This window comes from Syngnathus scovelli, chromosome 21 (assembly GCF_024217435.2).
Source record: "Syngnathus scovelli strain Florida chromosome 21, RoL_Ssco_1.2, whole genome shotgun sequence".
In the NCBI taxonomy this organism is placed as follows: domain Eukaryota; kingdom Metazoa; phylum Chordata; class Actinopteri; order Syngnathiformes; family Syngnathidae; genus Syngnathus; species Syngnathus scovelli.
The window spans coordinates 5,112,863-5,389,130 of record NC_090867.1 but is presented as its reverse complement, the minus strand read 5'-3'; the positions used below and the strand labels follow the sequence as shown (position 1 = coordinate 5,389,130).

General features: G+C 42.4%; 23 protein-coding genes and 7 long non-coding RNA genes across 52 annotated transcripts; 18 read left to right on the top strand and 12 right to left on the bottom strand.

The window, feature by feature from the left end:
• Nucleotides 1-670: 670 nt before the first annotated feature.
• On the bottom strand, nt 671-2,744 carry dlx3b (distal-less homeobox 3b). The gene is made up of 3 exons (XM_049759417.2): nt 2,244-2,744; nt 1,940-2,124; nt 671-1,516 (listed from the first exon to the last, which is right to left on the bottom strand). Exons 1-3 carry the CDS (start codon nt 2,593-2,595, stop codon nt 1,199-1,201), a joined length of 855 nt encoding a protein of 284 aa, XP_049615374.1. The 5' UTR covers nt 2,596-2,744; the 3' UTR covers nt 671-1,198.
• Nucleotides 2,745-7,866: 5,122 nt separating this feature from the next.
• On the top strand, nt 7,867-32,373 carry itga3b (integrin, alpha 3b). 2 transcript variants are annotated; one of them, XM_049759406.2, is made up of 33 exons: nt 7,867-8,179; nt 12,017-12,144; nt 12,227-12,309; nt 12,401-12,650; nt 12,736-12,858; nt 13,065-13,269; nt 13,604-13,797; nt 14,187-14,275; nt 14,339-14,475; nt 14,545-14,631; nt 14,702-14,769; nt 14,832-14,977; nt 15,050-15,196; nt 15,282-15,379; nt 15,452-15,620; nt 15,723-15,797; nt 15,865-15,944; nt 16,033-16,110; nt 16,200-16,302; nt 16,485-16,661; nt 17,215-17,328; nt 17,402-17,515; nt 17,593-17,691; nt 17,772-17,897; nt 18,015-18,170; nt 18,708-22,025; nt 24,530-24,674; nt 24,769-26,043; nt 26,449-26,870; nt 27,487-27,615; nt 29,833-30,000; nt 31,894-31,956; nt 32,042-32,373. In XM_049759406.2, the coding sequence occupies exons 1-25, from the start codon at nt 8,004-8,006 to the stop codon at nt 18,123-18,125; spliced, it is 3,177 nt and encodes a 1,058-aa protein (XP_049615363.1). In that variant the 5' UTR covers nt 7,867-8,003; the 3' UTR covers nt 18,126-18,170; nt 18,708-22,025; nt 24,530-24,674; nt 24,769-26,043; nt 26,449-26,870; nt 27,487-27,615; nt 29,833-30,000; nt 31,894-31,956; nt 32,042-32,373. The 2 variants fall into 2 exon arrangements, with proteins under 2 accessions (XP_049615363.1, XP_049615364.1); XM_049759407.2 differs by having other exon boundaries at nt 29,930-30,000; nt 31,894-32,373.
• Nucleotides 19,877-28,289, bottom strand: ace (angiotensin I converting enzyme (peptidyl-dipeptidase A) 1). Its single transcript, XM_049759405.2, has 25 exons — nt 27,922-28,289; nt 26,681-26,848; nt 26,512-26,599; nt 25,831-25,974; nt 25,586-25,777; nt 25,298-25,395; nt 25,053-25,222; nt 24,766-24,989; nt 24,547-24,691; nt 24,292-24,390; nt 23,779-23,901; nt 23,504-23,709; nt 23,291-23,427; nt 23,068-23,226; nt 22,909-22,996; nt 22,709-22,852; nt 22,456-22,647; nt 22,080-22,177; nt 21,843-22,015; nt 21,557-21,780; nt 21,345-21,489; nt 21,186-21,284; nt 20,974-21,096; nt 20,713-20,897; nt 19,877-20,332 (listed from the first exon to the last, which is right to left on the bottom strand). The coding sequence occupies exons 1-25, from the start codon at nt 28,141-28,143 to the stop codon at nt 20,145-20,147; spliced, it is 3,834 nt and encodes a 1,277-aa protein (XP_049615362.1). The 5' UTR covers nt 28,144-28,289; the 3' UTR covers nt 19,877-20,144.
• A 7,495-nt stretch (nt 32,374-39,868) lies between the features above and the next one.
• LOC125990947 (uncharacterized) lies at nt 39,869-44,390 on the bottom strand. 2 transcript variants are annotated; one of them, XR_007489145.1, is made up of 6 exons: nt 44,269-44,390; nt 44,121-44,196; nt 43,430-43,516; nt 42,035-43,349; nt 40,926-41,973; nt 39,869-40,860 (listed from the first exon to the last, which is right to left on the bottom strand). It is a non-coding gene; the product is annotated as an uncharacterized lncRNA (long non-coding RNA). The 2 variants fall into 2 exon arrangements; XR_007489146.1 differs by having other exon boundaries at nt 42,035-42,112.
• A 1,639-nt stretch (nt 44,391-46,029) lies between these two features.
• Nucleotides 46,030-46,824, top strand: lrrc18b (leucine rich repeat containing 18b). Its single transcript, XM_049758369.2, has 2 exons — nt 46,030-46,293; nt 46,372-46,824. The coding sequence occupies exons 1-2, from the start codon at nt 46,030-46,032 to the stop codon at nt 46,822-46,824; spliced, it is 717 nt and encodes a 238-aa protein (XP_049614326.1).
• Nucleotides 46,825-47,589: 765 nt separating this feature from the next.
• Nucleotides 47,590-61,390, bottom strand: LOC125990948 (uncharacterized). The gene is made up of 4 exons (XR_007489148.2): nt 61,337-61,390; nt 60,148-60,277; nt 57,395-57,485; nt 47,590-49,331 (listed from the first exon to the last, which is right to left on the bottom strand). It is a non-coding gene; the product is annotated as an uncharacterized lncRNA (long non-coding RNA).
• Nucleotides 51,025-64,776, top strand: arhgap22b (Rho GTPase activating protein 22b). Of its 2 annotated transcripts, XM_049758362.2 has the most exons (10): nt 51,025-51,196; nt 54,869-55,068; nt 57,385-57,472; nt 60,169-60,297; nt 60,719-60,926; nt 61,005-61,137; nt 61,211-61,284; nt 61,360-61,481; nt 61,772-62,744; nt 62,854-64,776. In XM_049758362.2, the coding sequence occupies exons 1-10, from the start codon at nt 51,154-51,156 to the stop codon at nt 63,074-63,076; spliced, it is 2,193 nt and encodes a 730-aa protein (XP_049614319.1). In that variant the 5' UTR covers nt 51,025-51,153; the 3' UTR covers nt 63,077-64,776. The 2 variants fall into 2 exon arrangements, with proteins under 2 accessions (XP_049614319.1, XP_049614320.1); XM_049758363.2 differs by lacking the exons at nt 51,025-51,196; nt 54,869-55,068; nt 57,385-57,472 and adding an exon at nt 57,506-58,891.
• A 77-nt stretch (nt 64,777-64,853) lies between these two features.
• On the bottom strand, nt 64,854-76,404 carry mapk8b (mitogen-activated protein kinase 8b). 4 transcript variants are annotated; one of them, XM_049758366.2, is made up of 12 exons: nt 76,101-76,404; nt 73,250-73,424; nt 72,843-72,972; nt 72,629-72,687; nt 71,629-71,767; nt 71,006-71,171; nt 70,328-70,399; nt 69,337-69,519; nt 68,443-68,567; nt 68,305-68,368; nt 68,073-68,150; nt 64,854-67,753 (listed from the first exon to the last, which is right to left on the bottom strand). In XM_049758366.2, exons 2-12 carry the CDS (start codon nt 73,369-73,371, stop codon nt 67,629-67,631), a joined length of 1,263 nt encoding a protein of 420 aa, XP_049614323.1. In that variant the 5' UTR covers nt 73,372-73,424; nt 76,101-76,404; the 3' UTR covers nt 64,854-67,628. The 4 variants fall into 4 exon arrangements, with proteins under 4 accessions (XP_049614323.1, XP_049614321.1, XP_049614324.1 ...); XM_049758364.2 differs by lacking the exon at nt 70,328-70,399 and adding an exon at nt 69,965-70,036 and having other exon boundaries at nt 76,101-76,403; XM_049758367.2 differs by lacking the exon at nt 70,328-70,399 and adding an exon at nt 69,965-70,036 and having other exon boundaries at nt 64,854-67,758; nt 76,101-76,401.
• Nucleotides 76,405-76,894: 490 nt separating this feature from the next.
• frmpd2 (FERM and PDZ domain containing 2) lies at nt 76,895-86,730 on the top strand. 4 transcript variants are annotated; one of them, XM_049759270.2, is made up of 30 exons: nt 76,905-77,293; nt 77,869-77,990; nt 78,066-78,229; nt 78,802-78,867; nt 78,940-79,119; nt 79,203-79,278; nt 79,368-79,455; nt 79,572-79,728; nt 79,855-79,926; nt 80,040-80,214; nt 80,298-80,433; nt 80,524-80,662; nt 80,758-80,910; nt 81,011-81,196; nt 81,276-81,435; nt 81,514-81,712; nt 81,811-81,911; nt 82,011-82,091; nt 82,361-82,402; nt 82,560-82,676; nt 82,771-82,949; nt 83,089-83,187; nt 84,281-84,374; nt 84,467-84,552; nt 84,632-84,827; nt 85,280-85,494; nt 85,662-85,728; nt 85,809-85,953; nt 86,176-86,244; nt 86,542-86,730. In XM_049759270.2, the coding sequence occupies exons 2-28, from the start codon at nt 77,870-77,872 to the stop codon at nt 85,847-85,849; spliced, it is 3,390 nt and encodes a 1,129-aa protein (XP_049615227.1). In that variant the 5' UTR covers nt 76,905-77,293; nt 77,869; the 3' UTR covers nt 85,850-85,953; nt 86,176-86,244; nt 86,542-86,730. The 4 variants fall into 4 exon arrangements, with proteins under 4 accessions (XP_049615228.1, XP_049615227.1, XP_049615226.1 ...); XM_049759269.2 differs by having other exon boundaries at nt 76,907-77,293; nt 82,295-82,402; nt 83,128-83,187; XM_049759268.2 differs by having other exon boundaries at nt 76,909-77,293; nt 82,295-82,402.
• A 14,167-nt stretch (nt 86,731-100,897) lies between these two features.
• Nucleotides 100,898-104,495, top strand: LOC125991394 (growth/differentiation factor 10). The gene is made up of 3 exons (XM_049759267.2): nt 100,898-101,434; nt 102,549-103,411; nt 103,489-104,495. Exons 1-3 carry the CDS (start codon nt 101,038-101,040, stop codon nt 103,678-103,680), a joined length of 1,452 nt encoding a protein of 483 aa, XP_049615224.1. The 5' UTR covers nt 100,898-101,037; the 3' UTR covers nt 103,681-104,495.
• Nucleotides 104,496-105,578: 1,083 nt separating this feature from the next.
• gdf2 (growth differentiation factor 2) lies at nt 105,579-107,579 on the top strand. Its single transcript, XM_049758584.1, has 2 exons — nt 105,579-106,062; nt 106,441-107,579. The coding sequence occupies exons 1-2, from the start codon at nt 105,705-105,707 to the stop codon at nt 107,334-107,336; spliced, it is 1,254 nt and encodes a 417-aa protein (XP_049614541.1). The 5' UTR covers nt 105,579-105,704; the 3' UTR covers nt 107,337-107,579.
• Nucleotides 107,580-109,316: 1,737 nt separating this feature from the next.
• Nucleotides 109,317-112,400, top strand: rbp3 (retinol binding protein 3). The gene is made up of 4 exons (XM_049758566.2): nt 109,317-110,606; nt 110,683-110,873; nt 111,422-111,564; nt 111,722-112,400. The coding sequence occupies exons 1-4, from the start codon at nt 109,413-109,415 to the stop codon at nt 112,045-112,047; spliced, it is 1,854 nt and encodes a 617-aa protein (XP_049614523.1). The 5' UTR covers nt 109,317-109,412; the 3' UTR covers nt 112,048-112,400.
• Nucleotides 112,401-112,646: 246 nt separating this feature from the next.
• On the top strand, nt 112,647-129,846 carry antxr1c (ANTXR cell adhesion molecule 1c). Its single transcript, XM_049758567.2, has 18 exons — nt 112,647-113,145; nt 117,968-118,039; nt 118,752-118,823; nt 119,127-119,208; nt 119,327-119,357; nt 119,531-119,604; nt 119,733-119,801; nt 120,134-120,214; nt 120,380-120,440; nt 120,595-120,693; nt 120,781-120,850; nt 122,854-122,932; nt 123,932-124,027; nt 124,158-124,196; nt 124,311-124,409; nt 124,475-124,639; nt 125,318-125,398; nt 127,377-129,846. The coding sequence occupies exons 1-18, from the start codon at nt 112,982-112,984 to the stop codon at nt 127,632-127,634; spliced, it is 1,692 nt and encodes a 563-aa protein (XP_049614524.1). The 5' UTR covers nt 112,647-112,981; the 3' UTR covers nt 127,635-129,846.
• A 130-nt stretch (nt 129,847-129,976) lies between these two features.
• Nucleotides 129,977-133,785, bottom strand: LOC125991065 (uncharacterized). Its single transcript, XR_007489178.2, has 6 exons — nt 133,638-133,785; nt 133,186-133,289; nt 132,633-132,745; nt 130,749-130,789; nt 130,500-130,623; nt 129,977-130,144 (listed from the first exon to the last, which is right to left on the bottom strand). It is a non-coding gene; the product is annotated as an uncharacterized lncRNA (long non-coding RNA).
• Nucleotides 133,786-135,080: 1,295 nt separating this feature from the next.
• ubtd1b (ubiquitin domain containing 1b) lies at nt 135,081-139,509 on the bottom strand. Its single transcript, XM_049758569.2, has 4 exons — nt 138,824-139,509; nt 137,103-137,330; nt 136,877-137,034; nt 135,081-136,750 (listed from the first exon to the last, which is right to left on the bottom strand). The coding sequence occupies exons 1-4, from the start codon at nt 138,903-138,905 to the stop codon at nt 136,481-136,483; spliced, it is 738 nt and encodes a 245-aa protein (XP_049614526.1). The 5' UTR covers nt 138,906-139,509; the 3' UTR covers nt 135,081-136,480.
• Nucleotides 139,510-139,854: 345 nt separating this feature from the next.
• mms19 (MMS19 homolog, cytosolic iron-sulfur assembly component) lies at nt 139,855-146,694 on the top strand. The gene is made up of 31 exons (XM_049759472.1): nt 139,855-139,978; nt 140,514-140,562; nt 140,635-140,729; nt 140,826-140,911; nt 141,016-141,090; nt 141,172-141,241; nt 141,324-141,452; nt 141,549-141,610; nt 141,711-141,797; nt 141,875-141,949; nt 142,053-142,130; nt 142,201-142,339; nt 142,411-142,565; nt 142,626-142,704; nt 142,784-142,909; nt 142,986-143,067; nt 143,144-143,241; nt 143,330-143,482; nt 143,604-143,759; nt 143,819-143,918; nt 144,022-144,127; nt 144,203-144,280; nt 144,408-144,534; nt 144,615-144,721; nt 144,796-144,852; nt 144,921-145,107; nt 145,228-145,310; nt 145,376-145,540; nt 145,637-145,696; nt 145,918-146,018; nt 146,083-146,694. Exons 1-31 carry the CDS (start codon nt 139,891-139,893, stop codon nt 146,111-146,113), a joined length of 3,084 nt encoding a protein of 1,027 aa, XP_049615429.1. The 5' UTR covers nt 139,855-139,890; the 3' UTR covers nt 146,114-146,694.
• Nucleotides 146,695-146,747: 53 nt separating this feature from the next.
• Nucleotides 146,748-150,804, bottom strand: zdhhc16b (zinc finger DHHC-type palmitoyltransferase 16b). 2 transcript variants are annotated; one of them, XM_049759480.2, is made up of 9 exons: nt 150,649-150,804; nt 148,845-149,397; nt 148,680-148,768; nt 148,511-148,539; nt 148,297-148,430; nt 148,146-148,231; nt 147,945-148,068; nt 147,707-147,777; nt 146,748-147,615 (listed from the first exon to the last, which is right to left on the bottom strand). In XM_049759480.2, exons 1-9 carry the CDS (start codon nt 150,699-150,701, stop codon nt 147,513-147,515), a joined length of 1,242 nt encoding a protein of 413 aa, XP_049615437.1. In that variant the 5' UTR covers nt 150,702-150,804; the 3' UTR covers nt 146,748-147,512. The 2 variants fall into 2 exon arrangements, with proteins under 2 accessions (XP_049615437.1, XP_049615436.1); XM_049759479.1 differs by lacking the exon at nt 150,649-150,804 and having other exon boundaries at nt 148,845-149,039; nt 149,100-149,408.
• A 254-nt stretch (nt 150,805-151,058) lies between these two features.
• On the top strand, nt 151,059-158,080 carry vps35l (VPS35 endosomal protein sorting factor like). The gene is made up of 30 exons (XM_049759473.2): nt 151,059-151,213; nt 151,985-152,084; nt 152,250-152,420; nt 152,583-152,699; nt 152,793-152,817; nt 152,966-153,045; nt 153,121-153,249; nt 153,327-153,411; nt 153,497-153,553; nt 153,615-153,711; nt 153,792-153,839; nt 153,913-154,006; nt 154,075-154,275; nt 154,349-154,395; nt 154,464-154,575; nt 154,657-154,773; nt 154,842-154,895; nt 155,003-155,083; nt 155,155-155,217; nt 155,276-155,361; nt 155,422-155,502; nt 155,570-155,633; nt 156,035-156,133; nt 156,307-156,384; nt 156,452-156,566; nt 156,654-156,793; nt 156,859-157,024; nt 157,085-157,203; nt 157,281-157,433; nt 157,520-158,080. The coding sequence occupies exons 1-30, from the start codon at nt 151,197-151,199 to the stop codon at nt 157,616-157,618; spliced, it is 2,895 nt and encodes a 964-aa protein (XP_049615430.1). The 5' UTR covers nt 151,059-151,196; the 3' UTR covers nt 157,619-158,080.
• get4 (guided entry of tail-anchored proteins factor 4) lies at nt 158,071-161,276 on the bottom strand. Its single transcript, XM_049759483.1, has 9 exons — nt 161,079-161,276; nt 160,393-160,471; nt 160,112-160,193; nt 159,888-160,037; nt 159,676-159,814; nt 159,457-159,597; nt 159,307-159,382; nt 159,081-159,153; nt 158,071-159,022 (listed from the first exon to the last, which is right to left on the bottom strand). Exons 1-9 carry the CDS (start codon nt 161,219-161,221, stop codon nt 158,931-158,933), a joined length of 975 nt encoding a protein of 324 aa, XP_049615440.1. The 5' UTR covers nt 161,222-161,276; the 3' UTR covers nt 158,071-158,930.
• Nucleotides 161,277-161,834: 558 nt separating this feature from the next.
• mrtfab (myocardin related transcription factor Ab) lies at nt 161,835-179,958 on the top strand. 6 transcript variants are annotated; one of them, XM_049759466.2, is made up of 20 exons: nt 161,835-161,998; nt 162,729-162,778; nt 163,614-163,781; nt 172,737-172,802; nt 173,958-174,013; nt 174,142-174,217; nt 174,330-174,488; nt 174,799-174,962; nt 175,041-175,166; nt 175,264-175,332; nt 175,407-175,591; nt 175,675-175,840; nt 176,019-176,396; nt 176,468-177,418; nt 177,538-177,738; nt 177,804-177,896; nt 178,004-178,144; nt 178,269-178,361; nt 178,521-178,581; nt 178,660-179,958. In XM_049759466.2, exons 3-20 carry the CDS (start codon nt 163,634-163,636, stop codon nt 179,205-179,207), a joined length of 3,681 nt encoding a protein of 1,226 aa, XP_049615423.1. In that variant the 5' UTR covers nt 161,835-161,998; nt 162,729-162,778; nt 163,614-163,633; the 3' UTR covers nt 179,208-179,958. The 6 variants fall into 6 exon arrangements, with proteins under 6 accessions (XP_049615423.1, XP_049615428.1, XP_049615424.1 ...); XM_049759471.2 differs by lacking the exons at nt 161,835-161,998; nt 162,729-162,778; nt 163,614-163,781 and adding an exon at nt 163,849-165,762; XM_049759465.2 differs by lacking the exons at nt 161,835-161,998; nt 162,729-162,778; nt 163,614-163,781 and adding an exon at nt 169,812-170,488.
• A 143-nt stretch (nt 179,959-180,101) lies between these two features.
• On the top strand, nt 180,102-195,477 carry shisa8b (shisa family member 8b). 2 transcript variants are annotated; one of them, XM_049759478.2, is made up of 5 exons: nt 180,102-181,707; nt 184,660-185,324; nt 190,425-190,552; nt 191,867-191,980; nt 193,345-195,477. In XM_049759478.2, exons 2-5 carry the CDS (start codon nt 184,687-184,689, stop codon nt 193,869-193,871), a joined length of 1,407 nt encoding a protein of 468 aa, XP_049615435.1. In that variant the 5' UTR covers nt 180,102-181,707; nt 184,660-184,686; the 3' UTR covers nt 193,872-195,477. The 2 variants fall into 2 exon arrangements, with proteins under 2 accessions (XP_049615435.1, XP_049615434.1); XM_049759477.2 differs by having other exon boundaries at nt 180,102-184,531.
• A 678-nt stretch (nt 195,478-196,155) lies between these two features.
• xrcc6 (X-ray repair complementing defective repair in Chinese hamster cells 6) lies at nt 196,156-199,542 on the top strand. 3 transcript variants are annotated; one of them, XM_049759475.1, is made up of 13 exons: nt 196,156-196,313; nt 196,598-196,679; nt 196,808-196,920; nt 196,988-197,129; nt 197,239-197,490; nt 197,583-197,769; nt 197,854-198,040; nt 198,113-198,281; nt 198,348-198,509; nt 198,590-198,719; nt 198,785-198,885; nt 198,957-199,073; nt 199,155-199,542. In XM_049759475.1, the coding sequence occupies exons 2-13, from the start codon at nt 196,607-196,609 to the stop codon at nt 199,352-199,354; spliced, it is 1,833 nt and encodes a 610-aa protein (XP_049615432.1). In that variant the 5' UTR covers nt 196,156-196,313; nt 196,598-196,606; the 3' UTR covers nt 199,355-199,542. The 3 variants fall into 3 exon arrangements, with proteins under 3 accessions (XP_049615432.1, XP_049615431.1, XP_049615433.1); XM_049759476.1 differs by having other exon boundaries at nt 196,157-196,313; nt 199,158-199,542; XM_049759474.1 differs by having other exon boundaries at nt 198,113-198,509.
• A 103-nt stretch (nt 199,543-199,645) lies between these two features.
• On the top strand, nt 199,646-202,549 carry LOC125991514 (GTPase IMAP family member 2-like). 2 transcript variants are annotated; one of them, XM_049759481.2, is made up of 8 exons: nt 199,646-199,795; nt 199,891-199,958; nt 200,128-200,205; nt 200,389-200,439; nt 200,538-200,588; nt 200,658-200,708; nt 200,921-200,962; nt 201,288-202,549. In XM_049759481.2, the coding sequence occupies exons 2-8, from the start codon at nt 199,913-199,915 to the stop codon at nt 202,007-202,009; spliced, it is 1,041 nt and encodes a 346-aa protein (XP_049615438.1). In that variant the 5' UTR covers nt 199,646-199,795; nt 199,891-199,912; the 3' UTR covers nt 202,010-202,549. The 2 variants fall into 2 exon arrangements, with proteins under 2 accessions (XP_049615438.1, XP_049615439.1); XM_049759482.2 differs by having other exon boundaries at nt 199,659-199,792.
• On the bottom strand, nt 200,721-202,736 carry LOC125991520 (uncharacterized). Its single transcript, XR_007489339.2, has 2 exons — nt 202,616-202,736; nt 200,721-202,004 (listed from the first exon to the last, which is right to left on the bottom strand). It is a non-coding gene; the product is annotated as an uncharacterized lncRNA (long non-coding RNA).
• Nucleotides 202,656-206,941, top strand: josd1 (Josephin domain containing 1). Of its 2 annotated transcripts, none has more exons than XM_049759486.2 (5): nt 202,656-202,838; nt 203,219-203,905; nt 203,977-204,105; nt 204,721-204,915; nt 205,380-206,941. In XM_049759486.2, the coding sequence occupies exons 2-5, from the start codon at nt 203,574-203,576 to the stop codon at nt 205,477-205,479; spliced, it is 756 nt and encodes a 251-aa protein (XP_049615443.1). In that variant the 5' UTR covers nt 202,656-202,838; nt 203,219-203,573; the 3' UTR covers nt 205,480-206,941. The 2 variants fall into 2 exon arrangements, with proteins under 2 accessions (XP_049615443.1, XP_068505604.1); XM_068649503.1 differs by lacking the exon at nt 202,656-202,838 and adding an exon at nt 202,870-203,009.
• A 158-nt stretch (nt 206,942-207,099) lies between these two features.
• cbx7b (chromobox homolog 7b) lies at nt 207,100-209,842 on the top strand. Of its 2 annotated transcripts, XM_049759485.2 has the most exons (7): nt 207,100-207,430; nt 208,098-208,141; nt 208,384-208,449; nt 208,716-208,782; nt 208,920-209,259; nt 209,373-209,476; nt 209,619-209,842. In XM_049759485.2, exons 1-7 carry the CDS (start codon nt 207,362-207,364, stop codon nt 209,685-209,687), a joined length of 759 nt encoding a protein of 252 aa, XP_049615442.1. In that variant the 5' UTR covers nt 207,100-207,361; the 3' UTR covers nt 209,688-209,842. The 2 variants fall into 2 exon arrangements, with proteins under 2 accessions (XP_049615442.1, XP_049615441.1); XM_049759484.2 differs by having other exon boundaries at nt 209,373-209,842.
• A 696-nt stretch (nt 209,843-210,538) lies between these two features.
• LOC125991519 (uncharacterized) lies at nt 210,539-214,866 on the top strand. The gene is made up of 7 exons (XR_007489338.1): nt 210,539-210,552; nt 210,619-210,702; nt 211,057-211,112; nt 211,509-211,602; nt 211,669-212,724; nt 212,784-213,826; nt 213,894-214,866. It is a non-coding gene; the product is annotated as an uncharacterized lncRNA (long non-coding RNA).
• Nucleotides 214,867-218,519: 3,653 nt separating this feature from the next.
• On the bottom strand, nt 218,520-222,451 carry LOC125990891 (uncharacterized). Its single transcript, XR_007489134.2, has 5 exons — nt 222,169-222,451; nt 221,675-221,771; nt 220,546-221,608; nt 219,546-220,481; nt 218,520-219,467 (listed from the first exon to the last, which is right to left on the bottom strand). It is a non-coding gene; the product is annotated as an uncharacterized lncRNA (long non-coding RNA).
• Nucleotides 222,452-223,106: 655 nt separating this feature from the next.
• Nucleotides 223,107-250,140, bottom strand: fam20cb (FAM20C golgi associated secretory pathway kinase b). 2 transcript variants are annotated; one of them, XM_049758217.1, is made up of 11 exons: nt 248,900-250,140; nt 248,015-248,190; nt 246,212-246,290; nt 230,054-230,146; nt 226,517-226,632; nt 225,881-226,061; nt 225,678-225,787; nt 225,490-225,571; nt 225,210-225,269; nt 224,973-225,123; nt 223,107-224,848 (listed from the first exon to the last, which is right to left on the bottom strand). In XM_049758217.1, the coding sequence occupies exons 1-11, from the start codon at nt 249,409-249,411 to the stop codon at nt 224,738-224,740; spliced, it is 1,671 nt and encodes a 556-aa protein (XP_049614174.1). In that variant the 5' UTR covers nt 249,412-250,140; the 3' UTR covers nt 223,107-224,737. The 2 variants fall into 2 exon arrangements, with proteins under 2 accessions (XP_049614174.1, XP_049614175.1); XM_049758218.1 differs by having other exon boundaries at nt 248,903-250,140.
• Nucleotides 239,984-241,387, top strand: LOC125990890 (uncharacterized). Its single transcript, XR_007489133.1, has 2 exons — nt 239,984-240,164; nt 240,851-241,387. It is a non-coding gene; the product is annotated as an uncharacterized lncRNA (long non-coding RNA).
• Nucleotides 250,141-276,268: the final 26,128 nt, after the last annotated feature.

The window sequence follows — 276,268 nt, the reverse complement described above, 5'->3', positions numbered from 1 at the left end:
GGAGATCACATGACCTCTTGATGAGAATTAATAGATTGCAAAATATTCACATCTGCTTATTTTGTCATACAAGTTCATTTGACTTATCTTTCGCTCGTCCAGTGAGAAAGACTTAAGACCCCCCCCTCCCCACTGGCCCAAATACCCCCACATGCACACACACGCCGAAAGAGACGCAATAAAAACCGAGCGACTCCAGCGTGTCTGCGTTTACGTCGCCTCCTACTGCAGCGCATGTCAATGCTGCCAGAACACACTCATCGGGAAAACTTTTCTGTTGTTGTTGTGCGTTTTCTGACGTCAACAGCATTGTTCGGCGCTGTCAACAACTAGTCAAGTGAGCAGGTTGACCCTAAACAAAAAAATAAAAAAATAAATAAAGCAAGGAACAAATGTGACCTCAGCGAGGTTGTTTTGAATCTGCTTTTAAATTTACGCGGCAACTAAAAACAATTCCTATGCTTTTAATTTAAAGTATCATTTCTAACTGAGTGACCACTCGTCGGACATTACATTAGGTACACCTGCACAATGTAAACAGTTTTATTATTTTGCTTTTTTTCCCTCAAACTAAAATTTGATGAGAATATTTTGTAACCAGACGACTTAAATATTATTAAATGACTACAATTAAAAAAAAAATCACCATATAAAGGGGCTGAACACAACGTGCAATTAACATTTTTATTCAAAGGACAAGAAGGCAACGAGTGAGCAAACGACATGAATATAAAATGACTTCTACAGGGAGAACCACAATCGTGTAGCTCCAACAAATATGATCAAAATAGTGGTTCTATATCAACACGTATTTACAGCCTTTGACGCTTTGTACAAATCCTTATAAATATAACCTGAGTTTAATTAATGTGACGCTTGGCATGAGTTATTGAAAGTAGGGAAATTATTTCTGTTATTGCGTGGTTACACTTTAACAAAAATAAAGTTGCATATCTTTACAAAAAAAAAACATGGGGAATATAACAGAGGTGATAAATTATTTAAAAAAAAAAAAAAACGTCAGATGTCCTTTAAATACGTCGCTACAAGTGATCACAAATCCCTTTTTGTGAATGGAACAAGAAAATGTTCTGGTGTGGATGACTGGATCATCTTCAGGCTTGTTCCCGGTCCAAATGTTCAATGCATTCTTTGGTAGACCTTGATGATTTAAAAAAAAAAAAAAAGTCTTGGCGTGTTAATAAACAGCTCCCACGCTCTGTGGCGGGACGGGGTGGTGCACGGTGCCCGGATGCTGTAGGTGGGATCCCTGCTGGTACCAGTGGTTGCTATAATCGTCCATGTATGGCGGCGACGAGCTATGCGCCGGCTGCGGCACCTGAGCTCGGCTGAGGGGGGTGCCGCTTTGGGGGGTGCCGCTGTCCCAGGCGGCGGGGGAGGGCGGCGAGTTACACGCCATGGAGTCGCTGGCGTTGGGGCTGTGGTCTAGGGGCATCTCGCCGTTCTTGTATAGCTTCTTGAATTTGGATCGCCGGTTTTGGAACCAGATCTTGACCTGAGAAAGAAATAGAATGCTTTAAAACACGTTTAAGAGCCACAGTGTTGTTTAAAAAATAAAAAGTGACTGAAGCCAAAATGTCAAGGCAATAAATGATTAAATTATAAGTTAATGCTAAGTTTTGCTTATTGTTTTTCCTACATTTGACAAGAAATAAAAGTTTAATAGTTCCTCAACTTTAAAGATGATCAAATCTGCAAATTATTTTGGTTTGCTTAACTCATTTTGTATTTGTAGCTTCAACTTAAATGACTGTTTTAGTCCCCCCTCTTCCCAAAAAATACATATTTTCTAAAATTATTATTATTATTTTTACATCCAGGAAATCCAGGTTTTTTTCCCCCCCCTCTTTTTTTTATTTTTTTTTTCATTTTATTTTATTTTTTTTATAAATGTTGTCTATTGCTCCGGGTATCTTACCTGTGTTTGGGTCAGTCCCAGTTGAGCCGCGAGTTCGGCTCTCTCGGGCAGAGCAAGGTACTGTGCCTTTTGGAAGCGCCGCTGAAGAGCAGCGAGCTGATAGCTGGAATAGATGGTTCGGGGTTTGCGGATCTTTTTCGGTTTGCCGTTCACCATGCGGACCTCCGGCTCTGGCTCTTCTTTAACTAAAATATCAAAGCAACAAATGGGAATCACATTTAAATGGAAATAATAATAATCAGCCCTTGTGAACCACTAAACATGCATTTTTTTTTTTTTCTCTTTTCAGTGGTCATTTCCTTACCTGAGCTGGGAGGTGACGCCTGCAGGTGATCTCTGTTATAATGTCCGTACTGTCTGAAGCTGTTCGTGTAAGGGTACTCTGATTTGGTAGCATACACTCCAGCGGCTCCCATTCCGTTCAGGTTAAACTGGTGGTGATGATGGTAAGAGTTCATGGGTTGTCCGTACGCTTGACCCTGGTAGTACTCGGGATGGCCGTGGGCCGACTGCGCCGTGCTGTAGTAGCCCATGTCCGTCACGGAGGACTCAGGCAGAGTCGGAGAGTCCTTGGAGCTCGGGTGGGAGCTCATAGATCCGGGAAGGTCGGTCAGAATACTGGAGATTTTCTTCTCGTAGAGCTGCTCGGTACTCATGCTTGTGTGGAAGGGGGGGTTGGGTTGGGAGGGGGGACTCCCTTGCTGGGATAAATCCACGCGTGGATGAAGGAAGAGAGCTTCTTTCAGGGGCAAAGTCCACTTAAAGTCTTGTAGCTGCAAGAACTTGCTTGTGGCATGACTGGGTGTCTGTGACATGAAGTTATAGAGAAATGGGTGGGATGCTGCGCTCCTATTGGCTCCACTGCACCCTCCACCACTACCCCACACTACTCCCCCCCTCCCTGCAGGCTTCAAGTCAAGCACGCCCGCACGCAAACCTCACCGTCTTGAATTTTTGAGTTTTTAATGATCCATTTGCATTTACCTGTTCGCGGTGAGAAATCACAACATTTGAAGCTCTTTAGAGACTTCATCCATCCTGCAACTACACTAATTCTGTATTTCATTTTCACAACTTTAAAGGTAGTAGACTGTTCTTGTTTGTTTTTTAAGAGACTAATCTCATCACCAGACTGTCTCCTTAATGTTTTTATGCAATGTTTTTCCAGGACATCACACTTGAGTTCATTTAAATGAAAAGGCTCCCTGCTGCCTGGTATTGTCATTCAAAAGTGTTTGGAGAGGCCCGAGAGTCAACTGCAGGAGTGAGAAAAAGCGAGATAGGAAGGATAGGTTAAAAAAAAAAAAAAAAAAGGTTGCTTCAGCTGATGCATCCCCCAGGGTGAATTCCTCGGCAGTGTGCCGGGTGTGTGTTTTGCTTTTTTTCTGGGGTGTGGGTGGGACAAATGGACGTGTTAAAAAGGTGGAATGGTTATATAATGTTGATTAAGTTTAGCTAATAATATTTAAAGCTAAATTTAATTCTGAGTTCTACTATTATTTTCATGGTGAAATTCTGCCCTGCAGCGCACTCTACTAAATGTGATGAATATAATTTTATTTTATGTGCGTAAATTAGATAAATTATACTTAAATGTAACACACTCGGCACTCTTTCTTAATAATCTCGTCCATTATTTCTAAAGAACAACAATCATTACTTGCTTAGTCAACTCTTTCATGATACTCTAACGCCCTCTGTTGGTGGATTAGCGCAGTGCAACTTCACATGGAGTGGAGCATGTTTGCGTCACTGTTTATAGTTCGGTGTTCGAAAGTGATCTTCTTGTGCAGGTGCCATGGACCTGTTATCCACATCTAGGAACTATTTTGGATTATGCGGTAAAACCAACCAACACCCCAAACATTTGTTGAATAGTCTTCAAATTTTAGAAAAAAATTACTTTAGGTTTAATGTCATGTATCATTAAAAAAATAATGTGCAATCCGACACGAAGAGAAAATACTGATGGGATGTCTAAAAATGAATAAAAACAGTAAAGTCACGTCACAGAAATTTTAAGTGCCCATTCGCACGCATATCCAGTAGATGGCGCAAATGAACCAAAAATAGAGTTGAACCAATGCGCCAAGCCGAACAATGCATTCATTCTGAAACTAACTTAAGTTTATAAATTAAACCCTAAAACTATTAAAACAACTATTAATTGAACCTTCAACGGGCAGATGATTACTCTCAGTTGACCCCCCCCCAAAAAAAAAAAAAAACACAGTCCAACCATATTCACACGACCTTGAACGATAAAGACTATAGTTATCAAAAATTCCACTGGGGAACAAAATCTCTCTCTCTCTCTCCTCCCATTTCTTTTATTTTCAAATCCCAACCTTCTGCATTCCACTTTCAATTGCATCTCCTTCAGGCTCTCTCATACTCGGCCTGCAGGTAAAAATATGGCAGCCAGTTTTATTGCGCCATATGGAGGGGCTTATAGAAGACAGTTATTATGAGGAAGTACTGAACACATATTGCGTCATAACATAAATTCCTTGCACCTGTCTTTTATTGTTTTATTGAAAAATAAATCAGCTTTAATAATCCACATACTACGCAGAATCCAGGATGTTTACATGTTGCAATTACGAGCGGATGACGGCCACACAATTGCTTCCTATACTACGACGCAATTCCTTCGCCCTTTGAAAACTTTAAGTGAGTCCTGGTAATGAATGGCCACGGGCTAGTTTAAGTTGATCTGATTGAATGGGAGTCAGGCTCTCTGCTGAGTGTGTGTGTGTGTGTGGGGGGGGGTGTTATCGCTCTTCTTCACCACCCCCTCATCACCCCCTTCTGACCCGAGATAAAACGAGGAGCTTCTAATTAAACAGAATTCTTTTTCTCTTCTCAGGTGGCTCGTGTGTTCCGCAGTGATCCGGATCAGAGGTCCAGGTAAGACTTTTGCATTGAGTGTTCCCGCCAAGACCCTGCAGCTGCCCACACGATCCAAAATAGAAGACAGATGTATGTATCCACATGTTAAAGGGCATGCCCTGTCCAAACAAGCGTGACATAAACATCTCCGCAACGGCTTAATGCACCCCTCGCAGGCCACTTCCACTTTTCTGTGAGCAAGAGTTACAACTATTGCACTTAGTTCTTCGACGTATTCTTCTACATTGGTGCGGCCAGATGAATGCCTCGTGAAATTCTCTTTATTGGAACCTCTACAAATTCCAAACCATCTCTCTTGAGTGCTAATTTAATCTTGGTCTTCGTTCCCAGGAACATCTTGACCCCTCACCCCCTTGTTAGCATCCCATTTAGGGATTATCCCAGTAAAAAAAAAAATTGTGTAACCGTGGTGACATTTGGACTCTTGTTGATGTTGTCTCTCTCGTGGTTCAGGAAACTCCACCCTGAATCTGAGCATGTTTCGACTCGGGACAAGATGTAATTGCTCTCGAGCGACTTGGGAACATTTTGGTAACACTGTCCAGGAGAAACTTCCCATCTTAAAGACAAGTATGAAGAGTAATGTCGTGAAAATTAACTTGGCATTTGAAACTTTTTTTTTTTTTCTTCAGTACTTTAGTACATCCACCTTGTCATTTGCTAGCCTTGTGAAAACAGCTAGCAATCAATCCGGGCATGCCTGAGCTTGGCCCATGTTGGGAGTTCCCGTTCTGCCACCCTTTTTTCTCTTTGAAAAAAAACCCCATCCAATTTGGAAATATGGCAAAGTGTGACTAAAAACACTAGTTGTTATTCTCAGGCAGGTGATGATGACTTCAAGTGCTCATCCAGGATAAAAACAACCCACAAGGACTAATGACTTTTTCAGCCTAGAATAGTCGCTACTCACAGGGGGTGCACAGAAAAAAAAAACGATCTGAAGGAAGAGTGGTGAGCGATGGGACCCAAATCTGTCCCCACATGTGAAGTTGCGAGAGCTGCGCCTTAAATAAACATTGCAGGACGTGAAGTCATTGTGTGGGCTTCACGCTGGGCTTGTTAAGTATCAAGTTCTGAGGCAACCACGACGACGTTGACCTTTCAATAAAGCAAAATGTTGTGAAGGTGAGGAGAACACGGCGAGAGTGCATGTGACGAATAAACGAAAGGTCAAGATGGTGGCATGCTTCACAGACACGACCACCCACTCCTCCTAGTTTGTCCACAGCCCAAAAAAAACTCCCCCTCGCAATCTACAGTGTGATTCATTTAGAATAAGAGAAGGAGGAATTTGGTCTTGAGCAACTCCCCTAATGATTAAACAGCGCCTCCAAAGTACCATGGCACTTATTATTTTTTTTCTTACAATAAATCATTAACTCATGACACATTCTTTTCACTGGTAATGCAGAGGTAGATAGAGAATCTATTGTCTGGTTTTTGCGCTTTGTGTCAAACCAAACATTTGACCTCATTTTCATATTAGAAAATAGTCTAAAAAGTTACAATTATACCCAAATATGAACTATAAGTGTTGAAAACTGTCTGTGATCTTCAAAGTGTGTTGTTCTTTAGGGGATCCACAGGGTTCAATTCTAGGGCCTTGTTCTTTTTGTATTTGCCGACTGAGGGTTTCATCTTGAGAAAACATTGGATTTCCTTTCTAGATTTGTGCCGCTGAAAAATAAATATGCCTTTTCCTCAAAACCTCTTATGATAAATAAATAAATCCTAATTTATTGGTCAAGGATTTATTTATTTAAATTGGAAACTGCTCATTTGTAACGTTGACCCTGAGATTGTTTTTATGGTCTGACTTGTACCTTGTACTGTAGTAATAACACAAGATGTTTTGTTTCCACAACATGCTGAGTGTGTCCCACTGACTCCCAGCTCTCTTTTTCCGTCAGGCCCAAAGCTAAACCCAAAAACAGGTGCCACTGGACAGTGGGAGAGTTCCGAGCCACACCTTCCTCCTCAGGCTAAACATTCCTGGCTTTTCGCAAACCCGAGACCTGAAGAGCAAGTGAGAGACCTTGTAAGAATCCCAAAAATACATGTTTAATTTGCGTTGGGATTATGAAGAAAAAAAAAAATCTCCACTCAAGGACTCCCAGAATCTTGAAGAACCTGTGCAAAATGCATTTCACCTTGCTCTAATCTCATTGCATGCAAACCAAGAAGGAACTGGCAAATTATTAGATTGAGCACATTAATCTTTGATGATTTTCTCCTGCAATTCGATTTCATCCATGTCAGCCTGATCGAGTTACAAGCGAAGAATACTGACTGCACTATGCCTGAAATTCTGTTTGTGTTGCAGTCTCGACCCGCATTTGATCGCCATTAGGCCGCAACAAGTGGCGGGCTCGCTTCGCAAAATGAAGTTTGATTCCTGTGAAAAGGTCATCCGAGCCCAGCGAGACTCCTGGTTGAAGTTTAAACGGGCCACGCTGTCTTCCTGTTGTCCAGAACATACTGGCTTCATAGCAACCACCGGCGCCATGGCAACGGCCGCCTATGTCATCGCGGAGGGGCGACGACTCGGCGAGCGAGTGCGTGCTGTGTTTCACATTCATCCAATGTCCTACTGGCTTTATTACTCTCCCTCCTCTAGTTATTGCGGATTAAAATTCATAAGTGAGCAGGAAGGTGTTGCAAGCAAGAGACTTAACCTCAATTAAAGATTATTTCTTCTGTCTGTGAAAAAAAGAAAGACAGGAAACTGGGAGATACAGTAAATTGCAAATTACATTCCACGTCTGTTCACGTCGGACTGGATTGCATTCAGGATGTTACCAGTGTACACACTGCCATGTTGTGTTGATAATCAATATAGAAATGTAGACGGGTTTTTGAGTCAGAAAAAAACTTTGGCTGCCCCCGTCAAGTTCTCTGTTAGGGGATTAAGGGTTTAATCACTTGTGCGGCCGATAGGTGGGCAGAGGCACAGAGCTCATGTGGAGGTGGGCCGCTTGGGTATTAATGGGAGAGCGAGAGAGAGAGAGAGAAGGGAGGGGGGAGAGAGAGCGAGCAAGCGCTCACCTTCTCAATGAGTGTGCGAGCGCACGTCGGGATTGCAGCTATTGCATTGGGAGGTCCCTGCTGTCTTTTACCTATCGGCGAGGACCTGCCGCTCTAAAGAAACAAAATGACCCCGAGGCTACTTTTTTGCACATTGCTGCTTTTTGTCCACGCAGCTCCCGTGTGCCGTGGATTCAACGTGGACGAGCGCTTCCCGGTGATCAAAGAGGGGAAAACCAAAGGGAGCTTCTTTGGATTGTCTGTAGCCATGCATGAACAGACGGAGGGCTCCAGGAAATACCTGTAAGTTACTTTTTTTTTTTTTTTCTGGTTTGATGGCTTGGAAACAACTGACACCTGCTTTGACCCAGTGGGCGGAACCAGATACTGCCGCCTTACAGCTGACTGAGCACATAGAAAAGCAGCCATATTCTTTTCCACTACTAAACTGTTGTGAGAAAAAAACACATTCTCTGTTTATAAGTTATTGAAATATATGATTAAGAAAAAACAATGGGCCCTTTTAAGGTTTAAATTGCTTAAATGACTTCATTTGGGTGAGATTTTTTTTCCGTAGCTGCAGGTAAAACAGCTGGGCTTGGTAAATTGTCCCGCCTCAGGCAAAGTGGAGCGTCTGCGTGTCTTAGTGTGCATTTAGCTCCTCTTTGTGCATATTCAGCCATTCTGGAGTCCACACAAACGTAATGTGTAACTTGTGTGACAATCCTCACAGGCATATATTCTTTATCCTCTTTGAAATAAAAGCCACCATACTTTCTAAAGTGTGAGAGACATGCACACTATTCTTCCAAATGAATGATATCATTGTTTATTTAATGTCAGAACCTGAACCCCGGTCAATTACAGTGCCCCCTACTGTTATCTACGTCCCGCCTCCACTTTGAGGAGTCGACAAAAAGTGGCAAACCGATACACATTGCCTTTCCGAGCGGAAGATTATTAGCATCACTGTCTCATCTCAGTGAAGCGGGACAAAGATGTGCATTGGTGTGAGAAGAATGAGGAGCAGTGTCCATATGACATGCTATCGATCGAGTCTCACACATCCTCAGTGGACTGACACTCAAGAAGTGGACCACATGCTAGTTGCACGGAGGAGGGTCCCCAGCAACTCCTCCGACTAAATATATGATGACACTTGTTTTTAGTTTCATCCTATTGAGTGCACTTTTTAAAAAAATACAAGCGCATGAACCAGCTTCAACAAGTCCTACTACCACTTAAAAGTGGGGATGAGTCAGACGGGATGAAAGTCAAGACACGACCGACACTCCCACTTTGGCAATAAAGTAAATGCAATGGACTCTTGACACCGTTAAGCAATTAGCTTGAATCTAGTATATTGGCTCTGTGGGGACAGTTTTTGGACTAGCTTGAAGTCAAAGTTGAACTACCTGAGGCTGGATTGTACAGGTCCACTAGCAGTCGCCTATTCAAGTCTCCTTGGTGGGCTTTTTTTGTTCTCTTTTGTAGTCAGGAGGAGGGACCGGGCAGTCAGCTGGCCACCTATTGGCTCTTCCAGTTCCCTGACCCCACGGTATGTGTGGAATGTATTAGCCTTCTGTGCACAGTCACAACCTGCCAGGTTTCAGGTTGAGACAAGACAGGAGTCATGGTGATGATCTGTCGGGAATTCACTCCATTTCCTAGCAGAGACCATTCTTTCAATGTGTCATCAAGACCCCCCCCAAAAAATCTCCAATTAAATTCCAAATTAATTTTTTTTTTTCACCTCTGTCTGACTTTATCCGCCCCGGGCCGTAAAAGTCCGCCATTTAATTAGCTGGTGCCGCCCCCCCCTTTTTTTTTTTTTACTGTGAGAACACATTAAGCAGGTCAAACTAAGCTTTACGAACACAAACAAGCTCATGGTAAAAGGCTCCCTATTTATTGTGTGTGTCCATGTTTGTGTCCCAACTGAACGACGGCCTCTAATAACTTGCTGAAATAGATCCCAGCAGGATGTTGCACCTCCTGCTATTCTCCACAGAGAAGATTCTCTTAGTCTGGGGCTTTCATTACGGCTACCTGCAGAGCCGTAAGAGATCCTTTTCCTTTTTTTGCTCCTGTGCGGAAAAGAAGCCGGTGTAAGTTAGCTGGCCTCCGGGTGGATGAGGGTCACCTGTCACTAGAAAAACTATATGCTTCAATACCTCTCAGACCATTTTTCATCCTTGAAACGAGTGTTGGCTTACACACGGTATGGTTCTGTCAACTCGTTAGTTGGTTGCCGTGACGCGTTTCAATTGTCGCTCCGGCTTCGAAATGAGTTTGTTTCACCGGTGGCAGATGGTGGGCTGCAAACAGGATGTTTGACCAGCTGAGTTAGCGTTTGACAAGGTGGGAACAACACAGGTGACCCATTTTTTGTTGTCATTGGATGTGATTCATTTTATTTGATTCAAAGGTGTCCACATTTTATGAGCTCTCTTTCATCCCGCTCCTCGTTTCAGTTTATTTTGTCGGCGGATGACTGGAAAGATTACATTTTTGTGGTTGAAGGCCGCTGTCTGTGCGATAATCCCTTGTTATTGTGTACCTGACCTTCAATTGAATTGAATGACTATGAAGATTGTATTGTTCACTCCGAGCCAAGATATTTTTCACACTGTTGCCAACTTCCTGTTCACATGTTTTCATATTTCAGCATTGTGTGACGTAACATCAGAATCAGTGATCACCATTTCAAACCACACAATTTTATTTTTCTACAAGTCCATTTTAATTCTTGAAGGTTGTCGCGTTACTGTCCATTGCCAGTTCATGTGTGAGTCAGGTGTACACAGTGTGTTGTTTTGACTGGTCGGCTAGCAATGTATGTATTTATGACAGTTACACGGAGTCAAGTCTTCGCCGAGTGGAAGCGTTCTGATTTCCGTCTTTGCTTAGTAGCTTTTTGTTATGTTATTAGATAATAGAAGAGTTTGGAGCACGTCGACATGTTTATACGACCGGGCCAAGGTCACATCCGAGTGCGGCTGATTGATGGGTCGAGCCCTGGGTAGTAAGACTGCTATATAAATGGTGTCCTCTTAGTCGTGATGTGAAGAATGCAGCCACTCTCACCTCATCTGGGCGTGCAAACCATAATAAATGTAGTTCAAGTCACTTGCTGAGTAGCAGAGGGCAGATTTCAACACGTCCCGTATACTCACTTGGAATGCAGGCGCTCGGTGCCCGCTCGCCATCCCTCCCGTGAGCTCTTGTCAGCGTCTTTATGAGGAGGTGATGAGCTGGCAAGAGAGGCAAACATTCATTGTTTGACTTGCCGTTGTCATGGCTGAGTCAGGACAGCTCTGAAGTTGTTTATTGCTACTTTGTGTGTTACATTAGCTCGGTGGTGACAATAACAGGAGAAATGTATTCAACACAAAACGCGGATTCCACACATTCTGTAACTCAGCAATGTCTACAAACTTTCATGGAATCTCATTTATCGGACACTCCAATCACGACCGGCGGCCATCTTGGCTCCAGCTAGTTGTCATCGCCAAGGCCAGATAATTGTTTCAGGGCTGATCATATCTTTCTTGTGATAGTGATAGGATAGTTGGAACGTGTTTGCATTAAAATTCCTTTTTGCGTTTTATTGCTTTGTAATCTAAAAAAATAAAAATAGATCTGTCTTTGCCCACAAAAGACTTTGGAGAGGACGTAGTTGTGTCTAGCTTTTGCTGATAAGATTGCAGGTGTCTATGGGGGATTTTTTTTTTTTTTTCTTCGAAACCGCAAACAGACATCTCACTTTGGTCGCTTGACTTTTTTTCCTCCCTCCACGCATGATTAAACAGATCAGCCGCCATAAACAGGTTTGTCCTCGCTTTCTTCCTACAGATAATAAATGTGGGGCTGTCGCGTCCACCGCCATTTCAAAGGTCGCTGTGTTAAAAGGCGTGTCAAAATGTACACGGCAAAAAGATTTTCATACGCCATTCATTTTTTTTCTCCAAATAATCTAGTTTTGCCAACCTTTCGTGAGGTTTTTCTTTTCTGCACGTGGCTCATTTTTCACGCTGCTGTCGTCTTTGTATACAATCATACACCATGACAAGACTGCGATGTAATCTTGTCATCTTTATCTGCAACTCTGTGTGTGTCTGCTTGTGTGTGTGTGTCCAGGCTTCTAGCAGGAGCGCCCAAAGAGAAATCCTTATCGCTGACAAATGTCAATGAAACAGGTGCTGTCTACTCCTGCCCCATAACCACGGACGCCTCGGACTGTTCCAGAATGGATCTGGTCAGCTCGAGTGAGTAAGGAGAAGAGTTACCATCAAGGACATGATTGACAAGCGGCTTTTTAATAGTGCCACTTTTTTGACGCATTTACAGCTGACCCGTCGGAGATGGTGGAGGGCATGTGGCTCGGCGTGACTGTGGCCAGCCAGAGAGTCCAGTCGTCCGGACGCATACTGGTGAGACGGCGGCCATCATTTATAGTCTCCCATTCAATGCGGTCACAAAATCACGGTGTCCATACACTTGTGTGTGTTCTTTGGTGTGCAGGCTTGCGGCCATCGCTACGTCAAGATCTTCGGAAGTGGCTCAGGGGAGCAGCGGCGGATGATCGGAAAGTGCTACGTGAGGAGTAACGACCTGACCTTTGACCTCAATGACGACTGGCAGACTCACACCTACGAGTTGTGCGACCCCACTTCCGATATGGAAGACGAAGGCCTGTGCAACATGGGCATCTCGGGCGGCATGACGGAAGACGAGATCTACATGGGCAGCCCGGGCAGCTACTTGTGGCAAGGTGAGTCCCGGCCGGCCGGGAACAAAATGGATTATTCTCACAGTGATTATTTGCATGAAGAATAACTTTTTTCTGTTTCCTCTAGGAAATGTACATGTTATATGGAGAAATCCTGATCCTGCCAATTCATGGGACTCCATCGAAAAAGACTTTGGCTCTCTGAAACAACAATATAATCTGAAAAAACAAAATAAACTCTACTATATGGGTAAATGTTTGTTTCATACGTCTGGTAATTTGTCTGAATTTTTTTTTAAAGTCATTATAGCTCAATTAGGAAATTCATTGAGGTGCATCAAGGATCCGCTCTAAGCCTTTTTTTCTTTTTTTTTGTAATGAAATACAAATAATTACTATTATTATTACACCCTGGAGTTTTATATATAGGTCCAATTTAAAATCTTTGCCCTGCAGGTTATTCCGTCCTTGAAGAGAAGCGCCTGCTGAGTATTAACGACTACACAGTGGTGACGGGATCCCCCAGGTATGAGTCCAAGGGTTCCGTGGTTCTCGGGGTGAAGACTGACAACAACATCGAGACGGCGCTCATCATCCCTGGTGAACAAGTGGGCTCGTATTTTGGAAGCAGTCTGGCTGTCACCGATCTTAATAATGACAAGTATGTGGTCATAAAATCACAATATTTGATCTATATGTTACCAAAAAGTTCCAGACTAGGTTGATCTTGCAGTCATGTTATCTTTTGGCTCTCAAAGCCAGCCGGCACACTGCTTCATGGCCGTGACCTGTCGTGTTATGCGGAATGTGCACTGAAGTACATCTAAGCAGAGTTGAAAAGCTGTCAGCAGCCCGTTCAAGGTGTTTGCTATGATATCATGGCCAAATCACCTTCTGCCTCTTCTTTTCATGCATGAATCAAACTTTATGGAGGCTGACAGTTGGGCACAAAAATTGACATTCTAAGGCAGATTTTTGTTTTCCTGTGTTTGCAGTTGGAATGACTTAATTGTTGGTGCCCCGTTTTACTTTGACCGCAAGAAGGATGAAGGAGGAGCCGTTTATATCTATATGAATGAGAATGGCTCCTTCCAGAACGTTTCTACTATGGTGCTTAAGGGCCCGGCATCCTCCGCATTTGGCAACGCAGTGGCCGCCATTGGTGACATCAACCAGGACGGATTCCAAGGCGAGCAGATTAAATTTATTAAATAATTTATTGTGAAAAAAAAATAAAATAAAAAATTAGATTAATGATGCCAAATTAAAAGGAATTAACAGTTTACTGTGGTATTAAAACAAAATTTTAGTTTTTTTTGTAAACATAAAATAGTAAAATTAAAAATTGTTTGATTGGTTAATTGAACACGTCCTGTGTAATTTTATTACATAAATGGTTAAGCATAGTAAATATTTTAAATATTATGTAAAATCAAAATAAATAATTTCATTATTTAATACGCTATACAGCATAATTAGTCAATTTAAAACGGCTAGTGGAGCACTAACCTGTGCATAACAGTGTCAAACTGCCCTCTACTGGCCTTTCACTGTCATTACATGTCTTTCTATCTGCAGACTTTGCCGTGGGAGCTCCATTCCACGACACGGGCAAGGTTTATATCTGGATGGGAAGTAAAGAGGGAGTCTCGGCACAACCCAGCCAGGTAATGTGGTGAACACTTCAAGCTCTTCATGCCCGCTGTCAACATTTGATCTGCTCTCAAAAGGTGATCGAGGGCAAGTCGGTGGCTGGCGGAGGATTCCAAACGTTTGGCTACTCCATCAATGGAGGCATGGACATGGATGACAACAGCTACCCTGACATTTTGGTGGGCTCCCTGGACGACCGCATCGCACTGCTAAGGTGGGATATTTGTATAAAGGTGATGTTAAATATTTATCCTGCTTATTTGTTGTTATTTATTTATGACAGGACTCGGCCTGTTGTCCACTTAACTAAGGACTTCAATGTGGAGCCAAAGATTGTGGATCCTAATCAGTGCGAAGGGAGTTCACCATGGTGAGCGAGCGTCAAGGTCAAAGTGGATATTTGAAGTGTTTTAATATATTTGAATTTCTTTCTTTCCCAGCATCATGGCCACTGTCTGCGTGTCTTTCACCTTAAGTAACGGCAACAAAAACTTCAAGAAAAACATCGGTAAGTCACATATGATTGTGTGTCTCACTTGAACATAAACACACTTTTTGATCACGTGGCAGTGGTGAAGTACACAGTGGAGGCCGACATTGATAGGAGAAGGAGCCCCCGGGTTCGTTTCCAGAAAAACGGTGATGACACGTATACGGGCCTGTTGACCCTGCCAGACTCACAAATTCAGTGTCATGAACTCAGCTTGACTGTTGTGGTACGTTCTTTATATGGTTCTCAGAATGAGATCATTTTGATATCGATTGTCATTTTAAAAATTGCTTTTAAGGCCCCTGTGAGGGACAAACTGGAGCCAGTGGTCTTTTCCCTCAACATATCCTTAGATGAACAAAAAGCCAAATCAAGACGCGCCATTCAGAACCTGGACTCCTTTGCCATTCTCAGTCAAGGCCAGAAACTCACCCAAAGAAGTGAGGTAAGGTTCAAAGTGCATACAAGGTCGTATTACTACACTAATGCTACCGCATGCATTCTCAATCTCAAACCTGCTTTGTTACCAGATTAACTTCCAGAAGGAGTGCGGCTCCGACAACAAGTGCACCAGCAACCTGCAGCTGACGGCCCAATTTGCCGACAATAAGGAAAACCCCTTTCCACGGTGACAAAAAAAATGAATAATTTGAATTCCAGCAAAAAAAAAGGAAAGCTTCATGTTGGTTCATGTTTCCAGGAAGGACAAATCCCAAATCCTCCAGTTTAACAGCAGTATGAAGATAATAAAGCTGATTGTGGAGGTGACTAACTTTCCCACAAGAGGAAAGCTGGCTGAGGACGCCCACCAGGCCATGCTCAACGTCACCATCCCCGATGCGCTCAAATACTCTGCCGTCAGGTCCCAGGTATGGTCAACAGGGGGCAGCAGATGACACCGTAGCAACACTTACACACATAGGCATGCATGTTTATATTTAAATCTAAATAATTCATTTTTTTTTGTTTAGGATCATGATGTTGAATGTCGCTATGACGGCACCGTCCTTTGTGAATTGGGTAATCCACTCAAAGGCAAGGAAAAGGTGCGTCTGGGATTCCTTGAACTATTTTTTTGGCATCTTCTGAAAATAAAACCATTTTTGTCAACAGGTATCACTCATCTTGTGGTTGGAGACGTCAGGCATAGATTTGTACACGCAGGAGATCCAAACTCAGCTGCTGCTGTCGACGTAAGGGCTTAAATGTTGACGCTATGATAATAATGATAAAAATGAGAAAGGCTTGAATGAAACGCTGTCATTTGATTGGTTTCTTTAGTCTCAGTGAGCAGAACGACCTGTTTCCTGTGCCAGTCAGCCTGCTGATTGAGAATACCATCCTCCCCTCCTTTTCCATGTGAGTCGAATACAACAAAAGAAAAAAAAAATCTTTATTTTTATCTATTTTTTGGACCCATTTTTATTTTTTTACCTCTTTCCGTGCAGTGTAAATGCACTCATCCAGACTAAATTTGGCGGCACGGTGATGGGCGAGTCGGCCATGGTGAATAGCAGCAACGTGGGAAGTCTACTTGAGTTCACCTTCAATGTGAGTCACCCTCAACCACTCAGCTCTACTCCCTCGTTGACGCCTTGGACTGTCAGATGGTTAATATTATTTTGAGGAAACAAGTCATGGCTGTATGCGGGGGTGGATGCTATTTAGGGCTCAAGAGGAACTGTGGCTGTCCGTTCACTTCATGACTTTTTTTTTTTTGCCTCTATCACTAGGTTAACATGAGGGGGCCGCCCTTAGGGGACTTGGGGACCCTGGCTGTGGAGTTTGAGTGGCCCTTTGAGGCATCCAACGGGAAGTGGCTCTTGTACCTGACTCAGATTACCATTCAGACTCAGTCCCAGAGCGAATGTCGACCGCCTGGAGACGTCATCAACCCGTTGAACTTAACCGTGAGCTTCCTTTTTTTTAGCTTTATGCCTGTGTATCATTCATGTGTCAAACTGATTTTACAACATCACCCTTTAAACATAAATAGCTTTGAGAAGATTTGATTCCCACTAACAACCCAGGCTAAACTTAGCTTCTCCCCAACATATCAGATGTAGCATTCACAGCATACAGTGATGTCAATTACTACTTTCCTATTAGCTAGGACCATCTCATAGAAAGACATCCTGATTATGAGACGCAGGTGTGCCTAATGTAGTGGCCGGTGTGAGATGTTTCCACTCTGCAATCCCACCGCATGCATGATGTGTTAATAGCAGTGGTGCGCCTGTCTGAGCAGTGGTTTTGAAAGTGCTTCATATGCAAAAGCCTGTGTTAAAGTCCTTCGGGGAACAATGTCCGATTCACCACATTTGAGCCTCCCTGGGCCACAAAATCGAAAATAGAAGTTGGGATGCTATTCTGAGAGGCTGATGGCTTCATCAAAGCCATTCATTTTGTTTCTGATGTCATGTCTCCGTCTGCTCTGCTTCCTTACCCACGTTCCTTTTGCAGTTGTCAGAAAATGCAGCGAAACGCGTCAAAAGGCAGATTGAGTCGGACGATCAGACGATAGAGCCGCAAGCGACCCTCTCGCTGCTCACGCCGCGAAAACAATCGGCCCTGTTGGTGAGTTGAGTTAGTGAGTTGGTGAGTTTCCCCCCCTCTTCATGTACTGATGTTTCCTCTTTGTGTTTTTCAGGAATGCTCCAAGGGCACGGCGAGATGCGTGACCTTTACGTGTCCTTTGTTGAACATGACCAACTCAGCCAAGATTCACGTCCGTGCTCGCTTGTGGAACAGCACCATGCTGGAGGTACTTTTATCAGCTACAACAATAATAATCAATATTTACACGAGAGCAGTAACAAATATATGATGTGTACCTTTCAGGACTTTGCCAATGCTTTGTGGATCAAAGTTGTAGGTAAAGCCACACTGAAACTCATGACGGACACCCCCACCCTGAAAATGGAAAGGCAGAGCACTCTGGTAAGGCACGTCAAGTCGAAATTATCAACCGTCATTAACAGCTAGACTTAAAATGGCTGCCGTCTTTCACTCGGATGTAGTTCACGGTGGATATCGAACCGGAGGCTCGGGTGGAGACGCCTTATGAACTTCCTCTGTGGATCATCATCTCTGCCATCGTAGCAGGCGTTCTACTTCTAGGAATCATCATTCTTATACTTTGGAAGGTGAGCCCACCCTGTCTATCAAGTGGACCTAGCACACCACTGACCTAGTTCTCAAAACTTCCCGGACACTCGCACGGCCCGATCGAGTCTAACTTTTTCACGTCCACCTCCATGCAGTGTGGCTTCTTCCAGAGGGCCAGCAGGAGGGAGATGTATGAGGCCAAAGCCCAGAAGGCTGAGATGAAGATCCAGCCCTCTGAGACAGAGAGGCTGACTGAGGACTACTGAGACCCACTATGGGTCCACAACTGCACACACCAGTGGGGCTTTTGGGTAATAGAACCCCTGCCATGAATGGATTTAACTTTTCTAGTGATGGTCTGGCCTCCTCGCTCTTTCTGACGCCTTTGCTTCTGCGTAATTATGTCGTAATGTCAATTAACATCTCCTCGCTTCCTTTTCAGGCTGGAACTTAAGCTGCTTGTCATTGTGTGAATGCTGAGAGTTTTGCTAAAATGCACCAAAAAGTTGTTTCGTATTTAATTTTGGTGTAAAAAAAAAAAAAGTTTAAATATTTACCTTTATTCAAAATAATAATAAGCTTGAAGATAATAATAAATGAACACTTTTATAATTTTCTCTAAAAGCTCTCAGCATTTACATGCATTCTAATGGGAATGAGTGTTTTCTGTATACCTCGCTTGTGCTTTCTTTCCACGTTTTTCCCGAGTGGGGGTAGTCGGGGTCACCCCTCGCTCTTTCCCGACGCTCCGTCTCTGTAAAGAATCTAAATCTCCTAAATGTGGTTCTCAAGCCGCCTTTAAATCTTCACTGTGCCTTAGTCTCTCGTGTCACTTCTTTTCTCCCCAGCTTGAATTCTTCAAGCGATCCCTCTACTACCGGATAATGCCAAAGCACCGCGGGGTGAAACTTCGCAAGGCCGATCGCTATCAGTTCAACGTGAGATTTCAGCCAGAGGAGCTACACCCAAAGTATTGGGTCACCAACTGGACGGAGACGCAACGTTTCTACTACTGACTGGCACACGGGCCAAAGAACACTGGACTCGGTCTGGAGGAACTTTGGATAAAAAAAATTGTCAATTTCTCCGTGCAATATATGGAACATTTTTGCCTCAGAGATTGTAATTGTTTAGTATTCTTACTGACTGCAGTGTTGCAAATTGAATATTGCCGCTTGTTTTGATGTTCAGGATTTGGTGTGGTCGTTTTCTTATTCTTTTCATTCCCACGTGATGACTTTTTTTATTTTTTATTGAAGCCGTGAATTTTTTTCCATGATTTTAATCACAATAGTGCCTCGAGATACAAGCGACCTGAATGCCACAGCAGACAGAGCGGCGATACTAATGTGTTGGATTCTCTCACTTTGATGGAGCCGCTTTTGAATCCCAAGGCCTTGACTTGATGATTATTTATTACCGTTTTGTGTGAACATTGCAGATCACTTTAGGATGATCTCACACAGGGAGTCACAACACTGGATTCCGCAAAGCTTCATGTTGTGAAGAACCAGACAATGTGTAGCTATGCTAAAATGTTTCATTGACTATTTGAATGAACTTATAGTGTACACTCACTGGGCACTTCTTATTTTAATACAAGGGAAATTATATGTTTGACTTGTTGATTAATTTTGCAAATTAACAAAAAAAAAAATGATTGTGCTAGTGTATTGGCCAGTGAGTGGACATCATTTGTTGTTTTATTTGTACGGGACTTTGGAATGCCGTCCAAGACTTTTTGGGAAGCTTTCAGCACCTGAAAGCAAGCTGGACTAAGAAGACATTGATTCAGTCGTCTCTGGTGGGACAAAATGTTGCCTTGCTGCTTTTGCTCATGTTACCTGAGAGCTGCCAGGTATTCTGCTGTGACACTGAGAACTGCAAACCTAACAGAGGCCCCTTTGACTCCTCAGGATGGATGGGGGAGGGAGGGGGGGGCTAAAAATGCTCTGATTTTTTTATACTGTGCAGTTTTAATGTAATTCAGTTCTGTCAAATGAATTCTCTGCAAATGTCATGACAAAGTCCGTCAGTTTTTTTTTATTGTAGAAATAAGAAACATCCCAAAAAAAAATGCTTACACAATCGATGACATTACAAATATATCCTCCCTACATATTAACATATTACAAATAAATTACAAAATGTTATTTTGCATAGGCAAAAAAATATAATTGGAGTGTACAGTAAATATACAAGACTGAACAAAACAAATCAAATGTGATCAGATGCACTGTACAGAAAAACAACACAGCGATATTCACATTTTGCCCTGTTGCTCTTTAGTCTTTTTGCTTGAGCTCTATTGTTGATAGCGACCTGCTGGACCTCTTTGACTTCCTGTATCTGTAGGCTAGGAAGATGGTGGCAACCAGCAGGACCAGACCCAGGACCAACAAGACCCACTGGGCCGCAACTGCAGATGCACTGTCTACCTTCATTCCTAGGAAGTCCACCTTGGGCTCATCGTCTGGATGTGCAAAGAACAATGAGTAAGCATGTTGTTGTTATTGAACAGTTTTGACAGATCCGATACCAGCCAGCCGATACTTCATGCGAAATGAAAATCTGATGAGAAGGCAAGTTAGTGTGCTGACTAAACCCAAACTGCGTGTGTGTGCGTGTTGTCCAAACAAACAACAACAGCTGCTGTTGTCTCTCCCTGGCGCTTTCGTTCACTCCCATCAATCTAATCTGGCCACAAATTTTCAACAGGATCTCATCAGGAAAACAAGCAGGAGAAAGATTGCGTTGTAAACTGCAACCCCAAATAGTCTTCCAGCAAATCTTTTTACTAGTTCCTCTCGGAAGAAGATGCGCTTCCCATATGTCTGACTTATTCATACTTACTCAAAGGCTTCCAGTCGTAATCGGGCCACCCTCGAATGTCCTTATTCTTGTTATTCTCTTGCTCCAGCCATTTAATGAGAGGTTCGAAATATTCCATGAGTGGCTTGGCGCTCATCTTGGGCTGGCCCGTGATCATGGTCATGGCTTCGGGCCAAGGTTTGCTGAAACCCAGCTTCATCACGTCTCTGCAGATAAGGCGTCATCATAACCACGTTGACTTTATATTTATGACATGATTCACGTTTCGCAGTGTACACTCACCCTAGAAGCTTCCCAGCCTCCTTTGATTTGTAAATGTCACATGTGTGCAGGGGCCCCACGTGCTTGGCGGCGTTGCACAAGGCCTGGTGGAACTGAAACTGGATAATGAAGCTTACAAAGTACCTGTGGAGGAGGTGATCATATCATTTCCTTGTCATAAACATGCTTATATGTTTGTCGATTAATCAGTGATGGATTAGAACAACACTCACCTCACGTATGGAACGTTAGCAGGGATGTGGAACTTTGCACCTGCGTCAAAGTCATCTTCTGTGCGGGGGACGGGCGGACACAAGCCTTGGTACTTCATCCTGCGTTTCAAAAACAACCATTAATGTTCCTCAGCGGTTCTCAAACAGGGATTTTCTTACCTGAGGTTCCACCACTCTTTATTATACTCAGATGGTGGGATGCGACCATCAAACACCTTCCATCTCCACTGGTCCATCAAGTAGCCAAAAGGTAGGAAGGCGATTTTATCAAGCGCCATGTTCATCAGGAAGTTGATGTCACTCTCTGGAAAGTCAAAAGGAGGAGTTCTTTGTGTGTATCCACATATACATTTCAGTTTCTGCTAACTCACCGTGATTGTTCTCCACTTTGTCCAGGAGGCCGATGGTCTTCAGGTGTTTGGGTGTGGACACGGATAAGGCCAGAACATCGCCGATGGCCTCGTGGAAGCCAGGGTTAGCGCCCTCACGGAATGCCACGGGCTGATCCTTATACTGCAGGAAGTACTGGACGTGGCCCATCTCGTGGTGGACGGTGATCAAGTCGTCCATGGTCACGACAGTGCACTGTTTGATTCTGGGTTACGTGACATATGTTTAGTCGTATCACATTTTCAAACATGGGTGGTTCTATTTTACCTGAAGTCTTTTCTGTTATAGAAGTCCCATGCCGAAGCATGGCAGACCACTTGGCGTCCGTCAGTGGGCTTCTCCAGCATGGATTTGTCCCAGAACTCTTTTGGCATTGGCAGCAGCCCCAGAGAGGTGAAAAAGTTATCGGATTCCTGGAACATTCTTTTGGCGTCCCAGCCCTTGGTGCAGGTAAAAAAAAAAAATTACTCCTCATAATATTTCTTCATTATACTTGACGTGTACCTTTGCCACCATGGCTGGCGTGGCGTCAACTTGCGTGGCGTGTGGATAAGGCATGACCAGATCCATGATGCCAGACCACGTCTGCGCCCACATATTACCTGAAGCGACACAATTTCGCCGTAAAAATTCACCTCCGCTCTGTCGTGTTTATTCACCAAGCTGAATTCTTTCATTCCTAACTATGTGGAGGTGTCACACACAATCTCACGCTTGACGTTTCTTGAAAGAAAAGAAAATCCTTCCCAATTCCAAAGACATCTACAGCCAACTGCGGAATATTTGTGGCCACACAAAAGAAACATTTGACTGGAGTGTGAATTCCACAGCGGACTAGCTTGTGGTTTTTCTGATTAAATGAAAGGTCCAGCTAGGTTACCTAGCAAGTGCGCAGGTATGGGTCCCTTCAGGTTGATGCGCTTCGGGCCGTACTTATTGTACAGACCCCTGCGAACATAGGCGTGGACGTTGAGATAGAGCGGCTCGAGTTCCTTCCAAAGGCTCTCCAGGTCCTGCTCAAAAGTGGGCGTTTCATACAGAGAGCGCCAGAAAGCGCCATTGTCGCTGTGACCTAGAGAGAAGAATACGATTGTATAATCGACTTTTATAATATGGTCATCTTCAGGTCTTACCGTTAAGTCTGGCAGCTTGGTTGGCCAGTTCGACGTACTGCTGGTAATCCGAGCGAAGCACTTTGCCGGCCGCATCTCGCCAGCCTTTCCAGGCGAATAAGAGTTCATCGTAATCTCTGGACTCTGCCATGATCTTCTGAAGGTCTGAAAGATAACGTGTTGGCTCACTGTGGCGTCAACTAAGGAGTTTTGGTTCTTACCAGGATCCAGTGGGTGACATTGGCCGTTTTCTCTGCAGACCTCTGCCACGCTATATTTGGTCTCCATGTTTGACAGGAGGTTGTTGTACTAAAAGATCAACATTTGCTTAGTTGGAGCAGCAGCTTGACTGTCACAAATGTTTGTAAGACACAAAAAACCTTTTCAAGTTGCGCTGACGGCAATGCGGCCCTCTCGATGTCGCTGAGTTTCTTAACGATACGTTTGACGGCATCGTTCTGGAAGTCTTCCGTGTCGAAGCGCCGCGCCATTTGGCCGTATTTTAAAGCATGGGCTGACATTTCCAGATTCTTCTGAAGCTGGTGGACAAAATTAGCTTTTATTTAGCAGCGGTTCCATTCGGAGAGAGAGCCAAGGCCTCACCATGATCTGCTTGTTGGCTTCATTGATGTCCGTGTTATACGCCCAGGAGGCTTCCGTGTAAGCGTTCCATACCACTTCAGCTGTACTGTTATACTCATCCAGAAGATTCTTGGCATCAAGCTCATCTGTATTTTTATCTGCACGGACAACAATCAAGGAAATCTACCGTGAAGGATTTCTATGTCGTCTGGTTCCAGAACTTTTGGTTCTCACCAATATCTTCTGGGTAGCCCTCAGGAATGGGTGGAACCCAGTTGAAGTCAGGCCATCCCAGAACCTCGTCGACATTTTGTTTTTCCAACCACTTGATAATGGGATCAAAGTATCTCATCAATGAACCTGCGTCCAGTTTGTTTGTACCCAAAGCCTCTTGGAGCACTTCAGGCCAAGGCTTGGAGGAACCGGCCTGAAGAACTTTCCTAGAAAGGTGTTTTGTTAAACAGCAGCAGCTCTCCTGAAATTAACCCGCCTCGTGATATAACACTTACTTTAAAATGGCCCCCGCTTCTGCAGAGCGGTAGATGTCGCATGTGTGCAAGTCTCCCGTGTGTTTGGCTGCCTGGCACAGTTTTTCGTGGAATTGGAACTGCAGGATGAAGCTAACAAAATACCTGGAAGACCAATAACAAATTGCATTGCTTCCTTCAAGCATAACCCACAAATGACATCTGACTAAAAACAAAACAATCCTTTCAAGTTGGAAATGAAAATGCCTCATCTAGCACTTGTTGTTTTCTTTTGTAGTTAACTAAGTGCAGCTGGTATCCATGCAGAGAGTTTCCTGTTATTGTAAAGCTTTGGTATTGTCGAAAATCCCATTACCGGCCTTTCTGATGAATGCTTTAAGATCACCGTGTACAATAACACGTTCAATTCCCATTTTGCATTATTTCCTTTTTGCCTTGCACGTTTTTTTGTGTGTAGAAACACCTCAAGGCGCACACACACACAAGTCTAATATTTTAAAAACACTTTTTGCAGTAGATAAAATAAGATGCTACCTGATGTACGGCGTGTTTCCAGGTATGTGGTATTTTGCGCCGGCATCAAAATGCTCTTCGGTGCGCTTGGTGGGTGGGCAGATGCCTTGATATTTTGTCCTTGAGAGAAGAAATAAAAAACAGATGGATCGAGGAACCAGTCATGGAAAGTTACTCAGTGTAAACATTTGTGCTAGCTTTGCAAAACTGAATGCTGAAAGAAAATGTTCATTTAAGCCTTTGTGATATATTTGAATAGGAATAAGATTCACCTACCTAAGGTACCACCATTCAGAGTTGTAACGCTCCGGAGGAGTGTTGCCCCCAAACACGCCCCATCTCCATTGGTCGATAAGATAGCCAAAAGGAAGGAAGGCTATCTTCTCCAGTGCCATCTTCAACAGGTAGTTAATATCAGATTCTGAAGGAGCACAATGTGGAATTTGAGTTGAACATTTTTCCATTTCATGATCTGATTGTCGTCGTCTCTTATACCAGGGTCAGACGTCACCGACTCCAACAGTCCGATAGTCTTCAGATGTTTGGGCGTGGAGACGGACAGAGAGAGAACATCGCCGATGGCCTCGTGAAATCCTGGATTGGCCCCGCGACGGAAGCCCACGGGTTGATCCTTGTACTGCAGGTAATACTGTATGTGGCCCATCTCATGGTGGACGGTGAAGAGCTGCTCCATGGTCACGGTGGTGCACTGCTTGATCCTACACAAGTATTTCCCGCCATAATCTTTCTTTGCTCCAAAGCTGTCTTTAAATCCTGATTACCTGAAGTCTTTGCGGTTGTAAAAGTCCCAAGCAGACGCGTGACACACCACCTCACGGTCATCGGGTTTCTCTAGCATGGACTTGTCCCAGAATTCTTGAGGCATTGGGGCTAAACCCAACGATGTGAAGAACTCTTCGGCCACACGAAACATTTTCGTAGCGTTGTAGTCCTGCCAAACACGAAAACATTGCATCGATCTCAAAAGAACCATTTTACTGTAAGGTGTTCGTCGCCCCTCCCTTACTTGTTTAACCATTTCTCCAGTCACGTCCATGTTGGGTTTGTCAGGAAATGGTATCATCAAGCCGTAGATATTGTTCCAGGTCTGGGCCCACATGTTTCCTGAGGGCGAGGAAGAAAACACACTCAAGCAACAATCCATCCTTGTTATGGGATAGCGCGCTGGCCGGCTCCATAGGAAATGCCTGCTTGAAGCATGTACATCCACCGTGACCAGATAAGCTGGCGCTGGAGCGTGTTGACCCCCGAATGCCCGCCCGCCTCCCAGATTGCCACTAGAGTGTTGTTGTACCCAGCAGATGAGCGGGAATCGGTCCTCGCAGGTTGATGTACTTGGCGCCGTACTGCTTGTAGAGTTGTCGGCGCACAAAGGCGTGCAGGTGCTGATAGAGAGGTTCGATTGTTTTATACAAGCCTTCGATGACTTCCTGGAAGTTGTCCGTCTCGTACCAAGAGCGCCAGTCTGCCCCCGTGTCTTTAAATCCTACAAAAAATTGTTTTATAATATCTTCTTGAACATTGTTGTATTTTTCTCACCATCAGCTTGAGAGGCTTTGTTGCTGAGCTGCACGAATTTGGGGTAGTGCTCCTTGAGGGGAACACCTGACACATTATGCCAGCCCTCCCAAGCGTACAGAAGCTTCTTGTAGCTCCGCGAGGTGGCCATGATGTCCCTGAGATCTGCAAGGGACAACGTGCGATTAGCTTTGGACAAGGGAGGCCGAAGTTCTCCTTTCCCTCCAAAGTCAGGTATGAGGATGACAGACCAAATGCATGAGTGGTGAACAATTGTATGTATTTATTTATTCACAATAAATAATACACACCATATAAATATTTTTTTTAAATGGGCTAAATAAATAAATTAAAATTAAAATTAAAATTAAAGTACATTAAATAATACATAAATATAATCAGATATTAAATCACAATTTTGAGGGTTCAAATTTAAATTGGTTTGGCCAATTAAAAAAAAAAAAAAAAAATGAGAGTGCTTGAGAAACACTGAGCTATGTTGCAGACAAAACATCAGGCCATTGTTCCCAGTGCACCCCACAGTTCAACACTATGAGCGCGCTGTTGTTCCAGCGTTGTACTCAACATTCAAAACACTTCCTCTGTGAAGTAACTTTGCCCATCCTGTTACTCTTACAGGAACCGATAAGAAGACTTTTTCCTCCGCGAACCTCCTCAACCGCCGCAATCGATTTTACTCACGGGGCTCCAGGCTCCAGCTGACGTTTGGCTGCGGATGCACTTTGGCCGTGGAATAAATACTGTCCATGGTGCTGAGAATTGTGTTGTACTGCGAACACAAACACATACAGGAAATCATCGGTCAATCCTTTTAACACTGGAGAATAACTCCAAATCATTGGAGACCAACCTTTCCTCTTTCTTCAGGAGACAAGTTGGCGGCTCCGAGAACCATGACTTTGCCCATCAGTTTCTTATCTTTGGGTTCTAGCGTGTTGAGCACCTCGCTGGTGAACACCTGCTTGGCCTTGATCCCCCAAGCCTCAGTGAAGGCCTGCTCCTCCAACGATGCATTTACCTGAACACACCGGGAAGGACACGTAAGAAGCGTGGCGCTATTTGCTGCCCGCTGGTTTTTTTTTTTGCATATCTTGGAAGTAAACAAGTTTTGGGAATTTGTGAGGGCACAGGATAAACAGTATTATTATTTTTTATTTATTATAAACATGGCCTCCGTCAAATGTGGGGGAATTACTGAATTACATTTTCAGTTCAGCATGTCCAGAATGTTAATATAGTGGATTGTTGTTGCCCAGAAAAAGCTTGTGCAGGTGCAAAATTTCAATCCCCTCCTAAATTGTCACAAGATCAACACGCTGTATGTTCCCATGATGTATTTACTTTTTTTGGACCGATGAAGCATTTTGCTATGTTGCAATGCTGTTCAAGGTCAAGAGTGACTCAATCACAAATGGGAAAATATTTGCACACACGTTGTGATTAGGCTGGACCGTGTTTCTGCCGCGAACGCGCTTATCTGCGGTTTTCCCAGCAAGAGGTAAAAGCGGCGAACTAATTGGTTTCCATTATGAACATTTAACCAGCCAACTAACTTTCATTTAATTATGCAAGGTCATTTTACATTTAAAATGATGCCTTTAAATGGCTTCCCATCCCACTTTCTGATCTGTTCTACTTTTATTGTTCACCTTACAGCCTCAAGACACATTATGTTGGCGCGGCGTGGCGGGGGCTCGCATCTCCACTTGTTCTCCAAGCCTGGAGAATTCCTGTTGTGACAGCTGTACAAGCATGGACATCACAATAAAAGCCTCAGAAGAGAGAGTAAGCTCTTTTTTTTTATTTTTTATAATAATTCGAAACTCTCTTAGTGTCTGGCTTCACTGGTGCGTGCCACTGCCCTTTTTTCCTCGGGCATCATGTGATGGCAACTCACTGCAGTCTACTGTTAACGTCATGACTTCCCTAAGAAAAACCACAACGATAAAAAAAAATAAAAAAAAGATCTGTTTATATCTATAAAAGCTTGCATGTTGGCCGCTTATAATTTTTCCGACGATTAAATTCTGGAAATCAAATCTGGAGTGTACACACTACATTGGCAGGAAACTATTCCAGGAGCGACCTTACCTGGAGTTGAGAGTTGTACGCTGTCAAGTTGGTGTTGTAGTTCCAGCTGGCCGACACGCTATGGAAGAAAACCTCCTCCGCTGTGCTGTTGTAGTTTTTGAGGAACTTGACTGCATCGGCCAGCGTGTTGGAATATTCCCCTGGCAGCCATCTGTCTGGCAGAGCGACACCATACCGCACCACTTGCAGCACCAACACAACTGAACACACAAACTTGTCCATGTCTGCCTTCCAGCAGCAAGTGTAAATGAAAAAAAAAACACCTTTGACTCAAGCACCTCTTGACTGGTCACCAAGCTCGGCGAGTGTCTTTTAAAGTCCAAGTGTGACCCAGCCCACAAGCAGCCTCCACTTGAGTCCGAACGCAGCACCACTAACGCCTTCTCTCTCTCTTTCTCTCTCTCTCTCTCACACAGGCTCAGAGAGAGGGTGGGGGGGGGGGGGGCTCTAGTCATGGTTGGTGGAAAGCAGAGGCTTGACAGGCTGAGGGAAATTAGAAAAGTGAGACGCACGCAAACCCTAAGAATTAAATTTCACACTCCTTCCCGATGAAGAGATCATCTATATATCCTGAAATTTGCACCAGTTAATTTAGAAGAACATAATCTGCTATTCAAATGTTTTGTGTCACCTAAAAAAGTGGATATTTAAAATTCAAGTTGATATTCAAATCCCACCTTTTAGTGCTATGAAAAAAATACTTTGTTTCTAAACATTATCTACTCTTGTGACCTGTCGCTGAAAACTAAAAGGACCGTTGTACTGTGTAAATATTATTTTTATTTTCTCGTATTTACTGTCCACTAAAATATCATAAACACATCATGAGAAAGGATGAATGATAATAATGATCATTGTTAGGGCTCATTAATGTTTAACATACACTCACGAACATCGAATAACACTTTTGATTTACACCACCGATGACAGCGCACGTGTCGGCCTGAATATTTTCCGGCCTTGACATGTAAATTAACTTTGCTCTTGTTCTACTGCGTCACAGATAATCACCCAAAAATGCCGCTTTGCTCAATAAAACCGAATGAACCGCTGTGCTTCAACAGAACCTTCAATCTCTGAGGCGGTCATTGGACGTTCATGGCCACATTGGCTTATCTTTGGGTTGAAAACACACTGGCTGATCTCAAAGTAGATCTTCCATCGTGCTAGATGTCTATAAATCTTTATCATGACTTTTTGACAATGATAGGCCATATCTGCGCAGTCTTGCTGATGTCTATGGAAACACCTGAACATAAATGGCAACTTATTGACAGAGTGCATCCTGCGCGACTGATAAACTGATCGCTGGTTGATAGCTAGAAAGTATGAGTGTCCGCATGTACGCAGCCAACGGTTAAGTTTGCCAACAGAGCAGCAGGTGGGAAGTCATAAAGTGTTTACTGCTGTTTTGTATTCCGAGTGTGAGCATGTGTCTCAGTCTGCGTGTCTTCTGCAAGTGATTTTTTTGCAGTCTTCCAATCCCCAAATAATTGAATGTGGCTCCCCCTGTAATGGAATTCTGTGAGGTGTGAAAGGAGTGTGATAGCCTAGAGAAGCCAATCTCGGGTGTACGTTGCGCACCACTAGCCATGGTGTGTAATGTGTGTGTGTGTGAGCTCGCTTGTCATCAGGTGTCCGCCATAATTCATTTTGGTTCCCCCCCCACCTTGTGTCAGGCAGATTTTTTATCTGAGGTTGCCATTGGACAATTTAGACATTTGAAATTTGATTTACGTAATGTATGTTGCTCAGAACAATTAAATGCTTTTAAATGATAATCTCACTATAATAACCATCCACCCAAGGTTGAATTGACTCATCAAAGTTGCCACTTCTGAATGGAGGGTTGTAAGTTGTAGTCAATCATCAAGCCACACGTTTTCCTTCTCTGTTGTAATGCATTTTAAGGGGTCTTAAAGGGCAATAAAGAAGACAAACCTGTGTGTTGCTGAGGGGGCATGAAATTGTCAACATGAGGTGGACTTTTCTTCCTTCTCTCCTCAAGCACCTTGACAACAACAACCGGGTGCTGGCGGAACTACAGGTGACCGACATTGGGACTGTGACAGGTGAGAGGTGAGTTTGTTCTCCAAACTATGAGCCGCACGTGGCTCGGGATGGATGACTAGATGGATGGATGTTTCAAAAAGGTCGCAGCAGCGTGCCGTGCAGACTTGTGTGTACGTCGCCTCATCTGAATACAGTTAATCAGTGAGGGAGGAGACCCAGCGATAGGATATCTTGACTTGATAGTGCTGTGTCATGATGCATTTGTGTTCAAATTGCATGCAAGATGCATTCATTCTTCAAGACGTCAGCTGGTCGCAGCCAGCGTAATGCTCGAGTTTCGCGTTAATATTTTCCACAAATGCGGCTTTTGCGTTGAGCTGTTTTGTGAGTGTGAAATGATGATTGATGGTTAGCAGATTCCGTTGGCGTATTTGCGGTCCTGACACAACTAACATCATGTCTGAAGTCATAGAGCGTGACTAATATATACACTGGAACGAGAGGAGAACTTGAAACATTTAAAAGGAAACAGGGAAGTCTCACGTCTGCTCGGGTGAAAGGTTAACTTTGACAATACTGATTTCTGAGAGAAGGCCCAAGATTAGATTAGATTAGAGTAGATTAGATGAGGGTGAAAACCACCAAAACAACACCAAGAGCTGTGACTTGAAAAAGTTCTTTTCACTATTTTGTTTGATCATTAGCCTCAAACTGAGTAGATCAGAGGTTGATTTGGTTAAAGTTTAAAGATAAAACTGGCCCTACTGTCAAAAACCAACACGCTAACAATGTTTGCTGAGCATGTTTACGATCTGGCAATAATTTCCAATAATGGAAACATCCAGTTTGAGTGTTAAGTAAACTCACTCATAGTAATTCATCATTACACAGAAGCTCTTAAGAATAATTATTACAAGAAATATAATATGTAAAATAAATCATTAATCATAAATCAAAATATATAAATATAAATAATGAAAAATCATGTATAATATAAATATATAAAGGGTATGTTGTTGAGGTCGTTCCTATTTTTAATTATAAAAAAATGGATGGATGGATGGATTTGCATGTATAATAAAAATATATAATGGTTATATTGCTGAGGACTTGATTTTTTTTATCCATAGACTATCATACCTCAAGTCATACGCCTGTTGTTTTAGCTTATACTGCCCTCTAGCGGACAAAAATTGTCAATTTAGACAGTGCACTTTTTGTTCAGTAGCACCTTGTCCAAACACTCGCACTTGCACCTTTGCGCCCCTCAATTGTGCTTTTGCGTTGCAGGTGCAAGTGTGCGTAAGGTGTACAAAATATCCGAAGTGCACTTTTCTCAGCCTTTAATGGAATGTATTACCCCAAATTCTTTGCGCATTTGACTGTAATTTGCGACGTTAATTAAAATTCTTGTTTCTGTGCCGAAAACAATGTCTTTTCATTTGTGAATATCGAACTCACACATTTAATTCTAATACAGTTTCGATTTTATCAAATTGACGACTTTTACTTATGTATTTTGAAGTCACCTAGATTTTTTTTTGTCCCAATGTAGTTGCCGTCCAGGAGAATTTCATCTGCGCGTGCGCGATACCTGGCGCAGCTGCCACAAATTTGTGCATTAGGGAAGCTATATCTTCCATCGACTGAAAGCCCGAGCCTGATGTTTTACTTTGCTACCACTCTACTGAAGTTTGAAAATCAATTTAAGCACCATAACTGCCCTAAAAACACTGGTCGCCACCGTGTTCGGTGACGCATATCCAACATGGCGGTAAGTAGATGACGTAAAATGCGCCTTTCAAAGTGTGCAGCTTTCGCACGCTTTCACCCCACGCGCTCAAACATTTAGTACATTGTCTCATTCAGATGCGTAATTTTGATGTGATTTTGAGATTCACAAACGTATGCGTGATTTTGAAGTATTTTATTTTATATCTACAATTTTTCGTCTTTCAGCGGGCATGCGCAGAAAAAAGTAGGCAGGCCCTGCGCAGATTCATCAAGTGCAGCTGTGCACAGGTGCGACTCACCGCGTGGGACCTTCTCGGGTAAATGAGCAAACAAATAAATCCCGTTTCTCACGATATTATTTTGCTTTTTGCAGGATTTCCACGCTCGAGGGACACAATAGTGTTGAGGTCTGAGCATATCGTGTCACAATTTATTTCCATTTGTTTGATTTAGCACATTGAGCTTGTTTCTTTTTCCACTAAAGTGTTTTTTTTGTGCTGCCCCGCCTGATTAAAATGTATTTCAAATGTTTTATATGCACATGTTAACTGCTCACCTCCCATTTTCTATTAATGTGGTGGCTTGTTCAGTCTAATGGAACTCATTTTCCGTGAATGTTTAATTTGCAAATAATTTGTTTGAACATCGAATGTGACAAAATGGTTACAAACCTTTCCTCTGCAAATATAGCCCAAAAAAATCGCATCTGAATTTCTCCATTGCCTCCCAGTCGACACGCGAACAACCCAGACCCCAAAACATTTAGCAAGCATTAATTTCTCTGCTTTCCAGTTGGATTAGACACTAAGTCATTCTATGTTGCATGAATGCTATAGCACAAATGTAGTTACTAGCACTCAATTAATGGTGTCTTGAATGTTTTTCAGGGTTGAAGAGGAGCAAAGAGTAAAGAACTAATTTCACACCCAGTCAAGAATCAAGTAGCACGCCAACGTGGACATGTCATGTGTGGGGATCATTTGACCAGGAGGGGGCAGCTCTGGTTGCCTTTGGTTATGGGTGCACGCCGGAAAGGTTGCCTTGAAATGAGGGCAGGTGTTTGGGGCTCTGATGGTTGGACTTGCCTAAGAGGTGCGCCGTAGTTGTGGTTGAGGTTGTGGCTTGTCTGGATCCAGAGCAGCTTTGTCTTGTGCGAGGATAGCGGTTGAAAGCCGGCCGGTGCTTTGGGGGAGGACTTCAATTTTTGCACATGCGAAGCCCTTTGAGACTTGACTGTGATTTTGGGCAATAGAAATGCTCTTGACTTGACTCAACTCGTCTTGGTCCGTCACACCGATCAACACAACTAAATCCTTGTCGTGTTTCACCCCTTTTATGTTTCAGGTTTTGTTGAGGAACCAGCTTGGGTACCCAAGCCCCAATCTTGCTATAAGAGCAGCGGTGTCTTGTGCTAGGATTGCCATTGACGGTGCATTGTAACCTTTGGGGAGGACGTCACGTCGATGGACACAAACAAAACTTTGACATGGAGCCGAATGTCCAATTTTGCGATATGACTTGTTGACTATTGTAATATTGTGTGTCTTTTTAACCTACCACTGTTGTACTTGCTTTCTTTGTTCTCCCCTCAGTGTAGGGCAACGTTGGAGCGAGATGGTCCACGAGGTGCCGGAAACACAAACAAAACTTTGATGTGGACCCGAATGTCCAGTTTTAGGATGACTTGTTGACTATTGTAACATTTTGTGTCTTTCTAACCTACCACTGTTGTACTTGCATTCTTTATCCCCTCAGTGTAGGGCGACGTTGGAGCGAGCCGGTTCACGAGGTGCCGGAAACATAAACAAAACTTTGATGTGGACCCGAATGTCCAATTTTAGGATACGACCTGTTGACTATTGTAACATTTTGTCTTTTTCTAACCTACCACTGTCCTACTTGCATTCTTTGTTATCCCCTCTGTGTAGGGCGGCGTTGGAGCGAGCTGTTCAGTGAGGAACCACCGGTCGAGAGTGCTCAAGACATAATGACGCAAGCAGCGCACAACTCATTGCATGTTCTGACTTTTGCAGACTGGACGCAAAAGGGGGGACGCACGGCCCAACCCGGCGACTGTAACAAAGAGTAGCTAGCCGCTGGGATCAAGTAAGCAAGTGACCTACAACTTGGGGTGCGCTTTGAGTTTCTGACATTGTTTGTGTTTCTGCAGATGGCGACTGGGACATGACACGATCTGACAGAAGTGGACGCTTCGGGCTGGCCGGGTGGCATCACTGAAATATCCTGCAGCCAGGTTCTGAGGGAGACCCGCTTCCCTGGAGGCGTCGACCTGCGCAGCCTCAATGCGTGAAAGTTTTTTTTTTTTCCTTTTAATTCACACCAGTGGTGTCCAAACGTCTAAGGGCCCCATACTGAAACAAATTCCCAATCGTTTGACACAAATTCATTAAACACTCTAATCAATTACGACATTTTGGTGTCTTGATGAACCTGACCTTGACACAGCAAAAATGAAGATAAACTACTACTGTATGTCTGAGTGAAATTTTGAACAGATGATTTGACTTGTAAACAGCATATTTTAATATTTGATGATGCCATTGATCAGTTGTATTTTGGCGCTCCCCTAGTGGCCCGTGTCCAATGGCCTTTTGTGGCAAATAGCCCCGAGGCTGCCGTTTGGACACCAATGGTGACGTGTATAGGGCTGCACGTGTATTGGAAAACTGCCATATGGTGGTCTGTTAGACATGTATTTTAAGTTAAAGTTAGGGTTAGTTAAAGTTAACATCTAACTGATCGCCTTCAGATCAAATAGTTAATTTCCATCCCAAGTATTTGCATGACTTTGGTCAATGCAATGGTCTGGCCCAATATTGTCATATCACTCATTTTCCAATATGTTGTGCAGCCTTGATTGAGTGCAAACGCGCAGCGACGGCAAGCAACCGCGCAAGCGAGACTTTTGTGCTTGTGTCTTGCAAGGTGGAAGAGAAGCTGCACGAAACGAAGAGCCGGCGGACGGAGGCCACAAGACCCGGGATTGGCGAGCGGGGGCTCAAAGGATGAAATCACCCCAAGAAAAGTAGTCGCCATGTGATGAAGAGGAGCTTGATGCATGACTGGCCAAGACTGGCCAGAGGTGACATGGCAATCAAATGTACAAGGAGAGTGTACACACTTTTTTTTTTTTTAAAATCGCATTTCCTTATGTCTGTCGCAGGGCTCGGTCGCGTGGCGTTGGAGGGACGGGAGCAGTTCCTCAAATGAAGATGAGTACCATCTGCCGGTCACGGAGTACATCGACAGAAGTGAACCGCATGCAACTGAGTGCTGTCTTTTTTTTTTTTTTTGCAGTTGTGCGACGCAGAGGAAGAGTCCAACGAACCTTCAGCCGTGACGGGCGGCCTACATGAGGCGGGTGCAGATGCGGCGAGGGCGAAGCAGCCGGCATTTAGGGAGAGTATCACTTTGTTTATCCCTTCCGCACTTGTCCCTCCCTCCACTTTTTCACTGGGTGTGCACACTGTCTGCATGATGCCTCTTTCTTCTCAGTGCTGTCGTTGTGCAATATTGTTTTAAAGTGTTTTTTTTTTTTGTTTAATACGTGGAGTGAACTGTAAAGTTTATACTGTAACTGTGTGTCTCTGTACCTGTATTAAATTGTGAACTGAATTCAAGTGGTCTGTTTTCAACATTGGCATGTAAAGTATTGTGCATATTGAGTTAAATGACAACATGCAAACTGTAATACTTTGAAACATTCTCTATAAGGCAATTGAAAAATTAGTCTCAAACAAATAAGTCCAAATAAGTAATATGAAACATGCAGGGTCAGGCATTTCCTTTTACAGTGTAAAGAAATGCTGTATGCTTTCAAAATTGTTGACAAAAGCCAAGTAGCCTGACACATAAATGCAATTGACAAGCTGTTAAGGATCAAACCAGACTGCGTTGCGACCGATGAAATTAATCTTTGGCAAACCCTGGTGCAACCCTGCCATGAAATGGCCACTGAATTCAGAAGCTTGCTCAATGTAGGTACATTTCTTTTTGTACGAGAAAAGCCTTTATTTTCGAGTCCGAACCTTTTTTTTGCGGTTGAATTGTCATGGTGATTTTGTGAATAAAGTTGCCTGGTGTGTCTTGTTCCTGTGGGTGGCCTTTGTAAATAAAGCCAACTTTGTTGTGTCAGTCATTCATGATGCAGTTGATTCTGCATCTCTTGAAACTTAATCTTATTACACGTTTTGTTGCAGGTGTTGTCTTCATTTGCAGTCTGACTACGAAGAAGGCCTGTTGCTATACAGTGGAGACCAAAGCTAAAGTAAAATTTTAAACATTACGTGCAACTTCTAGAATGTTGGCCTTCAATTCAAAGCACTCGTTGCATGTTGCTTAACAACACTGCCAACCTTGGTACCAGTACTGCATAATACCATCCAGTTCAACGTTAAGCCTGCACAAACGTGAGTGAAGGCCACACCGCAACCTGCTTAGGTGGTATGCATGTGAGCCAGAGAGCTACTCATTACCGGCGTCTTTTTTAAATTGTCCTTTAAGACAGGTTAGATGAATTCCAAGTGCTGCCATCTAGTGGCGGCAAATTTGTCCCGTCTGACGCACCATTTAACTATGCGAAGATACTTTATTTTTAACTTTAAACTTGGTTAAATATAATAGGTGCCCTAATTGGGGGGCTGCGTTAATGCGACCCAACTTTCGTAGTTTGTTTTACCCAAAGCAATCTAACATACCACAAATACCAATGTGTGTAAAACGTACAAAATAATTTGCATCATTTATACACCACATGCTAAAAATATGACGTCCATGCAGCTGGTCTTGTAATCCACAGCTTGGTAAAGTGCTTCCGGTTGAGCATGGCCGTCCGTACTCGACTACGAGTCTGCGGTTTGACCTACCGCCCTGTCGCGCAACAAACCGCGCGGCCATCAGTGATTTATTTCTATATATACATATATATATATATATATATATATATATATATATATATATATATATATATATATATATATATATATATATATATATACACACACACACACACGCACGCACGCACGCACACACGCACGCACGCACGCACGCACGCACGCACGCACACACACACACACACACACACACACACACACACACACACACACACACACACACACACACACACACATACACACATACACACATACACACACACACATCCACCGATGGCTCTATATGTCCTCAGCACTGTAACGTTTTGTGCCGGTACGTACACTATATGAAATAAATGACGGGATTGTTTTCCCCTCATTTAATATGCATCAAGCATACGAGCTGGTGTTTTAGAACAGCCTAAACTAGTAGGTCACAAAAAAGATTTAAAAAAAAAAAAAAAACTTGCTAAAATTGTAATTGTCTTTTTTCTGTTGAGAGAAGCGTCCAATGAAATGTGGTTAATAACATTGGGGGAGAGAGATTTGATTAGCGTTAGTACATGCATGGTTAGTGCAATTGTCGGTCAGTACAGCGTTTGCATAGGGCAGTGCATTCATGGTTAGTGCATTCATGGTTATCACACGGCAGAACATTTCGCGGCGGCGGGGAGTCGAACCCTGGGTCTCAGGTGTTCTAGCGCAGCGATCGAGCCACTCGCCCAGCGTGGCGAGCTCGGCGGTCACCCCGCTTTTTCTTCGAGTCATTCTTATCCGTTCAGTATTTCGTTCCGCGCGCGTTGGGTAAGTACAAAAGAGTGCAAACGGCCGGCAGCTGCCAGGTCGAAATAGCCGACTGGTCTATGACACGGCCTCTCGCCCCGAAAATACCTGGTTCGATCCCAGGCATGAGCACATACTTGACTGTGCTTTTGCAATTGGAACCTCGCCTACTATAAGTGTACGCATATGCAAATAAAATTGCATATGCAAGTATTTATGTGTAAATAGACAAGGAGGCCCCGCCCCCGAGTGGGCGGGTCCACCCACCGGACCACGCCTACTGGCCCCGCCCCCGGGGCTGCAAGCCACGCCCCCTGCCCTAGCGTAATTAGACTAAGGTAGGGGGCGGGGCGAAGCCCCGCCCCCTACCCTGGTGTAATTAACCAGAGTAGGGGGCGGGGCTTCGCCCCGCCCCCTACCCTGGTGTAATTAACTAGGGTAGGGGGCGGGGCGAAGCCCCGCCCCCTACCCTAGTGTAATTAAAAATGAATAGAAATCTAGTAGTGTAGGGGGCGGGGCGAAGCCCCGCCCCCTACACTACTAGATTTCTATTCATTTTTAATGTAAATGATAATAAATATATGTATATAAAAAGTTAATACATTTTTTATAATTGTATTAATGTTTTCATATACATTAAAAATGAATAGAAATCTAGTAGTGTAGGGGGCGGGGCTTCGCCCCGCCCCCTACACTACTAGATTTCTATTCATTTTTAATTACACTAGGGTTTAATTACACCAGGGTTTAATTACACCAGCCCCCTACCTTAGTCTAATTACGCTAGGGCAGGGGGCGTGGCTTGCAGCCCCGGGGGCGGGGCCAGTAGGCGTGGTCCGGTGGGTGGCCCCGCCCAGTCGGGGGGCGGGGCCTCATTGTCTATTTACACATAAATACTTGCATATGCAATTTTATTTGCATATGCGTACACTTATAGTAGGCGAGGTTCCAATTGCAAAAGCACCGTCAAGTATGTGCTCATGCCTGGGATCGAACCAGGTATTTTCGGGACGAGAGGCCGTGTCATAGATCAGTCGGCTATTTCGACCTGGCAGCTGCCGGCCGTTTGCACTCTTTTGTACTTACCCAACGCGCGCGGAACGAAATACTGAACGGATAAGAATGACTCGAAGAAAAAGCGGGGTGACCGCCGAGCTCGCCACGCTGGGCGAGTGGCTCGATCGCTGCGCTAGAACACCTGAGACCCAGGGTTCGACTCCCCGCCGCCGCGAAATGTTCTGCCGTGTGATAACCATGAATGCACTAACCATGAATGCACTGCCCTATGCAAACGCTGTACTGACCGACAATTGCACTGACCATGCATGTACTAACGCTAATCAAATCTCTCTCCCCCAATGGTAATAACCACATTTCATTGGACGCTTCTCTCAACAGAAAAAAAGACAACTAACTTTTTAGAATTTTAGCAAGTGTTTTTTTTTTTAAATCTTGTGACCTACTAGTTTAGGCTGTTCTAAAACACCAGCTCGTATGCTTGATGCATATAAAATGAGGTGAAAACAATCCCGTCATTTACTTCATATAGTGTACGTACCGGCACAAAACGTTACCGTGCTGAGGACATATAGAGCCATAGGGGTGTGTGTGTGTGTGTGTATGTATGTATATGTGTGTGTGTGTGTGTGTGTGTGTATGTATGTATGTGTGTATATATATATATATATATATATATATATATATATATATATATATATATATATATATATATATACACACACACACACACACATAAATCACTGATGGCCGCGCGGTTTGTTGCGCGACAGGGCGGTAGGTCAAACCGCAGACTCGGGGTCGAGTACGGACGGCCATGCTCAACCGGAAGCACTTTACCAAGCTGTGGATTACAAGACCAGCTGCATGGACGTCATATTTTTAGCATGTGGTCTATAAATGATGCAAATTATTTTGTACGTTTTACACACATTGGAGAGACAGCGGCAGTATTTATGTATGTTAGATTGCTTTGGGTAAAACAAACTACGAAAGTTGGGTCGCATTAACCCAGCCGCCCAATTAGGGCACCTATTATATTTAGCCATGTTTAAAGTTAAAAATGAAGTATTTTCGCATAGTTAAATGGTGCGTCAGACGGGACAAATTGGTCGCCACTAGATGGCAGCACTTGGAATTCATCTAACCTGACAATTTAATAAGGACGCCGGTAATGAGTAGCTCTCTGGCTCACTTGCATACCACCTATGCAGGTTGCGGTGTGGCCTTCACTCGCGTTTGTGCAGGCTTAACGTTGAACTGAATGGTATTATGCAGTACTGGTACCAAGGTTGGCAGTGTTGTTAAGTAACATGCAACGAGTGCTTTGACTTGAAGGCCAACATCCTAGAAGTTGCATGTAATGTTTAAAATTTTACTTTAGCTTCCGTCTCCACTGTATAGCAACAGGCCTTCGTAGTCAGACTGCAAATGAAGAAATCAACACCTGCAACAAAACGTGTAATAAGTTTAAGTTTCAAGAGATGCAGAATCAACTGCATCATGAATGACTGACACAAAGTTAGCTTTATTTACAAAGGCCACCCACAGGAACAAGACACAAAGTCAACTTTATTCACAAAATCACCCACGACGATTCAACCGCAAAAAAAAAAAAAGGTTCCGACTTGAAAATAAAGGCTTCTTTCGTACAAAAAGAAATGCATCTACATTGAGCAAGATTCTGAATTCAGTGGCCATTTCATGGCAGGGTTGCACAAGGGTTTGCCAAAGATTAATTTCATCGGTCGCAACGCAGTCTGGTTTGATACTTAACAGCTTGTCATTTGCATTTATGCGTGTCAGGCTACTTGGCTTTTGAAAGCATACACCATTTCTTTACACTGTAAAAAGAAATGCCTGACACTATGTTTCATATTACTTATTTGGACTCATTTATTTGAGACCCATTTTTCAATTGCCTTATAGAGAACGTTTCACAGTATTAGTTTGCATGTTGTGATTTAACTCAATATGCACAATTGTTTTTACATGCCAATGGTGACAATGGACCAGTTGAATTCAGTTCACAATTTAATACAGGTACAGAGACACACACAGTTACAGTATAAACTTTACAGTTCACTTCATGTATTAAAAAAAAAAACACTTTAAAACAATATTGCACAATGACAGCACTGAGAAGAAAGCAAGGCATCATGCAGACAGTGTGCACACCCAGTGAAAAAGTGGAGGGAGGGAAGGAAAGCAAGTGCGGAAGGGAAAAACAAAGTCATACTCTCCCTAAATGCTGGCTGCCTCGCCCTCGCCACATCTGCACCCGCCTCATGTAGTTGGCGGCTCGTCACGGGCAAAGGTCTGCTGAAGGTTCGTTGGACTCTTCCTCTGCGTCGCACAACTGCAAAAAAAAAAAAAAGAAAAAAAGACAGCACTCAGTTGCATGCGGTTCACTTCTGGCGACGTACTCAGTGACCGGCAGATGGTACTCATCTTCATTTGAGGAACTGCTCCCGTCCCTCCAATGCCACGCGAGCGAGCCCTGCGACAAACAAGGAAATGCGATTCAAAATGAAGTATGTACACTATCCTTGCATATTTGATTACCATGTCGCCTCTGGCCAGTCATGCATCAGGCTCCTTCCTCTTCATCACATGGCGACTGTTTTTCTTGGGGGGGATTTCATCCTTTGCGCCAGCCCCACTCGCCAATCCTGGGTCTCGTGGCCTTCATCCGCCGGCTCTCTGTTATGTGCAGCTTCTCTTCCACTTTGCAAGACACAAGCACAAAGGTCTCACTACGCGGTCGCTCGCACTTGCATTCAAGGCTGCACAACATATTGGAAAATCAGTGATATGGCAGTCTTGGGCCAAACCATTGCATTGAGCAAAGTCATGCAAAAACTTGGGATAGAAAGGAATTGAACTGAATGCAACCGTTATGTTAACTTGAATCAATGACTTCATCTTTAAAATAATTACCAGTACTAAGGCAACAAAACACTGAGCTTGTTTCATTAGGCCACATTAAAAACATTTGTTTCTTAAAATACATGGCTAACTAACAGATTACCATATAGTAGTTTTCCAATACACGTGCAGCCCTATACATGCCACCATTGGTGTCCAAACAGCGGCCGAGGGGCTATTCGTCACAGAAGGCCATTAGGCACAGGCCACTAGGGGAGCACCAAAATACGACTGATCAACGGCATCATCAAATATCAAGCTATGCTGTTTACAAGTCAAATCATCTATTCAAAATTTCACTGTCAGACAAAGTAGTAGCTTGTCCTCAGTTTTGCTGTGTCAAGGTCAGGTTTATCAAGACACCACATGAATGACCTTCAAAATGAACACAACACCGTTTTGTAGCAGTAGCACAGAATATTAACAGCAATATGTCGTGATTGATTTGAGTGTTTAAACAACTGGGAATTTGTTTCAGTATACCGCCCTCAAACAAACCTTTGGACACCACTGGTGTGAATTAAAAATAGAATTCAAACTCCATTTCACGCATTGACGCTGCGCAGGTCGACGCCTCCAGGGAAGCGGGTCTGCCTCGGAACCCGGCCGGCTGCAAAATACTTCAGCGTGAAGCCACAGCGGTCCGTCCGCTTCTGATCAGATCGTGTCGCGTCCCGGTCGCCATCTGCAGAAACATAAACATCAGAAACTCAAAGAGCACCTCAAGTTGGAGGTCACTTGCTTACTTGTTCACAGCGGCTAGCTACTCTTGGTTACCATCACCGGTGCAGGTCTGGCCGTGCGTCTCCTCTTTTGCGTCCAGCCTGCAAAGGGCAGAACATGCAATGAGTTGTGCGCCGCTCGCATCATTGTCTAGAGCACCCTCGATCGGTGGTTCCTCTTGGACCGGCTCGCTCCATCGACGCCCTAAACCTAGCGGGGAACAAAGGACACGAGTACGACAGTGGTAGGTTAGAGTTAGCTCAAGTACGACAGTGGTAGAGTAGAAAAAGACAAAATGCAACCAACTCGCTCCAACGCCGCCCTACACCTAGGGGAGAACATAGAACGCAAGCACGACAGTCATTGGTTACGGTTAGATTCAGTACAACAGTAGTAGGTTAGAAAAAACAAATGTTACAAGTCATTGCAAAATTGGACATTTGGGACCGGCTCACTCCAACACCATCCTTCACCGAGGGGAGAAACAAAGACTGCAAGTACGACGCTAGTAGGTTAGGGTTGGATTATGTACAACAATGGTAGGTTACAAAGTGACATTAAATGTTACAAGTCATATTGCAAAATTGGACATACGGGCCCGGCTCGCTCCAACGATGCCCTACACTGAGGGGAGAACACAGAACGCAAGTACGACAGTGGTAGGTTAGAAAAGAAAATGTTTCAAGTTATATAGCAAACTTGAACATTCGGGATCGTCTCTCTCCAACGCCGCCCTACACCGAGGGGAGAACAAAGAATGCAAGCACGACAGTGGTAGGTTAGAAAAAGCCACAAAAAGTTACAAGTCATATCGCAAAATTGGACACTCGACTCCACGTCAAAGTTTTGTTGGAGTCCATCGACGTGACCACGTCCTCCCCCAAATGCGCCATCAACGGCTATCCTTGCACAAGACAACGCTGCTCTGGATCCAGACAAGCCACAACCTCAACCACAATATCTACACCTCTTAATCAAGTCCAACCATCAGACCCCCCAAACACTGTCCACTCCTGCAACCTTTCCGTCGTGCACCCATAACCAAAGCACGCCTCAGAGCTCCACACTGCCCCCTCCTGGTCACACGATCCCCACACGTCAACTTTAGGGTGCTGCACCCATAACCAAAGCGCGTCCTAGAGCTCCACACTGCCCCCTTCTGGTCACATGGTCCACACGTCAACTTTAGCATGCTGCACCCATAACCAAAGCACGTTTAAGAGCTTCACACTGCCCCCTCCTGGTCACATGATCCCCACACGTCAACTTTTGAGTGCTGATTCTTGACTGGGTGTGGAATGTGTCCTTTCCTCATGCCATTTCGGCTCCTCTTCCTGCCTGCAAATCACGCATCACCATTAATTGTTTGTTAATAACTTCAATTGCCATGAGAATGTGACAACCATACATGAACTCACCTCATTTTGAAGTGCATTATCTGTCCACAATGAAACCTCAGATCTTGCCTCTCGCTTTTTATATAAGCTGCAGTAGTACGTTTATAGCTACAAAAAACAAACAAAAAAAAAACCAATGTCAACACAAATTGCGTACATACTGGTGTAAAACAGGCACAAATTAAATTGCCAGTTTGGGGGGGCAAGCGTTGCATGTAGCTACAGCATCGTATTCACAACACGAACAACGTCATTATGGTCAAATAAAATGTATTCAAATTTACTCTTGGCAATGAATTTGCTCAAAACGGGACATTATCTCATCGTCCGTGTAGTTGCAGCATCGTAGTTGCTGCACGAACTTCACCATCATGGCAGAGTAAAGCCAATTAACATCTAACAGCAAACGTTTTTTAGGTACGAGTTTGTCAACCTGGAGTAGATAAATATCGAAAGTGGACGAATATTTGGTTTGGATAATTAGCAACAATCACAAAAAGCAAATTCAAAAGTTTGCATGAAAGCGTCGAACGAAACACCACTATATATTCAACAGAACCAAGAAACGCGGACGATGTGTGATACAAACATTTCCATTTAAGCCCCAGTAAAAACCACCACGTGGGAAAGAAAGAAACAGAGCTGGCCAGCATAAAAAAACAACCCAAAACATTCGATAATGGCGCAAAAACCAAAGAGCCCACTGTGCTACCTGCAGCAGATCAAAATGAACTGCGACGTTACTGTGCTTTGCTCAAACGCTGTAGCGGTCCTCAAGTGTGAAAATCCTGCAACAAGCAAAAAGGCATCGTTGAGAAATGGCAGCAAACGACAAACATTTTGCTCGTGTGCAGACTTACTGCCAAGTGGCCATGCGGGAGGACGCCATTGTGCTTCACCTGCATTTAATAACTACTTTTGTGCACACCGGTCTTCAATTCACCTGAGTGCCTGACGTCACGTCTGCTAATCTATTGCAATCTTCTTCTCCTGTTTGATCAACGACGCTTTGCACACGAGCGCCACCAGGTGACCCGTCAACCTTGCCACCAGTGTGTAAAATGCAGTCGGTGACAACCTTAAATTCGAAACAAGTACATGGCCTGTTTTTCAATTTTTGTTGTCATAATTACGAAAAAAAATCCAATTCTTTTCTTACCCCAGACAACAAACGAAACAAATAAGGAAGTAATCAAATTTTGGTGTTTCTATTTTAATACGTCATTCCCCATTTTTAATACCTGCTTGCAAACGTAATATCTATCGAATGACCAAAAAAGACAAGGCCCTAAAATAATATTTACTTAAGGGACTTTAACCTGGTGCAAAAAAAAGGAAAGAAAATATAGTTATGATTTAAATAACTACCACTCAAAAGTTTGTATCAGTTGCGTCCAAACTTTTGATTGTAAAGTAAGCTGTCATAAAAATACTGAAGTAAATACAAATACCAGAACAGCTGACTTAAGTACGAAGTATTTGTACTTTATATTCCAGACAACTTCAGTGTCAGTGAACGCATCAGCCAAAACGAGTTTGCGCTATGACGTCATACAACTAAATTACAGAAGGCGACTCTGAATTAAACCAATAGATAAGCACATAACGTTACGTCATCGGCTGTACTCAAGTTCCCTGCATTTAACCAACTTCAGTCAATTGGGTCCGTTGCTGAGTATATATCCATATTCCCTAGTTGGACATAAAGGCGCACGCGTGGAAATAGTTGGTCTTCCAGTCAATGCTCAGGCAAATAAAAGGCGGACGGTAATGTGAGTACAAATTACTCTCGGCCATTTCACCAATAGTTCAATTTTCCTATCGAGATTTTGGAAGTTCAAAAAAAAAAAAAAAAAAAAAAAATCCGAATAGAACTTTAACGCAGCACAAGTGCCACTTCTATAGGACAAAATTCAAGTTACACACTAGTCACAAGTTGACAATTGAGTAATCATGATGCATGATTTATGATGCTATATGCTGCTGACTGTGCGAGAGTGCGAGAGAGAGAGAGAGAAGAGAGAGAGAGAGCGAGAAAGAGAGAATGCATGTGTGTATGCATGTTTGTGCAGAAGGAGAATTATATTCACGAAGCATGGAAACTGGGCCAGACTGGGATCTTGTCCATGATCAGCAGAAGTGAAAGGCAAAGGGTCAGTTTGAACCGTTTGGTGGATCCTTAAATGTAAACTACATTTCTTAAGACTTTGGCCAATTGAAACATTTTTAATACAAATGTTTTCTTTCACATGTAAAATAAAATGTGATTTAATGTTCTTTTTTAAATCAGCAAAAGAATATTCCCAGTAACAATATCAGATTTTTAAACTTGATTACATTGAAACATAAACACTGTCGGTTTCCTCAATGACACCTGCAAATGTTGCTAGGAAACACCAGAAAACAAATGCAATATTTGTTCAGGTGAATCAGGCACACAGTAACTACAGGAAGTATTCCTGACTACTTTGAGGAAACATCAACTTGACACCGGTAAGAAACTGATTTCAACCTTGTTCTTATTGGTTAAAAGAAAAATGACATACTCTGAGTGTACGTTCCTAACAAATAATTGTGTACTGTCAAATCAAGTCTTCAAATAAATATGCATTTACAGAAGCATGCCGAAGAAGAAGAAGAAGAAAAAAATCATTCCACTGAGCAAGGTCTTCAGCATCGAAATGGCCATGGATTGCATTAAGGTGTTGGGGGATGGCAAACAGCGCCTCAATCTCAGCTTCAAAGAGTTTGACGCAGTCCCGGAAAGCATCCAGAAACTGTGGCGAGTCGAGGAACTGATCCTGGGCAGGAACCTCATCGTTGAGCTGCCTGACTTTCTTCGTGATTTCACCAAAATCCAAGTTTTGGACCTGCACAGCAACTATGTGAGTACAACATGGCCGTACGGAGCTATGTTATTATTGCCTGGCTCTACGTGACGACTTTTCTGTTTTTGGCCACAGCTGGAGAAGATCCCCCCGACCGTCGGGCTCCTAAAGAGCCTGGTGGTTTTGAATTTGTGCAACAACCGTCTAAAACAAGTCCCCAAGGAGCTGGGCTTGCTGCAGAACCTCCAGAAACTCTACTTGGGTCTCAACCAGCTTCAAATACTCCCCACAGCCATCGGGGACTTGCATGAGCTCGTCTACATCGGCCTCTCTGACAACAGATTTTCCGTTGTGCCCAAGTGCTTGGCAAACCTCCCAAAGTTGAAAAAAATCAACCTGGACAGAAATCCCTTTCCTTCGCCCCCAGACTTGAAGAAAATGGCTCTTCCGAAAACATTTTTCATGGCTAATGCGTACAATCTATGTGAGGTCTGCCTTAAGAATTGCAGAGCAGACAGAAAGCGGCTGCTGAACGCAGGACAAGTTAAGGCTCCTGTGTACGTGCCACGAGTGGAGACCGTTACCTAAATCTAGTTGGACACTGTTTTGGGAATTATTGCCAGTAGCCAAATTTTCCTGACCCCTGATAGACCCTCAAGAAGCAGAAAATCGATTTGTGTCCACTAGAGGGCTGCAAAGACTTCTGGTCATAAAGATAGTCACTCAGTAAAATTCCAAGGAAATTAATTTAAATGATTTTTTTATTTTAGGTAACAATATAAATGTATAAATCCATTTGCATGAATAATTAAATGGGTGGTAAAAGCAGTGACTAATCTGTTGATTGCTTTAACACTTGTTTGTTCACCACATTATTTCCAGGAGATAATCAATTCTTCCCTTCGCGCCGATTTCTGGTGACTGACTCACCAGCGGTCGATAAGACTTGAAAAAAGTGCAAATAACCTCGCAGTCCACTGACTTGTCTTTTTTTTTTTTTTTTCTTAACCACATGGCTGAGCTGAGGAGTGCTGAGTGGACAGAAATAAGATCTCACCAGATAAATTCATTAGGATTCTGGTATCGACTTAGCCGAGCTGCGGGTGTGACCTTAGTGTAATCCACATCCAATTTGATGTACTTGAAATTCAGAATTCATAATAAAAATAATCCAATCCTTCAACTCTTTGAATACAAATCACTGATAAATCAAGACCTTGGTTGACCCTGTGGCCTTTTTTGTGACAATCGAATGCTCACTGCACAATGCATGCACTCTGCCGGCACTATTGAAAATCAATTCCCAGCAATGCACAGACAAATAGATGGAGTTTCTTTGTGTGACTCCTTGCTTCCCCACTCAGCTATTCCATTAGTTTGCTCTCCATCCCGCTTCCCTTTCTCTGTGTATGTCACTCGGGCAGGCAGAATGACTAAAATTGCCTCGGCAGCCAAGCTCGTGGCCACAAATAGAATTAATTTGAATTACCGGGCATTGGTTCCCATATCGGCTGAGAGGTCGATTGGACTGAAGGAAATGAGACTGGAAAGGCCAAAGTGAATGCGGCACTATCTTCCAAGTTTTATCTGTCATTTGCTGGTATGTCTCACCAAACGAGTCACTTGCATTATCGAAGGGAGATCATATGATGAGACACATTAGCGAGCTGTTTCTTGCGCATTAAGAAGACACGTAGCTGTTGGCAATTTTTCACCATTAACGTTACTCCTTGTTTGTAAATACCGTAGTGTGTACAATTTGTTTTTAACAATCCTGGTAGCAGGAAATAACTGCTTGATCCAGGGCGGCCTTTCAGTTTTAAATTGTAATTTATTTTTCCAACCATTTTTCATTGTTCATTCATTTTATAAAGACACTATAAATTGCAATAATACGCAAAAAAAATGTTCTGTCGGATCAATTTAAAAATAATATATAATCGTAGGTCTCATAATGACTAATGTTACATGGGTTGTGCATACAAGCTGGTTCAATGAACTTTGGCACTATAGGGAATATTAATTTATTTGAGCTTGCAACTCTGCTAAAGTTTGAAATACTCATGCTTCAAATTTAGGTGATTGCGTTCTACTAGTTCACCACTAGGTGGCAAAAAATCTACACACTAATAAAATGGTAACGTTATATTCTGAAATGGGGTTCACAGTCCATGAACCAAGCTCTCATTTCATCATTTTTAAATTTGCATGCTTTCACTAACCTCATAAGAATAAATAAAATGCAAATATTTCTGAGCTGAATTCCAAAGAAACCATCCCATTGCCAGTATAGTTAGTTACATCATCCAACTGCTGCATGTGAACACCCTGAAAGAATACAAATGAACAGAATAAATTCAATTCATGCAATTTCAGAATGAAATTCAATGAATATTTGAAAGAAAAGATAAAAAGCAGGTTGCTGCCATTTTGTCACAGTCTGCTTATCCTGTCAGCTCTCTTCATTGCATTAGAGGATGAAGTCATGGCCATGTGCTAATTGTCGCTGACAGAGGAGCGAGATGGCAGCTAAAAGGGGTTAAAGAGCAACACCTGTCTACTTTGTGCCCCTTTAGTCTGTCCAACGACTCTCTTAGAAAGACATCATATGACTTTCTTTGTCCTAATGGCGACGTGAGGGTGAGATGGTGACTCGGGCGTGTATTGTTTGTTCCGCCATTTTAAATTGCACTGGTAGGGTGACATTCGACATTTTGTATTTCAATTTAAGGAATACGATTGAAATATAGCAGACATAGCAAAACAGATGACTAAAAAAGGCTCACTGCAGCCGGTCATGCCCGATCAATAAATAACGCTAAGTCAACAGTCACACCTTTAACGGTCCAGACACCCCCGCCCCATCTCCACTGGCTTGTTTTAACACCGTCCCGCCCTGCCATGATGAAATTTTAATCATCCTCCGCGTCAATATTTCAGAAGGTTCTCTCAAGCCCAGTGATGTTATTTGCCTTTAATGGCGACTTGATAATGGAGCAGGTTCTAGCTGTGTTGTGGTTGGACAGCTGTTGCTGAAGATCACCTTGAGCTTTGGCAGTTGGGGAGTAAGCAGTTGTCGGAGGGGATGGAGTGGTCTGGGGGAAGAAAAAAAAAGGCAGTTTAAGATGTAAATGCCACGCTATCAGCACATTTTTTTGTGTGGTCTTTTTTTGTTGTTCCAAAATGTTTCCACTCGGGACAAAAACAACATTGGGTTGGGTGGTAGAATGACAATTTTCAGTGCCCCACCCTGGATGGAGCGGTCACACCACTTTCAAAACACCACAGCTTTTTATTGTCCTTTTTTTTCCCCCACATTTTACTATTTCGGGTCATGTGACCTCTTATCTCACTTTGGATCTCATTTGATTTGCATTTGAGCTACGCTTGTCTTAGCAAAGTGCTGCTTCATTTCAGATGCTTGTTTGCTTTTGTGTGTAAGTGCATGTCTGTCAAAAAAGGGCACACATTAAAAAACACAGCCCTCCACCCTTCTCCATGTCTCCTTCCCTCTTTGCTCTGTAATAAGAGCAGCTGTGGTCGCTCTGATTCAATTGCAGTGCAGGACTTATGGCTATTATCCAGTGTGGACTGGAGCAGGAGGGAGACTGGCTTCTGCTGTGGCACAGCTGCGCCTACAACACCACTGAACCGACTTGAGTCGTAAATTTAGGAATCCCACGAGCAAGAAAAAAAACAATGTTTAAAATGTGGCTGAAGGGAGTCTCGTGGGAATAAAATTGTTTTTTTTCACCTTATGTTATAAGTTTGTATTATTTCGATAGGGCAGCACAGTGGATGAGTGGTTTGCCTCACAGTTTTGAGATTCTGAGTTCAAAGGTGAGGTTTTATAGCTCACGCACACTTTCCAGGTTGTGTATGTGAGGTGAATTAAAACCTTTAAAAAAACAACACTGCTTAAAAAAAAAAGAACTTCAGCCTCAGTTATAAGAGGGTGTGCACACTTCTGCAACCACATTACTTCAATGATTGAAGGTGGGAAAAAAAAAGGCATTTGAATAGGGGTGTGTAGACTTTTCCTTTCCACCAAATAATTGTGTCGTTTTGCAAAAAAAAATTCAATTTGTTTTGCAAAATCACGCCAACGAAGCGTTTAGTTGTCATGTGTTAAATCCAGACAGCAGCTCTAGGGGACAGGATGTTGTCAGACCCATTTGGAAGCATATTTGTTTTTTCTAAGCCGTGCCATCGGAATGCCTGGAGCAAGTAATTACCGACCCACCGTAGCATCTGGGAATTCCGCATGTTTGACTTTGAGTCGCGAGGCAATGACACTCGAGGAAAACCAGAAGCGGCCAGGATGGTGTATTTTGAGAACGTGGTTAAATACAGTAGAAGAGAATTCCAGCAAGACCAAATGGATTTCTTAGAATAGCAATAGAAAATGATAGAGGAGGAGGAAGAAATGAGGCGGGGGGGTCGGGGGAGGGAGGTGATTAAAAAGGGAGACAAGCTCAGAAAGTCTTAATTAGGTGGAGGCGGTGGCGGCACCTGCCACATGACCCAACCCCCTCACTCAATTCCCTTTCACTTTGAAATCATCCAAACTTGCCAAAGATGCACTTTAGACCTAAAATTAGCATTAAATTTGATCAGGTATATATTGTTGTAAAAGCTGCATCCACCCTCAGGCGGATGCACCGTTATGAATAATGCAGTAGGGAGGGGTCGAGGCCACTGGGCGAGGGGAAAAAAAAAAAAAAAAAACGACGTAGTCCCTCCCTCTTTTCTTGTCGCGCTCCCCTCCCCTGTGTTCCCAACCCCCAGCTGGCGGCCGCACTGCAGAAGGTCAGAGAGAAGAGAGGGAGAGGAAGAGGAGGCTGAGGGAGAGGACGAGCAGGGGCGGGGTGCTTGGATGTACACGAACATGCCGAGAGAAGAGCGCGCCGACAAGCCATGACAACCATGCTGAGTCCCAAGATCAGACAGACCCGGAGAGGTAGGACGCTTTGGACATTTACATCTTCAACTTTCAAGTATTATTTCATTGGGACTGACATGTAGTTTCATATAATTTTATTTTTCCCCCCATCATTCAAATTCTGATATAGTGTTTCACAATGAAAATGTTCAATTTAAACAACTGCCTGTGTAAAATCTGCTTGGAGTCAATTGCATCTCTAGTTTCATCCCCGCTATGAGCCTCCTGTCAGCTGGTGCTGCCGTGCGTGCGTGTGCGTGTGTGTAGCGTGTGATGTGTGCACACTCGTAAAAAGGATGCGTTAATAAACCCATGTGTGCATATGCGTCCCAGTCCGCGTGTCTTTCCTTCCATCCTTACTCGCAATTATTCATCTGGATGTGATTAAGATGTAATGAATAGCTCCCGATAATCGGAGTGGGATGCGGAAATCCTCTCCTGGAGCGGCGTGAAATTGCTCTTAAAGAGGCTTCAATCTATATTTGCATAAGTTATCACACAATAGGCATCGGTCATGTGTGTTTTATGAATTGCCGTATTAGCTGCTTAATTATGATTGTTAGATTCCTGTCACGTTTTGCACTTTAGTAGCTGTAGAAAAAAAAATCGAATTTGTTTCAAGATTAAAGCAAAACTCCTCTTTGCTGAACTAGTGACCGACTAGTATTCACAATTTGGTTTGCATTCAGATTATTGGTAATGTAAAAATAATCTTGTTTTTCTTCCAGATTCTGTCAGTTTTAATTGCCTGCATATAAGCCGCTTGCCTCGCCTACTATGTGATGCTCGTTGCCATGGTTTTACGATCAAAGTCGCGCGACTTGGCAATTCGCTGACATTCTGCAGATGCGCCAACTGGCGTATTATATGTACACGTGAAGAGAATTACACATCCTGCTGCATCAGTTCCACATACAGGCTGTATATGATTGTCAATCGCCATACCCCCGCCCGCAGTGTGTAGATTCAAACCTGCCTTGAACACACACACACACATACACAAACCAGCCGGGTAATTTATCAACAGTGGTAGGCTAACTGCAAGTTCCGCGCGGATGCACCTGTAACTCTGCCCGCCATAAATCACCACCCAACGACTAGATTAATGGAATTAAATTCCTCCAGCATCCCTGTGTGTGTGAGATAAAGTGCATCTATAGCTTGATGATACATGTCAGACATAGTAAATATGTTCCCCCCCCATCCGCCATGTAACATGCTAACAAAAACAGATGAGCAAACCGATCCAAAATTCAGGCATCGATGTTAACATTAAGACCCGGTACATGGATTGGTAATCTATGATTGATCCATTTTGAGCTGTTCAAATCCATTTTTGGACGTGTGCCGCCTGCTGGAGTGGTTGGCTTGCTTGATTTACTTATGCTTGAAAGGACCCATGAGGATAGTATGCATAAAATCTAATAGACATGCAGGTACAGTAGTTGGGGGATAATAGTTTCTTGCTAGGGTGGTACCCTCAAGGGTACACTTTTTACACCCTTTGACATTTACAACTTGAGAGCATGCCCGTGTGCCTGGAAACCGTATAAATATTACATTTGAGTCCAATAATTAGCCTTATATTGATGCATTAGTGTATTGTAGGTTTTACATTAAGGTGTATAAATGGACTCCGCCCAAGAAGAAATTATGCTAAGCCTTCTGATGTTTTTCCCTTCCTCCAATGTAATTCATGACAAATGCTAATCATGCTCTCCGTTCCAAGAAATTGCAGTGGTTATGCATAAAGCACGCTTTGACGCCAAAGCTGAAGTGGCCCCAGTTACAGCTCCAACTAGCCAAGGGAAGGTCTGAATCACCCTGGGCACGAGGTTCAAATCGGAGTTTTGGCACTTTGAGACCCACACAGGCAAAAAAAAAAAAGAAACTGTGACTCAGGCGTGAATCACAGACAAGCTTGTGTGTTCCACTCAACACACAGCTGACGTGTTAAAACTGTGGAATGCTTTTATGTGAATACTAACAAATCGAAAAAAGATGAAAATATATGGTGTTAGGGATTAATCCATAGATTGTTTAAAAATTAAAAATTATATTGAAGATGGTAATTTTATATTTCATATAGTTGCCCTTAAAGCTATATGCGGACACTCATACTGTTTTAATGAGGTGCTGACAAACAATTAACATGATCATCTAATATGACACCAGCTGCCATTCAGACCACAGGAGTCGATTCTAGCTCATACTGTCATGTAACAGCAACATTTGATAAACGTCTCGATGAAATAATGCATATAGTAGACATAATATGGTGTCTCGTTTTAAATTTGTTCCGTATGAGAATGAATGTGCCTGCATCCTCTCAGTAATAACAGAGCAATTAGTGATTTAGTTAAAAGCAACGCTGCAGGGGAGATAACAACTAGACCGCGTCTAAGGAAGACTAATGGACGGATAAGCGTCATTAAGGTGAAATATGACAACACAACTTCACATAATCGATTGCAACATTATGGGTGTAGTGTTTAGGAAAAATAAGAAATATATATATAATTTTGAATACCTTTATAACGGTGTATTATCTTTGTCAAGGCAGCTGTTGTATTAGATTTACCGATTTCTAACTGGGTGTCCAATGATGTGTGACAGTTCAAATGAATCAAACACTTCCCACCTTGAAGACAAGGTCAAAGAGCCACTGACTGATTTTCAAGCTGTAAAGATTATGATTGGGAGCAATATATATATTTTAACCAAGAGAGGTAGTACCTATAAAATATTTTCCTAGTTGCTATCTATGTGTGTGGCTGGAGGAAATGAAATGGAGACAATGGAAAAGGATTGATTTTCTTTCCCCATTTCTCCATCCTCGTATTCCTTCAGCAACATTGATCATATCTTGTGCGTACACAAGAAGGGGAGCTCGTCTGCGCAGTTGAGTTGGATAAATTATTCATGATCATTAAATTGCACTGCCTTGTTTGCATACCCTGCCACCAGTTCATACCTGTGTATAATGAATCCATACGGCCGGGTTGACAGTGAAATATGGTTGTAACTTGAACAGTACATTAAAGCGCTATAGTTGCTTCAAAATAAGGACATTGTGTGTGTGATCTCAGTCGGGAAAAGACTAATGTCGCACTGGGACATGGGGGTACCGCCAGTCCCTTTGCTTTGAAAGTGCCCTGGGCTGAGCTCAGGTTTCACACATTTGTTGAGAATGATTCAGCCTGTCAGTCCCATGTGGTCTTATTATCTGAAGCCCAAGCCGTTTGCCTTGCTTTTGGCTCGTGGCGAGACAATAGGTCTCGCCCAAGGACCTTGCAAATGGAAGGCAGGTGAAGAGGTTAGGGGGGGAGTACAATCTATGTCACCGCAGGCTACAGGAGTGTGTGCCGTTATGTGTCTCGACATTATTTGTGTTCCTATTCATATTTGCCTTTGTATCTCATCTTGAGGTGTTCTAGCTCGGGGCAGGAGGTTGTGTGTTCCTGAATGACGAGCAGCATGCGCAATGAAAGATAACACTGGAGAGTGAAAATGAAAAAGAAGAAAATGGCATACAGCCAAGATGGTTAATGTAGTAGTCTATTCTTTGTCAACTCAGTGATTGACTGGTTTGTATTCAATGCTGGGAAGTAATGTACTGTGCTTTATTGGACTATTTACTTTTCACTGTTATAAAAAAAATAAAATAAACGTATGCGTGTGTATGTGCAGCCAGGTCCAAGAGCATGGTAATGGGCGAGGTGACGCGAGGCTCTTGCCAGCCGGCCTCACCAAGCCTCCACGAGGGGGCGCTAAAAGCCGGCTGGCTGAAGAAGCAGCGAAGCATCATGAAAAACTGGCAACTGCGTTGGTTCGTGCTGCGCTCAGAACAACTCGACTTCTACAAAGATGAAGAAGAAACCAAACCACAGGTAATTAGAAAGCTAGACGCATGCTGAAGCTATTATTCGAACTTATTTATGACAAAATTGGTTGTTTGCGGAATGGACTGCAGTCACGTCATTTAAGCAGAGCCATCCGGTATTGCGTTGGATGTTTATGTACATTGCCAATAAATAACTGCACAGATTTTATCATCCCACCACAAATATTAATTTACGTAGATTAACATCTTTTTGAGCGGGGAATTTTGACATTTCGCTTTTCAATTAATACGCTTCCTGAAAGTCAAAATAATGTATTTTAACTTAGACACACTACTGTGAAGTGAGTGATTAAAAAATGGCCAAGTACATAAAATAAAGCTTCAAAATTATTTTTAAAAAAAATGAAGCAAACCATTCTCTCCACTCAAGCATGTACATTGAATATGCTGAAACCGGTCCACACTGGCTGCAATAAATTTCCCCACACTCAGGGCCAACAACGAGAAGCTCTAAAGCAGCCACACCACATAACTAGCTATCCCATTGTAGTGAAAAATTTAAAAGCTCTGTATGAGACAGACATTTCCGGTCCAAGTGCTTCTGGTACACATGGCATAACATTTCCATTAGTGCAATCAGCCTAAAAATATTTGCAAGGAAGATGCTTCATTGATTCGATTACTTTCTCAGTTTAAGACACTTTTTTGTGGCTGTGTGCTGACTCATCGTTTCCCTCTTTAATAACCACTTAGAAGTAATGGAGTGGGCGTGTCACTGGACTGGCCTTGCTTGTGGGGTGGGATGGGGTGGGTAGGTTGTTTAGCGGTTTACAATGTTCTAGGCAGGGGAGGATGTAATCCGACAACAGAAAGACAGCGAGGCCATCATCCTCACATTTAAAACAATCATAATCTCAGAGTATTCCTGACTGAAACCTTGACACTTGTATTGATTCTTTTTTTTTTCAAGCCTTCACTCCGGATGACTGCCGTTTATTTAATGTAGGCCATCTGCCATCACTGTCGTTTCCCCACACGCCCACAGAACACACACAGGATGACGTCTCGGTCTCATTGCAGTATCTAATCTATGGAGACCAAATGACTGAAAAGGGCCTTTAATCATCACAGCTTGCCGATACTCATCCGAGCTGTATTGATTTGCAAACCTTCGTGCATTGGAAGACAAGGCTGAAATGGGCATACGTGCATATACTCAAGGAAATGAAAACTCACACAATCCAGGGTGTGTGAGAACGTGTCACCCCCGCCTTAGTTCTCTCTCTAATCTTCTAATCGATGGGATATTTGAAACTGGGAGTGGCGCTCCGTGGGAGGAGGGGGAGAAGTTGCCTTATTGCTACAATAGAAGTCCACCAGCTTCCAAAGACGACAGAAAATAATGACAGAAAAAAGGCAATCGATCGCATGGTGAAAGCACACTGAAAATCAATAACGGGACTTTTTTAGTTATTGACAAAAAATGAATGGCTTCTGGTTACATTTTTAGAGCACTTTAAAATCCAAATGGTTGCATCCAAACTGATGATGGGCATTTATAGGCAAACCGGATTAAGATGGGCGTGTCAACAATAGCTAGTTGGAACTTTGCCTCCTGTGTCATGGTAACCGAGCTCTGTCGGGGTTTTATTAAAAGCCGAAGCTTATACAAATTTGAAACATGTGCCAAGGCAGGTTTCGGGCAAATCTGGATAGTTAAATTTCAGCATGAACTAGATAATATTCAAGCAATTGACTGTGTAACAAGCACAAAATGATACTTTAATACTAGCTTGATACCAACCGACTCTACTGTTCTCTGCATGATTTGTGTTCTCAGGTTACGTGTTGCCCTTTGTAAATCTTTCATCCCTTGCTGCCTGTGTTGTTGAGCGCATAGCACCCCAGGGACCCCCCCCCCTCCCCGAACCTTCAATCCCTTGGTTCCTATGCTTTTCCCTGCGCTCCAACCAGCTCTTCCAATTGTTGCCATGGCTACTAATGTTGGCGAGGGCCCGGCCCACAGGCTGAGGCGATTTGGCGGAGTCGGCAGGCTGTTTGATGAAGGATGCCAGTCAGCAGATTAACAGGGCCGATGCCTCTGATGCTGGCTGGCATGGCTTCACAGCTCACTTGGTTTTAGTTGTTGTAGCTAAATGGCTATTCATCTCGATAATGCATTCTGATCATCTGTGTGGGCCCAAGTTCAATTCATGACAAGGGGGGTATGAAAACTGAACAATGTCTTTAAGCGTCACTTTTTTGGAACATATAATTAAAAACAATCTCATCGGTGAAGATTTACATATTATATTTTCAGCTTTTTTTTCTCGAAGCTCAGTGTTGTATTTGTGTATTTCAGGGATGCATACCTCTGCAGGGATGCCAGGTGAACGAACTCACAGCCAACCCAGACGAACCAGGAAGACATCTTTTTGAGATTGTGCCAGGTAAGACTTCATGCTGTGAATAACAAGGAGGCAGATTTCAGGTTGTGTGTTATTGTAATTTTCTAATCTCACACTTGGTGACACAATGTTTTGCTAGCATTAATAATAATTCATTTAATTACTACACACAAGCACATTACTCTCAAAACATCTGTAATATTAAATAAATAGAAAAAATAAATAAATGGGATCCGTCCTATACATTCTTGGTCCCTGTGCCAGACTGTCCTCGGAGGAGTGTTTGCTTAGGGACATCTCCTTGTGTTTAGAGTGGACGAGCAACTTGTGAGTGTCTTGTGTGTTTTGTTTATGGCCGGTCAACATTGCAGAAGGGTGTGAACTCCAATGATCCTCTCGCCATAGACACACTGGAAAGTAATGAGGCGGAAGGAGACTGATGCAAGTGTGTAAATCTGGAGTCTCACCAGGAACATTTATATTGTCTTACTGTTTATATGTGCTATTTCATTTGTCTATCTATTTGCACTTTTCCAAGGTCACTGTCATTGTCAGATTACATTTGCCAAAGTGACCTTACATGAACTCACGGTCGTCCTTGTCCACCAACAGCAGCGGATAATTTAATAGTTTTCAAAACATTGTCCGAGGAAAAAATCCTGGCAGCATTTCAGGAAACAATTTTTTGTCCCAGTTTGTGCGCTGTAGCTGCAACAATCCGTGGAGCCAAACAAAGCCGATTCCTTCGTCACGCGCCTAATTTGGAACTGGGGTTATTTGTATCAAAGCCTGGAGGCATACGGGAAGCTGGGGAATTACTGGAATTTTTTTTTTTTGATTTAATAACAGCTGACTCAGGGCGGAAAGTACTGCTGTGATAAGGTGACTGACTGCTTAAGTGGCACACTCGAGTCTTCTGACTGACTTTATGGGTCTTAGAAAACGCCATTACGGATTCTTTGACAAATGATATTTGTATCATGTCAAGGTGGTAATGCTGATTGTTTGCAAGCACAGAAAATGTTTGGTATTATCTGCTTTTTTTTTTAGTGTGTGCACAAGTTTATTTGGCAAAGTTTGGAGGACAACCCACCTTCCAGCACACACAGACCAAAAGAGAGAGAGAGAGGGAGAGGGACTCGTCACACTCCTCCTCAGGGATTTACTTCTCCCCAGGGGGGCTAAGGGAAAGGACCTGCAGCCCACACTGCTCAATGGGAACGGCGGGAAGAAACCGGGCAATAAAAAGAGGGAAAAAATGATTGTAGGAGTGGCACTCATTTGATGGATTCTGTTTCTGTTTGGCACCGAGCATGCCTCACTGGCAGCTTCTGGCCATCGGCGCTACCTGCGTAGTCATCTGCTTCCCTGCTGCAGTATCAGGTCTGGTCTGAACTGTCGCTGCAGACATGGGGCCGGTCTGCTGTAAGCCGGACACCCTGAAGAAGCAACATCTCCAAGGTAACAGGAAGCAGATGCTGGAGCTTTTTAACTAGAGTAGTAAAAGGCCAGGGAGGCGTCGGGGCAGCCGAGCTGTTCACGAAATGTAAACTAACTTGTAGTATTGTCACAGGATGGAAGAGCACTAGCTCCTGTTGTTGGTTACATGAATTTGATCAATGATTATCAACGCTAGTGATTTCCTGGTCAATTTCTTCAAATAACTTTGTTGTAGGGAATATCAAATTGTTAGTTTTACTTTTGATTTGAATCTATGTCCGGCTTTCCACCTGTCTTACGAAAGAGTTGTGATTGTGGTAACTCAAATGTTGCAGCCTTGAACAGTTTTTATGATTTAGTGTTATCTTAATTAGCTCCGACAGGGATCTTTGTACTTTCTATACATTCACTTGAGGCTGAGATGCTCGAGTTGTCTGGTGTCTTTGGATGCATTGATTTTGTGTAGCTCTGTCTGCGTGCGCACTTGTGTGTTATCAGGTCACGACTGAGTGGAGTGGAATCAAAAGATGTCCGGGCTCCTTAACGTCTGAGACGTCTCTTTACATTTACTCATTTAAAGTTATCTCCGCTGTGCAGGCGAATCTACAAATCCGTATCTCGATGTTCATTCAGCTCGTGTTTGGAGAAAAAATTAGTTCAGCAATTCAAGTGCAGACCAGACTGATTCAAAAGACAGACCGGTGTGATCATCATGATGGTGTGAGTTTGCAAAGCTGGGTGACAATAGCATTTGACTTTATGGCACCACTGTTTATATTTGGACTCCTTTCTCGCAGCTAAATGTCTATGAGCACAATGACTGAATCTGGTCACACTATCATCCCACGCTTATTAAAGTGCACTTTGGATTAAAAGTGCTGTTTATTGGAGGATGGATTTTCTACTTTGCTTAATTTACCAATTTATGCCAAAGACACATGACATCGAGTAATGTTACTGTGACCTTTATTAGACTGGGTATTTTTTATTTTACTATTTATCTTGTCTAAGGGATGAGATATTTTGCTAAAAGCTTCCTGATGGTTAGGATGACTTCCGTTTGAAAGAAATTGAGCTTTAATGCCATCTAGTGGTAGAAAACATTCAGAGCATGTGTTTTGTTTTAACATTGTCACATTATGTGGACTTTTCAAATATTTTACACATTTTTGACTGCAAAGTACACACAATTATTTTGAATTCAAAGTTGGGGAATCATGTATGTACTGTATAGCCTCACAGTAGCCCCCTTTATTTTTTTTTATATGTTCTTTTACCTGTTACATGTGTGTTTCCAGGTGGAACGGGAGAGAAGGACCGTGCACCAATCAGCCATGAATCCTTCCTGCTCATGGCCAACTCCCAGACAGACATGGATGACTGGGTCAAGGCCATACGGCGGGTCATCTGGGCACCGTTTGGAGGAGGTAAAGGCAAAGCTTTCACTGACTGCAAGCCTCAGGCATAAACAAGTCTACATCCATTGATAGTACAGTTATCAATCGAAGCCATTGTGTGTTCATTAATGTAACAAAAGAATAGATTTACAGTACAATATTGTCTATGGCTAAAATGAAATTCATTCCGCCTAGGCAATATTTTAAGACCCCCTCGTAGTGTCCTAGTTGTCTGTCCAGAACAAATCTGTCACCGACTTCTGGAGCTGTCATTAACAGCAGCACTAAAAAGTCTGCACGCATTGCATCTGTGCTGTCAGCTGCTTCGCCATTTGTCAGCAGGACATATTACTTTCTGATTTACTGTTCTTAGCATGCGCAACTATGGGTGCACCGGCAAACTCAGCCGCTGAGGTTGTTACGATACTATATAATAATTTTGTTTTTCTAGGGATATTCGGCCAGCGATTAGAGGACACGGTGCAGTATGAGAAGAAGTTTGGCCCCCGATTGGCTCCGCTGCTAGTGGAGCAATGTGTGGATTTCATCAGGGAGAGGGGCTTGGACGAGGAGGGTCTGTTCAGAATGCCGGGCCAGGCCAATCTGGTCAAAGATCTGCAGGAGGCCTTCGACTGTGGCGACAAGCCTCTTTTTGACAGGTAGGCATGACAAGTGAAGAAAGATAAGTGAGACCAAACACCCCGGCTGAAGATTTTTGTTTTTCTAAATTCCTGCAGCAACACAGACGTTCACACTGTGGCATCCTTGCTGAAGTTGTACCTGCGAGAGCTGCCTGAACCTGTCATTCCCTTCTGCAAATATGAAGACTTTTTAACATGTGCACAGCTTTTGTCCAAAGATGAGGAGGAGGTATGTGGGCACTTGACAAGTTTCCGTCCTTACACCCGTTTGCTGTTTTGTTGAAAGGTTTGCTTTTCGACAGGGAGTTCAGGAGCTCGGGAAGCAAGTTAACACACTACCTCTGCCTAATTACAATCTGCTCAAGTACATATGCAAGTAAGATACTATTTTGGACGACTAGTTCATCTTGATAAGCGAAATAACCTACCAAGAGATGTCATTGCTTTCTAGATTCCTTGACGAAGTCCAATCGCACTGTAATGAAAACAAGATGAGCGTCCAGAACCTCGCCACAGTGTTTGGGCCCAATATTCTTCGACCCAAGATGGAAGATCCTGTGACTATCATGGAAGGTACAATAGACAAAGGATGATTGGAAAATTCATTTATTCAAACTTCGGATTTGTTTTTGGGAAGGAAAGGGTACAGTCGTTAAAGAAAGATTTTAACATCGCGCGAGTAATTCCTAAACACTTTGCAGTTATGACAGATCATCAGGTGTTACATAAGAAATAATCCAATTAAATTTGTCTGAAAATCAGTATGCCACCTATGTATTTTTGAGTAAATTGTACAACAAATAGGACCATGATAAAGCAAATAAAATGATTATGTGAGACTGAATATAATCCATTGCCCCTAGGTACCTCTTTAGTGCAACACCTCATGACGATCTTGATCAGGGAACACAAGCGTTTGTACTCAGGGAGGGACCAGGAGGGCTCCACAGCACTCCAAGCGGAGCATCAGCTCCTCAATCGTAGCCTTGGTGCTTGGATCTCCGAAGAGGACCTGCAGAGTTGCCCTGTATCTAACCCAGAACAAGAACTGAACAGCAGTGCCTCGTCACTCGAAGCCAAACTGTGCACCGCTGTCACCCCCATGCAGAGCCCAAAACTAGGGTCTTCGTCAGCAAAGGGGGAGACAGTTGTGAGCCCGAGTAAACAAGCCAAGAGCATCCCCTCGTGGAAGTATTCTTTTAAAGGCTCCTCGACGCCTCGTTCGCAGCCTCAGCCCAAGCAGAGCGGCTCGGCAGTGGAACCCAGCGCAGTGTCTTCCGGCGGGGGAGGAAGCAGTAACTGGCTGATGAACGGTTTGTCTTCCTTAAGAGGGCACAGACGTACTTCTTCAGGTGAAAGATCAGCCCGAGACCGCGACTCCACCGGTTCCTCACAGAGACTCTCCACCTATGACAACGTCACCTCCTCATCCAGCATGGGCAGCGTTCAGAGTGTAGGCAGCACTCCTTGGTCCACCTCGTCCTGTGAGATCTCAGCGCCAGACTCTGGGAGCGGTGATCCCTCGGCCCACCATAACTGCGGAGCGGGGAGTGACGGCGGGGACAAGGGGGAGTGGACGGAAGTTCAGAGGGAGCCCGAGAGAGGGGGGACGACCACAGATCCGAGCTCTGAACAGGATAGCTGCGAGGCCATGGAGCTTTGCAGCAGCAGTGCGGCCTGCAGCGAGAATGGAAACGTGAGCATGGTAGTTGGAGTACCGTCCATCGTCACATCCGACGACGGAGACGGAATGAACGTCAACCTGAGCAGTCTGGTAGAAGGCCTCAAGGTCGAGCTCGGGAAACAAAAGGCTGCTTATGAGATCAGGATTCAAAAGTGAGTATATGCTAGCTGAAGATTTATGAAATGATAATATTTGATAAGTATGTTTTGGTCAGGGGTGTGTAGACTTTTTATATCCGTGCATTTGTATGGCCACGTACAGGTTGGAGGACTCCAGCGCCGCCCTGTGTGCTCACATGGAACGTTTGGAACAGGAGATGGAGCAGGAGAAGAAGCGGCAGCGGATGCTGGAGATCAAACTGCGGAACTCGGAGCGAGCTCGGGAGGATGCCGAGAACCGCAACAAACTCCTGGAGAAGGAGATGGAGGACTTCTTTTCCACTCTGGGAGATCTTACCATGAGTACGAGAACCAGTGATATTTGACCTGACCGACGGGACGACGCCAGGGTTTGTTTTTAGAAAAGGGCTCACGGCATCCTTGGTGCCGCAGGACGCTCGGCCATGTTTTTATGCGTTGACAACAACGCCGGAGGAAATGTGGCCAGACTGTTTTGGAATGCGTCACATGGTACATGAATGCAGTCACTTCTTACTGGTGAGCACTGACCAATGTGACCTAATTGTAGCAAGTCAAATGATGATTAAATGCGATTTGTCTCTGCTGTTTCACATGTAGATGAATGTTTGCTAAATATTAAAATACATTAAACTAACCCCCCCCCACAATCCCCATTGAAAGGAAATAGGGACCAAAACTGTTGAGGAATTCACACCCCCTCCAAAATGTTTAGAACTGCTCAAATTAATATATTAAAGTGTAAATAACCCCATAAATTATGATCCTGAAAATGTCATCCTTAAAAATAACTGTCATACAAAAAATGACACCTAAGTAGTTAGCTTGAGCTTTTTAATAGCGACTCAGCGGGGCGAAAACATGTGGTTAAGTCTAGATATAACATCCCAGGCTAAGCTTAGCTCCTCGGAACACAAGAGAAGTTCTTTTTTTACATAAATAGCTGAGGATAAGGACCACAGAAATAGACACAAATAAATTTGTGAATAGAGAACTGCAAATAGGAGTTCACTATAGTCACAAATTGTGTTGCAAAACGAATATTTATTCAAAATGTGTTTGAAGGGGGGCGATTTAATATTACTGAAGATAGGAAATGGCTATTGGACTTAAGTTGCCAGTTCTCCACTTCCATCTTGGAGCATAAACACATATTTGTATTCTGTTTAGACAGTCAGCTAAGTCTTGCCTGTGTTTGCCCTCAGGCCCTTCCAGTGCCTCTTTAGTCACATGACCTACAGGTCATCCCTCGAGTTTGTTGTGGTTTAAAACGAAGGCCAGTTCAAAGTGAGTCAGACCTGGCGGCCATGTTGACTTTGGAACATGAAGCTCAACACTGCCCTTAAAGAAACAATGGTATTTCCTAGTTGTGCCTTCAGGGAAGTCCTTTTAAATATTGAAATGAATAAAAAAGGTTAGCGCCGCCTGACCCGGTCCTCAAGCATAACCTCCCTCGAGACCGTTTCACTCATGAATAAGTCGACAAAAGTGCTGACGACCAATATCTTAGAAGGTGCCAATTATTGTGAAAGTGATTTAGTGCTTTTGAATGGAAAGAATGTATCCTTGTAGTGAATGTAATTGTGTTTGATGAAGCCAGCCTGAGAGGAAATGCACTGGTCAGCGTTTCCTCCATTTTGTGTCTTGGACTAAATCTCTTGGGAAGAACATGAAGCTTGTGCATATTTTGTTCATGGAGCAACTGCATGCTGATTAAAAATGACTCAACAAAAGGGCCCATAATAATGAAAATGTGCTTCAGTAAAAACCATGTGACGGTTGTTTATTTTAACTATACTGCGTTTTATAAGCAGACGTTAGGATTTTTATTGCACAGGAATGGCACAGAAGACTACTACCAACTTCACTTGTTATCACAGCAGTCCAATACAAACATTTATTTTCCTCTTATGTATGTATGTGTATGTACGGCTATGTCACAATGTCTTGATGGCTCATCAATGGTGCTTTTTTTATTTATTTGGATATACATAATTGTAATGAATAGACACCTATGGAGAATAAAGCTGACATTGGGTTCATCGAAGATGTTGAATTTGTATGAAATCATATTGGCGAAAATCGTAACCATGTAATCAATGTAGAAAGAAAAAGACCAATAACCAAAGTGGATTCATTTATTCGTAGTACACATTGTTTTCTTGTTCTGCCATTGTATTGAATTGAAGAGGAGGCATCATGAGATCCCAGTGTGTTTTTTTTTTTTTTTTTTTTTTATACTTGGGAATTCTTCGAACTATTTTACTTTCTTGGCTGGAGTCACTCGCAAACCAGCACCATACATATGATATGATTATTATTATTACCATTATTTGTCTTACCGCAACCTAAAATCTGTCAGGCGGGTAAGGCTGAAGTCTTAAAATGGATCTGAATTATGCAAAAAAAAAAAAAAAAAGGGGTAGTGGGGGTTGACAGTACCAACACTTTTGATTACCTTCAGGCGACGCTTCGAGAGCATACTTTGCTGAAGGTATTGCACATTTAAGTTGGAAAACAACAACGACAAAGAAAATACATAGGACTCTCCTCTCACTGGTAGGTGAACTTTACATTATGTACAAAATCTGTGGAAAGCGACACTTTTTTTTTTTTTTTTTAAACTCAGTCAAATAAATAAATAATAATGGAATCTGTTATTCACATGTCATGCAGGCGAGCGATGATGACGCAAGAAGTGGCAGAAATTCAGCGTGAGGTAGTTCATCAAAGCCGATAGATAGATTAGTGATTCGGACAAATTAGAGACAGAAGGAATTTTAAATTAAAAGCCGCGTGGAGAAAATTAAGAGCACTTTCAAAATAATAATGACTCTTCAGTTAGGAATCAGTAAAAAAAAAAAAAATCAAAAAAAATCAAAAGGGCAAAAAGAGTAAACTTCGACTTGGATTGCACCATTCAAACTGCTTGGGATTATTATTATTATTTTATACAGAGTATTGTTGAAAATGTAAAATTTCTCAATTCAAGCGAAATAGAGTCACTTTACCGAGGGAAATATTTCAAGTTTATTTTGTATACATTTGGATATTAGATTACTACAGTAATTTCTGTGTTAAAATTAGGCAGTATTTTGCATACTGAGAAGTATTTTCTTGGGTGCTTGACTAAAGAGGAATTACTCTTTTTGCATACAACTATTAAAATACATTAACCTTTCGACAATGTTCTAATGTGTTTTTCATTTATTTAAATATAAATGTGTTTGGAGAGTAGGATTTAAAAAAAAAAGGTATTTTTCCCCCTAATTTCATTTTTACATGAATTATATATTTTGTACTTTTTCTGATTAAAATTAAATTTTTTTTACTGGTTTTCCCGAGGGATGACTGTAGATTGCAAAATTTATTCAGAGTTTGCTGGTACAACCCAATGTGAAGTTATGATTTTATGTTTTGAAAGGAGCCATCGTACAGTAGTCCTTGACATATTTAACAGAAACAACTGCATTGCCAACACAGCGTACAGCAAACAGCTACAACGAACGTACTTTCTTTTCGGTCATGTTTACTGCACGGTTCCAAAATGAAAAACAATATTAACAATGAAAAAAAAAACCAATAATAGTTATGGCCTCCACCTAAAACATATGCCTCCACCTAAATATATCCTTGCTTGTTTATTAACTATGCAAACTACTCCAGCATTGTTTTTTTTTTTTCTCCCTGGCTAATATTATATTTTAATATAATATCTTATATTTTGCGTAAAGGGGCCCATTGTATTGCTGATTGCGAAACTTTGATGAAAGACCTTGGTGACACTGCTTGCCTCAGACACATCGTCACCTACGGTGTCCCTCGAGGGTCAAAATGAAAACAAAGTAGAAAAATATACAAATGCACCCCCCTGCCACCCCACACACACAAAGTAGTGGTTCGAGTTGGAATCTACTGTTAACTATTCAGATGCCTTCAAAACAATATGAATGACTTGTTACAGTACAACAGGCACTTTTCTCTTGAGTACAAACACTTCAAAGGACAACATTATTGCATAAAGTAAGAATTGTTTGTTTTCTTCCATTTTTTTTTTTTTTTGGTGTGCTGCTGTTTAAACATGCAACTTACTCGCTTTTTAACCGCAGCTGTCCCAAGAGACATCATGAACACACAACAGTATTAAAAGTTACTAATAACGGGATGATTTTTTTCTTCTTCACTTTCTCATTCAAATAAAAATCACTTGCCTTGTCATATGTTCTACATCCTGATAACCTTTTCAACGGAAACATTCTCACGTGCAACACTTCCACCCATCTTATCGTAGGTCCAGCTACACACCCTCCATTCGTATTTGGTGGAACCTCCAAAGCGGAAGAAAATGTGAAATTGTCACAGCAAAGGTCTAGAATTGACGAAAGGAAGCTCCTCAACTCACCTCAACATATTTCCTTGGCAGCAGGACTCCACAAAATGGCCGAAGCAACATTTACATTTCTTTGGCCTAATTTTTCAAATATTGCCATACATTTTTAGGATGGCGCTGAATGAACCAGTGAGAACAAATTGGAGACAAATTGTTTTGAAATCGGCACCTCGGATCCCCTTTTTGTTCCACTTTGAAGGTTCCACTTAAAACATCGCTCCTAAAGCCTCGAATAACTGTGTAAGACAGGAGGGGTGTGTCAATTAACTACCGACTATCTAGTGTCAAAACTGTACAAAGTCATTGGACGTTTACCCGAGCAGTAGCATACGGGCGTTCCACACACATTTAGGTCGTCACAGTCGGGTCGTTACAAACCGCGTTGTAGTGAAATTGTTAAAATTGTCTCTTACTTTGAGATTGTTTACTCAAAAGAACTTTAAAATAAAAAAAAATAAAAATAAAAAAAAAGAATCTGTCTTTTGAGACGGAAGAGAATTACGAGATGGTCACCTGCAGCGGCCCAGCGCGTCGCCTGTATCGGGTTCTGTGGACGTGGAGGTGACATGGGCGGGGGAGCGTGTAGCGGGGGGGTGCTGGTGCTGCTGCGGGGGGTCGCTGCTCACTGTTGCACCTGTGCTATGGGATAGAGGGGGATGGAGCACTGGGTCATAACTAGCTAGTGTACAATATTATGGGACAGAGCTTTGCAAGGAAGAGTGAAAATCTGTAAGTGGGCCAAATTAATGAAGGTTAATGGCAAAGCACTATTTTTTCTCTCTCTCTCTCTAAATCACTTTAACTTGACACATTTCCAAATGATGGCAACAAAGTACAAAATAAATAGGTGGTGATTTTACGAATGCCAAACTGTGAATGTGGGAAACTATTCTCAAAAGCGCAAATCAACCAATGTGATCAGGCATAATTACATAAAGTACATTAACACTAACCGATGGACGCTGGCGGTCCTCTTATGACACCATTTTTTGTCCTTTCCTCCCAGTCCAAGACTTCTTTGTATATCAACTCTGAAAGAAAAATATCATTATTTATATCATACAACCCTTTTTTGGATGATGCTGTGAAAATGTTCTTATATAACGAACTCAGCGCTAACAGCTAAGCTTCCATGGCAGCCAATCAAAGGGCGGAGAAGACACCGACGGATGGGACATTTCCTACCTTTCCACTCTTCCACCGTGTGCTCCCGCTCATCCAGCTGCTTGTCGGTGATTGCTGGTGGCGGCTAAAATAAGGATTGATGGTATTTCAAACCCACTCAAGACAACGTGACTGAGAACGAGGGGAGTGAATACTTACTGCTTCCACTTCAGTGGGGTCATACCACACGTTGATGTAAGAGTGCTGAAGGGCCTCGTCCACCGAGATCCGTTTGGAAGCATCTATGACCAGCATCTTTGACAGCAAATCTCTGGCTTGACTTGCTGCCAAAGATTTTTGGAAGGGAAAAACAGAAATTAATCCCGAACCACATCATAACTACGTGCAACTGGCAGAGTTGGAAAATATTGGACCTTTGGACATTTTTACCTGGTTCACCTTCAAGGAACCTCTTTAATTCGAAGCAATGTAAATGGGATCATTTCAAACCTTGAAAATGCCACTTCAGGCACTTTTGTATTTTCCAGCACCCCTTGAAAGCCTACAATATAGCGCCATAGTGCTGTGGATAAATAGTAAAACAACCACATCATTCTCATGCATTACGATGATTTTCCGCCTTGAATCACACATGGCCTTTTGGAACTAATGATCTATCATAAAGCAACCGAAATGGTCCTGACAGGAAACACAGCTGTCAAATCCAATATTTCATTTTTTTTTTTTTTATTTAATGAGGACAGAAAGATGTCCTACTCCCCGCCCCTTCGCCTGCGACAGCTTTGCGGTGCTTACTGTGAACGTTCTTGTCACATTCTCTCCCTTTCCTCACAAAGACACGCTTGAGGTTAAATTTGGTCACGGTAAACAGCTTGCTGCTCAAGTGTCAGCTTCCAGATAAAGTGCTTTTTCTAAAGTAGCGTCTTGTCACTTGCAAAGTACGACATATGCAACTTTGCCAACAAATAGCTCTAGAGCAAATCAAGTAAAAGGACATCTTCTGTACAAACACATTCAGATATTGTGTTGCATAACACGCTTAACAATCATAAGTGATTGGACATTGAAGGTGAACAGTTAGCTTATATTTACCTTTCAGTTTGTTGTGTTCAGAGTCTGCGGGAAACAGAACGTCGGGAAATAGCTTCTCGAAGCTGTAGCCGGCATAGCGCGGTCGGTTCTCCACGTAGGTCCTCACCGATTGGTTGAGTTTCATCAGGAACTCCTGAGACGGGGTCCCCAACTGCTCGATCACCTTATTCCACTGGTCAATATCTTTAAGTTACAATGTTAAGAAAAGAACTGGGCGCAATGATGGAGGGCTAACATTTTTATGAGGGAGCAGGTCTTGAAATCCACTGAAAATACAGTCGAACATAAACGACAGCACAAATCTCAGTCACGTTTTTTGATCTCTGCAGTATGAAATCTGGTGATTGGTCGTAAAGAGAAGAAAAGTTAGTCAGTGTTTGACCATCCCGATGGACCACAGCATCTGAGAACCACCCATAACTATTCTCACTGCAGTTTCCTTTAGTGGTAGACAAATACGAGAAGACCAACGAATAGAGGTTGTCTTAAGCCACGGCAGAAGACAAAACAGATCAAAATGAGGTACAATAATGGAATAAAATAATTCTTGTTGCGAGCAAAGATGTGAACAAGGATGAGCGAAGACGGCATTTTGGGGCATTTGGATGGAGGTTGGACATAAGGATACGATCAGTGCCAGGAAACAACACACTACCCCGGACCATTTCAGCCATGATGCAGCCAACAGACCAGACATCAACTGAAAAATGGAATGACAACCACTAAATTAACATGCATGATGGAAATGATGAAAAAGAAAAACTGAGAACTTAAAACGACAAAAAACATAAGAACGTGGGGCATGTACTTGCAATGTGAGGTAAAAATTAAATACATGCAATATCAAAAATGTAGATCATTCGTTAGGAAACGTCGTATCATCGAGTCAAAAATATTTAAGTGTGTCAACACTCGGAATGCTTCATCAGTAGGAGGCGATGTTTTGTTTTGTGAGTAGTTTAAGTAAAGGCTGCAAGCAATTCAAGGATACAATCCCTTCCCGGGAAAAGGATTTTGTGGCGAACCATTTCTGCCATAATGCAGCCCACAGCCCATATATCCACTACAAATGTGCAGCATTGAAGGAGGGAAGAGAATCAGCAACACAAATGTCAGCAGGGAAAGATTGACTTCAATGACTTTGGTCAAGCCAGGGTAAGAAAGCAATAAGCAAAAGAAGTGTTTATTTTCTTGCAACTTGCAAGGGCTGCAGCTTGAAGCAGAAATTTACTATTACTATATTTATGGAGGTTGTGCATCTTAACACTTTGAATGATCTCCATTGAAGCCTAAATCATATTATGGCGGTATTCAATTAATATTAGATGTGGCTAACTTTGATTGGCTAATATGCTTCTATGCAATATTAGAAATGATTAGAGTGTCTTATCACTAAGGTTTTGTTTTGTCAACCATTATGGAATGAAAGCGTGTATTTTGTTGTGCCGTTGCAGAGGTTGTAACTTTGTTTTAATCAGGCTGCATGACAATAAGGACAGGCCCCATAAAACATCAAACGCATGCTAAAATATCACTGGGCAAAGAAAGTTCTCCCGCAGAGCAGAAATGCCAGTCATGCCTGGATGCCTCGCCGAGTGTGACATTTGGAAGAACAAGGAAACAACGCTGCCAATTTTATTTTTTCCAAAGACCCCTTCCGAGCACTCACCGTTAGCCTGGTAACCCATGCCCAGGATGACTTCAGGGGCACGGTAATAACGGGTGACCACATAAGGCGTCATGAGGAGCCCTGTGGCAGCAGTCCTGGCCAGGCCAAAGTCCAGGATCTTAAGGGTACAATCTGACTTGACCACAATGTTACTTGGCTTCAGGTCCTGTAGGGGGGAAAAATACAAAATAATAAAAAAACTAGATAATTCATTTCAATTGGAACTGATCTGTTCGGTTAACATTAAGCTGGAATGAGTCTGTTAATAGAATTCAAACAGTCAAATGCGTGGCCATGAGTCATGTTGCATCCGTTCACCTAGTAAAGGCTTTGCGTGCCAAGACGTGCCAGTGTGAGTGAGTCCGGTTTTCTCCGCCTCGAGCTCAATTAGTTCCGCTTGGCAGAGCAAGAGGCTCTCTGCTGCAGCTTCTTCGATGCGGGTGATTGACAGACCGCAGTGTGTGTACGTGCGTGTGTGACAAGTTTTTTTTTCATAGACCGTTCTGTCGCTTCAAGGTGAACACAAGTGTGTTCCAACAACTTGTAGATGTCAACTCCTTTCATGGTCTGCCGGGTATTTTTGACCAAAATGTCACTAAATCTAGACCTGTGTGTGTACTGACCCTATGAATGATTCCAGCTGCATGCAGGTGTTTGATTCCACACAGCATTTGGTAGAGCAAGTAAGACAGCCTCTCGTGGTCCAGCTCCATCTGAATCACCTGGCAGAGGTTGGCGTCCATCAACTCCATAACAAGATATCTACAAAGTCCACAGAAGTAGAAACAGCCACAAAAATGTAAAAATGCACGTCATCGAAGTTACTAAAAATCCTAGCAGGAGTGCGACTGAAAATTATTTACACTGGTGCAAAAAATAAAAAATAAAAAATGTTGCCATTTGTATCCCACGGCATTTGAAAACTGTCAGACAGAATTCAGATTTTTAAGAATGACATAAGATTAGTTGACAGCTGTTATGTCACCATCTGCAAATTGTTGTCAGGAACATTTAGATTAATAATTGAGTCCCAACGGCATCTCTCACTTCAAGACTCATTATTTGTGTCCGGAGGAAGTAATTTGCGTCAAAGACTGATTATTGTACAAATGCGCAGAAAGACACACAGGATCAATTTGAATTTAGCGCACCCACGCATAAATGGAGTGCTACTCTTTCATCCTGGAACTTATTTTGCAAGCCTCCAGCTACCATTTTGTGCAGCTTCCTTTTTAGCTTCAATCAGGCAGAAACAAGAAACGCAAACACACAAAGAGCCATGCGTACGATTCTATTTCAACGGGATGACACTCTGCGGTATATTTAATCATTCCAGTCCACATTTTGGTAGTTTATATGTTAAAAACAGATATTTATTAGTCATGGAATGTTGAAATATCATTAACTCATTTTTGATTGAACAATGGACATAACACAGCATCTTCGTTCTAAATAAATCCGTAGCACATTAGAGGAGTCTTCCACACCAACCACAGCTTCAGCCGAACTCACTAAGTGCCTATAAATGTCGGCAAATATAATCCAAGTCCCCTCGTGTGCTTCCCCCTGCATTAATTGAAACGTGCAATGTGTGAGCCGATCTATTAACTGGGTTATACTCACACATCTTGGAACTCCTCCAGTGTCTTCTGTGGTGTGAATACATTTAATAGACCGATTATCTGTCAAAATAAAAAAAGAGGTTATTACTCGCTAGCGGATCAAAATGACAACATGACCGCCACCGCATGTGTATTTGAATCGATATAGAAATCAAGTCTGTCAAACAAACAACCAAAAACATCTGAATAAAAAAAAAAAAAGAAACAAAACTTACATTCTTGTGGTTGACACATTTCATGAGCACCAATTCTCTGTAGGCTCGTTTCGCATGAGTCTGATTCTGAAAGGGTCTGCTCAGCTTTTTGATGGCGACGTTCCTCTCCAGGTTGTGGTCGTAAGCCGAACTGAAATGAAAATGCAAAAGCTCAGGGAATCGCTGGATGCACGGTGCAGCCAAATTCATGGGAAAGTCATATCTTAGCTTTGTGGGTCAGAGTTTTAAAATTCACATTGGTTCACTTTTTTTTTTACTGGATTTTATTTGGCTCCTGTTTTATGGTGTGCAGAAATATAGCCTGATTGTGATTGCCTTGCTCCGCTGTTCAACAGCTCCTTACGGATCAATTTAGCATCAGGTCAGCCCCACAATAAAATAAGCCGCCAAAAATAGAAGTGACTCACCAGACAATTCCCTGTGCTCCGGATCCAATGGGTCTGAGATTCTGGTAGCGCTTTAAAACCATAAATGTTGAGTCGCCCACATCTATACTGTAGTACTCCTTTTCACGCTTGTTGCGGTTCATGGTTTTGCCTTGGACTGTGGCTGAGCATCCAAGTGGAGGATATCGTTCAACACCTACAAACAGCAGAAAATTTTTTTATGTGAAAACAATTATTTACATTTAATTCTACATTGTCAGAAAGTTGAAATAATAAAACCAAAACTGGGATTGAGTCCCTGCCCAAGAAACTGAAAGAAAGATGAAGAGCTGTATAACATAATGGCTTACTGTATTATAATTTCCCATTAAAACAACTTGTAAAGTCCATTATGTTTATAACACCACTTAGCAGTGCGACCTGCAATTGTAAATCAAACTCTAACACTCTAACTCATATAAATGTAGAGTCAAACTGGCAGAAAATGAAGCCTTACACTAGCAGTAAACATCCCACAAGCATGTCAGTGCTGTGAATGTGCTTCACGGAAAAGGTAAAAAGTTCAAAACAATGCAATGAGATAGGCAGGAGGATGAGTGGAAGCAGGAAGTTGGCTCATGCTGAATCCAAAAAGGAGGAATCATTAGAGGCATTTGGATCATTGTGCTGACAAGACTGGCTTGACTATGATAGCTGGATGTTTCTCGGACCGTGACTTATTCTGATCTTCATTTCCGTGACTACCAAGCAACCCTGCTTTCAGCGCCAATTAGCCTTCAAACATCCATTGTAGTTTCTATTTATTTGTCAACCACGGTCAAGTTCACAACGGACTATTAACTGCGTTTTAGGGGGGTCGCCACAGTGAGTCACTTGCATGATTTGCTGGCAGTTTTTATGCCCAATGTACTTCCTGAAACAACTTATCTGTTTTTATCCAAGCTCGGTAACAGCGGTAGGTAAGTATCTAGAAATTGGCCAGGAAAAGATAGGTTTGTAAATTGGCTGAGGAATGGCTTGTATGTTGAAAAATCAAAGTCAAAGTCAAAGTCAGCTTTATTGTCAATTTCTCCACATGCCAAAGACACACAAAGAAACCGAAATTTCGTTCCCCCCTATCCCACGGTGACAAGACATGGCTCACAACAGACAAACAAGTAAACAAGTATAACAAAAGCGTGCTGAATAAATAATGAATAAATAACACAACAATAAATAAATAAATAATAATAATAAATAAATGAATAAAAAAATGAGATACGACTGGATTATCTTTGCAAAAGGAAAAAAAATGATACGGTCCAGTAAGTCTGTTAAAACTGCAAGCATGCCATTTTGTCTGTCTCCTCGAAAGTCTATTTCAGACTTCCTACTCAGTTTTGCCTCCTTCTCTTCTTTGAACTCTTATCGTAACATAACTTCCTCCCTCCTAATAGTCTGCAAAGTGGCAAGCAGCCCACAGGTACCCTGCTACCCTTCTGATAAGTCCATCACGAAAAACTTCGGACACCATATCTCAAAGTCAAATGTGTCACATCATGAACCTAATCATATGCTCACACTCAGCCGTTATTTAAGAAATTCAATAATAGGTTTATTAATTTTCAATTTCCATTCTTACTGTTGATCGGGCCACATAAGAGTCAAAGTCCACACACAGGCAAGTTTTGCCATGTTGATAATGCTGCCCCTGGTAAACAAGCCTTGCTCTTATCTAAATACACTTAAAATGGTCACTGCATATAAAATACACGGTCAAAATGTTCACGGTCATTCAAATAGTTTGCTTACATTAGTTCAAAATAAGATGCGTGTACCTTTCCTAATACAGGTTACACCTCGACTTAACACACAAGTTGAAGGTAGGTTGTCAATATTCTTTATTATAGGGAACTGCCTATATTAATATAGATGGAAAATACTGCAAAGTTGATCACTAACACAACCACTTCCAACTTGAGTGTGTTTGTTATTTAAAAAGAAAATATTTGAAAAGGGACCATTGTGGTACACGTTGGTACATGTATTCACTATAATTATGTGTGGAATGTATCAATTCAAATTGAATGATAGGTGCATTCCTGCAATCTTGGGTGAGTGTCTTGAGATAGAGCTTTATGATACAGTTTGGGCTTCCATTTTACAATGATTAAAGGCAGAAAATTTAGTGAAACGTCCACCTCAACCACCTTACTTTATATTTATTGATCATGGGGTAGCGCTGAGGTGACGAAAGAACCTCTCAGCAGAATGTGCGCCAATAGCAATGCAGCTAAAAAGATTATAGAATTGCAAAAACATTCATGCTACCATACATAGTTTTTAATAAGTGTTAAATTACAACAGCTAAAAACTCCAGCTGCATTGTGCAACTGCCAAATGCGGATATGCCAATGCAATTTGCAGGTCAATAAATTTACATTAAGTCTGGTGTTTTATTCGTTTAACATGTTCAATTGTCATTTTTAAAGTATTTTTCATACTGTTTTGAAATGGCCATTTTGGCCACTGGGTGCACAGTTTGCAAAACCAAAACAGCGTGTAAATTTGTTGACAACTGCTCATCGTCCGCAACATTGTATGTCACAGCATTAGGGAAACACGGTTTGTTTTCTATAAACAAACAAATGTTCATACTTTGTGGTTATTATGCAACACAAAGAGAAAAACAGTATTGTAGTATGTTTCAGTAGCTGCTCACTCTGGTTGCCATGTACCAGTTAGGCCAGACCTGTTATATCTCCTGTAGTGGCGTGACTAGCAAACACCTATTTACGGTCCTAAACGTGACACGAATTGGGCAAGAGCCACCCCCCCCAATTATTGACAATCGCTTCATAGGTAAAAACAAATAACCAGACGTCGAGCTCACCCCTCTCTGGATAATTCCAACAGTGTCGACCCGCAGTCGCCGTTCGCTGGCTGTCCGCCGGAGACACAACCTGGGCGGTTTTGGAGACCAAACAACGCTTGAATCCGTCTTCGGAGACACTTGGGCGGCCCTCAAACTAACAGGCCGGGGTCCCGGCAATATGCATGTGTGGCTACGGCGTAACCTAATCTTTGAGCTTCCGTGACACAAGCACTTTCTGCCATTTCATACCGACGTCGGCGGAACCTTGCGACGTTTCCTCGGCTGCACAATGAGGACCAGAGTGAGACGTTCAAGATCCGTTTTCTGTTGCAACTCCGAGCGCAAAGCGGAAATGACGATTACGCAACCTTTTGCAACTCCGCTGCGTTCAAGAGAAGCAATTGAAATTTTTCAACAGTGTTCCCTTGTCTTTGCCAAGCCAATTTCTCCACAATAAAACCCTAAATGCGTTGTGCTTCACACATAGAGAAACATTTAATTTTAAAGCACATTTTACTTTAGGTTTAAATAAAATACCAAATAATACAGAGATGCAAGTTCACTTTTCTAGATGTATATTTAACACCGATTCCAAGTTTTCCACAGATCTTTTCCTCTCGCACATCAGATTTAAATAATAGTAAATATAGTTAAGCATTGGAATAGAGTTTCTTTCTGAAACGTCATAATGAGCATCCAACAGTTCCTAGCTGAGAAGATATTTGGTGTGATGAATCAACCTGCCATTTGCAATATATGTGTTGCGTCCCACTTGATATAATGCTAAACTGTTGAAAGATAACGAAAGAAAGTGATCTAATTGACTGAGACATTCCCTTGCAGTTGCAATGGCTCATTAACACAGTGCTGCCTCTATTGGATTGGCCCTTTACTTGCCCCAGCTGCCATTAGCTTGTCCGGCAAATCCAATTATGTGCTTAAGTCCCTGGTCTAAAAATAGTATAAAATGACAGAAAACACAGAATCAACACGTCACTAGTTGTGAGCGCAGTGGAAATGATATCTGTGGTCTTTGGTTTTTGCATAGACAATTGATCTGTCATGAGCAAATGATGTCAATAATGACAAGCTGCCATGACAGATGGGGACCTGGCGACGAAGAAGAGGTGGATGACATGGAAGTGGTGGACGTGTAAGAGGAAGGATTAGATTCACAAGGCGGATGTCTGAGGGAAATTAAAGGGAATAAGGTAAGATACATTACATGTAAACAAATAGCTACCGCATTTAAGTATGATTAAAGGACCACCAGAAATACACAGTACCAGCTGCACTGTGGTGCAGAATAGTTTGTGATGGTATGTTTTTGTCACTATATCAGAAATAGAGTTCCCGACGAGGCATGTGTGCTTACTAATATTCACACTACAGTTTAGCAAATAATGTGAATGCAGTATTGAGAAACAAATATCTATAATTGTATTGAGAACTTCATCATGTGTTCACATGGACAATTCAGGGTTGATTTACAGAATAGGGAAGGAAGCGGGACTGACAGATAGAAAGACAAACATTTGGACTCTGATTCCTCACGATGTGTATTTTAGAGTATTAATTGGAGCTAACATACTGTACATGGAAATGTGACAGAAGTTATGCTATTCCACCATCAAAACCCAACTGCTAGATGAACAATGTCTTCCATTTCCTTACATGCCTATAAGTATAAATCTGGTTTGGTTGTTTGTTAGACATCGATTACTGGCTGATATTTACAGAAACTGAGGGTTTTCATGAATCACACAGCAGCTGTGTTTTCCATTAGGATGGGGACCTTTGTGACCCTGGCAGAGGTGCTAGAAGCCAGAGGTTCACCGCTAGATGAGGATGAGGTCTGGTGTCTATTGCTTGTCACCACAGAGGCCTTACTGGATATTTCCAAAAAAGGTAATTAGCCTCCAACAAGATTCCCGCAAATTAGCCACCTGCCATCCCTAAACGTTTCTGCTGTGTTCCGTTTAGGCTCTGGAAACATGTGTAGCGTCCTCAGCCCAGGCACGGTGCTACTGTCCGCTAATGGGCGTATGGCCTTCAAGAGCTGTGGGCGAAATGATGATGTGGCCTCCTTTGTGGCTCCCGAAGTCATTCAGGGTCACACTGCCTCCACAAGAACCACAGCTGAAAAGGTTGTAAAAATGATCTCGTAGATACCATAGGTCAGATCAGTGCATGTTCCGTCTTAGCACTCTACCATACAATTTCAAGTTATTTTTACATTTACAGGGATACTACTTTCCTATTAAAAGCAAGAAACACCAGTGGTATCTAAAGTGGAAAAAGTCTAAAGTAGGATAGGAATTTCATGATATTCAGGGCTTACTAAGCAATATCAAAGTTAGTCCATCAGAATTTATATTTAAAGTTGAAAATAATCTAGCTATGATCAGTGCCTTTATAAAACACGGACAATCCAATACGTCTGGCATAACTTGTCCCTTGATTTGATGATTGACTGACAACCACGACAGGGTTTAGTCTGTCCACTGGTGGAGCTAGAACTTTTTCCTTGAGGGTGGGGCAAGGATATCTTGGGGGGTCCGCAAAAAAAAACAACATTTTTTATTACAAACCTCGTCTTACATCTAAAGTTATCAACAGTCCCACAACCTTGAACTTAATTATTGGCCAATGGATTGCTACACCTTGCAAAGCACACTTGGGATAACAAGTTCTTGTCTCTGTCCCTGCTTTCCCACAGACACTTGTATACTCACTGGGTATGACTTTTTACTGGTGCGTGGATTATCAACTACCTCAAAACCAGGTACTATGCTCCTTAAGTGTCAACTGTCCAAAATTCATCAACCCTTTATCAACATGCTTCTTCTTGTGAAAGCCTGTTCATCTTAGTGCAGAGCTGGAGGGTTTACTACTGAGCATGTGCGAGGACACGGTAACGAGGCGGACGGACCTGATGACGGTGCTTGAGACCTGCGAGCTTCACCACAAGAACTTTATGCTTTATCCCGCCGAGCGGCTTGTCAAGCAGCTGGTAGAAGACATCTACCGAAACTCGGTTAGCGGACAACGAACCTCGCATTCTTTGATCATGGTGGTTTCCGCTGGTTTTAACTGACAGCCCAAATATTCATGCAACAGGTAGCGCCTCTGTCAGTGACAGAAAACGGATCCCTGATGAGTGATCGCAGTCAGATCATCAGAGACAAGTTACACAGTAAGAAAAGTAGTTGTATTATGTGAGACAAAAAAAAAGAATACACAATGTACTGTGTATACCTTACTCAGTACTGGATTGTATTTCAGGTCGGTCTTTTTGTAACCCTACATGGATGACAAAGAAGAAGATCTCCAGAACATTCTCAGGAGCATCCTATACACCTGAGTCCACAGGGTATGAAGTGAAGTGATGCATTCTCATTTCACATCTTTCAAACAAAAACTGAAACGTTGGTTAGTAGATCTCAGTAGTGACAGATTTAAAGGACTGATAAAGTCATTCCTGCTTAGGATCCCCTCGGGATGTCGACACACTGAGAGTAATGGGAGTTGGCAACAGTTCAATCGCACTGTCTGTAGCCCATACCTAGATGGCGGTCGGCCTGCTAACTCGAGATTTCTCATGCAGTTTGAGTCGACAATGAGTCTGAATGATAAGAAAATGAAGGTGAGCAAATTTGCTATAGGAAAGCCTTATTGAAAATATAGTGACTGCAAATAGTCAATTCCTTTTGTTGAGGGTTATGATTGAGTAATGATTATATATTTTCATTTGCGACATCTTTTAATGTAGGACATGGGTCCAGAGTTTATTAGAATGTCGGATGAGCCCGTTGTTGTCTTAGAGCTGCCTGGATCCATTTTGGTGAGAAACCAAAGGAATTCATCAATCATGTTTTTACTTCTCATCATGTTTAGTCATTAAAAAAAAACAAACACTTTGACTCTTTCTTCCGTCTTGATTTCTTTATATTGTAGTCAAAAAAAGGGAAATCGCCAACCACACAGAGAGAACTGACTGTGGTGATGCCAAGCGGTCAGAACATAGCCATCAAATGTGAAGTGAAAACCAGAGGCGGAGACGTGTTTGACATGATTGTCGCTCATGCCAACCTGGTGGAACACTTTTACTTCGCCCTTGCTTACATTGACGGTAAATCTCACCAACGGACAATTAAATATGACAATTCTAACAACAAGGATGCGCAAACGAAGTCTCCTTTTCTCTTTCATCAGATAATGAGTTTTTCTTTGTGGACAACGATACCAAGATTTCCAAAGTTGCTCCGGAAAGCTGGAAGAAAGTGCCTTCAACCACCTTTGTCCTTTTCTTCAGGGTCAAATTCTTTGTCAATGACATCTCTACACTTTTGTAAGTATTTTTTGCTACTTAGTTATCCCCCTGAAAATTTGACCCTTTGTTAGAAATTAATAGAGGTGATTCAGAGTCTCGTCCTGTCAGGCACAAACAGACCCGCCACCAGTACTACCTCCAACTTAGAAAAGACCTCTTAGACGATAGATTGTCCTGCCATGAGGAGACCGCTCTATACCTCGGAGCTCTGGCCTTGCAGACAGAGTATGGGGACTGCATGCCTGAGGTTTGGAGAAAGACCTCATATTGTACATTAGGTGCATTTTAATGGGATAAGTAGATTAAAAAGACAAATAATAATTCTGTTTTTATTTATTCCAGGTGTATGGTAGAAACTACTGTCGCCCTGATCAATATGTCCCCAAAAGTGTCATAGAGAAACGTGCCTTGCCTTACATTCTTGGAGAATTGCAACGGCTCCATACAAGTAATGCCCAGATGCTCACAGAGGAGTCAGAACTTGAGTTCCTCAAAGTAACGCATTTTATTTGAGATTCTTTATTATCGTAGACGCGTATTGAGGCTACAGAGAGCAGGCAGACCCTAACTTTAACCCCTAACCCCAATGATGCAGGTGTGTCTACAGTTGCCTGAATACGGTGTTTTGTTCCACCGTGTGACACGTGAAAAAAAGCCTGTAGAAGGAGAAATTGTCCTCGGAGTTTGTGCCAAAGGCGTTATTGTCTACGTGGTGAAAGTCGGCTGCCGAAGCACCAGCCAGACGTTTCATTGGCGTGAAACAGAAACTATTTCCTCCAATGTGAGTAGACTGCTTAATCTAAAATATCCAACTCATGTTTGCAAAATCCCATTTAAAGAAATCCTTGATATTCTTTCAGAGGCATCGATTTATAATAGAGTGCCGGGCCAGCAAGAAGAAACACACCTTCATCACAGAGACGTCAAAGATAGCCAAATACCTGTGTAACCTCTGCTCATCACAGCACAAGTTCAACAATGAAATGAATTCACGTCAGCTCAACCACAGCCTGGTCTCAGGTTAATTTTACGACATCAAGACTGCTAAAATGATCACGGATGTATAATTTGGTGGATCATTCTGTTGTTTGCTTCCAGATGTAAACATTCCTCAATACGCATCACCTTGCCGGACTCAAAACAGCCGGTTCAAGTCCATCGTGGGTTCGGAGACACCGCAAGATGACAGCGGTCTGAACACTCCTCAAAACGAATCCTTGACCAGGCTTTGTGAGGATGTTGCTGCTAGGATAGAGGCCCGCTTTAAAAAGCAGCGCCAGAGCCTTTATGAACAAAGGTACATCATCTTCAAATTTATGTCCTGGAACTCCAACTGATGTTGTATATTAAAGACTGTGTTGTTGCCAATGCATTTACGAAATGTCTCATTTGCAGCACATGCTCCAGTAGTCAGTGTGGTAGCACTGGCATACGTTCTCCAGCCCGTTCTCAGAAAAGTGGCTCTGAAGCTCCTTTTGGCTCACCAGCAGCCAGAGGTTGCAACCAGTCATTCACGTATAGACTAGCTTCCAGTTACAGTCCACTTTAGTTAGTGCAACAATATTTGCCTGATTGTAGATTTCTATGGCCCACAGAAACTCCAACTAAACAAGGCCCATCGTCCGAGAGAGAGGTCCTGTGCGTTTCTCTCAAGAAAGACCCAAAGCTCGGCCTTGGTAACATTTTACGATACCACTTCAGAAGTTTGTTCTCGAAGCAGGTTTCAGTTTTGGCTCAAGTTTTTAATGATTGGTTGGATTTAGTGTTATCATTTGGCTGCTGTGCTGTATTTTCTATGCTTGGAAAATATTGAAAGATTGGAAGTGGTAACATCATTTATAAAGGCAGTAGACTTTTTCCAAATCATGTGTTTATGTAGGCATCATGATTGTGGGAGAAGAGACGGTGGGACGTTATGAGCTGGGCATTTTTATTGCATCTGTAGTGCCTGGGGGACCTGCTGATAAGGATGGACGTATACGAGCAGGTACAAAATGAATTACTCATTTTTTTAATATAATTTCTATTTGTTATGTATGATCTTGCTTCACCATAACGCATATTGGCAGATCCTATTACGAACGCTGTACTTTGCATAACATTGTTTTGGTGGCAACCTAAATTATGATGACCTTTTCCCTTAGGTGGTCGCCTGATCTCTCTGAACCATATCAGCTTGGAGGGCGCCACCTTTAGCGAGGCAGCGGAGGTCATGCAGAGCAGCCCGGAGGAGGTGCAGCTCATTATCTCACAGCCAAAAGGTGCTCTGTGTGTGGGCATACGTGTGTAGTTAGCGTGGTTTATACAAAATATTTTTTTTCATAGCCAATGAAATAACATTACTGTTAATCGCAGCCCCTCAAACTCCAAACACTCAGCGGCCTTCGACATTGAGAAATTATGAGTCGCAAACTACTCTGATGGCATATGGACAGCCAGGAGACAGCTTGGATGAGATTGTCTCGCTCATGATGGAGCCAAAGACTGGCAACAGACTTTACCCTCCCCAGGAAGTCCGTATTCTAAACGCGCAGGTCTCACAATGTTTTAAGTGCTTGTACACTCCAAAAAGTATTGTAAGATAAATTTCTTCCAATCGCCTAAGCCACAAAATAGACATCAGTCACAAGATGTACATTAAATACCATAACAACAGTTGTGTGTCATTTTAAGGACGGCTATTCACTTTCTTCCTCACTGAATTGTGTGAAGTCAGAGGAGAAGATAGTGAAGCTCAAGAAGGTTGCCGGAAGCCTGGGCATCAGCATCACTGTGAGTTTGCAAAATTTTTTCTTGGGAGGTGTGGCTCTGAGTACCGTATTTTCCGGACTATAAGTCGCTCCGGAGTATAAGTCGCACCAGCCATAAAATGCCCCAAAAAGTGAAAAAGCCATATATAAGTCGCTCCGGAGTATAAGTCGCATTTTGGGGGGCAATTTATAGGACAAAATCCCACACCAAAAACAGTCATGAAATAGCAACAACAGGCTAAACAATAGCAACAACAGGCTAAACGATAGGTATGCTAATGTGACAAATACAAACAAAGAGCTGAGAACGGGCCTGACGTAACATATAGAGTGATTAAGCACAACTATTACATGAATAACATGTTTATAAAACCATCGGTGTCACTCCAATTCATTAAATAGCAACAACAGGCTAAACAATAGGCATGCTAACGTGACGAACACAAACAAAGAGCTGAGAACGGGCCAAATAATAATAAATAATAATAATAAATATAAGAGGAGCAAAAATAGAGCAAGTGTACATGCAGCAGACAGTGGACTTGGATATGGTGCTTTAAAGTGTTAATTGCTTTATTTGATGTTTTCTCTATTTTTTATGTTTTGAATATGTTCAAGATAAAGATATAAAAGCATGTGAAGTGATCAACTATACTAAAATTAACATGGGAAGTGGTCAACTATACTTGTAAGTAAGTGATGTCTTAATGATCAAGTAAAAATTTGTGAAAAAAAACATATATAAGTCGCTCCTGAGTATAAGTCGCCCCCCCACCCAAACTATGAAAAAAAGCGCGACTTATAGTCCGGAAATTACGGTACTGACGAAATGTGGAAAAAATATGGTGCACAAAATCTATATTTGCTATATAGTTTGACTTCAATGATTATACAGAAAGTGATGACTCTGGCATCCATCCACCTGCAGGCCAATTAAGCAGGCCAGGAAAAGAGCATGAGTCAGAGTGGGTCACCAAGTCTGCTTGACTCAATCTCATTAACATTCGTGGTCCAACAGCATTAGAAAGATCGCTCATCATACCAACCCTGCTGCTTCAGCCAACTATCAATGTTGCAGCATTACTTATATGTACTGAAATAATGCAATCATTCAGGATGATGTCAGCACTAATGCTCCCAATGGCGGAATCTACATCAAGAGCCTTGTTCCTGGGGGGTCTGCTGACAGAGACGGGCGCATACATGAAGGTGATCAATGAATGCATTTTAAAACCATAATTATATGCTGGCCCCACAAGAATAGCAAAAATATGATTGTACTGTTTTGTTTTGTCTTCCAGGTGATAGAATATTAGAGGTTGATGGGATCAACTTTCAAGGTGTCACCTATGAACAGGCCGTGGAATGTCTGTGCAAAACTGGGGAGGTAAAGTTCGAAATGTGACTGATCATTCTACATTTGAGGGGGGATGCTAATGAAAAATATGCCACCTCCTGTTGTCTAGATGGTGACTTTGGTTGTGGAGCATGTGCTCAGCAGCTTCCCCAAGGTTTCTCTGAGCACCTACAATGACACCAGTGAAGCCACTCCTAACATGGATGCAGCTACCAGGCAGCTCAGTTTGAACAACGCCTCATCTATTAGCACCCCTTCCCACATATTCTGTCACGGACCCAGGGACTACAACTTTGTGACTGACAGTATGTTCACACAGAATCTAGCTGGGGTTGCTTGTTGTAAGGTATTTAGACTACAATTCACCCAAAGACTGGACAAATGAATGTAACTGCTGGAGAAACTGTAGATCTTTGCGTGAGAGTTGTCACTAGGCAAACTCATCTGACTGAACTTTCACACACTTCCTCTTCCTGATCTGCCTTTCTGACCCTGACCTTCCTTTTCTTATCCCTCTGGCCTTCCTTATCCTCGGGTCTGCCGTCCCTCCTGCTTAACATAGATCATTTTCTGAGAAATGAGCGACTTTTTTTCCTGCCGGCTGATTAATAGGTCATGCCCTACTTAGTACACTGAAGGCAACTACCGCTCTACAATACCAATTGGATGTCATCTTATGTTTGGTGCACTAACCAGCGTTCTGTGTTATTCTCTCATCTTCCCTGCATCTTCATTGTCCCAAACCAAAACACTTCAGAAAATTCACAGGAAGTGACCCTGACTAAGAGTGCCGACGGTCTGGGCTTCAGCTTCGTTATGTGTGAACTGGACCCGCCCATTCCAGACGTTGGCAACCTGATCCGGATAAAGCAACTTTTTCCTGGCCAACCGGCCCAATTGAGCGGCAAGATCAATGAGGGCGATGTACTTTTGGCCATCAACGGCCAGTCGCTCAAGGAGCTGTCTTACCCAGTATGTCGATTAAGCTTTTAAATTTGGAAGTTCACCTCTAATGGAACTCTTGTAAATATTTGTTTAGTTTATCATAATGTCACCTTTGATACTAATCCACCATCTCTATGTATAATTGTGTAAGTCATGTTTAGTATTGTTTTCACAATTTATATATTTTTTCCTAGAAAGTACTTAAGTTGTTCAAGACGTCAGGCCCTGAGGTCCGATTGACGCTCTGTAGACCTTTACCGGGTATTTAAACACAATTCTGTGTGATCATACACATTGGCGCTTTGTTTACATTTTAGTTTCTCACTTTGTGTTTTCTTCAGGGCTCCTTCCTTCTATCCATCAGCTTACCGGGGGAACATGAGTCAGTCATGTGCCGCACGGCGGCAAATGAGAACATTTACAGGCAGGTCTCTGCCATCGTGAACAGACAGAACTGAGCTACGAAGAACCGATCTGCTCAACCAGGTCAGCGATTTCTGATCTTCCCTAACATTATGACCTGAAGTTCTAAATTTGTAAACCTTAGCTCATGATTGAGTTAGATGTTTCTGGACAGCGAATTGGATGATGAGGGACGGTGACAAAGAAACAATAGCTCTCCTGAATTTCCGATATAGCCTGAAATTTACATAAACATGCATAACAGGCTGATTTATTTTACTTTATTGTCTCATTTCATGCGCCCAGATGAACTGATTGCAGGTGATACACGGGTGTCAGCAATTTGATTGTAGAGGGAAGGAACAAAGTCTAAAGGTAAGGAACAGACTTACCTTATCTGTATCAATACATAATAGAAACCTTCAACTGAATTTTTAATCCTTATCATAGATTAGTTTCATATCCTGTCTATAACCACACAGCCACATATCCCTGACATTCATCTTCACTCCAATGTTGCAATCTGGGTTAGTGTGAAATATTACATAGCATCTACCACAAGATGGCAGACTTGTGCATAAAATAGTCAGATGCCTTTTTTGTTGGGTTCAATGTTGTTTTACCTACTAGCCAGTATGTACTGATAGTGTAATTTTTATTTCTCTTCCTTAGGTAACTGGAATATGCATCAAAAGACGACAGCAATTCTGATTTTTTAAAGAATACGTGTGCTTCTTTGAACCATGGAAGAATACTTTGAGTTTTGCTTCTGTATATGTCTCGTGAAGTCTAACTTTTTAATGATTGATGTTTTCATCGGGGAAGCTACTATTTTCTGTCCATAATAAAACCATAAAACCATCTGACCTCATTGTGGATGACCCCCCTCCCCCTTAAAAAACACCAATTAAATATCTAGACAAATTGGGGAACGCAGTCACTTGCACACACCTCCTGGGGTAAGGAAGAGCGAGTAATCGTCCCTCGTAAAATAAGGGTTCCTGTATTTCGGCAAAACCCAGTTGTGCATCTGGATCTCATCACAACTTGTGCTCCCTTTGCAAATGATCCCAAATGTTTCTAATTATGCCAGCGGAGACGGCCCAAGGCTGTTTGAGTATGCGAATGTGTTTTTTTGTGTGTGTAATCGCCCTGAAGGACATGCACACCCAAACACTAGCCTCTGTTTATTCATGAGCGGAGAAACAGAAATGGACAGCGCGGTCTTGACCTCTGCAGCCTCTGCTTAGGTCACTACACGTGGCGATGACTGATGAGGGAATGCTGGAGTGAGGGCAGATTTGAACATAATTTTCCCTTGTGACGTCACTGTTGAGGAGTTTGCAACTGAGAACTGAGTAAAATTGTTACGACGTCAGATCGTTTTATAGTAAGAAACGGCCTACATTATTTTAGTACAATACTGTTGGCAGGGAATGAGTTATTTACGTAGCAAGTTAGTCATTTTCAGAAATCTTGGTTGATAGCCAACACAATTTGGAGGAGAGCTTAATGAAAAGAAGTTGAAGTGAGGACTTTATTTACATTTCTCCATCTGAGTCAATACATCCTCCCCAGAATCAAAAGGGTGTAGTCAGTACATAATAATTCATACATTGTACACCACCCTCCGTGAACCTCCCCAAATCTCTTGTAATCAAAGAGATTTGACATTATGAGAATTAGAGCATGACCATAAAATCTGGTGGGCGTTCTTTTTTTTTTACAGATTGCCAACACAAGAGCATTGGTAAACGTGATTGTTGTAATGCTAGGGCCTCGTGAAACACCACCCAGACAAATGGGCACAGTGATGCTTTTTGGCAGCCCTCAAAGGTCTCGCTCAGCATTACAGGTTATTGTTCACATTTTCCATTGCCGCTACAGTGATGCACAGTCCAGAGACAGCAATGGATGCTGGGTGCACGCATCAGGTCATTTGCCTGCTTCTGTCACCTCTTTCTCAGCCTAATCCCATATATAAACATAGTGATGATAAGTGGAATGCCATGATTTAAAACAAACCATGTTATTCTAATCAGCCTTAAATCCTGTCCTCTGTTATCCAATCCGAAGTTGGTGATGGAAGCAGTCTTCCTTCTCTCTGGCCACTTCCCCAGTTCCAGTGACAAAAAATCAGACATTGTGGAAAGTGTGCCCAATAAGGCCCCTTAATATTACTTTAAGGGTGAAATTAGAATGTAGGCAGAAGTGGACGGGTTAAAGGTTAAAACGCAGTCCACCGCAACTTTACAGGATGGATTTTGCGGAAGAGGGCCACCTAGGTATGCATGCAAAAATGTTCAAGAAATAAATCATATTGTAGCCGTTGTTTTATAGCTGGAGGGGGGCTCTCAACTTGACCTGCACAGTGTACAAACTTAGTAGGCAGAACATACTTAGGAATATTCCTGTGGGGAAACCTTAGGGTTTCTAAGATGGCCAAGATGAAGAAAACATCTCATGCATGTCCCTTATGGATGGGGAATGAATTGTGAAGGCAATAATCATCTTGTCATTTAGGTGGCAGGAGCATCTACCAAAAAAAGCTCATACAGGATATACAACTCGTGTGTGTTATAAATCCAACTTGTCTTCACCCGCACAATGGATGATACAAATTTATCTCTTCCCCTCTTTTGGCAAGCATCTACCTTCATCTCCAGTTTAAACACACCACGCTGGGACCCTCCGCCTCACTCCAGTAGTTAACATCACCCACCGTGAAACATACAGCAAGACCGTATCGGGTCTAGACAAGTTTTACAAGACCTACCCTATTTGACATGGCCTCAATAAGACCACTGTTTTTCCACCCATAGGTGCCATTTCCTCACTCAAACCACTCCCTAAAGACCCATTTTAGAAGAGACAAGTTCGAAGATAACCTTCACAGAACATCAAGATGCTCTAAAGATAAAATCAGCAAAGAGTCAAAAGGCCATAGACCAGGCATCAACATTCCAAAGCAAAAAACTGGCTGTTTTTCTTATTTTTTTTGGCTTACCTCCATATTGGTATCTTAACACTAGAGATAGCCAGATAGCTAGCAATCGCTAGAAAGAGCTACCTAACTAGATAGCTGGCTAGAGAGCTAGCGAGATAAAACAATTCTACTGAATCGGGCATGGCCAAAATCTATCGATTCAAATAAAGTAAAATCTGATCTACAGCTTGACAGCTTGTCCCATTGTTTTGGCACTACTGTAGATTTAAATTAGCATGAATCCACTGGGCTGCTTGCCATCAACAGAAATCACTGGATGCATCATTTTACCTCCAACTGTCCAAAGATCATACCTAAATTAACAGCTCCTACTGGTTTTGTTTCTTATACAGTAAAGGTACTATGCATGGAATATGGAATATGTAAAGCCAGAAGATGGCAGTGCAGACCTCATGGTGTCAATATTCCAAATACATGTCCCATCACGTCTGATCTTGATCTTGAAATAACAAGGCTGATGTATTGAGTGTTTTCAAGGCTGCTCTTCCCAGACTAAGACTAAAAAAAAATATTCAGCATTGCTTTAAAGATTAGTCAAAGGTATATTCCACTCGGTTTGTAAACTGATGTAAAGCAGGATCTATAGAAATAAAACTGTCCCCCGCCTGACATTTACAAGCAGTTTTAGTCCCAAATCACCTCACAAAATAGCACTCATTCTTTGTTTAATAGTGTGTACAATTGCCCCAAACCAACCGTTCCTACCACACAATTCATAAATAACTGCATTTCATTGTTCTAGTCTCAACTTGAATGCACAAACAAACCATGGCTTTAAAACGGTCCCATAAAAACGATTGCAATACCAAGATACCTGTTCCAACTTTGTGTGCGTGTGTGTGTGTGTATGACAAGGCGACACACTACACCGAGCAGGTATAATATTTCCCTGCAGCACACGTGTCATCTTCTCCCCGCAATGAATGATAGATGTTATATTATACAGTATATCCGTGTATCCTCCAGGTGCCAGTAACTCTGTTAAAATGCGCAAATAGGTGTGTCGACATGTTTCTTCACTTATCATAGCCTTGCCATCATTTCATTTATCATGACATTTTTTTTCTGTCCAAAAGAGAAAATATGGCAGGCACATGATCTTTGAGTCTTAAATCTTTTTGATGCACGCCAGTATTTTTTTTTCTTTATGTGGTTGGTGGTGTGAGTTAGCCATTAGCAGGCTAACCTTGGATATCATTGTTAAATTAAATAAACTTGAACACAAAATCCTATTTCAACAACTGCTACTGCTTTTCTCATTGAATTTGGAGAAAATGTGCATTTTAAACTTCTGCCAATAAAAATATACAGCAAACAAGGAGAAGACAACCAGTAATCCTTTTGCTCGCGAGGAGAATTACGTAGAAGGCCCGGTTACACTCCAACAAACGTTAAGTAGATGTGAGATAACTTGCATGAAGTCTACTTAACCAAACATTGAGTAAATAGGGGATAACTTAAAAACTGTCCCGGTCAACAACAATTCATAAATAGAAACTACAAGGTATAATAGAGAAAGAACTTCTCTTTAGCTAGACAAAAAACAAAGGTGTTCTGTTCATAACTAGTGAAGGCCTCTCACAGATAAGACAAGGAAGGGAGTATAAGACCTCCCTAAAGCTTGGCAGATATGTTGGCCTTGAGCGAAGGTATGAGACCTCTGGTTCAGGCCGGCCAGCGCTTCTGCAAAACTAATTATTCTAAGAATTGTTATCAGTTTTCCTGGCTTGAGACAGAACAACGTACAGCAGGTTCACCGAATTTTACTGTATCTCACAGGTGTGTTTCTAAAAATCTGATAAGGCCTCCATCTGACTGAAAGAGGAGTTTTATTAGAACATCTTTAGTGGACGTGGTCCAAGTCAGTCAGACTTTATCTGGGAGGCCAGCCTAACCACTTTTTTTCTTCCCACAGGCAGTGAAGGAATTCCCAAGTTTTCTTGTGCTTAATCAAAAGGTTTGGGTTAAACCATTTACATAAGTGGTTTTCTACTATTACGATCCATTGGCATCTTTTGATTGCACTAGCATTCTATTTAAGATCCTCATTTATGCACAAAATAATGCTTTCATGGTCCACCGGATTGACAAGGCCAAACAAGATGGACGCATGTAGGCAGACATGCACAATCGTTTCTAGTGTGCGCTGAATGGTGCATATATGTGCTGTTTGTATTTAAAGGAAGCACTCCTAAATGGCTCCATATAGAAGAACTCAGCGGGGTTCAGATGTGTTTTGTGTTGCTGTTGACTCGAGCTGTGTTACTCAGAGGCCCTAAAAGCATCATGGGTGGCCACTTTGGGCCACCAGCCCAACATACACAAATGCACGTAAACTCAAAGAGTGGGATGTATACAAATATCAGTCCCCTGTATGTACACAGTAGGCTGGCACATATATTCTGCTGAACGTGCACGCTCTTATTGAGGAGCATGTCACAAGCATTAATTCACACAAGCATAAAGTAAACACGTGTTAACTTCTGCACAAATTCATTTGGACACGGGCACACACACAGAATTGCAATCACGCACGCCCGCTGGGTCGTAAAAACAAACTGCTCAAAATATGGCATTTGTCCTCTGATTAAACGCTCACATTCCTGCAGGCTGTGTTTGGCCAAGCCGGGCAACAGGCATCATAGTGACAGTCGGACATGGGGTTTGTCCGCTCATGAACGAATGCTTTATGACACAGCCAACTCCATAGAATCTGCTTTAAAGAGCCCAGGTCACTAATTAGAACTGCGACACTAGCTCTACCTGCTAGCCACGCCCCCCCCTGATGACAAGAAAGACAAAAACAAGAGCTGCACAGGTCAGTAAGTAGAAGTTGGTCCCAAAAGTCACATTTATTTAGGATATAAATAGACCACACTGACTTGCTTTAAGTGTGTTGGTTTAGTTTAAATTATAGTTCAAGTTTACGTTACATTGTGCTGGTTAAATTGTGGTGGTGATTCGATCTTGTTTATAACCTAGAGAGGAGTGGGATTTGAATGTTCTCCCCATTTTTGCGTGGGTTTTCTCCAGATAGTCTGTTATTCCTTTTATACTACAAAAACATGCACACCAGGTTCATTGAAGACTCAAAGCTGCCTTCAGGTGTGTGTAGAAACGAACTCACCCATGAGAGAGAAAATGTATCAATGGATGGAGGTTATTGATTTTGTCAAAGATTGTCTAAGCTGGTTAAAAAACTTTTCCATCTCTGACCACTAAAGGGAAATGTGCTGTCGGCAGTTTGCAAACATATTTTTAAGGTTGTGTTAAACTTATAATCACATTAATATAATATCTAGTATTGGAGTGCTCGTGTGGATTGGTGGGCGGCGAAGAATGTGGAGGCAAACTGCATGAACTGGTTTTCTTCGAAGTGTTGTGGAATAGGCCCAGACAGGGAGTACCGGGCGAGAACACCTCAAGGTCGGTGAGAAACGAGAACAACATCACGTCCAGGTGGTCGGGCTTCGCGGGGAAAACCCAACCGCCTGACCTCAGCGATAACACCGACACGGGGAGGAGATGGCCATCGACCAATCATCTCACAATGTCTTGCATGCTTTAATATTCATACTGTGTTTCTTTAAAACTGGGCAACCCGGAAGAATGTGTCGTCTTTTGGTGGTCACAAAAACGCACGAGTTTTAAAAAAAAAATCCGTAACCTAACACCACACTGCTGAATTTGAACTTTCCAGTCTTTTGGATCTACCTGTATGCTCTGGCTACACTCTTGTCTACGCACCTGTAATGCGATCCACCAAATTGTAGATTTATGACTTTTTAGAAACTCGTGGCTACTTACTGCAGCCAATAGTTTTTTGGCCCAATTCAAATTCTATTGTAGCCCAATATTAATCTCTGTTAAGTCCAGGGCTGAGAAAATGTCTGCAGGACATGGACTGGACTCCAGCATAGAAGACTTCAGCACTAAAGCTGTATCCCAGATGTATGCTATGCATCAAACATTTTCATTGCAGCCTATTGGACATGGCGCCCCAACGGCTGTGGATCACGACGTCTTCCAGTGGCTTTATGACTCGAGATCTTAATAAAGTATCTGAATCATGTCCCTCACGTCTTTGTGCTGAGAGGATGTGTCTTAAAGAGCTTTGCAGGTTTTCTTTCTCCTTTGAAGGATGAGTAAGGAAGGGATTTTCCGACTTCACTTCATCACCACCAGTCCTCTTTGTGTCTTTTAAGGTTGTTTTAAGAGGTGAGAACATAGATTACCTCTGAACCTCCTCCTCGCGCATGCTCCCAGACAACCCGGCACATCATCACGCATTGGACCACCATCATTTTTCCTAAGTGGTAGGTCTCCCTGCGAGCGTCAGAAATGAGCTCATCCGTGGAATATGGAGCACCATGTTAATGGATGGGCTTGATTAGCTGCTGAAGGTATTTGCAGCACAAAAAGCAGAAAGTGGGTATTTTATTACCGCCACCAACCCCAATGGAAACGACACTCTGAATCCAGTTAGGTCCAAAATACACCAAATTTGTTCTGAAAGGGAATGTCCCAACTTGCCAAAAAACAAGGCTTTTTTTTTTTTTTATTATTAGAAAATGCTTTGGCTTGACAAGATGAAGTCCCTTTATTCAAACATGATGCTTGGCCACAAGATATTTTCGTTTTTAGAATTGCTTTTTGAATGTTTTTTTTGTGCCATATATGGCCCACAGGCTGGAAGGTCCCCGCCCCTGCATTAACTCCACAAGTCTTTTATCACTGAGACACCTCCAGACAATTTACAACCGTCAGGGGCTTACCCCAGATCCTGTATGTCATATCTTACGCATATATCATTTCATGCTCCCTCCTCCAGGTATTCAACCTCAGACGGCTTTGTGCTTTTAATGTCTTAAATGTCTATAATGGTAATTGGATGTAGACTACGTCACACAAGCAACAATTTCTTATATATTTTCATAGGACAGCAGAAAATAAATGAAACTTTACTACAATGTGAAATAGTGAACAGCTTGTATAACCATTCATGCCCTCACTGCTAGTTCCTACTAATTGGGCCCAAAAATGCCATTTTTCATGTGACTCGTTAATTAGCGCTACCTTGAGTGTAACTGGCGTACAGTACACCAAATTTTTATTGGCCCTTTGCAACAATGTTTTCAAAAGCAGAGTCGTTTTCCTGGGATGTTGCTAATTGTTTAGCCACGAGGCAATTTAAACGTCGATAGTTAAAGGGAGATTTCATATGCAGACACCTGCGTATTTATACACGCAGATACATGACAGGCAACGTTTAATTTGCACATACACAAACGCAAACATTCCAACACATCTTCCCCTCATTCCCACCATTCCTGCCTTCAGTTATAGGTCTACATGAGAGACAGTGCTCATTAAGTTTGGGTGTGTGGGAAAATGACTGGCCCCTCTCCTCACTCATTAAACATTCATAAGATGGAGACTCCCCTTGGCTGCGGTGCAAAGTGAGCGTATGTTTACTACAAGGCTTGCGTCCTGCCGCGATCGCACAGGGAGAGCGTTTCTGTCCGCTAACAAAGAAGTAGTGTTTGTTTTGTTACAGTAGCCAAACAGGGTGGTAAAGGAGCTGTCTCCATGTCTTGACAAGATGCTAGTATTTCAAACTCATGGATTGCTTTAAGTAAAGCTAATACCATATAAATAGTTTTCCCATTAAATCCAGAGATGCTGTTTTTTTTTTCTTCCTCTAAACGTCCCTCTTGTCATTCCTCTGCTTTTTAACCTGCAAACACCCCGTGACATGCGCCCCTGTGTTGTCAGTTCAAAGCACACGGAGAGGTCAGAGAGGGAGTGCGTCACTCAGACCACTTGTCACCCAAATGATGACAAATTGGCCGCCTCGCCGCTCGCCTCCCAATCAAGTCCAGACTAGTGTAGTCCCTTATGTGCATGCACACTTCCTGTGAATGGAGATGGATGGCACTCAGGTGAACGGCAGAATATGTCAGCTTTTTACTATTCTTTGACTTGCCGCTATTTTTTTTGTGGCGTCAATCAGAGCAGAGCAACTGGAGGAATGAGGCTTCTAAATGGTCCAATAATTGTTCTTTGCACTTGGTCACAAAGTCGTTAGACGCACTGTAGGGGAGCTCGTGGGTGTTAAATCCAAACTTTAGAAGCTAGAGCCTAACATAAAAATGTGAACAATGGAACCCTGACTCATTCTTTTCTTGACCAGAAACTTGCTTTAGGAGGCAGCTTTGCCAAGTTGCTAATCAACCTTGATTTTTTTTTTTTTTTTTTAAACCCAACAGACGTCTTTTGTCTCGGGGGGCTCTGTGTTTTCCTTTCTTTCTCAGGCCACTCGGCTCCACGTCTTGTTATTTTTCCATGCGTTAAAGTTTCATGATGAAATAAAGCAGGCTGCTTGCTGAGTCTTTGGCCGGTGTCAGTCAAAACGTAGCCCGACTAGAATAGGACTGATGAATGTCTACGCAGTCCTGTTGGAGTCTTCATTTGAACATGTTTGCAGATGTAAAACAGAGCATCGTCTGCAATCAGTTATGATTTGAGTCCATGCCATTTGTTTATCTCATTTTATTAATTATTGACTCAATTTTCACGAGTGAAGCATTCAATGATCTGCCAAGTAGAGCTGACATTTTCTTCTCTTCTTATCCACCAAGATAAGGTGAAACCACGTTGGCTTGATTGAAAACAAATAGACAAACAAACATAGTCACCAAATCACAGCTGTGTCACTTCTTCCAACCAGGCTCATTGTTGCACCCTAAGTGCTTCGTCCTTTGGTCTCCTTTCCATTAGGACCTCTTATTTCCTTAGAAACACATACATTGCAGACTCAAGTTCCTCCAGATGTGAGTAAGGCCTTCGGGGTTCATCGTGGATGAAGAAATGTGTCTGGGTCATTTCCATACGGATGTTGCTTTTCCTCCAGATCTGCTGGTCACATCTTCTCACATCATTCACTTTCTTCGTGTCACTATATTTTATGACGCCTCGTATTGTCGAGATCAAAAAGAGATCTTGTGATGAGATTGCAGTGGAAAGATCTTCATGAAGTTAGTTCGCTTGTTTGAAAACAGCCGATTATTCAATTTCCCAATTTGGCCCCAGTTGTAAAGTCCTGAGGGGACTCTTTAACTCTTCACCTTACACAACGTTGCTCATGTGGGCTCATTTTCCTCTTTGGTTCCGTTTGATGCAGCGTACACTTTATCTGAGGCTTCCTGGCCAAGTCGCTGGCTCCATCTGGACGCGGGATGGATAAGATCTGTGAAAGCGAGCCAAGCGCTACACTGACGGGCCATGAAAGCTAAACAACGAGGTGAAAGAAAGACGCATTGCTTGAGTGGCAGCTACGTGCACATTTCTCACTTAAGGTGACATCTCTCAAATCAGATAGAATAAGCCAAGTCCGCCGTGCTCATGTGTTGCATTTATTGTTACAACTCTCGTGATTTGAGGGGAACAATAATTGAGAGCTAAAAAAAAAAGCACTGATGAGAAACACATTTGAGGAAATTACAGTCATATGAGAAACAAATGTGACACTTTCTTTGCAGTCAGGCTTGAAAATAACAAAGTATCAATTTAGTTTCTATTTTGTTTGTCCTCATCAGGGTTGTGGGTGATCTTAAGCCTCCAGTCTGATTACGGGCGAGAGAGCGGGTACATCCTGAATTGGTAGCCAGCCGTTTGAAGGGCACATTCACATTGAAGGACAATATAAAGTCTTCAATTACGAATCAAATAAATGCCTCTTTGACCTCTATTGCTAACCAAAACATCATTGAGGACAAAAACAGACTGAAAGTGTGAAGTATCCGCAGTTCACTGGCGGATCTGGGATCTTTTTCCTTGGGAGCTTTAGGCTTTAATCAACTCGTGGTTTCGTTTGGCGTCACATTAGGGGAAATTAAATTTATTTTAAACTCAATGTTACGGGACATTGCGCAAATCTGGTCAAACGAAACGGATTGGACTTTTTTTTAACTGAAAGCCATCAGCACCTTAACCAATTCAATTTTGATTTATTCGTCGCAAGAGGTTCTCATTTAGCAGTGTATTACTGTGTTTTGGAACAGTTGGCATGGTAGTTATTTTTTTTAATGCCACTCGAGTAACATGTCTTTATTTTAGCGTAAATTTTTACATCGCTCACCCACTCTAACGAGTGACGGGGACTTTCAGCCAAAACGTTATCTTGTGACAGTTAATTGTGAAGTGACACATTAAGCTCAGTCCTTCTTGTTATACAACGTATCAAATTTCTCGCTGTGAGGGTCTTGGCAAGAACCGACTTCAGCGGCTAAATGAAGGCTTGACGCACAGAAAACACAGAATGACAGGAAGTGTGAAAGAAAAGAGTGCGGCTGTGCTCTGGGAATTGCTCTGTGACACTTTATGAAGGCCTTGAGGGGCAAAGTGGGGCGACGGGCCCTTTGGGTTCGCTGCGGTTTTAACTTGACGTTTTACAATCACGTCGCGCTACATCTGGAGTATTTGATGCCGGGGGTTCAGCAGAGGGTCATGTGATCGTTTCCAGCAACCTGAGACAAGCGGCATGGTGTGCGATGGGGGACTATTATTGCAGGAATAATTGAGTCGGAACTTTAAATGAGCAGCGTGAGTCAATATACAGTCACTGCGGGTTTTTCAACAACAATGAAAGAGAATATGACACAATTATTAGAGTTAAAAGAAGCGATCAAACATTCCCAGGGCCTCATTTTGTGTGTGCCATTAGTCCACATGTACTGGAACAATTTAAGCAAGTCCTGTACATATATTCAAATGCTTTTACAATTAATTGGATGTGGTTTGGCTGTATTGAGAGAAGCTGAATCCACAATGTAGTCACCCATTGGATTGCCTGCTGCCTCATCTTTTCATTCTGTCATCAACTTGGAGACGGGAAGTAACTCACTAACAACTGTCATCACCTCTATAGTTGTCTTCAGCACATTGGTAAGAATATCAATAACTACCACATTAGGTCATTTGGATTTAGCCTTCTGTTTCCTATCAGAGCGAATGTGGGGCGTATTTTAATGTACAGCATAAATCTCGTATCCTTGTCTGAATGTGGTGCAGTATCCTCCTAAATCTTCACCTAGTGGGAGCGTTCAGTTAAAAAGTCATGAAAAGAGTCCATTTATAGACATGAAAAAAAAAAAAAAGAAGCCGGTTTCAATAGACTTAAAGGGAGGTAGCCAATGAAAACAATAACCTGGGCCAGAAGAACAGGGGGCTGAAATGCAACTCTAATGCCATTCTTTTGCACAAAGACTGAAAAAAAGGTACAAGGCAGTGTGGAAAACGTGCAAAATTGTGTGCGAGCGACGTGGGCACTGACAGACAAAGTATCCCCTTGCACGAAGACCAACTCGACAAGGTTGATATGACAAGTGATTGAGGAGAAAGAAGGTATACAAAGGCAAGGTAATAAAAGAAGTTGAGCAGCTTAGTCCATTAAGCCAGTGAGTAATTGCAACACTGGGAACACTGCATGATGGGAAAATAGCCTTTCGTAACGTGATGGATTGCTGCAAGGACAGAACATGGTGCAGTTAGCAGTTTTTGTGCACTGCTCTGACCGTATTATAAAACATTTCATAAAAGGCTGCAAAACATTCCTGTTGGAATCGCAACACGTGCATTTCTTCCTCCCTGGCTTTTTCATTTTTTTCCAGCAGCCTGAGCCGTGAATAATAAGCGCAATTTGAGATTGTTGTCAATTTTTCAAATGGCTGACAAACACGTATAGTGGATGATTGTTCTCAGACAGGGGGCCTATGAGGATAAATGGCCGACGGGGGGGCTCGCTTTAGGGGAAAATTGCCGTCTCCAAAACGCTTGAGGAGAGCGATCACCATTAACCGATGAAAGGTGTTCACATGGGAGGCATTCAGACTCATCCGTCACATGGTCGCAGATTGACAAAGTGAGTGCGTTCACTTGTGGAGGTTGGGCCTCATCTTTTGAAAAAAAGAAAAAAAAATTAGGAGTTCTGATTCGGCCACACTAAATCTGTTGAGTAACAGAACAGTGAAGTCGTGTTTCCGACAATACATCCTGCTCTGTTGTGTGTCTGTAAATCATTTTGTGTCTATATGAATTGCACAAACAGATCATACATTTGATTTGTCAACTGGCAAGCACTGATATTACTGCCTCCCACAGGACTGGAGTGGAGTACAATGATCATTTCTTATCAGGCACAAATTAAAATTTAATTGGTAATTTCGCACTGTGAAGATGAGATGTTGTGCAATTGTGCATCACTTATTATTGATTTTGCCAATTAGATCAAATAGAGATCACTACTTGACCTGCTGAGGCGCTGTGGATTTATGCTCAAGTCACAAGGGGGGAAGAAACCATCAATATCTGCCATTATTGTTTAGCATTGGTGGAGTTCTGCACGCCAATGATCAAACTTGTTGAATCCGCTTTCCCTCAGTCTTACTCCTTTCTTACAACTTTTATCAACTCACACCTTGAGTGTTTTCCCCATTAGTACTTTTTTTTTAACTTATCAAGTTATCTGGAGCTAATCCCAGCTGACTTCAGGCGAAATGTGGATTACTCCCTGGACTGGTCCCCAGTCAATCACCATCACTGCATGTGAACTGAACCCACCCTGCCTGCACTGATGCCAACCGAGTGAACCACTACCCCATTGTGCGTATGAGTATAAACATATATCAGCAAGACTTATTTCACTGTGTGTGTGTGCGTGCCTGTGTGAGAGCTTGGCAGACATCATTTGAAAGGATGTCATGGCCCTTCCATATCCAACACAACAGCATGAATGGTCATTCAGCCCCAGCCAACAGTATGAAAACAAATCAAAGGGGAGGAAAAGGAGGAGGAGGAGGAGGGGGGTGGGGGGTTCGATGAAGGATCGAGTCCCGGGCCAAAAGTAACATGGTGGGCTCGTCTGTCCTCCTCACGGTTTTGGATCTGATGAGCATGCCGTGCAAATATTCAGTGAATGAGCGTATTTTTGTCTTATGAAGGCGTGGAGGGGGACTAGTCTTCTATCAAAGCCTTTTTTTTTTTTTTTTTAATCAAAATAACTAAGATAAGATCAGTCATTTAGTCAGTGTGTTTTCCAGCTGTTTAGCTTAAAAGCATCGGGAGAAAATGCCTTCATTCATGTGTAGATTGCAGTATAGGGGAATGTATATTTCAAAGCACCTAATAATTACTATTTTTCTTCACTTTCCCTATAGCCTCCACTTTTTTTTTGCAGCTATATTAGGAATTGGGCTGACGTGAGTGAGTACAAGTTTGGCAGCGAGGCCGCTATAATGAGGTGACTTTATGATCGTTGACAATTTGCGCTCATTGGGTTGAATTTTCAATCCCACAAATTATGAGACGTCCATGAGAAAACCTAGCTCTGACATATTCTTTACTTCCCATATAAGTGGAGCCGGACAACCATAAAGTGGGAAACTCTATGAAGACAAATGTGGCCGTGACATACACTCAGTGGTTTCAATTAGCTCCAATGTGGCAGCTAATCAGTGTTGTAAAACATTTTTTTTCCCTCAGTTTGCCATGTGGAGCCGATGTAGCTCCTTAGGAAATGTTACAATATCGTACTTATTAGTAGCAAATAGGAAACATCGTGTGCCTTAGATTTGGAGTCAATGCTGTGAATATAAATTTAAACGGAATTAGACATCCATTTTGAATTTGATTTGTTCAACTGGATAGTTGTTTGACTCAGAGGAAACACTCCTGCCTTCCAACTTCAAAACATCTCCATGGTTTGGAGAGAGATTTGACCCCAGAACCTCTTAATGATGAGGGAGACTTGCTAGCCACTATTCCACCGTGCCAGTTACTTTCATGAGGCAAAGTACACACATGGTGTAGGTCTGAGTCAATTTCCTTAATACTCCATTTCAGAAGAAATTGTAAATTCTAATTTTGGTGCCTGCAATTTCCTACTTAATCTGCTTTTTTTTTTTTTTTTTTTTTTTTTTTTTTTTTGCCCGATGACCACAAACCATCACGAAATAACGACCCACCCTGGTGGAAAGACCAGCTGCGCACATGGGCGTGATGTTCTATTTATGCGTGGGCACACTTAAAGGCCACATCACTACAGCGCGAGAGCAGTAAAAATAGTTGGGTTGTCACCTTCTGTCATTCGGCAGCAGAGCTGCATGCATACTGTTCCACTCTCCTCCCACCGCGAGAACAGCTGCACGTCGCGGACTGCCCAACGTGGATTACCTGGATATCGCTCAGTTCGTGCGCAAGGAAATACACGTATCAATCCCGCTTCATCTTCACTTTCTAAGGAATATTTGAAAACAAATGCAATTATGGCAACGTGGTTCGTCTATGCGTTACGTCTGCTGGTGATTCTGGAGCCGGTTTGGAGTAATACGGTTCCCGATGATGTGCGTAAAATCGCGTCGGAGCGGCGCGTCTTTACGCATCCAAGCTCCGGTCGGGACGTGGTGACCAGCAGCATGTATAAAGTTTACGAAAGATACAGCGAAGACCCGCGCAGCCATAACCAGGGAAACACAGTGAGGAGCTTCACAGCTGTCCCGAGTGAGTTACGTACGCATTGAAACACACACGCGTGGAGGAAGTTTAAATATTGAAACGAACGTAAAAGCGCACGCAGCAACATATACGTATTGTACCATTTTACTGGATGTACTAATCGCACATATTTGTTGCTATGAAAAACATTCATGTTAATTAACTATTCTGTAATTTGGATTTGAATCGGAGTTTTTAAAGCAGTTTACACTATCCACAGAAAATGGACACATTCTGAGTTACAATACATTTTGTGAGTCATGCAATAATTTCACGTTCATATTTGTTATTATAAATGTCACATTTCATTATCATGGATGGTTGGATGAATAAGGATCCGAGATTAAATAGAGCCAGATAGATATACTTTGTCTCTATGTGACCTGTGATTGGCTGGCAACCAGTCCAAGGTATACCTCGTTAGCCCCTGACCCAAAGATAGCTACGGTGGACTCCATCCCACGGACATTTTGGGACAATTTAGACAGATAAATATGCAAGCATTTTATTTAATTAAATTAAGAGCCTATTATCAGCATTTCCTTACGGACTAAATTTATGATCTTGAGCTTGTAGATGGCATATCTGTGTATAGTTGGGGTCTTTGGGGTCTTTTTAGTGATTGACTTCTCCAGTAGCTGTAAAAGTCCAAGGTGTTAGACAAGAGGCTATTATCACATCCAGACAAAGCCCATAATCATTTCCATATGCTATTACCCCACCCTTGCACGAATGCAATGTTTGGGTTTTGGGCTGTGGTGGAAGTACTCACTTGAAAAGTTAAGTGAGCGGAGATCTAAAAAGATTTTTTTTTTTCATGCATGAGACAGCCACGCTACAGTTCTTCATAGTTTTCAGGATTTAGTTTATATCATTCCAGTAGTACAAAAAATAAAATATAATACAATAATATGTCTTGTGTCAAAAAGGCTTTTATACACTACAGCCATTGGGCCTCAGAGATCTCCCTTTAATGGATGGTCCGTTTCTCAGTACGGTTGATGTCAGGGGGATGATGAACTCAGGGTGTCGAATGAGGAACTGAGACAAGGGTGCATAAAAGCAAACACTGTGTGTATCGTCATCTTTGTTCATTTTTATTATCTTGCGCATTCCCCAGGACTGTTGCATGGAAAAGAAATGTTCCAGTTCAACCTCTCCTCTATCCAAGACTCGGAGGTCATCCTCTCTGCCTCCTTTCACTTCTTCCACAAGCGTCAACACCAGCGGCCACGGCGTTTCCGGAGATCTCGTCGTCCATCCGCCGCCGCCCACCGTCAACACGCACCCGCCCTGCAAATCCTCTTCCGTGGCTTGTCAGCAAACTCTGCCTCCACAACACTGCTGGGAAACCTCACCGTAAGCTCCTTTAAGAAAACGCCGTGGCAATCAAGGGATGTTACGATGGTGATCAAGCAGGCCAGAGAAGACCTTATCATCATGGTGGAGACCCATCTGGTAACTAGGGCAAATCAGCAGCACACAAGTCTCAACAACCAAGAGCACTTCTTTGAAGGCAATGTGCCTTTCATAATTGTCTACGCTGATGAGCAAGCCATAGATGAGCCCAACAGCGTGGCCGCAACCCTGCAAAGGTACGGGCCCTTCCCCGTGGTGGAGGACACGTCCACCTCACCCTCAAGGAACCGGAGAGAGCTCCGTCTACATATACAAACCAACGACATTCCAGAGGTCAAGTTCAACACCCTTAAGAATCACGAACTGTGGCAGAGCACCTACTTCCCTGTCAAATCCAAAAGCAAAGCGGGAAGGAAGCAGAACCAGGAGGGCAGGGAAGTGCTGAGCTTCGATGAGAGAACAATGAAGAAGGCTCGCAGGAGACAATGGAGTGAGCCCAGAGTTTGCGCAAGGCGCTACCTCAAGGTGGACTTTGCTGACATAGGATGGAGTGAATGGGTTTTAGCACCCAAGTCATTTGATGCCTACTACTGTGCTGGTTCTTGTGGATTCCCTATCCCTAAGGTGAGTTTAATGTCTACATGTCCCTACTCTTATTCCAGCACACATCCAGAGATAACTCTTCCGTTTTATTTCTCAAGGTGGTCCGTCCTTCCAGCCACGCCACCATACAGAGCATCGTTCGGGCAGTGGGGATCGTGCCAGGTATTCCGGAACCGTGCTGCGTGCCAGAAAAGATGAGTCCCCTCAGTGTGCTCTTCCTGGACCCGGATAGAAATATGGTGCTCAAGGTTTATCCAGGAATGTCTGTGGATACTTGTGCCTGCCGGTAGGAGCCAATGGAGCCTTTCCAAGAGGTGAAGGCTCAAAGTGCAGGCAGTTGGGACTTGATTGGTTCTGGTTGAAAGGAAACTCAGGCTTCTCCTTACATTTTTTTGTATTTTTATAACTATCATTATTTTTCATGCAGCGTTGAAGGACTCTTTTTAGTGAGCTCTGGACAGCTTTGGTGATTGAATGACGTCAAAGACTGAACTAAGTACACACATTACCATAGCAAGCCATTGATATCATTTTAAGTGAACTAATCCTTGCAAAAAAAGTAAAAGTGTATTATGTCACTATAAAATCTCCCATATAGTGGTCAGAGAACGTTGGAGGTGCATGAGGATTAACATTGTCTATATGTTGTACATAATGAGTACATTTTTATAATTACTGTATAGACAGTAACCGGAGAGTTTTTTTTTGGTCAGGTTTCATAGAAAATCTTGTATGCTGCAGCCCCCTGCTGTTCATTTTGGGAATATTGCAGGCAAGGGTGCTCATAATACAACACATTACAGTATATTCAATACAATGTGTACAGTTTGTGATATGTACAGTAATTAGTATGAAATGTTTATGTACCCCATTGCAGTACTTTTATTTCCATTATAACATACTATATTTGTGATTTTAATAATTATACATTATATGGCAAATGCTTAACAATATACTGCGAATTGGCATGTATGTAGTCGACACTACTATATTGTAATTATCTATTTGATTATTTTTTTTCCCTTTTGGCCTGTGTCAAAATGCATGATAACAATGTTTTTTGGGTTTTTTTGCATTAAAGTAACCAGTCAGTATTTTTACACAATGACTCTCACTGTTTTCCCTTATGAGAATTACGATACATTTAATTCACTTATCCTTTAGAGGACAAATACTCTGTACAAATTTTGGCACATATGAACAATCAACCATTTGCTCTCATATGTATGGAAAATTTGATGAATTGACCAAATCATATCTTCTCCTCCAAAACCGTGGAAGAAACCTACAATTTATTCCTAGCTTGGATCGCCCTGCTGTGTTTGTTTCCCTCATGTTTGCCGCCATTATTTAGTGATGAGATCATTAACTTCCATCACTTTCATAGCTCCAGTGGGAACTACTAAAAGCATGACGGGCCACGCATGAAGTGATTTGAAACGCCACATGGGTTCGTGGCTTGAGAGACAAGAATTTCAAGATAGGCCGGACTTGGGCCAATGTCCCCAGACACATTGGCTTGGATTTGTGGTGCAACCCTCCAGCCCTCCCACTAGAACCTGCTGTCCCGTCTTCCGTCTTTATGACAGAGTTTTGTAATGGGGGCCACAAATACAAATAGTGTGAACTGTTCTCACGTCAGTCATCAAAAAACATTTTGTAGTTGCCTCTATATGCCACATGATGGGAACAAAGCACATCTCAACTCACAACAACATAGTTCTTTGGCAACAAGATTGTGGGAAAGCTTCTAGATTCAGTTCAACATAGTTCCTTGGCACCAAGATATCACTAGTTGGCACCAAACTTATGTTTGTATTGCTTTTGGTCTGATCACAACATTAGTTGCGTAATGGAGGATAGGTTAAAAAATAAAATTTGGAAATAGATGGGTTTTTTTTAAACGCCACACTTACTGGGTGGCTTTAGAGTTGTGAAAATGGCAACGAGGGTGGCAAAGAATGCACTTGGTGTTTCTTTTAATAGAACGTTTGCTTTGGTATTGTTTCCGCTGGCCTTGACACTTTGACCCTGTGTGCAAGTAACCTCGCCTTTTCCAGGACCTCCCTCATTATCGCCATCAAGTGTTTACACTGTCTTCATTAGTGGCCAGCCCTCCAGCGATAGCAAAGCTTAAAAGAAGCCATCAATGACAGTGATAAGCATGGCCGTGCTACTATTTTAGTTGACACTAGTCCCCCCTGTATTTACTCTTGGGAGCATGGGAGTGGACATCACTGCTATGGTCCTTTCACTGGAAATCGCCTTTGTTCAACGTTGCCATCACAAAAGCTAGCAAGTTGTTTGTTTGAAAATGCACAACTCCAGGAGGTTCTTGTTCCAGGTGTGTTTGAGTTTGGTGCTTTCCACAGGCTCCTGCACCTGCAAGCCAATTGGCAATGACATCCACGTTGATGATGACTTTGAGGGATTTTACTCACAACACTCCACACAGAAGGACCTTCTAGAGGAGGAAGACATGGACTCTCGGATGACGAATCTCCTCGGAACCATTAAAGAAGACTTTCTGAGGAACCTCAACCTTTCAGATGTACCTCAGGAGCACGGAAAAATTGACCCGCCTCATTTCATGATGGAGCTCTACAACAAGTATTCTTCGGACAGCACGGCGATCCCTCAGTTTGATGTTATTCGCAGCTTCAGTGTTCAAGGTATGGTGAGAAAGCTCAAGTAAAACTTGAAATAGCAGCACTTGCATCAAAACTAGAAGGCAACGTTCATTATAGTAAATTTCACCACATTTTCAGGAGGTTTTAATTCTTATCCAGTGCTCAATACCCAACACCCAGCCATTGGCTATCTCCAGTTATGGTCCAGATAAATTGGAGGGTTGCATTTGTAGGGCCAGTTGAGAACTAAAAAATATCAGCAAGAAGTCATGATGTATCTTAGAACAGTTATATAATATTCGAAATAATGTTGCATTCTTTCGTTATTTTTCACTATTATGTAGCATGGTATCGTGTCATGTCAGAATCGTTTATCTGCAACTTTTGTCATGACTCTTCTGATCTCTGTCTTTCTTCCAGATATTACACATTCTGTGAGAAACGGCCCAAAGTCAAGACAAAGGCTGCTGTTCAACGTCAGCATACCCAGCTATGAAAAGGTCATCACAGCTGAATTACAACTCTTCTTTCTCCCAGATGCCAGGTCAAGGGTGACCCACAGTTTCACTGCCTCCGTCAACGTCTACAAAACGGATTACAACGGTTTGAAATCCAACCCACAGATTTTGGCCTGCAAAGAATTGAGAGGTTCTCAGAACATGTGGGTGACTCTGGATGTCACCTCAGCTGTACAGAACGGAGTCATATCAGGCCGTGGAATAACTGGATTTGATGTCGTGGTGGACGGGAATGGCTGTGATAATGAAAGCGGTGGTTGGAGCTTAAGCCTTTCAGTGGGAGATAACACCTCAGCAGCTTTGATCGTCTTCTCAGATGACCTTGGCAGCAGAAGGCGAGAGGCCAAGAAAGAACTCAGAGAGATGATCCTCCATGAAGAAGAAACCATCTTCCACTCGGAGGCAAACTGGAACACAGAGGATTATCTGGCCAACCAGATTCCCGGAGCTCAGTATCGTCGTAAGAGGAGAAAGGCCGAGCGGGAATACTGCAGGCGGACGTCTCTCAAGGTCAACTTCAAGGACATTGGCTGGGACAGCTGGATCGTGGCACCTCCGGAATATGACGCATTTGAATGTCGAGGCTTGTGCTATCACCCACTGACAGACGAATCCACCCCATCCAAGCACGCCCTCATCCAGACGCTGATGAACATCCGCAACCCCAAGAAGGCCAACATGGCATGCTGCGTCCCCATCAAACTGGACCCCATCACTGTCATGTATCAGGAGAATGGACTCGTCACTATCCGATACTTATATGAGGAGATGAAGGTGGCAGAATGTGGGTGCAGGTAGTCAGAAAGAACATGACTATTACATGTGTACATCTGCTATTGTGATTAGTAAAACCGTATTTATAGTGTTCTGCTATTTTATGAATGTAAATCTGTACATTTGTAATTTCAATATACAGTTTCTTACTACAATATCAGAATATACAGATTGTTTTTGGTAGTCAACAGACCACAGCCACTTAATAATTACTGTACATAGTCCAGTAGAGTACATTGGTTTCTTCTACTATGCAAAAATGATCAAAAATCACGCAGGGTATTTTTTACATTTTATGATTAAACTGTGTCATATTACATAAATAAAGAACAATGCAGAATAATCACTTCAAAAAGATTAAATACTGGTTAATTAACAATAATCTTAGGCTGTCCGTGCACTAAATATATTGCATTAGAAAATTATGTATCATGGTGGTAGTGTAGTAGTGTACATAACTGATAGTCACGAATCATTACAGCTGCAAAGTACGGTTGGTTAGAATCCCTTGAGTTAAGAATATAAATAAAACATAATATTTACTGACGTCAATATGTGAACCACCCAAAGGCCAAACTGAAAACATACCAATCAACTTTTGTTTATTAAGTCAGTTAAATCTCTCAGGAGGCTGAAAAGCTTAATAGATTAGCGATTGTGACGGCAAGCATTCTCTACCTACTGAGACGTTAAATAACCAAAAAGATTATCCCAGCTCAAAGATTACCATTGCCAGTTAAGAATATGTGCGCATACTTGACCCTGAATATTTTAGGGCCAGGCTAGTGTGAGCAAATGTGAATAAGTAATGTTTACATTTTGGTCTCATATACATTGTATACTGTGTGTAGGATAGAAGCAATGTTACTGGTGTTCCATGAAATAGTTTTATATACATAATATGAAAGTTGAACAGATTGAAAGTTAAGGCATTACGCATTTGGAGTGTTGCTGAATAAGGCACAGATGTGTTTGGATCAGGACCTCGAAGGTCCCCAACTGAACCCAAACAAGGTTCTATAGTTCTGTAGACTAAACTGCAAGGGTCAAAACAGAGCAAGTTAACTTTGTTTTTGTTTCCACCGTGAAGGAACCTGCGATTAAAAGCAGCTATGCCACATGTCTACACACACTCAGCTGTGAAGTGACGCAGACGTGACCACTTAACTGCACTAAAGTACACCCGCTACCGTGAGCTTTTATAATACGATAATATTTAAGTATGATCAGGCTTTTGAGCATATTTGAGTGCCTAAAAGTGCACGTTTGTGGAAATTTTTGTCCCTTTACCTTGAGGGACATTAGCATTGTCAGTTGAATGCTGTTCTAGTTGATGGGAATCATTTACACCAAGCTAATATCAGCCTGCATATACAATATGCTGAAACAGAAATGATATAATTTTTGTATGTGATTACCTTTTCAAACGATCACTGCGCAACAGAAATCACAATATCCCATTTGTTAGCTATATTTAGAGTAAGCCTGTGGGTAACTCATGAGGTCCATGGGGGCTACTTGGTGCCTGTGGAAACCACATTGATGATACCTGTCCCAGATAATATCAAGACATATTGTTTTTCTATTTGTCAGTGGTACAATGTACAGAAATAATTGTTTAGTTGTGTTTAGTTGTATTTGACTGACCAGCAGAGGGGGACACAGCACCAAAAGAACCGAGCATGGCCTCATACAAGTTCGTATCTATGCACAGGACTGTACTGGTAAAAGATTAAAACAATGTCCGTCATTTAAGATAAAAGATATTATAGTATTTTCTGGAGTTCTCTCTTTTTATATGTGTTTTGTCTTTTACTGGTCAATTCAAGTGGCACTGCTAATTTGGCACAGCCCCTCCAGACACCTTGTCTAAATTTACATACAGTATCTTATGAAATGCTTCCCGGTTTCTACGCCCACTTGGCGAATGTGTCATTGCCTTACAAAAGATATAATACGATTAAAGGTTTATTGTGGGCTAAATCCTCTTATGAGTGTGTTAACAGAAATGGTGCAGCCATAACACAAGCATTTGAATCTCTTCACAGGCAGAGGTCCGTTCACCAGCTCCTCATCTTCGGTGTGGTGAAGCTGGTAAAAATGGCAAAAGCTCTATTTTTGGTGCCGTTTTTTCTAGTTTTAGGAAATGTTGCATTTAACCATGCCGCGTTTCCTCCGAGCCTTGTTGTTGACATGGCAAAGATCGTCTTAGACAACTACTGCTCTCCAGAGAAGCTGGGAGGGCTGAAGGAGGCCATCGCAGCAGCCAGCAGCAATACAGAGATCCTCAATATTCCAGATGGTGAGTCTTTGTCTCGAGTCCTCAGTGCTGGACTCCAGACCACAATCAGTGACCCACGTTTGAAGGTCTCCTACGAGCCACACTTGGTGCCCGTAGTTGTCCCGCAAATGCCTGAACTGCCTCCTGAGCAACTTGTCGCTATGCTCCAGACCGCCATTAAGCTGGATGTATTGGAGGGCAACATCGGGTACATGAGGATCGATCACATCCTCGGGGAGGCGGCTGCTGACAAGATCGGGAAGATGCTGGTAGAGTTAGTCTGGAACAAAGTCCTGCCTACCTCAGCTCTAATTTTTGATTTGCGCCACACCATCAGCGGAGACATCACAGGACTCTCCTATATTGTCTCGTACTTCACCGCAGCTGAATCTGTGATTCACATCGACAGTGTGTATGATCGTCCTTCCAACACTACCACTAAGCTGCTGTCTATGACCACACTGTTGGGCGAGAGATACGGCACAAGCAAACCTCTTGTCATCCTCACAAGCAAGAACACCAAGGGCATTGCTGAAGATATCGCGTACTGCCTCCAGAACCTAAAGAGGGCCACCGTTGTTGGAGAGAAGACCGCCGGGGGCTCAGTCAAAATAGATAAATTAAAAGTGGGTGACACAGGCTTCTATGTGACTTTGCCTACCGCAAAATCCATCAACCCAATCACTGGTTCAAGCTGGGAGCAAACCGGCGTCACCCCTGATGTTAAAGTCGATGAAGAGGACGCCCTTGCTACAGCCATCAAGATAATTCAACTCCGCGCCCAGGTGCCTGCCATCATCGAGGGCTCGGCGGCTCTGATTGCTGACAACTATGCCTTTGAGGAGACCGGTGCCGATGTCGCAACAAAGCTGAAAGGGCTTCTTGAGAATGGTGACTACAGCTTGGTGGTCTCTAAGAGCGGCCTTGAAGAGAAACTGTCTGCAGACCTGAAGACCCTATCTGGAGACAAGAGCTTGAAGACCACCAGCAACACCCCAGCCCTGCCAGTCATTGTAAGACCCCAAGGCAAAGACTGATTATTGTTGTCATTGTTGTGTTTTTGAAAGTACTGCTTGTCCGTCTCCTCAGAATTATACTCCAGAGATGTACGTTGAACTCATCAAAGTCTCCTTTCAAACGGACATTTTCGAAAACAACATAGGCTACCTGCGTTTTGACATGTTCGGAGACTTTGAGGAAGTCAAGGAGATTGCCCAGATTATTGTGGAGCATGTTTGGAGCAAAGTGGTCGACACTAACGCAATGATCATTGACCTCAGGTGGGTAGCTTTTGGCCAAGCTCTAGTATCTGGTTAAAAAAACTATACTATAAATATTACTATTACTAATACTGTACATACATAGGATACTAAATAGAATACTATATGTAGGTATATTTGTACAATTCTAACGATGAAGTGAATCAACACAGTCAACTATTGGGTACACATTTGGTAGGAAATAACAACTGCTGTAAAACTGACTGGCAACTAGTCCCTGATGTCATCCAGCTTTCATCCACAATTAACTGAGATCATCTTAAATTCATTGGTAGTGTCATGATTCACACATCCAATTATAATGACAACTGCTGGGTAAAAAAACAACCCAATTTGGATTAAAATTGAATCTGGGTTGTTTTGCACAAAACCAGCTATTTTTTGACAAGCTGGTATCCTCCAAATTGATGGAAGATAAATGTAGGGAGTGCAACTCCAGTCTTCAAGGTTAAAATCTTAAACCCGCTTGTAAGAATTATTAGGTAAAGCTATCTGTCGGACAACCCGAGATAATACTGAATCATACATTTTCTTAACTGAATTTACAGGAACAACCTCGGAGGGCCTACAACAGCCATTGCCGGTTTCTGCTCTTACTTCTTTGACGCCGACAAGCAGATTGTACTGGACAAGCTCACAGACAGACAGTCTGGCACCTCCACAGAACTCCGGACACTGCCTGAACTCACGGGTAATTGGATATGGCATCAGGCCATCGCCTTTTAATGCTGCTCTGTATACAGTACTGCCAACTAAGATTCTTGACTCATGTGTAAGTTTTTTATTGAGTCCTTCTGCGGTTGAAGCATCTCTCCCAATGACCCAATGACATTTCCCGTATGATTTAGGTACAAGGTACGGGTCTAAAAAGAGTTTGATCATCCTGACCAGCGGAGCAACAGCCGGGGCGGCAGAGGAGTTTGTCTTCATCATGAAGAGGCTCGGCCGTGCTATGATAGTGGGAGAGACCACTTTTGGTGGCTCCCACCCGGCAAAGACCTTCCAAGTTGGCACGACTGACGTCTTCCTAAGCATCCCCACGGTGCACTCCGACGATACCTTGATGCCAGCCTGGGAGAGAAGAGGCATTGCACCTCATATTCCCGTCTCAGCGGCGGCTGCCCTCGAAACAGCTAAGGGCATTTTTAACAAGCACTTGGGCAGTCAGAAGTGAGTTGCGGTCCACTTTTGCCCTGACAAAATTGTTGGAGCGTAAGAATTCCTTTTTATTTCCAACTACTTAGTCTGTCTGTGGCATAGAGCAACGTTTTAAAAGTGAATGTTGAGAGCAGTTTTTACTTCACTGCAGATGGGAGCATGTGAATAACACTGACTAAAGCTGACATTGTTGCTGATATTTGTTATTGGATACTTTAAATTATGTCAAACATAATCATTTTTGATCCTTGTGAGTTGAAAACACTGAATGTCCAATTTGTCTATTCTGCTAGTAAATTTATGTAATGAAAACCTACTTGGGCTTCTGTTCTTGTGCCGAGACCAAATAAAAAATAATAATTAAATGTCTGCTGGCTGTATTTTTGAACAATAAATTCTTCATGATATTTGAAAGGGTCACTTTAAGAGATGCCCCATTTTTAAACTTCAGGTGTCTCATTGAAAATAAAAATGCAAACTCTATTGGAGTGGGAGTAGATTTGAAGGCTCACACTTTTAGGAAAATCAGCCTATTCCTCTGCTCTTATTCCCGGTTTGACATGGGAGGAGCAAAATGGGATGTTAACCCATTTTCTTTCCTCTCGCTCTCTCACTCTCTCAGTTTCTCCTCCTCAAGATGAAATATGAAACCTGGACCATTTGAGTCCAACTTGTCCCACGGGTTCCCAGATCTTCTAGTGCCAACAACGCTCTGCTTCTTCACCTCCTTTTTGCCCCACTTTCAACATGTTTTGACTCTCTGACAGGAAACTTTCCCCCCATTTTTAATCGTTTTCGCAAAGACACCGACTACACTTTTTCTTTGTTTCTTCCTTGCATCCGTTTCATTTAAAAGCTGACTGGTGGGATGTGAGAACACTGTTTATCAGAGTGTGTTTTTACCACGCCGCAAAGGAACTACTTTTTTTTCACCCCAAACAAAAGAAGAAATGGTGCCAAGATTATTGTGGAGCATGTCTCTTGCTCTGCTTCTATTTGGATTATTTTTGCTCACTTCATCATCCGCCAGAGCAGAACCGGAGCTGCTGGATGAAGAGGAGGAAGAAGAGAGTTCTTGTCAAGGCGCTTTTGACCTCTATTTTGTGCTTGATAAGTAAGTTTTGATTCTTTTTGTGAATACTTAAATACAACTGTCCAAAACATTTTGGTGCTTCTACTGCTTAATTAGTGTCAGAAATTGGATTTCTAAAAGATGATGACTGCGCCATGAGTTTTAATGTGCATCGCTACATCCATGTGCATGGGGGTGACGCAACAGAGGAGGAGGTCTTGTGGTTTGCTGAATCAGCAGAAAGAGGAGCGACTGTTTGGATGATACAGTCATGTTCTCTGTAGCCAAATCTAGAATTCACACACAAATCCTTTTAAACAAAGACCTACTTGCAATGCCTACTACTTTTTCTTGTTTGCAAAGAGAATGCTCAGCCATTACCCTGTCATTTGCGCTGTCTGTACTCCCACATTGGAAAAACGCTGTGGTTTAGTGACATCTCCGCAACGTGGAGCAGACTGCCAGTGAAGATAATGAAATGGTGAAAAAAAAAAAATTGCATTCTTCCATTTGAGGGGTTTCACGGCTCACAAAAAGGCACTCTTACATGCACTGTAATTTATAGTAGGCACTAGTAGTTATAATGGCACTTCCACACACTTTCAAATTTAATCAAGCAAAATAATTGAATGAACACCAATTGATTATCAACTACTACCAACTACCATTTACTGATCTATGGAGACCTGAAAGGGCATGTGTGACTGACTAGCGTATAGAAAAACCTAGTGATAACTTGAACAAAATATAGGACAGCATCTAGGCCTGTTTTTGATAGCTTTGTGACATAGCGTCTCAAGGTATCGGCCGAATGTCTTTGTCAGGAATATACAATCTTCTAACCACACAGATTTATGTTTGACGTGCTGTGCCCACAAGCATCTGCTGCACAACTCGAATCAAAAGTTATATCACAGAGCTGCTATCCAGATGTGGAGGCCATTGTTGACTCGCTTTGTTGCCTAAAACACAGGCCCATGCTAAGAATAACGTGAATATAGGCTGCTGCTATTGTTAGCTCTTGTGCCAGCTGCAGCCTGCTCCATGGCAGACTTGTGATTTATATGCAGACATGGATGGTGGACTTAAATCAAGAGGAAGCTCTCCAGAAATCTAACTAAACCTACACCCAGCCTCATCCATTGGGTGTTTTATTTTTTTTTGCAGACACAGCATCAACCAGGCTTAATCCATATGGAACAGAGAATGCAGAATGGTAGTACTTTTCATGACTGACAAAAATCTTTTCCTGAGGATTTGAATAAAAAACCCAAACCCAACACTGCGGGTACCGACTGAATGGGGTAGGATATTTTATCTCCAAATAAGCGATTATAGTTGGTTTTACCACTGACGTGAAGAGTTTAATGACCGTATTTTATGGCTCCATCCAGAGTGCTGGAAAGCAGCAGCATCTACTCATCCCCCCCACTAGCTGTCTTGTGTTTGTTTACACTACAAAATACAACAGTTTTATAGTGAAGTGGAAAAGATAATCATTTTATTGTGTTATTGTAGTTGTTGTTACCTCAACTCTTTATTTTTGATTTTCCTGGCATTGGTATGAGTTATAGGGTGTACATTGGATGGAGGATTTATATAGCATGGTGTAATGCAACCATAAAATGTTTCCATGTGCATTGGAACGAATGATGTTCTAGCCTCTTCACCACGATCAAAGTTATTTTTAAGCCCCAATCTCTTGATATCAGCTTCTACAATGTAAGCACATTCTACTAGATTAGATACTAGAGAGCAAAAGTATGGTATGCGTTCATATCCACTTTGCTTTTTGTATAATTTATAATTATATTGATGATGTGGTCATTTCTATTTTAGATAATTGGGGACAAGCGGTATAGAAAATGGATGGATGGATGGATAAATCGCACACCTATTGTTTTCATAGTTAAAATTAAACGTTAAAGAGCTAATAAAACTGAAATGTAAAGATGGAATGTCTCTCTACTTTGTGTTCAAACATCCCATTTCAGTTGCATGTATATATGTGCATGCACTCAGCAGTGCTCCAGTAAAGAGTCGTAGTGTAGCACTCGCTGTAAAAGTAGGTTAGTGGTTTTAAACAAACAAATCTTTGTGCCCAGTCAGTTGAATTGGAGCGGCATTATTGGCTCCAGACTGGGGTGGTCTGGATAGGCCCAGCTGGAATGGCAGAAAGCCGTCTCGGTCGCTGTAGGGATTTTTGAAATTTTATTTTTCCTTCTTCCACACTTTGAAGCGTGAGAATGGAGCCGAAAGCCACAAAGACTCCAGAGTAAGACCAACAGGGCTTTTTCCCCATATGCTGTCATCCACCCTCACTGAGGTCCAGTCCACTCTGGCTTAACCTCAACTAAATAAAAACTAGGCTGTAATATGCAAAGGTCTCCATAACTTGGCATTATTTCTTCAATTGTGTAAATGTAGAAAAATGTTCGAAACTAATCTGTGATAGGCAGGTTTTTACATTAGTCATGCCCATGTCCATTTTTATTTCCAATGGTGATTGTCATATTTTCAGTTACTGGATTAAAATACATAAATAATGCATAAATCTCAGTTTAAATGATAAATATTATTTTCAATTAATTCAAAACATTGTGCATACGGTATACACAATTACAAAGTCAGTTTACCATAATATGGTCACTTTAGATTGTGTTATCAGATGACAATGATACAACAACTGCAAACATTTAGATTCCAAAGGGCTTCATTTACATGCTCTGAAGAAAATATTTTACAACAAGCTCTTTTTTGGATATCTCCTTTTTCGAGTCCTGAAAATGTGGAAATGTCTTTCTTCCCTCGCAATCTCATTTGTTTTTCTCTCTTATTTTGACTTTCAACCTCCCCCAACAAAGGAGTAACTGACTCATTTTGTTTTCCACATCGAGACATCGGTGTTTTACCTACTCAGCAAGATAGCGTTAATAGTGCAGTGGAGAATACCAGTTCTGAGCTATTTTGACTTTTTTGCCAGCTGTGTTGAAAGCAGGTTGCAACACACACAACTTGGCACTCAAATGGAAGCCTTTAGTCAATCTTTGTCACAATATCTAGCAAACCATCGAGCCATCAGAGTTTTCACATGACATCTAATCTGCGCGTAATCCCAAAGACAAAATCCTTCAACATAGAAAACCTTGCTGCAGCAACATGTGGGAAAATGGTATACATTGTTTCCAACTGACTGTTCTCACCAAGTGCTATGACTGTCAGTGACCATGAAATTTTGTTGCCTAGTGATTTAGCCATAATACAGTGTATGCTCACTCTCCCACAAAGGAATAATATGCCATGATCAGGAAGTTTCTCACACTGATGAATACAAAGTGATCTCATAAAAATTAATATGAGAACGCTGTAAAAGGTCTCATAAAGTACTTAGCTAGGACAGGCTTCAGTTTACCCACTACCCCAGGGATGGGCAACTCTGCTCCTCAAGGGCCATTATACTTAAAATAAGCCTGTGAAGTCCACCTATTGAGGACCTGCTTTCAACATCTAGGTTTTGTGGATGCCTGATGGTTTGTGATGATGTAACGTGGCCTCAAACGCTTCGTCTACACATTCTAATACCCCCTCACCTTTGATAGACCCCAAACCACTTTAGTTTCGGGCTTGGGTTAGACCACCAAATTATGATTTCAAAAGAAATTAGTGGAGGGAGAGCACTCCAGATAAAATAATAGTCACACAGAATGGACCCACTTCCTTTCTCCCAGCGGTGTTTGAACAGGTGAGCAAAACTGCAAGCTCGACCTCAGTCCCAGGATGCCAGCCACCTCACACAATGGGAGTAATCCAAGTTAAACAAGAAGTATTAGCAAATAAACCTCATGCTAAATATTCACATATGACATTTTCATATGACTACTCTGGAAAAGGGAACAATCTGCTACAAAATATTGTCGAGTTGTTTTACGTAGCAATCTGTATGGCTGTGTGTGAAATCCTTCTACATGCGCTTACACCATATGAACATTGTTTATCTTTAAGGTCTTGTCCTCTTCTTAGCTCAGTCAGCATTACGGGAAAGGCTTAGTGTGTTTGTGTGTGTGTTGGGGGATTTATCCGAACAAGAAGGGACAAAATGCTGACTTAAAACCTTGGCCACCATTTACGCAAGCAGACGCCGGAGTTCATGGAGTCCATGTCATTGTGGAAGACCTCTCTGTTTTGGGTGGATTATTTGCAGCCTGTGTGGTCTGCATGGGGAATTCTAAAGCTCAATCATAGAGGGAGAGCATTGCTATAATCTGCTATTGTCCTCCTCACTCGGAGTATGAGTCAACCCCGAGCTGTTTTCAGCTCATCATGTAGATGATGAGACTTGGTATGACAAAATATTCTCTATGTACAATGATCTCAGTGAACGTACAGTATTTGATGTTCCTGCAGCACTGTGCATGAGTGGGTAGCACTATTGCCTCACCCAGCAAGGTTCAGAAGGTTTGCATTTGATTCCAGAGCTTGTGTGGGTTGTCTCTTGGAAATTCAACTTCCTTTTACAGTCCAAAGACCTTTGTTGGGTTAATTGAGAAGGCTTGACATGTCCATATGTGTGAACTCTCTCTCTCACCCTATACATTCAAATTGTTCAGAGACATCCAATATGCAGCCATCTTGCATGAAGGGAGTTAACCCAAGTGAGTACTGTGGGAAAACCGGTGTTGTGCTACAACAGCAACACATGTTGGCCGGTTTCTGTCCAATATTGTTACATCAGTCGGTCAGCACCTACAAAAACATTCTGTCTCCCTTGAACTTGAGTAGGCGTCATCATCTGCATGGAGTTGTCGTTTTACCACAGTCGATTAGATCATTTCCTATAAGGCAAGGGTTTGTTTTTGTGTTTCAGGTCTGGCAGTGTGCAGAATCACTGGGATGAAATCTACTATTTTGTGGAAAATTTAGCAGAGAAATTCAAAAGGTAAGATGCTATCAACTGGAGGTGCAACAATTAATCAACAATTAATCCGTTATCACTTTAATCAACTTTTGATGATCAAGGAATTATTTGTATACTTTTTGAATTAAAATTTTTCCAAATGTTCAGAAGTTCAACTTCTCTACAGTATACTATATATTCTCCCTTTTCTAAAGTCCTCTACGAAACAGGACTGATTATCTTGGGAAAATAATGAGCAACATTTTGGCCAATTTCCTGACATCATGAACCAAACCAGCATCTTAATCATCATTAATTCACATTAGTGCATTTTCTGAACAGTCAATTTGAACTGTCATGTTTTTGAATAAAAGGATAAAAATTAAAACATGCTTTTATCGAATGTCAAAATAACAGTCAGCTACTTGCACTATTTTAAGGCCAATTTTCATGTTTTGTGTGCACTTCCAAAAATTCAAGTGGACCATATGAGGTCGTGAAACAATTTTACGATTGTGGACACTTTGAAAATGTCTTTCCTCTCCTTTGGACTTCCTGAAGCCCCATGACGTTCTACACAGAGGAACACACACATACGGAGTCATAAAATGAAGTGTATCCTGACATCCCATCATATGTTGAAACACTTAGCAGGCTAATGTTTCAATCAGTTGAGCTGTTAAATTAGCAGAAGTGACTTTTACCATTTACCAAAAAGCCTCATTTGCTCATTCTATCCTCTTTTTTCCCCCAGTCCCATGCTTAGGATGTCCTTCATAACATTCTCCTCAAGCGCATCAACCATCTTAAAACTTACAGAGAAAAGGTAAGACAAATTATTTTGACCATCCACATTATTAATGACATTAAAGCTGAGGAGGCTAAAGTCCCAAACCGCATGACAGTGCAATGCCGCATGCTCTCACGCAAAAGGAAGCAATCGTCAGCAAACTTAATTCAAAGCATGGCACCTGAGTGAAAGCAGATGTTGCCCTGGAGACACATGGTTTTAAATGAACGTGTGGGGCTGTTACTGCGTGAAACCGCTTTGCTTTTTTTGATAACCTGATAAAAAAGAAAAAGGACACTAATTTAAAGCAAACACATACGGATGTGTTCTCTTTTGCAGAGTGGACATCCAAAAAGGGCTGAATAAACTGAAAAGAGAGACTCCAGGTGGAGATACATTTATGCACCTTGGACTTTATAAGGTAGGCAATTAAGCTCTGTATTATTTATTAACAAAAGAGTCAAATGGCGAGCAGTGCACACTGTCTAGTGTTTATAAAATATAAATATCATTCTGACCAACCTATCTCCTTGTTAAAGGCAAATGAGCAGATATACCAGGAGAACTTTGGTGAGCACCTACTGACTAATCACTAACAGGGTATAACAAACAATAAAGACACAATAAGCAGCACAGATCTGAACACTATTTTCATAAATATTCAAAGGGCGCATTCCTTAATGGCACCCTTCAATTTTTTCAGATTTTGTAGTGGCTGTACCATCACTGTTCTTATTTTGCAGGCAAGGCCAGCGTAATTATAGCACTGACAGACGGAGAACTGCAAGAACATCAGCTTATCGACGCGCAGCAAGAGGTTAGCAACCGCACCATTAAAGTGGCACACGTTTTACACGTTGCACTTTACGGGAAGCCAGGGAACACCCGTTGTTTGATTGCTTGTTTTTCTGGGAATAATTCCCATTGCGTCCTGTTTTACAACAGGCCGAGCGAGCCAGGTCTCTTGGTGCCATTGTGTATTGTGTTGGCGTTAAAGACTTCAATGAGACTCAGGTATCTTATGCAATTTGTTTTGAACTGCAAATTGATCAACATTGTGTTGTTTTGGCCACTTGAGAGCACTACAACTTAGATTTGTAGCATGACAATGCATTTAAATACTGTCTTGATGTTCAACAGCGGGTTTATTTCTTTATGTATTTATTAAATACCATTGATGTTTCATAGAGTGGATATATTCGTAAGGTTTACTATTGTAGTTTGACAATTATTAGAAAGGAGATTAACTTTAACCTTGTATCAATTAGGTACTTTTTAAAATCATAATTAATTTTCTCTTGTATTTTTCTATTCCCACCTGATGTCCTGGTCATGGATAAATATAGCTGGCGACCATTGCAGACACCATCGAACATGTGTTTCCTGTTTTGGGAGGCTTCCACGCCCTCCGAGGTGTTATCGATTCGGTAAATATAAAGCTATATGGTATAAAGAAAGCCAACAACTGTATTTGCATTGTGCTGCTGAAGTCATATGATACAAGCTGCGAGGTTTTGACAAATCTTGTGTGATGCAAACATATAGCGTAAAAGATGTATGACGTGAAAATCTATATTTTTTTTCCCATTCAGATTATTAAGAAATCTTGCATTGAGATCTTGGCAGCTGAGCCATCCAGTGTATGTGCAGGAGGTGGGGCAGCATACACGCAAGCATACGCACACAAACCAGAATAACAGCGTTGATCTACATCAAACTGATTAAATCGAGGGATTTTACATTGATGCAATATGCAATTGACTGTGATTACTAATCTTATGTTCCCAATATATTGGCATGTAACCAGAGACATTCCAAGTGGTGGTGCGAGGGAACGGTTTCCTCCATGGCAGGGACATCAACCAGGTCCTGTGCAGCTTTAAAATTAACGATACCATCACAATCAGTAAGTAGACATCAATAATTTTGATTCCACAGTTGTGGACCTAACTTACATGTGAAAGTAAAAATTTGCTCTATTTGATTTGTGTAGATGAGAAACCTGCAAGTGTAGAAAACACCTTCCTGCTATGTCCAGCTCCTGTCATTGAGGAAGTCGGAAAGTACGTTTTTTTGAAACAGCATATTGAAATTGTCTTTTTGTATCCAAACATTCAAGTCAGTTTTTCAATATGTACACTTCCGCAATGTCTTCTACGAGCAAACATTTTTCCTCTTAACATGGAAAAACAGTGTCACGTGTATATTGGTACATACATACTACACACCTGACCCTATCCCTGCCTTTTTTTCTGAATTCCAGGGCCGCTTAGTAAAATATAAGCAGCTCTGCGACACATGAGAAGCTTTGTGCATTTGTTACAAAAATGCAGTAAGACTAAATCTCTTGTAGCGAATGAAGACTTCCATATTTAATGAAGCATAGCCACGGAGTTATAAATGACTTATTTGTAATGTCACAGAAGAAAATGAAAAGACAATTCACAGATGATGTTGAAGATATTAACGTGGTAGCAGCAATTGTGGAGACATTTCATCATGCGTCCCACTTAAAAATCCTACGTAACTTTCCATGGCTTCATGCATCACCACCTAATCATCTGCTACTCCAACCATCTTTCTTCACCATCCTTCTTCCTCCCTGCTCCTTAACATTTGCTGCCACTGTGGCTTCACAACCCACAAACTATCTACGTCTCCTTGCATGTCATTTTCTTTCCACATTTCACAGTGTCCCTTAAAAAAAAAAAAAGGTTTGTCAGCTCATCAGCTTTACCAGTCTAGCTGGGCCGATCAAAGCCGCATAGCAGCGAGTGGGGGTCTTTCAAACGTGAGGCCATTTGTTGTGTTTGCACACATCTCGTTTCACAGCATGGCGGAGAGCCTGCAGGGAGAGCCCTCTTGCATCTTTGCGGCACAACTGGCCATTAAAAATATTTTTGCATGTCAGAATGTTAAAAAACTGGAGGCTGGTTTACTTCAGAGAAATCCGTAATTTTGTCATTCAGTGGGATATTTTAAGGCCTTTTAAATGCATCCAGATGGAAATATTTTCAACTTGAATCTCATTTCTCATGTTTCCATAAATGTACATTTTACGAGTTACCCTAAAGTAGGCTAAGCTACTCATCTACCAGATCTATCGCATACCAATTTTTAACACGGATGGTGGTAGAGGGGGATTAGAGTAGTTTAAATTAAAGTGTAATTATGGAATTATTAATTAAGTGGCCTGAATAAACATGTTTGAACATGCTTGGATAAGGGCTACACTCTATTCTTGTTTTTTCTTTAGTTGCCGTCCTGCACTTTCACTTTATCACATATGTTGCAGATTATCATCAGTATTTGTGATGTGGATAACTAAACCACATCTGGAAAAAGCCAACCGCCTCATATATATCGCACATCAAACAGTCATTTTTTTTGCTCACTTGATGTAGTTTAATGGCAGTGTCAACATCATATGCAGGGTTCTGTTCATGAACTGCAGCCACGAAGCGTTCCCTTATCGTCACCCTTTCTTATAAGCCAGACAGTCTATGTGTCTCAATGTTCAAGCAGCTTTATCAGTTGGGTGGCCTGTTTTCCATCTGCTTAACTTCTTTCACGTTCACCTGGTTCAACAAGGGAGGGGTTTGGGGTGGGGGCGTCCAAAAGCGTTCACATGTTTTTAGGGAGCTCACTGCCAAAGGGTCACCAGAGGTCACTAGGATTTTGCAGAATTGTTTTTCCACCCTTGGAGGAGGAAATGATTTAGGGCATCAAGAGGGCTTAGTAAATTCTTAAATTAAAACAAAAATAGGGGCCTAAGTGATCCTTAAGAACAGGAGACTTTTGAATGTTTCTATTTGTTTTATTAGTTCCTATTGAAATCCACCCAATCTTTTTGTGCTGCTTTTTGTCAAACACATTTAAGGGGCCTTTGTGTTTTGTTGTTAACGGCTATAAGCAAGTTTGACGTTACTTACTTACTTACGATCTTATGGCTCAGTGACATTTGGTGCCAAGTTCAATGACTTCATTCGAATAGACGTCAGACTGAATCGAAACATACTTGGCATTGACTCTCATGTTCAATTAAATTGTCATTGTTTTGTTTCAGGGTTATTTATCTTCAAGTGAGCATGAACGACGGTCTGTCTTTCATCAGCAGTAATGTGCACATCAACACGACAGAGTGTGTAAGTAGCAGCTTATATTTTAATTGTGTTTCTAAAAGGAGGGTTGATATCTTTATTCATAGCATGTGGGTTCAATCAACTTCTGTCCTCTTTAACTGTAGACCAGTAGAAGCACAATTTCTGAACATTAAGGGAAACAAATCAGTACGGCAAATAAGTCACATGTAATTTCCAAATTGTGCTCTGCAAAAGTAGTGGAGTCAAATTGCGTCATACATGTGCCAGCTAATCAGCAATTTTCATGGAACTCATAAATGTACTATTTGCCTTCTAGGAAACAGTTCATCACTCCCCGACCATGTCTATGACGGCGTTACCGCTGATTTCTGATAAATAGTCTGTGTCTTTGCCCGCAAGATACGACGGCTTAAGTTGACCTACATCTGATCCTCATCTGTGGTACCGTAATGGGAACCATACTTAGCTCACAGACATTAAGCTTAAAGTTACTGATGGATTCGCTTAGGGATCTCCCAGATTACATGAATTGCTGTCATCGAGGGGGGGAATAAAAAAAATACAAACACTAGCTTGACCACTGACAGTAGAAGCCTGAAGGCAGCCTTTCTACTCATGTGTAAAGTTGTTGACTTCAGCAATGATTATAACCGTCACTATTTTTCTTGTGTAACTTAACTTTCCATTACTTATATTGCCTCTAATGCGATTGCTTCTCTTGATTTGGAGGCGTTATTGCGCAAGATCTTTCCACAGTCGTGTCCAGAGGCTATGCCTGGATGTCATTCCAATTTACCCGGTTGTTTGATTGAGGGGTGGTGCAAGGGTAGAGTCAAGAGGATACAAATTACATAGTTTCTGGTGGTTTCCTGTCAGGTTCTGGTCCATAGCAACACTCAGATATTCAAGTCACCTTCACTGTACCTCAAAGGTTACCATATCTTGTCAATGAGTATAGTGGTCTTGATTCTAATAATGTCTGAGACAAGATCATATAATTTATGTTTGTCATCTTTTAAATACTATGCATGTCTTTCACAGTTTGATGGCACCATTCTTCTAATCACCCTGCTGGTGTTGTTTCTGCTACTGGCCCTACTGCTTATGTGGTGGTTCTGGCCTCTCTGCTGCACAGTGGTAAGAACATTAAAAAGAAAAGTTGGTCTAAAAACTACAGGAAGATAAGGGCTCTCCAAAACTCTCTCAAAAGCAAAACTATGATGTTTTGATCTCTTGTGAATGTGAATTATGTATGCTGCTTTTCCAGGTGATCAAAGAACCTCCTCCTCCACCTCCTCCTGAGCCCGTAAGTTGAAACATACCAATAAGACGAAAATATTTAGAGAAAGGTGAACTACTGTATATTGTAGCATCCCACCCAAAAGTCTTTGAATTAGATTATTGTACTTGTATATAATAGGAGTCAGATGATGAAGATGGTCTGCCAAAGAAGAAGTGGCCCACTGTGGATGCCTCTTACTATGGCGGAAGAGGAATCGGAGGGATCAAGAGGATGGAGGTAATGCATGGTACTGATATATTAAGTAGCAAGTAAAACTAGAAACGGTCACTCCTGTCTTAAAGGTGCGTTGGGGCGGAAAGGGATCCACCGAGGAAGGGGCAAAGCTGGAGAAGCCGAAGAACGCGGTGGTGAAAATGCCAGAGCAGGAATACGAACCCTTTGAGCCCAAACCCAAGAAATCTCCCAAGAAGCCACCTCAGAACCGGAAGTGGTACACACCCATTCGGGTAAAGAGCGCCACAAGTGTGCTTTTATTCATACATAATAGAAAAGGGATCCAGTGTAGTCAGCAAAAGTAGTGATTGGAAAGTGTTTTAAGTGGATGAGCATGATATTCATCATACTGTATCAACAGGTTTTCCTAAATAGAGATGTGGGTCTCCTCTGACATCCAAAGAAATAAACAAACATCCACTCCAAACACTGAACCATTATTAGACCTGGCGTCAGTTGTGTTTGTGTTTTTAGTGTGCACAAAGAGCTCTATGTAACAACACCGGTCATTCGTAGAGAAGCAGTGTTATCTGTACACACTGCCGGCGTATTTGGACATGACTCCTCCACTGCTGTAATTCATGGTGAAAGGCGACACCCCGCAGTCAGCAGTAGGAAAATGTCCAGTCACTATGCATGCTGACTAGACTCACCTTATATAAGGAAAGAACATTCCAGTACACTTAGGTTCACAGCTACGGTTATATAATATTACATTGAATCTCATAAATCCTAGTTGTCAAAATGCAATTCATTGCATTAACTAACCACAAGTATGTTACAAAGGGATTAAGTATGATTCATAGTGAACGTCATAACCATAGCAGCGGCAGACATGGTATCTGTAAATCCCGGATTGTATGGCACAGTGATTTCAATTGTTAAATGGACATCCCATCTGTGTCATTCAGGGTAAACTGGATGCTATATGGGCACTGTTTCGTCGTGGGTACGACCAGGTCTCTTTGATGAGGCCCCAGCCGGGTGATCATGTGAGTAGCCACCTGCACTTCATCTGTTTCCTACCTCTTACTCATATTTTTGCTCTTAAGTTGACTTAAGCTCCTCTGCTTTTCAACCAAACGCTGTGTAGCAAGATTTGAGAAGACTAAAAGCAAAATTGTGTATATTGGCACCACTAGGAAACTAAAATGGTGCTTTGAGCTTTGTTTCCAGAAGTTAATAAAATTACCCTTCCACACGTCAACACTGAAGATTCAATATCAAACCTCAAAGATGTTTTTCTCCAATAAGTCAAGTTTGACTGACGTAAATTGCAGTTTGTGTGTAGAACCAAGGTCCAAATAGTGTCATGTACAGCAGTAATGAAACAGCTGTTGACTCGCCATGAACAAGCATTCCGTAGCAACACTAATGCCCACTTGTGCGCCACTATTTATTTAAAGAATGCCCAAATTTTGGACTGTGATTTGGCAAGCACATTTTCCCAAATAAAGCTCAGGTAACGCGTCTTCAAATCAAAGGATTAAATTAAAAGATGCTTGTTTCCACTCGGAGTGAAATACAGCATTCCAGTGCCTGGAAATGAGCTAGCCTGGAGCTATTTCTAAGGCTTCATTGCAAACCGCATTTGACTTTAGTGGAAAATGGCATGATTTCGTCTTAAAGGCAAACGTTGCGTCATGCCTAGCCAGTGCAAGTCACCAAGTAGAGACGTGCCAATGACGGAAATTGAATCTTTTTTGTGTCTGCCAGTTTGCAAAGCTGATGGCGACTTTTAGTCGCTTAGGGCAAAAAGGGTTGTACATGTTCCTGTTAAAAGAATTATTGGAGTATTTTCTGCAAGGACAGGCATGATTTTAACTGGTGCTTGGATCAGGACAGATTAAGATTGTAGCTGAATGAATAAAAGCAAATGATAGTATTTCAAAAACTGCTGAAACACTTGAGGGATAAAAGGAATATACTTTAACCACAAATACTCTCAAGGATTTAACTTTACCTTTCAGATCAGATTTTTCTGAACTCAGACAAGATCTTATCTGGTTTCTAATACAAAGACTGCAGGCTTTAAAAATAAACTATGGGAATCTCTGTGACTGGCCGCTATCGAGCTACAAAGATGACATAGAGCCAGCAATCACACAGCCTCTGACGCCCATTTCTGGTTCGTAATGTGAAGCAGGTGTTAAAATGTAGGAGTCGACTTGGGGGAGACATGCGCCAGTAGGAGTGAACCAGACGGGCAGAGGAAGGAAGACAGGATGAGTAATCGGTCCTTTTTCAGCTTCAAACGCACTAGAATACTGAAATTAAAACCCATGGGATCTCTTGAAAGTTTTGGTTTCATACACTAGCGAGGAACACCTCACAATCGTGGAGTCTGTGGCTCGACCAAACTGTGGATTTCTTATCGCAAATATTGAGCAGGTTTAACTTTTAGGATTGTTTGCAGGGTTGCGGAAAGCTAGGAAAAACAAAAGATTCTCAGAGTGACAACAGTTAAAAACCACTGCGCTCAACATGTCGGACGAGTTAAGTCACAGACATGGAAGTCTTAAAGATTCCACACACACCAACACACACACAGCCCTTTCAGCTCTTGCCTGCAATAAACTCTGTAACCTCTGCTTCAAACCACATCATTTATGTTGACGTCAGAGCATGCATGAGGCTGAGCTACAAACACAAAAGACACACGATCAAAAATCACTTAGTCGTGACTTCCTCTGCACATCTTATTCATTTAACACAAGTCTCTCCAGGAGGCATTTAACTCTCTAAAGAGTCGATGAGGTAATGCCCGTGGCACACAACTGCACCAATTTCCATTGTATTCTCTGAAAACTTTAACAAATAAAAAGTCTAACCAAAAATAATGGAATGTTTCTAATAACTGTAGGGATTAGACAACCAGTTGAAAAGAACAAATACAACACTGGAAAGTGCCCCGCGGCTCCCCCTCTAGCTGCGGCAGTGTTAAAAGTATGTGACTTTATTTAACTTCAGGGTCGGTGCATCAACTTCACGAGAGTGAAAGCAGGGTCCCAACCGGCCAGGTCGGCACCGCGCAGCCCCATCCACACCCCCTCACCGCCACCGCCGCAGCCTGACTACCACCACGTCCCAGACTCCCCCGTCACTTCAAGCCCTCCGTCCAGAGCACCGCCCGTGGTCCAGCTACCACCGGGTCCCCCGCCATCCCGCATGCCCCCCGGGCTTCACTGCCCACCGCCGTCACGTCCACCACCTAGCCTGCGACCATGAATGACATCCCCCACGCTTTCCCGCGGCCCCGCCCCTCTCATGGACCCATTTTGACTTCACTGACTGACTGACCCACCCTGTTGACCACCTCCTTCAGTCTACAGTTGGTCCTCCACCCTGGGATTCTTTTGCTATTCACCAAACAACACCAGCCTGACCAGTTATCAGTTCATTTTGTTCTAATGTAGAAAATCTGTCAAGTCAAACAGCCAAGAGTTTTATATCAAACTACTTGAGGCTTTAAAGTCTTACCTTCAAGACTTACCTTCAAGACTTACCTTAAAGACTTACCTTAAAGACTTACCGTCTTGTTTGCAATGTATGTTTCACCAAGGGTGCTATTAAACACTATAAGGGACCATTTCATTTTTTGAAAGCCCTCAGATGGCTATACACAATTTATGAAAGAACTCAGCAATCATATAAATGTTTATTATCACCCCTCACTGAGAACATATTTTAATGAGCAATAACTTTTTAATGAACAAGCACATTTTTATCAGTGTTTTGCACACCATTTAACGGTTTGCCTTGTAGTTTAACTTTTGTACAAAGTGAACGGGGTGATGCAGGGAATTGTTTAACAGGATAATTGTTGCAGGACAGCAAAACCTATTGGGACCAAAGTCAACAGATGATTCATTGGATGTTTTTTTAATCAACTACTGAGTTGTGCCTATGCCATCGAGAAGTGAATGAAGTTAAGAATCTGGGAATTATTTTTCCAAAATTGATTGGGTTGAGTTCAATTAGCCAAAATGCTGGTATTATTTTTGTCAATGTATTTTTTTTTTTTTTTTGAGGCAACAACATACTAAAGAACAATTTCTTAATTCAGGAAATCATTTTGAAAGACAGACATTTTTGTAATATGTTTTGACAGGGAAGTGTACAGAAGTTTTTTTCCTAAAATATGTGTTTTCATTATATTTTTATGATGTGTTTTTGGTTGTTGTTTTTTTTCTCTTTGAGGCTTTGGATTTTGTCCTTATACCATGTGATTTGATTTACAACACGACAATATGTAATTTTTGGTTATTTAGGTTCATTTTAAATCTGCACACATAGACTGCTGGAACACAGTACTCTGTTTTTGTTTGCATTTATGGAATTTAAAAGTCATGAATCCAAGCTGCCATAAATCAGGTTAATGACTCTCCTCAACTTTTTGTGGCTCAATCCTGATTCTCTACTTTTGTATTATGCTATGTCTGCATTTTTTTTTTAAATCAACAGTCACATTGCAACTGCAGGGCAGTTCACAGAGCAACTAATTTATTTCCTGAGCGAAATAGAGGAGAGTACTTGAATAATCGACAAGGTGTCCAACCACCGACTATAAACACTGCACAGAGTCTAAACTAGGTTGCCAGTCAGACGAGGCCGAGCAGCTTTTTCAACAAATTCAGGTTATAACAGACCTTAGTATTTTGATTTGAGTAAAATGTGCACTCACAGGGGCACATTAGATCTTTTTGGAAGTGATGTATTGGATTGCATTATGTTGTTGTAATGTAGTGTCCAGTGAATGAGATTTGGCAATTATTTTGGCTGGAGGGATTGAAAAATGAAAAATAATCCTTTCATATGCAGTGCCCTATGAATTGATGTTTTATTTTTTGTTTTCTTCTATAACTTGATTGTGTCTCTTATTGTGAACTTAAATCAGTTATGCCATGGTTTCACAGAATACAAAGAAAATGGTTGCTTTAAATAAATTTTCAGCAGGAAAAGTTATTACATTTCCCTCGCTATTTTGGCACTCCAAATTACAAGTATCAAATCAGAAAACTCAAATGCTTGATTAAAGTATTTGTATCAATTACATGCAATCATTTTTATTGACTTTATCATTAACCACTTGTCTTCTATTGTGTGTAGTAATCATTATTATCCTCACGGTGATTTTGAATGAATTTTTAATGTGGCCATATGCCATTGTGATTGTTTGGATTCAAGCTTTCAGAAGGGCTAAAACAAGGTGAACCTCAAGCATCTCTGGCCTTTTGTATTTCCTAATGCAGGAATTCCATTATGGGAAACAGCTACAGTGGCTTACAAGTGGGTATGTGACATTTTTAAGAGGCATGTGTTATGCTAATCAGTGCAGTATAAAAAAAAGCAGTAGCGATGCAATTATGAAAGACGTATATGATTTCTTGACTGGTTTGATCTTTTAAACTGTATCAATAAAGGTTGACTTCCAAGCTTCTATCAGGCTGCTTCTACTGAATCTAAATGTTATTGTGGAGTGTAAGAGGGGTTTGCCTGTCCACATTTACCACGTTTGCAGTGGATAAGGGTTCCATTCACAGGAGTACTAGGGGTGGAGTCTTTTTTTTTTTTTTTTTTTTGCCAGAAGTTTACACATTAAGGGCTGTGTATAGAGTGATTTGGGTGGGGATAGTTAATTCAGATTGCAAGATGTACAATAGCACTTACCTTGTAAAAACATTTCAGTTCTTCAGTGTTGTCCCAGTAGCAATAGTTGACATTTTACCTACCGTGTTCTGCTGTAGCAGGAATAACAAATGTATTTGTGTTTCTGATACAATATTGCCCACCCGTTTAATACTTTGTGTGGAGTGTGAAGTCTATTTTTCCCCCTTATGTTAAGCAAAGTGGGTTGAGGGATGTTTTAAGGCATGGGCTCTATCCAAAACATGAGGATGAAGAAACTGAGGAGGGAAAATTTGCTTTTTGTCTCCAATTTCATTGATGACATGTTTACGGCTGTTTGGTTTTCCCTCTCCGGTGCTGTCTCTCATCCTTTCTTTCTTAGTGACCCAGACAAATGAAAGCACTTGGGAATGCGCTGATGTTTCAACTCGGTCTCGCGTTACCCCCAGACTGAAACTCACTGACCTGATACAAAAACACCATGCGGCGAGGTTGGTATGATGCATCATTGTTTCCTGGATTTTCTTGGTAACCATGGCGACTCAAATAAACGCCAAAACATTCCCTGTCTTGGAACCTCTTTGTGCTGCTGCAAGGGAGGGGGAAAAAAAAAAAACTTTAATTGGTGCTCCCTGGCTATAATCACAATTTGTTATGTGCACTCTTGCTATATTGCATAAATCTGCTATAATGCGACAAAACTCCTCAACTCACCTCAACATACTCCTTGACATCTGGATGCCACCAGAGGGCGCCTTAGCACAAAAAAAATATTTTTAGCAAATACTATGTAGAATTAATTCCAACACAAAATCTGGGAATAAATTAATTTGCAAATACTGAAACATGAATATGTAGGGTGTTCCAAAGTATTAAGGAGTCTACTTCTCCACTAGATGGGATGAAAGTGGTGTGATGCAAACGTGGCACACACACACACTCTCCTCTTCTTTTCCCCTGCTTTCCTGCCAAAGTAACCACTCAAGCCCGGGGGCAACTTGTGTGGCAGAGAATCTACTCCCACCCCCACAGTCACCCTTTCCTTCCACTCACAGCTGCAACAGAGCCCCGCTTTTAACAGTGGGGACGTGTATCATATCCCTTGAAAGCAAGACCTATGACATCACTGTGAAGGGTCAATAGGGTGGTCTCGTGGTTAGTCTTTATTTTTCCAGATTAAGTGGTGACCAGTATAAAGGGATAGGCTGAATATGATAAAAGTGGTGGAGGGAAATGTGTGGAAAAATTAGTAAGTATTCCACCAAAAACTTTTTTTGTCATGCACAAGCAGCAGAAGAGTTCAGGAAGCCCATCCTTGCCTTTTTCCATTTTAGTGGTTCTGCTAAGACGTCACAGTGTTACTTTTCCCCCGCTAAAAAAATGTGATGAATGCGAATTCGCCATCTGTCCGCGGTAAACGTCTGATGCCCGCCAAGCAATCCTGACTGCGCAACATGATAGCTCAAGAGGCAGTGACAGCAATTGTCATTTTCCACTGCCGTGCCCTGTCGTGCGGCTTGGACAGAGCTTTATGTAGGCCACTTTTCTGAAGATGCGTGTGTTTTTCAATCAGGAGCGTGCCACTAAGGGATTCTCTTCTGTCAGAAGAAAGTGATTTAAATGGTGTTGTGGAGAAAATAAAAGCTGCTAATGCTATCTGACTGGCTGACTGAGTATTCAGCTGCAATATTTAAATCAAGACTTAATTGGCAAAACATTAGGACTTTATTTTTGAAACAGTACATTTTGTTTAATACAATTTTTCTACTTTTTTTCAAAATACTTCTTTAATAAGAATCCTTGTCACTGTGCAGCTGAATGACGATTTCCTTTACATGTGTGCATACGGCTCCGTTTTTTTGAGCCTACATATAGTATATGAATTGAGCAGCGTTCCAGAAAACCACAGCGAAAGGAGCTCGAGGGAATGTTTAAGTCAAACCTGCAATTTTCAGGTTCGACTCTTCTCCCCTCCCCTTTCGCTAAGCTTCGAGCCCCCGTAGCGTCACGTTTCCCCATAACTGTGGGAAAGTGAGGGTTAGACAAACCTGCAAGGCCTCCAGAAGATTCTCCTAAGCTTCAGTCTGCTACGAGAAAAGCTCACTTCCTGATTGGCTGGCTTGCAAATAAGGATATATGTGTATTTAGTGTGCGCTATTGTGGGGGGGGCACACATGGCAACATCTTATGTAAACATCAAATTGGGTAATTGGTTCTTTTGGATAAAACAAAAACAATGTGTTGTAATGAAACCCTTAACACAATGGGATGGAAAAACACACAAATAAAAAAAATACCACTGTGTGCTCTAAAATTAATTTTTTTCATTTCTAAAGATACTCAAATATGACTGAGGCAATTATGCTATGTGGCTGACAATAAAAAATATTTTGTTTTTACAATACTACCAAATTATTTAATTTAATAGATGAATATAAAAATAAATATATATTTTTTTAATTTTATATTACAAGACATTTGCTCATGTAAAAGCTCAATGGAGCTGATACCGGATCAGAAAAGGCCACACATTGAACAACCTTGTTCTAGATGATCATTAAATAAATTGAACAAGAACTCATTCTGATATGGAATTACCTTCTCTGTCCTTGGTCTATCTTCCATTGGCTGTGGTCCTACTGGGCCCTGTGACCAATCCTGTCAGACTACAGAAGGTGACCAAGTTCACTTCGGGGGTTACAGTAAAAGCTCTGCAGGTGACAAACAGTCTAGATTTAGTTTGTTAGGTAAGTAGACATAAGAGTACAGTGAGAGTAGGAGATGGAGGATTAAGCTGCCATAACAAGACTATACAAACACTTTGGATTTTGAGAGGATTTGACTCCTTTCTATCTATTCTGGTGGGAAACTTTGCATAACAATCTGATGTATTAATAACCATCAGAACATTATATCACTTTTGATACTTTTTCTTTGGAAATCAACAATCAAATAGCAATCAATTGGTAAAAACAGATTTGGCAACATTTAGCATCTTCAATTGACAATGTTAGAATGGGATGAAAAACAGAAGCAATTAAAGCTTGACTATAACATTGTTATACAAGTAAAAGTGAAAGGCAGTCAACACCAGGGTTTGTATTTGTCTTTATTGTTCAAATTAATTAATCACAGTTTTGTTGGGACTCACCATGCCTGAAAACTCATCAATTCTTGAAAGTGTTTGTTTTTTGGTGAAAATGTATGTATTTTATGGCCTCCATGGGAACATGTCCCGCCAACTCAGTAAAGTTCCTTGAAAGACAGACAAAGAAAAAGGCCAAGTCAAATAGTGCAAGTCACAAGTATGTTTCAAGTTAAGTCTTAAGGAAGTTACTATGGTGAAACCAAGCTAGTTAGTCAAGCCCAGAGATGTCAAATCCAGGTCCAGAAAGTAAATAACCCAGCCAGGGTTTTGCTTTAGCCGCAGGTGCTACACCAAGTTAGCAGAAGCCAAACTCTGGCAGAGTTTACTGCGATAAAATATTTATCACCACAACACAAAAAGTACATTGTCTCTGATAATTAAAATGGCCGTTTTCATCTCTAAAGCGAACAACAACTTAAAGAGTATGAATACTAACACTATTAAGTTTAGCTTACCTGTATCCAATGAATGAAAGACAACGTCCAGAAACTTCGAGTTTCAAAACGTTTGTGTTGGTAAGTCTTTTTTCAGTTTTTATTGAACATTTAATCCAAATGTATTCACTTTTGGTCATTATTTTATCCTCAAAGTCTTTGACCTTGTCCAAATATTCACCCTTGTATGCTTGCCTCCCTTTTCGCACTTTTCGCGCCCTTGTTCCACACTTTTCCGGGTTTTACCAAAATAGCGGGAAACTGGGGACGTTCGGTAAAATTCCCGTTCCTGTGCCCAAAAAAAAAAAATGTAATCGTAAATATTTATCCATCAATTATATGGAATTACATTTACATTGTAATCGAATATAAAGTTTTTGCTTATGTATTATTTTCCATATTGGATGACGCATTCCAACATGGCGGCAAGTTAATGACGTATCAAAGTCTGCAGTTTTCTTACACTTGTACCATACGCACTTAAAATAGTATGCACTTCACTGAAGTTCGTATCGTTGCCGTGGTTACCAGATTGATGACACGCTGATAAATAAAATATTCATTCATATCTTGTGGGTTTTTTTTTTAAGCGAGAGGGCTACAGCCAAAATTGGGTTGACGTTTTACTGTCATGTTATGTGACGTCATTTAAACTCTGGTTTTATGCATATGCTATTCATATGAACAAAGAAGCTAAAGAAAAATAAATCAAACGTACACAGTCCATGCCCTGCGGACATTGTGAGCCCCCTCTAAACCTCATTGACTACAGTGGTGCTGGTGCTTTGGAAAAAGTGTAGAATGGGCTGAGACATGCAGAGTGACCACAAACATGAAGCTCCCAGTGAAATTCCACTGTCAATAGGGGCTTTTTCTCCGGGTCTGCTTGCATGCACCACATCCTCCACAGATCCACAAGTGACTAACTTGGGTTTGCAGAAAGGGGGAGTTGGTGGCGCAATGCTTTCAAAGGATACTATGGCATTCATTTTCCAGATTACAGCCTTTTAGTTCATTGTATAGGTGAGGAGCGTCATCTAGTGGTAGATTAGAACACTTGCATTTTATCGCTGGGTATTTCTGGTAGTCCTTGGTGTACGATTTATGGAGGTTATGAATGGGTCTTTATTAGATTGCCTTACATTATATACTTTAAATAAAATTTTAAATGAAAATCTATTTATTTATTATAATCCCTACTGGTGGTTTAGATTGGTTAAAAGTTGAGTCAAAATCAATTTGGGGGAAAAAAAAGGAATTCTGAATTAAAATCCGTTTAGTTGATGTATTGGAAGTGTTATTGAGGCACCATATTAACTCACATTGATTTCAAAACTAACAAAAATATGACCTGGTTAGTCATCGCCTTACTGAAACAAATGTGACAAAACCCCACCCTTTATGATAAACTGACTCATAAATAAATAGAACATGATAAAGGTTTAAAAAAAAAAAAGACATAGGCAATTTGTAATAATTATTTATTTTGTAAAAAGATAAGCTCCCAGGTAAAGGTCAGGGCAACAGCTTGGAATACAAAGTGTTAAAGGTAAACAAACAATGGACAAATGCGTCTGCTGATTCATACAAGAAGTGTCGTGTCTGTTCCTGCTCGGATATGAAACACATACACAAAGCTGGTATTCTATCAAATGCACGGTCATCTAGGCCTATGTCTAGAGTGTATTTATTGCACATAGAGAAATTCCTTAATCAAGTTTGCATAATGAATAAAAAACCTACTCATAGCAAGAAGCTCTGGCTAACAAGCTGATAAATACAGAAATCTTGCTATGGTGAGGTGGGGTTAAAATGTATTTCTATGATTGTACTATTTAAAAAAAAAAATACGACATTGCAATCCACTGATATTGCCTGTTTTAAGAGACAATATCGACATAATAACAGCATAAATCAAGTTTGACAGCGACCAGCAGCACACTGTGTAAAGGCAAGTCATGAGACACAAGATGAGTCACTGCATTGCACAGGAATCAGATTTAAGTTCAAGTGGAGTTACACTTTTGCTACGGGGTTTTTTTCCAGCTTGAAAAATTCACCTGATAGCTATTTAATAGCAATAAATTGTTTTGTTGTAGTTTTGCTCCAGCAAACGGGACAGTTTGCCTTTCAGACAAAACAAACTCATGACGTGCAGCGCTACAGTACATAAGAGAGCATACTGCTATCTGCAAACGACAAGTCAAAACAGGTTTTGTTTTTTCTGGAATTGGTACTGCAGTTTTGTGCTTTAGAACACCTCCAACGAGGACTAGTTAGGAGTTTCTACCGAGGGGCGGTTTCTACCGAGCCGTAACGACAACTGGTTATTGGACTGATATTTTACCGCGGAGAAAAAAACAGAAAGAACAAAACAAATAGGGTATGGATAGTGTCAATAACAGACATCTTATTTAGAAAAGAATTCTTAATTTCCTGTATAAGCGACTGAAGTTCCTGAAGAAGTCCACACAAACACACCCAAATGATTGTTAAAAAGGGCAGCTTAGCTTAGATTGTTGATGTGTTTTTTTAAAGGGGCTGGACTAGCAATTCAACTTTCCACGTGGACATGAACCCTTTTTTGTTTTGTTTGATAGAAGGCACGCAAACACCTTCGAGAGTTCTCTTAAAATGTGCAAAAAAAAAAGCTCCATTGTTGTCATTTTCACAATATAAGGAACTATTAAAGAGATTGTTATCCTAGATTGCGGTGACATAAATGAGTCCATTGATGCCCGCACAAACACCTCCTCACGTTTTCCCCATTGGCACCTAGCAAGCATTGGGAAAAGGGCAAAGGTCAGAGAATTGCGTGCGTAGTGGTGGCTTTATTCCACTGAAGGTCCTGTTTTGGACCTCAGCTATTCTGTTTCAGGACTGCTGCTGCTGGTGGTTGCTGTAGGTGACATCTTGGGTTGAGCCTGAGGGTTGACGATGACCTGAATAACAAAGTCCTTTTGGATCTTGGTGTCTTGCAGCCGTGTCTTGTCCGTAAGAAGTTTTCCCGAGAAGAACCAGCGTTGGTGGGCGGCCTCGATGTCCTCCTGGGCGTGCAGCTGCTTCTTCAGCTGACCGATAGTGTCCGTCATGCTGGCGCTCAGACGCAGGTCCTTACCCGTGGACAGGCGCACCTGCAGGGAATTTTTTTTTTTTTTTTTTTGTGATGTTTGAAGAATATTTTTGGATTAACTGTTGTTCGACAGTAAAATAAATCCTCATGCAGATTTGAGGATGGAAGGGATTAAATCCAAGTGTACCTTCAGCTGAAATTCCTTCTTGGGCGCGACGGGCAGTTGGGGGCTGTCGCTGTGATCGTCGTCGCTGCGTTCTGAAATGAGGTTGATGGGCGGAGCGAGGCAATAAACAGGCAGCTGATAGCGATTGCCGAGTTCGTCGTAACACTCCGTCAGGGTACCTGGGATAAAAAAAAGATCAGAGTTTACAAAAGTAGTTCTTTTTGTAGCATTGAGTATTATGGCTCACCGTGCGGCAGGGTGATACTGGCGCCGTCGACAATGGCTTGGGCCAGCTCGTGGTCGTTACACTCCAGAGCCACGGCGGCAGCCTTTAGGGCATCCCAGATCTCCTTGCGGCCGTCAAAAGCCGGGGCTGTGTCCCAAAATTCGTCGCGCTTACTCCGTAGTTGGCCCTCGGTCATTGGATACTCGCTCTTCCACTTCGGTCGATCTTTCTTTAGCGGCTCATTACGAGCTGTAAACAGAAAAGAAACCAAAACGGTTTTATTTTATGGCTCTATTGATAGCACACACTGGTAAAAAAGTACACCTCATAAAAATTGTTTGGAAAATGATCAGGTTATGACATCATTTTAATTGCCGTGCATTGGCTTGACAAGAGAACATCCAGCACAAATCTTACTATTCAAGACTCCATTCAGCGTTTACAATATGCATGAAGCATGTGTCGCTGTTATCTACGGAACTTTACTTGTGTTTCCCCCTGTCATTAAATATTTACCTTAAGCACTTATCTAATAGACCGCTGGGTGCGTGCACATTTTCAGCACAATGGTTTTCAATCCCTTTAAGAGAAATGTGTAAGCTTGTATCATCAGTCAAATGACCAACCATCTTAATTAATTCCCAGAGATTGGAAGCAATGGGAAATGAGGAGTTTAAAAAAAAAAAAAAAAAAAAAAAAAGGCAAATCCAAGACGGTCGCCTTTCTTTCAAACTAATTATTTATCACGCAGACGGGTTACGGAGAACATGGTGTCACGGTGTAAGATTTAAATCCACGCGGCTTCCTCACAAGCACCGACAATTCTTAAAATGCTTTTTCTGCATTACATACAGAAAAATGGCATAAATGCAGGCTGCAAACTGGCACTGCAATGGATGTCTATAATAATATAGACCATGAAGACAAAGGATGTATACTTTAAGAAGATATGGGCTGGTTCCCTTAAAATACTGCTTATCATTACAACGCTTCGGCCTTCTGTGACTTCAGATAAAAATAACACACACAGTTCAGCCTCTAACACAGTAGATTTGAAGTGTTTAAAAGTTTGGGAAGGCCTCTTTGAGAAGATGAGCTTCTAAATTCTAAAAATAACAGTAAAAGAAGTTCAGCCAAATGTGATAATGGGAAATGCATGCTTGTTGAGCAGCAAAACTCCATAACAACATTCACCAGTGTTGTCTTCAGAGCCTCTAACCGCCGAATAATTAAAAGGAATTTTTGTGTTATGCTGAGCCAAATTTCTTTTGAATTGTTCTCTGGGTCAGAAACTATGCAGCCGTATAAAAAGCATGTCTGCGTGCTGCTCCAGTTTAGTCTGGTCGCTAAAATACTATTGAGTCTTGATTTTCATGTAGGAAAGAAAATCAAAATATGGTATTTTTTCTTTTGAAGAATGTGCAATTTCAAGAAAGTAGCAGACATAATAAACCACTACAATAATAATAACTGCATCACATGCATTCTTACTGATATCAGAAATTAATTTGCAGAACTATCTGTAAAAATTATTTTCAAGCTTTGCAATGCTGCAGATTTATCCAAATCGAAACGAATATACTTAAGAATCATTTTCATGTCAGTGCTTCTGAGGCTGTCTGCCACCCTTGGACACCAGAACCTCAATGACCCAGTAATTTGATGAGTGAAACACAACCACAAGTGGTCAACGTCACATTTCCCATTAAAAATATTTCCTACTCCTGACGTGATGTTCTTACCTCCTCGACCACCGTTTCTGGAAGAGCCTCTGCTCTGTGTATCATCCCATCGTTCCCAGTATCTTCCCACACATCCTCCCATGGTTGGATGGGATTCACACAGCTTCAAGGCGTCCTACTAACTCTGCAGGGGCCCCATTACAAAGTGTAGCCCCGCAAGGAGGACTGGCAGCGGGTTTTGATGTTGCAAGCCAAGTGTTGAGATCACTGCGTGTTACCTGGATCAGTTGTTGCCACGATTAAAGAGCGTCACAACTCGTGGGCCACAGTACTAAGAGTCAAATACTTTGTAAATCAACACAGTGACTCCGTTTTCTTTCAAAACGTCCGGCCTAAAAAACAAGGACCGATCAAAGAGTGTTTTTCTTTCTTACTGTCCCCCGTTGTGATGTTGACAAATCGTCCACTTTTCTCGCCCCAAGCTAATCATGTTAGCCAGTTAGCTTCCTCGTCAGGAAAACACCAACTTCGAGCACGAGAGGTATTTCCCCAACAGTTTTTCTTCGATCGTGGAGATGATCGGAAGCTACTGTTTTCCCCCACGGCTGTTTTCTTTTATGATTGTCCACGATCGTGTCAATTAATATAAATTCCCTATTTAAATTCTTAAATATCATTCCTCTTCCAGCAAAAGGTTACTGACGGTGGATCTCGACTCCACTGAACTTTTTTTTGCGCCTGCGCATTCGCTAAGGTGATGATATGTTCAGGTGAATCAGGGTAAAAGGAAACTAAAAAAAAAACAATGTGTACAGAATGCTACAGTTGCTTATGCTCGCGACCAATTACATCAAAATGTCAATGATGGAGGGTTGTACACGTTATGTGTTTGAATACGTTCTTTTTAAATCTAAAATCAAACATTTGGATGTCACGACTCAACTTTGTGCGCAGTTGAGTGTTAGCACTGGTTCCCGTATTAAGACTGGTGCAAGAGTTAAGGACTTAGTCAGCCTGTAGGTGGCGGTAATACACCAGTAAGGTCTCTAATCCGCCATTTAAACCTCAAAGAAGAATAATAACTTTGTGCTCAACTGCGCATGCGCGCACCAGTTATGTGAAGAGGCATGATGGCTGAGAAAAGTGTGCTGGTGTCACTTGTGGAGGAATTTGTCTCCGGATTGCAAGACAGTAAAGCCAAAGATACAGCTGCAGGTGCATACATATATGTCCAATTTGACTCTCAATTGTATATATTTCGCTGCCGTTTCTTTAAATGCGTGCAAAGCTAGATGCTGGTGAATTAGCTAACTTAGCGCCTCAACATCCTGTTTTGGTATTGTAACCGCAGTGCAGGTTTTCTCATCATAAGAAGTTCCTACACTAAAACGACAAACAAAGACAATAAAACTAATGTCTTTGTCGTATATTCTTTAAAAAAGTGCTTGTTACGTTGCTTGCTTGCACCTAGTCTTCTGGACATTGCGTCTCGTTGTTATGGGTTATTTGGGCCTCTTGCCTTTTTTTGGAGCCTATTAAGTTTGTGCTCATATCATCTGTGTGTATTTTATGTTTTTATTTACCCTCTCTGCGTTATAAATGTAGTTGGACACGAATTTCCCGAGGGAGCAATCCCAAAGAATGAATAAAGTGAAGTCTAAGTCAACGAACCTTTGACCTCCATACTGTTGGCTAATGTGTGTGTGAGACCATGAACGTGTATTTAGATTAATGTGTTGTTTGTTTTCAGGTCTCAAAAATGGAGAGTTTACTATTCTGCAGTTAGTGGAAGCATTGGGGTGAGCTGTCAATATAGCAGAAATATATTCAGACATAAAATGTTTCATGTATTCTTTGTTTTTTTTCTTCAGACTGAGTCTGACCAGCACTCAGCCTCAAACTCGAGCCAGAGGAATTAAGCTGCTCTCTGATGTGTTAGAAGATGTAGACCTCACTGAGAAAGAAGGTATTTCTCTCCATTGCAATGGTTTAATTTTCTGTGTGGAGGGGATTCAAAAACAAACAGTCAATATTGTTATTGATAATATCTGTATCTCCTCAGTTGAAGTTCTTAAAGCGTTTTATGAGAACCGTCTGGGTGACGATCACATAACCACACCACCTGTCTTGCAGGGGCTCAGAATACTTGTAAGTTGGCCAAGAACTAACTACAAACTCATTTTTATCATCTAAAGACTTTTTAACATGGTTTGTCAGGTAATATTCAAACTGTTTTTTTCCTCACTGCTCAGATACAAAGCCCAAAATTGCCTCCTGGTGCAGCAGTTTCCATATTGAAGTCTATCTTTCATAATGTTTATGTTCGGGTGAGTTTTTTTTTTTTTTTTTAATGCAACATGGATGCTGATTGACAACCTCGAGATACGCTGCCTGTTTATTTTCCACAGTCGCTGCTGCTGGCTGACCGAGTGGCTCTCTCTAAGATGCTCCTTAACGTCATGGACACCAGAGAGGCTGGTATTAATAATTATAAGAACACTACTAATACTTTTAATAGATGTTTTCAGGATGTGCACTCCATTTAACCCTTTATCTACAGAATTGAAAGATTTCGGAGCAGACTTTGTTTTTGGATTCATCCAGTCGATAGATGGGGAGAGTGACCCTCGCAATATTCTCTTAGCCTTCCAAATTGCCAAGAAGATCATCCAAAGAGGTTACAGTCTGGGTGAGAGAGTGGTCTTTTAGATGTTCATCTGTTCGGCGTTATGGTCATCATCTGAAGTTTAAATATCTTTACTATTTCCTCTGTGTGTATTTGCAGATCACTATACAGAGGATCTTTTCGATGTGACGTCCTGCTATTTCCCCGTTGATTTTACCCCGGTAAGTTTCTGTTTGTTCAACTGCTGTGGTGAGTGTCATTTGAAAACTGACAAGAATAAGTTCATGAAAACTTCTTATCAACTGTACCCGCTTATCGCAGCCCCCCAACGACCCTCGTGGTATCACCAGAGAGGAACTGGTCCAAGAACTGAGGCAAGTCCTCACAGGAACTCCTAAATTTGCTCAGGTTTGTCTCCGTTGTATTCACGCCGACACTTTGCTACATGCGCTCACCATTGAGCGTCTTTTTTTTTTTTTTTCCAGTTTCTATTGCCTCTCATCATTGAAAAGCTGGACTCGGATGTTCAGAGCGCAAAGTTGGACTCTCTTCAGACCCTGGTGGGAAATCTCACTTGCTCCTAGTAGCCAACTCTGAGGACTATTTTAGCGACAGTGCTGTTGTAGCTTGTTGTTCATCTCCACTTGTTTTTTTTTTTTAAAGGCTGCTGGTGTTGCAACGTATGAACACGAAGATTTGGCAGAATTCCTCGAGGGACTGTGGGCGTCTTTGCGCAGAGAGGTTTGTTAAGCGACAAATTGTGTTATTACATGGTTACAATTAGTAGTTGCTTTTTTTTTCTCCATTACAGGTGTTCCAAACCTCAAGTGAAAAAATTGAGTCGGCAGGCCTCGCTGCTCTTACCGCCATCACTTCCTGTCTTTCTCGTTCGATTGTTAAGTCAGATTCTGAAGACGCCCTCAGCACTTTCTTGGATATGGTTCTGAAAGGTGATTTATTCTCATACTTATAAGATGATTCTTTATTTTTTGGGGTGAATGACCTTATGATATTTTTGTAGACTGCAAGCATCATCTGAGCGAGCCGGACCTGAAGCTAATGTGGCCCAGCGCTAAGCTACTCCAGGCTGCTTGCAGCGCTTCCAACAGGGCGAGTCACATGATCGTCGCGGCAGTCATGCCGGCGCTCATCGAGCAGTACAACAGCAAAAACCAGGTAGACATTGTAGTCCCGCCTTCGTCGATGACATCACGTCACTTTGTTGTCTTGTATCAGTGTTCACATAGACGCACATTATTGGAGGTGATGCTGCGGTTTATTCAGTCTGTTAAGAGCAGCGAGTCATCAGAAAACGGTGAGTGGGGCATTCAGGGTAAATGTCGTCCATCTTCTCCAAACAACTTAATGTCCACACACATTTGTGTGTCCATTAGAGGAGCGAGTGCTCTCTGGCATCTGCCCGTCGTTGTGCTGCCTCACTTTTGCAGCTCTTTCGGAGACTAACAGCAGCCTGCAGATCACAGCTACGGCTATGCTCATGGCACTGGCACGACAAAGCGGTGAGATGTGCCGCAATGTTATTAAACAAAATCGGATTTGCCGTGCGTTCTCAAGGGAATCTTCGTTGTCGTCTAGGTTTGTTAGAAAAGGCTCAAATCGAGCTGGCTGTCGATCATTTGGCTCGACTGTTGCTGTCCGATGAAGACGACGCAGTCAGGTTAGCTCACTTTTTCTTTTTTTTGTTTTCTGTCTCCCAACATTAGAAATGACATTTTTTTTTCTATTTCCAACAGTCTCGCTGTGGTATCATGTGCCGGAGGCTTGGCGGAACTGCACCCGGGTGTTTTCATCAGCAATATGATCCCGAGGATGAAGAAAGCCATCTTTTCTGGTTAGTCAAATTTTTGCTATTTGTAGCAAGGCTAAGTCTATGTAAAAAAAATATTATTCCCATTGTCTGTTTTATTTCCTATGCTCAGAGTCAATGGAGCTAGACGGAGAGTCCATAAAACACACGCAGTCTGCAGTGCGCCAGCGCTGTTTGTCCATGTTGGCGGCAGTTTCCGCCAAGCCCAGTGTCGCGCAGGAGAGCACGTCAGTCCTCTTGGAAGTCCTCGATGCAGCACATTCTGGTAAAGTGTCACTGGCTTTTCTAATGCACGGAACCTCGAACTAACAATTCTGAATAAAAATCATTCAAAAGCGTTACACATAACCTCATCCGAAATAAACACCTCAATTGTTTTATTGCAGGCAAATTTGGTTTCTCATTAGAGGAGGCCGTGTTAGCGTGCATCAGCTTAAAGAAAATAGCCGAGCTGGTGGAAGACACCCAAGACTCCGGCCGATGCTTCCATGACATCATCATCCCGCGACTGCTTTCACTAGCACTTCAAGCAGCGCTTAAAGGTGCGCGAGTCCATTATTATTATCCACTATGCATTTTTAAAAATTGACATCCATTTTAGGTGAGAGTTCATCTACTCACCAGAGTCCTCTGGCAGAGGAGGCGGTCCTTTCCACCATGGTCGCAATCATCAGCACAGCTTGCTCCAGGCTGCAACCAACGTTAGTATTTCACAAGTTAACATTGTCATTGTCATACATTTGCTGCAAATGTTTATTTTCCAAGCTCCTGTTGTGGGTTCTCACTTCGTCTTATTATTTTTAGACTGGCGGGCCAGACGGCAGCGAAGTTTGTCTCTCTCTTCCTGGATGGTGACGTCCTCTTTCTGCCCGGCAACTCTTTCCCGCCACACATCAAGTTGCTGGCAAATGTATGCACATATTTTTGACTGGAATGTAACGGTGGGGAGTATTTGAATATCTTTTGCTCTGTTTGCTCATCCCAGAAACAGCACGATGACTCTTGGAAGCTATCTCAGACGGTTTGTCTGCTGATGGCATGCGTGTGCTCTTTACCTCGCACTGTGAGTCTTATCCCAACCCTTTTTTTTTTTAGTCCGCCTAACAAAATGGCGGTTTTGCAACTGATTCTCAAACTGCTAAATAGTCTTCTTTTTGGCATTCTATTAAAAAAGTCTTCTTTGTTTGTAGGTGGCGGTGCCCCAATTGGAGCGGCTGCTTTCAGAGCTGGAAGAGATGAGTTGCACTTGCAGCCACCCGATGTCATACACCTCCGCTGCAAAGTGTTTCGCTGGCCTGGTCAACAAGATCCCTTCGGGTTAGTCACTTTTAAAAAATTTTTGTTTTTAGGTCAACCTGTGCTACAAGAGCTGCATTTAAACAACAAATTCCCTTTAGGCGACTCTCTTGACAGTCTACTCCAAAAGACAATGACCAGAATTTTGAACGAGTTGAACGCAGCAGCTTTAGGTGTTCGCATGCAGGCGTTCACTCTCTTGATATGGGTAGGTGACTCCACACCGAAACCGTGTCAAACTGGCAATCGTCAACTGAACATTGAAGTTGCTCGTGTCTCTAGGTGGCCAAGGCTCTGCTTCTCCGCTACCACCCAACATGCACAACACTGACTGACAAGGTAAACAATATTTTTGCTAGCACTTGGACCTGGAGTGTAAATCCAACCACCGTATTTTCTCATCTCAGCTCTTCTCGCTGCTGGATGACGCCGATCTGGGCTCGGCGGCAGCTGACAGCTTCTCGCTGCTGATGAGCGACTCCGCCGATGTCCTTAGCCGCGGTTGCCACGCAGATGTTCGCATCATGTACCGCCAACGCTTCTTCAGCGAGAACTCAGCCAAGCTGGTGCAAGGTTTCACCGCGGCTCCTCAAGGTGAGCCACTGGCACTCTTTTAATATTTCTCATTCATTTATTTGCTATTAGCTATGCTAACACCACCATGCCGTTAAATATTAATAATTTTTTTTTTCTATTTGTGTGTTTCTCCTCCAGAGAAGAAACCAAACTACCTGAAGGCTCTGTCCAATATAGTCAACAAACTACCCAAGCAGGTTCAAGTTACTGAACTACCAGCGGTGAGTCAAGAAAACAAAAACTTAAATTAAATGATTCTAAAATACTTTGGTGTGTGTGTATCCAGCTGCTGTCACTGTTGCTCGAGGCCTTGACGTACCCCGACCAGGGCGTCCAGCTTTCCACGCTGTCCTGTCTGGAGCCTGTCATTGCTGACCCGCCACCGGCGCTCATCCAACAGCTTGAAGCTTTGATGGGCAGACTGCTGCCCCTCACGTCCGCTCCCACCATGGTTAGTAAGACCTCCGACGGTGTTGAAGCGTCAATTAAATGTCAGTAGCATAGGAAAAAAACCACACGGTTTGGTTGAATGTATGCTGTCTTGCAGAATGTCAAGATCGCATCACTGCGGTGTATCTACGCCCTTTCCCGCTTCCCTGAGCATGAGGTAAAAATAAAGAATAATTACTTAGAGACGCCACAAGAGGGCAGAAAAGGACTATAGTCTGTTCAATTCACTATATTGCGGGCACTGATATTATTGAAAACAATTCATTTCAGTTATTCAATTTTAAGAGTAAAATTACAACACATAGAGAGAATTATTTTGACTATTCTGTCCAAATATAATGTCACAGAAAAATTCTAAGCATTAGTTTGAACTTGTAGGTTTTGCCATTTCGGGCCCGAGTGCTGCGAGCCTTGGCCAGACCTCTGGATGACAAGAAGAGGCTAGTGAGGAAGGAGGCGGTTCAGGCGCGAGGAGAGTGGTAAGATCCACCGCATTCGGTCCATTTGCACTTTCCAGTCACTTACAGACTGTCTTTCTTTAAGGTTCCTCTTGGGAAGTCCTGGAGGAAGGTGATTTTTATTTTTTAATATAAAAAAGTCTCTACCCAATATAGTCAAAGAATAAAGACACATGGAGTCCGACATTCAAATGATCTAGAATTTTCTTCCTACTGAAATGCGGGTTGGACGTCTGTCTTCATAAACGCACAATTGAGTCACACTGACCAACTTCTAGAACGTTGCAATTTAACATCCATTTGTATATTTATGTACCTACAGTTTTTTTCTTTATTCAATGCGTGTCCTCTGATGAATGTAATCAAGTGTTTGTATGGATTGAACAGGGCCTTAGTATTATTTAATAATTCTACTTTTAAGATAAAGATTGTTTATGACTCAAAGGACAGCAATTGAATTGTAGTTAATACACAAAACACATTAAATGAGCTGCACAATGACGTACACGAGAAAACAGACTCCCATTTTATAATGTGTAAATATGTTTTTAGAGTTCATTGTTGTTCAACCATTTACACATTTAGGTTTAGACCACGCAATATCAATCAATCTTTGTTTTAGGACAGATTGACTTTAAACTTCATTCAAAACATGGAAATGAATTTAAAATGGCAAATAAAATAATTGTATTTATAATTGTGTCAAGCATTTGGTGTCATTTTCAATCACAAAATCATCATAATGCAGTCTTAACATGTTTGTTTTTTTATTAAAAGGACAGCAATTCAACTGAGCACAGCTCTTTTCGGTGGGCACATCACTCAGGTCGTTTCCTTGGAAACCACTTACTGTGCTAGAAAAAGTCCATATCAGGACAGTAATTCACAGAGTTAATTGGTTGCAAACAAGGCACGAGACCTCTTTGCCCCCTCCCCCTTATTTGGCACCAGAACTCTTTTTCAAACGGTGATATCACAACACACACATTAATAAAACAATAATTCCACTCACATTATCAATATGTTTAACTGAGATTTTTTTTTTTTTTCTCCTGAAAATCATTATGTCCTGTTTCTCCACTATAAAGTGCCACGTGCAAACGTTCTCAGTAGATTAACAGTGACATTTCTCAGCTCACTCAATAGCCACATCATTACGGACACTTGGAAAATGCAATACAATCCAAAACTATGATAATGTGAATTTGAGGCTTCCATTTAAAAAAAAAAAAAAGATCAGCTGGCTGATAGTGGAAGTGGAATGTAAAAATACCAAACTATGTTTTTGATGGAGTCAACATTTGATAGCCATTAGCTGTCACTTTGGAACGCTGCATCAGGCACAAAGGTGGTTCAAAACCAATTCATCATAATATGATGTTTAATTCCATTTGGAGTCTGAGACTGAATCAAATGCTGACCAGCAACACCTTTTTTAAAAAAAAAAAAAAATTCTCTCTATCGTTACGATGGTGAGAATAAAGACGAGGTGATAGCGTTTGAAATGTGGACGGCTCAGATGGCCACGGGGTCTCTCCTGGAAAAGTTGCAGTCCCACATGATGCCATCCCCTGCAGGAAGATGACTCGAGGGCAGGAGAACGCGTGTGAACCAGTGACTGTGAAACAAAAAAATATTTATCCACGAGAAATTGGCATCAAATATGTCGTTGAATGATAAGAGTGCAAAAAACATGCAACAGAACCCACTTGCGCGTCTCGACACCAAACAGCCGCTTCCAATTGGCCGTCATCCCGTGATGATATGGATTTTTGAACACCTGAAAGTCAATCATACATTTGTATATACATAAAAAATATAAATATTAAAAAATATAGTATATATGTAAATACATTTAAAATAATTACCATTGACCTCGAAGTGATAGTCCTCCAAATATTCACATATATATATTTTTTTTCCATAATCGCCATTACTTTTCTGTACCTTGCCCTGCTCCTTCAGTCTTTTACTCTCTTTGCGGTTGATGTGGCGCTCTATGCTGGTCTCCCCTCGGCAGATGAGCGCAGCGTGCCACAGGGTCAGCCCTCCCAGGGCGACCGCCACAGAACTGCAGGGGGAAGAGGGACGTACCATCATGACATCGCTGTTTACGTGGCAGACGTGGTGGTGGAGAGTATAAGTCACCTGGTCAGCACCCAGAGAAAGATGATGCTCTTGTGGGCGGTCGTCTCTGTGGACGTGTACGGCGGGGGACGGGTCTGATAGTAACTCTGAAGAAATTGATTGGATCAATTGGATTGGCAGAAACAATTATTTTCATCACATCCAATCTCACCTCAACAGCACTGTAGGCTTCCAGGAACAAGTCTCTGCTGCTGACGCTGCAGTAGATGCAGCCCAGAGTCATGTAGACGCAGAAGGAGAAAAAGTAGCGGTGGTTGAAATGGCCTACGCAGTTGTTGAGCCAAGCTGGAGGCGTGTTCAGTTCAACACAAGAAGATAAAAGGAGAGAAATGGCGTTTGTTATGTGACGCTCGTTGCAAGGATACGACAGTGATGGTCCATCTTCAAGATGCAGCTGTAACGCAAGCAAAGGCAACATTATTCTTTGATAGACCTCGTTTGGAATCAAACTCCAGCAATGCAGCATTTTTAATTTTTTTAGGAGTTTGCATTTTTTTTTTTGTCATCCTTCAACTCATAACATGTTGCACTTACGTGTTGCAGATGCTGCAGTGGTGCGTCCTGGCCGGTTTTGGATTGATACATTTCTTACAAATGGACACCGAGGGAATATGGATGTTGTCCTAAAACAAATAAAATGTGTTATTATTTTGTTATTGTTGTTTTTAGTCATTAATAAAGGAGAACCACCAGAGGTACCTTAGGCGGGTATCCCGGGGAGGTGGTGGTGGCCTTGTAGTAATGGAAGCCCACCATAACCAGTAGCCAGTGGCCGCAGCTCAGATGCCAGATGATCCAAGGCACAGCGTAGGTCCCGACAATTGTGGGAATGACGTACAGATAAACAATAACTACCACTGAGGTTGTCAGCAGGATGACCAGAGTGACAAACGCCTGCGAGATGAGTGAGGTTAGTTTGACTTGTTTTATCTCCAGTCGACGCAATGTACTCACCACACCAAACCAGCGAGTCACATTGTCCACGATCCAATACACAGGTTCGAAAGCACAGTCGAGCAATGTGTCAGAGTTGCTGAGGCTGTTGAAGTAAAGAGACTTGAGCAGCACCTTGCTGTAGCTCCATAGCGCCCCAAAGCCGGACTGCGGCTGGCCTCCCCTGCCCCGACCCCCTTTCTTTGGACGGCACAGTCGACACCATGCAAGAGCAAGTCGCATGGCCCGGGAAAGATGCCGCCTCCAGCTGCTGCCCACACGCATAACACCGCCACCTCCCCACCTTCGCCTACACACTCTGCCTTCCAGACACACACAAACACACAAAAACACACACCAAATGTTAGAAATGCAAGCGGCGTAAAAAACAAGTTCCTCATGGCGAAGCTGGATAACAAGGGACTTTTCCATGGTGGATGCAGGAGGACAAATATCTGGGAAGGCACACTACTACCTTCCACCTGCCAGTCAAATAGAATGAGGACTTCCACCCAAACAAATCCATTTAATAATTCACAAGGTTTGGAAAGTGGTAACTTAATAAGAATGAAAGACAAAAAGGAGTGGATGTCTTCTTAAGAAGAAAAAAAGGGGCCACCTGATCCTCAGCACAGCATATGAGGAGTGAAAGTATTGATTACATAGATAAGACTTTTTTTTTTTGTTCTTCAATAAGACATCATTAATTATGTGAGTCAGGGCCGAATTATAGGGGGTCTGGGTCCCAGGGCCAGGTTTTTGCAAAGCCCCCCCAACACTGATTGCAATCCCTTGTGCCCCAGGGCTATTTTATTTTATTCATATTTACTTAGTATTATTACTTATACTTTATTTTATTTAATCGCTCAGTTTCTTAAAAAGCACGCTGGGGGTCAAAAATACAATACACGTAATCCACTTGACTGCCTAACCATGTAAATTGATGTTGAGCAGCAGTTTGAATTGTACTGTCGCCCGCTTGTCGTTCTGAAGCACATGCTTAAACCATATAAAATAAAATAAATACAGATTAGGCATATTTAAATAATATATAAATATAAATATAGGTTAAGAAAAATGGATTTAGGGTATATTTAATTTTATTATATTTTGGGTATATTTACTTTTATTTTATTCTAATGGTTTAAGCATTAAGCCTTCTTGGGATCAATCAATCTATTTTGTGGTAAAAGTCCGAAGCACATGCTTAAACCATTAAAAAATAAATAAATAAATAAACCCTTTATTATATGTGTATATATGGTTAAGCATATGCAACCACGAGGGGGCGACAGAGCATTTCAAAACGTCCCCCACCACCAATTCACATGGTTACGACGTCCAGTGTCTCACAACTAACACCGCCTGCGGAAATTGGATGCATTGTGGTCTCCGTAAAGAAGACACAGCGACTGCGGTCCGGTGGCGCATCAAAATATGCAATTATCCTTGTGAATCAAATGTTAGCCAAATAGGATGTTAGCTGTCTGCACACAACGATCAAAATCGCGTTGACTAAGCCCGTTAATAGACACGTTAGACAACACACCTAAATGCTGACGTGCATTACCTGCTCAGGTGAACTGTGTGGACATTTGCACAAAGTGACAGCCCTGAGGTCATGTCATATTTGCAGGATCTCCAAACATGAATTTTTACATCAGCACCAAAGAGCGTTGGTTCTTCCAAGATCGTCTATTTAAAAGATGAGACACGCAGAAGGGAATCTGGAAAATATACAATTAAACTACCATGTATGTAACAAAAACAATCTAAATTTAAAGGAAGGTCACGTTCGTTGCGGACAGTGGGGAGTATTCAGTTTATTCCTTCTTGTTCGCTCTACTACATAACAGCGAGTTTAAACGTATACTACGTAGTAATACTTCTTGTTGTTTGGTTTTCTTTGACGGTGACTCGTGAACGCCGTGTATTATGGGAAATTAATTTTAATCCGATATAATGCAAACCAATGCCAATGCAGTACAGATAATTACATATTGTCGTTAGGCAATAATAAACTATTTAACAATATTTGACGAAATAATTTCACACTTTTTCTAAAAGCCGACAAATACCATAACCAGGAAGTAAAGGGTGTCATGTGATCACTGAAAAATGGCTACTGTGATGTGGTAAGCTGCGTCTGTTTGACCCAAACATATAAATATTGTTCTTCACCACAGTTAAATTGTATTGTCAAACATGCATTGTATTTCTATGCCTCTTCTTAAGCTGTTTTGAATGTAAAGTATGCCGATTTTGCATTTTACCTTAAATGCGCCGTCAGGAATTTCTGCACAAGCAGGATAATAAATACTATGTGCGTTATTGTGTTTATTCTTTTTTTAAACCAACAAACAAAAAAACAATGAATTGTGGGATGTGTGGCTTTCTTGTATTCGAACATATCCGTCAGATATTTTTCACTATTTATCTTATAGGAACTAAAATGTATAGAAACTTGATCAAGTCAAATATAAATACAAAAGATAAAAAATATGGTAAGAATAATGTCTCCATAATTTGGGCTGTTCACCATTAATAGTTCAGTTATTTAAAAATGAAGGATACTGTTTGAATTCACCATGATGGAAATGCTTTAATACAATTTTAGATCTAATAATTTATCACGTTTGTTTTTTGACAATCCCACTCTTTGCAATTTCAAATCCTCTTTGTCACATATCAAAGCACATTTAAAAATTACGGTGGACAAACTTGATGAATGCAAAAGGCAGTACAGGGATTAAACTTCACCTCAGGCCCATCTGTTGTTCTCCCTGTGCTATTGTGTGTTTTCCCCCCTGGTACTCTGGCTACCTTCTGCATTTAAAAAATAATATTAATAGTATAATAATTTTAATATGTAATATTAATATTTCTAACTCGTTACTCTCATCCAGGCGCTCCCGGTGGCGTGACTATGACGCTGAGCTGCAGAGGACCCGTCTGGAAGCAATGCCACTTGAATTCTCTGACTCCCATCCCCTCAAACCTATTTTAGTAAGATGCCTTTATTTGTAGAAGAAAAACTGTCAAATGTCATGTAAAATAGTTAATTGCTATTTTTTAATTGTACTAATTATCATTAATTAAAATTTATTTCTAAATAAATATGCTTAAAAATATATATTTTACTCATATTATATTATGTTAACCTGCCCTTAGGTGACAGAAAGCAAAGCTCGCCGTGGAACTCGCAAGGGCAGCACCTCCTCCTCCTCGTCCTGCTCTTCCTTAGCGGCGTCGGACCCCCTCAGCTCTATGCTGGACGGAACCGATCCACTGTCCATGTTTGCGGCTGAAACTCCGTCCATGACACACGTTGCCTTCGCCGGGGTCAGTTGCACTTTTACACTACCACTGATTGCTTCTTTGACACACAGTAAAAAAATATTTCTCATAATAGTGGACTAAATTGATAATGAATGATGAATATATATGAATGAGGACTGGTTGTGCTTAAGTGAATTGTATTAAACTGAAGTTTTGTGCTTCCAGGATGCGAGGAAGAAAGGGGAGAGGGAGGACGAGCCAGTGGGAGCCGATTTTGAGCCCTGGTCGATGAAGCGAGGCGAGATCCTGGCGAGGTTTACCACCACTGAAAAACTCTCAATTGTAAGTCGACCTCTGTCACAAACATGTTTTGTATTGCACCATGCTCAATATTATTGTTTTAGTAAAATTAATTTTATTTATTTTTTTGTCTAGAATCTATGCTTGGGCTCCGACAAAGGTAAGGACAGTAAGAAGTTTTTATTATATTTAATGACCACTATACTGATTTTTTTCAAATACAAAATAAGAGATTTTAGTACATAAAATTTTGTTTCTCGACTATTTTGTCATGTGATTTCTATTCCTTTAAAAAAAATTACTTTCAGGAAATTCACAGAATCCCGGATCCTCTGCTGTGTCAGAGAAGGTCCGCACTCGGCTGGAGGAACTGGATGATCTGGAAGAGGTCATTTGAAAATAATTTCCATAATATTTCCCCGCCAGTGTCATCTTAAAAATGAAACCTTACATTTGTCTGCAGGGTTCCCAGAGAGAGCTCCTCAATCTCTCCCAGCAAGAATATGCCAACCGCATCCAAGAGCTGAACCAGTCTCTCAAAGAGGCCTGGGCCTCGGACCAAAAGGTCAAAGCACTGAAGATCGTAATCCAGGTGAATCCTTGTTCTGTCGATAATGGAAAGAAAAATGAAGGGACTCGAAACAGACTCCTGTTAATCTGTGTCCCCAGTGCTCCAAGCTCCTCTCGGACACCTCCGTAATCCAGTTTTACCCAAGCAAGTTTGTCCTCATCACTGACATACTTGACACTTTTGGTATGTACTGAATCTTTTCATCCTTTGGTTCCATTCATCTTCTCTTTGTGGTTGTTTTACTGATCATCCTTTTTTTTTTGCACAGGCCAGCTCGTGTATGACAGAATTTGGAGCATGTGTTCAGATCCGAAACCTTTACCAGGTATGCATTCTACGTCCACTGGTTGGGGCATAAAATAAATTATTATTATTTTTTTTGTCAGACTCATTTACAGCGAGCGATGTCAACGACACAGCCAAGGAAACGTGCCTCAACTGGTTCTTCAAAATCGCCTCCATTAGAGAACTCTTACCCCGATTGTATCCCCCAAAATTGTGATTACCATGATACTAGCTCAATTGATTCTGGAATTTGCCTCCTTAACAAAATCTGTGACCAGATACGTGGAAGCCTCCATCCTCAAGTGCAATCGCTTCCTGAACAAATCGTGAGTAGTAGTCTTTGGCTCCTATTGGGTTAAATTGAACTTTCAAGTAATCCCCCCCCCCCCTCCCCCCCAGCGGTATTCAGGACACTCTCCCACGACTGACCGCCATGATAAGAGGGATCGGCGACCCCTTGGTGGCGGCTTACACCCGAGCTTACCTCTGCAGGGTAAATTCCAGATGCCATCAAAATCACTTATTTCGGATAATATCAAATCGTGTATTTTTTTTGCCCAGGTTGGCATGGAAGTAGCCCCAAGCTTGAAAGACAGCCTGAAGCGCAACTTCTTCGACCTGCTCGGAACCTTCCGGCAGATCAACGGGGAGAGTGTTCGCAGCCAGCTGCTCGCACAGAGAGTGGAGATGCCCGAGTACCTGACTCTCTACTCGCCTGCTATCAACTGGATCTTGCACTGTAGTGCCTACAGAGCACCGGAGGTGTGGATCGGACACTCGCTAGTAGCAACCAATGAAATAAATATTTTTTTAATATGTGTTTTTTTCACTCCAGAGTGTCCTGACAGAAATGATGGAGAGATGTAAGAAGCTGGGTAACAAGTGAGTCATAATTGTATGATCTGATTAATATGATTAAAAGATTTTGATTGGAATTTAATATACTGCAGTGCCCTGCTGCTGAATTCAGTGATGAGGGCATTTAGGCCCGAGTTTGTCGCCACAAGAGCCATGGATTTCATCGGGATGATAAAAGACTGCGACGAGGCCGGATTCCCCAAGGTGAGCAATCGTAGTGTTTTTTTTTTTTTTTAAATTAACGTCGTGATCCACAAATGTTTTATTTTGTCATCTCCTGTGTAGCATTTATTATTTGGATCACTGGGTCGCTGTCTGGCTTGCGCTGACCCTCCAGAATCAGAGAGGCTGACCATCCTCAACGAAGCCTGGAAAGTCATCACCAAAGTCCGCAATCCTCGGGTACAGGGAGCTTGATATTGCTTACAGGTGCTTTAATGTCGATAAAATCTAACGGATTTTTTTTTCAGGATTATGTCAACTGTGCTGAGATCTGGGTGGAGTTCACCTGCCGAAATTTCACAGTAAGAAACTCGTTTTTCTTTTCTTTTTTTAAGAATCCAGGCATTCACATATTCATTTTTTTACAAGGTGGGGTAGAGAAATTTTTAAAATTATTTTTGCTTTTAAGAAACGTGAGGTGAACACCGTTCTGGCAGACATCATCAAACACATGACTCCCGACCGAGCCTTTGAGGACGCCTACGTTCAGGTTGATATTTTTTACCAGCTCCCCTTTCTCTCATCACGTCCTTTCCAGTGACTTTTTGTCTCTGCACTTAGCTGCAGTCTGTAATCAGGAAGATCCTCGCCCACTTCCACGACTTCTCAGTCCTCTTTTCCATGGTGAGTAAGGTTGAACTTCTCATCTTGCCTCAGTTGTCATTATGTTCAATATTTGCAGGAGCGTTTCCTCCCATTTCTGGACATGTTTCAAAAAGACGGTGTGAGGGTGGAAGTGTGCAAATCCATCATGGATGTCTTCATCAGGTAAGAGCTACGCTTCTATTGGAAATGCAAAGTATGCCAAATAACCGGTTAAACTGGCAGACATCAGGTGGAGCCAACTAGAGACCCGGTCATCCTCAACGCCGTGATGCACATCTGCAAGACCATGCATGATTCTGTCAAGTGAGGCAAAATATGATTTCTGTAAATATCTGTAGATAGGAATGATCTACTAATGTGCGTTTTGCAGCGCTCTCACCCTCGAGGATGAAAAAAGATCTTCGTCGGTGCTCATCATCGGCTTTATGCGCGTGGTGAGCTGGTCTTGCTTTTAATGACTTCTTCTGAGGAGGTTTTTATTTTATTGACACATGCTAATTATTTGTGTGGAACCTCGTGTTTGCAGTTCTATCAACCTGACTTTTTACAATGGGTAGGTTTTCTACCAAGGATATTTCCATTTGTTTTTATTTTATGGTAATCCACATTTTGATCATACCAAATGGGGGAAAAAAAATTAGGTCAGAATCTGATCAATATTCATCCGGAGCTGATTCAGATTGCACATTTGGAAATAATTTCACAAACATTAAATTGGTCTTAAATTGGTAAATAATTACTTTTTGTGTCCGATCTGTGATTTTACAGGTGACAATTGATAAAGCCGATCGGAGATTTGTTTGTCTCTTTTTGAGCTGTTTGTTTTTGTGTTCAGGTTTCCTTTGGCCGAGACTTTGAGCAACAGTTGAGTTTCTGCGTGGAGGCCAGAGCCACATTCTGCAACCTGGAGCCCGTCCTGGTTCATCTTATTCACGTCAGTATGAAACTCGTAATCTACATTCATCAAAAAGTAAAAAATGTGTGATTTTCTTTAAAAATTATTTGAATTTTGGCATTTTACAGCCAAATTCACCAATTCGTTCAAAAACAGTAACATTTTGTTCCGCAACACACACACACACAAGCTAATTCACTTGTCATATTCAGACGGTGAATCAGCTAGCGATGGAGACCAGAAGGGTGATGCGTGGAAATCATTCCCGCAAAACCGCCGCATTCGTCCGGGTGAGTTAAATTGACATCTCGCCAATTTGTGCCAGTTGATGGATCGTTTCCCCTCTCTGTCCTCCAGGCATGTGCCGCCTACAGTTTTATCACCATCCCGTCACTCAGCAGCATCTTCAGTCGTCTCCATCTTTATCTGCTGTCTGGCCAGGTTGCGTTGGCCAACCAGTGTTTATCCCAAGGTGAGGCCTGCACTAAAAAACTTTTTTTCCTGTCTATAAAAACCTAATTTCATATTCTATTGTCGACTTTCCACTCTCGTCTTGCAGCGGATGCTTTCTTAAAAGCAGCAGTTAGTATCCTTCCGGAGGTGCCACGTTCCATCAGCGTGGAAGGGAAGCTTCGCTCTTCGGAGAGTTTCCTGCTCGACTTTGTCAACAACTTCCTGGCTACGCTTCTAGTCGTCCCGGTACTAACAAGAGACTTTTTGTAGACAAGCATGGAGTTAAGTGTTCATAATATCCATGCTTACAGGATCATCCAGAACATGGTGTGCTCTACTTAGTCCGAGGTGTGCTCAACATGGTGCAGGATTACGCTTGGGAGGACAACAGTGATGCCAAAGTGCGCGTGTACATCTCCGCCCTCCCCCTGCTGGCTGCCATGAGCCAGGAAACATATCTGTACACAATTCCAAAAGGTAAATACGCACAATCTTTTAATCATGGCAAACACTTTTATTTTCCTTTCACAATTTCAGTGGACTCAAATGAGACCCTATACGGCGGAGACCCAAAATTCCTCACGGAGATTAACAAACTGTGCGAGACCCTGATCGGGCAGATCCTGGACCACCTGAAGGCTCTCGGTCGAGAGGATGTGAGGAACTGTTTTGAGCTTCTCCTGCCTTGCAAGGAGATTAAAAAACAATAATTGTGTTGTGTTTTTGGGAGCAGCAGTTGAGCACTCGCCGCCAAGGCGCTTTGGCCTTCTCGCTCTTCTGCATCCTGCTCGCTCATGGAGACCTGAGGAACAACAAGCTGAGCCAGCTGGCCGTCAATTTGTGGAATCTCAGTCACAAACATGGACACTGTGAGACGCGAATTTCTGTGAGTTTTGCAGCAACACTGATTTTTTTTTTTTTGGGAGGGAGAGAAATGTATCACTTTACCAATGGAATCAATTGTATGCCTAGGTTCGAACACTGGAGTCCATGAAGCATCAGGCGCTCCAGGCTGACATGTCTCACCTGTCGGAAACGGTCCAGAGGCTCGCATTGCAGTCTCGTACTTGACTACCAAGCATTAACAAATATATTTTGGAAAAGTAAGGTTCACTATAGAGTGGAAAGCACTAAAAATTGCCTTAATGAAATGTAAGCCTTATGGTTAGATAGGTTTGATGAAAACAAACATCATCATACTTGTGTTTACAGCCAACAAGGGCATTTTTAGAGAATTAATAAATGTTACGTTCTAATAACAAGCCTTGTAGTGAATCCTGTAAGCAGCATTTAAAATAACATTAAAACAGCAGCCACCATCTTTGTTGCACTTAAGTTGGTTGTATTATCAAGCAGTGCCATTCATATAATTTATATTTATCTCAATCCTCCATTATATTTATACAGTGCTGATCATTTATGAATTAAGCTTGGTTATGAAGCGAATAATGTCCTTGCTGTTTTTGACTTGTAACGTTAGTGCTTTTTTTTCCCCATAATGCCTCAATAAAGAAAATGGACAGTTTTGTTTCACATCAGTCTCAATCCTCTCAATGGTAGTTTATTGTCTTAGTGTGTCATGACAAAGGAAGCATCCCGCTTATGTTTTCAAAGGAGGAAAAAAAAAATAAAACTGCAGTGACTAATATGTCAAACTGAAGAAAAAGTGAACGCAATCGTCGGTAGCGATTTGACAACCAACAATTCACAAAAGTCTCTTTGGAAATTGTTATTTTGGCTGTTGAACTTTTGCTGCACAACAGTGATGACTGTAGAAAAAAAAAAAAAAGTCCAATACTGATAGCAAATGCTCAAGAGCAAACGCTTGAGAGCAATTCTAGATTAGGGATGACTCTTTAAACACTAACATATGCATACAAAAAATGTACAAGTGCCAATTCCACTGATTTATAAGAAATTTAATATTTAATCATATCTGCAAATTTCATATTTGCACACAACTGATGATAGAAAACTTGGCATTGAATTTAGTAATTTCCTAAAGGTCTGGTTATCATCAATAGGTGACTTAAAACCCAAAACACTGAATTCTGAAGCTCAATAAATATCCATCCATCCATTTGCTACGGATGAGAAACCCAGAAACAATCTCATGTCAACAGGCAAATTTAAATAACTACTAGAAATGAATGGTGGTGGTGGGTGCTGACAAAAGCAATTAACACCCCGTGAAAAAGCAACACGCTAAAGAAGGGAACGTCGTGTCTACAATGCTGTCAAGTGCATGAAAACCAAAACTCTGAACAATTAGTAATGATTAAGTCAAGAGTGGGCGTGGCCTCCCCCATTTTTCGTGTGTGTGTGTTTGTGTGTGTGTCTTTGTGGGCGTGTGTGTTCTTTTTGTTCTTCGTTAGCCGTCTGCTCAATCCAGCTCGATGGGGCTGCTGTCCTCCCGGGCCTCTTCGACGCCGTCGTCATCCTCGCCTGCTCCCATCAGGCTGTTCAGCAAGTTTCCTGTGCAGGGAAATTTATGTTTTTACAAAAACAAAGGACACGGTTTCAGAAAACTCACCTAGCAGGCCGCCGTACGATGGAGATTGTTTGGGGGGGACGCCGAAGAAAAGCTGTCCTATTCTGTCGAGGTACTTTAAATGTCCAGAGAGATGACAAAGACACAAGAAACACTTTTGAGATACAGTGAACCCACACTTTTTTTTTTTTTTAAGGCTTGCATTAATATAAAAACAAAATGAATCGTGAATTCATATCCAAAACAATCCATCGATTTAAGCGCTCACCTCATTATACATGGGATCCCTCTTCAGGGAAGGTTGATATTGCTCACATAACACTGTGAAAACTGTTAATTTACCCCTAAATAGAAAAAACAATGAAATGCATTCTTTATAACACAGCTGAGTTTTTTTTTTTTTTTTTTTTTATCTCACCCATCCACTGCCAGCAGCAGAAACCAGATAAAGTTTAGAAGAGGCTGAACAAATGGAGGACCCCTCTCTATGGATGGGTGTTTCTCCGTGTACGTGCTGAACACCACTGAAGCGCTGTTTTTGTTCTTTAGGCAGAGGAACCTGGCAAATTTTAAAAAAAAAAGGTTGGGAAGCGAGAGTCTGTGCGACATTTCAACTCTAAAGTGGAGACGGACTTACTGTAGGACCGCCTGGGCCACAAACATGTCGACCTCGCTGCGGAAACCTCGAGAGGAGGAATACTCCACCAGCATCTGCGCACAGCCCTCCCCGTCGGACGAATGAAGGAAGTGGTAACGAGATTCACTGTAGTTTTGCTCTAGAAAAAAAAAAAAAGAAGACAAAGCTGGTGGATTTTTTTTCTTCCTTCAAATTCAATATGTCTGTCATACCTTTCCACAAGGTAACAGCCAAGAGCTGGTGTAGCTTTGGATTGCCCAATTTGCTGGAACCTCCCGTGGACCATTTCAAGGCTCTGGACACGAAGGCTACTCTTTCCGGAGAGTTGTGATCCATGTGGCTGAACAGCTTAGCCAAGCTTTCTGCTCAACAGATCCACGAGCGTCAGCGGCGATTGATCAGATGTCTCGATTGGTTGAATCAGGAGAACGCTCACCTAATATATCTTCTTCCACTTTGCTCTCTGACTTCTCCAGCACCTCAAGTACCAGCATGGAGAGATCTGCTGCACTGTTTTGCTGGAGATTGAAGCAAAGCGGATGAAACTAATTTATTGCCTCATTTAGACATTGGGTGTTTATTTATTAAACTACAAAATGCACCAGACCTTTATAGTTAAGGTGTGGAGGTATTTTCCACAAATCATTTTTGTTCATAAAAACAAAATAAGTTAGATCATAAATATCACACTGGTAGAAATTCCTAAGAGCATTTTACCTGATTATAGCTGAAGAACAATAATGCGCCATTGTACATCAGCTCTCTGGCTTCACTGTGTTTTGCCTGTGACATGTACCTGTTGACAGACAACAGTATAGAATATGTAGAATACCAACAGCATAACATGGAAATCGGAATAAAACCATTGTTGCAATAATGGTGGCTGCTTCTCTACTAGTTTGTCAGCTAAAATTAGGCAAAACTGGATCTGTAATTTAGTTGTGTATGTATAGAAACACAAATTACGAAAGGTTAAATGGATATAGGTGGAGAATGTCACACAATCTAGACTGCTACCTGGCTAGCTACTAGCACATCTGGGGAGGAACCGCAAATCGATTATTGCGAGCTGATTATTTCAACATAGGTTTAAACTCTTAATCGATTATAATATAGTTGTCATGGAGTTTGCACGAATTAAGACTTCCATTGAATATTTACAAAACGTGTAGCAACACTGCTAGTAAGCACTTCGCTAGCAGTCCATTTTAAGACCAGAGTGAATTGACACATTCGTTGTCCAAACAAATGGCAGAACCGACTTGGGTGGGCGGAACCGAAGCGAAATCCGCCCAATCGGATTCGGGAATGATATCAGCTAGTGTAGCAGCAGAGAGCTCTGGAACGTAGCAGGCCTCGAGGAGCAACGAACTGTAAATTAGAACGTTTATGTGAAATCTTACCTAAAAAATAACGTCCTATACATCTGGTGTGCTTCATAGTAATCTCCTTTTTCTACGCTGGCTCGTAGTTTGCCTTCAACCCTCTGTACGCCTCCGCGGTTTCTGCCACTGGAGCACCTCAGGGACTCCTGCTCCGACATCATCGTAGCTCCGCAGCGGTGCTGACTTAACCCAGTAGCTCGAATGTTGACAGCGGAAACCGGAAGTAAAAAATGACACTTGACCCTCTTTACCTGCCGTAGTTATGGGTACACGGCAAAATAGGCAAGCTCGAAAACAATACTAAAAAATAAAAACGATTGTTATAGGGTCAATATCACTCCAAAGGTTACGGTAATTTCGTTTTACGGTAGTTTAATTTTTTGGTTTTCAAATTATATCTTGCAATATCGGGCTGGTACACCGCGACCCACATCAAAACTGTTTCTGTAAACTTTACATCTTTTTTAAGAAGTATTATTGATTGATGAAGAATTAAACATTTTAAATCACATCGACCACCGGGCTGGCTGTTTTTTTTTTTTTTTACAACATGTGTTTAGTTGTTTATGTGTTTACTAACCTGTAGCTCACTTCAGTATTTGCAGTACAACTATGTTACACTAGAGGGCAGCAAATACCGGATGGTAAATGTCAACTGTCATTCACATGCGTTCAAATGATGTTAACCACGCTTACAGTTCAGTAAAAATCAGTACAGTAAAACGCATAGTAAATTGTATAAAACATGCGATCATTATAACATGTTTTAATCCCACAGGAGTGCGGTGCCGACTGGGAGAGGCGTTTTGGTGCGTCCCACCACGTAGAGGAGGGTTTTCCGGTTAAAGTTTCCTTTGTCATCAGGAAGTGGTAACGACCGGCGGAGGTGTCTGAGCTGAGTCTTCGCAGACAAAACAAACCACTGGCGAGCATGAAAAGTAAGAAAAATGACCAACTTAATGCACCGCAGCCATTTTGATAAATACAACTTCATTTACGGAAACCACTGCGTAATCGCCGTGAGCAGTTAGCTAGGAATTACATGCAAAGCATGCTAATAGTGCTTTGCTAACTTGGGTTGGATTAACGAGGCGAGTGTGGACGCCGAACCGGTTTCATTATCGCACAGTGATTTTTCCCCCTACGTACATGTTGTTATGATAGTGCTTGTGTTTTTTGATCAGTCTTTGATTAGCTGGGGTTAACTCTCACCCGACAAGCTAACAATAGCGTAGCTTGTGTGTCTGTTTTGGTCGGTGACAGCTGTAGACTTGCTGCTCGCCCATGGCAACTATGGGCAGGCCTCCTGCAACGTGGATTCTTTCGCCCACTTTTGTTGTCACCTTTGTTTTGCGATCTATTTAACGCGATTATGGTAGTTTTCAAAGTTCTTATCTGATTGCTATTGTGTATTTTAAGTCCCTGTTATATGTGGTCATATGCACCAAGATGGATTACAAATAGTTACATTTCTGTGAAAAATATTAATCCTGTACCTAAAATTATTATTGTTGCTTGTATTAATAGTTTAAACATTGAATATTCCACAAGATGTTTCTAATATATTTCTTACATTGCAAAGAAACAAAATGGATGCCCATTAAAATAGGATTGGAACAAGATAATTGACATAAGTAATGCTTTTTTTCTCTGGATCATCTTTAACAGCTTTGACTTGCTGGAATGGAAGCTCAGCCTTTTAAGATAAAGTGAATCTGGTAAGTCTGATTCCCGCTCGTGACTCGACAAGCGAGAACCTTACTCCTTATCTTGATGCCAGTAATTGAAAATATGTGGCTACACTTGTCTCTGTTTATATCTGTCAATGTGTAGACATGTCTGAGATGTTTGGGTGTGTGCACACACGCATAAGCAGAAAAACAGTTAACCCCTACATACTTTTTGTCTTTTTTTTATTATATACATTTGAATGTTTGTTGTTCTTTTTCTGGTTTATCCACTATGCTGCCCAAGAATACCCTACCATTAAAAAAAAAACACACACACACAAGCTGCCACTGTAGCTTTAGCGCAATTGTGTGGTTACCATTCAAATATGTTTGCGCTGGAATTTGATTGTGAGACAGCAAGAGCGGCATGTTTGTTTTCAGGCTCACTGTGCAGGAATCCCCCACAAGGACCCCGATGCTAGCATATTTGCTAAGAGCGCAAGAGAGCGATCAACAAACAACAACGCAGCGGGTCCAATTACTCAGCCTGTCTGTTTTTGTTTTTCAAAACGGATTTGATTAAGAGGCTTCACGTCGTAGGCAATCATTTCAAGGGTAACCAGTTTTCATGACAAATTGACAGCGTAATCTGACATTCAGGTTTTGACGTGAGCCAAAAACTGCTCAGCTTTGGAGCGCATTTTGTCAACAGGTCATCAGACATCTGTTCTCCCCTCAGCGAGAAATGTGGCCCCCCCATCTCTCAGTCTACAAAATAATTCAAATCTATGCAACATTTCTAAACAGATTATCTGACTTTATCATACCTCATGAATAACATGGAAGTGCGATAGAACGTGAAATTAAGTGTATTTTGTCGCAGGTCTCTCTGCCAGGCTGAAAATGCTGCAGCCACAAGCCGACAACATGGAAGTCACGGGGGCGGGGGTCTCGTCCCACAGCCCACAAAGCGAGGCCGTGACTAGCGAGCTCCAGGAACTGTCCTTGCATCCTGCGCAGAAGGAGCTGCGGCTGCAGGAACGCAAGAATGGTGAGTTGTCCTCCACACTCAGTAAATAGCTAAAAGACAAATTGTACTCTACGGGGAGAATTCTTGTTTCGAATGTTACAAATAAAATCTTCTAAAAGGTTTGGATAAAATAGTCAGCTTGGAAAAAATGACTGCTGCCAGAACCAAAAAGGTAAATGTCAGTGTGTTTGTACATCTTGTTCATTTGTCAGTGGACAGTTTACCTCAGCGTGGAGGTTGTTTAAACTAAGAGAGGGGGACAAGCTTTGTGTGTGCATGTGAGTGCCTGAGTGAGGTCATTGGAATGAAGGGGAATAAATCAAAGATATTCCTTAAACCTGCCAAAGTAGTTTTCTTTTCAGGTTGGGTCATTGGTTTCCAATGTAAGATCAGATGTTTGCAAATTTGTCCCCTGTGGAGGATCTGCATCATTCAAATGTGAAGGGGTGGGGCTTTATTGACTTTGTGACATCATAAAAGAAAATGGGGTTTACCAGTACAAGCAAGAGGAAAGTAAGTGGATAATATTTTTATTTCGCAAATTTAGGCTTGAAAGTGTTAAGATTTTGTTGACATTTATTTAACTGTAGTTGAGTGTATTATTTATTTGTTTACAAAGTATCCTCTGTGGTAAACATTTGGAGTTACATTTCACGATCATGCAGTTTGATTAATCTCAGTGTTGACCACGGCCACAAATATTTGTCTCATATGTATAAAAATCCACTCTGATATTCCCGTCAATGGAATGCTGCTAGGTTACCACTGTCCATTGTCTTTCTGCATTGATCCAGATTTGTACCTGTCGATACGGGTCTGCTGCTATTGCATATTTGTCATTTGCGGGGTTCGATCTGTCAATAATTGACCACATTTTAGGAGTTCCAGCAACAATAGCGTCATCTACAATTACTCACCACTGCTGGGATTTTGTAATTTTTAATCTGGGAATACAATAACATTTTGCAGATGTAGCAGAAGGTACATCAAAGAAATGTCCCAAGGCCATTTTCACTAAATCAGACGGCCTCCGGGTGCCACTCCCATTGTTCTCACTATTTATTACTTCATTCTAGCGCAAAGCAGACATGTTGCAGCAAGCTGAAAGTCACCACGCTTGAAGATGCTTTAAGGCGGCGTGTGTGCCTGCATACTGTGGCGTTGGCTGGGTGACAAAGCGGAATGCCCCCATAAAGCGTATCAAAGCTTTATATCGCACACCGAGTTATGCAATAGCCTTCAGACTTATAATTCATAGTCTGCAAGATGTATTGTGCGTCTATAGACAGAGGTGACGTGTTTTCCCAGGAAGATGATAAGAAGTGTAACTCACGAGAACATGACTGAAAAAACAAATACTCATATCCTGTTAACTTCTAGTTTGCTGCGATGACAGCCATTGTATTAGTTACTAAGTGAAGAAGCTTTTTAGTGTGTAGGACTGACTGTGCGGCACACTGCAAAGCTATAAGAAGGACGAGCAGGAGGAGAGCAGGGGTGGGGGGGTGTCTGAAATGTCATTATTGCATAACTGCCGAGAGGGAACTGAAGGGACACGAGTGAGGGAAAATAAAAAGCAAGAATGTGTCCAAGCTAAGAAGAACCCCCCCTCACTCCATCTAAAGAGATAAATATCTTTTTTGCTTTGTTTGTAAATGACAGTGTGAGGAAATAAGTAAACTTGAAGCTCTTGAGAGCTGGAAAGTGATTGGTGGACCTTGTCAACCACTCCGACCTACACACGCCCTCTCTGTCGGGACATGCACTCACTTGTAGACAGCCCACAGAATGGGAATGTGAGGTGCAACCTGTGGAGGAACTGAGTGCAGCATTGAATGTGACTTTTCTGCAACACAGCTGTGCACTTTTTTTTTTTTTTAAAACACGTTTCCTCTCGGCACATTGTTTACGCTGCCTGTGTTGGAAGTATGAAGCGGTAATCTCTCCGGGAGGGTGACGCTTCCTTTCGGCATGGTCCAGAGGGATATGACTCTCCTGTCAGGTAATGTCATTGACAGTTATTTTTCTGGGAAAACAATGTTTCAAAATTTAATTTAAATGGACTTCCCGAGTAGGGGGTGGGGTGAGAGTGCATGCATGCAAACGTGCATTTTGGAGTAATGACTTTCTGTTTTTGTTGTTTTGGAGAACCGATCTATGAATTTTGTTCTTTTTTATGGCTACTAGTTGGCAAATTAAAAGAGTGAGGATTGACATGACCTAATAAGTTTCCTCAGAACAGTTTGTTCCGTCTTACAATACAGCGTATGCCGTAATCTGATATTTTAATTTACTTTTCCCATCTGCCCCCCCTTCCCCTCCCACTGCCTTAAAGAAGAGTTTCATTTTGAATCCGTAATACCACGGTGCTCAGTTCCAGGGAAGACTTGATGTTGAAAGTTCACCCGTTTGCTCTGTAGCCCACATCATCCTGGCATGTAAACAAAGACAAGATACAGATTGCAGATTTCTCCCCACCCTTTGCGTAATGACAATGACACGGGAGGATGTTAGGTAATGAGGGCTGGGTGGGTTTCATCCTCACACATTAAAATTGCAAAACAGCAACATGCTGGAGTGCAGTAAGATTCTTCAGTAAGATTCAGTAGCCTGGACGAGAGCAGTTTTAGGGAAACATTGTTATGTAACAGATGGGGAGGCTGCCAATAGCGGAGACACACGCAGGACTCGGTCAGACTGGGGAAAAAAATGGGTTTGGAAAATAGTTCTAGTCTTGACAAAATATGATTTAGCATGGCAAAAATGTCATGAGTTGCATTAATAGACCAGTCATAACCTCAGGCGGCTTCTTCATAGCTCATGTCACTTTTGAAACACAGACATGCACCTACCTGTCTTGACGGTGTCGTATTTCAACAAGCAGCTTGCACACATACAGTACGCATACCTTCAGTGTACTTTGATTTGTGCAACCAAAAAAAAACCCAATCCTTTTCAATAATGAGGGATGAGCCAAAATCAGATGTGTTGCCTACAGCTTGAGCAACAGGAGCAATGGCAAACGCACACCCACAGACACAAGCCCACTCATGCTGCCGGGAAATAACACACACTTAACAATCGCCTTGCGGGTTTACAAAATCATGCGGCATCATATGCTGAATTATTCAGTGTTTGACCAAGACTTGGAAATGACTTCCATATGTTGCACGACAAAAGTTATTATTAGCTAAAACACACTTGCTAGCTAATTTGTGCACTTGTCTAGACAAGTATTGAAAAAGATTTTTCAGTATGTTGTGCCACACCCATTTTTTTTTTTAATTGGGTTAGCTCCTCCACAAATCCTGTAACACCTTTTACACAAATGTTTGTGTCTTGGTGTCTTGTCTTCCGCACCAATCCTCCTCATGTTTCTAAATTATACAACGGCCATTACGGTATGACTCACCTGCAAACCGCAAGCACGGCGCACTTAGCATCAACACAGAGTTCACTCAACCGCGCTCCTGCTGTTTTTTTTGAGTGATTCACTCACTCAATTGTGAAAATCCTATATCGACTACTGCGAAAACAATGCAAAACATGTTTCAAAATCTGAACAAATTAATGCTCAACCAGTGTTCTGTGTTTGACCCTTAAACAAAAAATAGAAACGCGTGCTAGTATTAAAGGTCTGTGTCTAATTATGATCCGGTCATTGGGTTCAGTCAAATAAGTCAGTGTGCAGGTTTTTATTAGATGTTAAGGGCAGGGATAGAAATAGGAAGACTGCACGGAGCAACTTGATGAAAAAAAACTTTCAAAACAAAGGCACTTTTTTTTTCCCAAACTGTGTAGTACAATTGCCGTCTGTACTTTTTTGTTCTCTAATTAGCAGTAGCCACCTTTCTCAACCCTAGTGAGACTGAACTGGAGGAAAAAAGAGCAAGCAAAGTTCCTCCGCAAGTAGGCCAGGAGGTTAGGGGGGCTTTGGTACAATGAAAATGACTTTCAAATGTTGGGATTACGTAACGGCTTGTGACCAACTCAACTCTTGCCGGCGTTCTTTCTTCCTTAGCGAATTTCCCATGTGCTCACAACGGCTTAATCTCGCTCAGTCCTTGCCTGGTGTACAGTGAAGGTTCATGTTATTATGTAGGAACAGCTGCCAAGCTGGCCCTTGCCTCGCTGGATTTCATTCAGCACTTGTGTTCTCCTAGACCTCTGCAAAGTCCTTCAACAGTGTACAATTAGACCTCAGTTTGGACTGCTTTTATGGATGAGATGTGACAAAGTGGAGGGTGCAACTGCAGCCTGTTATACAAAGAACTCAAAGTTTCCAGGACTCAACAAAAATTGCCAGGACTCGGGTGGCTTCAATTGCCAAGTGTTCTTTGCGCTCATGTGTGTGTCCCCACATTGCACAGTTGCGTTCCACCAGGCTTGCTTGTTTGGGTTTATTACTTTTCGTGATTTCTCTAATAAGTTTTGTAATACTTGCACAGGAAGTGATGAACAAAAATGGGTAATGTGTTACCCGCTTTAGAATAGTTTCAGATTCCACGATACCTAATCTTATCAACTCGGGACTATTTGCCAAGGAATTACAATGCAATGAGTCACTTATCACACTACACATAAGTTGTAGTAGACTGTTCTTCCTCCCAAGAGTTCTCGGTTAAAATGACCTTTTGAAATCTGAGGGGGATGGACTTTGTTTTTCATTTATGAATCCACAGGAAGTCCATCAGACTTGATGTTGAAAGTGTGTGTCTTTCTTTTTGTGATGTAATTCAATGAAGGACGAATGATAAAGTCCAAGGCCAAATACTTTGCGTGGAATGTTTTCAAAGTCTGAACTATGATCACTTTTGTCACAGCTAACTTTTGACTATTAAATTGTATTCAAACCGCATTTAAATACAACTCAAATTTGGTCGTTATTACTCGGATCATTGCGATTCTGACTTGGTTCGGGCTTGTTAGTTTTCCCCCTTCTAAATAGTTCCATGAGAAACTGCGGAAGCCACATGGGAGTAAACCCTTAAATGAGCTACACAAACAAACTAGGGAGGAGAACGAGAACTGCGGCTCGTTCTATGATCGAGCATCTTCGTTATCGCCAAAGAGTCCAAATATTTGCATATATCTGGCAAGAAGTAAACACAAATGCTAATGTTAGCTTAGCATTTTACAGCTGCGGTCATCTGAGTCAAAGAATCATTCCCACAACACAAACGGAACTATTACGCAAGTGTTGTCTTCGAATGATGTCACTTGCGACGTAATCGATGAGTTCCACGTTGTTTAGATTGCTCCGCCCACTACTTCCGAGTCCCGTTATGTGTTGTCATCCCTTTGTGTGTCTGCTGTCCAGACTGTGAGCAGGTCAACTTGAATCATTGAGTTGTTTTTGTGAGATATTCTCGTTTGTTTTGGGTTTAGGCCTGCGTTCCTGTCCGATGAGGATGTTCTGAATCACTAGTCGGCTTTGTGCTGCATACAAAATAGTAAATTTGAAGTGTTGTTGTGGTTCAGCAAACGTTTATTCATTCTAAGAATATGGAGCTTTAAGTTTGTGTGTATGTTTTCCTGAAAGTAACCTTAGCCTTTGAGTGCAGAGGTGATCCCTCGCTGAATATAGCCCCCCTCTTACTGCCAGCTGGTCATGCTATTTAAAACAGTTGAGCGTGGAGAGTATGTAGGGGGGGCAATTTACCGGCAGCCTCCAACAAAACTCACGAGCTCTTTGTCGGTGAAACTGGAATGCAGGCTGATTTTTTTATTTATTTTTTATAAATAATACCAGGAAGCATTAGCTTCCATGTTCTGTAGTCTTGAACTTTACCAGCAGTTTTACAAATGCAGCTCTTACCATTAATTGTCTAATTTATCACTTGCATTTTACAACAAATATTGTCAACCGAATTTGACATATTTTGGGGAAATTTCAGATTGCCCCTCAACATGAAGACTTAGTATGTAAGTGGCAGCCTGCCTCTGCTTGTAGCAGTGAATGAATGGCAACAGCTGAGCAGGAGAACTTTATCGGCAACACTCCCTGCCTTTGTGTGTGTGTGCGCGCGCATTACTGCATGTGTGTCCGTGCTCGCTTGAGATACAGGAGGAGCTGCAACCACAGCAGCGTCTCACTGGGCACTCACTGCTCAGCTCACTGCTGTCCTCTCTTCGTCCGCCACTGGCCCTCGTTCCGCTTCCTCCCACGGCTTGTTTTTCCTGCCCACGAATCGCCCTGTGGATTTCTTTCTACATCCTTCGGGGGGGGGGGGGGAGAAGATTCACATAGCAACGTTGTCGTGACTCGCCGGCCGCCACTGCGGAGAAGAGAGTGGGAATCAAGGCGTGGGACGTTGAGGCAGACCAATCGATTATACTGATAGAGAAGCGACGCAGTGAAAGAGGAGAGGCAGCCTTTCTCCTTTTCATTTTTAGAAATCTGCCCTGCATAGCTGTGGACCTCTAGAGAATATTTTGGCTCATATTTTCCCCCCTCAAGAAAAAGACTGCTCATTACAGGAACAACTGGGCGAGTTTGTCAAATCAAAGAAGAGGACCTTGAAGTTAAATGTTTGCCACTACCACAAACTGATTTCCATCATTCTCAATGATTATGCTGGACACCAACCATTGCCTGTCCTTTGAACACTCCCCGTTGGGTTCTCCACCAATGGGCAGTGACATGGACAAGGCAGGATTGAGGACAGATCATGATAGACATGTCTATCATAGCCTGAAAGAAGGTGGGCAAGCCATCGCAGCATGCGGTCAGTAGAGGCGCAGGACATCCGATCTGATTTGTGTTTATGCCGCTCGGTCTACAGTCTTCGTATTAGTTACTCTATTTGCTTGATATAAATAGTTAAAGCTGAGTTAGCTAGAGATAAGTTATGGTTGCAAGAAGTGCTATGTCATACTATATCCCCGCAAATACTTTTTTTTTGTCTGTATACATTTAGTTTTCCGTCAAACGATCAATGCACAACAGATACGATTGCAGTATAAAGTGGTTGTAAAATGTTAATCCAATTTATTAGGGGACCCTTCATAACTTTTGAAATTGGAAAATAATAAAAGGCTGTCACGTTCGAATATTTTTAAAATCGATTAATCTGTCAATTATTCCATTAATTAATCGGATCAAATATTTTGCCTTAAAGTGTATTTAGTGATTTAAAAAGCACCAATAAGCAATTTCACATGATGTACTTCATGAACCCTATTGAAACTAATTTAGTCCTTTAGCAATTAGTTGCAGAATAATCAATTAATTTTGAAAACTGAGCCAAATCCTTAATAAAATGTGGGACTTTAGAGGATAATAAAATAGACCATCCATCTTTGTATCCGTACTGTCTTCAACTTGACTTTCTTGGCTGCTACACGACTTTAATTAATGGTGCCTTTCACAGATGAATGGAATAGTGTGAGGCCACTGGAAGAATCTGAATATATTGCCTGCTTAGAACCGTGCCAATAGTGTGGTCAACTTTTTTTTTTTTTTTTTTTGCTCGGTGCAAAGTGTTGCGCACAGCATTTTTAAATAGATCATTTTGACGCCAATGCTAACTTTAACCTCAGCGGAACAGCTGGGTTTTTGCATCAATGTGCCCATTCCCACACGATAGACATGCACTGGACATTTAGTAAATAAAAAATTGTGCTAGATAACCCAAGCCCACATCCTCTTTCTCTAATATCTTAAATTAACCATAACGACACTCATACCTAGTATTGTGTAAATATGAATATCATCATTGGCTGTGTGAACATACCGAGCAAGTCAAAGTGAAAAATGATGTGAAAGGACAGCGAACTCTGCGTGGCTGTTTATGGTGTTCAGTTCGAGTACAAGTGACACAGAATGGATCAACAAATAGTCATTCAGTTATTAATTGGAGTGTTTAGTGTGTGTGCGAAAGCGAGTAAAGGCAGCAGTGAGATGCCAAGATGGAGTCATGGGAAAGGTTCTCAGTCCCAGAATAAACTTAATCCTGGCTAGTGCCAATTTGCATGGCGGCCTTCTCTTAATTCAGTGTCCTCGTCCGTGGCACACTTGGGCAGCACGTGAGTTTTTTGTGTTTACGTCTTAGGGAGAATTAATCTCTTGAGCTCCTCCGCCATTACAGACAGCATACCTGAACGCGTATGCCTGTGTTTACATTAGTGACCTGACGTGTTATTACTTAAAAGGGGAGACTCTCATACGCTTCTCTCGTCCTTTAAGAGGCAACGTGTAAATAAAACAGACGCTTTAAAGTTGAGGGAGGACATTTTCATGTGCAGTGTTGCCGGCCAGACGTTTGTCATAACAGAGCGCGGCAGTAACAGGTGCTGCTTGTCCTCGTATTGGCAGGCAATAACAGATGATAAAAGTATGCTTGCTAGCCTCGGCGGTATGTTCAACTTCACACACATGCGTAACTTCTCAGCTATATATATGTATAGTACATATATATTATTTAAATTTCACTGTCTAGCATAATCAGTGTCTAACTGGTGTTCTCCTCGGTCTTGTTCTCTAAAAGTCTTTCCGCCTGTCGTGTTATGTAACAAGTGCTTCCTGTTTAAAAAAGATGGCGCAATCAACTTCACTCTTGTTTGGCGAAAAATGTCTTCCAAAGTGTTTGTTGTTTTGTATTTTTTTTTCTCGATTGATCTTGTTTTGTTGTATCGTCTAATGGTGTTAATTGTTCACCCGCCTATGCGCATGGAGAAAAAAAAAATTGGTGAGAAAGAGGAAGTGTGTTGTACATTACTCATGTGCTCCTTCTACCCGCCTCTTTTGTCGCTTAAAAAAAAAAAAACTCACAAATACGGGGGTTAAGTGGAGGGAGAGCTAACTGCTAGAACATCTTGACTTGTATGTGGATTCATGTAGTCAATTTGGACAATGGACTCTGGATCAGCAAGATAATAAGAAACAGTATTTTTATTTTATTTTTTGTCATCATTTTACCCACCAACTCTAATTTCCCCTTCTGTCCTCCCTTCACCTCCGCTGTCTCCATGCAGTCCTCCAGCTCAAACTCCAACAGAGACGCACGCGAGAGGAGCTGGTCAGTCAAGGGATCATGCCACGTAAGTGTTCCATCTGTTCAATATCGTATTTGCCAACCATAATAACCGGATGACAGAAACCGGATAGAACAAGTTTTAGGTTGCCCATTCAAAAGTTGCTCGTGACAAAGCAGACTATAGAATGCATTTAACAAAAAAAAATTAATCAGCCCCTAATCGTGTGTTAAATTTAGAGCTGGTCTCATTCAAGTTCTGCACATATGTTATCAAAAAGAGCAGCTTCCTCTTCTGGTGCATCCAACTTCCTGTTTCACAGTTTTGCACATCAGTAAGAGTAAGTTGAGGTTAAAAACAAAAAGTAGCGTGGAGTTTTAGGGAATGTACAAGTCGAGAGCACGCAGATAGAAAATAAAAGTGCATTGAAGCCGAGCCAACGTAGAAAATGCACTGTAGTGTCTTTATTATTTTCTGTCTCTTGAGTAGCTTTCGTAAATCTATCCGCAGCCATTTAATGTCACAAGGCTCACTGCCAATCCCATTAAGTTGTCCGAGTGGAAATACATCGGTATGTGCGCGTAGAGACTTCCCGACCGTAATTTTCTGGAAATTTCAACACCCGATTCCATGTTATATGGGGTCACAAATAACATCGCTATGCGTGGTGACGTCGATGCTTCGGTTACATCACGCTCGCTATGTGGCCCCTCTTTGAACGTCAGTGGTCGTGACACGAGGAATGTCTCCCGTCCTCAAACGCCGGGTGTCGTCTCGTGGTCAGAATGTCGACACCGTGCGTGTCCCCGGGGCATGGATTTCACCAGTCCCTTGACCAATCAGACGATAGCTTGCTTTCAACACACCCAACTGCCAGTCTTTTCAATATCCTTCCCTAAACGCATACTGCTCGGTTAATCAGAAGAATTTTTGTTTTCAATTTCACCTTAGCTGCCGAGTGTGTTGCTACTTAACCATGCAGATTTTGTTTAATCCCAACAATCATTTGATGGCATTGTGTTTCCCTCGGCTAATAACAGTAAAGGTTGTGCTTATGGCCCTCCACACGCCGCCTCGTCATTATCGGCGCGTGGTTCCGAATAACAATTCTGACCTTCCCCTCTCTGCAGCCGCTTTAGCCATTAGCAGTTTTGTCACACTTGCCACTCGCTGAACGAGAACAGTTCTCAATTTCTATTACATTTATTTATTCCACTCTAGCGCTAAAAAGCCCGGCAGCCTTTCATGAGCAGCGGCGGAGTCTGGAGCGTGCAAGGGTGAGTTAATCTAAAGTAATTCACCATTGTTGTAAACCTTATGCACCCCCTCCCAAAAAAAAAAAGGCCTGTGAAATAACCAATGTCATCATCACTGTGATGACTCGTGTGCTTTTTTTTTTCTACAGACTGAAGACTATCTCAAGAGGAAGATCCGAAGTCGTCCCGAGCGCTCTGAGCTGGTCAGGATGCACATTTTGGAGGGTGCGTGTCTGTCATTTTATTTTCAAACAACTTTATAATACTCCTGTTTCATAATTGCACAAACACATTGAAGTCAAATGAGAAAGAAAGAATCGTTGTCCCGTGTATGCAGAGACGTCAGCGGAGCCCTCCCTGCAGGCCAAGCAGTTGCAGCTGAAGAGAGCTCGACTCGCCGACGATCTCAACGATAAGATCTCGCACAGACCGGGTCCCATCGAACTGGTACACAAGAACATCCTGTCTGTCTGCCCTGATCAGCACTCGCCACCTGGTAACTATTTCTCCTTTTTTTTTTTTTTTTTTTTTATCCCCCCCCATACTTTTTTTTCTGATCAGCACTCGCCACTTGGTAACTATTTCTCCATACATGTTTTCTTTTTTCTATACATTTTACTGGTATTTTGAATTATCAAAAAATATTTCCTCTTATATTTGTCCCACTTGATAATAAATATTACACAACACAAGAGGAATGTCACAATAGCAATGTGCAAACACGGTGTCCTTTTTTGCAATATGTTAAAGAGTAGCGTTAGCCGTTTCTGTTGATGACACCGCTGGATGTATTTGGTCTGTCTTAGAATCTCCAAAGGGAGCTGGTGGAGAGAGCTCCTCATTGGACGAAGATAGCAGCGATGCGCTGTCACCCGACCAGCTCGCCAATCACGATTCTCCTCTGAGTAACGTCCCGCAGCCATCGCCCTCCGAGATGCTCGCCCAGAATGGAGACATGTCCCCCACACAGGTTCTGTCGAAGAATACTATGAAGTTGAATGTGTGTGTTTGAATCTAATACGTGATTTTTTTTTCGTTTTTTTTCTAGGTTGTTACGCAACCCACGCCACAGCCTCCTCCTACTCCTGTGGTAAAGGCCTCAGATTCGCCTCCTCCCCTCAAATTGGCAAACGGGACTACAGTAACCTCCCGCTCACCCTTTGCGCAGCTCAAGGTGAATTTTGAAATATTCACTAATGACAATCTATGTGTGTGGGAACTCTAATCAACATAAAATTCAGTCTCTTACTAAATAACATTTCTGACCACAGTCTCACACTAAGACGAGTTCCGACCGTCCCCCGCTGAGATCCAAAAAAGCAAAGGACAACAAACCCAAGGTAAGCTAACATGTTTCTCTTTAAACAAGGCTAAAAAAAAAATTCTTCCTACTTATCATTTTCATGACTTGCAGGTGAAGAAGCTCAAGTACCATCAGTACATCCCTCCGGACCAGAAGGCGGACAAAGAGCGTCCGCCTCTGATGGACTCGTCCTACGCCAAACTCCTCCAGCAACAGCAGCTCTTCTTACAGCTACAGATTCTGAACCAGCAACAACAGCACTACAATTACCACACCATCCTACCTGCGCCTCCAAAGTGAGTCTCAAGGAGCCTTATTCAAGACAGGTTGTAGCATTACATGGGACGGGAAGGTCATCTGCTTTTATGTCCGCCCTCAGGCCAGCGCCGGAGCAGCCCCTCCCGACGAACCCCAGCCCTTCCCCAACTCGCACTATTCCCACGACCCCCATCGCCACCTTAACCCCAACGAGCGGAAATGCACGCCAACCGACAATGGGAGCGGCCAAACCCACCACTTTGCCCGCCAACTTGGATGAGTTCAAAGTAAATAATGACAATGTCGAACGTACAGGCAGTTAGTTCTTGGTTTATGATAGTTTCAAGGTTAATAATGAACTAGTTCAGCAATATAATTGATAAACACTTCCCAGTATGAGTCAGAGCAGTTCGACACCACTGCACAGCAATAATGTTTAAAAAAATTATATATTTTTTGTTCCAGGTCGCTGAGTTAAAACAGGAACTGAAGTTGCGAGGTTTGACCGTCTCTGGCACCAAAAACGATCTAATCGAGAGGCTCCGCCACTACCAAGAGCAAAACGCCGGCCCTGCGGTCTTGAAAAATGGCGCATCGCAACCCATCCATCAAAGCGCAGCCACTGCAGCTAACAGCGCTCCGGCCGCAGGCAGCGATCAGCAACAGGTTGAAGGAGGATTCAAGGTGGCTCTGTCCCCGCTGGCTCAGGCTTTTCCCGGTCGAGTCGTGCGTTTTGGAAGCACCAGCTCCAGCCCGCCTGTGTCTCCTTCGCCATCTGAACGCTCATTAGCGGGGCTGAGTCCAGATGAAACCAGCTGTAATGGAGACATGTTTGGGGAGATGGTGAGCACTGCATCACTCACATAAAAATTGTCACTCAGGCTTTTCCCAAACACCTTATTTTTTTTCTTCAGGTGAGCTCTCCCCTGACTCAGCTAACCATCCATCCTGCTCCCCAGCAACCATCCAACAACTCCCCTCTTTCCCTACCGCTCAGTCAGCCCAAAGAAGAAGGCAAGAGCTCATGCAGCCTCCACAGATCTTCACCCGGCACGGTTAAGCCCTTGGAGCCTTTCTCTGTGGTAGCCATGGACTCGTCCTCTATGGACAAAGATCAAATGCTGCAGGAGAAGGATAAGCAGATTGAGGAGCTGACCCGGATGCTGAGGCAGAAACAGAGGCTGGTGGAGACTCTCAGATCTCAGCTCGAGCTGGGAAAGATGACGGGAGGCGTGGCAGCAGAGCGGGAAGTAGCTGATAAGAAAACGCCATCTCCGATTGGCAAACTTCCAACACTCATTAAAGCCTCGGCCATCGAACCCCCCGTGCTTCCTGATGGCCCGCCGAAGGTGAAGCAGGAAGCTGAGACAGAGGAAGCCATGACGGGAGTAACGGAAGAAGCCCAAAGCAAAAGAGCGGCGCAACCTATGCAGTGCTCCCAGGAGACTCTGTTCAGACTACAGCAGATTAATCGACTGCAAGTCCAACAAATGGAACACCTCAAGCACTCGCGTAACACTTCGGAACCCAAGTCCAACCCTCAAAAGCAACCCGAGCCCAAGAAGGAATCTAAAATCCTGCTCCAGCAGCAGCAGCAACAACAACTCCAGCAGCTCATCATCCAGCAGACGCAGCAGAAGCAGCTGCAGGCTCAGCAGAAGTTGGCGCAGCAAAAACTGGCCCAGCAGAATCAGCTGCAACAAGCGAAGAAGACCCAAACGCAGCACAAGAGCTCAGTTCAGCTGAAGCGGGTTCAAGTGCAGATCCAGAAGCCTACAGCTAGCCAAGGCCAGCAGAAGAAGCAGCTGAAGGCTCAGCAACGGCAGCAGCACAAACAGCAGACGGCCACTGTCAGCACTCAGCAGGTGAGCATCCATCATGAGTCATGCAAAAGTTCTCAAGCATGTCCACTCCCACCCACAGATTAGCTTCACCTACACAACTAACAATATGAGTCACATGTTGTTGTTTGTCCCCACCATAGGTGGCGCCAGTCTTCAACCAACCCAAGGGCACTCAGATTCACACTCAGGCTATTTCGTTAGACCTCCTTAAAGCCGGCGGCACGCTGGTCACCGACACCAACGGCAACCACTACTTGATCGCCCTCACCAGTAGCGCGACCAACGGTCAGAACCACCGAGCGCCCACGCAGGCCAAAAGCAACGGACGCGTCACGCTGCAGGTACGGAGCAGAATAACTCCGTATGATTGAGCGGGATGTCCTTCATGGTCTTTGGTTTCCCACAGAGACTACAGTCCACTCCAAGCAAGCTGCCCAGCATTGCCGGCCAATCACAAGAGCAGAAAGACAGCCAGGGTGTGAGCCAGCCAATCAAAAAGGTGCGACTACGGCGATTATGACCGAGTCATCCATCATTGTGTCATTTTATGATCCAAATAACCGAAGTAAGCTTTAGATCCAGCTGATCGACACATGCTGTCCCCAGGAACCGAAAGCGGAGCTGCACGTGGACACCAACGGCGTCCCGCCGGCCAACTCGTGCTTCACCGCCCCTCCCAACCTGCAGCCTTTCTTCGACGACATGTCGGATAGCGAAAGCCAAAGCAACCTGCTCTTCTCCTTCAAGGTACCGTCGGCACGGGGCACGCTCGTCTCCGTTTCCATCTGTGCTCCTCGTTCTTCCTCTCATTCGTTGCCTTTTTCCCTTTTGTTTCTCCTTCGCTCATCTTTCCATCATTCCATCCTGGCAGACAGAGCGGGTGTGTCCTCCTTACGACCGGCACACTCTGTTTACTCCTCCCTCCCCCAAACCCAACACCTCTCTTCCGAAAAAGCGCTCCAAAGTACGTCCTCGCTCCTTTCGCGACCTTCTTCTGACCACTTCACTCATGTCACTTTGACTTCATCGATCTTTTGTTGTCGTTGCATCATGAAGCACATTTAACATTTTTTTTTTTATTACATTTGAACGCCGTTCACAATATGGTCTCTTGTGTCTGCAGGGAAATGGCGTCAATTCTCAGCAGATGGATGACCTCTTTGACATCCTTCTCAAGAGTGGAGGTAGGAAAATATTGCAATCACACCCTAGATTTTTATTTTTATTTTCTAAAACGCTTTTCCTTTTGTGTCTTCCAAAAGAGATCTCAGGTTTTAAGGCCAACCCGGACCCGTCGCTCGCCCCTCTCCACTCGGACCCACCCTCGCCCACCTCCCCGCCGTCCCCTCTCCACCTCTCTCCTCCCACCCCTACCTCTCCCCTCATCTCCCCACCAGCCCCACCAAGGGAGCCCTGCACAGGCGGAGGTCGCCTGGAGGACTTCCTGGACAGCTCCACGCTGCTCGGTGTAGAGCCAGGCAGCAGCCTGACGCTCATTGACGACCTCCACAGCCAAATGCTGAGCACCGGCAGCATCCTGGACCACTCGCCCTCCCCCATGGACACGTCCGACCTGGGCTTCTCACCCCACTCGACGGGGCTGGACTTTGGGGATGCCGCTCTGGACAGCATGGACTGGCTGGACATCTCCATGGTAGGGAGCTCCAGCGGTGCGGGGGGAGGAGGACGAGGAGGAGGGGACGGGGGGACCAGCCTGACTCCGCTGGCTCCGCACACGCCGCCGAGTGTCTTCTCTGCTGACTTCCTGGACAGCACGGACCTGCAGCTACACTTGGAGTCGTGTCTGTAGCCTCAAATGACAGCGTGCGGGCTCCACACTGATACTTTCTCCATGCTGTCTCTTATCACTGCTGGGCTCACTGACACACGCATATTGGAAAACTGTTTAAGTGTTGATTTGATGTCCTTGATATCCAGCTTAGCTCGCCGTATGAAGGATATCAGATAAATGCTCAACCGGCTTCCCACGCACGCACACATGCTATTACTGGCTTTATTATGCACTATGAGGTGAGCTTCAAGCAATTTGGACAGTATTCCAAATTAAGATCCATCAGCAAGGCTGTACCATTTTGCACGCTCATCTGCTAAAAGTGAATCACTCATTTCAGTGTGTGAAATGCAAGCGTGTCAGTGCCTCCCAAATTTTGCACTTAAGTCGGATCGGTTTAAAGGTGGGCGTTCAGGAATGTTGGGCTGAGGGGAGGCAAAAGGCAGCTGTCACCTTAGCAACTTGATGCCCACCCACACGAGTTAAAAAGAAAAAAAAAAAAAACACGTACAGCCGACATTGCTCGTCAGCTGCTGTTGAAATAAAATCTTATCAGTGGCGACTTTTGAAGCCTCGTTAGAGGTTGCGTATTATCGGTAACGTTCTGGTAGACCACTATGTTTTGCTGTATATGGGGTGTATATTATCAATTGTTCATATTGCTATTTTTCTTTGCTGGTTGTTTAGTGGAGCTGGGCCAGCTGGGGGGGGGAATAGGGTGAGGGTGGGTTGTCCAAAAACTTGGACCTTGTCTTTTTTTTTTTTTAAAGAATAAAACAAGCTCTTAAAACAATTGTCTGAATCAATGTTGTAGTTTAAAAATGATGGGTGGTCAGGGCAGAGGGGGGTTTAAAAGGTATATATTTTTTTAATCTTATTAAATTGAAACTCGAGTAAAATGGTAAAAACAATTTTTTATCTGCAATAAACCTTTTATATATGGAATAATTAGTAATTATAATTGATCCACTCATTTATCCTTTTAAAAAAATCTAATGTGGGCCCTTCAGCCCTAACGCAGTAGTGAAGTCATGACAGTAAATGGAGAAGCCTACAAACAGCCACAAGGGGGCGCCATTACACAGCAAAGCAGACATACTTTGAAAACGTTTAGCACGTATGTATTTATTACAATTTATTATTTATTTATTACAATTGTCAAAGTTATCCAGTTATTGATGATATGTTGAATGAATATTTTCAAAATTGAGGATTATGATCTATGTAAAGATAGGATATTTATAACATTTATTGTATCTAACCTTAATAGATTGCACATTTTCCACCAGTGTTGTTTTGCTCTTATATTCTGCACGGTTTGTTAAACACAATGTGTAATTCCTTTCCCACAGAATATGAACATATGATGGAGGAGGCGTGATGTTAAATTGGTCCCATGCGGTGCTTCACTTCCATCCCACGGAATGAGAAGTAGCAGGTAGGTTTCCTGTAGCTTTTAATTGTATTAACATTTTTTATTGTCACAGAAATGTTAGGACCACCCTGGAAAAAAAAAAAAAAAACACAAGTGAGTAGGTAGAATAATTTGGGAAATTTTAATAACATGCAGGAAAACATTGTACCTGAATAAATTACAATTTGGAGTGGGTTTATTTTTGCGATAAATCCTTGCAATTAATGTTGGTTTGCTGTTCAGCAATTTTATGGCCTCCTTGGATTGTAATTTTTATGCACCTATAGTTTGTCATCTTCTGGACTGAGAGCTTTCCATGTCATGTTTGACTATCACTGGATGCTCCTAGTCCCTGGAGCACCAACTGACTCATCCCCCTCTCAAGGACACGCAAATTCCCCCATCTATAGCTCTCATATATATCCTCAACACACGTGTCAAAAGCAACTCCCGTCACGACACCCTATAGCAAGCCGATAAAAGTCCCAAAGCCCCTGCCGCTAATGAACAGCGCTGAGCTCCAAAGTACCACGGGGCGTCCAGGGTTGAAGCTCTCTCATCTCCAGCTTGACACGCGTCCACCACTGCAGCCAGTTCTTTAATCATACATCAGTAATTTGCAGCGTGTCAAACATAACGTGAGTCAAGTGTCAAAGGGAAGGAGATTAGAGTCCCTTTTTTGTTCTTGGCAGAAACCAGCTTGGCTAAACTTGGGGGCCACTGAAAATAAAAAATAATTAAATTCAAATTTGTGCAGGGCTCAAGTCACGATCGAGGGACTGACTTGGAATGGCACGAGGACAATGATGGAGTCATGACATCCCCAAAAAAGCGCCAACTCAGAACTACAAGTTTTAAATGAAATTTTGACTTAGCTACAGCTGGCTGCTGTTTTGCAATTCACATGAAACTTTTTTTTTTTTTTTTTATCCAGAACAACCGCAATGCACTTTTGGGAAGAGGTTCCTTAATCGACTTCTCGGAAGCCTTCAACATTGTTGTCTGGGATGGATACCAAAAAACATCTACAGGCAGACACAACATGGAAGCACTCATCGGATATGGAAAAAAAAAGCTTGACACTTTGAACTTTAAGAGCGACAGGTCAGAAAAAACCTCGTCTGGATAAAAATCGATCCAACAATGGATTTCGTGTCTCGTGTTGTAAAGTTCGGACGCTTCACTTAATCAGTGTGCAGCCGCATTACTGCCGTATCACAAAACCAAGTGAAAAGATATATTTAAAATATTTAAAAAGAAAATAAATTAATGTCTATCCGGGTTAATTGATCCTGGCGCTGATGTCGCCATCCATCAATCAATGGCCTGACAATAGGTCACTAAAAGTGAACTTATTATTTCTGTAAATTCTGGATGCGTGGTCCACATTGTTTCTTCCAACAAGTATGTTGATCACGTGATCTCGAGTAAGCTTTCGAATGATGGCGCCGCTGCGGCTGTTGTTAATTCTGCATCCCCCGCGGACATCAATGACCTCGTTCGTCTTTGCTTTTCTAATTGGCTGAGTGAGTGCAGTCAAATGGTCAGGGCCAACAGACTTTGATAATTCTGCACTCCATTTTCAGTCTCATTTGGCAGCGCTTGCTTTTTTCCTCTACACGGATGTCAGAATTTCCCATTGCAAAATTGGAAATTATATAATTTTAATTTGGAGGATTTTTAATTTACCTTTTCCCAGTCGGGCGAATGCACCCTTCATATGGTCCAATGAATAAACATGCACACAAACATTAGAAATGTTAAGTGGATTAAATTAAAAAGATTCAACATGAGTAAAGTTAAACAGCAGATGACAACCGATACACATTTGAAAAAAAATCTCAATGGGATAAATTAAGATTAAATAATAAAAAAAAAAAACTAAACAAATTGCATTGCCGTCGTCTCTACTAGAATTCCACAGACAATTCCGAAGGATTGGATAATTGGCAGCGATAAATAGCAAATTCCATTAATTGGTGTTAGTGGACACACACAAAGCTAAAATATAAATATTCATCAACAATATGAATTATGCCAACACATTGGGGAGACACAATAATTGGAGACCGACATGCCTTTTGTGAATACATTTCGAGCTAAGCACTAATTCATCAGAGTTTTGAATTCCGCTTTCTAAACATCAGACAAACACACACATATAAATGCACACACACAAAAGCACACACACAATTTTTTGGGCTAGCCATTTGAAATGAATTCCACTCTTCATATGGGCTCTTTAAATCTATTATGCATTTGTTCTTTTCTACAGCAAAGTTACAGATAGAAACATTTTCAGAGTTGACACACCACAAGTAACCCAAAATGCAAATATAGCAAAAATAAAGAGCACAGATTTTTTGTTTTGTTTTTCAATTGGAGCTTTTGTTGTCTAAATGCAAATCTTTTTCTCATTCTCTTATGAAGACAGCAAATGTTAATACAGTTTACTGCATTTACATTCACAGAGCAAAATCTGAATGATGTTTTGTGTCAATCTGAAAATTTACGAGCAAACATCCCAATTCATCAAAATATCATTTACATATTTTTATTTGAAATAAACCCAAACATGCCCCATGTGACCACCTTTCTCTTTGGTTGCTAGCCAAACATTTCATTTTCAAAATTCCTCCCCCACTTGTCTTTCTTTTCTTCCTTTCTTCTCAGTCAACCTCCTCCCCGCTGTCCTACATTCCCGCTCATCTTTTCACTCTCTCCATTACACTCCCGCTCTCACACATACACACGACACGCAACAGAACGTGGAAGGAAAGTTAGCTTCCAGATGATGACACATAAAGGAGGAAGATTTTTGGCCGGGAGAGACGATTAGTGGAAGCAAAAAGGCCCTTGTCAATCTGACTTAGAATTTCATTAGAAATGTCCATGTGGTGGTTTAGAAGAAAAAAAAAAAAACTTGACTCCTTGATGACATACGCTCAAGTGAGAGAAGCGCACACATGCATGAAAAGTCTGAACAGACGGTGACGGGCGTACCGATAAGGAGATGATGAGCAGGAGTGACCACAGCAGATGTTGACTGTCCTCTGCATATTTCCCAACACAAGCTCAGAAATGTCCAGAAATTGCCTGGGAAATGCCAAGGAAAATTATAAAATGAGATTTATATGCAAAACTATTCAAATCGAGTGTAGAAAGGAGTTAATAATGAAAGACAGAATGAGAGAGTCACAATCAAAATCGCGTAGATTAAAAAAAAAAAAGTAATTAACTAATTACTATAATCATAAACACAAATAAAGCTTCCGGGATTAGGAAAAATCCATAAATGAGGAGCGTCGTTTAAGACATGGGGACTCAATTTGAATTTTACGCCAATAATTGTAAATTTTTTTGATGCATGTTTTGTTATTTGGTGCAAAAAGACAGCTGCAGCCCCAAATAAAGTCATTTTTATATTTATTTCCACCCTCCCATCGCAAATAGATTCTCTCTCCCTCTCTCTCTCACTGATGAGAGGTAAACAGAGGAGGGGAGCTGGTTTGGTCCTGAACTGTTGCAGCTCTCAGTGTAGCATCCCCCTTCCTCACACACACACATGCACACACACACATGCATGCATTGCACTGGGCAGGACAAGTTGTGGACTCGCAAGAACTGACTGAGACGAAGAAGAAGGTGAAGAGTTGATTTAAAAAAAAAAAGAAGAGGAGCGCACGGTTGCCTCCGGATGAAGCACCCAGTCGATGATGGAGAAGACATGAAGGGAAGAGAAAAGAAGAGCTCAGGGGGAGAAGATGCTTCTGAGTAAAGTTTGCACGTGTTTCTTCTAGAGGGGATTTTCAAGCGTTGGACTTTTGGGGGAGGGATTGCTGAAGACAAGGTGAGAGCAGGGGATTTATGGGGACTCTTCAAGTTGTGTCCGAATAAAAAGAGGGGATTTTAAATTCTTATTTAGAAGGTGAGTTTTTCCTCTTTCTGATGTTTTTGGTGGGTTTTTTTTAAGCAGATGAGCCACACTCAATCAATTTGTGGGATTTTTTTTTTAATATGTTGAGCTCCTTTTCCCTTTCTTGATCTTTCTTCTAGTTGAAGGCTGGACTTTGGGATAGCAGCATGGCCGCAGTCCTTCCTCCCTCCTGCCATTTTTTCTTCTTCTTTTACCTCTCCTCCCTAATTACCCAGCCAGCCGTCACTCAAGATCCATCTGTCTCCACGGCGACGGTTCCCCAAGACAACCCTATGGTCGTCCCGTCCACGTTGGTCAACAAGACAACTCCCACTTATGCGGAGACCACCCAAAACCCCCTCCAAGACTCCGGGCCGTCCACTCCCTCAAGCGGGGGTGATGCGGACGACGAGGACGGCCCGCCTGTCGGAGGGACGCGTTGCCAGGGTTACTACGATGTGATGGGCCAGTGGGACCCGCCGTTCAACTGTAACGCCGGTGTCTTTTTGTACTGCTGCGGTACCTGCTTCTATCGCTTCTGCTGCCAGTTCCGCCAGCAGCGGCTGGACCAACGCATCTGCTCCAACTACGACACGCCCATCTGGGCCAACACCGGCAAGCCCGTGGCCACCGTCACCGAGGGCCAGGAGGACCAGGAGCGGGATCGAACGCACCTCATCGTCTACATCATCTGCGGCGTGGTGGCCATCATGGTCCTGGTGGGCATTTTCACCAAATTGGGCTTGGAGAAAAGTCGCGGAGGAGGCGGGGCAACTGCTGCCACACACACTGACCTCAACTCCAGGTAGGAGGCATGGCAAAAATGTGTGTGTGTGTGTGTGTGTGTGTGTGTGTGTGGCGGGGTTAGTTAATTTTACGTCAATCAACTGTACAAAAGAGTGGACAGAGTCACAAAATAACTCGATATTTTGGACCTGGAAGCTCTCGTCTGCTCATTTATACAGTTGGTCAGCATGAGTCCATTGTATGTGTGTGTTTTGGAGATGGTTGAAAAGTTGCAAATAATTCCAAGAAGAAAAACAAATCGAAACACACAGCTGAGGTACTAAAGTGTGACAATGATAAATTTACAACTTTACAACCAAGCATGCAAAAAAAAAAAAAGGTCAACTGACATGAGTGCATGTTTGTTCTCCCCTGCATAAATATAAAAGTAATTTCCAAGATAATTAGACAAGAAGTGATCCTGTCGAAATAGTTGTCATGGAAACATTTGATGGGCGACCAATCCAGGGTGTACCGCCGCTCACCCAAAGTCAGCTGCGATAGGCTCCAGCTCACCTAATGAGGACGTGACTAATTGAAATTAGGAAGACATCAGTACCTAAAATAGCCAGTTCAAATCCCAGCTGACTTTAGGTTGTTATGTTGTTCTTTATGAGTCATGTAATTTTTAATGAGTCACTGTTTTGGAGAGCCTGCAGGAAAACAACATAGCTGCACATTTTTCCATTCGTAGCCTACTTTCTAATTTTTTTTTTGTTTTTTTATTTCTCTGTGTGTCTTATTTGCCATCTTTTTCTCCTCCCACGCATCTTTTTTTTTTCATTTTATTTGCTTGTAAGCATGACTTATATATGAAATAAACCAAACATTTTGAGGAACACTAGAGCTATCTTTGCCGTAATTTGCTGACATTGTGTGTCGCAATATTTCAAATAGAATCAGAATAGCTTTATTGTCATTGAACCACAAACACAACCTGTCCGAAAGACGTAAACGAAACAATGAACAACCTCTTTCGCCTTTTCAAACATTTACATACTACCATCTTCACTCACTCGGTCTCAAATCATGCTGTTTGTTTTCTGACAAAGTCCTTGGCATTTTCCACATCAAACCAACATGGTCGTCCTCCTCGTGATCAACGATTCTTTTTCTTCTGCTTGTTTCCTTTCTTCGTTTTCTTTTGAACAAAGTCTTCAAGGCAGCACAGAAGTAAACCGGGCCCGGTTACATTGCCTCATCATATCTTCATTTCTCCATGCATCACCTTCTGCCATCTTCACATTTTGAATCATCTTTATGCTGCCTCTCCTCATTTCAGAAGATTACCCCCCTCTCATTGAGATTTACCGTCTCTGGACTGCTCTGCATGAACACTCGTTCCGCTATTAAACACGCTGACAGAAATCCCGGCTTCATGCGTCTCACATGTCAGATACTGTAAGCACTTCAAAAAGCACAAATACAGTGTGTACATATGATTCACTTCCCACACTTGCCCTAAACAACTCACAAAAAGCAGCAACTGCAACGTGCTGTCACACCGGCATGTTCAAATGTTTTACACTGAATCTCACACAAGATGATTAGCACTCTCAAATCCTAGCGCTTTTCCTCAATCAGCTTTGGAGCTGAAAAATCCAAAGTGATCCCGCACTAAGATTAAACGTGCATATTTTATATATCTATATAGAATATGTGTGTGTATAAGAGCACATACACACTTTATAGTTGACTTAACAAGAATGATGGCGATGGCATTTAGGTTGCATGAGCACGGTTCACGTCACCAGGATAGCCAGTAGGCGAAATCCACTGCTATTTAATGTCCAAAGTGTGAAAATCCAGCAGAGGTCACATGCTACGAGCTCTTGTGTGTGTGTGTGCACATGCAGATGTGTGTGTCTGCATGGTGAGTCCCAATGAGACGATCAATTTTTTTTCTATGCATGTTTTTATTATTGGACATATGGATTTGTAGTATATGTTTGGGTTGGTATGCATTAGCCACCATGTTATGTAATGAAGGACAGAGTCACTTAAAGTATTTGACTGTTGACCCGATTTAAGTTGGATAGATAAAAGTCACTTACTGCAGCACATATGGACGTGCGGGACAAATGGGATCACGTTGACGTCGACTTTCATCATCCACATTCTAATTGCTTAAAAACCATTCACAGAATTTCATACCTTATGGTATGTCGTTTGTGTTTAGGCTATTTGTTTGTATGTATTCAGTCTGGCTTCATTTTGATCCTCAAATAACCTAAATTCACTCGTTTCTACAAAAATGTCAAAATCTCAAACAAAATTTGGAAGTTTCGCATAGAAATAAAACAGATGCTATTGGAATGAATTTTATCACGAGAGAGCTGCTGTTATGGAACGCTGTTGCCATTGAGTGCATTGACAGAGAGGAAGTGAGTGCATGTTGTTATTGACCCAATCTGCTTTTCATCAGTTTGCAGCCACTTGGTCATTCTCAACTTGGTCACTATAGATAGAAAAACAAACAGTGTGCTCATTTAAAATGAGTATAAATGTGACAGCCACATCTCAGTCATAAGGGTGTGCACACTTATGCAACCTCATTATTTTTACTTCCCCTAGTAAAAATAGTTTTCATTGAGTTATAAATGTTAGATTATAGGACATATTAATAGTGAAATAAATATTTCAAATTATGTACATTGGTCTCATCTTTTATATCACAACGAGGTGGCATTCAAATAGGGGTGTGTAGACTTTTGGTCCTGGACAAGAGTGAAGTTTTAGTCAACGGTCCCGAGGCCCTGAGAAATTTTTAACTACGAGTAAGTATTTTGGTTTCCACTTTTATTCCTCCGACGTCACAGTCCGTTGCAGCTGCATCTTAAAAATGAAGCCGATGCTAAAAAAAATGCTGGTTGCTAATGTCTATAAACAGTTGTCTGCATCCCAACAGCAGCATTTTTAAAATATGCTCGGCTCGTTGGCTTACCGCTTTAGGACTAAAAAGAGCATAGTCTTAGTTAAAAATCTGTCTCCCCGATTGCTTGAGAGTAGAAGTGAGGAAAGTCGAAAGAAAATCTTAATCACGGGATTTAATAATGGACTAATCCACATTTCTCAGGATTTTGTGTGACAAAGCTTATATTTGACGTGAGGCACGAGTGTGCTGACTTTTTTTATGGGCTTGAATCGGTTTATTCTGAACACCTGTAAGCTACATTATTTCAGTTAGTTATTTTTACTTTCCACTTTCAAAGAGATTAAAAAAAAATCCGTTGAGATGTACAGGTTACATTAATCGTGAGAAAAAAAATAATTAAAATTTTTAACATTTATTTGGGATTAAATTGAATTATTTAAATATTTTTCAATATAATAAGAAAAATTGCATTTGAAAAGGGGTGTGTAGACTTTATATCCACTGTATTGTATTAAAATTGGCTTAGATGGTTCTTATTTTAGTCTTTATTTGATCAGCCAGTAAAGATGAATCCCTTTAACTTTTGATGAAGAGACAGAGTGACACCAAAAGAGAACTCAAACAGAGATATTTGTCATGGTGACTTTTTTTTTTTTTTCCCACTAAAACACAATATCAAAGTGTTGTGTTTAAAGCTGTCAAGTAATATTTGGGCCAAGATGCGTGGCCCAAGTAGATTATTGGACTGACGGGGGCAAAAGAGGACCATCACTTATCTGCCAGTGTGACTTAAAAGTCAGAGAGATGGAATATTATAGAAAGCATCAACGTCAGCCCAAAAAGCAGCTTTACGCCAAATCTGCTGGATGATATGTCTTTTTAAAACGTGACGTCTATACAATTGTCAAGTATATGTCACGACAGCAATCAATAAGCCGCTGTTACTAATCAGCGTGTCTGGGTTGTGACGCGGTCGACATTATTGGGATCGATGGGTCGGTCACAGGACGTTCATGAAGTCTCACGTGTGGTTGGGGGTTGGCAAGGTTGACCCCACAGCTGTCAGAGATGTTGTTACATAACATTTGAAGGTTATACATGGCTGAGCGCTTAAATTTTGATGTAAAATGGCAACGGTCTGTTATGATGATGTATTTGGAATTGGAATGTCAGTTGAGATAAACGATATGGGTCACATGTTCCAGAAAATAGCATGACGCTGAGCCAATGCTCCTTAAAGACTCCATCGCTCCGGGACAGGTACGCTTTTTTTTTGTTGAAGATTAAAAAATCCAAATCAGCAAATTGTTTGAGCCAATAGAGCTCGCTCGGTGGCCCCGGGGGCTCCGCATGGCAATGAGTCAGACTGGAGGAGACAAAGACTAATGGAATGCTTTAAAAAAGAGGAAGAAGGGGAGATAGACAGATTTGGGAGCAATTTTAGTTTAGGGAGGGGGAGGGGTGGAGCAGGAAGAGCTTTTTTGTTGTGCCAAGGCAAATATTTCAAACAGGGGCTGGCTACTTTGCGTCAAAATTGAATCACAAAAGGATGATTAGGATCGGAATCAATTTGAATCTATGAATATAATTTGTCGGTGGTAAAGAGAGCTGCTCACAAACATCCTATCCATGCGTATCTACAATTATGGATAAGCGGTTTTGGAGATAGTAAATGAATATTATTAGAAAGGTGATACCATTAGGTAAAGCAGTGATGATTTTTATTTTTTGGCATCATTTTTCAATGACATCATCACTACCACAAACAATCTGTAGAAGATTACAGCCGTTGCCAATGGGCTGCACTTTTCTGCGGTGGTGTTAACAAGCTGCCGCCGGCTGTTGCTGTCAGTTGCGACGTCCACATGGTTTGTGTGTGTGTGCAAGTGTGTTAGCACATGAGCTTCATTAGTAGAACAGTGGCACTACTGTTTGAATTATTGATCAAGGGAGTGAATAGCATCAATGCTAAAATCAGAGAACTGCATTAGTACTCTGGTGTGTGCATGTGTGTGTAAGTGTATGTGTGTGTGTGCACATGGAGAAAACTCCAAAAGGACCATATTGCAGGAAAAAAAAAAGTCCATATGTTGTACAGCAAAACAAGCCGCGGGTCAAGTACGACTGGATTTCAGCCTTGAGCAAAGCAAAACGCGAATGTTGGAAATGTGCCTCTTGAGATTTTTTTTTTTGAGGAAAAATTCAATTCAATTTAAAAGAAGACTTTATCTTCTCGCCACCCAGGGCACTCACTGACCTATTGAAGCAACAGGGAGAAGAAGAGGTGAGCCCAGCGGAGAACGCCGTAACCACTTCGCCCAGTGGAGGGAGAGCCAACGGCGTCTCGTCCAGGATGAAGCGCAGCAGGAGCGGTGAGCCAAAAGGGAGCACACACACACATGTTGACTGACACGGACAACAATTGACTTGATAGCAACGATGTCCAAGATGGTGAAATGCTACTATAATAATGATCCAAAGGTGTACCTAATAAAGTGACACCGTTATTTCTCAGGTTCACTTTTTCAATGCTTGCATTTCTTCATTAAGGTTAAAACAGTGGATGTAAATTGAACCATGTGATAAAGTGGAACATTGAATAGATTGAATGTGTTCTAAACAGCTGAACAGTATTGGTTTTTCCAGAGTAGGATGGACAGCAGAGGGCCTTTGGCAAAAAAAAAAAAAAAAACACTCATGCTGCTTACACACACATATACAAGCTAATTGAGCGTGTTTAAACTGATGAGAGCCAAGTGGTAAAAGGTCTCTGTCTGTAACTAACATATCAAAAAGCTTTCAAGCCAGATAAACTTTTGGAAGTTTCCCTGAGCTATTAGAGGCTTAGCGACGTTCACCCAAGATAGGAAGCGAAAAATGCGGTCCAATATTCTCCAGAAAACATGACTCATAGCAGAAAGAAAGCTGCGAGCAAAAAAAAAAAAAATAATCTGACCTATTTAGACAAACACACCGAAGAAATGGGACAGCAGAACAACATCAATACACAATTTTCACCTTGAATTGAACTTTGACCCCTGGCAACCGGGAACCTCTCTGGCTTAATCTCTCATTTCTTTCACCAGAACAAACAACCTGCCTTCCTCCTTCATCCCTCTTTCATCATCCTAACCACAAGTGACGCTCCCTCTTTCTTTCCAGTGTGTGACACGGGATTAGTATCCCGAAGTTTCGCCACGTATCGCATTCCACCCACAGTCATTGAAATGATGAGATGATTTGTCTTTACTGCAGACTTAACTTGTGCGTGCCAAACCCCCAACGAGTGCTCAAATCAAATACACAATGCAATTCTGTTAAATAAAACATCTGCGACACATTTTACGGGTTAACGACATCGCCATCATTAGCAATTTGGTTGCGCTCTCCCCCAAAATGAATTTAAAAGCCTGTGCGTGCGGTTTGTGCGTACATCCCCGGGGCTGACATCGAGTGCGTTGGCTGCATCAGTGGACTTCATTAATGCTAATAACCGCGACTTTACTCTCCCAGCTAGTTTGGTCCAATTGTTCATCAACCTCAGTTCATTTGGCATGAGGAATGACAGGCTGTCACAGTTGGGCAAGTTATGCATGAATTTATATTTGTTCCAGAAAGAGAGCAGACAAAATGCAAGATCATGTTTAACTGACTTTTTTTTTTCTTTCCACCTTGTCTCCCACTAGAGCAGTACCATCTCAGTAACTCAGCTCATGGCCCATTAGGACAAGGCATTCCTCACTCTCACAGCAATCACGGCACTTTGGGACTCAACAAGTACACTTCCCTCAAAGCCGTGGGTAAGTAGCCCAATATGACGCTGACGCCAAATGGCATGATAACCTTTTGAGGAGAGCAGGTACTTGGCAGCGAAAGAAAAGCCGGCTGACAATGGTGTCATTGCCCAGTGGCAACCTTAGAGGTGATCTTAAAAAGGAAGCAACACTTGGGGCCCTGTGGTGTGATTTCACCGCGTGATAATTCAGATGTAATGTCCCACAGGGATTAGCTCAGGAATATTTTCTATCAGCTATCAGCACAGGTCAGTTCCAAGGACTATTTATTTATTTATTTTTTTATTTATTTATTTATTTATTTATTTATTTATTTATTTATTTATTTAAAATGGTTTTATTTTTGTATTTTTTAATTGATTGATTAATTCATTTATTTATTTATTTTTAAATGGTTTTATTTTTGGTGTTTTTAAATTTATTTATTTATTTATTTATTTATCTATTTATTAAACCTCTTTTCAATTAGCCTATCGTACCTTCTGATGGGATTGTAAAATAACAACAAAGCTTCTGCACCACGGCTAACAAGCTTGAGGCTTTAGACCTTACAGAAAGTCTCATGTTGGCTAAAGGTCACCACATATGCAAAAGCTGTTGTTGTCCTCGAGCTGGTGTAACAGGACATTGAACTAACTCCAGCCTCAGACATGCAAATGTTTGCTTGACAAGATGGATTTTATTAACCTTTATCATCCACCATAGAAGCTATCCTTTGTACAAATGCCCTTTTCAGCTGCCTTCTGTTCTGCCCATCTTCTTAGTTTCTGTTGATGCACACTTTTTAATTAGTGCAGTTTTTTCCCTCTGACATCACTGTTTACCTTGTAGACTATTGTAGATATTCTCAAATTAGGCAAAGTATGTTTATTTATATTATATTATTGGTTTCGGGGATTTGTAGCTGGCTGAAAATGGTTTTGTCAGGTATATAAATTCAATTTGCTTTTCATAATTATATTTGGTTAAGGACAAAACTTGCACTTTAAAAAAAAAAAAAAAACAGTTCAGATGGCGAGAACGCTTGCAGTAATATAACCTTAGTGTTGACTTTATTTATATAATTCCCTTTGACATTCATGCCATCCCATGACACATACATAAACATGCACACACACACACACACACATAGGACTCTGGGCGAGAGTATTTATAAACCACCAGTACCACATTACCACACCCTGGCACTCGTACCTTTAAATGTCTGTCATGTCGCTTTATCACATGATCGAGCTTCTGTCCTTGGGGACTAAAGACAAATTAAGCTAATGCATAGCATCAGTCAGGTGGAAGTCCAGTGACTTTGATGATTACCAAGGCTCCAATAATACAATGTTCTTATCTTTTATGCCTTCTTCCTAATTATGCAGCGGACAGTGCATCTCACAGCTACTACAAGAGCTTCCCACTCATGGACTTTGCCCAATACCGAGCGCCCGCCTTTCAGCCATTACCAATGCAGCCCAAAGAGAAGTCATACATCCACCAGAATCTTCCATCGCAATCCAACCTCCACGCTCCTCTTTCCATCTCCATCCCCTCCAGCCATCTGGAGCACTCCCACCTTCCAAAGACCACCACGCACCCGTTGTTGTCCAGCTCGGCTTTTAAAGCCTGGGAACCGGTCGGGCGCCACGTCCAAAGGCAGAGCTCGGCCCCGGGCTCCGGGCCCACGCACGCCTCTCACTGGAGACACGCCTACTCCACCCGTCGGCAACAGAGCATTGAGAACATGCCGGATCTTTTTAGCCAGCCCTGTGGCGGGATTCGTGGAGCAGGAGCTCTGGTAGGACATGGGATGCATTTCCATATGCAACACCCTTCTCAAGCAACCTATCACCAACACACCAGGCAAAAGAATTACTCCACACACAGTTCGACTGAAGTCACAGTCTGAGCGACGGGGCGAAGGAGAACAACTTCAGAAACCAATAAGCATATTGTACTTTGTAGAAAGCGTTACTTGAAAACCGCTCAGGCTCCTTCAGACCACCACCACGAATCATCCTTTGGCTTCTTCTCTAACACAGAGCAGGGCTCAAGCTTTATTTCTTATCTTGGTTGAATACAATCATCTGTATGTAGCACTTTTGTAGATGCTTCACTGAGCCTATTGTCCCTGTGGGGGGAGAAGAAGATAAAAAAACCACAGGACTTTGCATTTCATTGTCTACCTCTATGCACAGCTGGCTTCTCTGTGTACCTTTTGCTTAGCTCTGGAACCCTCCCACCCTTTGCTCCACCATGTTTTGTTTTTGGTGCCATCAGGCCAAGCATACAGCAAGACAGCAGCCCCCAGGGTGACATTAACTCAACGGTGAGGACAATGCCACCATCACGTCAACTCCCATCAAGCTCCATCGAAAACCATGGAGAGGAAGAAGAGGAAAGAGCCAGAGGCTTGGATTCTTTAGAAAAGAGGAGAAAGAGGAAAGAGAGAAGAGAAAATAGAAAACAAACCCAGTTTTGCTTCCTCGGGGGGAGGGAAGGCAACGAGTCAATGTGAATCTGAGTTTCTCACTAGCGAACTGTCTGGGTCATAACTCGGAATGTGTGGACCTGTGTTTATTTTGCTGCCTTCAGGCACCAATGGAGAGAAATATGTGAAGGCACTTCCAAGCCCAGGGCGTTAACACTACTCGAAGCCTGGATAGCAAAAGTCACCATGGAGATCCACATGCTGCTGTGAACAAGCAACAGTTGAGAGTTGTTGGTGAAGTTCAGGAAATGCACAAAGATGTGGTAAATGATCCGAATGAGGGTTTTCATTTTGTTTCAATTCTTTTATATGGAAGAGCTGTTTATCAAATCAGAACTATGTTGTTGCATTTTGGTGACTCAATACCTGCTTCATGTAAATGTTGTCTATTTTTAAAAACGTGGCATCTTGGGGATTTGTGTAGTGTTTTGTGAAAATCCATTTGCTTTGTAAAACTCAATGTGAGGCTTTGTAGATTTTGTACACAATTAGTCAGAAAAGGGCTTTAAGTATTATTTATTTCTAAGAATTTATTATAGGGGATGTCAGAGTCAAATGTAATTATTTGTATAGTAACGGGAATTATAATGCAAATGAGGTGGTTAAAATACGCCTTCAGTCACATTATTTCAGTGACAACTAAAAGGCAGTGGCATAATTTAAATATGACACCAGAAAAACAAACACAAAGTCGACAAGTTCCCCAAAGAATTTATTTTTCTGTTATAATCAGCGCTAGTGATTCATTGTGGAAAAAGAAAAATTGTTTATAAAGATAACGCTTATTTGTAGCATCTCAAATTGTAACTTGAGCAATTACATCACGTATGGAAATACAATGTAAGGATAACAACGTGATTATAGTAATGATAACCTAATACGTATGGGTGAGATCTAATGTAGCAAAAACAAGCAGTATTTATCCCAGAAAAGTGAAACGACGGGAAGAAAACTGTTCTTTAGAGAAACTGTACAGTAACTGAAGCAACTTCTTAACAGAGAATCATTAAAGATTGAAAGATTACTGTGGACTTTGTTTGTGTACATGTATCAAAGATTTGCTGGGTCTTCGCCAGCTCCAGTAATAGCATAAACACATTATTATTAAATTCTTCAAATACAAATGCAAAAGAGAAAGACATTTAATCTTGCACTGTGCAAAGAATTTTATGTAAATGTACAGATATATAAAAGTTCCAAGTTAGAACACTTGATGGGAACATCTAAGATGCAGATACAAGAATTGTGTAGTCTTTCACTGCGACTGTCCACTTGCATCAGGGTTAAATGAGGTCAGAGGTCAGTCAGATCCTTGCTGTATGATCTTTCAATTAAAATCTTTAATTGCATGTTAGTAAAATGGTCTTTACACTCGCATTCAAACCTTACAGAAATCTAGTGACTGCCTAAAATATAAGAGTCGATGTAAGAATAACTAGAAAGGAGCTTGATTGCCAGTAATGAAATTACGACCTGGTAAAAACGATGTAAACGGCTATTTGTAAGCTTATAGCGTAACTTTGTGGCTATTTTTGGTATTGCAGGAACCCAAACGGCGTGATTTGTAGTTTTCGATGGAGGCTCTATTATGGAACTTTATCTTATGAATACGAAAAAACATCTTAGAATGTTTTTTTTTTTTTTTTTACTGGAGCCGTTGAAGTTTATTTAAACAATTTACACTGAATAATCCACGTCCTGAAACAACCCTTGAGGACATCTTCTGCAATATGATTGGTCGATTACGTGATTGGACAAAGTTTAACCAATCGACGGTGAGGCGCGGACGCCGTTCACAACTAGTCGAATTGATGTTAGTTGGACTGCTTGGACTTATTGTTTTAAATCTTTACTAAGTCGGTAAGTGATCTTACTGTCTTACAGAAATACACACATGAAGAAACTGAATAGTTTTGTGCTCTCGTTGACTCATATAGTCTGCATTGCACTCACGTTTTGATGCGAAGCTAATCGGAAGCCAGCTAGCATACTTCGTAGTGCATGAAATAACTTGATTAGTTTGGTGAGCATCACTCAATCAGTTCTTAAGTCTCTTTTGCTAGCATAACGCTTAAGATTTTAGGATATGCTAAAACGAGAAACGTTATTTCCACTATTTGACCCTATTCTTGGACATGTGTCAGATATCAACAATGGCAGAGTGGAACGCCTACTTCCGGAATGAGGCTGACGGTGAAGCACAGGAGGAGGGAGAGCAACAAGATGGTGCGATTAAAAAAAATTACTACTACACTTTTTTTGTAATTGAATATTGATCTTTTTAGTGTATTTTAGAATGTGTACATGTTTGTTGCATGTTGACAATCCGACAAAATTACTCTGTCTCTTATTAGGAGATTACAAGGTCGCAGGGAGAGATTGCTTAGTTTTCTTGGTGGATGCGTCAAAGGAAATGTTCATCAAAGGAGAAAATGGGGAGCCAACTAATTTTGACATGACCATGCAAGTAAGTCCCTCACTCAAAGAGTCTCTTTCCATCCTGCACCTGCAGTTAAGTGTTTTGTTCCTTGTAGGTGGTGCGGACCGTGTACACCCGTAAGATCATAAGCACTCCTGGAGACCTTGTTGCATTGGTTTTCTATGGCACCAAGCAGAACCAAGATCCAACCAACTCGTTCAAGCACGTCTACGTCTACCACAACCTCAATGAACTCAGTGAGACATTCCAACACCTCAGATATTTTTTTCCCTTTTGAACAAGAACATTACGTGGATTCATAGTTGTATTGATTATTATCGTCTATCGCCTATTTTATTTCCACAGGTGCAAAACGAGTGCAACAGGTAGACGAACTACGAGGGGATAAGGGTGCCCTGCTGGCAGCGGAGAAAATGGGCAGTGATCAAACATCTTTGTCCGACGCCCTGTGGTGTTGTGCTAATCTGTACCGGGACTGCAATCTACGACTGGGGAACAAACGCCTCTTCATCTTCACTTGCAAGGATCAACCACACGGGGGTGACAGTGTCAAAGATCGGCAGGCTCGCACAAAAGCCAGTGACCTCAGAGAAACTGGTGGGTCCAAAGTAGCAAATAATGGATTTTGGTTCTGCAAAAGAAAATTCATTCCTTGACTTCCTAAAACATTTTCCCTTCTTTTGCTTCAGGCGTTGTGATAGAACTAATGCACTTGATGAAAGCAGGCGGCTTTGACGTCTCCCTCTTTTTCCGTGACGTTGTAAGTCCGCCGGAGGACGAGAGTGAGCTGGGCCTGCAGCACGAGCCTTGTGAAAAACTGGAAGATCTCCAGAGAAGAGTGTTGGCCAAAGAGCAAAAAAAGAGAACATTGGCCAGGTACATTTCGATTCCAACGCCTCAATTTATGTTTCTGGTCCACTCTTTTCCTCTCATCTTCTCGACCCTTCTACTTATCTTTAGGCTCAATCTGTGTCTGGGTGAAGATATAAATATCGCCGTGGGAATGTACGCCATGGCAGTGACTACCCGGAAACCGAACCCCATCAGGCTATACAGGGAAACCAATGAGCCTGTCCGCAGCAAAACACGCACCTTCAATAATCAAACAGGAAGCCTGCTGCTGCCCAGTGACATAAAGAAAGCCCAGGTAGGATCATGGCTTATTGAAATCAACAACATTTAAACCTCTAACCCCCCTACCCCCCCACCCCCGTCGCAGCTTTATGGTAACAAGCAGATCGTGATGGAGAAAGACGAGGTAGACGCCATCAAGAAGTTTCATGACCCCGGTTTGTTTTTGATCGGATTCAAATTCATGGAAAAGCTAAAACTGCACCACCACATTCGTCCCGCTGTCTTCCTCTATCCCGAGGAGGGCGAAGTGAAAGGTAATGCCCGATGTGAACGTGGATGTAAACATCAAGTTATTTACATAATGTGCTTTTCCTCAACAGGAAGCTCCTGCCTGTTCTCGGCACTGTTGACCAAGTGCATCGAGAAGAACGTATTTGCTTTGTGCCGCTGCGTTTCCCGCAGAAATTACCCGCCTCGATTTGTCGCCTTGGTGCCTCAACAAGAGCAGACGGACGAGAAGAATGTACAGATCACACCACCAGGTAAGATGACACTGTCGGTGCAAATGAGGGCAAGCGGGGTCATGTGATTCGAAAGGTCACCCTTCATCTTATTTCAACAGGTTTTAATGTTATTTACCTGCCGTATGCCGACGATTTACGGAATCTGGATCCCCCGCGGACGCCGTCTGCGTCACCGGCGCAGGTGGACAAGATGAAGGAGATTGTTCGTAAAATGCGCTTTAAGTACAGGTAGGGGTTTGGTAGCCAAAATTAAAAGTTGTCCTATGATTTTAATTTGTTCTAACATCTTGCAGGAGTGAGGCTTTTGAGAATCCCGTCATCCAGCAACACTACCGGAACTTGGAGGCCTTGGCTCTGGATATGACGGCTCCAGAGGACATCGAAGACCTCATCAGTAAGACAAAAGCCACACCAAATTTGTCGGCCATCAAGCCGTCGTCTCATTTCTATTCTGCTTGTTTTCAGTGCCGAAGGTGGAGCAGATTGACGGCCGTCTGGGTTCCCTGGTCCAGGAGTTTAGAGATTTGGTCTTCCCTGCAGACTACGACCCAGAGTACAAACCAGCCGCCAAACGCAAAGCAGGTCAGCCGTGAAATCATTCTGAAACTATTTGCAGTGGTTTTTCCAGAATTGCATGGCACCATTAACTCTTCTGACTTTAAGCAGAAGCTGGCGGTACAGCTGAGAAGAAACCCAAAGTGGAGGTATCAGAAGATGAAGTGAGAGCCCACATACAGAAAGGAACTTTGGGAAAGATGACTGTGCCAATGCTCAAGGAGGCCTGCAAGCAGTTTGGCATCCGGACCACTGGAACCAAGAAGCAGGAACTGATGGATGCTCTGATTGACAAACTCGCCACATAAGGCTCGAGTGGTAACAAAACTGTCTGATTGAAGCTGCAGTTTTACTTTGGAGGTATTCGACTGATCATTTCAGATGACTGAAATTAGTTTGCAGCGTCGCTAAAAGAAGATGAAGAAAAAAATCGATATATTGGCATTTGTTTTAAATTACTTCACATCATGTGCGAAAATAAAACTTTGAGCTCTTCCACTCTTGTTTATTTGAACTGCAGCGCAATACACCGTTGCAACATTTCCAGTTCTACTTGTCCTGCAAAGGTGTGTTAAATGAAAGAAATGCCGCAGTGTGAGCAGCATACCACCGTTTGACTGCACAATGGATTAACATGAGCAGCGTAAGTGTGTGTGTGTGTGTGTGTCCTTGGGGGCAGGCCTTTGCACACAAAGAAGACATCACAGTCAAAGTGTGATCAAAGTTTAACTTGCTAAAAGGAGAAGGAGGTCAGTCTATTTTTTTTTTTAGGTAAAGCAAACAATTGTTTTCTCAACCTTTTCAAATGAACGTTTAACTTCACAATGGCTGTGCTTTTTCGTAGACTCAACTTGTATGCTTGAGAAATGGAATGTAAATGCGAAACCAACAATGCCGAAGATGCAGCTAATGGTAAGACGCTAATATTGTATGGCATTGTCAATGTGAACAAATGTATTGGGACACCTGTTCTACAGGAAGTTAAAATGTAAAATTGGTTATTCTTAGCGAAAATAGCTTCAAATGCTCCATTTGGAAGAAGAATTGATGTGCTTAATTTTCTTTTCTTTTTTTTTTTTAGACTGGTGGCTGAGCGGCAGCAATGCCCAGATGGGAGCTTACACCGTGGTGGGGTATCTTCTGTACAGATTCTCACAGAGTCAGTCACATTAGCTTCTTTAGAAAGACACAAAGATTGAAATGAATCGCCATTTTAATCACCATACAAATAGATTTGCAGTAATCAAATCATAGCAATGTATTGATTGGAAATTTGGGTGCTTCTGTAAAAATTTTATTTGTTTTTTCTTTGCAAGTTGAAGCAATTGTCTGTCTTCCGCAGCCCTTCCCGCGATCATCCGATGGCCGATTCGTTTCTTCTGCTCTATAACTGGTGAGTTTATTTAAGCTGTTGCACCCTTACCACATTCAGAAGTGTGCATGCCATGAGAGCTGCAAATGGCCATTACGTCACTCGTGTCTGTTGCTCAGGTCTGTCAGCTCTTTGGGGATGGGTGAGCCGCGTTGTTGGGACCCTCCGAGGTAAAACAGATCTCTAACATTTTGGCAAACAACAACATAAACAATGTGTCTTCTACTTTTATCTTGTAGGAATCCAGAGTCTGTGCAAATGGATGTCTCGGATTTGGAAGTTTATCAAAGGTAGTCACTCTGCCTTATTTCTTTTTATTTCATTGTAATCTTGGAAATCATTTGAATGTCTTGTGTAATGTTTGCTCTTTTCGAACAATCTCAGCACCAAGTCATTGCATATGAAAAAAAAAAAGCATTTGATTTTTTTTGTGTGTGTGCTCCTGGCAAATATTCACAATATGTAATAACCAAAATAATGTGTCCATAAATCCCTTCTTCAGGATTGTCTGCCAAATTCCATTGGGTGGTTCCCTTCCTCGCAGGTGAGTTCTTTGTAACCTGACTTTTCTACTTTATCTACATGTAATAGAATAACGTCATATTTTTATCACATTTCAAACAAATGGCGATTTTTGCAGCAGAGGCAGATGGGCTCAGTGCCCCTTTAAATCCAGCAGATGGTGCTATTGTAGAGGAAAGAAGGTTTTTCATGTTTTCTTGCGTATAGAACAGTGAATCAATCTGTACATAAATGCAAAAATAGTATAATTTCTGTTGTCACTCACTAGGCCCCGCCCCTTAAAGATCCAGTCATTATACCCCCAAAAAATTATTTCTTTGTTTTATTATTCTTTTAAAACAATACAGGGTCCAGTGAAGGGTATATGGCAAATGAGACCATAAGACTGAACCTGTCGAGTCCCTTAAAAGCAGGCCTCAGACTGATCGTAGTGGGCCCTGCTGGTGGGGGACGCACATCTGTGGTAAACACTTTGTTGGACAGCTGGGCAGAAGAACCAGATGAACCTCTCACAGAGAGCACCATAAGAAGAGCCATAGTGGACGGTAGGGAACTCACTGTGATCGACACGCCGGATCTATTGAGTGAGTCTTTGGAGAGAGTTACTCGAGTCAAGGAAGCTCTGAGGAGCATTCAGCTGGCAAGTCCTGGTCCTCACGCCATCCTACTGGTAATGCAGGCACCACGCTCCAATAATGTGATGCAGCAAGAGGCGATGCAAGCCATCCAAGCTACACTGGAACTGTTTGGAGAGAGCATCCGAGGGCACATCATCCCGGTGCTAACCCACGCCGACCGCTTGGGTCGACGGCACACTTTGGAGCACCTGCTGGGTACGGATGCCGGCGGCGTGAACAAACTGACGTCAGTGTGTGGTCAGAGGCCTGAGTTGCTGGACACTAGGCCGGATCGGTCTCCGGAAGAACAGAAGGTGACGCGCAGGATGCTGGTGGGGCGTGTCCTCGAGCTGAAGGGGCTCAGGGGACATTTTGTCCATGAGTGGCAGAGGAGGGAGGAACGTGCCAGGGAGGAGCTGCTGGCTGACATGATCTCTGCATCTTCATCTTAAAAAAAAATCTATTTTAAAATCAAATTGCAGATGATTAATGTGTTTTCAGTGACCTGCAATTTAAAATGATCTACAAGAAGTTATTCCCACAAAATGCACAGCTTCTGCTGCCTTATTTTTCCTCCTTGTATGACATTGTCTTTAGAGCTAGTCGGGGTGACGGAGAGTGGTAAAGATGTGTCATGTTGGAGATTACATTCCAACAGATTCACACCACATTGCTGTGATGATTAGCTATACAGAGGCTGTGCTGTGTGCAATGGGAAACGAGAGAAGGCTTGGAGTTGGGATTGTGGAAAGACAGCTGAAATGCCATTTACTTTGCCTACTGATGATGCCTTTACCAGGCAGGACTTGTGGAAAGTCCCCAGTGATGGTCATTTTAATTCCCAGCAAGGATATGGAAACCTCATCTAAAAATGTCTGAACCCAAACAGAATGATTAATGAAATTCCTGAAAGTGTATGAAATGGATTATGGGCTTTCTGTTCTAATATTGTTTTGATGCACTATAAATACAGAACAAAATGTACATAACGACTTTGATCGAGTCACAACATTGAAACAATAAGGTGGAAAAGGTGTGGTTCTGCCCTGCTCGCTCACTTTTCTTTCCTCCCTCGGCTGAGTGACGCACGCAGTCACGGCAACATGGAGCCAGAGTGAGGTCAGTGCGCATGCGCACCCGTAGACGCAGCCACAGAAGAGCCACTTGGTGAAAAGTGACAAAAGACAAAGGAGACAACTGTCGCGAGGAAAACAAGACTCCGCTTTTAACCCTCAAAGCTGTGTTTTGACAGTCGGCCGGGGGACTCTCACAAAAGATTCGGTAAGTTGTCCCCGCCCGAAATAGAAGTTAGAAAACGTAAAAAAAGAAGAAAAAAGAGGAGGCGCCAGAGGTTGTTTGCTCAAGACAACACTGTCACGTCGCGCAGGCACAAGACAGTCTACTCTGTCACTGCTGCGGTTTTGCTTCAATCTGGACGTGTATGTTTTGGAGGTATATTAACAGTTTTGAGACTTCATGTGTGGGGTTTATTTGCGAGACGTTTTGTGTTGTTGCTAGCTAACCGAGCAAGCTTCCTCCAAAGCTGCTGAGGATATTTGTTGTCATGCTTGGGTCGACTGACCACATCGAGATTTGCGGGTTTCATTTAAATCGTAAACTGTGGCTAATTTAAAAAAATATATTTTTTTTTTGATTCCCAGATTAACATTGGATGTTTGGCAGCGCGGTGATGGAGCAAAGGACCAAAAAAATTATAATCTGAAAGAAGCAATCAATGCAAATTCATATCAAGGATGGAGACAGTCCTCACTGTGAAGAAGGCATAATCGTCAATTTTGGGGAAAATTCCTATTTTAGTTCCACAATTTCCCATGCCTTCCAAATTTACCACCCAAGACAGACTTTGTATCTCAACAAAGCCGTGAACTCTCAGCTGTCTTTCAATCAACCAGAAACACAAAACCCCCTCTCGTACAGTCGACCGAGTGGTTACCATGGTGATAGTTGTCATGATGCAGATGTAGCTACCCGAAGGCGCGTGGCGAACGACGTGGGATGGGCAGCACGCCGTATCCAGGTGGTGAGTGGAAGGAGAAAAGCAAGGGTGGCTTTCAGGAGCTGGGTTGCATGCCCTGGAAGGTCAGCAAGCAGAAATGTGGAAGTGGGCCAGCGAGAGCAGAGGAACACAAGGGCAGGGAGCCGCAACAGGATATACCCACCTTCACTTGCATGCTCATGACACCGCAACTTCCTCGAGCCTCGGCGAGGCGTCCGGTGATCTACCACGAGAAGCAGCGGCGGGAGCTGTGTGCCTTGCACGCTCTCAATAACGTCTTCCAGGATGGGTCAGCCTTCAGCAGGGACACCTTGCAGGAGATCTACCAGAGGTGCGGGAACATTTGTTTATTCTGATTGTCCTCAGTACCCCTACTATGATCCTCTCTTGTATCACGCTTAGGCTTTCCCCCAGCACTCTGGTGACACCTCACAAAAAGAGCATGCTGGGAAACGGGAACTACGACGTGAATGTCATCATGGCCGCTTTGCAGACGCGCGGCTTTGAAGCAGTTTGGTGGGATAAAAGGAGGTGGGTAAAGCGGCAATTCAGCGGAACTTGGAAAAAGATACCAACATGGCATTGCACTGACAGACTCGATACAAATTTGGAAATACATGTGTATATAAAGATAGTTTTATTTTTCATGCAGCATAGTTCTTACATAAGTATTTTTATTTAGAAGAAAATAGCCATTTTTATTTGCTTTTTACTTGTATTTTTACTAATCAATTTGTTTTGCCAGAGAAATATCTGCCACTAGCACTATCACATGACTTTTCAATCCAACAGAACCACAAGTGACATTTGAGTCCATGTCACCAATCAAATGCAGTCACATGACTGCACGCAATGTTACTTAACGCTTAGTCACTGTTATCTTTTTTTTTTTATTTTTATTTTTTATAAAAACCTAATCAGGAAAGCAGTATTGTTTTTGTGTTCAATTATTAACTGAGTGGTGGTTCATTGTTTCAACACAGCCATGATAACAAATCAGTCAAGTGTGCAAAATGCTAGGTACACCTTCAGTTTGACATGTTTACTTCAATAACGATCGATTAGCAACGTGCTTTCACCAAAACTGAACTCAAAAAAGGTGACACAAGGACAAACGCATACAAACGTCGTCTTTGTTCCATCCAGGGACGTCGGCAGCATCAAGCTGTCCAACGTGACGGGCTTCATTCTCAACGTTCCGTCCAATTTGCGCTGGGGACCTCTGCAGCTGCCGCTCAAACGCCAGCACTGGATCGGGGTTCGAGAGGTGGCGGGGGTCTACTACAACCTGGACTCCAAGCTGCGTGGCCCTCAACCCATCGGCAGTCCAGATGAGCTCAGGTGAGACTCGCCTGGGATGTCATGCTACTTCCGCAATATTGTTGCTATGCTAATGCTAATTTTAGAACACTACTTAATCGTATTGTAAATAGGTCCGTTTTTATCATAAATAGATAATGCCAATACAAATAAAATGAAATGGTATGATTACAATATATGTATATATATAATATGATCATATATTAGAATGTAATACGTTATAAAGTATTATAATATAATATATAATCTCTACCTCTTGGCTTCTTCCTCCATTGTTGTAGTCTTTGTCACTGTCCCAAATTTGTTTTGGGTCCTTGTTGGAATGCTTAGCAGATTCTTTTTCCCAGACTGAGCCATTCAATTCAGCAACTTTCAGCTTTCATGGCGCATGTCAGCTTTACTGGTGCCATGTCTGTAGACTGAGACTTGTTTTTCCCCTAACCGAGGGCTGTTGTGTTTTCTTGTAAAACCTGACCACAAACCAGGAAGTTCCTCCGCCAACAGCTGCGAGGGAAGAACTGTGAACTCCTGTTGGTGGTGTCGGAGGAAGTGGAGGCGCGGCAAACGTGGCGGTCAGACAGCTGAGGAACAAGGCGGCCAATCACAGCCACGCGCTTGATTGAGATTTATTCACTGGTGGATTTTTTTTTTTTTTTTTAACCCCTTTTGGGGGCGGGGGTGTTGTTTACATGCACAATTGCTGGACGGATGCAAAGCAATGACGAAAGCAAAAACCTTTCCAGGGAGCATTCGTAGTTCTTGACTTTGAAGAAGATATTATTCAATTTCTGCTTTTCTTGCTTTTTATACAACATATCTTGACTATTTTTCAGTCTGTTGTGATCTGCTGGTTTATACATATATATTTTTTTTAGGATTCACATGTCCAAAGTCTCGTGAGTACTCTCAAAATGTCGTCGTGTCTCCTTTTGCGGAAAGAAGGTCTTTTCGCTTTCACCAAAGCGTGCCCTCCTTCACCTTCTTTGTGACGACGTCTCGCTCCTCGTTTGCTTTGACCCGTCTGAGCTCACCTTTTGTATTACACGCCACAGACGACAGTGAGTCCCGCAGATCGTGCAGTCTGTGCAGACCCAAAGTTTTCAGGCGGCAACAAAACAATGCGACACCCATCTAATCGTCTCTACTGGAGATTTGGGCTCGTTGTCGCATCCCTTCAAGCTGTCGTCTTCAAAAAATGCAGTTACAATACAGTTATTAAGCTGTTTCATATGTCACAGCGTTTCAGAAATCCTAAAATGTCACAATTATGTTTGTACTCTTCAGTTTCATACACAAAGTGTATTATGATAGCGGCGATGTATGGAACATCACGCTTGTCGCTTGAAGCCTTCGTTAACCATTCAAAATGGCGGTCGGTAAACATTTTTTTTTTTTTTTGTCACACGGTTAAAAGCTTCAGGACAAGCAAGTAAATATGATGAGTGGCTACAAAAAAATATTGATTTTTGGAAGTCATTTCATGACTTAAACTTTCCATACTTAAGTGTGGATGTGTTGCTTCACAGGTAAACAAACACACATCTGAATGTTTGCCTTCATTTTGTCAATGTGGAGGGAGTGTTCGTAAAAAAGTAACAAAAAACGTGATTGTGTTAATTTCAAAAGAGCCTTATGAGAGATTCGCTATTGTAGCTCTGAGATCATTCAGCTCAAAGTATCGTCTTTGGGACCATACTGGCCTTAACTTGTTTACATGGATGCTGAGTGGGCAATTTCACACATATATTCCAAAGCACTAATTTTGAGTTGCAATCCATCAATGATGTCTTCACTTGTTGCTGCCAAGGATTTTTTTTTATTTACAACAGTTTGATTTTTGTACAGTAATTGTTTTGCTGTCCTAATCCAAAATCACAAAGCTTTTTTTTTTATCATATCAATTCTTATTATACTTTAAAGAAAATTCTATGAATATCACTGTTATTTTGGGTTTGTTTTATGCGTAAATTTCAAATGCTTATAATTGCACTTTATGTCAAAGCTGCAGTGCGAGTGTATTAAATGGGCCATTGCTCCGAAAGACGTATTTGTTGTCAGATATTTCCTCCTATCAGCCTAGTTGGAGGGTCAAATGTGGAAAAAAAATGGTTGGATGGATGTGAAAATAAAGAAACATCCATCTATCCATTTTTTGAACCGCGCACCTAGCGATGTGGTCTTGGAGGCCACGTTCATATTCTGACCACTGGGGGGCGCGCGCGGCCAAGAGTGAGTGCGCGCTCCCGAAAGAGACGCGGTCGCGCTGCACAGTGCTGCGTGCAGATGTGTCGCAGCTTGTATTTCCAACGAAAAACGTCCAGCGTGGGCAAGTTGTTGGCGTTTCAATGGGCTCGAAAGTGCCTTTACTCCGCGGATAAAGCGGGCCATTGCCAGCAGCTTTCAGTAGCTTAATTCAAAGCGTCAAAGACGCCACTATTTTTCCTGGCAGGTCCGAGGTGCGCACTTGATGGAGCTGTCAGCTATCGGCGAGCAAGTGTTCGCCGTGGAATCCATCATGAAGAAAAGAGTTCGGAAGGTAACAGTTGACGCACATATTTGCCGTGTCATCTTGATGCTATTACGTCGTGATCAAATGTGCCAAGAGCATGATAATCACATCCGACCTAATTTACTGGTGATGGGGTTGTGTTGTTGCGCAGCTCCTTTTTACATGTCCACTTTCAGGAGGACGCAAGCAGCTGGCCAACCTTTTTTGTTTAGGGCCTGTCGATGTCTTGCTAAGTCATTGGTTCATTTATTGTAAATAAAAGCAAAACGGCAAAAATGCTTAATAAATACTATGAATTTAAGAGTCTTGGCTAACTTGTTTATTTTAAAAAGCAAAATAACAAGAAAGTTTTTTCTATAAGTTTACCCCCCCCCCCTCCTGGCAATGATTAAATTAATTTGCCTTCAAAACCTTTTTCTGCTCTCTCAAGCGGCAAATGAGAGACCGAAACACACTTCGAGCGCACGCGTCCGAAATAAATAAACACTTTCTTTGCATGCAACAACTTTTGTAACACAACATTCATGATCACGCAGCTCAAACCTTGCATGTGGTGTTGGAAGAAGCGATGACGTCACCGTTAACAGGAAGCCTGATGACGATAGCGCTTAAATTCAAATAGAGAAGTAATCTGACAACATAAGTCTTAAGTGCTTTGTCTGTGGCTGCTTTCAAAAGCTCTTGTTCTCCGCAGGGCAACGTGGAGTACCTATTGAAATGGAAAGGTTGGCCTCCAAAGTGAGTGGGAACATTTGGATCACGTTCAGTGAATACATATGTAAAGAAATCTATGATAATGTGCTTTTTTTTATTATTTTTAATCTAGGATGGCATACATGCAAAAGGCAGTGTTAAATAGAGGGCTAATTTGCTGAAAAGCTCTTTTCGTTGTTTTTAGCGCTACCCTGTGGCTGTACAGTGTACTGACAAGCATAAATGGCACTTCTAAAAAAAAATTGCTACTTTTTTTTTTTAAATAGGTACAGCACATGGGAACCTGAGGAACACATTCTGGACCAGCGTCTAGTCCAATCCTATGAAGAGAAGTATGATGTGATTATATGGAAACTATTTAGGTCACTTGTGAAAGTGATATTGTTCACTTTTTGTACACTACTATCTTTTATCAGATAGTCAGTTAATTTGACTATTGTAATTGATTTTTTTTTTTTTTTTTTTAGATAATATTGTTTCTCTGACGAGAAGTCAATACAGTAATTATTGTGACAAGCCTAAATAGATAAGTGCTTTTGAAAATGGTTGGATGTTTTTGCTGTATTCACTTACTTATGGTATGCTTGTCTTTCCTCAGAGAGCAGCGAGACCGAACTCTGGGTCACAGGAGGAAAAGATCCAAGGCCAAACAACTTTTGTTACAGGTGAAATAGAATTCTTCTTGTATTTATTAATTAACCAAGGATCTTTTGTAGTGATGTGTGATTGGGTCTTCTCGTAACTAGATGGATAAATGGACGTCAGTGGTGCTAATGATTGTCTCTTCTCGATCCGGATTCAGAACACAGTGTATAGTATGGACCTCCGCAGCGCTCACAAAACCACAGACATGCCCAAACCCCGCCTACATCTCTCCCTGACACGCTCACTACTCCAGGAGCAGGACGAGGAGGAGGAGGAGGCAGAGGAGGACGACGAAGAGGAGGAGGAGGACCCATCGTACATTGCATGGAGTAGGGCGCCCTGTTACAGCAAGAGGAGGCCACAGCGAAGACGTCTTACCTCGAGGCCGGCGAGTCCTGCACAAGAGGATTGGAAAAGCTTGGACGATGAAGAGGAGGCGGAAGATGATATTGTTGAAGAGGAAGAGGAGGAGCACAGTGAAGATAGTCGAGAAAGGAGTATGCTTATAGTTTACTTGTTGTGATCAGATGTTGGATATCAAGGTCAAATCTGTCATAGCGCACTAAACACGGAATTATTGAAGGTTCTTCTTCATGCTTTTCTTGTGTAGGTCAGAGGAAGGCCACCATGTGGGGGCCAGCTATTGAGCAAGATGAGCTCACAGAGGCTGAGATCACCGAAACCGTGTGGAGGCCCGTCGTCAGCCCGGCGGAGGTGACGGTCACCGACGTCACCATCAATGCTCTCACCGTGACATTTCGAGAAGCCCGCGTGGCCCAGGGCTTCTTCCGAGTGTGGGGGCTGGAGGTATGAGCGGGAACTTTTTCAGCAACCCCTCCTTTTTCTGCTTGGACAGGAGCTGAAATGCGGATGGCTCATACCCACCTTAGACACATGTATGGAGTCTACGGGAGAAAGAAAATGATCCTTTAACAAGCAGTCATAAATGACAAGTGGTTCACTGCATAACTCACCTGTTTGACTTTTTGTGTTACTGTTGCGACAGGGACAAGGGCAATGCGCTACTTCCTTGACACTTGTGCCATGTTTGTGGTTCAAATAAAATAATACAGTACAATATACTGGACTATATGTAAATGAAAATATTCTTCCCAATAAGAACACCAGGGGGTGCAGTTATTTAACAGCCAGTTGGCGTGTGTGCAAGGCTCAAGAGCCACAGGAGCATCATCATCTGAAATTTATCTATCTCTATCTTGAAATTACACCCAAAAGCCCTATGTCACAAATGTGAGTAATATATGTGTGGAGATGTGAAAGTAGAAGAATTCAAAATGTCTGAATTATTGCAGTGAAATTGAAACGAATAAAAAAAAAAGCCCAAATGACTTGTAAAAAATGATGTAAATGTTTGCTTTCACTAATGTACTCAATGATGTATTGAAATTTGAGAAAATTTAACATAATTGCTTTTGAGCAAAAACAGGTCAGTTTAAAATATTTTATTCCATATGACAAGTAGGCATTTCATACACTGTCCAGGAGATGGCAACAGCATTGCGGCTGAAGACGATGTCGTGTTCTGCAATGATAGCAAGGTTACCCATTGACTTTAATTTCCAGGTTTAACCGAAGCAGCTACCAAAATAGGTCACCTGGTGACGCTCGTGTGCATTGCGCCGTTGGACAAGCAGGAGAAGAAGGTTGCCATGGATTGGCGGACGTGACGTCAAGCCCTTAGGTAAATTGAAGACAGGTGTGCACTAAAGGAGTAATTAAATACAGGTGAAGCAAAAGGGCGTCCTCCCGCGTGGCTACTTGGCAGGAAGGTCTGCACACGAGCAAATGTTTGTCGTTTGCTGCCGTTTCTCACGATGCCTTTTTGCTTGTTGCAGGGTTTTCAAACTTGAGGACTGCTACAGCATTTGAGCAAAGCACAGTAACGTCGCAGTTCACTTTCATTTGCTGCAGGTAGTACGGTGGGCTCTTTGTTTTTTTTTGTGCCATTATTTCGATTTTTTTTTTTTTTTTTTAATGCTGGCCAGCTCTTTTTTTCTTTTCTTTCCCACGCGGTGGTTTTTACTGCAAATGTTTGTTTGACAAATCGTCCGCGTTCTTGGTTCTGTTATATATTGACCGGTGTTTTATTCGACGTTTTCATGCAAACTTTTGAATGTGCTTTTTGCCAAACAGATTGTTGCGAATTCTTATCAAAACCAAGCATTCGTCCACTTTCGATATTTGTCTAGTCCAGGTTGTGACAAACGCATGCCTAAAAGTTTGCAAAAAATGTTTACTTCCGGTTTCCGCCCGTACGCGCCCTCTTTTGACAGCTGAGCTCCACTCCGCCGATTTTGGACTGCAAACTTGGATCGTCTTTGATCTCGAGGTAGGTTGCGTTTGGATAAGAAAATGTCGCGACTTTTGCACTTGCGTCGTTCATATAAACTGCCGATGAGTAATTTTGAGGCCATTTGTTAGATGTTAATTGGCTTTTTTCTGTCATAATGGCGCAGCTCCTGCTGCAGATACGATGCTGCAAGTATACGGTGGATAAGAAAATGTCCCGGCTTATGCACTTGCATTGCCGATGAGTAAATTTGTACACATTTCTTTGACCATAATGGCGTCGTTCGTGCAGTACATACGATGCTGCAGCTACATGCAACGCTCGCCCCCCGTAACTGCCAGTTTAATTCGCCGAAACTTCGTTTAATTCGTGTCTGTATTACACCAATATGTACACAATTTCTGTTGACATTGGCTTCTTTTTTTTTTTTTGTAGCCGTAAAATGACCACTGTGGCTTTCTTACATAAAAAGCGAGCAGCAAGATCTCGAGGTTTCAGTGAGGATAGAGATAATGCACTTCAAAATGAGGTGAGTTCATCCATGGTGGAGGTTGAAGTTACCAACACACAATTAATGGTGATGCGTGATTTGCAGGCTGGAAAAGGAGCCGAATGGCATGAGGAAAAGAACAATTCCACACCCTGTCAAGAATCAAGCAGCACGCAAAAGCTGACGTGTGGGGATAATGTGACCAGGAGGGGGCAGTGTGGCGCTCTGGGACGCGCTTTGGTCATGGGTGCTCGACGGAAAGGTTTTTGGTGTGGACAGTGTTTGGGGGTCTGATGATTGGACTTGCTTAAGAGGTGCGCTGTAGTTGTGGTTGAGGTTGTGGCTTGTCTGGATCCAGAGCAGCATTGTCTTGTGCTAGGATTGCCATTGATGGTGCATTGTAACCTTTGGGGAGGACATCGTCACGTTGATGGACACAAACATACTTTGACGTGGAGCCAAATGTCCAGTTTTTTTATATGACTTGTTGACTATTGTAACATTTTGTCTTTTTCTGACCTACCACTGTCGTACTTGCGTTCTTTGTTCTCCCCTCGGTGTAGGGCGGCGTTGGAGTGAGCCAGTAGTGAATGTCCAATTTTGCAAAATGACTTGTAACATTTAATGTGACTTTGTAACCTACCATTGTTGTACATAATCCAACCCTAACCTACTAGCGTCGTACTTGCAGTCTTTGTTTCCCCCCTCGGTGAAGGATGGTGTTGGAGTGAGCCGGTCCCAAATGTCCAATTTTGCAATGACTTGTAACATTTGTTGTTTTTCTAACCTACCACTGTTGTACTGAATCTAACCGTAACCTACGACTGTCGTGCTTGCGTTCTATGTTCTCCCCTAGGTGTAGGGCGGCGTTGGAGCGAGTTGGTTGCATTTTGTCTTTTTCTACTCTACCACTGTCGTACTTGAGCTAACTCTAACCTACCACTGTCGTACTCGTGTCCTTTGTTCCCCGCTAGGTTTAGGGCGTCGATGGAGCGAGCCGGTCCAAGAGGAACCACCGATCGAGGGTGCTCTAGACAATGATGCGAGCGGCGCACAACTCATTGCATGTTCTGCCCTTTGCAGGCTGGACGCAAAAGGGGAGACGCACGGCCAGACCTGCACCGGTGATGGTAACCAAGAGTAGCTAGCCGCTGTGAACAAGTAAGCAAGTGACCTCCAACTTGAGGTGCTCTTTGAGTTTGATGTTTATGTTTCTGCAGATGGCGACCGGGACGCGACACGATCTGATCAGAAGCGGACGGACCGCTGTGGCTTCACGCTGAAGTATTTTGCAGCCGGCCGGGTTCCGAGGCAGACCCGCTTCCCTGGAGGCGTCGACCTGCGCAGCGTCAATGCGTGAAATGGAGTTTGAATTCTATTTTTAATTCACACCATTGGTGTCCAAAGGTTTGTTTGAGGGCCGTATACTGAAACAAATTCCCAGTTGTTTAAACACTCAAATAAATCACGACATATTGCTGTTAATATTCTGTGCTACTGCTACAAAACGGTGTTGTGTTCATTTTGAAGGTCATTCATGTGGTTTCTTGTTAAACCTGACCTTGACACAGCAAAACTGAGGACAAGCTACTACTTTGTCTGACAGTGAAATTTTGAATAGACGATTTGACTTGTAAACAGCATAGCTTGATATTTGATGATGCCGTTGATCAGTCGTATTTTGGTGCTCCCCTAGTGGCCTGTGCCTAATGGCCTTCTGTGACGAATAGCCCCTCGGCCGCTGTTTGGACACCAATGGTGGCATGTATAGGGCTGCACGTGTATTGGAAAACTACTATATGGTAATCTGTTAGCCATGTATTTTAAGAAACAAATGTTTTTAATGTGGCCTAATGAAACAAGCTCAGTGTTTTGTTGCCTTAGTACTGGTAATTATTTTAAAGATGAAGTCATTGATTCAAGTTAACATAACGGTTGCATTCAGTTCAATTCCTTTCTATCCCAAGTTTTTGCATGACTTTGCTCAATGCAATGGTTTGGCCCAAGACTGCCATATCACTGATTTTCCAATATGTTGTGCAGCCTTGAATGCAAGTGCGAGCGACCGCGTAGTGAGACCTTTGTGCTTGTGTCTTGCAAGGTGGAAGAGAAGCTGCACATAACAAAGAGCCAGCGGATGAAGGCCACGAGACCCAGGATTGGCGAGTGGGGCTGGCGCAAAGGATGAAATCCCCCCAAGAAAAGCAGTCGCCATGTGATGAAGAGGAAGGAGCCTGATGCATGACTGGCCAGAGGCGACATTGTAATCAAATATGCAAGGATAGTGTACATACTTCATTTTGAATCGCATTTCCTTGTTTCTGTCGCAGGGCTCGCTCGCGTGGCATTGGAGGGATGGGAGCAGTTCCTCAAATGAAGATGAGTACCATCTGCCGGTCACCGAGTACGTCGACAGAAGTGAACCGCATGCAACTGAGTGCTGTCTTTTTTTTTTTGCAGTTGTGCGACGCAGAGGAAGAGTCCAACGAACCTTCAGCAGACCTTTGCCCGTGACGGGCGGCCTACATGAGGCGGGTGCAGATGCGGCGAGGGCGAAGCAGCCGGCATTTAGGGAGTATGACTTTGTTTATCCCTTCCGCACTTGTCCCTCCCTCCACTTTTTCACTGGGTGTGCACACTGTCTGCATGATGCCTCTCTTTCTTCTCAGTGCTGTCATTGTGCAGTATTGTTTTAAAGTGTTTTTTTTTTTTTTTTTAAATACGTGGAGTGAACTGTAAAGTTTATACTGTAACTGTGTGTCTCTGTACCTGTATTAAATTGTGAACTGAATTCAAGTGGTCCGTTTTCAACATTGGCATGTAAAGTATTGTGCATATTTTGAGTTAAATGACAACATGCAAACTGTAATACTTTGAAACATTCTCTATAAGGCAATTGAAAAATTAGTCTCAAACAAATAACTCCAAATAAGTAATATGAAACATGCAGTGTCAAGCATTTCTTTTTACAGTGTAAAGAAATGCTGTATGCTTTCAAAAGCCAAGTAGCCTAACACACATAAATGCAAATGATAAGCTGTTAAGTATCAAACCAGACTGCGTTGCGACCGATGAAATTAATCTTTGGCAAACCCTTGTGCAACCCTGCCATGAAATGGCCACTGAATTCAGAATCTTGCTCAATGTAGGTGCAGTTCTTTTTGTATGAAAGAAGCCTTTATTTTCAAGTCCGAACCTTTTTTTTGCGGTTGAATCATCGTGGGTGATTTTGTGAATAAAGTTGACTTTGTGTCTTGTTCCTGTGGGTGGCCTTTGTAAATAAAGCTAACTTTGTGTCAGTCATTCATGATGCAGTTGATTCTGCATCTCTTGAAACTTAAACTTATTACACGTTTTGTTGCAGGTGTTCATTTCTTCATTTGCAGTCTGACTACGAAGGCCTGTTGCTATACAGTGGAGACGGAAGCTAAAGTAAAATTTTAAACATTACATGCAACTTCTAGGATGTTGGCCTTCAAGTCAGTTGCTTAACAACACTGCCAACCTTGGTACCAGTACTGCATAATACCATTCAGTTCAACGTTAAGCCTGCACAAACGCGAGTGAAGGCCACACCGCAACCTACATAGGTGGTATGCAAGTGAGCCAGAGAGCTACTCATTACCGGCGTCTTTTTTAAATTGTCCTTTTCAGACAGGTTAGATGAATTCCAAGTGCTGCCATCTAGTGGCGGCCAATTTGTCCCGTCTGACGCACCATTTAACTATGCGAAGATACTTTATTTTTAACTTTAAACATGGTTAAATATAATAGGTGCCCTAATTGGGCGGCTGGGTTAATGCGACCCAACTTTCGTAGTTTGTTTTACTTAAAGCAATCTAACATACCACATAAATACTGCCGCTGTCTCTCCAATGTGCTTGTGTGTAAAACATACAAAATAATTTGCATCATTTATACACCACATGCTAAAAATATGACGTCCATGCAGCTGGTCTTGTAATCCACAGCTTGGTAAAGTGCTTCCGGTTGAGCATGGCCGGCCGTACTCGACCCCGAGTCTGCGGTTTGACCTACCGCCCTGTCGCGCACCAAACCGCGCGGCCATCAGTGATTTAAATATATATATAAATCCACCTATGGCCCTATATGTCCTCAGCACTGTAACGTTTTGTGCCGGTACGTACACTGAAGTAAATGACGGGATTGTTTTCACCTCATTTTATATACATCAAGCATACGAGCTGGTGTTTTAGAACAGCCTAAACTAGTAGGTCACAAGATTTAAAAAAAAAAAAACACTTGCTAAAATTCTAAAAAGTTAGTTGTCTTTTTTTCTGTTGAGAGAAGCGTCCAATGAAATGTGGTTATTACCATTGGGAGAGAGAGATTTGATTAGTGTTAGTACATGCATGGTCAGTGCAATTGTCGGTCAGTACAGCGTTTGCATACGGCAGTGCATTCATGGTTAGTGCATTCATGGTTATCACACGGCAGAACATTTCGCGGCGGCGGGGAGTCGAACCCTGGGTCTCAGGTGTTCTAGCGCAGCGATCGAGCCACTCGCCCAGCGTGGCGAGCTCGGCGGTCACCCCGCTTTTTCTTCGAGTCATTCTTATCCGTTCAGTCTTTCGTTCCGCGCGCGTTGGGTAAGTACAAAAAGAGTGCAAACGGCCAGCAGCTGCCAGGTCGAAATAGCCGACTGGTCTATGACACGGCCTCTTGCCCCGAAAGAACCTGGTTCGATCCCAGGCATGAGCACATACTTGACGGTGCTTTTGCAATTGGAACCTCGCCTACTATAAGTGTACGCATATGCAAATAAAATTGCATATGCAAGTATTTATGTGTAAATAGAGCAGGTGGCCCCGCCCCCGAGTGGGCGGGGCCACCCACCGGACCACGCCCCCTGCCCCCGCCCCCTGCCCCAGTGTAATTAACTAGGGTAGGGGGCGGGGCGAGCCCCGCCCCCTACCCTAGTGTAATTAAAAATGAACAGAAATCTAGTAGTGTAGGGGGCGGGGCGAAGCCCCGCCCCCTACACTACTAGATTTCTGTTCATTTTTAATGTATATGAAAACATTAATACAATTATAAAAAATGTATTAACTTTTTATATACATATATTTATTATCATTTACATTAAAAATGAATAGAAATCTAGTAGTGTAGAAGCCCCGCCCCCTACACTACTAGATTTCTATTCATTTTTAATTACACCAGGGTAGGGGGCGGGGCGAATACTAGGGTAATTAACCTTGTTAATTACACCAGGGTAGGGGGCGGGGCGAAGCCCCGCCCCCTACCTTAGTCTAATTACGCTAGGGCAGGGGGCGTGGCTTGCAGCCCCGGGGGCGGGGCCAGTAAGCGTGGTCCGGTGGGTGGCCCCGCCCACTCGGGGGCGGGGCCTCCTTGTCTATTTACACATAAATACTTGCATATGCAATTTTATTTGCATATGCGTACACTTATAGTAGGCGAGGTTCCAATTGCAAAAGCACCGTCAAGCATGTGCTCATGCCTGGGATCGAACCAGGTTCTTTCGGGGCAAGAGGCCGTGTCATAGACCAGTCGACTATTTGTACCTGGCAGCTGCTGGCCGTTTGCACTCTTTTGTACTTACCCAACGCGCGCGGAACGAAATACTGAACGGATAAGAATGACTCGAAGAAAAAGCGGGGTGACCGCCGAGCTCGCCACGCTGGGCGAGTGGCTCGATCGCTGCGCTAGAACACCTGAGACCCAGGGTTCGACTCCCCGCCGCCGCGAAATGTTCTACCGTGTGATAACCATAAATGCACTAACCATGAATGCACTAACCATGAATGCACTGCCCTATGCAAACGCTGTACTGACCGACAATTGCACTGACCATGCATGTACTAACGCTAATCAAATCTCTCTCCCCCAATGTTATTAACCACATTTCATTGGACGCTTCTCTCAACAGAAAAAAGACAATTAACTTTTTAGAATTTTTTTTTTTTTTAATCTTTTTTGTGACCTACTAGTTTAGGCTGTTCTAAAACACCAGCTCGTATGCTTGATGCATATTAAATGAGGTGAAAACAATCCCGTCATTTATTTCATATAGTGTACGTACCGGCACAAAACGTTACCGTGCTGAGGACATATAGAGCCATAGGTGTGTGTGTGTGTATGTATGTATATATGTACACACATAAATCACTGATGGCCGCGCGGTTTATTGCGCGACAGGGCGGTAGGTCAAACCGCAGACTCGGGGTCGAGTACGGACGGCCATGCTCAACCGGAAGCACTTTACCAAGCTGTGGATTACAAGACCAGCTGCATGGACGTCATATTTTTAGCATGTGGTCTATAAACGATGCAAATTATTTTGTACGTTTTACACACATTGGAGAGACAGCGGCAGTATTTATGTGGTATTTTAGATTGCTTTGGGTAAAACAAACTACGAAAGTTGGGTCGCATTAACCCAGCCGCCCAATTAGGGCACCTATTATATTTAACCATGTTTAAAGTTAAAAATGAAGTATTTTCGCATAGTTAAATGGTGCGTCAGACGGGACAAATTGGTCGCCACTAGATGGCAGCACTTGGAATTCATCTAACCTGACAATTTAATAAAGACGCCGGTAACGAGTAGCTCTCTGGCTCACTTGCATACCACCTAAGCAGGTTGCGGTGTGGCCTTCACTCACGTTTGTGCAGGCTTAACGTTGAACTGAATGGTATTATGCAGTACTGGTACCAAGGTTGGCAGTGTTGTTAAGCAACATGCAACGAGTGCTTTGAATTGAAGGCCAACATTCTAGAAGTTGCATGTAATGTTTAAAATTTTACTTTAGCTTCGGTCTCCACTGTATAGCAACAGGCCTTCTTCGTAGTCAGACTGCAAATGAAAACACCTGCAACAAAACGTGTAATAAGATTAAGTTTCAAGAGATGCAGAATCAACTGCATCATGAATGACTGACACAACAAAGTTGGCTTTATTTACAAAAGCCACCCACAGGAACAAGACACCAAAGTCAACTTTATTCACAAAATCACCCACGACGATTCAACCACAAAAAAAAAGGTTCAGACTTGAAAATAAAGGCTTTTCTCGTACAAAAAGAAATGCACCTACATTGAGCAAGATTCTGAATTCAGTGGCCATTTTATGGCAGTTTTCCAAAAGGGTTTGCCAAAGATTAATTTCATTGGTCGCAACGCAGTCTGGTTTGATGCTCACTCAACAGCTTGTCATTTGCATTTATAGGTGCCAGGCTACTTTTGTCAACAATTTTGAAAGCATACAGCATTTCTTTCCACTGTGAAAAGAAATGTCTGACATTGCATGTTTCATATTATTTATTTGGACTCATTTGTTTGAGACTAATTTTTCAATTGCCTTATAGAGAATGTTTCAAAGTATTACAGTTTGCATGTTGTCATTTAACTCAAAATATGCACAATACTTTACATGCCAATGTTGAAAACGGACCACTTGAATTCAGTTCACAATTTAATACAGGTACAGAGACACACAGTTACAGTATAAACTTTACAGTTCACTCCATTAAAAAAAAAAACACTTTAAAACAATAGTGCACAATGACAGCACTGAGGAAAAAAGAGGCATCATGCAGACAGTGTGCACACCCAGTGAAAAAGTGGAGGGAGGGAAGGAAAGCAAGTGCGGAAGGGGGAAAAACAAAGTCATACTCTCCCTAAATGCTGGCTGCTTCGCCCTCGCCGCATCTGCACCCGCCTCATGTAGGCCGCCCGTCACAGGCAAAGGTCTGCTGAAGGTTCGTTGGAGTCTTCCTCTGCATCGCACAACTGCAAAAAAAAAAAAGCCAGCACTCAGTTGCATGCGGTTCACTTCTGTCGACGTACTCTGTGACCGTCAGATGGTACTCATCTTCATTTGAGGAACTGCTCCCGTCCCTCCAACGCCACGCGACCGAGCCCTGCGACAGACATAAGGAAATGCGATTTAAAAAAAAGAAGGGTGTACACTCTGCTTGTACATTTGATTGCCATGTCACCTCTGGCCAGCCATGCATCAGGCTCCTTCCTCTTCATCACATGGCGACTGCTTTTCTTGGGGTGATTTCGTCCTTTGCGCCCCGCTCGCCAATCCCGGGTCTTGTGGCCTCCGTCCGCCGGCTCTTTGTTTTGTGCAGCTTCTCTTCCACCTTGCAAGACACAAGCACAAAAGTCTCGCTTGCGCGGTTGCTTGCCGTCGCTGCGCATTTGCACTCAATCAAGGCTGCACAACATATTGGAAAATGAGTGATATGACAATATTGGGCCAGACCATTGCATTGACCAAAGTCATGCAAATACTTGGGATGGAAATTAACTATTTGATCTGAAGGCGATCAGTTAGATGTTAACTTTAACTAACTAACCCTAACTTTAACTTAAAATACATGTCTAACAGACCACCATATGGCAGTTTTCCAATACACGTGCAGCCCTATACACTTCACCATTGGTGTCCAAACGGCAGCCTCGGGCTATTTGCCACAAAAGGCCATTGGACACGGGCCACTAGGGGAGCGCCAAAATACAACTGATCAATGGCATCATCAAATATTAAAATATGCTGTTTACAAGTCAAATCATCTGTTCAAAATTTCACTCAGACGCAGACATACAGTAGTAGTTTATCTTCATTTTTGCTGTGTCAAGGTCAGGTTCATCAAGACACCAAAATGTCGTAATTGATTAGAGTGTTTAATGAATTTGTGTCAAACGATTGGGAATTTGTTTCAGTATGGGGCCCTTAGACGTTTGGACACCACTGGTGTGAATTAAAAGGAAAAAAAAAAACTATTTCACGCATTGAAGCTGCGCAGGTCGACGCCTCCAGGGAAGCGGGTCTCCCTCAGAACCTGGCTGCAGGATATTTCAGTGATGCCACCCGGCCAGCCCGAAGCGTCCACTTCTGTCAGATCGTGTCATGTCCCAGTCGCCATCTGCAGAAACACAAACAATGTCAGAAACTCAAAGCGCACCCCAAGTTGTAGGTCACTTGCTTACTTGATCCCAGCGGCTAGCTACTCTTCGTTACAGTCGCCGGGTTGGGCCGTGCGTCCCCCCTTTTGCGTCCAGTCTGCAAAAGTCAGAACATGCAATGAGTTGTGCGCTGCTTGCGTCATTATGTCTTGAGCACTCTCGACCGGTGGTTCCTCACTGAACAGCTCGCTCCAACGCCGCCCTACTCCGAGGGGAGAACAAAGAATGCAAGTACGACAGTGGTAGGTTAGAAAAAGACAAAATGTTACAATAGCCAACAAGTCATATCCTAAAATTGGACATTCGGGTCCACATCAAAGTTTTGTTTGTGTTTCCGGCACCTCGTGGACCATCTCGCTCCAACGTCGCCCTACACTGAGGGGAGAATAAAGAAAGCAAGTACAACAGTGGTAGGTTAGAAAGACAAAATGTTACAATAGTCAACAAGTCATATCGCAAAATTGGACATTCGGCTCCATGTCAAAGTTTTGTTTGTGTCCATCGACGTGACGTCCTCCCCAAAGGTTACAATGCACCGTCAATGGCAATCCTAGCACAAGACAACGCTGCTCTTATAGCAAGATTGGGGCTTGGGTACCCAAGCTGGTTCCTCAACAAAACCTGAAACATAAAAGGGGTGAAACACGACAAGGATTTGGTTGTGTTGATCGGTGTGACGGACCAAGACGAGTTGAGTCAAGTCAAGAGCATTTCTATTGCCCAAAATCACAGTCAAGTCTCAAAGGGCTTCGCATGTGCAAAAATTGAAGTCCTCCCTCAAAGCACCGGCCGGCTTTCAACCGCTATCCTCGCACAAGACAAAGCTGCTCTGGATCCAGACAAGCCACAACCTCAACCACACCTACAGCGCACCTCTTAAGCAAGTCCAACCATCAGACCCCCAAACATCTGCCATCATTTCAAGGCAACATTTCCGGCGTGCACCCATAACCAAAGCGCGTCCCAGAGCTCCACACTGCCCCCTCCTGGTCACATTATCCCCACACGTCAGCTTTTGCGTGCTGCTTGATTCTTGACAGGGTGTGGAATTGGTCCTTTCCTCATGCCATTCGGCTCCTTTTCCAGCCTGCAAATCACGCATCACCATTAATTGTGTGTTGGTAACTTCAATCTCCACCATAGATGAACTCACCTCATTTTGAAGTGCATTATCTCTATCCTCACTGAAACCTCCTCGAAATCTTGCTGCTCGCTTTTTATGTAAGAAAGCCACAGTGGTCATTTTACGGCTACAAAAAAAAAAAAAAGAAGCCAATGTCAACAGAAATTGTGTACATATTGGTGTAATACAGACACGAATTAAACGAAGTTTCGACGAATTAAACTGGCAGTTACGGGGGGCGAGCGTTGCATGTAGCTGCAGCATCGTATGTACTGCACGAACGACGCCATTATGGTCAAAGAAATGTGTACAAATTTACTCATCGGCAATGCAAGTGCATAAGCCGGGACATTTTCTTATCCACCGTATACTTGCAGCATCGTACCTGCAGCAGGAGCTGCGCCATTATGACAGAATAAAGACAATTAACACCTAACAAATGACCTCAAAATTACTCATCGGCAGTTCATATGAACGACGCAAGTGCAAAAGTCGCGACATTTTCTTATTCAAACGCAACCTACCTCGACTTCAAAGACGATCCAAGTTTGCAGTCGAAAATCGGCGGAGTGGAGCTCAGCTGTCAAAAGAGGGCGCGTACGGGCGGAAACCGGAAGTAAAAAATGTTTGCAAACGTTTTTTAGGTATGAGTTTGTCACAACCTGTAGTAGACAAATATCGAAAGTGGACGAATATTTGGTTTTGATCATTTGCAACAATCTGTTTGGCAAAAAGCACATTAAACAGTTTGCATGAAAACGTCGAATAAAAGACTCAATATTTTACAGAACCAAGAAACGTGGACGATTTTTCCCTCGTGGGAAAGAAAAGAAAAAAGAGCTGGCCAGCATTAAAAAAAAAAAAAAAATTGAAATAATGGCACAAAACCTAAAAAGCCCACAGCAAATGAAAATGAACTGCGACGTTACTGGGCTTTGCTCAAACGCTGTAGCGGTTCTCAAGTGTGAAAATCCTGCAACAAGAAAAAAGGCATCGGGAGAAACGGTAGCAAACGACAAACATTTGCTCGTGTGCAGAACAACCTGCCAAGTGGCCACGCGAGAGGACGCCATTTTGCTTCACCCGTATTTAATTACTCCTTTCGTGCACACCTGTCTTCAATTTACCTCATGGCTTGACGTCACGTCCGCCAATTCATGGCAACCTTCTTCTCCTGCTTGTCCAACGGCGCTATGTACACGAGCGCCACTAGGTGACCTATTATGGTAGCTGCTTCGATTACACCTGGAAATTAAAGTCAATGGGCAAACTTGCGCTCATTGCAGAACACATCGTCTTCAGCCGCAACGCTGTCGCCCCCTGCTGGTCAATTACAGCCAGTCAGTTTCATTGATTTGACTGTAAAAATGACCAGGAAATTGAAAGGAATTGGCTATTACTGTACATGCATATTGTATTCCTCAATTGATATATTTTGAAACAAATAAAGGAAGACTTTGGATTCTTGCGTATTTTGTTTTATTGCACTTTAACCATGATGCAAAAAAAAAAAAGGAACAAAAAATCCACAGAAACAATGTCCCGATGATGAAAATATATTTTCTTTAACTTGAAGAAAATCTTCTCAGTGGGTCTTCTCACACCTACACTTGCACGCACACACACACTGGATTGACACAGGACTGTAGAAAAGCTTTTGTAGAACAGATGGAATGGGCACACACTCATACGAAGACCTCCCCATTTATCAGTCCTCGTCTCTGGGAGGAGTTGAAACCTTTTGGTAATATGAAACCAGACATTCAAGTTTCTATCCTTGCACAGGCACTAGATTTTCCTATGGTATATATTAAATTTGAGCCAGTGACAGAACCACTAGCTCGACCGTCAAAGCTGTTGTTGATGAATGAAATGTGCACCCTGAAAAATAATCTCTCTGGTACAGCAACATCTGGACACCAACTGGTATATTACAAAGAAACAATAATACAAAACGACTTGTGTAACAATTGGCTTTTTGGTACAATTTACACTCACTGGCCACAATATTAGGTACACTTACATCCAATCTGTCCTATGTCCAAAATGATGTTTGACAAAGATGCTCTGCTTTTAATTTGTGTTTTATTAGAACAGATGTTTGATAGCACTGCACAGAAAGGGAGTTCCAATATCGCATTGTCAGATAATTAGAAACACTTCTCAGTATGTTACAGTGCTATTCTGCACCAATGAAAACTACGACCGTAAAAATGTGAACCTGTTAAATAAATACATGAAATGATATACAAAGGTGAGTTTATAATGTGCAAGTGTACCTAATTTTGTGACTGGTGATTACAGGTGATACAAATAAGACAGCAGTTGGGGAGAGTTCAATGACACAAACTCAAGTGTAAACATGTATTTTTTTTTCCTGACCTCATCACTGCTTGTTTTGCACTTCCGCCCTCTTGTGGGGAAAATAAGAAAGTACATCACTATGATGTTATTTTTGAGGCTGCTTTTGGACCTATTTGATTTCAAACAATAAATATGATTTTTAATAAATACTCTCGTTTATGGGCACTATTAATGGACAAATTCAGGAGTTAACCTGCACTCCAATTAAAATTATTTAAACCCCAGGCAATAAAATAGATAAATTCCTTTTCCGTAAACAACTTACTTGTATCTTTAAGATGACAAAAACAACCAACTCCTCCTCCAGGACAACTAAATTGAACGTTTGTGATGTCATCAGCACGTATAGAAACACATTTGTCAGCTTGGAGAATCTCGGCAAGTCCCTCAGAATTCACTGAATTCAAAACAAGGTCCAGGAGGAGACAAAGACAAGGCGTCTCTTACGAGACTTTCACGGCCTGCTAGTGCTGCAGTGGGTCAGTCTGGCTGCGGTGAAACTATCCTACACTTAAGTGTGGCTTGGTCTTTTTTTTTTTAATTATTTTTTTTTTTTTAAGAGCCTAGGTGCGGTAGCGTGGTCCCAACTCAATAATGGCCCGATCCCAGATCAACCTACCTTGCCCCTGCGTCCACTCGGTACTGACCTGCGGGCGGGCAGCTTGGCCTGAAAGCGCTCACATGGCATCAGGAGGCAATTCAAAGCCTCCGAGCTCAAGTTCCATCCAGCTACCTCCTCGTTGGCCCGCTGTGCTCTGTCCATTGGCTCCCTTGGAGGTCGTTCTCCACCACGTAACTGTAGCCTTCCTTTTCAATGCATTCGACCAGCACCTGCAGAACCTGCAAAAGCCACAATGTAGATTTTAGGAAGTCATTCAAAATGATTTTTAATATACACACTAGGTAGGAATTGGCCTTCGGAGAAGTATTTAGCTAATGATGCGATACATAAAAAAGTGCTGACCTGGCGGAGGCGGCGGTCCATGGCGTCTAGGTGGGGCTGGATGAGAATGGGGCTGAGACGATCCCTCACCAGGGATTCTGCCACCAGTGTGGACAGCTTGTATTCCTCCTTAGCCAGCAGCTGCAGACGCAAGTGGGTCGACTTGCGTACCCTGCAAAAAAAATAAAAAATCCAGGCGATTAGCTCAAGCGCACAATCCCCCCCCCACCCACACGGATGCTCTCAGTATGATTTTACCGGCAGCACTGTGTCAGTGGCACCAGGATGGACTTCTCATCATGAGAGTGTTTTCCAAACCTCCAGGAAAAGAAACAAGAATGGAAGGTTAGCAAAACTTTGAATGTCTAATTGAAGAGGCTGTTTTTCTCCTCCACTTTGTGATCGGCTATTACGAATTGAGCATAACTGAGGCTCCCTAAAAAGTTTGCAATGGCGGATGAATGCCACAAGATAGCGACAAGGTAATGCTGTTTCATTAGTCGGGACTGTTTTGTGATTCAATTTATAAACAATGTACCCCCTGCCGTTGTCCAGATGGATGATGAACGTCTCGTTTCCAAACTTTTCAAACGTCTCATAATGATGCCGATCCATGTTACCTGTCATGACAAAAAGGAAATAGCATGTATGATGAGTTCATACATATATGATAGATACCTATATAAGCAATATCATTGAAATGAAAAACAAAAATACCCAACTGACCCATAAGGAAGTCAAAGATGGTCATGTCCATTATGTCCAGAAGTCTTGTCCCACTGTCATAGGGCGGAGTCTGTTTGACCTCCTCGCAGTAGTCCGGGTCAACTTCCCATCTGAGCATCACAGAATCAAAACTCATATTTCCTTCCCCTCACTCGTGTCTTCTCTCATTAAGCTGAACAAAGTGAAGGGAGAGCCGATCTTACTCTGCCTTCTTGCGTTTGTGGTAGGAACGTCTCCACGGGTTCCTCCAGGTTTTGCGCTTAGCGAGGGCGAGGTCCGGGAGGAAGGCGGCAAGGGAACCTTCTATCTGGTCGGGCTTTCCGCACAGAGCGTGCTCAGTCGAGCAGTAGTACGAACATTCCCCATAGAAGCACACATTGTTGGCTGTGGGAGGAAGTCATCAAATGTTACGCATGTGGGCGGAGCCAGAGCTTAAACACACAAGCTATAGAAAAATAGTGATGATAATGGAGGAAAAAAAAAAAAAGCTAATATATATATATAGTCCTAGTCAAATTCAATTCTTCATGACTTCACACTTTTTGCTCTTTAAGAATTCACAGCACATATTTTTGGGAAGGACGCTCAGACAAGATTAATGGCCCCTGGAGGGATTCAATGACTTGTATTAATTGCTGAGACTGTGAGTAAATTCAGCCCCATGAGACGCCCCCACGTGCACGAGACCGAAAAGTTGCACAGCTCATTAAGTGCTGTGCTTTGAAGCAAGCAAGCTTCCAGTTGCTCCCCATTTAATGAATGTCCTCGGCATCAGAATTAGCTTTATATTAACATTTGCATTCGTTGCTTTGCTTTCTTCCACTCCAGGTGTGGGCTACCTGGTGATATGAAGAATGTCCGCCACAGCTTTTTATCACGCGTGACATCTCGGATCTCCTTTGTCATGTTGACAAGTCTGCCAGCCACGGGAGGGACGCGACGGAAGTCCAAAATCCTACAGAAAACCAAAAAAGGCACAGGATTATTAATTTATCAGCATCGTGAGTGACTAAAATGGTCTTATTGCAAAACAAAATAATGGCCACCAGGGGGCACTACGATCACGCTCTGCATCGCCACCAGGCAAAGCACCCCACGGTCATTGTGTGGCCACCATTCCATTCTATTCCATTTCATTCCAGACTAGACGCGTGCTAACCTCCAGTCCACGCCCACACACAGACACACAACATCCAGCAAGACACAACTTCACCATCTGGGAAATTCCTGCATTGACCGTTCAAGCGTTTGTGGTTGTGTGCCTTTAGCTGGCACAGTTAAAGTGGAAAGGCAGGTTGTGATATTGTGGTAAGAAGAGAAAAGAGGTATTCCCTGGCGTGCCAAATGTCAATTTTATGCATCTGTGCTCTTCAGTACGGCATCTTTAACAATTGATAGCCCTTGACAACTGCTAATGGACAAAGGCCTGGGGCAGGCTAGACCAGAATAGAGATGGACAAATGGCGAGGGAAGAGTTGGAGGAACACACTCACACACAAAAAAAGAAATGATCAATAATACAGGCACAACAGAACCAACCATCATGTATCAAAATGGTGGAGATTAGATGATGGCGCGGCCGATACTACCAGAACCGGCAAATATCCACAATATCTTTAATCCAATGGAATTATTTGCATTACATGTACATAAAGCGCCATCTGCGGGTTCTGATACGGCACTGTCCCACTTGGCCATGGTGGCAAATACAATAAAGTCACAGACTAACACAGTCACGTTTCTTTAAGCTGCACAGATGGCCACACAGCAGTGTTTGTTCTGCAGGATCTGCACACGCGCTAAAGCAAATAACATCTCGCCCTGATTTTTTTTACGTCATTCATGTGTGTTGATAAAACAGGGACGAGCAACGTATGGCTCAGAAAAGAATGAAAATAGCAGCAATGTGAACTACTCATAAAATAAAAATTAAATGAACTCATCATGAATAAAATAAAAATAGTTATTTGTGTAAAGCAATTCAATTTATAAAGGTATTTTTATATGCAGTGGATATAAAAAGTTTACACACCCCAGTCAAATCCCATGCAAATAAACATATACAAACCTAAGATATAGTTTGAGTGGAGAAAGACAAAAAAAGTAAAATAATGCAGTTGCGCAAGTATTATAACTAGATGTGGCTGTGTTCGAAATTAATTAGATTTTTTTTTTTTTTTAAAGGAGCCAGAGCATACCTGCCCACCTCTGCTCAAAGATAAAGCTCAGATGCTCTAGCAAGCTTTTCCTGGCATTTTTATTTATTTTTTTAACCTACTTGTCCATTTTAAAAAGAAAATGGGGTCCTCGAGCACACACACATCCGTGTGCTAATAACCGATTCACCACAAGACGGGTGTACGGCATCCGGGCTTGTTTGTCTTTTTGTACCTGCTCTTTGCTGGCAAATCCAATCGCATAATGAAGTGTGTTAATGGAAGCGTAGCCCATAAGAGAAGCGGCGTTGGCTTTAAAAGGAGGCTTTGTGTGGCTACGGGCCCCCTGGGAGGCAGTGTGGCCTCACTCTGCGACGGCAGCAGCAGCAGCCGCAGCCGCTCCGCAGCCAAGGTCTAATTTAGAACAGACAAAATAAGAGGAAAAAAAATATCAAGTGCTGCTTTTGGCAAACCCGCCCTGGCTTATATTTAGAATGGGCACGGAGCCTTTCATGCTTTTGGTTTCCTCCTCTTCCCTTCCCCTTAACCCACACACACACACATATGTTGCCAGGATGAGTGTGTGCAGAAGAGGACCAGATGTGTAGCAGACTGTTGACAAAAGCTGCTGCTGCTAATGCAATTTATGCACAAGTGTGTCATTGCGCCCGAAGGAAGGAAGCGAGCGGATTCAACGCCGCTCCCCTCCTTGGCCCCCGCCATGATGTGAACGGACAAGTGTTGTAACCTCGTGCTCATCTTGTGCCGCGATGGAAAAGGAAGGGGGGGGGGAGAGAGAGAGATAGAGAGAGAGAGAGAGAGAGAGAGAGAGACAGAGAGACCCACACACCAGCAGTCCCGCTACAAAGCTTTGTAGCCTCGCAGATGCTTGCTATCTTTTCACAAAAGCTTCCCTCAAGCGGGAAGAGTCAAGGAGCGTGCCGCTTAGCTAAGTCAGGAGGATGCAGTCGCTGTGAGAGAAAAGGAGGGAGGGCCGTGTTCGACAAAACAACCTCTCTGATTTTGTGAGAAACAAAATTGATGGAGGTGGTGAAAGTATAAAAGCAGTGCAAGGATTCAATGGCGACTAAAAAGATGGGAGGACCTTGACCTTCTGCTTCTTTTTACTGTCGCTGGAACCTGCATTACATAAGGAGTGCACTCCACCACTGATGGGATTTGTTTGCCTTTGGAATGCCTCTGCAAACATAACCCTGGGCCTGCGCGACTTTCGAAGTTATTTGTCAGGATGATTTTTTTTTTTTTGCAAAATAGCACGTTCCTCCTAAGTTACATTGTGTACATGAACCTTCACATTTGGATGGTGTCCATATTTGAATATAAATATTTGCGGATTTTCTTTTTTGGTTAGTTGCTGAAAAACACACTTTCTTGATTTTTGTTTTTTTTGTTTATGCTGAAGAATTGCAAATATTACTTTGACACCATCCTATGGCATCTTGTGACCAAGCAAGACAGTTAGTCATACTGTTTGATTGCATTTCCCACAAAATTGTTAAAAATTTCTAACTTTCATTTCTTATTTTGACAGAGGAGCCACTTGTTTTCACATTGTCTGGGAGCAGTAACAAATATTTATATCTAACATTTCTCGCTCTGGAAGTTAATGCAAGCTGACGCAGTGGAAGAAAAGAATTTCAAAGCTTGTTTGCTATCAGGAGAAATAAAGCAATAATCACAAAGGGGGGGAAAAAAAAACTAAACAGAACGCCAAAGTAGTTTGGAATAATGTCACTGTCATTTCTTTGTTTCTATAAACAAAGGGACATTTTCGATGAACCAGTCCCAGTGCTTTCCTCAAATTATTCTTGGATGGTAGTTGTAATCATTTTATGCTAATTCACGCCTTGATGTGAAACAGCTCAAAAACGCAATTCCGACATTAGTATTCTGGTCTTGATGTAAAAATAATGGATCATAATCCAAAGGCAAAGGTGCCCTTCACATCAAGTGTTGTGCAGCTTTGCCGTCTTCTCTGCCAGGTGGTTAATGAGCTGACATGAAGGAGGTGCAGATTAACAATCAGTAAAAGCAGCAGGACATCAAGCAGGACATTGTACCTCCATGTTCCCAAAGCGCCAGAGATTGCACTTGACCTTCTTGTCGCCGACATCGGAGGGACATTTTGGTGGAAGAACATCGAGCTGCTTTGCTCAATCATGATTATTATTATTTGCGAGGCCAGAATATTTGTCTTACTTGTCGAGATGAAAGGCGGCGATCTCGGCATTGTGTCTCTCAAAGTCGGAGAAATAGAAGAAGTCCGGTGGCGTCTCCTGTTCTCGTGTCTGCCTGAAGGGAGACATAGAAGAAGGTAAATGAGAAATTCAATAATGCAATCCCGTGTGTTATTCTCATCGTTTGTAGAAATAAAGCCCGGCTGCAATCAAAGCATCTCGATCAACACCCTTAAGGAGCGAGGACGATTCAAGGTCAAAGCGTCCCGTTGGTGTATTTATTCTCGCTCCACTCTGATCCTGCAGAAAAATTGCTTCCCTGTGCACAAGCGGGCTTCTAAAGCTCTTATAAGAAAGGCAAGAGCCCCTTTCAGATTTCAAAAAGGCAACGTCGATGGAACAGCAGCCAGGTCAACATGTATAAAAATCCAACAAGTTATTTTCCCTTTAAGAGCTCCACTTTGCTGTGTTTTTTTTTTTATTGACCAAAATAAATGCCTTGCACAGAAGCAACAATTGCAAAGATTTGGATGACATCCTCTCCCATTTCTTCTTCAACTTGCCGGAGGAAGACGAGCAGCCTCGGTAATATCTTGGCATCTTCTCTCTCGCTCTGTACCTTCTTCCTCCTTCACTTCTTTATTGCCTCTTTTGCTTACTCCACTTGTGCGTGCACAGCTTAATACCTCGCATCGTTCCACTTCTCCCTTTCTCGTCTTTCCTCTCCATTCCTCTTCTGGCTGGCTGACTCCCGCCCGCCACAGCTGTGTAGCTGACATACGCACCAGTCATTAGCCAACCCAAGATGGTCGCCAGAAGCAAAGTCATTCCTCCATTTCTTTCCCTACTCTACATTTTGCGACTCTTCCTCACATTGTGCCCGTGCGAGAATTTACAGCTCTGTATGAAATACAAAATGTTCACTTCCAATCAATGAACAACTGAGGCAAGTGGATGAGAAAATGTTATTTCTGGAGCGGGCAGCCGGGACAAACACAAATTCAAAAACAACACCGCTTAAGTTCCGGCGCATTACGATCGCAGAGAAACATACATAAATGCATGACCGCATAGTAAAGTCTCGACTCCATAAATGTTTGTGTATGCGACAAGCTGGGGAGGAAAACAAGAGGAAGGCCGCTTCGCCTTTCTCTCAAATTGGACCCGCTTTGCTTTAAGACCGTGACTTACAAGCGTAATGTGTTCAGAGGATTGTTTATAAAAAAAAAAAAAAAAAATCTCATATTGTCATGCACAATGTGCAGCTGCCTTTCCGGCCTAACATCAGAGCTGTGATCAATGACGGCAGGTGAGACATACTGTGCCCGGCATGACCTAGCTGACCCCCAGGGGAGGCCCCCCGGTAAACACATAGTTTACACTGCTTAGACAGACACTTTCTTGGCTCTGCTTCCAAGGTCCGAGGGGCCCCACAGCAGCAAGTGGAGGTCGAAAGGCAAACACACCACAATGTGAGAAAGGTGAATGGAGGTGAAATCTACCTGCACATATCGTTCAGGACAAAAAGTACTGACTTGAAAACAACGTGATTTCATATGGACTCAGCCACTTTATTAGGTACACCTGCACAATTTAGCGGAATGTGTTCTTCTGTAGCTACATATAAAAACTGTTAAATTGATACTTCTGTGCGGCACACTGCCACCTACAGGACTGGAGTGGAACTGTATCAATCACAAGCCACCGTTTTTATGTCAAACTGCCAATGGATCAGGCTCATAGTCATAAAGAAGTTGAAGATTGGCAGTAAGGATGTAAGATGACAGGAGGATGTTTGTTCCTGCATTTTTTTGACACCACACACAAACCCACGAGGTGAGCATTACATTTATGGGAGGCTAAGATAGCTGTAGCATCATCACAGCGGGGAAGGCGGTGATGAGAAGAGGCGGAGCATTGTTTTATCTTGAGTTGCGCCTGTGTGAAGGCTGACCTTTTAAGCAATGACATTTGATAAAGTGACTAAACGGCTCTCGCCGAGCGCGCCAGGCAGGATGTGCCTCCGCATCGGACCGTACGTGGCGGCTATTTAGCCGTGTCGCCGCTCTGTAATTTTATGTCTGCTGTGTGGATTTGGTGCCCAAATGGGGAGGCGTGACAGGCTATTGTATTTTGAGTAAGTGCTCTGCACATGGTCGAGATGACATTTGGTTTATGTGAGCGGAGGTGGAAGCGATGGAGAGGTGGGGGGGAGAGGAAACAAGGAGAGGGACGAGAATGATGGAGAGGATCTTTGACAGGGAGGGAGCGAGGTACTGTATCATGCTGCAAATGGGAGACAACAAAATGGAAAAGCTCATTATTATACATAAGGTGAGGAAAAATGGAAGGAAAAAGAAATGAAAGGCAAAGCATGATGGAACAATGGAGTGAAGAAAAAAAAATGGTAATTATGAATGATGTTTCTTTAGATTCCATTTCGCCAATCGTGATCCAGGGGAAAACACATCACAATAGCCTGGGGGGCTTTCGAAATAACTTTCGCAGTGTGATCCAGGTGTGTGTGATTTTCAGTTTGGGGTTGTCAGAGCTCCCCGGGCGCGACAGAGCTCCTCTAGTACTTCGCCTCTATTTTCTATTACCTCTTCAGAAGCAAGACTGCTATGCAGACAGACAGTCCATTCCTATCACATCACTCATGAGTCACAGTTAGATGCAGCAAGACATGGATGGCGACGGCAGTTCTGCAAATGGTGAACAATTCTTCCCCCCAAAAATTAAACTAATCATTAAAGAAAGAAATACGCATGTGGTGTATTCAAAAGCGATGATCCACGGACCCCGTCGTCGGGACAAAAGCAAGCGTTACAATAAGCCGGAATAAACACAGTATCAATATGATGAATAATGCAGCATCCAGTTTAAGTTTAGCTTCTGTCTCCCGAAGGGGCCGACTGACTGCATGCATAAATGCAGACATCTTGACTAAACACCCTCGGAACACACGCAGACGAAAAAAAAAAAAGAAAAGTCGGCCTTTATTATTCCACCATTTCAAAGAGAGTGCCACCAAAAGAATAAAAATCAGCACTTCTGCAGAGTATGTGGCAAGACGAGGAGGAAGAAGGATGCTCAAGTAGATTGTTATTGAGAGGCTTTTTAGATGACAGCGACGGGGAGGCGTGCGCCATTAATCTACGTCTAAATGGATTTGTATTGTCATTGTGTGCATTAATCCCCCCGACGGAGAGGCGTGTACGCGGAAAGCCGCACACATAGACGAGTTGTTGGTCATGCTAGCCTGGAAAGAAAACACCCAGTGTAGATAAACAGGTCTTAAAAATGAAGCCATCATCTCAATATAATCTGATAGGATGACAGAAAAAAAGGCCAAAATGCTTGCCCCTGGTTTAAATGAATGACGAGACTATTTTTTGCTTCGGTTGCACATCAAGAGCACCGTGACATGACAAGCTTGGGATGCGACGGCTTTTATTTGCTTTCAAATGCATCAAAGCCCAGATGCAAATCAGGAAGAGTTCTGCGGTAATTAGATGGCCTATTTGATTAAAATGGAGGTTTGGAACCCATCCAAGCGTTGCAAAAGAGGAAGGATGAGGCAGGTAAGGGACGGATGCTTTCAAGATGTGTGGAGGAAAATGCGGATGAAAAGGATGGCTTAAAAGCACACACACGGAAAATCGATTGAAATTGAATCTCTAAACAGAAATGTAAACATGAATCACTGAAGTCCCTATAAAAGAGGCCTCACCGCTTTCTAATCTCCATTTCTAAAGCGGAGGTGGATTACACGTGTGGAGTGGGTGGGGAGATGATGAATTTTGCCGTATGGCAGGAAAGATGAACCCTAATCTCATTCAGCTCTCAAAACCAATCCCATCAACGCCACTGGTCTGCTCCCCGCTCAATGCAATTTTATTTATTTATTTTATTATAAGTTTTTTTTTAAATTTCCAACATCGGACAGTTTGATCCCGCTCAATGCAAATTTATTTATTCTATTATAATTTTTTTTTAATTTCCAAAATCGGACATTTCAATCTGTTCATTCAAGTATAAGAAGAATCATGCGAGCAAAGCCAGCTTCTGTACATCCCATTGAATTATGAATTATTACAGTCGGGGTCTTCTGGGGTCCACGTTGGCCGTCTTGAGATCAAAGTTGTCCGTCCCTGGCCCCCAGATCCACTTTAAAGCTCTTTGTGCCAAATGGAAACATTTGAAAAGGATAGGAGAGTTGTCTGCGAAGCAAACTTGCCGTTAAAAGCCTCTTTCCCTCTGAGGCACAAACAAAGTGATTGGTTGAGATAAACGCTACGGTGTTATTACCAAGGCCCATTGTGGTGCCGAATGCCGGCCATTCTTGATGAAGGCCTTTTATTTTCCATTCAAAGTCACCAGCCGGTAATCTGTGGGTTTGGTTCAACCCACATAGTTGAAGCAGTCTTCCTCTGCCTCCATATATGTTATTTTAAGGCTAACCTGGGTTTGAAAAAATAATTGAAAAAATCATACAATGATTGCATCATCACGCTCAGTTTCTAATTGCTCCTACCAAAAATGTCTCCAGTGCCAGTTTGTAAAAATAGCTTCTATTCAGAGTTGCAGTCTTTACGGGATGATTATGGGACATGCTTGGCTAAGACTGATTGCTGTGGCCTTTCCAGAGCTATTCTGGCTCTGCTGAGTGTGTGTCTTCCACACCACATCGATCTATCGACCGCAGTCCACTAGAACCCGGCTTGGACCAAAAGGTGAATTTCATTTCGGCGGTGCCACACGCACACACTCACGCGTGCGGTCACAGATAAACAAGCATGTTGATTTTTGATGACAAGATTGATGACGTCTTTGCTTTTTTTTTTTTTTTTTTTTTTTTTTTTTTACCCCATTATGCCAACAAAAGCCGCACGCTCCGTCTCTCGTGCGCCATCGAACGCTTCTGACTGGTCCGCTGCTTTCACTGCGGTGGTACAATTGGATGCGCACAAATCATCCGAGTGGAGTTAAGAAAACAATTGCCATCGTTGATGAAGATAAGTAGTCGTACAGTTAGCGATAAAATGCAATGAAGGAACACGGACTGTATTCTATTCAAACGAGGTCTATTCGCTAATACTCCTCATCTCGGTAAAGAGTCAAGGAAATAAAATGCTTATGATGTCCCGCATACATTACGACGCTTAAACACTTAGATGAATAATTAAGGCAGGGTTGATTACGAGCGCTTAAATCAGCCTCTTGAGTAGTACTAATAAAAAAAAAAAAAAAAAGCGAGCGCCTTCACCTCCAAGCGGCTTTTTTTTTTTTTTTGTCTCTGCAAGAGAAGCTTATAAGCGTGGCCAGTGTGTAACTAAATACAGAGCTGCTGCTTTACAGCTCTGTCATGGCCCATCTTTCTTTCACTTGATGCCTGCAGCCCGCGGCGCTTCAGTGCAAGCGGGAAGGCTGCCAGTGCGGCTTTGTATTGACAGCGCGCGTGCGCCGTCGCTACTCGCCGGACCTTTTTGCGGGTCAGTTGGCATTATTTCCCCGCTGAATGTCCGGGTGACATAGATACGCAGTACTTTACATGCACCTGGAGCAAATGTTCATACATGATGAGCATCTACAGAGAAGTTGCTGGGATAAAAATTGGCTTTTTTCCTCTCGGAACAATAATTACGGCTAATTATCAAGCTCTCTGCTCGGCTGTCTCGCTTAGCTTGCAAAGCACGTCCGTCTCATCCGTTGGCTCACTCGTCGAACCATTTCTCTGCAGTTCTATCTGCTTCTCCCGCTGCGCAAGTGGCCTTCATCCGCTCGTAACCACAATGGCGCAGGAGGATGCCGGGCCGTCGCCGAGCCTGATGGGAAAGTTCCGGCGCGCTCCATTATTCATGACGCCGCTTTCCATCTTCCTTCTCTCATTCGCACTTTTGCACCGGCGGTGAGCGATGGATTTATTAGCGAGATGATCAAAAAGCTGACCGATTGACCGACCCGTTTCTTTTTCACAGCCCTAATTTGTAGCAAAGGTACCAGAGCACGAAGATGCGAGACAAAGTTTTACAGTCGAAATAATATTCAAAACAGCCCAGTGGCATTCAAAGCCCAAAAGAACCACTCCAGTGTGGGCCTCATTCAAACTTATCAGAGTACTCTCCAACAGTCCACGCTAATAGAATTAGAAGGATTTCAGCAGAAGCGAAGAAAACGACAGCCAAGATTTATTCCCACAGCAAAGTGAGTTGGTTGCAGCCATTGTGTGGGCTCAGTCAAGGCGGACATGCTTCACATCAAATGAACCGAGTCACATTAAAGCCCCCTCCCCCTCCAAAAGGGACTCAGATCCACTTCTGGGATGGCAACGCAAGCAAGGCGGAAGAGGAAGTCGGCGACAGGTAATTTCTCGGGGGCCTGAGACTCCCACCGGGGTGGGTCAGTTTGGGAGGCATCGCAAAATGTGTTTGAAAAGCCTCTAATGCACCCGCCCGCAGGTTATTAACCACCATAAAGGCCTCACAATCGTTACAAAGCCATTTGGCAACCTTATCTAGTTGAAAGAATGCTTGCTGGTGGAAAATGCGCATGATGAAATTGTATTACAAGAATGGAATCAAGTAATCATGCAGCTTAAGTGGCAATTATGTTACCTAAGGCTGGCATGATGTAATTGATAGCGAAAGATGAGACTTGAGAAAGACTGGCGCGCGTTAAATGGCAAGCAGGGCTGGAAATTAGAGCAACTTAGACCGCGAGCTTGCTGCTATTGAGAAAAATTATTTTCCGCTCATTCAGTGTTTGGCGTGCTTGAGCCAAAAAGCTAAATTACAGCATGTCAATTAGAGGGAACACCCTGTTCTTCTCCCTTTTACAAGCATTATTTCACTCTCATGATCGATTTGCATTCGACTCAATGTCTTCTCCACTCCGGGTTCTTTCCTGGTCCATGATGAAATGAAGCCAGTTTGTGGCAGTGGCTGGAAAGACGCACATCGTCCAGATGCCCTCCGAATTCCTTTGATATGGAGCGCAAAGTCATCCATCTCCTCATTTCCCCCTTTCATGTAGGCTACATTAGCGACAGGAGAGTAATCAAAGCCGCCATTAATGCCCGACCATTTCCTCTGCCCGGTCCTCCCACGGGAGCGGGATGGCGCTTCCACGAAGAGGAGTGCGCCACGTAGCTAATGCAGCTTCCTAATTTCCTCTGGCTTTGGACTTGAAAGGGAAGCAAAGAAATCAGTAAGATGGCGCCGATGGTAAGTGGATTTGGGAATTTGTTAATAGGGCATCATTAGAGTCAAAAGGGGCTTTCTGTTAATAACCGCAAAGTCTGATATGTTTATTCCTCCAAACTAGTCCACGCTGGCGGGCGGGCAGGCTAATGGGGGGAAGCTCAAATTAAGATAAAGGAAGATGTGTGCTGCTTTTGGGAAGGAGGGGGGCTGTTCCATATTCAAGCCTTCTCTTCCCGCATAAATAGTTAATTTAAAAAAAAATATGAAGAGTTTCTTTCTCGACTTACTTTGCAATTCTGCTGACTTGCAGAAAAAAACGCAGCAGCTTGCTTGCTTTTCCTTTGGCGCAACGCTGAAGACGAGAGACGCTGCGTCAAGGTCGATATGTCAAACATCGCGGCCTAAACGCGGGGTTTATACATGACGGCATATCATTGTAATCCTTAGATAGCAGGCAAGCGTGCCCCCCTGGTATCTGCGGGCAAGATAAAAAGGAAATCCGAATGGATGCTCAGTGCCTCGACATCATTGCGGCGATATGACATCATTCGTTCTCGGGATGTTCGGAACACGCCTTTCGGAGTGGAGAGGAATCAAAGCCAGACGGATTTGGTTCTTTGATTATTTTTGACAGCTTACAAATGAAGATGAAGAATTCAACAGCCATGGAAGCCAATTTTGGAATTTAATTTAATTTAATTATTATAAAAATAATGCAAATAATTTAAAAATAAAATTTCATGTCCTGTCTACTAAATTTTGGCCACTAAGTCTTGGCTACCGCAAAAAAAGTCTGATCGAAAGGGCCACATTTGTTCGAAGCAAAAGTGGCACCAAGTGACTTTTTGATAGGGATGGAAAAAGAAAGGGGAGGACATACGTCAAGGTGTGGTAAACCGTGAGTGACTTCAGCCAGCGCCTGCGGTAAGACCGTATTTGGCAAATTGTTAGGTGGGGTGCGCCAAGCAAGCGTGGCGCTTGATAAGCAAGACGGGAAAAGAGGGCAAAAGATGCATCGGGAAAGCGTGGAGCCGTGAGAAAAGCGCGGCGAAGGCCTAGAAGGCAAACTGGATGCGAGGAGCCCAAGAATGTCAGTGAGATGGAAGCAGACAGAAATAAACCAACCAGGAGCCACAAAAAAAAAAAAATCACCTCAGGAGTGTATCAGTGTTAAAATGTAATCAGTTCTTCTGTTATGTAAAAGCTCTTATTTAAATGTGCAAGAGAAAAACCACGTGGATGGAAGCGCAATGCAAAGCTGACCTTGTTAAACATTTATAAGGACCGTCTGGAAGGTTTTTACGAGCAGCCAAAAACACATTTGGTGAGAACGGTGACAATTTACAACAGATTTGAAAATGTTTCCACTTGATGCGTGAGGAGAAGAAATGAAAGCGGCATTGCGGGATATGGGAGGATTTGCATTTCGTCTATACTGTACTATTTAAGTCCCCTCACGTTTCTACGGATGAAAATGAGTCTCGGTGCGCCTGACGTGTAGGTGAGACATGCCTGGAATATTATGGACAAGTGGGAGGGGAGGGGAGGGGGGGGCACGCAGTTTTCGAAAGTTGGCGGAGAGCGTGACTGCCAACTGGCCCAGCAGACGACAGGCAACAACAACTTGCGTGCAGTCACGCATTTACCCGCTGAAAGAAAGCAGCATAATCCTCATGGAACATGCGAGTGTTTGCATAGTGACTGGAAAGAGACTTTTGTTTGTTTCGAGCAATAACACAGTGGGAAGCTTCATACATCTAAAACCCATTTTTGTCATTTGCGCTGCATTCACAGGAGACCAGGGAGCACTTAACCAATTGTTTGAAATGATGCTGTCCTGACAGATATGACAGGCTATTTTCAAGCTGATTAATAACTGAAGAGTTAACACAGTGATGTTTTTTCTTTTCTTTTTTTTTTATGAATGTGTTTCCTATTGCAGGATAAAGTTCTCCAATAACACAATGGTTAGAATGCTGTTGCCAATAAATAATAAGTGTTTGAAGTGTTGATGATGAATCATGGCCATTTGCGGCAACGGGAAATGAGCTCTTGTTCATTTCCATTGCCGATTCAAATTTCTGCTCAAGGCCATTTAAAAAAATAAATAAGTAGCCAACTATATTTGGGGACTTTATTGATTTAATGGAGTTGTACATATTGTATATAATAAGGCCTGACCAATATGGCTACTCCTCCTCCTCTCAATGCATTTCATTGGGCGGATCTTCACCAATGTTTGAAGGGCCATAATCGTCCCATTAAATTGTCCGGCCGATTAATTGGCCGGGCCCTGTTGTATAATGTATGTAGCAGAGTGCTACAGCAGGATTAAATGACACATTTCTCATCAAATTAAGGTTTTATAGTCAATTAAAAATAGCTCACCCGGGGCATGGCTTGAGAATGGAGCTAAAGGGGGCTAAAAGGGGGGCGAAATAATTGATATTTTAGAATGGCAAATAAGTTTTGGATGAGCTGAACTGGAACTACAACTTCCGCTGTTTGCTGTATTGTATGTTTTGTATGTTTTGTAACCATTAGCATAGCGCACAAATCTATACACAGTGACAAGTGATAAGGGCTTATCTAATGACCAGAGAACGTCCCCATGAATGCCCTCAACTGTTGACCTTTTTTTTTTTTTTTTTTTTTTTTAGGCCATCTTCTGTTGCGGCTCCAAAGCTCATATTTGAATAAGCGCCGGACAAACATTACCCCCACCCCCGCACACAGTTAGCCGGACACGCTACGCAGCGTCATATTGGGAACGATGCGCTAACTTGCCGCGCGTTAATCCGCGCCCACTTTGCCAAGCCGCTTTCTCCTCGGCAGGCCTAACAATGCTCAAGTCACTTTTTCTCTCCGACTCGCTCATTCCGTCGCTCTCCCTCCTTCTTACGAACAACAACAAACCATAATCCTTTGGTGAGTCCTAACATATGGTCTTTTCTTTATCCTTTCTTTATCCACACGGCACTGACATTAATAATCACGGGGGCTGCCGGGGATCGTATAGGGATGCTATAGGCCCAAAACGCTCAAAACAGCATTTCGTGTTTTTTTTTTTTTTTAATTCCGTGCATACTATTTCGATGGCATTTGTTGGACTAATAAAAATGCAAAACCGTCACAAATAAAAATGCAAAACCGTCACAAATAGAAATGCAAAAACCCTCACTCGGAGACTGAGTCATGAGGAAATGAACGGCCAACGTTTTCTGTTGGTGAGCTTATTTACCCAACCAACTCACAACATTATTTCGTTTTATATGCCGCAATGACCAACCAAAATATTAGGTACACCCGATTTGATGAATTAATCGATTGTGGTAAATACTTGCAGTGTTCATGCCAAATATGACCCACTTTCACTTTTAGTAAGAGAACTAAGTTACTTTTAAAGTTAAGTAATCATAACTAGGCTCCATTTTCAAGGTATATTATTATAAAGTTGCCGTGCTCCCGATGTGATTCGTGATGCAAGGCAAGCATTCGTGCCGAGACTTGTGCATGGCGGGTGGCTTTTTTTTTTCTTTCTATCTCCTCATCTGGGCTTGGTTGCATCACTTGTTTTGACTGCGCAGGCCTTTTTCTTCTTTCTGTCTTTGCAGGACGGAGCGAGTGAAGCGCGCGGGAATAAGCAGACACGAGTAAAGCGCTCGACTTCAATCAAGTCTCGGCAGAACGCGGCGGCGTGGAACAGATGCCGCAGACACGTCAGGGAGGGGACTAATTAGGCCGAGCGTCCAGATGCTAAGAGGTGAAGCTAAAGGAATGAGATAAATGTAAAAAAATAATAATCAAATGAAATACCTTAAGATTTCTAATTAAAGCTGACAATGAGGAACATGCAGTTCTTGTTAATTATCCCCTCCCCGACCCCTCCCAACCGGGGAAAAGGTGCTTTCCCTAACAGTTCTAGAAGAGCGTCAAACCACAAAGAATGAAGATCACAAGAGAAACCGTGGCGGGCTGCACACCAGATTGCACCACACCATAAAACGCTGCATACTTCTGTAAAACTAAAGCAGTCAGCCCCAGTGGTATAGGATAAAAGATAGAATCTGTTTTTATATGTTCTTCCATCTGCTCTCAGATCCCTTGTCGCAAAAAATGCGGCAACATAAAAACACCATTTCGACGCTAAATCTGTCTTGTTTGATCGTTTGACAAATTGCTTTTTTCGCGGGTCATCCAAACTCTAGTCGCATCTGCATCATCAGCCAATTAAAATGTCCCATTTCTTTACTAATTCCTTCATCCTGATGAATATCCTGTTTAGCTTCCGTGAAGTAAATACAAGTGAGCGAGCCAGTTGCTTTTTGTTGATTGAATTTGCGAGGACAAAAAGAGGGAGAGCACCTCTTCAGTCGGGTCGGGCCAAATGAATCAATGCGTTCCACTGGCGCATCAACTCCCAAAGTGCGCCGGCATTCAGACAGCCGGTAAAAGCCGCCTTTGATTGACAGCTCGCTCTAAAGCCAAGAGACAAGCTGACAGACGTTTGAAAAGCTAACTCGTCCCACACAGGCACAAAAGATGAACTGGGTTTTTACAACATGCGTGTAATTAAGAGGTTTGGGGATTTTTTGCACCCAAATGAGAAAAAAAAAAAATTTAAGGAACAAACGTGCTTTTTATGAGGCCTGGGGAAAATCCGCGAGTACGTCACACCAAAAACCTTGCTCACAATGTCGCTCTATGCTATTTGAGGAAACAAATTTTTTTGTAGGCGGTAATTACAGTACTTAAATGCGTCATGTCTGAGAAACATTGTTTCCAATAATGCCTGCAAAGACAAACAGGTTGATCCAAACAGACAAACCTGAAAAATGTCTTTTTACTGGGTCATTGTGATCGGAATATTGAAGCTTTGATATGCTGCAACGCCGTCTTATCGTTGGTCCAAAGGAAGAATTAACGCTGATAACAATTACCTGAAGGGGGCATCTGAGCGATAACATCGTTAAGACATTCCCGCTCCTGGAAGGCCCGAACTTGGCTTTTGCTTTCAGATACACATCAGCCCGTAAATACAAACAATTACGCGAGTCATTCTCGATACAGATGATTTTAGTTTATTAAATAAATGCAAGCCGAGGAGTGTCAAAGTAGTCTTTTTTTTAATGTGCTGGCTTACAGAGTGCGAAAATTGACTTACGTCAAAGTTAATGAGTGAGCTTCTAAGCAGTACTGATTGGAGCCGACGCCTGTGTGTAAGAATGCATTAGCGGGCCAAAGCTCTCTAACTTACCGTTATCTACATAAATCACGATGGCTGCTCGACACTGGAGATGGCATCACGCCAGCGGAACATTAACAGATTATTACCGCAGACTTGTTTGGGCACAAGCTGTCCTATTCCCGCTAGACTGTAGATTAGTTGTACCGCTCAATGTAAGTTTCTTGTGTGATTTTACATCATACTCACATTTTAGTGCAATTCATTCATTCACTACCATTGACGGTTATAGATGTCATTTTAGCTGGACTGCCAGTGAATGAGTTAAAGACATAGAAGTGTATTTTCACAGCTAGGGAAGAACATTTTCATTTTAGTAGTTCAATTCCAAAAATGAACATTTCAAAATCCACACGTGGATATACATTATGAGTCCAGACCAGAGCGGTCCGGTTGGCCGATCGCGCTGAGCCAGCTAATGAAGCCCGAAGGCACAATTGGATCCTTCATAATCACTCCGCTGCTCACTCTGTACCTTTAACTCATGTTATTCTTACTCGATTTAAAAGGCAGTCTTAGAAAAACGCCTCATGGAACACTTAACACAAACTAGTGAAAATATATCTGAATGCGGGTTCTTAAGTGGCGCTAAACACGTTGCACGGTAATTACAGTTTGAAACCAAACAATCGGTTATTTGTGAGTAGGATGAATGGTTTGGTTGCCGTGGTATTTTTCAAGCTATTCTGACTGTAATTATTCATGCACTCAGCGCGCCCGGCTTTGTTGTGGATGTGGCACACTAATGTACTAATTCATGATTTGCAAATAACCACGGACACCTTGGGATGTTATTTGAAGTGTGCATCAATTCTGAATTTCAATCATGTGAGGCATGTAAAGGATGCCGTTGATGTTCTGTCAATTATTTGCTCTGAGCAACCCTGTGGATTATTTTTTTTTTGTCCTAAGGTTTAAATGCTTTATGACGTGCTTGAGCGCAGCTGCATGATGTACATGCACTTTAAACCTACACTCCCCCTCCCCCTCTGTGACGTTTATAATGGAATGGCCGTCACATCCTCTGTGAATGACTTCTCTTCGGGCGGTTCATCCCTTTATTTCCAAAGTCAAAGCATGGGCACAAAACATGACTGCAAACACAGGGAGAAAATTGAGGGGCCAGGATGTAAAAAATGCCAAAATAATTTCCACAACAATTTCAGTGAGCTATTGACGTTCCCTCCATTTTCTTTCAATGGGCTTCTGCACTTAATAGTGAACCAAAGTGAATGTTGCTATTCATAATTCGACATCCTTTAAAAGAACGAGAACAACAACATCTGCTGATTCTTGTGCGTCAATGGCCCCTTGCCCTTACATTAGCAAACTAGAAGACAAATTTCCTTCAGCGTCGTTTTCCCGTATGCCACATCCAGTAATTCTCACGGATATCGCACATTTAACACAGACATTTCCTCCAGGCTATTATTTACGCCTTTGTCAATACATTATTGACACAAACCAGACGACATTATGTAGCCCCCGCCTCCCGTCTCCCCATGGTGTCAATCAAAGATGACTCACGGGTCCCCGACTCAGCGCAATTATGGATCGGCCCATCGGGAGATCCGGCCGGCGGGTCTCGTAAGAATACTCCCATTGATTGGGATGAGACTGAGGGGCCGGATGATTGGCAAGCGGTACAATTAAGTGGGAGCGGGAAGGAGCGGAAGACCGTCATTGCGTCAATCACCTCTTGTCATCGATCATCTGCACTCATTATCTAATGGGCTTTGTGCGCTCCCATGCTAATTTCACTGTAAATATTACAATCAGCGCTCTTGAAATAACTTTGGAACAAAACCATAACGGTGAAGAACTGAAAAGAAAATTGCAGAACTATATTAAGTACCGTCTCAAAAAAAACGGTGGTATTCTTTTATAGTTTTTTACATTTTTTTTATAGTTTATTAACAATCTCCACCCTTTGGAAGATTCAGCCCTTTTGCAGTCACTCAAAATAGTCCAGAAAAACAAAGCAATACTTTGGTAACTTTGTCAATCCAAATTTAACATCCCAAGTGCTGACTGTAATTGGATTGTGAAAAAGAAAAGAGACGCCTGGAGTGATTTAAAAGCACAAAAAGTGACCAAAATTGTTGCCACCCGACTGCTGGTGTTGTGAAAATGTTGTTAGATGAGCTGAGCTGGGTTGTAGGATGTTTGGGAAAAGCAGAGTGCAGACAGAAAGTCAGAGGGTGGAGTCCCCTTTGACATCATCGGCTAGAATGCCTCCCCCGCCCAAAAACAGCAAAGTCTTGATTTGTGGCCATAGAAACCCAACACCTGAAACATTACTCACGCAAGTAAACAACTGCTCGCTAATACAAAGTCAAAACAATGGGCAGAAATCCATGTGGACTGACTGTTGTAGCAAACAAACAGCAATGAAAACACAGCTTGCCCGCACACACAAAAGCAGCCTTTTCCAAAGACGAAAATAAAATACAACCTGTGTCAATACACACCGTTTATGAATTGATTCCTTCATGTGTGTTTTAGAGCCCAAATCTTCCAGACGGAAAAGCGAGCGTAGGAAAGCGGCCGGTGGCGGATACTAAAGTCTACAGACACGGACGGTGGGATCAATATGATTGCCCAGACAGCTCGCGCACGCCTGTTCCACTTCCTGGCTGTCGGGCGCGGGCGACGCCTCGATCTCTGTGACACGTCGAATCAAAGAGGACGTCGGAGGATGTGTGCAAATGTGCCATGACCTCCATCGCAGCTCAACTGGATTGAACAGCTAGTAGAGCGCCTCATTGTCACAAATGTATTCTGGAAGCAGATGTGTTTTTACAATTCCCCCTCTTCCGCTTTTCGTCATCCAGGCCCGTCAGTATGATTTTCAAGCTTGACAAAAGACCGACGCGGTAATTACAATCTGAGAAATGTCTACCTATCGAGTGCGCGCTTAACCTCGCTCGGATGCTGACAAGCCGGGGCCAAACATTAGAACGTCATTAACCGGCAATTAAATTACAATCGGCATAACAAAAGATGGGTGACATTTAAATCCATGAATTGAGGAAGGATTAGAAGCAAAGCGCTACTTCTCTCGGGATGCGTTATCATCCAACACTGCGGCGTGATTTCATAAAACTTGCTAGCAGCGGGTGGGCTTTGCTTATCTCAACAAGTTAAGCCACCCGGCTGTGCGGGGGTGCCCGGGGAGCCCCCCCCCAGTTTCATCCAAAAAAAATTACAAATTGTGTTTCTGAATTCCTCTTTTTAGGTGCTAGGACCGATAAATGAAATATGAATGCAAACGGTATGGACCGACTGGACGCTAAAAAGCAGCCGTTAAATTGTCCATCACGGTTCGGATTGCGAGATCACGTCAAGTCGTTTCTCTCAGCAGCCTTTTTATTGGCTTTAAGAGTCAATCCAAGGCTTGCTCTTTAAAGCACAGCGGATCTTCGGCATATTAATTTGGGCTTTGTCTTTCTTAGAACCATTTTCAGAAGCACTTAGTTACAGTAAGTTACAAGCCTTAATCCGTTTTTGGAGGATGTCTATAAAAGCAAAATGTTGATCTTAAGTGCATGAAATGGCCTCTGCAATTAACAAGGCTGTATTGATCAGTCGGAGCTAGGTTTGATCTGCATTTGAATGCATAGAATGAGTCATGACGACAAAAATAATATCCTAATATGACTACAAACATAGTCCAATTTCAGATTTAAAATATCATATGACAAGTAATAACAATGAAAAGTGATCCTACTTCATGGGCTTGAAGAGCGCCTGTCCGTAGTTCTGGAAGGTCATAATGAGCTTGAGTTGGGTGCCTCCAGATTTCATCGCTGTTGGAGTAAAAAAAAAAAAAATAATAATAAAAACCTGTTCATAGAATGCAAGAATATTTTCTTAAGGAACAAAATGATATTGTGAATTAAAATGACAACTCTGGCTTGGTAGAAGCTTGCGTATTCAAATTATAGACATGACTCGACAAGCTAGCTATCAACAAAGCGCTAATGAATATACCCACGCAATGAGTTTTATCATGTTTTGTTTTACCAAACAGGTAAACAAAATTAAGACTTAAGTCCATTAAGCCCCATATCATCCAAAGCCCCCGTTTTCAGAAAAGCTTTTCACATAAAGCTCCCAAAATGAAACAACACTTAATAAACCTATTATGCATGATAAGAGGAAGTATGCATTTGCGCCCGCCGGGCTTTCCGCTAATGTTTGACGTTTTAACAAAGTAGGAGCAATGCCTGTTTACATCATTTAATAGCCCCAAAGCTGCATCACAACACAATACACGTGTCAATCTACAAACATTTCTCCATTGTTGGCTTTGGCCTTTTAGTCACCGCCGTCCTCTCGTGCTTCATGTTCCTAATCAGCCTCCTCTACCTCATGTTCCCCCCCTCAAAACATGACAGCGCATAATAAAAGGCACCCGAGGGACCGGGCTACCAGCTCGAGGACTTACAAAATAAGCCCGACCTCTATATATTTGTCTGACAGTTAAGGATGAGATACAGTATATAATATAGTGGCTAGAAAAAGTCTACACACCCCTGTTCAAATGTCAAGTAATAGTGAATCTTGACTTTTTTTTTTCTCTTGAGCTGTACAGTTTGTAGATCATAGTTTTGATTTATCTTGCTTTCAACTGGGGTGTGTAGACTTTTGAACATTACATTCCAAATCGATTTCAAATGATACCTGGGCCGTTAAAAGTTAACAGCTTGTTTTTATTCCGCGGCTAACTTATTCCTTTACGCTCGAGTGAATAATATAATTCACAGTTAATAAAGAGGTGATAGAGTGGAATATTTGCTGCCTTGGCTCAGTCGCCGCTAATGAAAAAGAACTTGTTGGTGTCGACTCCATGCAAGCACTGCTTGCCTGAAGTTGAGATAATAACACAGCGCTGTTGGCTTGTGTTGGTGTTGTGCCCCGAGCTTGTGTCACGGCTCTGTAATTACTGACTCACCATGTATTTAACTGGCTAGAGTGCGCCTGCCTCGATCCACCCAAGCAGAGTATTTGAAAGTAAGAGGAAGAGGAAATGATCCAAATCTCCAAGAAGTCCAGGAATGTTTCTTTTGTAACACTCCCAGGTAGGTTCTTCGTCTTGGATAAAGGCCACTTGGGGTTTCTTAAAGGCAGAATCGTGCAATCCCCTTTAAGAGTGACTGCAACATGAGCGACCCTGAGGCGAGAAGCACTTCTGGAATTTGGGAACTGAACTGAGCCAAACAGGAAGAATTTGAAAAAAACAAAAAAAACCTGTTCTTTTAGGTGTCTATTTTCACTCAGTCTGAGGCTTTCTAGCTCTCAGATTGACATCACGCTTGTCGATCAAAAAAAAAAAAAGCATTTGCATTGAAATCAAACTGCAGCCAAGCTTTGGAGGGATTTTATGGTGTTCTTGATGCTTTGAGACGATTTTGGCGGATCAGATCCGACTTGCGTTATATGACACGCCTGCAGGTGGCGCCCGACAAAACAATTGCTTGTCACCCGAGCAGCAAAGTGACCTCTCCCCAAAAGGAAGCCCGCGACTCACCCACACTGGTGATCCTCTGGTTGACGAGATCCTTGAGCAGCGCGTCAATGACGGGGTTGTGTCTGGAGTAGAGCTCGTAACGATTAATTCCAATGTGGAAGCGCAGCCAATTGGGATAGGAGTCGGCCGTCAGCTCTCCAGTGGGGCTGAATTCCTCGGGATTGCCGTCGGCATTCCTGCATGAGAACGTTGACAGTTATATTTTTGACAGGTGCTGCACAGATGCAAACCCATGCGGTTGCGTGGCAATGAATCGAGTTGAAGTCGTGTCAATGGTGTAAAATAGCAGTCAGGTGTGAGATAATAGTTTCCCAAGACTCTTTTCCAAATATTAAAGTCTTCTGATGGACAGGTAGATTTGCAGGTAAACTGGAGACAATCATTTACACCTATGGACATTGGTGTCCAACCTAAGGCCCGTGGGCCAGATAACGCCCACCACATCACTTTTGCGGTCCACTTAAGTCTACTTCATCTTTTGCGCGACAATGAAAAAAAAATGGTGTTGGGTTTGCTCAATTTTATTTCACCAAGTAGTCGTACGAAATAAAATCATCTGGATACAGATAGCCCACTTAAAAATGTTTCTGGATCCAGATAAAAATTTTTTTTGAGCATTTACTTAACGAAACAAAATTGAATAAATTAAACAAATCTATAGTGTACATTTTTGGGGGATTTGTTCTTTTACTTTTGGCAGGAAATCTGTGTCAATCTACTTTGTACTCATGTTTGTGGAACCTGCGAGGAACCCAGTGTACCCAAAGAAAGCATGCCAACTCCAAACAGGAAGGCTGGGGTTGAGATTCGAACGCTGAACCTCAGAATTGCGAGGCAGACTTTCTTAATAGGGACTGATGATTATTTAAACAAAAAATAAAATACCACTCCTGCTCTGCTGCTTTGGGGTCAAATCGGATGTCCGCGTTGACGTTGAACAGCGTGTCCTCATCTGTGAGCGGAGTCAAGGACCTTTTATACAAAGGGTGCTCATAGAGGGCAGCCAGCCTTGAACCCTTGGCCGGCGTGTTCTTGCTGACTGTCGTGTCCTGAATGAACTGTCGTTTCCTGTCCCCGCGCTGGGCGTAATGCTCCGGCCTCTTGATGCCTTGAGACTTGTCTCCTGCAGCGAGGCCCTTCTCCAGGGAATGGGACGAGACGTTGGAAGTGCTGGGCTCGTTGCTGAAGTCCTGCAGGATGCGCAAGGTGTGCTTGTTGGGCCAGCCTTGCTTGGCCCAGCTGCGAGGCTCCTCGCTGGGAGTGTGCGAGCAGGAGCAGCCTCCCACGCCTTGCCTCTCCAGCTTTGGGAGTAAGTCGATCATGATGTGCATGGAGCACGCCACCAGGAACACCATAAGGATCAAAACCCGGAATTTCCGCAGGAGGATCATCTTCATGGTCTCCCTTTTGAGCAGATGTGAGTATTTACTGCAGATGATGAGCACGCAGATGCACAGGCTGACTACATCACTGATGATGTTAATTAGACTGGATGCCAGTCTAATGAAATAAACATTAAACACCAATGACCCATCCTCACTGGCCGTCTTGAGTAGAGGATTCAGTGTTCAAGTGTTGTGGCTTCAGCATCAGACTCCTGTTTTTCTTTCTTCTCCCCCCCCCCACCCCCCCGCCCCCCCAAGCTTTGTACAGATTATTTAAAGGTTCATCAACGAGCATCCAGGTCGACCGGTTTCAGACCAACGGTCGATTTGCGCAAGCCACATCGTCGTCACACGGCCGCTTTCCAAAGAGGCCAAAGGCGGAACCTAATATGGATCCGTTAAACGCGGAGGTCCGGAGTCGCACATGAGTCCAACATCCGCGCGGCGGAAAAAAAAAAAAAAAAAAAAAAAAAAACCACGCACACACCACAAGCTCAGATCTTCGCTGTGGAGCTTTTAAAAAAAATAAAAAATACACGGAAAAGTCCCCGTAAGTGGTCGACGCGCACTTATCCTCCCCGAAATAAAAAAAAATCAGCTCTCCGGGTTGACAATTCTCAACGGAGGCGGTCCTGTTTGCACAGGTAACAAGACGAGGGAGGGAGCGGGACACCTTCAGGGTGTGCAGCTGGATAAGCAGAAGCGAAAGAAGCACGCCTTGTAACAAGTGAGCATCTGGGCGGGTGCATTAAATATGATGGTGAAGTCGAGGCAAAATCCAGCCTTTCTCTGTGCGTCACTGCGCGCAGATTGGCTGAACTCAGATACAGCGAGCGCGAGAAAGAGAGAGAGTGAGAGAGAGGGAGAGAGAGAGAGAGAGACATAAATGATTCTCTGTGCTCCTCTCGGAAATAACTTGCACATCCCGACCGTGCAAGAAGAGGGCGTCTTTTCACTGGCCAATATTTAGCCTGGCTCATTTACAGTGCGGCATTTTTTTTTTTTTTCCGCCACATCAAATTCATCTGCTGGAATCTCTCCGAAATGCCTCCATGGAGACGACAAGTCGGTCCATCAATGAAACATTAGGCAGGCATATTAAGGAGCGCATCAGTCACCGCAGCCACTCCCATCTCTGCTTCAGTAGCTTGAAAAGATGGAAGACTTCTGTTTTTGCTCGAAAACATCAAAGAAATATATTCATTCCCATGACAAAATAACTGAGAATCCATTTCAGAAATAATAATATTTTATACACAATACACTGGTTAAAAAATGAACACAAAGTCATTCAATGCACAATGCAAGATGGCTTCGCATCTGTTGGCAGATTATTCCATTTGCGTACGGCATCACGGCAAAATGCTGAGTCACCGTGTTTGCTTTGGACAGGGAGCAGCTAAGCAACATGAAAAATCCTTCCACTTGTAGCCACCCTGCATGTTTGCAATCTACTCAAGCAAACAAAAAAACTGATCACAATAATCAAACGCAATCGTCTTTTTAAGGCTAATTGGCACCGTGTTCTGACTCCACTCGCGGCTTTAACTCAGCAGAGGAGGGGGGACGCGGAATTTAGAGCTAGCATGCAACGTGAGTGAGCTTCCATTCCGTTTGTGATTACGTCTTAGATTATCTTCTAATTGAAAGGGGCCTAAGAGAGTAGAGGTTGTTCATTTTAAGTAGTAGATTCATAAGGGAGAAAAATAGAGATGACTTAAGAGCAAAACAGCAGTTGGGAATGCTAATGAACATAGCCGCTCCCCATTCCGGTTTGATTAGCTTAACTTGTATCGTCTGTTCGTTTCTATCCATGTGAAGGTACCCGCCGTGTTCTTTCCAGCATTGCACCACTTCCCCTGGTCATGGTGTTCGATGTCAGCGTGGAGGACAAAGTGACGCTTGTTGCTTTTCCTCACGCCGCGGTCGCCGCCAGGCTGTGGCCTGAGCTGAAACAATCCCTGATGAATGTCTATTGATGTCAGTCAGCCATGGATCACGGCGGTCGATGGGTCAGCGGTTCCTCACAAGGCCCCGACTGATGCGATCGTCGCACGGCCTTTCGGTGGAAATCGAGACGAGCCGCTTGGTTCTGACTAACGCACAAATCTAATTTTATTATTTGTAATGATGTGGTAATAGGGTGGATTGTTGTGGGGTAAATTTTTAGTGCCTGTTTTTTTTTTTTTTTTTTTTTTCCCCCTCAGAGGTTCTTATCGTAGAGGATGCCATACAGTAGCAGAGCGACAGAGCAAACAACGTTGGCTGATATGTGGCGTGACAACAGTATTAAAGGCGAGCAGGCTTTACACAGACAAGATCAGGAGGAGGTGGAGGGCATCGGAACAGATAGCTGACTGCAGCACAGGTTGTAAATTCACAAGATTTATATCCTGGATGCTCCACGGCGGATTCGAGTGATAGCAAAAAAAAAAAAAAAAAAAAAAAAAAAAAAAGAAGCAGAGCCGGATTCTTACAAGGTGTGTTGCCGGATCAAGACTGGCAAGATGGTTCCAGTTAACCAGGTTGGCTGGATTTGTTGTGTACAATTTTCCAAGAAATACGGTCAGGTTACTAAAATAGCATATTTTAATGCATCCTACTTTCACACAGTTTTTTTTCCAGAGTAGAATAACAAACCACATCTCAACTGATTCATCACACAAACTTACAGCTGACGTTCAAATGAAAAGCATGGAAATAAAATGTTAGCCATGTGCTTATTAGTCTGCGAAGGAGGGGGGGGGAGGCAAGTTGGAAAGCGAAATGAGGCGTCATCTTTGGTGGCGGCGACCCATCCACGGACGCCACCGTATTCATTTGTCCGAACGTGCCCTTGGCGTGACCGCGCTTTAGCGAGGAACAAGTCTAATTTCCATCGTTGAGCAGCTGCATCTGATAGCCAAGCTTTGAATTGATATTAGGGATAACAATGGCCTCTGTTGGCCTCAATAAGGCTCACGCTGCCCTCGGCTGACTCCCTCCCTCCCTCTCCTCGGCTGTGAGCGCACACACATTTCAACTGTCATAATAATCGCTAGCAAAAAGCTCACGAGGCTTTTCTGCAAATTGCTTCAAGCCTCCCCCGGAGGCTCTTCTCTTAATTCTTTGTCATCTACTTGCTTAAAACATTGGAATGGATGACCGTCGGGTTTTGTTGACTCAATCGTGGGTTGCAATTGCAATATTCGCAGACAAATTAGCGCCTCTTTAAAACCATCCGTGAGGATTTCAAAATAATCCGAGTGGTTTTCTTCCGAGCGCCAATTACACTTGAGTGTTTTGCACAGCGCGGCCAACTGTTTGATTGCTTTTGTCCTGTGTTTACTCTTGCAAGACACGACAATCCGCTGCCAACATTTAAGCGTCGATATACAAGAGCCGCCGTCAGGAAATTGGCAGGGAAATACTCAAGTTTAAATTCAAAGTGGAAATGACGATGATTTGAGGTTCATATAAAAAGCCATTCAGAATGGCTAAAGATAAAATAGTCAAAAAGCTTTTGTATAGTTTACACAAATGGAATGGTCAGAATGTGCACATAATAATGATTTCTGCTCGGCTGAATGAATGAGAGAGTGCTTGGAAGTAAACAAACAAACAAAGAATCCTGTGATGTTATTGAAGCGTTTCCCTCGTGAGTTAGCCTAACCTTATCTGCGATCAGACTGTGGAAATAACAAAATGACCTTGGGCTTATTTGTGGGAGTGTTGGCCAGACCATCGGTCAAGACTTTGCTCACCCAGGTGTTGTCTCGCTCGTCTCTTGTGACTTGGTTCCAAAAACTCGCAATTGTGTACAGCTGCCTGCCTGGAGGGGGGAAAAGATGTTGAAATGAGTATTTGGATCTATGTGTGTGTGTGTGTGTGTGTGTTTGAGCAGTTGCACCCAAGCACCCTTGTCCTCATGGTTACACTTTTCGCCCTATAATTAAAGTTTACAGCAGGCCACTTTAACGAAGGCTGCTCAGATTGATGAGCGTTCATATCTGGAGTTTATTTTAGCATGCGGTTGTGTTAAACACCAGATTGGTCCACAAGTAACCCTTTTTTTCTTTTTGTAAATGGTCCACTACTTTACCATATTGTATTTGTGCGAATCCAACTACTCCACCCCCCCTCAATTATTTACCGTAACCACCATTTGAATTTGATAAAAGAACACCCCTCGTATCTTTGTGACATTTTCTGCCACTTTCATGCTTTTATCTCACTCAAATCACCATTTATGAGAGAACATGATAAGGATTTTATGGGGAAAAAGCCCGAGAGGAAGGAGTCGGATGGAGCCGACCGCCTTGCAGAGGCACGGCTTCATTGCCAAATGCGGTGGGAGTGGAGCACTAAATCTCACAGTTGAGACAGCATGCAGAGCTAAAAGGAGACACATCCAAGAGTCATTAAGTCATAATGATAGAGAAAGAGCGATTCGCCCCAAAATTTGACTCAGGGCCAACACCATTAGTAGATGATAGATGAAGCTATTCCATCGGGGTCCTTACTCAATGTGGACAATATACAGTCGACGCGCACCTAACTTATCACCGCTGACTTTGCAACTAGTTCATCCTTTTCGTTTACACATTTGCTCCAACTTGTCTTATTTCATCCACAAACTTCCTTTTTTTTTTTGCAAGAATATTAAGTCATCATGAAGCTTCTAGCCAGGTTTCCAAAGACATATATATATATATATATATGTATTAAAATATAGTATTTATTTATGTATTTATTATCTTATTTTATTTTTTTAACTAATTAATTAATTTATCCTTCCATTCATTTATTTATTTGTTTATTTATCCATCCATCCATCCATCCATTTATATATATATATATATATATATATATATATATATATATATATATATATATATATATATATATATATATATATATATATATATATATATATAAAGATATTTATGCTGAAAAATAAAACAAAGTACTGCTGTTCTTGCCAAGTCCAAGAGAAACAATTGCTATAAGATTGATGATCTGCTTAAGGGTTAAATCAAATGACTCGTCTCGACTACAAATTGGGAAAAACGGAGATATTCTCTCGTACACGTTGTATTAACAAACACTTTGATAAAATATGATTTTCAGTCCGAGCGGCAAAGGCAAAACGCTTTACTGAGCGCAGGTGCCGGCACGTCGTACATAATTTAAATATTATCAAGGTTGAGTTGCTGGCTGTTAATGACACAATAACCTGGCACCCCAATGTGCACGGAGGTGATAAAGGCCGTGTGCAGCCTCCACGCTTCTCTTTCATATCGCCTTATCCTCGCCTCACCTTTTCGCCGCCGCGTGTCAAACAGTCAGCCAGAGACACGCTTGAACTCAAACGACATATCTGGAAAAACTAAAGCCAAGATGGATTCATAAATATGGTAGCGACCACCTTTGTTTGCATGCGCTGCTGTCAATTTCAAAGTGTTTTCTGGCTTTACAGTGGTTAAATGTTAAAAGACGGCAAAAGGCCAGGGTAAATGCAAAAGTCGACGTTACAAGATATCCATTTATATTCACGCCCGTCAAAAAGGTCAAAACATTGTCCTGACATTCTGCAAACATCTGGGGCCTGGTATCCCTTCGCCTGTTTTGGAAATGTGATAGAACCCGAGAAGATAGCCGGACAGAGCGTGCACTGTTATTGAAGTGGAGTCGCGGTGTGGAGTTTCCACGAGATTGCGAGTGGTTTGACCTTTCAGCGCCGGGCGACTTCCATGCGGGGGACTTTCCTTCCCACAGGCTGAAAAGCAGAAAGGTGTGTCCGCTGTTGCTTTGGCCTCGCTAGATTGAATAGCCGGCGTGTGAAAGAGCCGCTACTCTTGCTTTTCTACTTTCTTTTCGTAAATGCCAAGCCAAAATCGTGATGCTAGCATGGCTTGACCCTAATCCATTTGCAAAAAAAAAAAAAAAAAAAAATCTTTTATGCTTGTAAATGAATAGTTCTCACCACGCACTAAAGTGGATTTGAAAAGATACAACGGCAGTGTTAAATGTCAGTTTATGAAGAAAAAAACTTCTTTTTCCAAAACAGTGTATTTTTTTTTTTTAAATTATCCCCCCAAGGTGTTGACCCTACTGTGCATTATTTCGAGACTATTAAGAGAATAGCATTTAGGACAATGTATACAGACTTATTACTGAGTGATATGAAGCATAAAAGGTTTGAATTTACGTGCTCGTAATAATTCCCCCCTCCTACATTCAAGATGGAATTTATTGTATTTTTGCAACAATAAAGTCAGTATAAGATATGATCTGTAAAACCTTGGTGTGGCCTCATAAAAGCGACGTCGTCTATATGCAAACCTGATCCATGCGAGAACGTTGTGTTCCGCATGGTCCGCGTTTTAGCATTCAAAGGACATATTGATTCCGTTCTACACAAAACCCTTCCTGTCTGATTTCCCTCAAGACAGCGCAGATTAAAGGCCCTTGTGCTCATGTTCTACATATTGAACCGCTACTCTTAATAATTCAGCGCACACTTAACACTGTAACCCGTCGTGCGTCACTGCAAAGAAAAAAAAAATGGTGGCGTCGACTTTTGCCTTTGATTTTATAACATCTTAAAAGAGTTCGCGGACTTCCCTTGTCCTCCCTCGGGCTGTGCTTTTGAGGGTGCAAAGAGAAATGTTGCATTGTGTGTTTGCCAGGTCAGGTGGTGAGGAGTCATGGCGTCACACGGATGACGTCGCTAAAACACACAAAAAAAAAAAAATGGAATAAAATACCGAGCAGCTCAATTCAAGATGAAACTGTGGTTTGGTTGCTAGTTTCCGCCTGCCTACACTGATAACGCAAAATTCAGCGGCTTTTAACTAGATCACCGCGCAGGAAAAAAAAGTAAATTGGATTAGTAGTCTTTGGGTATTCAATCCAATTATTGATCTCTGGCCGGAGGAAATATTTCCAGGGCTGCTTCAGTGTCCAGCATGAGATTGATTTGTGGAAAAAAGAAAAAAAAAAGCCTATTAATGTATCTGTTGTTATCTTGGTCTTTTTTTTATACCACAAAAATTAATATTTGAACAGAGGTGTGTAGACTTTTTATGCAAGATCTCAGTCTTTGGGTTTTATCCACACAATGAGCCTATTCAGGAATTCCCAAAAAACAATTTAGGCATTCACTGAAAATATTCGAGCATTTGAATAGACCGTGTGCACAATGCACCTTTTTTTTTTCTTCTTTTGAATTTCCAACTAAAAAGAGCACATCTGACATCACGCATCCCGTCGTTTGCATTTAAATTGTACGAGTGACGTTTGGTCTGACAGACATAGAGACAGCGATAATATCCAAGCAGAGGCAAATTACAATGTTAATGAAGCCTTTTGAAGATGGGCCTTAAAGCAGAGATGGATAAACAGCCAGCAATGTTTCTTTTATGCTGCTGACAGATCATTTATAACAGAGAGTCTTGTAATCTTTTTTTTTTTTTTGCATTCATTTACTTTGGGCGCACTGTATATAGTCTGTTTATATAATTAAAACAACAGATTTGTTTTTGCGCGACTTGGCCGACTCGTCTTCCTTTCCGTTCCTCCTGACTGTTTTCCCGGTGTATCGATTGTGAAGGTAAGGCGGGAAAAAGAAACGGTTTGGCTGAGAAAGAAGGATTTGCTGAAGAGATACGGTGAAATTGAAGCCTTCGGCCAACAGTGGGGAAAAGATGTAATCCTGAAAGAGGAGCAGAACACAGAGGCGGAAGACAAGAAGGGATGAATATATTCATCTGGATTTGTGATGGCGCAAAGTAGACGCATTGGAGCGCCGCTGGACCTGGACAATGATGAGTCCAACTTCATTCCGGGCTAAGACACAAAAGGATCCGAGAGAGAGTGAATGTCTCTCCATCTTCCTCATTATTAAAGGCAATACTGTGAGAGCATAGCAAGTTAATTCATGTTCTGACGGTTGCCATATGTCCAAGAATAGCATCACTGTAGCCTCTCAGCATCCAATCATTTGCATAAAAAGAAGGAAATGTAACCAGGTCATTCTCATTCCCTCAAGCGCCGAATCTGTTTTCAGGTTGAAATTGCGTTCTCGACGCGTCCGTCTCACCTTTTCGTAGCAAACAGGTTGTGAGTCACTCGTGAAATGACATCCAGAGAAAAAAAAAAAAAAAAACCGACAACGGCCATTTCTATAATGGGAAACACTGTGGTGACATACGATAAGAACATGAATATTTACATATGTCCTCTTATGTATTTATAGAACAACATGGAGGCCATGTATGTACGTAATATTAGCATAAATATTTCCTGCACATGACACCATGCCAGTATGTATAAAAATGTATATAAAATAGTAGTATATATATATATATATATATATACCAAAAAAAAAATTATAGGCCTCAGGTACCAAACAGCCCAAGGGGTGTGTTGACTTTTTATATGCACTATAACTGCTGGTGTGGATTAATTACAATCAAGGCACATGCTGAATTAGAATCTAGTTTTGCAAACCTAGAGTTGTATGATTAACTGTCCGGAACAAAAGCTTAATCAGCACTTATTCCCTCCAAAATGAAAATTGTTTTTTATTTTTTTTGGTCAACTATACCTGCGGTGCTCCTGACTGATATCCCAAAAGTTCCCCAATTTCACAGGGGGCGTCACTCGATCGCTTCTCCAACACGAGAAATACAATCTCTCATTTATCTCACTGTGCTCTCATTAAGTGTGCTCGGCTTTAAAGACGCTCCCCGGAGCCCTAATAGCTGCAATTAGCAAGCTAGTGCACACACACACACACACACACACGCACGCACACACACAAGCGCACACACACACACACACACACAATGTGGGCTGTGAGCTTGTCAAAGGGAATTGTAGCCCTGCAGCACTGAGTGCGAATAAGACAGAGGAAGCAAGAGGAGGCAGCCATTCTTGTGCCTCCACTAATAATGTTGGGCTGTGAGTGCCAGGCTCAATTTCATTGGCTGTCAAGATGAGCACCACTGGGGCTGGATTAGCACTGAGGGGAGGGGCCGGTGATGAGAGTGAAGGACAGAGTTGCTATAAATTAAAGGTCTGTTTTAATAAAGGATGCTTAAGAGTACCTCCATTAGTGGATCTTAAGCTGCTTTATCCATTTAAATGTAACCTCGCCCTTTTGGCGGATAAACAATTAGCTTTAGCACAGATTTTTTGGAATCCTTATTTTGCACAGAAATAAAGGTTTTCCAAAGTGATCATGATGGTAAAGCTCATCGTGGTTGAACTAAATAAGCATGAAAAAAAAATGGAAAAATTGTGACTACTGTAGAGAGTCAAAGGAGGCACAATCGGCAGAGCCTCACCTGCATAAATGATTACATGAAGTGATTTTCCATTTTTGTTCTCTAGTTGCCATCACAAGAACAAGAAGCAAGTCCGAGTAATCTTTCAGGGACCCTCTTATTATCCGCCCCGCTGTCTCAGAGCGGTGAGTTCGATCCCTGGGGCGCGGCACACACGCAGAGCTGAGAGACAGACCCATAATCGGACAAAGCAGATGTAGACACGCATGCATCCAAGCATATACGTAGACAGTGAGGGCAGGTAGACAGGCAGAGGTGGGCTTTGTACACGCAAGACCACCCACCCACCCACCATGTCCCCAAGCAGCTCCAGATATTGCCGCTTCACTGAACAGCATAATGACAGCCTCTTCTTCTACTTCTTTTTCTTCTTCACAGAGGCTGGCTGTTGTGAAAATCCACTCAGGGATGTTCTTATGCCTCCAAAAGGAACTTCATTCTTATTTTATAAACCACCACCACAAACACATGCTGTATATTTCTTCATTTTTAGGAGTTCCATGTCATGTAAAAATAGCCAATGTGGTTGCAGGCGTTAAGGAGAGGGAAGATTTTAAGTAAACACCTTCGGGGTCAGGAGCTTTTGGAGGTTATCTTCATGGATCCAAACACACAGGCGAGGGTCGGCATCTTTATTTGAACAGTGTGCTTGAGAGATGAAGACCAGCCACAGATCAGCAAAAAACACACTTATATATACCCACTTTTTTTTTTATTTTTATTTTTTTATAAATCTATATTACTGGTCAGTCCACCATTTTAGTGCCACCTAAAAAATTGAAATGGAAAACTTGAATTGAAAAATAAATTATAATACTAATCATATTAATAATTAATATTAGATAATAATAATAAAAAAATCGAATTGCAGCCATTGTGATTTGCATTCCACTGCATTCCGATATCAATTGGAATCGGAATAATCGTCTGCCCTATTAGATTGCAATTGCATTTGTCCACAAACACACAGCAACAGTCTATTTACCTCCGTCAGTCACTCTCCTTTCGTTATCCTGATAATTCAAGAGGAAATGAAATCATCTGGCGCAATGATGCAGACTGCCGTGTGCGATGCTATGTTTTATTTGCGCTGATTGGAAGCCAATTAAGCAGGTAATGGATGGGCAGCCTCTTACCCAAAAGCTAATTAGCTCAGCATTTACGTTACGGTGATTGGAATTCTTGGTTCTTCTGCTGACTTGGTTCCGAATGCATATATTTTCTTTTTTTTAAAACTTGTTAGTCCACTGTATAACTTCATTGTCATCAAATATGGAGGATTTAGTGTTTCATAATGCTTTAGTCAGACTCCAACTTTGAATACACTATTCATTAATGTGCGACTTCAGCAGATTGCGCCGCAGAGATAACCTCGGCGATTTCGCCCAGCCATACCGCCGAGGGGACCCCAAAAGACAAGAAAGCAATTATATCTCTACCCTTGTTCTCATTTCTAGGTGCTCTCTCTCTCTCTCTCTCTCTCTCAATCCCACACCAATGAGAAATGGAGGAAGCGGAGCCAAGCCGCAGTTGTTGACGGCGCCACCACGGACTAGAACTACTGTCATTACTTCAACCCTCAAATTGGATGGAGTGGCAACATTCACACTTAGCAGCTGGAACGTACGTCTTGAATATTGTCTCAATAAAGGTGGCGACGTTATCACTTTGACTCAATTGCTGTCGCGAGCGCCGTGCGAGACCGATGGAAGCAAAAAGGGCCCCAGCGCTTGCTGCCGTTTTTCAATTTTGCTGTGCCACAATACGGGGTGATACAAAAGCATTTATCTGATGTTATTAGGGGCATACTGATACAAGATAGCACGCACTTGTGTCGGTAACGTGATCTGCTTGTCATATCTGCGGCTACATTCTGCAGAAGTAGAGACGCGAGAGCTCAGCAGATGACTTTAATGAAAATATTGCCCTTTTCTTTTTTGTTTTTTTAGCATTCGGCTCATCTCACACCCGTCCCTCTCCGTCATCATCTTTCAATCTCTGTCCCTCAGTTTTTTTTTTTTCTGATTGATACACTCATTTCATGAAGATTTCACGCTTGACGAATCCCAAATGGCTCTGCTCTCATGACAAACAGATCAATTTTTATACACTTCAAAGTTGCTGGTCTTGAAAATTGTTTGACCGTCTTCGAGGCACTTTGGATTCTCACTATTATTGGGGACTAGAACACTTTGGGACATTAATTGAGCTAATATGTTGCATTAATGTTGACATTTCACGTCAGCCAAGATCTTGATGTTGTTATCGTTGCCAAGCAACAAGCTGTTGAATTGATCAACTGACAGTAGCTACCAAAACTTTACTGTACGAATAAAAAAAAAATAAAAAAAGATCCTGAACAAAGAAATGAAATGAGAACTCCATGAAAGCAAAGCAGAGGAAAGGCAACGATGAAAGCAACCGCACGACCGACCCTTGTAAAAACAGCAGATGAGCTTGTGGGCATTTATATTTCAAATGATAAAGGCGGCACGGAACTTAAAAGCAGCACGAGACGGCAGCAATTAAAATACATGCATCCAGCATTGTTCAGAGCACGGCGTTGCAGGGGGGAGAAAGCGCGGCTGTGCTTTGATCGCAGCGGGCCGCCGCCGCCGCCGGGAGCCGAGCGACGCATTTACGTTTCCTACGCAGAGCACACAGCAAGGTGAACCCGAACGTTCTTTTGTGTACATCTAGCAGGGTAAAGGCTAACAGCTCTGTGGATACACAAGAAATCTTCTGATTTATATTGTGCAGAGGAGAGTAAAGGTTGCGCCGTTATTCAATGTACTGTTTGCTCCGGAATATTCTCATAGTGCCTATTCAGGAGTTCTTTTTTTAATGATTAATAAAGGAGGTTTTTTCCGCATTGGCAAAAACAAAAAGCACACATGAATGAAAAATGAGCAAGGCCTTGAGGATGTCTGTGCGTGCATCACGGATACCACCGCTCGCCAGTCGACTAAATAAAGGATGTAGTTCCTTGATACCAAGATGGTGGCAAAGGACTACTTTTGTCTAAAAAAAAAAACACTTTCATCTTAACAGCAAAATTCCACCATAATACTACTTAGGTCACAGGCGGCATCATGTGTCTTCCCATAATGTAACACGATGCATGTTATTTTTGTACCAAACACCAAGGCCCGCATGATATCAGCAGTATTATTTTTTTTTCATATATATTTTTTCATATAAGTTGACAGTAGACGCTGAGATGGTGGGTGGTCAGTGGTTAGAAACAGCTCTTATTACACCGAGAAACATCGATATCTGCAGAAGATGAGCCCTCTAATTGATTTTGCAGCACCGGATAGATGCGAGAGGCCCAAAAGTCAGGCAATTGCGAATGTTTAGTCTGAATCGATTGGTTTGATGCAGAAAGGTGGGAAAAGCGGTATCAGGTTCAAAATGACTCGGGCCACTTCAGTCAGAGAAGCGATTCAGATAACCTTGCCAATAGTGTGGAAGGACGATAGTCGCCATGGTAACAGGGGGGGAAAAAAAATGGTCATACCTGGTAATAGGTTGCAAACGTTTAACAACAATATTGAGGGTCAGTTTTAATTTGATGGATATTTAGCTAACATAGCATCCTACATTCCACATAAATTAGTGGAGGTCATTTTAAGTAAGCCATAAAGCGACGTATAGTTTGTGCAACAACAACAACAGTGTCGTGTCATTAAAAGAAATCCGAAAGTCTTTACCTTCATTTTGTGTCCCGCGGTGACCGCAGGTGGCATCCGGTCAAGCGTGTCCAAGCCAAATGACAACAATCCCACGTCTTAGCAATTGTGTCCCTAAGGTGGAAGTGGTTCAATAAGTCGTACTCCTGCAAAATAAGAAAGCGGTTTTATATTAAAAAGAGGTTTGGGCATCAGACATATCTTTTAACGCAGCACGGCCACATTTGCTATGATTCTTCCCAGTGCTCTTAAATGGATAGTGTTAACATCCCGCACAAAATACAACCATTCTCCATTTCATAATGATTTACTGTCTAAGATTTTATATATCAGAACCTCCATTAGCATCTGAAACTCAAGAGCTGGACCGTAAACGACGATTTGGCCAATCAATAGGGTAATCCCATACGGGAATGGATGAAGGAGTTGTGTGTGTGTGTGTGTGTGTGTGTGTGTGTGTGTGTGTGTGAGGCAGCCATTTTTTACACACAACAAAAGCTGAGAGCATCTGAAAATGGACAGTTGGTTACTTATGGGCCTCCTTTCTTACTGTATTTTAAAATATTTTTTTACACAAGAAGAATTTAGACGAATACAAATATTTTATACACATCTTACTTTTATTCCTGGTAGAAGAAAAGAATTTAGATGAATACAAATATTTTATACACATCTTACTTTTATTCCTGGTAGACGAAAATAATATAGAATAATTTAGATGAATAAAAATATTTTTTACATATCTATATTTTATTCCTGGTTTAAGAAAAATAAGTTTGATTATTTATATATAATATGCTTGTACTTCCATTATGTAAGCACATTAGAAGGTATTGCTTTTCTGTTGGGTTTGAGGCTCATGGAGTTTCAAGGACAAGCTTGAGGGAACAATTGGGAGGGGGCGGGGTGGGGAGGATGAAAAGAAAATGAGCAGATGAAAGCAAAGCATGATGGGAATGAAAGAAGAAGAGACAGGAGTCTTAACGCCAACTGGTCTTCAAACATTTACCGTCGCATGGCTCAGTTTGGGGGGGGGCTTCTATTACAGCTGTCTTTAATGGCCGTGTCACAGTCTATTAAGTGCATTCATCTTTGCCTCCACTATATAGCAGCGTTGAGCAAAGACAGATGACTGGCGCTTTCGTTATTCCCACGCACCGGACAAGGTGGAGGACACGAGTCGATTCGGCATACTCAGCACAAACAAGACATTGTAATAAACGGCACCCAAATATGCACGGCAACACATTCATCTTGCTGTCCAACGTGCTAACCAGGAAGTGACACCAAGAAGAAAGCAAGGTGGTCGGAAGTCATATCAGCATCACGACAGCTTGTGTATGCTTGTTCCTTGCCCACTTGTTGATAAGCAAAAAAATTGTCTTGTGGAATAATAGTGCCCGAAATGAATAGGAAGCTAAGCAGAAAACACACCCAAAAAATTATGGCATATCCATATTTAAATCCAAATATGTGACCGATAATATTACCACCAATGCATGGCAAACTTTTGCCAAGTATTAATTTGAAGATTTGAGTAGACATTCCCTGAGTCACATTTCATAGTGGAAGAGAGACATGGTGTACCTTGGAAAATAATTTTCTAACACTTCTACGCAATGGCACACCCTGTACAATAGGTAGGGGAGAAAAAAAAAAAAAGTGATTCATTGCTTCTCGCCAATGTCACAAGTTGCATTAGATTTCACGGGCAGGATTCAAAATGACAATCCAAAACCATGAAGCCTCGGAAGCCATTTTAGAATCGCCAGATACAAATTGATATCTGAAATACGTTCTAATTTAAGGAATTTTACATGTTGGCGATTTTTTAATGATCAAATGCTCCATTAGATCATTTTTGCATGGTCATTCATTGTTGAGTACATCTCTAGCAGTTGTGTTAGGAAACAAAATGGCCGACCTGGATGTAGATTTCCTCCATTCATAATATGATCTGACCGATACTTCAAACGAGCTCCTCCGGGGCCATGCTTTCCTTTCTAATTCTCCGGCGGCTCTCGCTGAGCTGCCTTTAACTCATTTAGAGCAGCTTTTAGGCCCTCTACGTTTTCAAAATGTATAATCAATACGCCGTGGCGCTACTACATGACGAATGGCTTCGGCGTGGGGAGATAAACGGCGGCGGAGCGCTCGTCATCTCTCTTGCAATAGATAGCCCCTGTGTAAATGATTATAACCTAATTCGGAGGAGAACATATGAAACCCTCGCCGGAGGCCATCAGTCAGTCAAAGGTGTTTTATTTTACACTTCCTTCATTGACGTCGCCCTCGTATAGATTTATCAAAAGCTAATTAAGCTCAATACGATGAAATAATTCATGTCAGCTTACTGCGTGTGCCTCTTGGCAAGAAGACCCCCCGCCCTTAAAAAAAAAGTCATATCTGTCACTTTCCCGTTAATGAAAACAAGTTTGCAGGGACGTTTAGGTCCAATTTAATTTGTATTAATTCTCTGTCAGCCCTTGTTAGCCGCGTTATTAAAGTGCCTCACAAGCAAAACAAGACCGCTAGCATTTAGCAGCAGGCAAAATATTAGAATGCCACTAAAGTAAAATCGAAATGAGCAGAGCTAAATTTGTTCATTAACAAATATTTTGGTCAAAATGAGAATTTCATACAAACATGGTTAACATGGCACGGATTATATTTTCATATTGAATGAAGTACATTTTAAAGCCTTGATTTTAGTGGTGTGAAAAAAACTTCCACGAGACAATACTAACTATTTCCGAGCTTTTCTGCCGACTCTGCAGATTCAAATTTCAACAGCAGTGAAGACGAATAGCGGGGGCGACAACTTGATCTATTGCTTTGCTATCACCAAAAAACTGCCACGATGATGTGCATTTTATTTTTACATTTTCAAAGACATTTTGACAGGTAACAAAGTCAAAAACGTGCGATAAGAAGGAATCATTAAGGAATTGCATTTATCAGGCTGGCTGAGTTGATGCGTGTCATCATATTTTGTTAATGAGGACGCCTTTGCACGGACCAGAAAATGTGTGAATCCGATAAACACTTTGGGCAAGATATTCAGTAACTTGCATTCCAGGTTAATTATTCACACCTTTTATGTTAGCTGCTATAATTTATTTTCTCTCACAGAGGGGGATTTTTTTTTTTTCCCGAAATCAGTCTCAAGGATATGTTGAGGGAAACTTCAAGCCATCTCAGATAAAAATGTCGCTGGGCTTTTGGAAACTAAAATAACGACGACCCGAGTGACCGAGCGGCTGAATGTAAGCTGCTGCGTTTTATCAATAGCTGCGCATCTGCCTGAGGGTGACTCATCACAAGTCAGGTAAAGCATCATGGAGGACATCTAATGTGGCGTGACATTCAAGTTAAAGTCCCATAAGTCATGTCAGACATTCAAGGTGAAAAGATGGGATAATCGGAGAAGTGGATTTTACAGTTGGGGGGAGGGAGGGAGGGGGGCGGGGGGGGGGGAATATGCTTTGTAAAGCATTTGTTGCAGGCGAGATGCATTTCTCACTGGGATCATGTTGAGCAAAGCTTCTTCCCCCTCTGCGCTGTCTCGATAAATATTCACAACCACAGCCCACGGGTCATGTTGGGGTGCCGGCGAGGCAAACAGCGTTTTGCAAAAGGTTGATGCGGGTCTTGTTGACGGAGCGACTCGGATGCCTTTCTCATTTCTTCTCTACATAAGATTTAAATGTTCCCCCGCGAGCTTCGCTTTGCTCCCTCGCGTCTTGGAAAGCGTCTTTAACGTGAATGAATAGATGGCTTAAAAAAAAAATTCTAACTTTTCAATGCTATTTTTTTTCCCCCTACTTTGCGACTCGTTTTATTTGTATGCATGAAAAATGTTACAAATCAGCTTTTTTTTTTTATTGTTGGGACATTTTCATTTCGGGGTGTACTCACAAAATCCATTTACGCTCTTAAAATCGGAGCAAAGTGTCATTTCTTCAGCGTCGAAGATTTATTCTGATCTCCCATCGCTTTGGTGAACTAGATGTTATTTTAAAGATTTGAATCGAGGCGCTCGTCATCGGCCTTCTTGGTCGAGAAGTATCTTGGCGAGTCTCACTTTCTAATTCCGAGCGCTCCAGTTGTTATATTGGCACATAATTCAAAGCGACTGTACGCATGTCATGAATCCATAAGCGTTCCCGGTTTTTGGAGCAAGGTGACCCCGTTCTTAATCATCACCCGGCGTGGATGAGGTTAAGACTGGAAATTGGTTGGACTGTGAAGTGAATGCACGATGGCGCCCCCCACTTCCCCTCCCCCCCACCTTCTCGACCCTCCATCCTCAAGCGCCGGCCTGCCCTCTTTTGTTTCCCTTTGACGCAATTTTACATCGCGCTGGCTCTCCTCGCCTACCTTTGTCCTCTTTGTCATTCGCTCGCTCGCACATCTCTGTCGTGTAACGGCTACCTCAGCATGTTGATAATAGGATTTATTAAAATGGAGGCCCCTCTTTCTATTGAGAGGAGACATCACTTATTTTATGAAGGCATTATTCCTATTCTTCCCCATTCAATGCATACACCAAGAATCAGGCTAATATTTTACTTTTCACACCAACACATCAAAAGCCATAAGTAGCCCATTTTGTCTTTTTTTTTTTTTTTTTGTCTTTTCTTTTCCTCTCCGCAAAAGTCAAAGAGTCAAAGTTAAGCGTTAACGCACACAATTGACACACAGACATTAAACAAGCATTAGAGTTTTGTTTTGCTTATCACGCGTGTCGGTACATTCACAGTTTCGGTAATTAGGAAACAGTCAATCTAAAAATCAATCAAATGAAGCAATCAAGCAAATTAAACTAATTATAGCACATGAGGGGGATTAGAAATTTAAAGTGGGAAGTATTTAACAGAAGGACAAGAGTCAACCAAACAAAATATGTTGTTTTTCACAAGCTCTTACAGAGCTAGCAAACTTGCTATTTATGGAAACACATTATAACAACAGCTCGGCTAAATTGTCATTCATTCTTGGTGTCGTGTTGTTGACGATTTTACCACTAAAGGCCAAATTGCATTCTAAAAAATTGTTTTTCTTCCAAACTACCAATCAATACTTGGTGTGAAATGACGAAGCAAAAGGTTTGTGCGCATGCCAAAATGAATGAAAAAAAAAAGCCTCACAATATGAACAGATGCTGCAAGAAAGACTTTCGACTACTTTGACGCAATTTACTCGATTCCCGAATCTTTCTACTATTGAATGTGTTTGAGAGAGCGAGCGACTGAGCCAGGGAGATGATATCAATAGCGGAAAAATAACACGACTCGCTGCACAGTAATTAGAGATGGGGCGAGATGAAAAGGGGATTTGCTCTTTGACACGGTTCACCCACAGAGAGAGACAAATGTGATCTAAATGTCATCCGGCCCTTTCACATGTCAGGATGTGCGGCGGCAATTCATTACTTGCAGCTATTTACAATCGCCATAATAACGCAGCAAGGAGACGCGCTGAAATTGTTTTGAAAGGGAATCATCGTTGACGTATGTTCAAACATTGGCGACTGATGTGTGAAGGAACAATCTCATTATTATATATGACAAAAGTGTGAGATTGAAAACTATCGGCTTTATCTGCTTATCCTCCTTGGACTCGGAGGCTCGGGCTATCGGAGCGCACATCAGTAATTACTGCAGGTTGTCAACAATTTATAACTGAGGTCCCGCCAGGCGAACAAGAAAAACAAAAAAACAAAAACGCCAACGCACGGGGCCCCCAAAAATGTCGAGAAGAACAGCGTGCATTACTTTCTCTGTCCTTGGTGATAAGAGCAAGTCAAGGAAGAAACACAGAGGCGAATGCTTAGGTGACTCAGCAAAGTAGAAATGATTTGTTTTTCGATTACAAGCTGCATTTAATTTCCGTTCATAGAAATTCTATGCAGATCATGTCTTTAGCTGCGGGATGTCAGGAAAAGCTCAATTCAGTTAATTAGAGGCACTTTAAAAAGTGACATGTGTGACTCTTCTTTTAGATGAATTTGAATGAGAGAGACAAGATATTAGAAACATTGCTACAGCTACATTGCTATTTTTAAGAGGGTGTGTACATTTATGCAACCATACTACTTTTTATTTGTTCTCATTTTTGTAATCACATAAAAACCTGGAATTTGAACTGGGGGTGTGTAGACTTTATCTATTTATCAAGCACTCACTAAAACAGTCTGTGCGGCAAATAACTGTCGGCAACTCATCAAAATACTTCCGCAAAGACGGCAATCCATCATCGCACGGTGGAGGTCACCTCGCAAAGTCAGCTACCTGCAGTTTTAAACCTCCCACGGCGTGCTGGCACGCCGTGCGCTCAAAGCGTGACACGGCTACACACAAAGCTTTAAGTGTTCAAATGTGATTTATGGAAAGTGACAAGAGCGTCGCTGTTTTTAATTATTAACGAGGGAGGAGTCGACGGGAGTCATCTCTCAATCCTCCCACAAAATGTAATGAGGTTATTTGCTGCCGCAAAAAACGCTTTAACTTTGATTCATTTGACGAGCGGCCCGTTACGCGGCGGCAGATAAAAAGCAGATAAGGAGAACATTTGCGGTCATCCTTTGACATTGACCTGCTTCACGGGAACAGCCATTTAATTCTTCGGCCAACCTTACAAGTCCTCCTACTAAGATACCGTCACTACGAGAGAAGTTAAAGGTCGGGAGGTGCTGGTGGGGTTGACCTAAAGTTAAATTGCATTGGAAAGCAATAGAAGCTGTTTTGGAGTCTGAAAATTCGGGATTCTTTTTTGAGCAGCTACAAAATAAATAAATAAAAGGACTTCATATAATGAAGTCCAAAAATCCAATTGCCAAATTGATCTCTAAACTTTTCCTCATCGTTTTTCTACTTTGTGGTGCAGCTTATTAACAAGCAATTTTCTTTGCGAAAGGTGTCTATTGCTTTTATTGGCAAATCCATTTTAATCGTTTTCAGGATTGCCATAGCCAGTTGTTATATCCAGCACAACGCTTTTGTTTGTTTGATGGTAATAATGCTCACTTTTGACTGATACTTTCTTTTTTTGCTGTACTTGTATGTAACTGCATTCTGACCCGTGTTTCTAATATTTTGGGTCTCACCCTCAACATATAGTTTTTCCAGGTAGATCAATTTGAACAAAATCTACAATTGGCTGCAGTCTATCTCCAAGATAAGACATTCTCATGTTCTGTTAGCGAGCAAATATATATTTCAAATTTCATCCCCACTTAAGAACTTAATTACCTGCATGTTACAAGGTGCCACGCCCGCATTGAAAGCAAGCAGGAAATTCATCTCTGCATGTCTGAGATCACGCCGCCATCTTCCTTGTTTATAGTGGCGAATGCATGGGCAAAGCAAATTAAAAGTCATATCTACGTGCTCCAGGCTCCCCACAACTACTTTTCCAATCAGGAGGAGAATAACTTAGCATAAACAGTGGGGTTGCATTACCATCACAGGAGGCTGCAGCAAGGACAAGAACAAATATTGCATATTCATAATCTGCTTTGCCCAAAATCGTGTGGGCTGGTGCTGAAGCTTTCACTTCAGCTCTGCAAGTCAGATAAAGCTTTTAAAAAGAACTTTTTCCTCCTCGTTTGAAGCTACTGCAATTCCATGCCATCCACAGACTTCTGTTGAGCCAATGCTGAGCGTTTTCCTACAATAATAAAGTTGCAATTTCCCTTTGGATATAGACTTGGCAAAAAAAAACAACATATCTCATTCTGGAAGGTAAGATGGTATCTACTCTCAGTTCAAAACAAATCAGTTTGAATTTGGCTGAAGACATTAGCACATATATTGATGTGCCTTACACAGCCACAAGGAGCCATTTTTAATATATTTCAAAAAAGGTCATTCCTGCTGAATGTAATTAATAGCAAAAAAAACCCAAAAAGGTCTCTAGTTGTTAGTTGATTTTGTCAAATCTTGCACATTGGGAGGTGGAAATTTACCATCTCAAACACCCCATAGTTACAAGAATAAAAATTCTTCATTTCCTGTTGTCATTAAGCAGCAGGCCCTTGTGTTGACTTGCTTGCAATTGCCGCACAGCACACAATTGACCCTCGGGCACATTGAACCAAAACAAAAATCTATTTGACGTTTTATTTGTTTCACGTGGCGCATCGCAAAACAATTTCTGTGCCCATTAGTTTATTAACATTAGCAAAGGAGGCTAATGGCGTGTGCACAAATGGAGGCTTGGGTGATTTATGATAAAGTCATCTCAAATGGAAGCAGACAATGGTCTCGTTTAAGACAATTTTCATGCCTTGGAGCCCCTGCACTCATCCTTTCAAGCTCTCCTTCATCCCTTCTTCTTGTTGCTGTCAGGACGCATTAGGGCGTTGTTAACAAGCGACTTAAATTAGGATCCCCTGCAGTCCCATCCAGGTGCGGGTAATGAAGTGAGGAGACGCAGAATTGGGCTAAGACCACCCCCCCAGACAAAAAAAAAAGAGCACATTCTCCTGTTTGTCCATTGGATGCAAAGAACTGAACGCGGCGACGGGCGGGGGGGAAAAAACAACAACATTGAACCACGCTTGGATGAGCACTTATACAGCGCCTTGACGACAACGGGTTTTTGCACGCAACGGCGTGGATTAATGGAGAGTGGCGACGAGATTCGCAGACAAGCCTAATGATATGGAAATTGAAGCTGTAAGCTGGCGAGATGCAGCCTCTCAAAGGCATCAGTTAGATGCGAGACACCCCCCCTTCCCCCCCCACCCCTTCGCGGCTGATGGGGTGTGATCCGCTATCATCCAAGTGGCCTCCCCACTAAATAGGTGGTCTCCCTCCACTGGAGGTGGAAATGAAGCCCGCCTCACATTCACTCTACTCTCTGCGGTTCCACAGATCTAGGCCGCAATCCAAGGATGGAACCGCTTGACAAGCGTGTGCACCTCAGTCAAGACGCAAAAAAAAAAAAAAATTGATGATCGATTGGAGTGTAATTTTATTGAATGCAATTACCTGTGATTCTTTCTCAGTGGTTGATCAGAGACGGCAAGTGGAGCAGAGTCAGCGTAACAGTCAAGGACTTGCATTTTTTTTTTTCCTCCATCTCGCTTCATCACTGTCCATCAAGCCAGTGGGACTTATCAGAAACAAGAGAAGCCTTGGCAGAGTGGTGCCATCACAATTGATAGCCACCTGTCGACACTGAAGTTTTGGAGAGGATACAGGGGGAAAAAAAAACAATTGATTAACATCTTGCTTTGCTGCATCAGCATGTTTGCACTATCAGAGTTTACTGTTTAGCAGAGATAAAATTGGACTTTACAGTCTTAATTAATACGGCTGTAGGGGAAAACCTGTGCTGCCTCTAGTGGTACAAAACAGAATTGCTGCCCAAGAAGAATTCAGTTGTATTTAACTTTCAAGTTGAGTTTGCAATTAATCTTCACAACCTGTTAGGTTACCTTTCATGATAAATACATTTTAAATCGTATCATTACTAAGGTTTTTGCTTAAAGCATTCCTTTTTTATTTTTCTCGTACTGTTGAGACTCGGGGATCAAGGCAAGGGAGTGCGACACCTCTTTGCTGGAGTGGTGCTTTATGTTTCAGGTGAACATGAAAATAAAAAATCTCTCTTGTGTGATTCGATTCCATTGAAGATCTGTGCTGTCAAAAATGTAATTGCAATGAGATCAATCTCCTGACAAAGACGAGCTGTACGGAAAAAAAATAAAAAGTCTCCTTGGAAACTAATTGGACATACTGGACAAGTTCCAGCATGTTGTTGTGGAGCAGATGGGTCCCCTAGTTGCACCTGGTGCTTTGTCTCCACTTTAAATTGAGCTTGGGCCTTCAAAGCCGCACGTCTCGCCGCCAACTCCCAAGCGAGGCGAGAAAAAGACGAGCGTGTCGGCGTCTGACTGACTCGCCCCCTCCCTCTGTGATACATCCTTCATTCTCTCCACAATCCGCTCAAGCAGCTGTCAAGGTGAGGCACTTTTACACAGCGAGCCTCCAATGCCCTTGTCCAATTTCACTTTGGAGTGAAGCTGGGCTGAACGTGCCAATCCCGATATTACCAAACAAATTAAATCACGTTCTTGGATGCAGGCGAGCGGGGAGGGAGAGGGGGAGAGAGGTCGTGCCGAGGATGCTCATTGAGGAGGGCAAGGAGCTCCGGGGGTCGAGCGGCGGGTTATTGTTGTCAACCAGGCTCGGCAGCTTTCGACGCGCGTGCGGTCCGATCAGGACATAAGCGACGGGGAGGCATTAAGATCGCTCGGTTGCACAGCTGTGAACACGCCATTGTGACCCTGCTACATATGAAGCGCCTGATAAACAGAACCAACATGCAGGTCAGCATTTTGAGACTTCTTTGCTGAGACTTGAGAATGCTCACAGATGCCCCCCACCCCAAAAAAAAAAAAAATCAACATGTATAAACGTAATAGTATATTAGTCTGTACATACTTTGCTGTTCTGAAATCAAATCAGAATTTATGGAACTATGGAAATCCATCTTGTGACTGAAAGTAGTGCATAGACATTTTGCTGGCACTATTTAAAAAAAAAAAAAAGATAAAACTAACATCAATTTAATGTTGGGGTTTTCTTACTGTTACATCTCAGTGTTGATTGAGTGAACTTGTTTAAAAAAAATGTAATGAAAAATTATATAATACAAATATTCCATGCATGTTTGTGCCGTAAAATAAAATATAATTATTAGCAACCCTGAAGTAAAATCTTCATTGTGTGGCTCTTGCAGATCATTTTCCTTAGCAATCCAAAAAAAAAAAAAAAACATTCCAACAGTGTTGTGTAAAGCTTTGTTTCAAATGGCAAACAAGTAAGAAATGACTCATTTGAACAGTATCAGCACATCCTTCTGAAACAATACCCTATTCATTCAAATCTGTCGATGAGCAGATGGCACTTTCCCAGCCGCACCACATCAATTGGTGAATGTTGACATCAGGCAATTATCTATGCACATCATTTTGGGCCGCATTTAACTGGAGAAGGCATAATCAACACTGAAAGCAAAAGTGAAAGAAATGGGGAGGATTGGCAGAGAATTCTAGTCACGGGAAGCAAAAACAAAAACGACCATCCTTGTTTCACCTGTCTTGCTATTTTAAGACCATCGTGATCATCATGGATGCGTTGAAATTTAACGGCCGCTTGCACCGAGCATATGCTTCCTGTCTAAACAATGAGGAAACACATAAGTGACAGTTTACGCACACTTACTTTAGCGCCGTGTCAGCACAACGTGGCCTCCATAATTAATCGAGCCGTTCTCCGCCATACTTTAGCACAGCTGACGATGCCAACTGGCAGAAGTCGAGAGAACTCGATGTCCCTATGGGAGATGGGAGGAAGTTAACAAATTGGTTTAAAATACTTAAGGAAAAAGTTCAGGAACAGAAAAATACTGTCAACAATTTGCGACATAAGCGGGACTGATTAGCAAGATCACCGGGCAAGCAAATAAAAAGCTCTTAATGAATCAAATTACTGAAAACAGGTTTTAATTAGCATCCTGGCTCACTACAGGGCTTGCTTTTAAAAATATATTTGGAAAATAACTAACTAAATGAATAAGTACATGTAAGCAGCACAGAGGAAAAAAATAACAGCATCCTGCTTCACAGAAGTAGAAAAGTGTCTTTTTAATTGGAAAGGGACTTATGTTTGATTCATTTTAATGAAGAAAATGTGGAAATAATTACTCCATCTATTCTAAGTAGCTAGTTTATTGTCGTTAAATAGGCTTGAGTAGAGGAGTATCAAATGTTCGGCTGCTACGTGAATACAAATTTCCATAACTTTCTCGATCCATTTAAAAGCCTCGAGAACAAATTGCACTTTTTTTTTTCCAGCGGGGCTGCTACTGAGACATAAAGTGACTTTGATTGCTGCATCCCACTTGGGCAATTAAAAATTGGAATAGCAGATTTGAGACACAAAGCCAACGCGCTGCACTCCTCCAAGTGAAAATGTCATTAGAAATCCTAATGGGATTCCATTGGCGAGCGACAAAACAAATCTTCCGCTTTTAGATATGAGACGAGCCCTCTTCCTGGAATGCAGATAAACACATCGTTGTCATTTGATTAATACGGTTTGTTTACATGAGGACACCAAACAGAATTGTGCATGCCTCCCACTGCGCAACAAGGCCTAAAACAATAAACCGTCGGATGCCGGCTGTGACGACTGAAGAGTCAGATGATTGAATTATTGGAATAAAAACATTATATAGCTCAAGTAGCCCTTTTTTTTTTTGACAGATTTGGAATGACATGCAGGACATGATAACATTAAAATTCTTTGTGAGTTGATTTTTGTGGGAGAAAAAAAAACAAGGCACAAAATGTGTTCTTGCACTTACTGTTGGTTTGATGTTCAGCCATTTTGTGTCGTCCTTGAAAGGCAATTTTTATTCATGAGAGCTAGCCCTTTGTAATGGAAGGAAAAGCAAAAAGAAATATTTCCAAAAAAGTTATTTTTTTAAACCATTGTAGGCTTGATATTACATGAATGGTGAAATATATTCTTAAAAATGAAATAGCACATTCTGCATGTATTTTTTTTCATACTTACAAACTTTGTCATAGATGAAAAAGTGTTGGGTGCAATTAGTGTGGCTGAAAGAAAAAAGGAAAAACATACAAACCTTGGCTATATTCTGCAATAACAGATTTGAAATCTCGAAAATACATGGAAAAAAAAGGTACAAAGAAATGACACGGAACAATTTGGTAATAATCCCACTCACTAATAGAAAACGATTCCTATGGTACTTACGGTTGAAGAATGGTGAAACGTTTTTATTCAGGGTTTGATTGAAGGAGGAGTGATTTATTAAAAGTGTGAAGTATAAGTACTGTTAGCACCATTTTTTTTACTTTATTTTTACTTATTTTTACATTTTGCCCGTCAGCTAAAGCTAGCCGCCCAATTAGCCTCGCTGCTCACCATGGTCGCACAGGTGTTTCAAAACAATAATGAAACAATGTTTTATTTAGGGGCGCGTTCGAAAATTATCTCCGTCGCTCCACTTGGATCAATTCCCGCACGCATCCAGCACTTGCGCACTGTGTGGCGCAAATAAGTGCACCCGCACAACGCTTTTGGTGCACTCTTAATACTGGAACGGTAAATTTGAGCAACGCTGAGTTTTTTTGAATTCTTGAATCTTTACGAACGATAAGATCAACAGCTTGTTCGGAACGGCTTGTTCGGAACAATATTCCCAAACGCGCCCCATATGCCCCTCCTTTTCATGCACTACCTGCTTTTTATTTTAATTTTTTATTATAGTTATTTTTTACTTATCCCACTTCTGACCTACTTCAGTGACTTTTTTTAATTTGTCTATAATAACAACAACAGACTTTTCACCTCATAATTGAATCTGTCAAGTCTAAAAAATGGCTACAATGTTAGAAATTGCTCCCAAGTGGAACAGAGACCTTAATAGCTTGTGGATCAGAGAAAAGTAATGTTCGCTGATGTAAATATGTTCAAGCAAAAGGATGTAAGTGTGTGTGCTGGAGACCTAAATTGTGTTTATGGGCGCAGGCGGGCCATCTGACAGTCCGTGTAAGTCAAGTGAGGGTGGCCTGCTGAGAGATCTAAAGGCGAACATCCATCAGGCAGCAGGGGAGGAGGGAAAAATGCCTCAACGCACTTCGACAGGGCTTTCTAAGCAGGGGGAGGCAATGACCCCCAAGGTTATTGTAGCGATGAGTGCAACACCGCTGCTCCCCAACGCCTCTCCATAACCGTCGACGGGCTGCGGGATGACGGCAATCAACTTCGGAAATGTTGGGGACCGGTTTTGTGTGCAGTC

What these genes read in the sequence shown, in the direction of transcription:
- mrtfab (XM_049759465.2), top strand. Translation starts at nt 170,329, where the DNA reads ATGATTATGCTGGACACCAACCATTGCCTGTCCTTTGAACACTCCCCG. An exon ending in CCACTGTCAGCACTCAGCAG is followed by an intron (nt 177,419 to 177,537) that starts GTGAGCATCCAT and finishes TCCCCACCATAG; the next exon opens with GTGGCGCCAGTCTTCAACCA. An exon ending in TGAGCCAGCCAATCAAAAAG is followed by an intron (nt 177,897 to 178,003) that starts GTGCGACTACGG and finishes TGCTGTCCCCAG; the next exon opens with GAACCGAAAGCGGAGCTGCA.
- vps35l (XM_049759473.2), top strand. An exon ending in ATCATGGATGTCTTCATCAG is followed by an intron (nt 155,362 to 155,421) that starts GTAAGAGCTACG and finishes TTAAACTGGCAG; the next exon opens with ACATCAGGTGGAGCCAACTA. An exon ending in TCCTGGTTCATCTTATTCAC is followed by an intron (nt 156,134 to 156,306) that starts GTCAGTATGAAA and finishes TGTCATATTCAG; the next exon opens with ACGGTGAATCAGCTAGCGAT.
- rbp3 (XM_049758566.2), top strand. Translation starts at nt 109,413, where the DNA reads ATGGCAAAAGCTCTATTTTTGGTGCCGTTTTTTCTAGTTTTAGGAAAT. An exon ending in GCAATGATCATTGACCTCAG is followed by an intron (nt 110,874 to 111,421) that starts GTGGGTAGCTTT and finishes CTGAATTTACAG; the next exon opens with GAACAACCTCGGAGGGCCTA. An exon ending in GACACTGCCTGAACTCACGG is followed by an intron (nt 111,565 to 111,721) that starts GTAATTGGATAT and finishes CGTATGATTTAG; the next exon opens with GTACAAGGTACGGGTCTAAA.
- josd1 (XM_049759486.2), top strand. Translation starts at nt 203,574, where the DNA reads ATGGGCAGCACGCCGTATCCAGGTGGTGAGTGGAAGGAGAAAAGCAAG. An exon ending in TTGCAGGAGATCTACCAGAG is followed by an intron (nt 203,906 to 203,976) that starts GTGCGGGAACAT and finishes TATCACGCTTAG; the next exon opens with GCTTTCCCCCAGCACTCTGG. An exon ending in GTTTGGTGGGATAAAAGGAG is followed by an intron (nt 204,106 to 204,720) that starts GTGGGTAAAGCG and finishes TGTTCCATCCAG; the next exon opens with GGACGTCGGCAGCATCAAGC.
- get4 (XM_049759483.1), bottom strand. Translation starts at nt 161,221, where the DNA reads ATGATGTCGGAGCAGGAGTCCCTGAGGTGCTCCAGTGGCAGAAACCGC. An exon ending in GTGGCCCAGGCGGTCCTACA is followed by an intron (nt 159,598 to 159,675) that starts GTAAGTCCGTCT and finishes AAAATTTGCCAG; the next exon opens with GTTCCTCTGCCTAAAGAACA. An exon ending in GGGATCCCATGTATAATGAG is followed by an intron (nt 159,154 to 159,306) that starts GTGAGCGCTTAA and finishes GGACATTTAAAG; the next exon opens with TACCTCGACAGAATAGGACA.
- ace (XM_049759405.2), bottom strand. Translation starts at nt 28,143, where the DNA reads ATGGACAAGTTTGTGTGTTCAGTTGTGTTGGTGCTGCAAGTGGTGCGG. An exon ending in CAAAGCCTCTCAAGCTGATG is followed by an intron (nt 25,778 to 25,830) that starts GTGAGAAAAATA and finishes AATTTTTTGTAG; the next exon opens with GATTTAAAGACACGGGGGCA. An exon ending in TACAACCGCAAAGACTTCAG is followed by an intron (nt 24,990 to 25,052) that starts GTAATCAGGATT and finishes ATACTTGTGTAG; the next exon opens with GATCAAGCAGTGCACCACCG.
- gdf2 (XM_049758584.1), top strand. Translation starts at nt 105,705, where the DNA reads ATGCACAACTCCAGGAGGTTCTTGTTCCAGGTGTGTTTGAGTTTGGTG. An exon ending in TCGCAGCTTCAGTGTTCAAG is followed by an intron (nt 106,063 to 106,440) that starts GTATGGTGAGAA and finishes TCTTTCTTCCAG; the next exon opens with ATATTACACATTCTGTGAGA.
- LOC125991394 (XM_049759267.2), top strand. Translation starts at nt 101,038, where the DNA reads ATGCATACTGTTCCACTCTCCTCCCACCGCGAGAACAGCTGCACGTCG. An exon ending in GAGCTTCACAGCTGTCCCGA is followed by an intron (nt 101,435 to 102,548) that starts GTGAGTTACGTA and finishes CGCATTCCCCAG; the next exon opens with GACTGTTGCATGGAAAAGAA. An exon ending in GTGGATTCCCTATCCCTAAG is followed by an intron (nt 103,412 to 103,488) that starts GTGAGTTTAATG and finishes TTATTTCTCAAG; the next exon opens with GTGGTCCGTCCTTCCAGCCA.
- shisa8b (XM_049759478.2), top strand. Translation starts at nt 184,687, where the DNA reads ATGGCCGCAGTCCTTCCTCCCTCCTGCCATTTTTTCTTCTTCTTTTAC. An exon ending in CACACTGACCTCAACTCCAG is followed by an intron (nt 185,325 to 190,424) that starts GTAGGAGGCATG and finishes CTCGCCACCCAG; the next exon opens with GGCACTCACTGACCTATTGA. An exon ending in GATGAAGCGCAGCAGGAGCG is followed by an intron (nt 190,553 to 191,866) that starts GTGAGCCAAAAG and finishes GTCTCCCACTAG; the next exon opens with AGCAGTACCATCTCAGTAAC.
- itga3b (XM_049759407.2), top strand. Translation starts at nt 8,004, where the DNA reads ATGACCCCGAGGCTACTTTTTTGCACATTGCTGCTTTTTGTCCACGCA. An exon ending in TCTCGGCACAACCCAGCCAG is followed by an intron (nt 14,276 to 14,338) that starts GTAATGTGGTGA and finishes TGCTCTCAAAAG; the next exon opens with GTGATCGAGGGCAAGTCGGT. An exon ending in ATCCTCCCCTCCTTTTCCAT is followed by an intron (nt 16,111 to 16,199) that starts GTGAGTCGAATA and finishes CTTTCCGTGCAG; the next exon opens with TGTAAATGCACTCATCCAGA.
- dlx3b (XM_049759417.2), bottom strand. Translation starts at nt 2,595, where the DNA reads ATGAGTACCGAGCAGCTCTACGAGAAGAAAATCTCCAGTATTCTGACC. An exon ending in GGCGTCACCTCCCAGCTCAG is followed by an intron (nt 2,125 to 2,243) that starts GTAAGGAAATGA and finishes TTGATATTTTAG; the next exon opens with TTAAAGAAGAGCCAGAGCCG. An exon ending in TGGGACTGACCCAAACACAG is followed by an intron (nt 1,517 to 1,939) that starts GTAAGATACCCG and finishes TTTCTTTCTCAG; the next exon opens with GTCAAGATCTGGTTCCAAAA.
- xrcc6 (XM_049759474.1), top strand. Translation starts at nt 196,607, where the DNA reads ATGGCAGAGTGGAACGCCTACTTCCGGAATGAGGCTGACGGTGAAGCA. An exon ending in ATTTTGACATGACCATGCAA is followed by an intron (nt 196,921 to 196,987) that starts GTAAGTCCCTCA and finishes TGTTCCTTGTAG; the next exon opens with GTGGTGCGGACCGTGTACAC. An exon ending in TGTACAGATCACACCACCAG is followed by an intron (nt 198,510 to 198,589) that starts GTAAGATGACAC and finishes TTATTTCAACAG; the next exon opens with GTTTTAATGTTATTTACCTG.
- fam20cb (XM_049758217.1), bottom strand. Translation starts at nt 249,411, where the DNA reads ATGAAGATGATCCTCCTGCGGAAATTCCGGGTTTTGATCCTTATGGTG. An exon ending in AAAGCAGCAGAGCAGGAGTG is followed by an intron (nt 248,191 to 248,899) that starts GTATTTTATTTT and finishes GTTCTCATGCAG; the next exon opens with GAATGCCGACGGCAATCCCG. An exon ending in GACATTCTTCATATCACCAG is followed by an intron (nt 226,062 to 226,516) that starts GTAGCCCACACC and finishes TTCCTCCCACAG; the next exon opens with CCAACAATGTGTGCTTCTAT.
- arhgap22b (XM_049758362.2), top strand. Translation starts at nt 51,154, where the DNA reads ATGACAACCATGCTGAGTCCCAAGATCAGACAGACCCGGAGAG. An exon ending in AAGAAGAAACCAAACCACAG is followed by an intron (nt 55,069 to 57,384) that starts GTAATTAGAAAG and finishes TGTGTATTTCAG; the next exon opens with GGATGCATACCTCTGCAGGG. An exon ending in CTGGGCACCGTTTGGAGGAG is followed by an intron (nt 60,298 to 60,718) that starts GTAAAGGCAAAG and finishes TTGTTTTTCTAG; the next exon opens with GGATATTCGGCCAGCGATTA.
- mms19 (XM_049759472.1), top strand. Translation starts at nt 139,891, where the DNA reads ATGATGGCTGAGAAAAGTGTGCTGGTGTCACTTGTGGAGGAATTTGTC. An exon ending in TGCTCCAGGCTGCAACCAAC is followed by an intron (nt 143,919 to 144,021) that starts GTTAGTATTTCA and finishes TATTATTTTTAG; the next exon opens with ACTGGCGGGCCAGACGGCAG. An exon ending in ACATCAAGTTGCTGGCAAAT is followed by an intron (nt 144,128 to 144,202) that starts GTATGCACATAT and finishes TGCTCATCCCAG; the next exon opens with AAACAGCACGATGACTCTTG.
- frmpd2 (XM_049759268.2), top strand. Translation starts at nt 77,870, where the DNA reads ATGGGGACCTTTGTGACCCTGGCAGAGGTGCTAGAAGCCAGAGGTTCA. An exon ending in AAGACATCTACCGAAACTCG is followed by an intron (nt 79,120 to 79,202) that starts GTTAGCGGACAA and finishes TTCATGCAACAG; the next exon opens with GTAGCGCCTCTGTCAGTGAC. An exon ending in TGAATGATAAGAAAATGAAG is followed by an intron (nt 79,729 to 79,854) that starts GTGAGCAAATTT and finishes CTTTTAATGTAG; the next exon opens with GACATGGGTCCAGAGTTTAT.
- LOC125991514 (XM_049759481.2), top strand. Translation starts at nt 199,913, where the DNA reads ATGGAATGTAAATGCGAAACCAACAATGCCGAAGATGCAGCTAATG. An exon ending in TCTGTACAGATTCTCACAGA is followed by an intron (nt 200,206 to 200,388) that starts GTCAGTCACATT and finishes TGTCTTCCGCAG; the next exon opens with CCCTTCCCGCGATCATCCGA. An exon ending in TTTCTTCTGCTCTATAACTG is followed by an intron (nt 200,440 to 200,537) that starts GTGAGTTTATTT and finishes TCTGTTGCTCAG; the next exon opens with GTCTGTCAGCTCTTTGGGGA.
- cbx7b (XM_049759484.2), top strand. Translation starts at nt 207,362, where the DNA reads ATGGAGCTGTCAGCTATCGGCGAGCAAGTGTTCGCCGTGGAATCCATC. An exon ending in TGAAGAAAAGAGTTCGGAAG is followed by an intron (nt 207,431 to 208,097) that starts GTAACAGTTGAC and finishes TGTTCTCCGCAG; the next exon opens with GGCAACGTGGAGTACCTATT. An exon ending in TGGAAAGGTTGGCCTCCAAA is followed by an intron (nt 208,142 to 208,383) that starts GTGAGTGGGAAC and finishes TTTTTTAAATAG; the next exon opens with GTACAGCACATGGGAACCTG.
- lrrc18b (XM_049758369.2), top strand. Translation starts at nt 46,030, where the DNA reads ATGCCGAAGAAGAAGAAGAAGAAAAAAATCATTCCACTGAGCAAGGTC. An exon ending in TGGACCTGCACAGCAACTAT is followed by an intron (nt 46,294 to 46,371) that starts GTGAGTACAACA and finishes TTTTGGCCACAG; the next exon opens with CTGGAGAAGATCCCCCCGAC.
- zdhhc16b (XM_049759480.2), bottom strand. Translation starts at nt 150,701, where the DNA reads ATGACCTCAGGGCTGTCACTTTGTGCAAATGTCCACACAGTTCACCTG. An exon ending in CCCCGGGATACCCGCCTAAG is followed by an intron (nt 148,769 to 148,844) that starts GTACCTCTGGTG and finishes TATTTGTTTTAG; the next exon opens with GACAACATCCATATTCCCTC. An exon ending in AAGCCTACAGTGCTGTTGAG is followed by an intron (nt 148,232 to 148,296) that starts GTGAGATTGGAT and finishes CAATTTCTTCAG; the next exon opens with AGTTACTATCAGACCCGTCC.
- ubtd1b (XM_049758569.2), bottom strand. Translation starts at nt 138,905, where the DNA reads ATGGGAGGATGTGTGGGAAGATACTGGGAACGATGGGATGATACACAG. An exon ending in CAGTATCACCCTGCCGCACG is followed by an intron (nt 137,035 to 137,102) that starts GTGAGCCATAAT and finishes TTTTTATCCCAG; the next exon opens with GTACCCTGACGGAGTGTTAC. An exon ending in AGAAGGAATTTCAGCTGAAG is followed by an intron (nt 136,751 to 136,876) that starts GTACACTTGGAT and finishes AATTCCCTGCAG; the next exon opens with GTGCGCCTGTCCACGGGTAA.
- antxr1c (XM_049758567.2), top strand. Translation starts at nt 112,982, where the DNA reads ATGGTGCCAAGATTATTGTGGAGCATGTCTCTTGCTCTGCTTCTATTT. An exon ending in TGCACCTTGGACTTTATAAG is followed by an intron (nt 119,209 to 119,326) that starts GTAGGCAATTAA and finishes TCCTTGTTAAAG; the next exon opens with GCAAATGAGCAGATATACCA. An exon ending in GATATACCAGGAGAACTTTG is followed by an intron (nt 119,358 to 119,530) that starts GTGAGCACCTAC and finishes CTTATTTTGCAG; the next exon opens with GCAAGGCCAGCGTAATTATA.
- mapk8b (XM_049758366.2), bottom strand. Translation starts at nt 73,371, where the DNA reads ATGAACCGCAACAAGCGTGAAAAGGAGTACTACAGTATAGATGTGGGC. An exon ending in GGAGCACAGGGAATTGTCTG is followed by an intron (nt 72,973 to 73,249) that starts GTGAGTCACTTC and finishes TTTTCATTTCAG; the next exon opens with TTCGGCTTACGACCACAACC. An exon ending in CCTTTTCCCGGGAAGGGATT is followed by an intron (nt 69,520 to 70,327) that starts GTATCCTTGAAT and finishes TGTAACTTAAAG; the next exon opens with ATATTGACCAGTGGAATAAG.